This window comes from Chroicocephalus ridibundus, chromosome 9, assembly GCF_963924245.1.
Source record: "Chroicocephalus ridibundus chromosome 9, bChrRid1.1, whole genome shotgun sequence".
NCBI lineage: Eukaryota > Metazoa > Chordata > Aves > Charadriiformes > Laridae > Chroicocephalus > Chroicocephalus ridibundus.
Window position 1 is genome coordinate 31,051,160 of NC_086292.1, and position 288,358 is coordinate 31,339,517.

The 288,358-nt window shown below is 40.1% G+C and overlaps 3 protein-coding genes across 4 annotated transcripts; 2 read left to right on the forward strand and 1 right to left on the reverse strand.

Moving 5' to 3' along the window:
- Positions 1–32,696: 32,696 nt before the first annotated feature.
- On the reverse strand, positions 32,697–219,516 carry TLN2 (talin 2). Of its 2 annotated transcripts, XM_063345538.1 has the most exons (58): positions 219,376–219,516; positions 165,103–165,185; positions 146,396–146,566; positions 143,580–143,677; positions 142,786–142,915; positions 141,155–141,307; positions 140,136–140,278; positions 138,543–138,670; positions 133,303–133,366; positions 131,044–131,148; positions 128,209–128,364; positions 127,209–127,310; positions 123,117–123,193; positions 121,236–121,416; positions 119,177–119,290; positions 118,411–118,519; positions 117,504–117,712; positions 116,579–116,677; positions 114,075–114,242; positions 112,280–112,574; positions 109,921–110,087; positions 106,676–106,804; positions 104,972–105,085; positions 103,005–103,118; positions 101,652–101,786; positions 100,783–100,911; positions 100,048–100,150; positions 97,309–97,517; positions 96,242–96,361; positions 94,975–95,172; positions 92,686–92,825; positions 89,866–89,959; positions 87,460–87,549; positions 86,199–86,321; positions 84,765–84,908; positions 84,414–84,575; positions 83,139–83,279; positions 81,477–81,658; positions 80,227–80,359; positions 78,564–78,665; positions 75,634–75,804; positions 74,884–75,030; positions 73,909–74,010; positions 72,429–72,548; positions 69,758–69,904; positions 68,070–68,236; positions 66,447–66,630; positions 64,406–64,531; positions 62,814–62,930; positions 60,541–60,726; positions 56,302–56,409; positions 52,400–52,505; positions 49,004–49,128; positions 41,985–42,110; positions 39,305–39,367; positions 39,028–39,210; positions 35,516–35,641; positions 32,697–34,554 (listed from the first exon to the last, which is right to left on the reverse strand). In XM_063345538.1, exons 3-58 carry the CDS (start codon positions 146,529–146,531, stop codon positions 34,426–34,428), a joined length of 7,629 nt encoding a protein of 2,542 aa, XP_063201608.1. In that variant the 5' UTR covers positions 146,532–146,566; positions 165,103–165,185; positions 219,376–219,516; the 3' UTR covers positions 32,697–34,425. The 2 variants fall into 2 exon arrangements, with proteins under 2 accessions (XP_063201608.1, XP_063201609.1); XM_063345539.1 differs by lacking the exon at positions 165,103–165,185.
- LOC134520936 (ras-related protein Rab-34-like) lies at positions 219,208–219,771 on the forward strand. The gene has a single exon (XM_063346832.1). The coding sequence runs from the start codon at positions 219,208–219,210 to the stop codon at positions 219,769–219,771; it is 564 nt and encodes a 187-aa protein (XP_063202902.1).
- A 29,088-nt stretch (positions 219,772–248,859) lies between these two features.
- On the forward strand, positions 248,860–253,391 carry LOC134520615 (C2 calcium-dependent domain-containing protein 4C-like). Its single transcript, XM_063346251.1, has 2 exons — positions 248,860–249,233; positions 251,966–253,391. The coding sequence occupies exons 1-2, from the start codon at positions 248,860–248,862 to the stop codon at positions 253,320–253,322; spliced, it is 1,731 nt and encodes a 576-aa protein (XP_063202321.1). The 3' UTR covers positions 253,323–253,391.
- The last annotated feature ends 34,967 nt before the right edge of the window (positions 253,392–288,358 follow it).

Here is a 288,358-nt window from a genome sequence, read left to right on the forward strand (position 1 = left end):
TCCTACACAGCCTCATGCAGGACATGGCTCTTGCATGCTGAATCTCACAGCAGCAAGATCACAGGGCTGCTCACTCCAGGGACCTCCCCAAGAAATCCCTGATGATGGATTCATTTCTGCTAACAAATGGGGTCATCAGCAGACTAGACTTTTAGGGTTCACCTTTGACCATGGTAGGGGCTTCCAAGAAAACAGGTAATCTAAGCGCAGGAGCTGGCTGCAGGCTGGTTGGGCCCAGAAGAAGGACTTGGCAGGGGCAAGTACTGTCTGTTGCCAGGAAAGGGGATCCCATTTCACAGGTCTTTGCAGCAAGACCCGTGACAGCCCAGCTGTATGAGCACACCCTTAAAAAAAAGTTAAGGCAGCCAACTTCTACCCAGACATTAAAAGAAGAGTTTTGACTACAAAAAACTCAACAAAACAACTTTTTTTCTTCTCTTTTTTTTGTTTCCTCCCCTATACCAGAGATAGCTTTTGCAACAAAACATAACAACTCCTGCCTCACCGTCACTGATAGAAGCAAGCTGTGAGGTAAGCAAGCCTGATTTAAACTAAATACTGAGTCTTCTCAGAAGGGCATCTCACAGCAGGGCTTGTTTAGACTGCACATTCATAAGCAAACTAGAGGTACAAATACTCAAACCTTAGTTGCCAGATTAAAACTTCCACATCAAAACACAATGAAGCTGGAGGTAAAGAGCCTTATGTTCCAGAGCAAGAGAAGCACTGCCTTGTATGACTCTGTTAAAAGATACATGTTCTTGATCTGTAGGAACAAAATCCCTAAAAATGAAAGGAAGCATAGGAGAAGTCTTTATAAACTTCTAAGAAAAACATCCACCTAAAGCCTCCCCTTTTAAGCCCTTTCTCACAATTAGTCTTTCAAATTGAAAATCTCCTTTGCACTTTGACAGCCTGCCTATGAGACATTGCCCTGCTTTTCACCACCTTGCAGAGACTGGTGTGTAGCAAAATGCAGTGTGCTTGGCAGGTCTGTGGGAGAGGGAAATCATTTTACTGAGGAGGCTGGACACGCTTATTTCAGATATTGCATTCTCTAAAGCTCCAAGCTGGTTTGGAGATGGCAGAAAAAAATTCACCTCTTTGTGCAACAGTTTGCCCTCCAGGTAGATATCTGATAGAGAAAGGCTGCTCAAACAGTGGATGGAAGGAATAAAGTCCAGCTTTTCTGGCACTGCAGACTAGTTCTTTGGTTCTGCCTGCCTCTTGTTAAACAGGCATAGACTTTTAGTCCTTTGGCTTATACTTAGAGGGCCACTCATACAGGAAAGTAGAAGCTTTACAGAATTTGTTTTCAAAGCTCTCCCAAAACAAACACTTTGTAAAGAACAAGACCCACTGTAGAAAGGTACTTAGTATTGACTCAGGAATGTTTTTTCTCTCCCCTTGTCACATTCCAAGATAAGTGAAGGCACCCTGAGCAAGAGGGGGCAATGCAAACTAGAAGATCCTAATCAATCTGAATCACTCGGGAAGAGTTCAGTAACAGAGGGTGCGTAGAAATGCTGAATTCTATGTAACGTTAAATTCCTATCCTGTCAAAGCCCACCATCCACAGAAGCCCCAAAGCAGTAACACAGCTTAAGTTAGCACATCAGCAGTAGGCAGAGCTCCAGAACACCATATGACACAAGAAGGAAGCAGGCAAATAATCCAGCAAAAAAGTGCACTATATCTATGGTCAGAAGAGGACAAAAAAATAAAATAAAATTGAGTCTTCCAAAGGTTCTGACACTATCCCTCAAAAGATTCTGTAATCGAACAGATTTTCAGAATTTTAAATCCTCAGACAAGATCAATGTAGTTTGGGGGGGCACTTCTGTTCAGAGGTCAGCTCCCATGCATGCTTCTCCTGTCAGAAGCCTGTGTTGGTCAGTCAATCTGATCTCTGCAGGGAAGCTTCCAATCTTGTTCTTCAAGACTATGCTGCAAAGTAGAGGGTGTGGAACTGCAGCTCCCATTTCCCTAGCAGGATGGGGTCTCTGGGCCGAAGAACACCCACAGCACGGCAAAGCGCCTAAGCACAGAAAACCTCATCTGGCTGCAGAGAAGGGAACACAGCAAGCCCCCAGCCTCTTAGACACCACAGCTCTAATGGGAGGCTGGCTGCACTCAGGTCTAGCATCACAGGCAGAACACCATCATGATAGTATCAATGTTTTCTTTTTTGCGATTCTAAAATTATAATTTTGAATTTGTTAGTACATACATTCAGACTCAAACCCAGGGTGGCACTTCTGATAAAAATCACACTTTAAATATAATACTGGAGGTGCTTCCACTGAACAATAAGTAGTGAAAATGCCATTTCTACCTGCAAAGGCTGCCAGTGCAAGCTGCTGCTCTGAATCGAAATCAGAGACACTGTTCATTTGGCATGAAGTCGCTGCTGAAGTTGTTTTAATTCTTTCATACAACTTCATTTTAGTTGGGAGTATGACATTTGGTAAATGATATGATTTTAATGGTATGAATTCCTTAATGGTTAGAAAGCATTAGATCAGTACTGGAACTGCTCTCCAAAACCAGCCCTTAGCAAATGACCTGGCTAGGGACATCAAGCACAACAAAAAGAGCTTCTACAAGTATATTGGAAGCAAAAGGAAGACCAGAGAAGTTGTAGGCCCACTGCTGAATGAGGCAGGAGTCATGGTGATGGAGGATGTGGAGAAGGCAGAGTTACTGAATGCCTTCTTTGCTTCGGTCTTTTCTGCTCGGCCCAGCCCTCAGGAGTCCCAGGCATTGGAGAAAGTAACAGGGAAAGAAGACGACTTCCCTTGGGTTGAGGAGGAGCGAGTGAGGGACCAATTAGATCATCTAGATATTCACAAGTCCATGGGCCCTGATGGGATGCACCCGAGAGTGCTGAGGGAGCTGGCAGAAGTCATTGCTGGGCCGCTCTCCATCATCTTTGAAAAGTCCTGGAGAACAGGCGAGGTGCCTGGGGACTGGAGGAAAGCCAATGTCACTCCAGTCTTCAAGAAAGGCAAGAAGGAGGAGCCGGGGAACTACAGGCCGGTCAGCCTCACCTCCATCCCTGGAAAGATGATGGAACAGCTCGTTCTGGGTGTCATCTCAAGGCACGTGGAGGAAAGGAAGGCTATCAGAAGTAGTCAACATGGATTCACCAAGGGGAAATCATGTCTGACTAACCTGATAGCCTTCTACGATGGCATGACTAGATGGATAGATGAGGGGAGGGCGGTAGATGTGGTCTACCTTGACTTAAGCAAGGCGTTTGACACGGTCTCCCACAGCATCCTCATAGGGAAGCTTAGGAAGTGTGGGTTAGATGAATGGACAGTGGGGTGGATAGAAAACTGGTTGAAAGATAGAGCTCAGAGGGTTGTGATTAGGGGCACAGAGTCTAGTTGGAGACCAGTGACGAGTGGTGTTCCCCAGGGGTCAGTACTGGGTCCAGTCCTGTTCAATATATTCATCAATGACCTGGATGAAGGGATAGAGTGCACCCTCAGCAAGTTTGCTGATGACACCAAGCTGGGTGGGGTGGCTGACACACCGGAAGGCTGTGCCGCCATACAGAGAGACCTGGACAGGTTGGAGAGTTGGGCAGAGAGAAACCTTATGAAGTTCAACAAGGGCAAGTGTAGGGTGCTGCACCTGGGGAGGAATAACCCCATGCACCAGTACAGGTTGGGGGCTGACCTGCTGGAGAGCAGCTCTGTGGAAAGAGACCTGGGAGTCCTGGTGGACAACAGGATGACCATGAGTCAGCAATGTGCCCTTGTGGCCAAGAAGGCCAATGGCATCCTGGGGTGCATCAAGAAGAGCGTGGCCAGCAGGTCAAGGGAGGTCATCCTCCCCCTCTACTCTGCCTTGGTGAGGCCGCACCTGGAGTACTGTGTCCAGTTCTGGGCTCCCCAGTTCAAGAGGGACAGGGAACTGCTGGAAAGGGTGCAGCAGAGGGCTACCAAGATGATTAGGGGACTGGAACACCTCTCTTATGAGGAAAGGCTGAGGGATTTGGGTCTCTTCAGTCTGGAAAAAAGACGTCTGAGGGGTGACCTTATCAACGCTTATAAATACTTAAAGGGTGGGTGTCAGGAGGATGGGGCCAGGCTCTTTTCAGTGGTGCCAGGCAACAGGAGAAGAGGCAATGGGCACAAACTTGAACATAGGAAGTTCCACCTAAACATGAGGAGGAACTTCTTTACCCTGAGGGTGGCAGAGCACTGGCACAGGCTGCCCAGAGAGGTGGTGGAGTCTCCAACTCTGGAGACATTCAAAACCCACCTGGACGTGTTCCTGTGTAACCTGCTCTAGGTGACCCTGCTCTGGCAGGGGGGTTGGACTAGATGATCTCCAGAGGTCCCTTCCAACCCTATGATTCTATGATTCTATGATTCTATGATTCTATGAAAGGGCACACATTTCAAATACTGTTAGTCCTCTTTTCTAAAATGCTGTTAAGTTAAACAATATGAATTTTCCTCCATTAAAGCTCGTATCTTCCTACAGCTTTGATATGGTAACAAAGGAAGATAATAAGAGAACAAAAGGTGTCTTGAGTTTTTCTGTTCTGGGCTTTCTCTTTCAGGAAACTAGGTATCTTTTGCCTTCAGAAAGCCACTCCTTTTTTCCTTAGGTAACTGATGTGTAATAATTAGAGACACCTGCTTCAATAGGAGTCTGCAAAATGGATTAACTATTCCTCCCTCAACTAGATTAACACCTGTTAAGAGGGTGGAGAATTTCTGGTAGCCACAGCCAGCCTGTTACAGGTTGTTACACAAAGGGACTATAATCAAAGAGCAATGAGTTTGTTTCTGCGAGCATTTCTGCTATAGTACAAATCCTGCAGTGCTCACTCCTAAAGTATGCTTATACTCTGGAAGTCTGGGGACAGCGCAGGTCACCGCCCCTCCAGCATTTCCAGCAAGTGTGCAAGAAACTGCTCTGGCCTAGAAGTAATAGAACAAGTCACAGAGCAGGGGAAAAAAAAAAGTTTTCCCCACAGCAGTTCCAAGCAGAGACCAGAATTGCTCTGCTGGTGCATCGAGAAGGGATTTGTGACAGAAAAGAGCAATAAATATCCAGTTTTCACATGGTAAACTAGGCAGCAGTAAACAGCTCTGCATCTGAGAGACGATCTCATGTTTTCCTTTTATTCTCACCTTCTGTATTTTGCCAGTTCGGTGTCTGCTATGCCCCTTCTTTAGGGGCCTGCATTTGCTCCACTCTGAATAACAGACATTCAGCCAGACAGGAGAGCAGCAGCTTTTCCCTCTTGCAGCAGCCCTGCTGTAGTAACTTTACTGAGCAGTGTGCTGCTCTTCCTTCATGCTCTTTATCCTGTTAAATTACATGAAAAATAAAATCAGTCATGTATGGGATACCTTCATAATGGCCTCAGTTCATCTTGTACTCTATTCGTAGAACACGGATCTGCCTAGAGGTGGGCCTGGGCTTAGGAAACACTTCTTAGTAAGTCAGCTCTGCCCCAGTAGCCCATAAAAGTGTTAACAGCACCTGCCACCACATACGAAAATCTTAGTATAGCATTTCATAAATCAGAAACCTACCCTGATCCTGTCAGGCTGACACATCTGGGCTGTTGGGCCAAAACCAGCCCTGCTCAATGGCAGCCATTTTAGGTGTATGGCCTCCATGAAGCAAGCTGGAAGGACTTTCTCTCATTTCTTCACAGGGGCACCCCAAATGTTGAGGGTGGAGGAGGAGAAGACAGGTCTGCCAAGCTTGAAGGGCTCCCTCAAGAGCTGAAAACCGCAGAGAAGGCCAGTCAGCCAGTGAAGAGCCAGCCCTGCTGCCTCAGGGCTTTGCCACACTCCACTGAGGGGCCGCGCAGGCAGGGGCAGCCCTGGCCACAGCACAGCCCTGAGGTGAGAGAGGTGCGATGTCCTCCATGTCCCCCTCCTCTACCTGTGGGCAGCTATGCTGGAGGGGCACCAGCGAGTGACGCGGCCCCAGATGCCCTCACCCTGCACTCTCCTTCTTCTCCTGTGGCCTCTGCCCCACCCTCACCCCAAAAAGGGAAGGAAAATCCCCGAATCCATTCAAGCAGGGACGCAAAAGGCTGGAGGAAATTGCGGCCCAGCAAAGACTGTTTTTCACCTCAGAAAAGAGAGAAAAAGTCTGGGAGGAGAAGAGGTCTCAAACCTTTTTTTGATTCAAACTCGGAAAGAGGTAACTCTGCTGCCAAATCCCCTTCCTCACACCAGCAGAAATAGCTGTGCGTTTGATGGAGGAGCCCCGGAGCAGGTGCGCCATGCCTGAGGGCAGCCAGGCCGCACTGCCCTCCCTCACGCCCCAGCCCTGGAGCTACCAGGAGCGGCACCTTGGGCTACACAGGCTGTGAGTAAACACCAAGGCATTTACACACCTGCCTGCATAGTGGGGGATGCAACAACATTTACACAGAAAAACCTGCATGCCAAAACCCATGAAGAGCAGGGCAGTGAAAGAGCCATTTTGCTCTGCCAGCATATGGGTTGTGTTATACAATATCGGCCACAAAATCTTTCTAATGTGTACAGATAAAGCAGACTATTGTGCTGTTGTGTAAAGATCAGAGCGCAGTGGCACAGGAAGATTATGAAATGGCCCCACAGGCTTTGACTGCATGCCAGAGACTCTCACCACAGCGGTTTGAAACATTATCAGCCCCATCCAAGTGCCCTGCCTCCATGCCGGTGCTCGCATCCCCCACAGCACAGACAGCAGAAGAGGAGAGATGTCCCTGCACTTCAGTGGCTCCAGTATGTAATCCAGCTTAGTTTATCACAAAAATGAAAGTTGATGGAGCGAAGATACCGACCTGTGCAAGGGAAGGGCTCAAGCACAGCCTGTTCGCTTCTAACAGCTCTGTCATGAGGAGATTATCTTTGGCAGATGGGCAGAGCAGACAGTAGGAACAATCATGGCTTACAAGGCTTTACTGAGGTGTGTCCTTGCCTTGCTTTAGTGAGATGAGCCGATGCTTGCCTGTCCAAGCCCCCATCAGGTAAAAGATGCTTTGCAAGGAGCAAAGCCCAGAACCCAGCTCACCTGGAGTCACCTCTGAGACGCTTGCCTGCAGAGAAATAACAGCTGAGGTAAGATTTTGAATACCAGACATAGAAATCCCATGATTTGTTCTGTATAAACTTGAGACAATGGCTATCAGCCTAGCTTTCTTTCCTTTCTCTGCTCTGGAGTAATTTACTTGACTGTGTCTGTTTCCTGTGAGGTAGGATAAACCTCACTTTAAGGGTCCTGCACTTTCACAGAGTTTTGATCATGTGTGGCAGCTCAAAAAATTTTACTTAAATCATCTGCTCATATTAGAGCAATATGATGACCCACAAATTTATATTCACCTAGTTGGCTAGCTTAGAAAGAACAGCGACAGCTCCTCAGAGTTGGTAGAATAGCCATTGAAACAATATCAGGTATTTATCTGCTGCCCACCATGCAAATCTGAGTAAAGACTTGTCTAATGTCAGGACCAACAAAATTTAAAGCTTTTCTATAGTATTAGGGTTACTAAACCCAGTATCTGTGCAGAAGAGAATCTGGTTTTCCGGTAGCTGTAGAATTATGGAATACAAACCTCTTGCAAATGTAGGGTAGGCAAGAGTTTTAACACCAAAATACAGAGATTTTTTTCATTATTAAGTGCAATTTTACAAACAGTTGTGCCCAAACATGCCCATACAGAATTTACTGACTGAAGTAAGAGAGGTAGTGTGACTTACAGTGACTTTAAAAAAAAAAAAAAGTTGTTAGAGTATTATGTGAAAATAGCAATATACTCCCATAGTTCTCAAGTGAGGCGGGCAAACAACTCTAACTAGATAAGGGCCTGTCAGCCTTCCACGTTCTCTCTTTTATTAGCCTCAAAGGCAGCATCACACAATTTGTTCAACCTTGCCCTGTGCAAACCATAGTCCAGTGCTACATATACTACTTTTCCATCCCTATAGCATTGCTGCTCAGGGCCTCTGGTCCAAAGTTTACATGGGGATACAGGTCAGCTCCATTTTTAAAAACCCTTGGATAACCTTCTGTCTCACAGGAGCCGATCCAGTGAGATGCTGAACAGCTTCTGGGAGGATGACAGGTTATGTGTCCAGGGGAGATAAAGGACAAGGTGCCAGCAGATGGCACTCAAGAATGTGAGCAGAGCTCCTGGGCTCATCGGAGCTGCAGCCCCACTGGTTGTGTGATGCACTACCAAGTACTTGCATGCAGGCTTTAACAAACCCAGTATGTTTCTAGACTGAACTCATGCAAAGTGAAAAATAAGTGTTTTCAGTGTTTCACATCTTTCATCAGGGATCTAACGCATGTCTCCAGTTTAGGAAATCTCTGCATGTGCACTGCATGTGTCCAAACCACTCTATAAAATAGCGTCTTTCTGGATTTATATTAGGACTAAGGTTTTTTACTGTATTACTGATAAGCAGAACTACTACTTGTCTTTTGGTTTTTTTTTTGTTTGGTTGGTTTTTTGTTTGCTTTTTTTTGTTTGTTTTTGTTTTTGTTTTTGTTTTGTTTTCTTGCCTCTTCCTTAGGTCCTGGCAGTAGGGCTAAGAAAATGGAACTTGAATCGTTACGGGTTAAGAACTCTTTTTGAAAGGAAAGCTTTGGTCTCTAGCCCACTATTCTTTACCAATATCACTGCAGTAGGGTACTCCTTGCGGTTTTAGGTAATGAGTCAATCATCTTATATAGCTAAATTTTAATTAACAACACTAGATAGGTTCTGTTCCCTAGAATTTTACTACTGGAGTCTAGAAAATGTTTGCAAGGAAAAATCAGGCTTTGCCTGTTTATGTCGCTGAGATTGATCCTCCTCAGGTCTACCAGCTAACCTTCTACTTGCAGGAGCTAAAGACTTCAGTTGACATGGAGGATAAAGTTATGTTTTAGAAGAGAGACGTAAATAAGTAAGGGAAGTCTTGTTATTCCATAATTCATGAAGTTAGCCTCTCAGTTTGCTGGCAAGAACTTTCTTCTATGATTTATACCTGGACTCTAGGGAATTAAGAGGGTTTTTTTCCCCTTCCTTTTTACACCATGACTGGGTTGAATATATCCAACATTCTTACACTCTGGAGTTTTCAGAATGCCTGAGTCATAATTTTTGCCAGCATTTCTTTGGTCTAATATGGGCAGGTAAGAAAGAAGTCTGTCAATGCCAAAAGCATTTTCCAGAACTCTCCCTGTAAGGCTTCAGACTGAATATTAAAGTCTGGGCTAAAGTCCAGCACATTGAATCCACAGAAGTTTCATAAGCTAAATGGAAGAATTAAACAACATTTCTATAGTTTCAAGTGTATCCATAGTGCCATGGGACCGAGTGTGGCACACATCTGAACCTCTTTGAAAGGGTCAAATGCAATTTCTAGTACAAATACAGTTGTACAGGGGTTAATAAGTTAGCATTTAAATTGTGTCTGATGAAAGCTTGGTATACAACCTAACATGACAGTACTTTTCTTCTGGTCTCAAAAATAGTTTAAATTGGTAATACCATTTCAAAATATTTTTGTGGTTTATTTTGTGGGCTTTTTGTTTGTTTAATAACCCAGAAAGTAGGGCTTAATTAGGAAGCTGACATTTGCATACTGATCTGTTCCTCCCAGAGAAAGCCAAAGTGAACTCTCCACACATGCACACAAACACGCAGCGGTTCTGCCTTCCATCCCACTGTGACGTGAGCCTGCACAAAAAAAAATTAAAAAATTATTGCCAATTTCCAGAGGTTTCACATGCCACTCATGAATGTCTTAATTACTTGAGTTTAATTACCACAGCTCCAGTTGGGATACACTTGTGGGTGGCTTTTCATCCAAACTGTGGAGCTGTCCTGATTGAGGGAGCAGTTGTTCAAAAAAAGGGACTGAACTAGTTAACAGAAAATATAAATACATAGTTGAGAATGACACGTCTATGATTATTCTTAGGCTAATAGGTAAGATAGTGGCCTGGAAACATGCACTGAGATTCAGCTCCAAATCCAGCTTTCTGCTTACCTTCTGACTTTTAGCAAGTCCTGGTATTCTGAGTTTTCTTTTCCCCATCTCAGTTTTGGCTGGTAATTGTAGTTAAACCAAATGGATTTACTAGGGGTATTCAAAAAGCTTTTAAGCTTTTCTCTTAACATTGGTTTGTGCAGTACATGTGCTTGTATTATTCATCGTGGCCCATGCTGTGTGGCTCCAAGGTCCTTACAGTCAGATTGAGAGCTGAAACGGCCTCTGTCCTGAAACCTGACTTCTCTTGGATTTAGCTGATCCCTGTGGAGCCTCTAGGACCACTGGAATGCTAATGCTGGTTTTGATAGCAACAGATAGCAAGCAGAGAGGACTGGATGCCACTCCTGGAAGGGTGACCATCTCTCAGAATGTGTAAACAACCATAATTGTTGCCATTGAAGGAATAAAAACACCATTCTGAAAAAGAGCAGAGAAGTTCAGCAAAAGCTTGATGAAAAAGAGCAGAAGGTTTTATAAGTCATATTGGATTCTGTAGAAGAGCAACAATACATAGAAATGGGATGCAAGTTCTACACTAGCAGGAAAGGAGACCTGCAAGATAACTGTATGCATGTTTACCAAATGCAATTCCCTTGCATAGTTAGTAATCACACGTAGACTGTGTGATTTTTAGTAGATCTTTAAGTATTTAGCCAAATGTCACTTAAGGTAAATGGTAACTTGACTGGAACTCATAGTGGAGTGGAGGACGTCTAACACTTGATTCAGAAGCAGGCTCTCCCCGGTTTAAATTTGAAATGAGCTCATTCTTTCCTAAAGTAGAAAAAGAAATCCAAGTCTTTCAGGATGTGTGCTTGAGGCAGAGTTTGCCCTTGTTTTTATTTTACTTCCCTTGTGATCAGAAGTAGCTCTAGTTAAAATGCCTTAATGACAAGGGGAAAGTCTTGATTCTGATCTCACAAGCCATTTCATGCCAGGATGACTTCACAGACTTCAGTTGAATTACTTCCAATTATGCTTGGCTAAATTACTTTAGAATTAGGCCCGGGGTGTCCATGACTTCACACTTCTCCAGGATCCTGAAGATATAGGTGTTTTTTATAGTTGACACAAGCATGTGCAGAAGTTAGAGCATCCCTGGAGATCACTCCCACTTCAAAACAATTGCTATGGTGGAAAAAGAGCTTACAGACAGCTATGGTTCATTCCACCTGTGCATTCTCCCCTCTCTGAATGTTAAAAGGGTGCCTGCGTACGTTAAAGCTGTTGTTGGCTGCATACGTAATTCAGTGTTTATTTTAATACAAGTGAAACAGCTACCAGAAATGGCAACTCACACAGTCATGAAAGCGAGCAAATGGCAAACATGCGCACATAAGGGAACAGCATCCTTTGATGGAATTCAGTCTTAATGAGAGCGCCAAGAGTCATACAGCCCTCCGTCCTGCCTTTAGGATACCAGTGTGAGTGATAGGTCTTGGCAGGCAGCTTCTGAAGAGAGGCAAAAGCATCAGACTGAGCTCACAGCTGCAGTCAGTCCTGGCGGATACGATTTCATAGCCATACTTGGGATTTCTCACTGCGTCGAGGTTCTGGCTGCTCTCTTGCTCTCTCAAGCTGAATAAGGAAGTGTGAGTGAACACTGTCTCACGTTACCCTTCTCATATTGAGAGTATTTGAAATCTCATCCTAGACAATGACAAGATGAGCCAAAACTGTACCAAAATACTATGATGGAAATTTTCATTTTTACCACTTTCTTTCTCTTCCTGTCTGAAATTATTTTTTGAAGGTATTTCTCCATAGCAGTCTGAGTGAAAAAGCTGTAAACATCTGAGCAAGTTAGATTACATCCGTAGTTAAACAGGTATCCTCAAAGCTGGCTGTTGCGGAAAACTTTAGGGAAAGCAAGGCTGTGGTCTTTTGTCATTAATCCCGTTTATAAGTGTGGTCTCACATCTTCCCACATTTCCTTTGCCAATGTTAACTTCCCTTTTTAAGGACAGTGAATGTGCTCTTGTTCATGTAAGTAGGCACTAATGACAAATATTAACTCATCTATTTCTAAAATCCCATTTTGTGAGTTTTAATTTTAATATGTCCCTTAATATGGAAATACTTTTATTCCTTCTGAAGGTTATCTAGTATTCCTGTGACAGAGTTTAATCTTGGCATTCATTTTTGCATGCAATTAATCCATTTAATGGGTATTTTTATGAGAGATTGAAGAAACATTATACTGAACTACCGACCTCAGTCCACACAAAGAGATGGACAGCTATACAATCTGCTGGTCATGTCAAGGTGAAGTGCGAAGAAACAATCAGAACACATATTTCTCTGCCAACCACATAATTTGAATTTAGGTTTCCTGAGCTTTGGGACTGGGAATCCTGCTACTTAGAACAGCTCCAGCTATCTATCCTTGGGCTTGCTGCAGCTCATATTTTAAAGAACATGGGACAGTAGCTGGCAAACTTAGCTGACTATAAAGCCACTGAAATATTTAGGAAATACTATTTACTGATAGTAGCAGGTTTCAGTGAAATGTCACTGACTTGTGCTAGCTAGATATCCAACTCAATAAATCTAAAAGCATGACCCAGGGAAGCTATTTGAATATGTACGTGTACATGTATATGTGCGTGTGTACTCATAGTGTGATGTAAAAGTAACAGATCTGTAGAGCAAGTAATTTGGTACTAAGGACCAGAGTTTGCCCTATATACACTTTAGGGAGTTTTATTTCAGACTTTCTTGGGTCTTGTGTAGACTGAATGCCTATTTGTGATCTGACCAAATCTTCTGGTTTCATCTAAAAGGTACCCAGTTTGTGTGCCTTGAGGCCACCCAACAATAAAAACAAAACCACAAGGAACTAAGGTTAACAGAGAGATTCACATCAAAAATACAATCCCTATCTAAATTAAAAAGCTAATGAAAATACATATTACATCCCACTGGCAGTGCATAGTGCAAATGGCTGATGCAGTTGGTGCTGTACCATTCTTCTGATAACCATTTGCAGAGAAACCTTCAGTACCATTAGATGTCAATGATATCTTGTCTATATCAGTAATTTCTCTGGGCTACATGCAGCCTGACTTTTTCCTTGTGCTTAAATGCTGTTTCAAGTTTATTGCTTGCTAGTGTGGCTTTAAATCATATTTAGCTTTCTTACGGCACATGAAGCTTGTAATACGACATCATAAATGCACTGTGCTGCCCATTGTCTGTAGAGCTGAGAAACTGTTTGCTTTCCAGTCTTTTCTACGAACAGTCTCTAAGTCATTAGTCGACTTGGTCAGTCTCTATTTTCCACTGGCCTGTAAATTAGAAGGGAAAATAAAATATGCTAAGTTGATGCTAAAATACCATGACATACTTCACTGATTTACTAGGGAATAAACAAAGGACAGATCTTGCCTTTTATAGATGCAAGCTTCTCTGTGCCAGAGTCGTATAAACTGCCTTTGCCAAAGTTTCATTACACACAGTGTTTCTGGGCCTTTGGAATCACAGCCTCAGTTAACTTCCATCAAAAAAATAAATCTGTGTTTAAGTACCTCACCAGAAGAATTTTTCCATCATTGAAGGAAACAACTGCAGAATAATATATTACCTATGAATAAAGATACTCTGCCTTGTCCCAAGAGACGGCGTATATATATATGTAGATATCTCTGATCCATCATTGCAAATACCTTGCCACATCAATGCCAAGGACAGTAGGATAAATTCTGATGCCCAGGGCTGGCCTGATTATTTAGAAAAGAAAATAAAATCCCAGATCTCAAAACTGCCTGAAAGTTGCAACAGTCAGGATCCACAGCAGTCAAGAGTGGGAAGAGAGGGATCATCTGAAGTTACTTACCCTGTAAGCTCAAGACACCACAAATGCAATGGTTTAGTCTTGTCAGCATTACTACTGGGCATCCTAATGCCATGTACTTAGGTAAACTTCACGCACCGGGATGCCTGGTGTATATCAGAACGCCATAAACCCCTGTTTACTGCAATAGTTCATGGGAATATTAACACCCCCCCAAAAAAAAAGTGAAAAAATAACTGATTCAATCACCTTTTGGCTAAAGATACGCATCAAAGGACAGATTATTCCTGCTGTACACAGCCACTGGGAATTAAGGGGGTTTTGCTCCATTTGGCAAACACTTCTCCCTCTTATTACCACTCTGCTTCAGAAGCAGATAGAACTGAGGCTGTGGTTTAAATTCAACTATCCAAGCTTCCCAAGCACAGTACAGGCAATGCCAAAACCTTCAGCTGACAGAGTTTTCCAGGACCGGCAGAGAATTTTTAGGCAACTTGAGTAGCTCTTTTTTCAAATGCCTCTTTCCTAGCTCCCCATATGGTCATTTGGTGGCTACCACCAGCTACTGAAGAGGACAGAGGTTTGGCTGTTTGAGAGGCAAGTGGCAACAGTAAGCAGGATCTGGCAGACAGCAAGATGATGTAAGATTTGGAGTGCCTCTCTCTGGACACCAGAATAAGCTAGAAAATGGAGCTTTAATCAAAAGCCACTAGTCTGGAGTTATTTTAAAGCTGCCTTGGCAGCTCACCTGGCAACAGCATTACACATATGCCTTATTATTGCAAAACTTATTATCCTACTGTGCACTGGTTGTGCCCACAAAATTATGGAGATAACTATCACTGTTGGATTTCTGCTGCTGAGGCAAGAGCACAACTGGAATGCTAGCTGTGGAAGTGTTAATGAAAGACAATCTTTGGGTGCATGCTGTTTGAGCTATCAAAAAAAGATAATATGATTTATAGAATTCCAAGACATTCCTGAAATCTGGAAGAATTTAGTTCTCCAAACTATATTTTAAGATATACAGGCCCCATTACTTAAAATGAGAATCCTGGCTGCATTGTTAGTAAAGCTGAACAGTAGCTTTCAACACATATTTAACTTTCCACATCAGTCACATGATTTCAACCAACCTTGTGCTTACTGGTAATAGGAATTTTACCCACTGAGAAGTTGCCTCCTGCTTTTGTTCATATCAGTTCCAGTGGAGTTTAAGGATATTGGATTCCCATGCAGAATAGAAACCAAACATTACAAAAACTTTTATAGCAACAGATGGTAGTGCAGATTGGATGATTAAGTAGCCCCAAGCTCTGTCTGGCCTATGGATGTGAACAAGGAAAAAGAGGTATTTGCAGATTATTTGACATTTCTTGCAGGATAACACTGTGTTGCTGAGCTTATGGTTTATATTTACATGCCTGTTTCCGAGGTTGGACATACATACTTACCCAGGAATAGCTACTGACTTCTGACATTGGAAACTCAGTTTCAAGTCCCTGCAGTATTGGAATCAGCCAGGAATTTGGAGCAATGTCTCCCACATCTGAACAGACTGCTCTAAATGCAGTGAATGCAGTGCTGCTGACTGTATTGTTTAATTGTAACCTTACAATGTCAAAGTAGTTACTAATCACAAAGAAAGAGTCCCAACCTGGCAAATGGCAATGTATGTGAAGGAGCAGGGGAACTGGAAGAAGATGCTGATAAACATAACTGTTATTAAACTGTGTCCCAGCAAACCAGCTGCTTGGGAGGAGACTCTCTGTAGCTTTCAATGCATTTCTGAAGGCATCAGCTGTGCTAAGGGAGGGGTACATTTGGTCAAAGCAAAAGGGCCTGTGGTTTGAATGTTGTGCTGTACCACAAATTTGCATGGCTATGTTTTCTCTGCTGTTGAAACTGCTTCTGCCTTTCAAAGAAGCAGGAGTTACCAAATTTGGCCAGTGGCCCTGCACTTTTCCTCTGAACCCCACTAACGACATGGGAGGCTTGAGTGGATTTCTTCTTTGTGTTGTCCAAAATCTGGTTTACATTTTCCTTTTCTCTTTCAAGAGCAGGTACTAAAGGATTGATTCAGTGGGTCAGATCTCCAGGATGGCATAAACTAACACGATCTGTGCTAAGATGATTCTAATGAAGTCATTTGAGTTTACACCAGTTGAACATCTTGCCAAAAATCTTACCCCAAAATGGCCATTATTCCTTTTTGGCACATTTGCACTCCAGTGCTCCTCCATATGACTAATGTTGGTGTGAGGAGTCGGGGAAAGGACGAAAAGCCATCTGGCTACTTTCATTCAAAACTAGTCATTCCTAACTTATTTATGTTCCCAAACCATCCATCCTTGCAGGGGTGGGGAATTTTCCTTGCTTTAGATTCTTAGCCTTGTGGTCCAGAACATATTGTCTGAAAATTAAAAAGCAGGGAACCAGGAATGTCACTGCTTCTTGCTTGTTGGTTTCTGGGGTACGTAGATCCCCTAGTCCTGGCAGAAGGCACACAATATCTCAACGGAGAAAACATGCAGACAATCAGTAGCCTGTAACATTCGCAACTAGCAGATTAGGCAGCTGCTGTCCCCAGTAATACATTTGAAGCACTTGACACCAGCAAGTGCCAGACAAAGTGTGTTACTGAGCTGTGGATGATAAGCGTATCTCCAACAGCAATAACTGCTGTAACTTACCCAACACATTCCCATACCAATTAACATCTTAACTACACACACATTGCCTAAAGGATCTAGGGAATTTGACAAGGGATTAGTTTAGATAACTTGGCGTTATTTTTATCATGATCCTACCAGTGTTGTATGCTCCCTCTATAAAGATACTCTTAACAGCCTTGTCTGGTAGGAAGCAAGCTTCAGTTTGCTACTGTTGCCGCCAGTTAAGTTTTCAAATCTTGGCAAATAGAAATAGGGACTCTCCTGAGTAATACTAGTACAGCAGTCTTTTCTCTCACACTGACCTGGTAGTCATCTTGCGTGCTGTAGAAATGCTTCCAATATAGTTGCCTAGATAGAATGGCACCGGGCTAAGATGTCCTTCCCAATCCTGTTTACCTGCAATTATCTGTAGAGATAAAAACATGAGTACAAATTAGAGGCTGCTTTGAACTCCTTCAGAAAATATGAACAAACATTAAACAAAACGGCAAGTTGACAGTCCAGCATGGTCCACTGGGATCCCTCTTCTGCAGGAGAATTGGTTGATGTCATTCCATCTTAGATTCGTATTCACATCCCTGCAAACCTCTCTAGGAACTAGACCAGTGTAATATCAAAACACCTCTCAGTCTTTAGTGCATTTAATCTTGCCATCTATCCCTGTGAGGTTTCTGTGCAATTATCCCATTTTACAGATGGGGTAGAAAGTAAAGAGGCTAAAAGACTTGTCTGAAGTCATACAGGAAGTCTCTGGGAGGATGAGGTATCAAACGGGCTAACATAATCTCCTGGGTGAGACACCATCTCCAGTGTGGCACTGGAGGTTTGCCTTTATCACTGCAGTGGACTCAAAGGAGACAAGGAGAGTCCATACTGACAGTGAATGCATCTACAGGAACACATAAAGGGAAGGAACGGAGGGAATTGTATGGGTGGGTTTACAGATTTGATTAGTCTCTTTGGGAAACCTAAAAAGAGTGCAGCTCCTCTCCCTGCCGTGGGAGGCTCTGAAACCCGTTGGGATGAAAAATCTTGGTTCAAACCGTAGGATATTTATTGATTGAAAACAATAGCTGATGCTTCTTCAATGCTTTTGATTCTAACACACTTTGCACACTAGAACTGTTGTGCTCCAAGTGATACTTCTGACAAGCCGCCACTTGAAGAGCTCCATGTAGAGCACCATACCACGCCACTGTTGCTGAGGGGAGGAAATGTAGTGAAAATTAAGAATGCAATTATTCAGCTTGGAATTTTGCCAGAATACAAAGAACAACACCCAGCTTCTTACAAAAAAGAAACTCATTAGATATTTAGTTAGAAAATATGGCAAGATTAAAAAACCCTAACACAATAAGTTTTTCAGGCTTCAAGGCAAGGAGTGGGAATTTTCTCAGAATGCAATAGCTATTATTAAGACTCATTCAAATTTATCGTTGTACTTTCAGAAGTGCTACCCTATGATACCTCTAGGCCAAGATACACTGTATCCCTCAGAGGCACTACCCCTTTGTCTCTTGCAAAGACAGAAGAGTACTGAAATCTTACATGTGACAGGCACTGTGTTTCTATCCTCTTCCCCTTCAAAGCCTGAAGGCATGTCAGTCTCCTGGCAGAGCTGCATGGAGCTGTGGAGCACATCCTGGAGCATCTGTAACAGACTGGGTAGCGCAGGACCAGACCAGACAGCTCACAGCTCTGTCACCAACTCTGCCTTCAGTCTGAGAACTGAGTGTTTGAAATTGAAGACTTCTGCACTGGTGCACCATGTTACTGGAAATTTCCCAACACCCCTGGCATTTCTATGTAAAGAAACATAACCTGGTTTGAGATCTATCTATGTATCTATCTAAATAATAAGGCAATCTTACAAATGTCTGTTTCAGTGAAGCTTCAGGTTCAAACTTATAGATGGCCACAAAACTTAACATTGCTATGAGACGACAGGACAACACGTGTCACCTTTTCTATGGTGAAATAATAATTCCTTTTTCTAGAGCCAGACTTTCCCTATGCCTGAAGAGGCCACTCTGTGTAGTTTTTGTTTAGTTTAAAGAAAACCAAACCAACCAAATGAGAAACCCCATCCCTTCAAATACTTTTTATAGGTGCAGTGCATCTTTTTATCCAGTATTTAAGGGTGCAGAATCTTCTTGGAAAGCTACTCCCTATAGCATCAGACTACGTCGTCCACTATTGGAAGCGGGAGGCTTTCAAAACTGCTCTGGGGTAGAAAAGCAAAGAAAGTCATTAGCCTTTTCAACTGCATGGTTCTTACGGGGCCAAAACTCTTCAGGTGTAACACTGAAGCTACCAGTGCCACCTTACAATTTTGACTCAGCCAAGGGAACTCCTGTTGGAGAAGATTAGCAGTGCAGATGGGATCATTGTTAAATTGCTGTTCTCTTTCCTTGTGAATCACAGATGACAGCACAGAACCCACCCCAAAAGAAGGAAGGGAGTCAAACGTGCTTACTTACAACGTTTAGCTCATGAAGAAATCACCAAAAAATTTCTTTGTCCTTCCTCTGAGACACATGGAATTGGCTGCTGCCAGAGTTGTGACACCAGCCTGTGCTGAGAAGACACCAGGCTTGATTGACGTGTGCAGTTCCAGAGGACTGAGAAGGGCTTGCGTCCTAATGGGAGTATAGTCCTAGACAGTGACTCCTTTCCCAGCGCTGTACCCTGGAGCAACAGAATCAAGACATTGCTCTTCATGGTCAGATCTCTCCCATTCTTTCAGAAAAACACTCAACTTTTATCCACTTAGAAAAAGCCAACTGGGCCTCCTGGGAACTACAGCAACCAATAAATATCAAACAGCTACCAGAAATGTGGCTGGTATGAATACTGGCCAGTAGACATTTATTTCTAAAGCTGAATATGACTTTTAAAGAGACATCTCATCCGAGTAATAACTCGGTCTATTAAGGACAAAAAAATCTATGAGGTTTTCTTAGTCTCCAGCTTTGTTTTCCATTAGACTTTAGGGGCAGATGAACAGATTTATATACACTTGGTACTTACTTTTCTCTGCCCTGTCTCCATCTCTTACCCTTTTTAGCATGGAAAGCTTTAAGACTGCTGTAGTTGAATTCTGAATTTTCTCCTTTCTTTGTCGAACACTTTAGCCCCAAAATACGATGCTCTGTTTCCTAGCATACACTCTAATTTCCTCAGGGATTTAGTGATCCCAATGAGTTGCTAAAAATGATTCCTCAAAACCGTTCAACGTGACATACTGCTGCTCCAGGCCTTCCCCTGTGACAAGCTGCTGAATGACTCCCTCTTTTCTTTACACACCAAATTTACCGGGGAAGGAAGCTTAAATGCTCAAATCTATGGAAAAAATTACAACACTTAAGAAAATTTTAGCTGCACAAACTATGGAGTATCTTGGCGCTCAGATAATTCAGAGATTACTATGCACTACTGTCATTTGGAGCAGCCCCTAAAAGTGTTTTATTACCTGGGTGGCGGAGAAGTACGTAGAGACTGACTTCAGCTGTTTTAAAAGTCCTTTTTTCTGTTTCTTTTTCAAAACAGTCAGCATCTCTTTAAAGTTGTTTGACAACTCTGGAGATCGAAAGCAGAGCTTTCTAATGCACAGTTAGCAGCTGTCCAGGAATGCTAGCAGGATGCAAAAGCCTTCTCTGCAACCAGACAGGGACTATGAAGAGAAGTGGCCAAATATGGTACTGCTGCAGCATACCAAAATGCTTTCGCAGATAAGTGCCTGAGTAACAGCAAGTTTTCATCATCACACACAAGAACTGGATTATAACAGAGAACGTATTTGATGCTGCATTTTTACTGCAAAAGCTACAAGTAGTTGCTGTGTTGTTTGTTCCCGCCCCCCCCCCGCCTTTATTTTATTATTATATTTTAATTAAGATGATGGCTTGGAAAGTTCCAGTGTGATAGCTAGAGGAGGCTCCTCCAGCACTAGCACAACTGAACCCCTGCCAGAGACTCTGTCTGTTGGCACATGTGAAGGAGCAAGTCTACACAGCCCTGCTTTTGGAAGGGTTTCACAGCTGTGCAGAGCTCCCTGGTGCTGCAAGACAATTGCTGGTATCCAATTTAGCAGTTAAAGGCCATTTGCAGTGGTCAGTGCTTCACTGTGGGCAGAGCAGATAAGCTAAATAAGGACAGAAGAAGTGTATTGTGTGGTACTGCAGTCCCCATGATTCTGACAATGGAGAAAAGGGTTCACAATTTCATTTTTGTGTACAAAGTGAATCTCTGCCTGCCTTATCACAACAACGATCTGTACCTTTGTTATCCTGACAAGAAGGAATACATAGACTTGGTGTCACCTTCTTCCATTTATAGAGCATTGGATTTCTCACAGCAACGTAGCGTAGGGGTACTCAAATTAGTCCTAAATGAGAGATTGGACACCAGAAGCATAAAATATTTCCGAGGAAGACCTTCCCTTCTCTTTGTTACAGCTAATGCTGCAGGTTATCACAACTGAGAAATTTCACCTATTTTGTTTTCTTTTCATGGTGACAGCAGTTGATTCTGAGCCAAACATAGCAAGATTGAGAAAAATTATAACACTTTAGCTTGAATTTGGGGGAGGGAAAAAGGGAAGGAGCTTTCTATCACTGCACTTCCTGGGCCTCCACGCAATACTGTTCTGAATAGATCTTATTTAAAAAATGGTTTAAACAGAAATGTCTGCCACAATTTGAAAATTAAATTAAGAGACATTATTTTGTTGACCATTCCCACAATACAGTTCAGTGTTTTGTGCCAAAGCAGGTGTTTCCCCCCAAATCCTACTTACTTTAGGCTCCTGAAGAAGGGTACCTTTTTAATTTAAAACAAGCAAACAAACCTTTTCCCAGATTATAGGAAGAGTTCCCTACAGATACGTGAAATATTTTTTTTCCCCATGTCCCCATGCCTGATGGGCACTGGTTCTACTTCTTATGGTTCTGTGGATTTTAGAGGTGCGGGTAGAACTCTTTCCACAAGAAGGGGGCAGGAATGGTGCCTAGCTCTGCTGCTGCTAAGTTTGGGTAAGTGTTATGTTGGATCTGAACTGTCGGCTATTCCAAGGTATGTTTCAAGAAGGCAATGTTCATTGGTTGATCTACTTCACCCAAATGTATTTAGGGGATATAAATAAAGAGAAAGTAATTTAAAAGATAATCTAACATCTATTTAACGGAAGTTTTGCACAATGAAATAGTGAAAGCACAATTTCTGCTTAGCAGTAGTGACAAGTATGGGGGAAAGCTTTGCATATTCAGGCAGACGCATAAATTCCATCCAGCTCTTTGTTCTTTCATTTCCCAACATTTGTTGCATTCTTCCCACTTTCCATGGTTTATTTAAGAGCTCTTGCAGATGTTTTAGATTTCTTCTAATCACAGTTAAGCACTACTTACACTGTTTTTTTTAAAAACAATACGCAATATATAATTTTGTATTAAGCTCCATTTTCCAAAGTCTATGTTCCCCTGCACCTTTTGTTCTCATATGTTACCCATTATAAAAATGGGATTGTTAACCAGAAATTATTCCACAAATATTTTCAAGCTTTGATCATTCTCTCTCTATAGACATTTCATCTATCTATGTAGTACAAGCATGCTGCGTGGAATTATGGTCACTAGTATATTTGCAGTTTCACACTTTGCCTGAAGAAAAACTGTGATACGGTTCAGCGTTGCTTGCCAAAGAAGAGGTGAACAGTAGTTGTTGTGGGGGATCAGGTGATGGAACACAAGCAGCAGCTTTTCTAGGCGTAGGACCAGCTGACTTCGCAAGACACAAATGGGAGCAATCAGAAACACCTCCTGGAGAAGAACAATCACTTCCTCATCAACTCGCCTCTCTCCTGTGGGCAAGGAGAGAGTGAGAACAGATGAACACGGGCAGGAAATGCTTCCCAGTCAAACACCCCCACAGTGACCAAGTGCAAAGACAGCAGAAGCGGGTCATTCATGCAGGCATACAGGAACTGTCAGGACTAGTAGGCACAGCTGAGTGAAGAGGAGTGCTGCAGAACCGCTTGGGGAAAGCCTCCAAGCTCACAGTCAAATCATCACCAGAGCAAGTAGAGAGAGCACCTGAGATTCCACAGCACAACCTATTTGGGTTTTTGCACTTTTCTGCTCTCAGTAAGTTGAATCTCATCTGTCATGGCCTCTGTCCAGTGGGTGGGAGGTTTCTTCAGATCCCAGGATCCCTGGTGAAATGGTGCAGTCCAATTGGAGAAAAGAGCCATTGAATTGTCCTTTATGGTCTGGTACACAATTCAGAGAAAGGAGATACTGTTCTGTCCCTCAAAAGAAAGGGCTCATATACCGCACATACAGAGAATATGCAGCACTTGCAATGGAAGAGGCAGCACTGTTTTGCATGAAGTTTCAGCCATATCTGCACTCCAGGCTGCAGTTTGCACGTAGAGTGAGTGGCTGTGTAAGGGAATGTAGTATGCCTGACGTTCTGGAGGCAAATAGGATCAAGAAAATTTTGACACCAATTTCTCTCTGTTTAGCACAGGCTCATACGTTAAGAAAGGTACTAAGCTACTAGCAAAGTCATCTGGACTCTCCCTCAGCTATTTCTCTCCGTGGTTCCTGGAAGCAGCTGTTTTAAGTGATGTTTATAGAGGGGAGTGTGCTGCTAACTCATCCAAACAGTAGGCCTCCTGCAAAGTTTTAAGAGGTCTCTACTTGTAGCAGGCATAATTTTCCAGACCTTGTTAAATGTTATTCTGGGCACTGGTCTATACCCTTGAGAAATTCCTTACTGAGCAGATTATAAGGGCAGCCAGTGACCCAATAACCTTCATTTTCCTGGGATGATGCAATGGCCGATTCATGCTCAGGAAGTACAGTGGGCTGAGCAGAACGTGAAACGAGCTGCTGAAATTCCCCAGTCAGCGTTTTGTTTCCGTGCCATCGAGGGTAAGATTTCAAAGTGTAGAATGGTCCTTTAAGTTCTGTCTTTTATGAGGTCAGGCTAAATGCTTCCCTTTTATATATGAAGAGAGGGTGATTCTTGCCAGAGTCCACACTGGGTTTGCTCTTGTTTTGATTTCTGCTTTGGTTGAGAGCTCTGTGGAGCAGGAAATGCAGCTTTCAACAGCAGTTCAGGCTTTGGTGGAAGGTGACCCCTGCAAGCAGCAGTGAGCTGCAGAAGCATTGAAGCAATTTAGCAGCAGCAGCAAGACTCTGCTGCAACCACACTCTGTCTGCAGGCTCTGTCAGGCAAATGCCCTTCCCTTCTACCCAGTCCTCTATATTTGATTTTGGGTACTGAATAACGTGAATGAAGGGATAAGAGAAAAAAGCTCTAAAGAATCGGACAGGCTGTGAGAGAAGGGTAAATATTTCAACATAAACCTGACTCTGAGGCAGTGAAGGGCACGTTCTAAACACCCAGGATTGCGTGAGAGGAATCCTGTAAAATATTATATACCCCCATTTCCATTTTCTTGATTTAATCAACTACAGTTGACTTGACAAGAAAAAACAACGCCCAGCACAGCCTACAGGGATTTCCAGGGAAGCATTAGAAAGTATATTAAAACTGGTAGGTTGGATCAAAGCACTGGACAATGTTCTGTTGGTAGTACTTGCAAGAGCAGAGAGATTAACTGGATGCACCAACACACTTGTACATGGGTTGGCTTGACTGCAGACACAAGCAGGGACCGGGATTCTGTACTAGAGGGAGTGCTTTAAGATACAGCAGCTAGCAGAAGTGGCTTAGACACTCACTGCAGCCATGTAGAGCCACAGTTGCCTCTGACCTTATGGCGTCTCACATGATGCATATCTGAGAAGCACGTCACGGTGAAATACAGTCCTACTGGAGAAAACAACATTGTGCTGGAACACACTTCCCAGAAAGCTCAGATCAGTTTCCACAGGCTGCAGTAATCAGGGCGGTTGTTTAGATTAAATGGTTCAAGCTGATTAACCTGTAACCCTAGCACTGGGTTCCCACCACAAATTTCAGTAACACTTTGTGAGGGACAGAGACAGAAAGGCCCTGAGGCCAAACCCTTACTGTGGCTGTGTAAGTCTGTTTCTCATTCTTTATGTCAAAAGTGGGTTGATTTCTACTCCCTGCTAGCCATACTTAAAGATGAGTCCAGAATTCCCTTCCTGACTAAACTAATTCAGAACCAATACATATCAATTCATCTTACGCCAACAGTGTTGTGAATTTAAACAGCTCCCTGTCTCCCAAATCTACGCTTACCTTCTTGCTGGGTTTATGCAGAGGAGCCATATCTGGTCTCAGACTCTTAAGCTTAAATAAAACACTTCTTTTGGCTCCCCAGGACAGACTCTCTTTTCCTTTTGATTTCAGAATTTCTGCCCTTCAAAATGCTGTGCTTTGACAGCTCAAGACTTATGATCACAGACAAGTTTCTGCAGGGAAAAAAAAAAGTCATCAGGGCATTCAGAACTGGCACCTAGAATTAGTTCTGCGGGAACCAGCTTCTTTACAGAGCTCCCCAGGACTCTGTGGAAGCAGTGAGGCTGAAAAGCTGCCAAGTGGGTTTTGAGCAAACAGATGCTTTTCTCTTTGAAAATACAAATGAAACAACAGGAACTTGCTGCCGATGGAAGGAGCTGGGCATGAGGCTGGACAAATACTGCTAGTGCAGTAGAATTTTCCAGGGACCATATAACACGTGTGGAAACAAAGCTGCAGTTGGATGCAAGTTTTCTCCTTAGGGCTGCAACATTAAGAATAGTCTGTTCTTAGTCCAGAGGGAAATAAAATCAGAGGAATTTGATCCCAAGTAGCGAACCAAAAAATGCCAGGCATTTTCTGGATGTCTGTGTTATTACAGGGACCAGCCAGGGATGTTATTTGTCTTTGAGCTGTACAGCTGTTAAAGTTCTAAGAAATGAAGTCATGGCTTTCAACACACCCCGGTTATAGCATGTATTTCTGTTTGAACTCTGAAGGTGGCCTGGACTCTCAGAAATGCATGGATGTCTCAAAAGCCACTACCTACTTGTCTGCAAGATCAAAAGGGACCAAAGCAACATCTGAGTTTACCTAATGTTAAATGTGATTCTGTAATTCGCCATCCATAGTGTCACTGCAGGTCTCACCTACTCTTTCAACACTGCCATTTTTACTGGCAGGGAGCAACTACAGATAGTATAATCCCTGCTTGGAAGCAAAGACCTGAAACAAGCCCCAAATGGTCTACTCGCTGTCTCAATTTATGTATTTTTAGAGTTTTGCTAGGATTTTGAAGGTAACACAGCATTTACCCTTTACAAGAAAACCCAATCCTTATCCCGTTTCCCTTTTGCAACACGGTAGAGATGCAGCAGTATCTTTCATTGTGTCTATAAAAGGGTGGAAAGCTTTTATCTCATGTTTTACCCCCCTGCTCTTGCTTACAGTGAATTGTTTTTTTTCCTCCAGCAGAGGATTTAGGCTTGCCTGTGCTGTGGTGTTTGGCCAGCCCCATTTCCAGTAAACAACCACACATATCCAAAGCTGTGCTGGCATCTCAATTCCGCTGCAATAACGTGACCCACTAGACTTAGAGAGACCTCCCTGCAAGTCCCAAAGCCACTTCCTAACCTGTGCCTGCTTTACGGTCCCAGAAGAAAAGAATATCTATTCTGTATCCAGCAGCTCTACCTCCACTCAAAGGCAATTAGTATATTAGTAACCATCCAACGCACTAAGCAGGGAGGAAGAAGGGTGTGAAACAACAAAATAAAAGGGAATACCTATTATCTTCATCGATAGACATTATGAATCTACATGAGGACCAAGCAGTGTGAACTCTGCTACTAGCAAATACTTTTGAAAAAGGACTATAGGTTGAAGGTTCTCTTTTTAGTGGATGTGACCCTTAAGATATGGAAGAACATCAGAATAAGCTCTGATTTCCTCTGAGATGGGTGGACTGGCAGCTTGTTTTGTTTTACAAAACATCAGTCTAGGAGATATTCAGCATATTTAGAGTTTTTCCAGAACTAGGAGAGGAGCAGGACACCTTTAAAGAGAAATTTTTGCATCTAGTCTCTTTTCAGATAACAAGATATTAGTCAAACCAAAATACGAGTGATCTGGTCATGCAATAAAGAGCCACTTCTGTGATTTGGAAGAGACCCAAAGTGACTCCTGAACAGTCATGAAACTAAGCAGAAAATTCTTTCTGTGGCTTGAGTTGCTGGGCTACAGGATCTGGAAGCATCACAGGCATGTCACAGCAGTAGTTGGGCTTGAAAATTACCCTAAGTTGCCTTATCACCACCAAATGATAGGGGATGGCCGCTGGACTGCAAGCCAAGCACAACCAATTTTTCTGCGGTCTTTTTGAACTTGTATTTTTTCTCCCCACAGTTTTCCTGTGTGAAATGGCAGTAACACAATGTCCCAGATCAGAAGAGGTCAGCAATATAGGTAAGCGATCAGCAAGAACAGCAACATGTTCATACTAAATTTCTCACTCACTTTCATTTATGACACAAAAGTAAACATACTCGAAGTTATGCCGGCACACAAACATTTAGCTAAAATCACTATTGATTTCATGAAGCCGATGTTCAGTCTAGACTTAAAGAATATATCCAATTCGGTTCCTAACACTCCTCCATTGAAGTCATAACACAGATATTCCTATGATGTCTGGGTGGCTGAAACTCACTGATTTTCAAATCTGTTTAAGAGAATGTGATTATTTGTATTTATTGACCATACGCATTTCTCCACAAATCCACGATTGTGACTAAACCTGCATATACTGAAAAATATACCAAAACAGACTTTCAAGGAAAAAAGCCAACATGAGCAGATGAAAGCAGACAAAACCAGATGCAGGCAAAACCAATAACCAAAAAGGGAAGAGAAATAAACATTCAGCTGAAGTCTCCAATGATTTCATGAGACAAAAGTTCAGCCTAAGCTTGAAGAATATACTCATTTTGTTTCCTAACACGCCTCCATCTTAGGTCATAATGAAAATATTCCCACAGCAACTGTATTGCTTCAACTCATTAAATTTTAAATAACAATAAATAACAATCTTTAAACTGTTAGTAAAACCACGTGCTTTCCCCCTCAGTAAAAGATAAAAAAATTGTCTCAAGTATAAGCATTTAACATGCACTTGAGCCACTAGAGGTTTCACACCAACTTTGATATGCATACCACTTTTTTTTATTAAAGTAGATATTTTTAGAAAGTAGATAACAATTTACACAGAAAAAGTAGAACTAAACATAATCCTCAGACTGGATCTTGAGAAACTGTGCTAGCATTTTAGAAATATAGTGTCATTTCAACTCATTTATTGTTAAAAATGCAAACAAAATATAAATATTTAGAAGAGACAAAATACTCATGCTTACATAGCTGAAGGCAAAAAGTAACTAATTGCAGACAGACTGGAATCATTAGTGTGGCGTTCTTAATGTCTAAGTCTCACGTAACTGCAGATGACTAAAGGCATCTGAGTAAACTTCAAAACTGGTTCTGTGGCTAAAAGTGTCACACTAAAGGCTCCAATGCCTCAGGATTTTCATCATATTTTGCAGGAGGCTGAGTTAAACAAGCTGCACGAGCTTTGTCCGAAGTATTAAAGCTGTCACTTCTCTTGTAGAAAAAGTCAGAGAAAAATGCTGCGATAATGCTCCTTCCTTACTGGAAGAGAACTGAGGCTGGTACCTTAACAGCAGTGGTTACAACATAAGGCAAAGCCAAGGCACTGAGCAGAGATTCTTGCAGATTAAATTCAACTCTGGAAGACAGGATGTTTGTCTAAAGCATTGGCAGTGAAAGATGGTTGTTCTTGGCACTAATCACAGTCACTGTTTAAGTCCTCTACTATACAGTTACCGAGAAAGAATGCATTTGATTTCTCTGGAACTGACAGAGTGCAGAAACATTAATGCAAAAAATAATGTAGAGCATTTAGCAACTAGATGGGAATATAAATTTTAACCCTTTCCTGGATATGGCTACTACTGGTCTATCTAGTTCTTGGATCACAGGAACTTGACTGGCTATTCCATTCAGTGCAACCTGCTCTGTGGATTTGAACAAACTATCTCCCTTCCTGAAACATAATTTTGCCATCTGTTAAATAGGAGTGACTCATTTGTAGCATTTTATTAACCACAAATAAGAAATGGTTTTTAAGAGCAGAGTATTCTTCTTAATACTTGAAGCCCACGATGGTGATCTTGGGATGGATGTGATGGAGAAGGCGGTTCTAACTAGTAGCATCCAGTAAAGCATGTGGGCCGTGCACTGCCTCTCTCAACATCTGAAACACCGTCCCTTGGGAAATCCCTTAGGCACAGGCTTAATCCCATTTAGGTCAAGTTGAGGTTTCAGAAGCAAGGCTGATAAAACTATTATCTGGCAATACATCCTTAATAAAATGCAACATATTTATTGTCAAACTGGAGAATGTACAAGACAGTACAAACATGTATTTATAATATACCCACTGCCCCAGAATCTGGCCACTCTTTCCAAGACTTAATCAAGTCAACAGTTCAGGGACTTATGTTCAAGTAAATATTTTAATCAATAACCTAGAATATACAATGCAATTTGAATGCAAAGACCATAAACTATAATGCTGGAAGAAACTCCTATATTAACCTTTTTACTTGGTCAATTGCACCTTACAAAATACAAACAGCCACAAAACCCACTGATTTTTGAACCATATTCAGAGAAGATGGAACATAGTACAGGCAATTATTCTAAAACAAAAGCATTATAACTAACAGCCAAGAAAATACTGAATATTGGCCTGTGTGAGACTGATGATTCCAACCAGTATTATTAAATTCAGCACTCGAAGAACAAGAACTGTATTAAGAAAATAGCCAGCAACATTTTCTCACTGTCCTAATGCAGTATCTTTTCCACAGACTTCAAAATGCTTCTGAGCCTGCTAAATTAACATTTGATTTGGTACCATGAGTGAATTTTCATCTTCAAAAGTTCTGAACTTCATGTTACATGTATATTTTCAATAAAGAGATTTTGACTTTTTAGCAATACTAGTTATGGGTAAAGATGCCAAAAGAAATCCTTTTCACCTGGGATGGACATTTTAGGATGCTAAGAAGTCACCAGCCCCTACTATCAATTTTTAAAATAAATAAATATACTTAAAGAAAATAACCAGTAGGAAATAAAATCATTTGTTATATAAAATACACGTTATCAAAGTTAGGCATGGATAAACCCCAAATATTAGTATTTTTCCTGCCACATTAGACATAACTGACATGCACAGGTGGAAAACTTAGTGTATATACTGTTAAAAGATGCTTGAGAAAGAAAGAGTCCAGCTCCCATAAATGCTCTGAACAAAAGAGAAAGGAAAAAGCAAAGGAACTTGTTAAGAAAGATAAGGTCAAAAGGGACCCAAGCAGTGCCAAGAATGTTTTCAACACAAATAAAAAATCGTGCTGCACAGAAAATAAGGATAGCAAACTTGCCAAATGCTTTTTTCCATAGATTAAAATATCTATTTTATAATATTTTAATAGATATTTTAAAGTATTTTATCATAAAACATGCCCAGGGCCTCTATAGTCCCCATTTAAATATTCAGGTAACCAACCCTAAAAGAGGAGCTTCTTCAAACTTGTTTCTGTCATGGACAATACACGGAAGAAAGCTGCCATATGATCAGAGACATGATGTACACATCTGGTGATGGATCCACTTGGTGAGCACACAGAACGCCAAAAAGATCCCAGTTTGACATGAAGGCAGTCATGCCAGAAACAGCCCCTGCTGGTAGCAACATCAAACTAGTACAGTTTACCATGCCTTCTGGAGACGCAGGCAATACACAGAGTTCAGCACTGCTGAGTTTTACTCCAACTAGGAAGTACCAGATTTAGGGGCCTAATCTGATACCAAGCAGCTGACACGGGATACTCTGCCAGAATTAGTGAAACTACCAGCTACTGAAGAAATGAAACCTGCTTGTGTAGTGCCTCAGTACCAGGTCCTCCTCCTGCCCAGCGCTGACCAAAGCAGTGTGAGTTTGGCTGAGTGTCCCCCTGACCACTGTGGTGAAAGTGGGGGTGTTGCCTCTTGGGCTGAAGTACACCCGTGTGGCTCTACCCAGTGCTGCGTGCACTCTGCGACATCCACTCAAGGCCTCTCTGCTCTCCTCTGAACGATGCGCAGTGCCCAAGGACTGGGCTCACACGTTAAAGGAAGAGTAGCTCATGAGCCAGACCCAGTCTGTGCACCTGCCTACAGCCAAACTAATTTATCAGTCTTCATTGCAGGTCCTACGGTCAGGCAAAACAGCAATTTGTAACAGACTTGTAACTCACAGGACCAAAGAGTTTCTGCATCTGGCATCATAAACTTCGTGCCACAGAAACGTGTTGTTCCCTTAACGTGAACGACCACAATATGCTTAATGTATACTACTGTGAATACGGAAAAGCAGGTTTCAGGAATCATGACAGTTACGGGCAGATAGCTCTCTCTTTGTTAATCATGATGCAGTTACACAAGGACGAAACTTGTACAGTATGAGGCACCAAAATATTAATAATAATTCCAAAACTAGAGATTAAAAAAAAATATAGGGAAAAAATGTAGTCATGGCACATGCCATGCTCCTGGGGTGAGTATCTTATCAGTTTGGACGGATTAAAAGCAAAAAATGTGCTCACGAGCTAAACATTTACATTGAAGAGGTTTCCAGATCATGTATTCATCCCTTCATTAGGAATTAAGAAATAAAGATGCATAAAATCAAAGGGAAAGGGACAGAAGAAACAAGAATCGCGCCTTCAATTTTTGTTTTAAAACTCTTCTTACTTTGAGGCTTCTGACGTAGAAAAGTTTAAACAAATGATAAAATGTTCCAATTATTTTCTGAACAGTTGGGGAAACAACACTAGACTATTTGTACACAAACAACTTTGAGGCATTTTGCTTTTAATTTGAATACAATTCCTTAAAGTGAATTCCACATGAAGAAGGGTGAGATACAACAGCTCGTTTACCATTTCACAAGTTAACAGAACAAAGTAAACATCTGTCCTTCTTATTAACTAGCTTCCATCCCTTACTCCAACTTGTCACTTCCTGCTGCAAGTCTCCATGCCAAGTAAGTGCATGGACTAGTTCCAAACTCCACAGACGTTCACATGTGGACTTCAGTGGTATTGGAAATTCTAACAGCAAGAAAAAATTGAAATAGAAAGACTTTAGATGAGCTTATATTCTCTTAATGTTTCCCAAATGAAGACTCAAAATTCAGAGTAAAAAAATACTTCAGTTGTTCAGCTCAGCTACTCATCTGACTGTGGTTCCTCTATGGAGCACATAGCTAAGGAGAAAAAAGAACAATACTTTCTGTCAAATAAGAGGGGGCCTTAAATCAGAAATAGAAGGGTCTCTAACTGTGCTAAAACGGACGTCCCAAACAAATTTATCTGGAACACAATTTGAGCATGCTCTTCCTTCTACATATTGATAAAGTTTTCTAGCTATACAATTTCCATACATAGTTGCATTTGACCAGGCTTTTGGCTTCTTTCAAACTGGCAAATACCACCCTGATCAAAACATATCACAACAGTATTATACCTACAATAAAATACTGGCATGGTGCTAAGGACAGCATCATCTTTCTTCGTGCTTTAATAAGACCCAAAATAGGTTAAATGTAGGTTGAAAGGGAAGCAGTAAAAAAAAAAAAAAATGTCTTGCAGATCTTTTGGAAAAAAGATGGGAATGCCAGGCTCTCCAGGTAAAAAAACAGCCATAAGCTACAAAGAAGCTGCACCTAGCAACAGCAGCAGAAGATCTTTATCATCACAGCTGTCTTTGTGTAGGTCTTACAGCAATAAACACCAATTTAGCCTTCTGCCTAAAAATTTACAGGAAGCTTTTTTTTTTTTGTATATGTAGGAATTCTTAACATCGAGATTCTGTGACACTGCTCACAGTGAGTTGAGTGAAAAAAATCAAATCAACTGTGCTGAAGTGGAAAACTGCAGAACTCGGAATTGCATGTCTGACAGTAAGGCTTTGCATATGCACACAAGCTACACATCACAGCACATCTGTCGATGCCAGTGATTCCATTCAGGATTTACCAATTTCTTCCTCTCATGATTGTGGATTCTCCAGCAACTCTACTGAGTCTGAAATACATCAGTACCAGAGAAGAGACGCTAACAATAAAAATCTTCGTACAATTTAATGTTTATTCTCTAGTCATTTTTTGCTATATATTTAACACTAGTGTGACAAAATTCCTGATAATTATATCTCATGCACGTAACTTAAATGAGGAGTTAGCACTATCTAAACTGGTAAACCTACCACTAGGGGGGGGTTACTTTTGAGTCTACAAGACAAGTATTTCTGCAACAATGACAACTAGGTGGGTATGCATGTAACGTAACAGGCTCAGCTGAATGTACGTGGCAGGTATCTAAATGACAGCACAGCCTTCAGAAGGACTGGAGAGGCAACATCCTTTGACCTAAATAGACTTGACATTAGTGTTTAAGAGGGCTTGAGTGGAGTTGTTGTTAGGAGAGATGGTGTTCCTGTAGTTAGTCAAATAGTTTAGCTTTTGCTAGTTAAAGTTGCTGTGATTTGTGTTCTTTCTTTGACAGGGTAAAATGTGTTACTCACTCTACCCATATTGCTATTGTTTAGGTCACAACAGAGATATTGACAGCATACCGTACCTTTCTGCAGCTGAAGGCAAAGATTGCTGATAGATTGCTGCTGTTCCTTCCCTGCAATTCCTTGGTGAGTACATTTTCATCAATACCAACTATGAAAACACACTCCCTAGAGTCCAGATTTCCCAAAAATATATTACAGGAAAGGTCTACTTGTAAATCACTTATTCTTTTCTCCTACAATACCCACAGGTTTCAAAACAAAATAATTATAAATTTCATTAATAATGAAATTATTAAAAGAATAACAAGAGTTGTGATAGTCTTTTGTTGTACTGGGCATTTCCCTTTTTTTAACTGACATACATTCTAACAGAAATCCCACAGTACAACCAGATAACTTCAATTAAAAAACAAAATGCAAACTATTCAGTCCAATGTTAGAGCATGTGTATGTGTGTATAATACTGTAGAAGTAGTCACACATTAGAGGTATATAATTGAAACAGCATTTTCCTTCATGAACCTGCTATTACTGAGGCAGTGACAAAGTTTCCATTTCTTTGTTTTCTGAGCTCTTTAAAGAATGGCTATTGCCACATTTTGTAAACCTAAATACTGCACAAGCAGAAGCTTGTTGGTATCAGGTAAGGAGTAATACTACTAGTGCAAACAGGTGCAGAGACAATTCCTCCAGTTTTGGGGTGAACCAGCTATATAACACTGAAAGAGGACAGGCATCTTCAAACCCACACTCATGCGTGTTTCTCCACTCAGACATGCGTCCTTCTCTGTCTTGGTCTTCTTTTTACAAGGGTAGGAGGGGGAGAACCACCAGCTCACGTGATATTTATCATATGAAAGATTTCTTGACTGTTTTCCTGTTAATATTATGAATGTTTTCTAACAAGTCAAGGAACGATAAATACCTCAAGCATCAGGAAAGTGACAATAATACTGACTTAGTATCTTTAGTAAAAAGTGAAACATTCTCTCCTGAGATATAAGTCAAGCAAGGAACAGGAATGATGAACCTAACACTGTACCATTATTTGATCATCATGCACCTCAGCTGACCAGATGAGAAAGAACAAGTGTTTATTGCCCTCTGCTCATCCAAAGCTACGACAGGCAGTTTATTTAGGTAAGTGCTTGGCATACCAGAATGTTGTCAGAGCAGTTCTCACTGTACTGTCCCCCTTTAGCTTATTTCTTTACAAGAAAAGGAAAAAAAAAAAAAAAAGGAAAAAAAGAAAAAAAAAGAAGAAAATCTCAGCAGGTTAACCCTCATCTTCTCTCAGCTCTGTGGGCAGAAATTTGTATTGCTGTTGGCGGATCTGAGCCAGTTTTTTCCTTGCCTCTTCCAGCTCTCTTTCCTTTTTCAGCATTTCTTCTTGGGCTGCAATGATCTAGAAAACAGAAGCATGAATTATGACAGCAAGGAATACTGCCTGAAAAAAAGATTTCTCTCCGTGACATCAGTCAGAGCTAGGCCCTGAGCATTCTCCAGAGAAGCACCAAATTTCAATAACTTCAGCAAGAATTGCTCAAATTTTTCCAGGTTCCAGGACTATGCCATCAAGAACAGTATTGTATTCCCACTTGTTTCTCAAAGAGGACTTAAAAAAAAAAAGACAAAGAGTATTACCAGCATAGTTTTACCATGCATCCACGATGGATTTTATAGTGCTGTGCTCCCCCACCATTCATCAGGGTGAGGGATTAGCACACATAGAGTAAGCACAACGCCTTAACATGATGTTTGAATGACAGTAAAATTGAATGCTCCTTACTGCAAGTATCCACAGTATTTTCCTGCATCTCAAAATGCTAAAGGAAAAAATGACAGTACTACAGACATGCATAAATGATAAATTTCAATATCTTTTAAGTAGTGACCACAGTACGTGGTGTTCCTCATTCCTAACAGTGAATCCAGAAGCTGGTACAAAAAGCCTCGGAATCTGTTTTTAAGTATTGTTATTATTTCTCCTTATTATTATGGTCAGAGTAATGAAGTGTTGTCAGTTCTTATCTCTGACTCTATTTCTTTGATTATATACATACAGAACTAGTGTTCCTTTAAGATTTGGGAGTATTTAAAGAAAAGAACTATTAACTTCATCAGAACAAAAATAAAAGATATTGGACAACGGTAACTGCTATTACGGTAAATGCTCAATGAAGAAGTGTAGACATCGTACAGCATATCACTTTGCTGTTAATGCCAGTGGTTACCCAACAGTGAGGCATCAAGTAAATTATCATAGATTTGTCCAGCCTGTAATGCAGCAGATGGACATTGTAACACTATGCTACATTTCTGAGATAGTTTCTCCTCTGCTTTACTTCTCGGGTGATTCTACCAACCTGAGCAATGCCACCCACAAACTTTGTTTTCACCACAACGTCGTCATCCTCTGCTTTCCCAAATGCTGCTTTTTGGGCCGCCCTGACAAGATTGTCTGATGCTCGCTTGACAGCATTTCCCGCAGCCTTTGAGAAAAAGACAAGAGAAATTCAGAAATAACAAAAACGCATAACTAACATGGATCCATCTGAGCATCAGAACTAAAACATCTTTGCTTGACTACACGGGAAAGGTGTGTTTTGTTTTGTTTTTCCCAGTAAAAAGCAAATTAATCTTTCAAAATCAATGGTACACAAAGGAACACAAATCCTTTATTTAAGCACCTGGAAGTTGGGAAAGTCATAAACAAGACTTTTTTCCCCACAGTTTGAAATAAAATACTGGATGAAATCACAAGTTATGTTATGCACAACACTGATCAGATTGGGGTTTTTTGAGGAAGAACAGAAAATGAAAGCTAACATATAAAGAAACATTTTAAAGCAATGAAGTTTTAAAATGAATGGACTTCCATCAGGGCAAGTTAGCCCACTTATACAGCCATGATTATCTCATATTTAAACTTTTATTTCCTTAAAAATTGTCAAATTTCTAAAGATAAACAGTCAAACATTATTGACAAAGCTATCTTTGCTATACTATAATACATATTGGCAGTAGAGATTCCACACTGCATGCTCAGTAACGACCACGTCCACAGGCACTGGTTTAATAGATACAGAGGAGGATACCAGAGGAGTGGCCTTGGAATCTCCTAACGTAATCCCCATGGAGACGAGCGGAAGAAGAGTCCTTGTCACAAACAAAATGCAAACTTCTCTTCTACTAAAGTTAAAGATGGAGCTGGCACCTTTTTTGAAGCACTGAGGTCTTGAAGACCATTGGCTAGGAAATACCTTGTGCAGACAGGTGACAGTAGTATAGGGCTCAGCATCGTAAGATCTGCCACTGAATTTGCTCCAGCGTACTAAGAGCTGGTGAAAGTAGTGGAAAGCTGGAGCTGGGGGAAGAATGGTCCATGGTTTAATGGGTTCTGCGCACGGAGGTGTAAATAAGATCTTTCATATACCACTAGCAGAGTATTCTATTTAAGAACATAGTATAGAATAGTATCATGCATGCTTACCCTGTTCTTACTTGCTTCTCTAAGCATTTCCTAGTGGCCACTGCTGGAATTGGGATATAAATTGGGCTTAATGAACTTCTGGTCTGATCCAGTAAGGCTGGTCTCGTGTTAAACCCTAAACTCTAGCATCTGACAGCAAGTCAATCAACACCCCCAACAAACAATATTAATGCTTTCACAATGCACAGAAAAAGGGTAGGTACTTGCAGTGTTGTGACAGGCAGTGAGAGAGAACAAGAGCGGAGTTCTCTGTCCCAATGTCTCCAGGTGTCATATGTGCTGAGAACACTCATTCCCACAGAGGCCACTGGTCAAGACAGCCTGGACACATTGGCACTAGGAGGGGAAGCCACATGGACCAGCTCTGAACCTGACCCCCTACCTGCCCACAAGTCCTATTCTAGTATTTCCAGCTTCATCTCCCTTTCAACTTAACTTTCTTCCCACCTGAAATGACCCAAGGACAAATTATTTGAAATTTGCTCTGCTCTGTCTGGACCTTATCCAGAGAGAACGGAAACATTTCCATTTGTTTCATTAAGTGTTGGAACAGACTCTGTAACAGTGCATTCCAAGTTAGCATTCATGGGAAATGCAGTTCAAATGTCTTCTCTCAAAGCTTGCAGTGGTTTGTGGGGTAGGAAAGAGAAAACTAATATACTCAAACTCCTGAACACCACCTATTGTTTAAAGCTATGTGAAAACATTCGTGCTGGGGGCACAGCCAGCTGAAAAGCCTCAGTAGTTTTGTTAAATCCACCAGTAAAAATATTTGGTAGACATCAACTCACTGCTTTTGCTATGATAAAGGACATTATTTCCAAACGCAAACCATTTTTCCCCTTCATTATTCATTCTGTGATGGATATAAAGCTTGGTAAAGTGGCAAAGTTCAATTTCAGTCTGTACTTCAGCTCATTTCCTTTTCACATTCCCTTCCAACTTTTCATATTCAATGTCTATTTAATAATATTTGCCTACAGTGACTGAGTACCCCAAATTTCCTGGCAGAGCAGAGAAAACAGTCTCTAGTACATGATTTTGTTCCTGTTTCTATTGTTTGTTCTGCATTTAAAATTCCCTCAGACCCATCTTGGCAACTGGATATTAAAGTGCAATTTGCGTTACAGTCAGAACTATCTTCCAGTTACTGATACCTCCCCCACAGACCCTTGACAAAGTCAATCTATACGAGTCCACTATAAAGCACTAAAACCATCTCATCCCTAGAGACAGCACTAACATGCTACTCTTTGATATAGAAACAGATTTTTCACACACTCATACGTTTATTTTTTCCTCCTAAATATTTAACCCATTTTTCTATTTGAAGAAAGTGATTACATCAATTCCTCTTGCTCAGACAGATACTTAGTCATATGTATTTCTGCTCTGCTTGATCCTACCTATCCCCACATGAACATGTGCATTAGTAGCATCTGTGCAAGTAAGAGAAAAAGGGGAAATTTCACTACCACCAAAGATACTCCATGTGGATGGTATGAAAAAAGGAGCTGAAATATTTCTTACATTCCAGGCTGAGCCTGCAGGACAGGATCTCAGAGAAGGCTCTAGCCATTTCTAAAATGAACATCCTTAAACAAAACTTCTGGAGTCATTAGATTTTACCCATCATAACACAGTGTTAATTCAGTAATAGTTCAGAGAAGCCGAACATGAAACGGCTGTGTAACGTAAAAGGGAACCAGTTTCATGTAAAAAAATTAAATCAGACTTGAGAGTTGAGATGTTGTATCAGCTTCTCTTCTTGATTTTGTCTGACAACGATTCTCCATTTTAGAAATGTTCTATCTACAATTGCTGTCTCTCGACTTCTAGAAACAAAGGAAAACTGACCACAACCCAGGCTGGCACTTAGACAAGGTCTTTGTTGAACACATGGATAATCTTGCAGAGGTCAGGAGGATACTCAAGCCCAAGCAAGTTAAGTGTGCTTATCTGTTTGCAGGTTCATTGGGAGTCTAACTGAATACAGAATAATTGCAGAGAAATCAACTATGCTCAGTGGCTATAAAAATGCACATAGTAAACATTCTCAACTCATGTATTCCTGTGGCTTACCATGAATATGAATCTATCAATATTGCATCTAAACCAGGGCTTGGCATAGGCCAGTCAACATTGGCATGTCTCAACATCTTTTAAAAATGAAGAATTAAACAAGCAGTGAAGTGAGCTGCAGCTACTGCTGAATAATGACAAATGCACAATCACTTCAACTTTGATGAATGAAAGTGCCTCAGCATCCCACAATAATTGAACAGAATTCTGAAAATTCCTAAAATTTGTGGTTTGTTCATGCAGTGCTAAGACAGCATTTACATAGTACTACTATAGGTTTTCAGTAATTAAGAACCTAAGTACCTGCAGCCTTCTCATGGCTTCAGAGTCATGATCAGCCTTCACTTTGCAAGCCACAAGCAACTGTGCAGTAGAAGCTGCCACTTGTTTGGCAGATGAGATGAGCTTCTCCTCACTAGCGTGGCCTTGTACTGAGGCATTAGCTGCTTCACAGAGATTGCTGGTCGCAGCTGCCACCATTCGGGCCTAGGAGACAGTAAAAAAGGTCACTATGTATTCTCACAGGGCATTGTTTCTTCAGAGAAGGTGCTAGTTTTCCTTAAGAGAAGTAGTTACTCACAGCAGAAATAAGTCCCTGAGACCACTGTCCATCATCAGCTGCATTTGCGGGAATTGCTCCAACCTGAAAAAACAGTTCAGAGGTGGCTTACAATGAAACAGAAAATACAATTGCTTTGTCTCAGATTTAGGCAAACAGTAACCCGTGAAAAAAGGAAACACCTGTGACTGTGCCCAGCACATACAGGAGCAGAAAATCCAAATGGAAGTTAGTTGTCAGAGTAAGTGTGCTTCCAGTACACATCTGCCTGCTCATCTGGTGTCCAGCTTGCTATGCTGCTTGAATTGCCCCATCCTTGGAACATGTGTAGAAGTCCCAGAGTAATGATTGTTGCAGCTGAGACTTTGGCCTAAGCAATACTTGGAGCAGTAGTTCCTAATATCCTGGCCTTTAAAATAACTTATTTCTGTCTCCACAACACATTTGGATTTACATCATTCCTGAATCTCTTCTGATTCTGGCACTATGGGAAGGTTTCAAAACAGAAAGCTCCACAGGGAAGACCCCTAACTGCCTTCGTGCCTAATAACGGCATTTGAGAAAAGCAGCCTGTTTTTCTGCATGGCTCATCCACTGAAGCGTTCATGGCGTCAACGGTACTGGCAACAACCAGGAGACAGTTTTCTTCCTATGTCAGATGAAAGTAATGAAACAAAATTCTGCAATTGGTTGCCTGCCCTCCACCCCCAACTGCCTGGCTATGGGAGTTTTTGGGAGCGAAGCTGGAAGATGTGAAATGTAAACACAGTCCAGAAACTTGCTGTATTTTAGAAGAAATGGAAACAGGGTATTCCTGAATAATGAGGATCCCAGGGATTGGAACCGAATCCTGATGTGTACCATCAACATAAACAGAAGAGGTGTTGTCTCATAGCTGAGAAATCAGTTACACAAAAGATTACACTAGGTCCCTCAATTCTTCATGTTTCAAGGTTTTCTTGCCTAATCATCCCCAGAAAATGTTTCTTAAGTAGACCACAGATGCAGATGTCCAGTTAGTGGTGTCTGAATATTGTCCGTGTGCGCATGTTTGAGTGAGTGAATAGTGGGGTGGTGTGGAAGAAGACAGATCAGATCCAACTTCCCAGACTTCATTGATACTGCAGAAATAGAAACACTTGCCTAACATCAAATTAGTTACTTTATACCAATTCCACAGGGGAAAGCAGTTTCACTTAGAATTTCTTTAGCAAACTCTTCAACTACAATATTGCACCAGGTTGCCCTGTAAGATACTTTCACAGCCTTCATTCAGTAACATCGGAAATTTATTTGGGACAAAAAAGTGCTTGGTTTGCACATATCCATGCGGCTGGGTAAGAATTTCCCACTGCCTCCATACCAAATAAAAAGGTCAGTGTGGAATCTAAGCCAACAGTCAGCACCATTTACTGTTCATACCGAAGGGATGGATGTGGGGCAGATCCAACTTGTCCTTCCCGCCTACATGCCAGCTGTGCTTTTCTGGGAGGAGTCCACACCACACGCCTCAGAAGGTTTCTTACAAAAGCAAAACATTTCCCCCAGTATCAGTAATAAAATCTTCCCAGCAGGCAGGCTGGAGCCATTCACTAAGGGGAAGAATTTGGTCAGTCATTTTAGAAGCCAGCTTTCTGTACTTCTAGCTGACCTGGAGATACAGGCTACCACAGCAGTCAGAGGATACCCCATAGCGGCAATTACCTAAGTACTAGCAATTAGTAAAGAAAGAAGGAAAATGCATTAGGGCTTCATTATTTCAGAAGTATTTTAATGGTTTTATTTATTTTTGAGAAGTATCATAATGAGAGGATGTACCACAAACAATTCTGAAGTCTGATGTTTCATTAAATTTTGATTGGGATTCATTCTTTCCCTTAAAGACCACAATATTATTTGCAGATCCTCCAAGCAGGCAAGAAACTATCAGTAAAAGCCATTTGCGGCAAAAATTCCTGATCTTTCATCAAGTTACTATGTAAGAGTGATGGATAAAGCAAAACACCTAAATTCAGTAAAGCAGGCTGAACAGACCTGCTAATATGGCACCATGTTTGACAGGTGTGCTTCTGTTAGAACAGCAAGCTACAGCTTTCCTCCAACAGACTGATTAAAGTGGTTTTAGCAATTATCTGAACTTGGATGGACTAGGATGCAAGTGCTGTTAACCTCAATCTGAAAGACACAAATAGAAATGTATCTGTGGGAGCAAAAAAAGACAAAACTACCTGAGGGAGATTTCAGGGCTGGTACATGGATAGAAACACATTCTCTATTATTCTGTATAACTTCACAGTGGTCATAGTGGTGAGGAAAGTAAAGCAAGCTGTATGTCACAATGAAACTAAATAAGAACAGGTCTTATCACATAAAAGCAGACTGCACAATAATCTAAGTGATGCAGGTAAGTCAAAATTCTCATTTTTTGGACCGTCTCCACAGACAGATTTCAATGGGTATTAATAATATCTTGTTTTATGCATACTTGATTACACTTCTGATGTTTAAATAAACATAATTGTAGGTTTTTTTAAAATAGAATCAGGCCTGGGACAGGTAGTGTGATGAGCAATGAAGAGATTTACATTTTCAATAGTCATTCCCAAGCTCCTTTCCTGCTGTTATAACAGAGAACAGTTAAGAGACTAGATTCAATTTTGACGCTTTCCCTCTACCGTTGCTACTTGTCCTGTTTACCCACCTTTCCCTGTGCCACCAGTTCTCTCTGGGCTGCTGAAGCTGACTTCACAAGGGCACTGGTAGCAGCTGCAATGGATTTAGCTGCTTCCAGGATCTGTTCTTCAAAATCCAGAGTCTCATCTGCTTGCTATAACCAAGAAAGAACAATGTCACACATTATTCACCTGAAAGCAGTTGTATTTTCAAGATTGAGGACATACATAAAGTGAGACAAGAAGAGTTTGGAACACATCAGTAAATTCAGTAAGACCTACAGCGTCATTTTCTGCGAAGGAGTTTCATGTGGACTAAAGCTGGGAGTCAACATAAGTGAATTTAAGCATTAAATTGCCCTTATGGCTGCTCACACATGGAATTGAGTATCACGCAAGATACTTAAAGAATTGCCTTCAGCTTCCTAACATGTTACCTCCACTAGGGCTACTCAAAACTACATTCAAAAAAAGTGCAGGTCTGAAAAGAAATTCTTGTTTTTCCATATCAAGATTCTTTTTGTAGTGCTATAATACTGGCTTCCAGGATTGCTGAACTAGGTAGTGTGTTTTCTAAATACTTAAAAGACTCAAAGCATTAAAAAAGAACAGTGATAAATGTGTATTGTCTCATTCACCTGTACTAAGAAATGTAATGTAGATATCAAGCTAGAGCAAAGATCGAGCAGCTTTTGGTAAGAGCTGTCATTTCACAGAGAGCAGCGCTGGAAAGCAGTCCAGCCCAGTCATCTTGGAGATAGGAAGTTCCAAAGGTCTCTCTGGAACTTTTCAGTCATACAAACGTGTCTTTCAACAAGCATGTGCAAACAGAGAGATCAGCTGTTCTTAAGGAGGTTTATTGCTATTTAAAATGCAAATCTGCTGTTCCATAAACAACAACTTCCCTGACTTTCTAATCATTTAAACAAATACTGAAGACATTTATCCATTTAAACATGATTACAAGTTTCTGAACAGTTAACAAAATAACCTTTAGAGATAAAAGGTTATTGCTATTTTTAACAGAACTGGGCCTGGATCATGTATTCTGATTGGTTTTTATACAAAATAATCCAACTGAATGTATTTTGTTTGTGATCAAATCACAAGCCTACCAGAATCTAATGCAGTATGACTAGTAGAGCTAGTGGTATGATACCAGAAGAGATCATCTTGTGAGAGATGAGGCTTTTGAAATACAAGTTTCTTCCAACTTATACAACCATAGCAATTCTTGTGTCAAATAACTAACTTTAGGAACACCAGCTAAATGGGCTTTGAGTTAGAAAACTGGGCACTTCTTTTGCAATTCTAAACTCACCCATTTAAATTTAAGTCAGGTTTAGTTCTCCTGTTACTGCAATCTGATGAAGTAGTAGTCAATTATAAAATAAAAGATGAGTTATTACAAATCATTACAAAATGGCACACAAAGCAGTGCTCAGTCCTACAACACTTCACATAACTGCCACATAACCAAACAAAGCCCAGGAGATGAAACCGCAGCATCCACAGACACCGGAAAAACTAAGTGATCTGAAAATAAAAACTGATGTGTAGGTGAAATTTTTTTAGCACTTTGAAGTTTTTCTTAACCGTTAGGAAAAGCCACCTAATTCAAGGAAAAGTACTTGTCTTGCCTTGGTATTAGTCTAAACCCATCAACTGAAGCATGTGTCTTTTTAATAAGAGTATAAGAAATTGCTTTGTAAAGTGATCAAGTCATGTTTCACATGAATTTTTGGCAATGCTTGCAACGTAACATCATTATCACTATTATATCTAAGTGGTAATTGCATTGGTCCTGAATTTATGCAACAGGTATTGTCTTGTTTATAATACTATTATTTCAGTCACAACATCACAAAACCAAAGTGACTAAATGGAATTCAGTATAGTCACGACCAGATTCCTTTTCATTATTAAAATAGATGCATTGTTGACTTTGATTTAAGTCGACTAAGGACTTACACTGAAATAGCAACAGAAGTACCACTGGATGACAGTCAATTTAACAGGCTGTTATTGCACTTTTACTTTTAAGAGACTGTTACTACACTTTTACTTTCGTCCAAGGCTCTCTGTTATTGAGAGTTTTAAAATTTTCATTTCCAACATAACAAAATATGTTATGTGTATTATTCTTTATATGTCAGTGTTGTCAGGAATTCAACCTAAGCGAGTGAGCATTTCAGTATCTGCTTATTTGTTACAAAGGAGGTGTCATTCTTTCGTAAAGTTTAATAAAATGCCCACGGCCATACTCTGATCTATTGCGCAGCTGTGTATATGCCCAGATGGTATTCAATTTGCGAAAAACGGCCACCAAGAAGAGGCTGAAGTAGTTGTTTGAACTCACTTCAGCATAGTGAGTGGACTAAATACGGCACCTAAGTGCTAAGCAAAATTGACTACTTTCAAAGGGAATGCAGAGAAATCAAACGTTGCATTACTGAGAATGCTGTTGTACAATGGATTAACCTGTGGAGCAGCAGGTATAGCTCAGCAGGAAAACATATAGCTAAACCTTAGTATCTCATCAGATAACAGATTTTTATTCCCCGCCCCCCCTCCATGTACTAAATGAATTTCTTTCCAATTATACTGAAATCTGGGTGGTGGGGAGAAGAAACCCCACCGTGAGTTTCTTAAACTTCCAAATCCTACATTTCCTGCCACCTCCCAAATTCTTTTCTTTCTGGAAAAAAAGAAGAAAGTTTTATACTGACAGTTGATCCCTTCTGTGGAGAATTTATTTTTGGAAGTAGCCTCACACAGCACTCGAACTGTGGAGCTTTTGTGGAGTTTTCGTCTTTTCTAATAAATACTTGTTTCCTAGTCCTTCCCCGCAGTTTTCCCTTCAGCATCCTCAGGTATGACACCTGAGGGCTGTTTACTCGTCAATGCTCAGTCAGTGCTGTGGGTACGTCTACCTGCCTGTGCTCTCCAAAGAGCATTCCTTAGCAATAAGGACTTGCAGCAGTCCAAGACTGAACACAGCAAAGCGCCCTACAAGAGAATTAATTCTTCTACCCATTCCCATTATTAAAGAGTGTGTCTTAATCTCACACTCGTCAACAGTGCCCTCACAACACGTGTCAGTTCACAGCCTTCATGAACAAAGTTAGGAGCCATGATGTGATACATGGCAAAAAATTTCACCTTGTAAGATTTTAGTTACTTGAGAGGGTTACTTGGGTTTCTTTAGAAAACCAGACATGAGACAAGCGATTAGCTTCTCCTTCTTCAAGCAGCTCCCATAAAGACCAGCATCTCTTTTTCCACAAGCCACTAATAAACTGTTATTTACTCCACTAATAAGCTGTTATTGACTATGTATGGGTATAAATGGATTGGAAAATGAAGTCCCCAGAACAGACAAACCAAAATTATCAGGCTAGCCATAACATCTGTAGCATAAAATATCCTGAAAATGTTGATTGTGCCATTAAAGAAAAAAATATAATTTGAGGTGGTTTTGTACTGCATTTTAACCAGTTCTCTATGGCATCTCCGTTATTAGGGGTAGCATAAATAAAGTCAGGGTTAATAGGAGAACAAAGGAGCCCCCAGTCTCATGGCTAAACAGTAGGAAAAAAAAATTACAATAGACAAACCATTTTATTTTGAAGCAGCTCTCATCTTCTATTTCATAAAGAGAAAACCAATATGGGTAAGTTACTGCACTGAGCCATGGAAAACACAATAACCATTTCAGTGAAAGTCAGTTCTTGGCACAGCTGCTGCTTGCTGTCATAAAGGGCCCTCCACAACTTAAAAGTCCCTCCAAGAACAACTCTACTGATAAAGGAGCCCTTCATGTATATATTTTAAATCAGATTAGAATAGGAGTCTGCAGGAAGTCGTCTAAACCTGCTTGTGAGTGAATGTACTCCTTCATATTGCCTTCTACTATGTTAAAACCCCCGGAGACAGGGCAGGACACTGTAGGAATATGTTTGATATATAGTTGGATTAAATAACAACCTAATATATCAAACATATCACACAGAGTCCTGCAGAAAAAGGCATCCAGGTTTGATTCATCTTGGGGAAAAAAAGGACAAACTGCTGAAAGCTAACAGCAGGGAACTCTTTTTGACTACTAAAGACACTTGTGTTTGAAGGCACAAGCCTGCACAGAAGCATGAAGAGCATACCAACAGAATAGGGTAGGTACAGCAATGCTCTCTGCTGTTCTACCTCATCTACTGCACCTTTTTCTTTAAAAGCGTTCTTTTTCCAGTATTAGGAAAGTTTGTAGTTTTTATTAGACAAAATTTTTTTTTTCAAAAAAATTACTGACTTTGGGGGGTTGTTATTTTACAGCCAGTGGCATATTTGCATACCAGGAGGAATATGTGTCTGCATTGCAAGACACTTGACTCTCTGAAAATGGAAAACAGAAAAAAACCCCAAAACCTCAGGAAAAATGTAATTGTAATTAAAGGAAATACGACAGCCAAAACTTGCTTAATAAACAATAAAGATCTTAGTGCTTCACAGATCATTCCTCACCTTGAACACCGCAATGAGAATAGTGAACAGGTTTTGTGTTACGCAAAGGAGTTAAGAACACCTACTTATAGGAATCCTCAAAGTGTTTGCAAGACACAAGCTCAGAAGACAGACAGATATTAACAGGGTATCGATGGGGCAGTAGACTAGTGGGCTAAGCATTTTAGGAGCACATTCACTAGCAGCCAAATGACCAGGATTTAAAGCAAACAGAATATGCATCATACAATAAGACATGGGCAGCAGTTAGCAGGTCTGTGTCTTATTAGGGAATGTTCTCTGGGATAAGATGATTCCCAGTAGTGGAAAGTTTCATGCTATTGGTCTCAGACTAAGACATCAAGGGGGTATGATAGGTGCAAAAATACGTAGAGAAAACAAGAATTAAAAAAATGCGAAAGTATAAAAAAAAATTAAGATAGTGGAACAAATGAGAAAAACCCCTGCCTTCAACTATTGATTTTTTTCTTTAGAGGTAATAGACAAACTGGGACACACAATGATGAAAATTTCCAGCCTAAATCAAATTACTCCCACTCCTTGCCCCAATAACAGAAGCTTACCCAAAAATAGAGAATCAGACACCAATTAATAATGATGAAGAAGATGGATTTCCTGCAGGCAGATTACTCTAAAATTACCAACTAAGGACTTCTCTGCAAGTTCATTTGGTGATGATTCCTGTTAACCAAAGCAGCATATTGGTCTAGTTGGACCAGAGGTCTGTTCCACTGCAGAAGATAGCTACTATTCCTGCATTTCAGAGACTAAGCATAAAAAAAAAAAAAATCAATCGTATCAACTGCCTTACCTAGTCTAGGCATTCCCACGACAACACCGTGTATGTTGTCAGATATGACCATCAGAAAGACAGAGCCTGTTCAAAGCAGGAAATCCTACTCTGGGAGGATACAATCTACAAGTCTTCAGCAGAAAAAGGGATATTTGAGCCACTCTGTGATCTTCCTAGTCCCTCTGATGTGTATTACAATCCATATTGTGAAAGGGATTAAACATCTAAAAAAGGATGTAAAAGCTGTTTAAATCCCAAATTAAACAAACAGTTGGATATGAATTTTAGTTTCAGAAAATGACAAATAAACAGGGCAGTAAATCACAGGCAGACTGGATACTCAAATTAACATGCTAAATGAGGAGCAGGTGTGAGATCTGTATTCACTGGGAAATTACAATGACCCTGGAGTGGCTTAGATGTTGGAAGGAAACTGCTCCATGGTTACTAGGCAACACACATATGCTATTGTGCAGTGATTGTATAGAAAAGGTGATGGAGGACTCTTCCTCTCCTCAGACTCAGCCTGTGTCCTCTGCTCTGTAGAATCTCATTATAAAGGACCATTTTTCTTTACAAACAAAATGGATGTACTTGTTAAAAAAATGCAGGACAAAGAGCATTTCTTTTTCATGAGCTAATTTATTCCTATTACTAAGCGGGGGAAGTGGGGTGGGGTGGTGTGGGGGGTGGGAAGTCCTCAAAGAGTGAAGCTACCAAGAACTATTTCATCTCATGTTCCTGAATGACAAAATACCACCCTGCACCAAAAACAATCATCCAACACTGAATGTTCTTGAGGCCCTGCTTTTCAGAAAGTCTTCTCATTAGCTTTACTCAGAAAACAGTTTTGCACCTACAAAGCAGCATAAACAGGGAAATAGACACATAGTCCTTTCCTGAAGTCAATTTCACAGCTAAAGTATGATTTTCATTTTGAAGAGATGCAATTCTAGGCAACATGGTAATTTCTTCTAAAACCTGCCTGCTATTCCACACTAGGCAAAAGGTAGCAATTCTCTGCGATCCAGTCTTGTGAGCTATGCACACAACCAGAAGTAACAGCAGTTTCATGTATGCCCTCTGTACCACACATGAAAATAGTTGGCTTAATTTTATATAATATATTCAGAGACACGTTTGAAATGACCTGGCAATATGCAACTTTACTTGCTTTCACAATGAACTGTAATTTCTTTTCCTTCGGGAAAATTAAATAGAAACGGTCATACCACATATCTGATTTGATACTGAAGCAGCTACTCTTTCAGTATGGCATAACATGCTCTGGTTTTAATCTTAGAAAATCCTGAAGGTCTTTTGCATTCTGCTGAATCCTTTCTGTGTTGCTGCTGCTTTCTCCTGCTATACTACACACATTCAGATGAGAACAAAGGGCCTTCGAAGGAAAGCAAGAATGACTTTTCACATCAGTAAAATGTGTTTGGAAAAGAAAAGTAAATAAACTGTAACTCTTAAAAGCATTTCCAGCATTTGGCATTTCTTCCTTTGCTTGCTCATGGCTGGTGCTTGACTCACTCCCTGAAAAGCATCTTTTTACCTGCTTCCTTCAGGGGTAAGTCCCATCCAGTGCAGTGTCTAGTGGCACTGAGACTGATGCAAGGTTTGACTGTTTATACTGTTATCACGGACAGAAACAAAGCATACACCAGTATATGGGCTATATGCATCTGCTGCTTTATTAACTTCAAAGAAACAACGGGGATGGACACTCACCTTTGGCTTGGCTCTTGGTTTCAGCTGCTCTAACTTCTTTGCTGCAGCCTCAATTGATGCTGCAGCCCCTAGTAGCTCTGTCTCCGCAATGACTGTTGGGTCTTCTGGATCCACCCACTCTGTCCCTGAAATTAATGGAGACAAAGGCAATAACTTCAGTGCCACTGTGAGCTGCCATTCAAACGGTGATTTACAATCACACTTCAAGTGTCAAATATGGAATGCACCTTGTAAAAAGCTTATTTTAGTACCATAATGGCATAAAAACACTGTAGTTTATGCCACTGAGAGCAAAATGTAAGTCATAGTGAAAAAAAGTATTTAGCAGGATTATTCTGTTACGAAAGTAACTTAATTAAGAACTGTGTAAACAAAGCATCTTCAAAAAGGGATACTGTCCATCCTAGGAACAAAACTAGCCGTCACTCAACTTGTGTTTATCAGAGCTCTTACTAAGACGGTTTCTAACTTGAAGGTTAGAAGTTGTAAGGTACATTGAGAAGTCTGACAGAACGGTAAAGAGGACAAAAACAGATAATCATCCACAGCACACTTTTCAGAGTCTCTTATTTGGCAGCGGTTAGAGATGAAGCTAGTATTGACTGAAGAAAGCATGCTTTTGGCAATGTGTTTCTAACAGCAATGTAGAGAAGGCCAAAGCAGTTTCTGTAACTTATTCAAAGGTCAACTTTCTTTTTCTCTTCTTTTTTTTTTTTTTTTCTTTTTTTTTTGGTTGAGTTTTTGGCATTTCTCTTGGCTCATAGAAATTTTGTAGGTCCACAAAATGAATACTTGGCTGGAGCTGACCTCAGATTTTTAGAAGTTCTCAGTGCACTATTATTTTCAATTTTGTAACATTATTCCCTGGATGACAGAAGGCATCCGTGTTCTGGATTGAGGGAAGCAATGAAACAGCAAAAGGGAAAAATCAGATGGAGAGAGAGAAGGAAACCAGGAAGAAAACTTCTAAGTTCATAGCTACTCAGGGCAAGGGGAGGAAGTGGAGCCACAGATGGAAACAGAGAAGGACGGGAGGTAATGTATATCAGGCAAAGAAAGACTAAGCTTGAATGAAAAAAAAAAAACAAAAGGAAAAAAATCTCTTAAGGCTTAGTTAAACTTATTGAAATTGGATCAGCAAGTCTAGGTGAACCTAATATTAAAATATCACCTGAATCAACTTAATAACTAATCCTTATTAAGGAAGAGCGACTGGGGAGAAGAATACTGGCACTTTGCATCAGGAATAGCATAACCCATGTCTGATTCATCAAACATCAAAGAAATAACCTTGAATGCTTATGGACCAACATTTCACCAGCTAAAGAATGAAGCAGTTTCCGCTGTGAATGACCAAATCACAGGAGAATACAAAACGACTGGCTCTTATTTATGATGTGCTGGGAGAAATCTAAAATACACGCTACTGTAATCCTAGAGCTGTTTCATGCTGCTAATTCCTATACATGTATTTTATATCAAATATCAAAACACTACCCGAGACAATTTCTCAGCTCACATGGTGTTCAAGATGAAGGAATTCTACACTAAACCCTAATATTGGCAGATAAGCAGGAAAAAAAAAAGTATTTTTGATACTGGCAGCATGTATAAACACAGTCAAAACCAAACTTGTAAAGTATAGCAGTTCCTCTTCAAAAAAGGCATTTCAACAGGTGAAAACATTTTCATGCTAAATTGGTTAGAAGACAACATTTTGTCATGGATCTATAAACGAAAGTTAGGAATGAAAACGGAGAATCGTGAAAAAAACATTTTAATTTTCACAAAAAAAGCTTCTAAAGCGAATAAAAAAATTCCCTACAGGCAGTAAGTTAAAAAATAAATTAAAAATTAATTTTTATTTTAATGAATATGAATTAATATGTAAAAAATACTGGAAATGAATAGATCTCTCCAAAGATGAGGATAATAAAAATATTTTTAAAACACATTAAGGAACAGAAAAATTCTGATATTGGCTTGGCTTGTTAGCAAATGGAAACAGACATTTCAAAACAGAAGAGTTCAGAAAAGGCTGAAGAATTCAATGAATTTACTTGAACAGGGAAAAAGCATAATGTAGATCACATTTATATGAAACAGAGTAACCATATTAAGAAATAGAGGGGGGAAAAAAACATAAGACAATAATAAGGGATTCCCATATATGAAAAGTGTTTAGTCAGGATTCTTTTCCAAGGAATGTGTACTGATAAATGCAGGAAATAACTGAGGAAAACCTGCAGCGTATGTTACACAGAATATCAGAAAAATTAGTGTAGTGGTCTCTGGCCTAGCTTAGGAAAGAAGGATCGAACAAATATGAGTTTATTAGAAGCCTTCGCTGGGGGGAGCAGAATTAAATACAAAAGTGATTACAATGTTTTATTCAAAATATTTAACCGTAGCTTTTTATTACCCATGAGATTGGAACGCTCCCAGGCCTTTCTGATGGCTGTGAAGATTTCTTTAGACTGAAGCTCCCAGTAAATCTGGCAGTAGATGTGCTTCAGCAGTAGTGGTCTAATATTTAATACCACCACCCTTAATATGTATTCATCTCATTTAAAATGTAGAATGTTAGACCTGTGGTCCTACGAGTTCAACATGCATCACTGGATAAAAATTTTACCAAGGAAGGCAGTATCTGAGAAAAACATCACGCATCTGTTATAAGAACAGTGAATTTCTGCTAAGCAATGGAATTCATTGCTTATTTGAGTGCCGAATTTATATTTGTCCACAATAATTCTAAGAGTTCAGGAAATTCAATTCTAAGAGTTCAGGAAAACATCCAGACCACAATTTTCTGGACTCTCATTGTTTCATTAACATACTTTGTCAGAGCAGGACCCAGACAGAGGACTGTAAACACTATAGACCTAACATTGACATCATTGCTAGAGGCTGAGTATTAATTCAGTAAGATGATGGTATCCTTTTTTATTTGGAGTTGGAAAGCAACTATCACTGCAAAGCAAAGGACTTATTTTGACTGAACAAACATGAGTGTAAAGAAAGGAACCAGCCATTCAATTACAATTCAGCCACCAGTTCAAGAGGAGCGACACTGTATTTTGCTTTCTGCTACTGCATCTTGAGTGCTCTGCTTGATGGCTCCATCTTCAAAGGCCACATGATTTACAGATGACTTATGATCATATGAAGTGGGAGAGTTTACCAAGTTTAGACAAGTTTAGCAACACTATGAACAACTGAATACCAGCAGAGAAATGAAAAGAATTGAAGTAGGTGGTATCAAGACACCTCGAACATACTAAAAGGGTTGGTTTTTTTTAAAGTTTTTGGATTTGTTTTAAACTACAAAAACGATAGATCATCATCTCTGGAGTATAAAGCACACCATACTGGTAGCCAGGCTGCCCAACTCACCTTTCATTGCTTCTGCTGATTGGATGAGCTCTGTAACAGCACCAGCAACCCGCTTGGAGAAAGACGCCAACTGATGCTTTAGTTCTGGAGTTGCTTTTTGAAGGATCTAGAGAAAGAGATAAAATGTTATAATGCGTATTAGTAAGAATTCCAGAGAATGCTGGAACATTCCCGAGACACACTACCGAAAGATTTATTTTAACAGCAATTGGCTGAGACAAAACCTGAGTCCAGTGAGAGAAATACAACTGTCAGTCACTAGGAGCAAAGGCTTATACTGTAACGTCTGATGCATCCTAGCAAAATGGCACTGCCTTGTCTTTCTACAGGAACAGACAATATTGTCTGGAAGTTCTCAGTCCTAAAACTAGGACAGAATTCTCCAAAACAGAGGTGCATGTGTGTATATGTGAGAGGAATATGCAGCTTTAGCACTCCATTCTCAGATATTATAGTCATTATACTTACGCATCAGGCTTAGTCTTTCTACACTGCTGGAGAGGAGCTGATTTTCTAGTATCAACAGACTGTTTGGTCACTATTTCTAAGAAATAGAATTACAGAGTTCTGCAAGCTAGTGCTAATTGGCTGTTCTGGAAAAAAATCAGCAATGGTGAACACAATGGAAATGCCAACCCTGGGCAAAACCCTTAAATAGAAGGGAAAGAAAGGCAGTTCTGAACTGAATTTGCATCAAGTATTAAACCGTGCTTCTTCAAATGGAAAACAGTCAGACATTCAGACAGTGAGATTGAATTGTTCTCCTGAACAGGAACAACATTTGCATTTTTAATTCCCATACTGTAAGGAGAAAAGAGATTAAGTTCTAGAAATTCATGTTTATACAAAAACTACTTCTGAGAGAAGAGTGACAGATATATAGAGAGATTTAAGAGCAAAACAAGAGGTTGAGTCTTGAAAGTCACATTCAGGTGTGCATTTTCTTAATGTTTTCAAAAACTCTCTCATAAAGCAGCTCTGAAAACTAGGTGCACATTACAAATACATTTTATCTTTTTGTAAGTGTGTTTCCATTTTGCAGTCAAAACTCTTACTTTGACAGAATAAACTAAACTGAATTGTTTTCTTAATTTTGCCTGGTGAGAACTCTGCCACATGAGGAGTTCTATCTCTCTGGAACTGCCATGTCAATGTATGGGTGGACTGGTCTTCCTAAGGATGATCTTTAGTCAACTAGCGTCCACAATAAACAGAATTACATGAATCCTCAATAGCTAAACAATCTCAATGCTAATAAAATGTAACAACGCAGTTATAACCAAGGTTTATATGCTGCATAATCTCTTAGTATGACAGAAATTGAGCATCTCAAGGGTTTTCTTCCCACAAAAGCAAAAGTGTCCAAAAATACATGAATGTAGTCAGGACAGCAAAGAATGACATTTTCTGCTCCAGCAACTGTAACACTAGTGCTACCTATGATAGTGGTGACAATGTTGAAATTGAACAAACAAATGCAAATTTTAAAATAGCACTTTACAAACTGCATTGTTTTAAAGCCAATTTAGAACTTACAGCAGATTCTCATCCCCTGCAGAGTCATGTACAGGCATGGAATGAGAACAACAACAAAAGCTTCAGACTTCCCCTCAATTCAGCATGAATCCATACTGACCGAGATGGAGCATATGAGTAAGGAAGGAAGGCAGGTCAGTCTTTAACTTTGCTAAGAATACAACTTGCAAGTTTATTCATACCAATTTGTGCATGCCCATCAGTTTTAATTAGTGTGTTCCCATGCCCTACCCCTAGCTAGGTGATTAGAGGAATATTCCTTTGAACAACCAAGTCAGTTTTGTGCCACTTGCCTAATGCAACCTCTGCATGAGTTAATACACTGGCTTAAGGAATCTTAGATATTGCATCTGACAACTCTTGCGCCTAAAAAGAATCATCTTCAAAGAAATATGGCTGCTGAATAATACTCCTTGGCATCCCTGTGTTGAGACACCCATGCAATCATCCCTAGCCCGACTACCGAGGGCATGACTGAACTTACTAACAATTGTACCACAAGGTGCCACGTGGACTTATTCGAGATTTCTAATCTGAGATGATCTGCGTTTCTGGAGGTTATAAATTAAATGAGATTGTAGACCTAGGGGTTCTGAACTATCAGAGGGATCAGGAAACAACAGGGTTGTCTGACACTGAAACCATTGTGCTATTGCTTTCTTTTACCTGAGCAAAACAAATCTGAGCTAGGACATTAAGTTAGCAAGATTGTGTATGGCAGGGGAACAGCTCAGGTAACCACAGAACAAGCAAACAAATCACTTGGATTACACATAGACTATGTCTCTGCCACAACCCCCAAGAGTTAGAACTCAGGGGAAAGAGGGCAAAAGTTCCTAGAGCAAAGTCTGTCACGTACTTAGTTCAATGCTCCTCTGAAAGTGATCTTTTTTTCATGTGCTTTCCAGATCCTGTTGACATTTATGGAGCACAGCATGGATGTGTTATGTGTGAAAGTGACTAGTTCTAGACAGACTTCAGCAAAGAGTCAAGGTGAAGTTACCTTTCCATACATCTTTTTTTCCATGCAGACATTATGTTCTGCAATTGTGTTTGTAATCTGGGTCAGAGCCAGTTTTCTAAGGCAGCAAATATAAAGCGGGGAAGGGGGGGGATTTTCTCACGGCTTTACGGCCCTGAAAGTAAAGCAGTTTGAGGTAAGAAAGGCCTGTTCCACTTTATTGAAGGAACAGGTCTTTCTTACCTTCAGTCTCTTTACTTCAGCAGAGAGAGAAAAGTAAACTGAGCAAAAAATGACTCAAGCCTTTGGTTTGTTCTGGCATATAGTTTGAAACAAGTACTATGACTGCGTTTGGGAGACCAAATCTGAAAAATTCCCCAAAGTACTTCTAAACTGAAAATGGATCACGCATCTAACGCCAAATTAATTACTGCTATGCATCTCTAGGAACTGCATTAACAAGATCAATCTTTCTTGAACTATCTTCCCTGCTAGTGGCAAGCATAACTGTGACTTTACTTGTATGTTATGTATATTTCAAAGAGCTGATGTAAATGGTTAGACAGGCTGTATTCTCAGCAGTAAAGCTGACTTGGATTTGCTAATGTGCAGTTAGTGTCTGCAAATTTCAGTTTCAGAGACTTTAATATGTCAGCTTAAAGCCACTTAAAAGAAAACTCTGGGAGTCCATGAAGCTGATTGCTGATTCAAGTCACCTCCAGAAACTTCAATATCTCACAAATGTTAGTTCAAACACACACTATTGCTTCCTACAAATGTAACAGCAACAGAAGAACAATATATTATGTGATAATTATGTATGGTCAAGAAGCCAACTGGCAGCAGAATTCATGAGTTTGGATTTTGAGTGGAGAAGTTTTATGCAGAGCTTTGGGGGTGCCATGTCTGGCATGGGTTGGAGAGCTCTTTGTGAGGCAGTGCTGGCTTGGGGTTTTGGGATAGCATTGAGTAGGTGCCTCTTATTTTCCTGGAATCAGGACTGCAAAAGGCATGTAAAAGCACTTTCATAAAGATTACATTAATCTCTTTGGTCTGGGGACAGGAGTGTGCCTAATATGTCTAATGCTTATAGTGGGATTAAAAGAATACTAAAGTGTCTTATTTTGATTTCTTTGTTAGGGACCATTTTTAGGTCAGGACCTGTACTGCCTCCAGATCTGATCCAGAATTCAGTCCCATTTAAATGCTTCCAGTCTTCCTTCTGTCTTGCAGTTTGAGCTAAAGTACTGAGTTTATTTTAGCTTGCTTTTCCTGAATATGCTCATAATCTTGTGGCAAACTGATAAAAAAAAAATAATGTATCACTAGCAGCCACTATAGAAAGACGTCAGAGAGATTATTCTCCTTGGAAGGATCCAATATATGCATGCAGACTACTCCTTACCAGGAGAACATGTTCCAGGAGTTCCAAGTATCCCAGGGTACATTCTGTTCCAAAGCGCAGGGCTCTCTCTCGAACTTCTTCGCTCACATCTGGGTGATATGATGCTTGCTGAGGAGGGAAAACAACATTAGTACCCCAAAACTGCTCCCACAGGAGAAGGTCAACACAGAGAAGCTGGAAGAAAGAGAAGGGAAGACCTCTGAGGTTGAGAGCCAGCCATTTCTGTTGTAACAGTGGAAGCCAACTGCGCTCAAAGAGCAGCAGAGCTCCACTTCTGAGAATGGCACTGCAAACACTTTTTATGTTATCAGCACATCCTCCTGTCTGGGTGTGCATCTGCTGTCTTTCTTAGTGTTCTCCCTTAGGCATTGTCAGCACTAGCACTACTTCTTTCTGACAGTTGAGGACAAATAGAGAAACTCTTGAAGAACCATCTGAAAATACAAAAGGATTTATGATTTATTCTAATGAAAACATACCACTTGGAAAACATCTTGGGGCTGGAATGGGCTCTTGGGTTGTGCGTATACTGTTCTACAGTGCAAAGGTAATGCTATTGTGGCTTTTCTTTTTTTTTTTTTACTAATACCAACAAAAATAAAAATTGCCACCCACAAACGGCCATTTACATTTTACAGGTTAGAAATATGCTAAACCCACTTTTTTTATTGTAAGCCTGTAGAGCCTACCATCAAGGAATGAAAGCAGAAGTGGCCATCTGGCTTAGAGACCAAAGCACTGGACTGGCCCCAGAAGACTTTGGGCCAGTCAGAAGTCAACCACCAGCCCAGTGCCCGGGTCAAACGTGGGTGTCTCACTTTTCCTTCTCCATTCCACAAGATAATAGTTTGTTCCTTATCGAAAACTTTCCAAAGGGCAGATGAAAAGTGCTATGGAAGTGCCAGAATATCATTATTCTACATGGCAGACACAAAATCCAACCCAACCAAGCAACCCATCCACCCAAAAAAAGTGTTAGCTGCTTTCTGTTATGTGGCAACACACTGTAATAAGAGCTTACTAATGGCTTTAGCTTGATGTCGAGATTCAACACAGCAATAGGCAGTGATGGAACTATCAGTTTAAATATAGAGAAGCAGCAATAGAGTCGGTTCTTTGACTTCTTAAGGATTTCCACTAAGTATGTCTGACATCTGACATAAGCCTGACAAATTCATTTCATTTTTAATAAAAAGTGAAAACTGCAGCTTCTTCAAGCCTTTTATTTTCTAAAATAAACTTCTGGGGAACTTTTTAATTGAAGAGAAGTGCTAGTTGTTGGCAAGTGAAAATTCCTAAAAATCTTAACAATTAGCCTTTCCTCTCTCAGAAGAGCTCCTACCACCCCTGCAGCCTCCTGTCTTCCACTGGGGCGGGGGATTATCTCACGGCTCACTTATTTGAGCCCTTCCTGCAACCCTCAGCATGCCGAGCAGGCGCTGCGGCCAGCTGGGCCTGGGCTGGTCTGTGGGCTCCCTCTACCGGGAGCTTCAAGATCAGCCGAGCACGAAAAGGGCTCTCATTAGCCACCTTCATCTCTTCATCTTGTCTGCAAATGATCTGACGGGAAAGGAGATGGGAGGAAACAGAATACGATTTTCCCAATCTTCAGCATACTTCAAACATGCTCCAGAAGCCTCGGCATGAGGAAATACATGTGTTCTCTTGTTCTTTGGACACACGTTCCAGTTTGAGATGCTTCGGCAGGCTTTCCATGCACGTCTGGAAACGTAAACATTTCTGTTGCAAGTCCTAACTGGTGTGGTAAGATTTCTGTTGGGATGTTTCTGGGTTACAAAAATGTCTTCCTAAAATGACTTTATCACCTGTTTAGTCTGCTGTGAGGTATATAGTTTGTTTTAAGACTCATTGAACCTTGAAAATGCCCCAAAAATATTCTGTTATCAGTCTTGACTATGTATGCAAAGCATAAAAAGAAGTTTATATTTCTCTCCTACAGATTTTTGCTCTAATTGCATGTGTAACAATAATATTTAAGTGCAGAAGAGGCATATTAGGGTGCTTACAATGTATTCATATGAAACACTTGAAGTATCCTTCTGCCCTATCTGAAAATGAAAAATAAGCTGTTCTTCAGCATCTCCTCCCAGGGCCTGCGCTCCAGCCCCAGCCGTCTGGGCGGGCTCTGCTGAGCTCGCTCCAGTTTGAACAGTGCCTTTCTTCTTCTGGGGAGCCCAAAACTGGACACAGTATTCTAGATGCAGTCTAATGAGTGTTGAGAAATGGTGAATACTTGTTTCCCTCAATCTACTGGCTATGTAATGACTTAAGTCATTATTCACTTCAATTATTTTCTATGCTTTTGGCGGACCTTTCGTATCTGTTTCCTTTCCAACAGCAATCATTAAAAATAGTGATATTATGCACAGGTTACTTACTGCATAGCCATTATTTTATACAAATAGGTAATAAAGACAGAAATTGTTATTATCTTAGGGCCTGCTCTAACCTTCAGTAAATGCAATTACAGTGTTTCCACTGACTTTCATGAGAGTTGTCTCGGTTCATTACATCCTGCAGTAATCAACCTCATTGTCTTTTGAAATGGCATCTACTTATAAATGTAGAATTAGTAACAAGCACTATAAATTCATGTATAGGAGAACAAGCACAAGTATATATATAACTGCTAATAAGTCAAATCCCTTATGCTACTTGCCTTAGGCAGCTGGCAATGAAATAGAGCTTAAATTTAAATTCCTGAGACCAGGGAAGTCTGAGCTACGTTCTATACAATTCTGCCATAGATCACATACAGGCACTTTTGTCTTAGCCCAAAGAACATCAAAATCTGATTATTTGTCAGTGCTTACTGTACAGACTAGCTTTATCACACTGGAAACCCCTCCAGTATTCGTCAAATACCACAAACCCCAAGTTGTGCTGCATTGCACAGCTTTTACAGCATAGAGGCTAAGACTGCTGGTTCCTACCCCTAAAATTCAAGGGATGCGGCTTATCATTGAAATGTCATGTACAGTAATCAATTTGTAGAAATTAATGAAATAAGACTTCTAAGTCTCTGAGCAAAATTTGTAGAAACAGGATTTTCTAAATAAAGTCTGGTACAAACTGTATATTTAAAAGCTTTGTTAAATGACATGACTATTTTGTTATACATTTTAGATGTGCATAAAATTAGCATACCTGGAGACTTTTATTCCTGTTTGCCCAATAACCACTCTTGATTTTAGGAAAGCAAGACAAGATAAAACTAGATATTACTCCTTGCCAGTGCATCATTACAGGGAAGTAAAACTGATTCCCAGCCATTCTCCTTCTGTAGATTGCTCTCTTTGTGAAGGTAATTCCCTGGGAGATCCCGAATGCTCTTCCAGCATCCCAGACCTCCATTGTTCAGTTTGCAGGAAGTTTCATCTATGTCAGCTGCATGAACTCCAAAACCATTAAATTAACTGGGACCAAATGTAAACATAAAAAGATGAATGCTCATAATTAAATGTTCAAAATTATGTATTGGCCTGCATATTGTCTATGCGAGTGTGTTTATAATGTTTTTGGAAACAGAGGATTCCGTTCCTGAGAATTTGCTGCCTGTTTGGATAGACCGAAACAAAAATGTGTCTGAACTAGCCACTTCCAAACAACAAATGGCTTAATAGCCATACAATAGACACATACTTTCCCCCCAGTTTTGCAGGTCAGTTTTTGAAAGTTCTTTAGCTCACACAAGTATAGAATACAGAGTACAAATTTTTTTACTGCAAAGGCAAAAACACATTTTTGGAAAGTACAGAAGAAATTGAGCAAACTGACAGGGTTGGTTACGGAGGAAGGAACTGCTAAAAATAGACCTGAGTGATTCCTTTCACCATTCCTTTCACTGTTCCTAGAAATACTGAAATCACATTTGGGACCATAGGATTATTTGTATGTTCTACTACTTGCACAAATTGTTTGTCTTCCAGTTTAATAGGAGACTGAAAACTAGGAAATCTCAGGTCAAAGAAAACTTCTAATTTTCATAAAAAGAAAATAGTCAATATTACTGCTGCTTCTTTTTTTTGTGCATAGCACAGAAAACCCTTTCTGAGAGCTATGTTCCCTTGAAATTATCATAACCATTAACTTTCTCATCTGAAGAGTAGAGCATTAATACAAAGAAACTGAGCAGAAACTATAACATTCAAGGGATTTAGAGGCGCACACACACACAAAATAATAAAGTCAGTCTTAGTTAAGGAAGCGAATCTTTACCTTACAAGCTGTTAGCATGTCAGCTACTGCTTTGCGGCTCAGATTTGCTGTAGCAATCACATCCTCCTGTCTGCATGAGTTCCCAGCTGCAACAGCTTTGGCAGTTGCCATGGTGATTCCTTTCGTCATCCGGATTGATTCTTCAGGTGATGATGTCTTTTCTGGAACCTCGCTTGACTGAAACACCTAAAAGTGAAAGCAGAAGGAAAGCCTGATACCATTCAGGTCAAAACAGAACCACCACAAGAAAGAAACAGCAACTGGAAGCAGCCTTTGAGCAGCAGGAAACCAGAAACATATCTGGAGTACTTGAATATCATTCCTCCTTGTCACGAGCCCGGTCCTGATAAGCCTGCTCACCTACAGACAGCGGGGAGAAACAATAAGCTGAGGGAAGCATACAAAAAACTGTTAACCCATTCATCTCATCTACCATTTAACTACCTGCATGACAGTTTGGTACAGACAGCTGTTCTGAGTGGTACAGGATCAAAAGAATTACTATTCCTTTAATTCTCTTCTTTTTTCACCCTGACTGCTGCTGAGGCTGCTCACATGAGGAGATCCTTCCCCTGCAAAGGCTGGGCCCTACCACGCCCTTGTGGATAGCACAGCACAGGACAGACTGAGAACATCACTGAAATACTCAAAAAGTCAAGACAGAACGTTGTCTCTTACACTATACTTCATCTCCCCTAGAAACCTAAAGACATAATTTTGCAAGGTGAATTGTGTGAAAATAGTTCAAATTATCTGTCAGTACATACTACTGTCGTGAACAGTAGAATAAATGAACTGCAGTAAGATGTAGGTAATAAGAGCTAGGTAACCTTACTTTTACCTTATATTTCCTTTTCCCAAGCTTTAGTCTGTATTTGCTTGCCACTCTTTTAGTGTGCAGGGGCCACTAACCAGGAGAGGCTTCTTGGCTACATACAGTGCAATCTGGTTACAGAATGCAAATGTCTGGACAAAAATAAGCCTGGCGATCCCATGCTCCTCTCGACCCTCTCCCAGTACTCCACTTTTATCCCCATGAAAGAGATGACACCACCACAGACACATTCCTTAGGCATGCTTACAAAATGAAAAGGCAGAGAAGGAACCTTTCAAAGTAATACCAACCAGATTGAGAAAGCAGATGTGATACTGCACAATCCTTCAATGACAGATCTGGACAGGTTTTTAGATCAGTTGCGGGAAGGAATGTGACTTAGCCAGTAACAGTAACGAGCACTAGGTATCATACAGAACATTCCTGATCAGGTACTGAATCAGGAGGTTTTACCACTGCAGACACTGTATGAATTCCCAACAACTGTATACAGGTATTTAAAAAAAACCCCAAACCTAAACCTAAAATAAACAAGAGTTATTTCTTCATTACAACGGCATTGCTCACACAATGAAAAACAGATGCACTTGTAGCGTTCAAGTGTATTGTAGTGTAATAGTGCTCTTATGGAAAGCACTTGACAAGGCAAAACTGTGCCGCTGCAGTTACAGTGTAAGAATTGCTAATCCACAGACTACGCAACAAAATATTTTCTGCTGAAGGCTGTGTCTATAGTTTTTTTATAGAAATGGACTGTAAGTAAAGGAAGGAAAAAAAATCAGGCTTCTTCACAAACACACATGTATTAATTTAGGTGACTGACTAGTGTACTAGTAAAAAAAAAAACCAAAAAACAAAAAACCAAAAAAACCCCTGAAAGCTGCAGCTGGAGGCTATACTTTCATATCTTAAAGAGGAAGGAAAAGAATTGTCGTGGTCTAACACCTAATTTGGGAGAGAATTCCATGCTACTGTTAATTCCTGCTCAGACAGAATATCATAGATGCTATGTATCACTGGTAGCACCATTTTATAATAAAGGAAAAATAGAAACAAGATGAAACTGCAGGTGCAATATGGCTATGATGCTGAGGAGACATTACCAAAACGAGGACCAAAAGAAATAAGTGAATAGCATTGGACCCAGAAAAGAATAACTGTAGTGAAAGCTTAATGTCTGAAGAACAAAGCAGCAGCTGCTTCCAGATTTGTACGTGACAGCAGCCTCTCAAATCTCAAAGTGGGGACTGGTAATATCTGAAAGCAGACAGGTTGAAGTGGCATTGTAATTGTACTTTCAGAGGCAATTTGCAACAGGTAGAGAGAACTAAACTGCAAGGCAGTAAAGCATAGCTTGAGGAGGAGGCGCTGTGCAGACTGGTTTGAGTGTAAGAGCATGCTTTCAATAACTGCCACATATGACTATTTTATCCTGTACCGTGAGTTCCTGTTTGATGTACTCAATCGTGGCCTCAAGAGCTCTTGTCCCTCGAGTAGCTTCGTCTTCTACTGCTTTAACAGTCTTCAAAAGCGACGTGACATTTGTTACCATCACCTGAAGAAGAGAGGTGAAGACAAAAATACATGATTCCTCCTTCCCATTTTTCAGAGGCAGCAGGGTATGGAGCAAGGCAAATTAAGCTGGGTAGCATTATTACTTCTAACAGGGCCTAAGAGGCTTCATGAACTGTACTTGTTATGGGAGTAAATACCAAGTCTCTTGTTGGCCAGTCTCTGAAAGCTCCCTGCAAGTTGCAGAAATGCAGCACAATTGCTAACTGCAGAGCAGTATCATGTTATGTGTGAGTGTTCTGGCAAAAAATTTAAAAAAAAAAATAATAAATGGAAGATTCACAACATTTCCAGTGTAGGTGGAAACCCCACCTACTGGGGTGTAGGCTGGAAACCCCAGCAAGCAGCCGAACACCAGCCTCAAGCCCAAATGCAAACACAGAATCAGCGTTACTGTTCCTGTTACAAACCCAATAGTCCTGATGCAGAATAACCTAATCATCACTCTAATAACAACGCCTTTCCTATCCCCTCATTTGTATGTTGAGATACAAATGATAGCTACAATGAAAAAAAAAGAAGAGACAGAAAGGCCAGCTTCTTGACAATTATGACTTAAAACACAGAGAGTTCTTCACAGTCAAAAGAGCCAAGAAGCCACTTTTCTTGACTAGATGGGTCATTTCAAGTAGTGCCTCAACAGTTTACTGTTATCACGTGCTCTGAAAGGAAGAGGCACAGGTCTTAGAGGTAAGCAACAGACATGACAGTGAGAAGAGCTTCCAGCCAAGCAAGAAGCTGCCACGACACTCTCATAATGTGGAAGCAGAAGTAATATCACCTAAATCTCCACATCTGAAAATATTTTGTAGACATGAAGCCACAAAATCGTTGTGAGGCAAATCTCATAATACATCTCAGGTGTAGGGAAAATAAAGCACAAAGGTATCACAGGTACGGTGTAATCCGTGCGAGTTTTGAGCTTTGATACCTATGTACTTCCTGGAAAGATCTAGGAGAGAGGGGTCAGAAATGCACAATATCCTACTGTAGAGTTATTGGAGGTGGGTTTTTTTGTCTTTCCTCCCTCCTGCCCTTTCTTCCTCCTTCCCCAGGCTGCAAGGTCTAAATAAAGAGGCTGCATGGTTATCCTGAGCATATGTCATTGTTTAGAATGTAGTATTTAAGTACCGCATTGTACTGGCTAAATCTCAGTCTGTAACATTATTAAAAGAGAACCTGCCCTCAGATAATGGGTTTGCAAAAGAAGTTTCTCTTCAGAAAGATTACAGTTCTTTCATCAAAAACACGAAAGGATCCGACAGCCTACAAAAACTGATAGCTTCATGGAATCTCAATAGTGTTATCTTATTTTTCTGTATCATCCTGGGATGATAATGAAACAAAGAAAGAGATGAGATTTCAGGCAATCAGAAACTGTTGAAATCAAAGTTTCACATGTCTGTCAAACGTGATTGCACAGATGCTTTCAAATATAATGTAAGAATAAGGTTTTACCTTGGCAGCACCTTTCAGCTGGTACATGGATGGATCATCTGCTGGTTTGCTAGCAGCTCCTTTGGTAGCACCAATGAGGTCAGAAAGGGCCTTTGCAACATCCTTGATAGCATTGATCAGGACAACCTATAGGAGTGAGACATAGCCATAAGCCTCAGGCAAGAAACGGCAGCCTGGAGGAGGGCATGATTTTTAGAACACAGCAAAAAAAAATAATAAAAATCTACTATTGGTACACAAATAGTACCACCCTCCCTCTAACCCAGCAAAACATGGAGTATTATGGAAGAGGAAAAGCTGTGTTGATAGCTACAGTATTTCATATAACTGGTCAGAATTCATAGAAGTGACTATTTCCTGTGAAGAAATTGAAATGCTGATTGCAGGTAGGATTTCCTTCCTCTGAGCTTCCCTAAGAGGAGTTTTACTTTTCTCCATGTTCTTCACCCTTTCGGTGGAAGCAGGATGAGTGCAAGAAAACACATTGATTACAAGCTTACAGTTTCATGCTACAGTTATGTACCAATTCCGAAATCACCTACTGAAAGATCAAATGTACTTGCCATGGCTAGGTGTTAGAGGGAGACTTCTCTCAGGGAAAACAAAGTTAAACCTCTGTAAGAGGCTTTACAGAATTAAATGCTGAATAAGTTGGTTGGCCTTAAAGTCACGAATCCTAAGTAAAATCTGGAGAAATCTGAAGATACTGTCTCCTAAACCCAATGTCAAAAGACAGCCAGTACAACAGGCTTGTTAATTGTTTTAGGGTATTATTGGAATAATTCTCTCCTCTAAATCCTTCTCCTTTCCCCTTTCCACTAGTAGAAAATCAGATGTTTTAAGCATTTTGCTGGAATTCAGAAGAGTTCATTTTAAGGAAAATGTTGAAAGATGCACCAAAAATGAGAAAACTCAGAAAAAAAATAAATATGCAAAGATGTGGAACAATCACTTCTCAAGAACTGCATTTCTGTAGCTTTAAAAATAATAATAAAACAGCCTCATTCTTTTGTGTTTATAGTTCACTGTAACTTATACAGAAGCGAAGTCTTTGTTTTTCCTGAAAAATTTATTTGGCTTTTGGTAGCTCAGAAGCTCCTTCACCATGGAAATAACAGAGCGTGAGCCACAGGACAGGCTGACGCAATTCTCTGTTGTCCAACTGCCTACCTTGTGCAGCAACTTGCAGTATAAGACATCCAAAACTCTGTTGCACTCGCTAAAGTAGGTGTTGCTGCTACGGAAAAATTTTCTGACAGCATCGTGTGCTAAAGCTATTAGAAATGCTCCATTTAGGACACAGGATACACCTACAATGTGTCATAAATGTTTTTCAAATGTTGCTAGTTTATGGAAATCCTTCCCTTAAAAAAAAAAAAGGAAAAAGAAAAAGAAAAAAAAGGGAAAAAGAAAAAGAAAAAAAAAGTGCTTCCAGCAGTACTTTCCTAGAAAAGAACATCTTGGAAGTTTAGTCCATCATAAGGGTCAAGCACAACAGAACACACAGCCCTTTCAGAGCACTATGCAAATGAGTAGGCTTTTTCAAACTAATTTGGTACCACCATAAGCACACTGGCAACGTGCTTGCCAACCTCCATTTCACAAGATCCAAACAAACAACGGAATAAATATTTGAGATAATCTATGCTGAAGGCTGAAGTTACCAAGTTAGATGAAAAACAGCTCAGATACAGCTAAAGAATGGCAAGAGCTTATCAGGCTACACAAGCACCACATAGTGCACAGCCCAGTTGTAAGCTGGATAAGCAGCTATAAAGCCATGCAAGCTCTTCAGAACAAAACTGGGATGAGTCAGGAGTCCGATCACAACTTAGTAAAAATAGACAAATACTTTGCCAAAATGCTTTAAGCTCTTGATTGTGTTCTAAAAAAAAGAGTGATGTCTGAGTAAACCCAGAGAAGTCCCAGAAGAGATGAACCCCATCGTGTTGCTTAAAAGCAGAAGTCCCACAAAGTCTTATCAACTGAAAACTGTCCCTGGTCTCTTTAAGAGTATCAGAAAAATCATAAAACATCTCACCTGTGTTTCAGGATCATCGGATCCCAAGCTAGCCGCTCCCAATTTTACTACCTCAGCAAGTTGAGTGATGGTGTTAGCTGAGGACTGAGCTGCTTGGGCCAGTTTGTCCTGACTTGAGGCAGCACCAGAAACCAACAATTTTGTATCTTCAACTAAAGCTTTTGCTGTTTTCAGGATATTTTCCCTGTAGCAAAAAAAAAAAAAAAAAAAAAAAAAAAAAAAAGAGGAAGCAGGGAAGGAAGTGGAAAAGGAGACGAGGAAAAAAAAACGTGTTTTTCGATGTTATGGTGACTAACAGCTACATAAAAGAGCTGATGTAAGTCATCATGCCAGTGTCCACTCATGCTAATATACCACAGGCCAGGTTGCAAATAAAAAAGAAAAAGAGACAAGACTATTAAAACTAGCATTATGTTTTGGGCTAGGTGCAAGGCAGTTTATTAAAATGACCCCATCTTGAAAAGAAACGAGGTAGGGCACTAGAAGAAGAGAGCACTGCATTTTAACACCAAAAGAAAATATGGCCATGCTGTGAGGAAAGTAACAGCTGCAAAGCCTCCATCTTAATCAGCATATTGTGAGGAAACTAAAATAATTATTCGTGAGGAAGGCAGTAGCAAGAACGGCAAAAGGAAGAGAGACTGAGATCTAGCCAGGGTGCCCCCCACCACATACATGTTTTGACATGTCAGGACAACAAATCCAGAGCAACATTTGGGTAAAAGAAGAAACCCCTGTGAGTAAGCACTTCACAAACAAGTCAAGTTAACTGAGAACTAGAACCATATTCACATAAAATGTCAGCCTAGAGATTAACGACACCTGCATGAAAATCCCTTACTTTCAGTCTGCAGAATGGCAGCAATTTACACACCATTGCATCTTTCCTCTTTCTTGAGGAACTGACAAGTCAGGGAAATAAATGCTGGCCACGCAATTGTCGCATAGGCCAACTAGGCTGACAAGCAGTAAGTCAGCGTCTTGGCTGTGAAGCCCTGGGTTTTACTGCAAAGGAAGTAACAGATGCTGCAAATCTGTTAATATGATGAAAAATGCTGTGGGATTATTTTGTTGCAGATGCTACTGGAAAGGAAAATGGGCTTATCTCTGCCAAAGGGGAAAATGCATGGCATAGCTGTGCCGTTTCCATCACTGCTGTCCACAACAGCATTAACCATAAGCATGATTTAGCAAGACAAACAGCCAGACAGTCAAGAACAGCTGTTGGAAAAACGTAGATAGAAGATTCCTCTTCAATGTCACGGACTGCTAATTTTCACTACTGGAATAACAGCATATGGTATTCTATGCAATGAGACAGCTTGAATAAAACCAAAAGAAAACCAAAATGGTGCTACAGTTGTGGTCTTCTGTTGGAGGTGCTCTCAGCAGATGTTCCCTAGTTTTTTAAAATTCTTTCCATACAGAAATAACCAAAGTGAAGTTTGTTGTCCCCTACCACTATCCCAATTTTCCTCTTTCTCTTCTCACTCCACCGCCTCATTCAATTTCATTCACGGGAATCTAAGACAGGTAAAAATGTATCTCCACATTCCAGTCACTTCTGCTAGTTCCACTGTTCCCCTGTGTACATGTTCTTCCAGCTTTTTCAGTTACACTGACCTGTGGTCTGCAAATGATTCGTTGTTCTCGGCATTAAGGGTTCCGGCAGTAGCAAACATGATAGTGGTGTCTAAATCTGCAATTATCCCAGACACGGCACTGGCCGCAGTAATACAGGCTTGCGTGCCTTTGTTTCCTGCTTGAAGGGCAGATAAAACTAAGGAGACCTGGAAACAACATAAAACAACAAGGTGGTCATCAAAAGAAAGCCTCTTTATGGGAGGTTGAGTTAAGCAAGCTCTATAGTATGACTGGAATCAACAGTGGAAATTCATTCCACAGTGTCATTTTGCAGACTTTAATAAACTTCTCCCTCCTCTTTCCCTTATTTGCTCTCTTTGTGCAGTACTCATTGTGACAACTAAAGACTGTCTCAAATTAAAGGGGATTTCAGCTAGGCAGTCCACTTGCCAGACAGAACGAAGAGATCTGTTCATCATAGGGTGAAACACATCAGTTAATACTTCCTTGTAATACAGTCAGAGGTAATGTAAACTTCTGCAGGATCAATGTCAGACCCAAGAGCTACTGCTTTTTCCCTAACACGCAAATAAACACCATCCTCAAGCCCCCCAGGAGTCATGTGCAGTACAGATATAAACCTTAATGTCAGAGAAACAGAAAGTATAGAGTCTCTGAATCCAGATACTAAATATTGTTATATTTATAGAAAATTATAGAAATACAATATATCAGTTTATATCTAGCATCATTTTTGATCACTAAAAAAAGCTAGAGTTCTCCATTTCACCTAATTAACACTGTACTTAAAAAGGTCCGCAGCTGGGATGCTGTTCTCATGCCATACTACAGCGTCCTAAATTCTGCTTTTGCAAGAAAGGCTCCATATGGGGATAGATATACTGACTTCTAATACTAGAGTTCTTCCGGAGGTTCTGTTCAGATTCAAAGGCGTCCCTCCCCGAAAAGATTGTCCCTGTGATTCGTTATTACTCCTTATCAGCTTTAACTCTTCTTACAAAATACAGTCTACCCTTGCCTAAATTTGGAATTGCTGATACTTGTGGGGCATGACACGCTGGAGAATTTCTACAGCTCAGAGCACACTAAGACAGGCTGAACAAGTGATGCTTGGTGACATCTAAAAGTAACTGACATTTGACTCTCAATGTCTGTGCCCAATAAAAGGAGAGAGAAGTCATCATAAAGGTTCACCAAATCTGAGCTACCCAGGCCATCTGTTTGAAGGGGATGTTTCCAAAGACCAAGAAAAGCCCAGAGAGTTTGAAGATGCAGTTCTAAGTGTGTTAGGTTGGTCCAGTCTTAAAAGGGAGGACTTTGCTACATGAAACCACATGTCATCAGCCAGCCTCATCTGAGTAACTGTGGCCATCCACATGGACTTCGTATTTCCAAGGGAGTGCCTCATAAGGTACAAGTGACAGCTCATGCCTTTGGGGTTAGTACTGGACTAGTCTCCCTCTGGTATGAGGCTGAAGTTCTATTACGAGACATGAGCAAAGGCCTGTTATGGGCTAATCTAGCACATGAACTACACGGAACACTTGAAAGAAAAGTAAGAACTTAGTGCAATTGAGCCAATATTGTACTATAATGGGAAGTTTAAAAAAAAAAAAAATTTCCTGAACCAAAACAATTTGACTGGCTTACTCCCTGGGGAAACTCAGTAGACAAACACCATGGGGCAACACAGAGGGAGGTCTTACCTTTTCCGTGACAGCACGAGCACATTCTATCAACTCCCTTTTGGTGTAGCTGTCTGTAGGGCAAATCTGGAGAGCTCCAGCTTTTTGCACAAGGAAGATACAGCCGTGGCCAAGTTCTTGCACCCGAGTCCTGATCTGGAACCCTATCTAGATGGTAAAGGAGGTACAAGGGAAATAAAGGAAGCAAGAGCAAAGTGAATAAATAAATGTCACGCTGGCATGTTGTGTCAACACAAATGGAAACACGGTTACTCTGGTCAATCTTTATTTCCAATTTTCTGCCCATTGCTATACTCTCTGCAGAGATCAGAAAAAAAGGGACAGATGTAATACCATCTACTCATGTAGCACAACCCTGTAAAAGGCTTAACTGATGAAACAGGAGCACTAGTGAACCAGACCCAGGAAACAGAAGGCATAAGGCGTGTACCCAAGTCAAGCATACGTAATTCAAGCAACACAGAACTTCATCACATTCAAATACTACACTACTTCATCTCCCAGAACTGTACCGTCAGCATGAGCTGTATTCAAGGTACATACAATGGGTAAAAATTACACATTTACTCTACACTGCTGAAACTGGAACAAAAAATACATGACTGTTTTTGAATTTTGCAGAGTCTCAACTCTCCAGAACTGACCATGTACACGTGGAGCAGTGAAACGTGTGAAAGCCTGCCCTCGCCGCTTCTGATTTATTAATAATCCTATAGCATAAGCTGCATGGTCCCTGTTTAGAAACACATGACAGTTTTAGTACCTGCATGTACTGAGGCACATAGGTGTGTATTGAGATTAATACGTAAGCAGGAATCACAGCCATTAGTATCACAAATGGAATTATTTCGACTTCAGGCAGAAAGTAACATGCAGAAATGGTAATTCAACTTAAAAATATCAAGCCGAATGCAAGCCATTGCTTTTCATGTAGCTACTGCGCATAAAACACTCAAGTCTACCAGCAGCAGAATGTTATTACAAAGTCAAAAACTCTTTGAAGGTCTTATCTAGATAATCTGATACATCCAGTGACGGTGAGATACCCTCTTGCCCCATCTCGACAAAGTTTGTCCATGCTCCATAACCAGAGGCACACAGTGAAATGAGGAGAGAGGTGGAAGAATTTCTGTAATAGTACTCAGAGAATATGCAGTAACAGGTTAATGGAACTGAGGTAAATAGTCCTTATTCCTCTGTTAGCATGAAGTAGGTAAGATTGCATGGGGAACCCGCTCCTCCTGCATCTTATTCCAACTCTGAGGTACAAAAGATGTCCTGTAAGCACAAAAGATACTTGTGCTCCTACTGGTTGCCTGCGTCTCACTTTCAGGACAGGAAGTTATACTTGCAATCACTTACAGGCAAGATAAAAAAGCATATATATAATTTCTAATTCATCAAAACATATGAGATCGAAGGAAAGCTGTACAGTAAATAATGAAGAGTTTACTCTGCGTTTGCAAGTTGTCTGTAAGCAAAAGCCTCAAGTAATTTAGAAGGTTCTGTCCCAGTCTATGGAACTGTCCACTATTATGGCAAGCTATTTGTTTCTGAAGGTGGACTGAGGTTTTGACAAGAGCTTTCTGTTCTTTGATTGGGTAATTCTTATAAAAAGGCTTGTAGCATAAAAAGCCACACTTATGAAATTAAATGTTACGTCTTTTTCTGTAGACAATTCACACGTATTGAGAGCAATGGGAGGGCTGAAGAGAAACAGAAGTGAAGCCAGTTTGAAATTCTGAACATTCACTGAGAATATGTTGTAGTAAATCCTAATTCCTACCGTTTACACCTGTGCACATGAGCAGTGGTAAAACTGAGTGTGTTATCAGTAAATATGTACTCTGTAGTACTATGTGCAGCTCTGCCCCACCCTGCGAAGGCACACTGAATTGAGAGTATATTCGGAGCAGAGAAAGGTCGATATCAAAGACCAAAATAGATATTTCTCCACAAATCGTAAGAAGGAAACAGTACTTATGACACATACATTTAAATAACTGTTGATATTTTAAGATCTCATAGCATTTTGAAAAGACACACAATTTCGCTTACACCCATCAGTTCCTTTCTGTCCAATGAAAACAAACTTGGTAGAGTTTTTGTCTGGCTGCATATAGGTTTCGTCTTAAAGTCTGTTTTTAGCAAAAAATCTAAGTAGATTGTAAAAGAGACAGATCTGTATAGCCAAGGCACACCTATAATGTTGACTCTGTTCACATCACTGTTTCAATCAAGCAATAGTAGGTCAAATGGAATTCTTCTGGGAACAGATGTGCTGTCCTGTCCCACATTTCAAGTGTCAGCGGGCCAGAAGCAGCACATCTGTTTGCCTATCAGACAGAGCACACATAGCGTAGATAGTGCTTGCACAGAAAAGTGGCTAATGAACCAAACGCAGTGGAAATGCATTCACTGCTTTTGTTTTAGAATCATTGCAAAGACATTTGAAGGAAAACACATTACCCAACGGTTTGGAACCTATTATCTGTCTGATCATACAAGGGATGCATTGCATTTGGCAATGGCTGCAAGCATGTTGCTGCAACCGAGCAAGGTGAATACGTCTTGTCACTTTGCTCTGCATTTATTGCATTCTCTACTGTACAAGAATACCCATGTTGACGCCACCGTGTACAGAGAATAAAGAGGTCTAAAAACTGCAGACCTCCTCTGGTTCTGCTGTAGCTGCAGCCATTCGGCCCTGGAGAGCCAAATGCCCATAGTCATTGGTCATTTGTGATGCAAGTCCTCCCAACTCCTCCGGGTTAGTAACCGACTTAGTCATCTGAAAAAAGAACACAGGCAAGAGAAAGAAAAATGACAAGTATGAGAATAATTTGTTAATACACTCCAGCTTAGAAGCACACTCATTTGTTTGGCCACACTGATGAAACAGGGAAAACTGCTTGCCATGTAAGGGACCTGTCCTCCAGCAAGAATTCCATGAGGAAACTCAAGCAAACATGCTTTATTAGATTCACGGTAACCAGGCACTCGCAGAACATACGGAGTAATCAAAGAGCAGCAGTTAGAGCTGGTAATTCACTCTTTGACACAGTGGGGCGATAGGCCAGGTACACAGTTACTCAGACTGGGCGGGGGAGCGGGTTTTGTGTGTTGCAGCCACCTTATTTTGTCAAAGGTGAGCTAGCCTACATCAGTCTCAGCTGGCGTGGCATGGGAGCATGAAAATGGAAAAGCCTCAGGACCGATGCAAAACACGTCTAAGATACAGGAAGACGACCAAGAAGAAATAGGTAGGACTACGCAGAATGCCTTGGTAGAACGTCAGCATAAATAACTGAATCTCTCTAGGAAAAGCCTACCTTTTAACCAGAGATAGTTCTTCTGTCTCCAATTTATGTCAGTAAAAGCCATGGAATTCCATCCTTGGGGCAAAACTAGTTTTAGACAAATTTATACTGTTGCCAATAAGCTGCAATGCCATAGACAGTAGAATCATCAACCTGTCTTGACTGCAACAGCAATCAATTTTGTAAACAAATCCTGTCCGTAGCATACATAAATAGTCCCCTTGCCTCTCTTAAAAACAAACAAGCAATAAACCTACTCTTTCAAAAGGTAAACATCTTATGGTAAGCATTACTGTGAAACATGAGTTAAGAAAATCTCGATTCCTTTTTTCTTTTGTTAAACCCAGGTGAATCACAGAAATGAAAGAAAAGCAATTTGAGAGGCTGATCTGCATTCATTTGTATTACAGGCGTCTGAAAATACTGACGTTATTTCACAGGCATAATGGAACAGTAAGTGTGAAAGGGTAACCTAAAGCCATCAATAAATGTAAGGTGTTATTTCAGTGACAGGCTGCTGGAAAAAGTGTGTAGGTGAAATGTTTTCCTTTTATTTCTCATAGAAAATGAGACAAATAAAAAGCTTTTATGCAGAAGAGCCACAACACAATCCAGCAGTCCTCCTGCAGAGGGCCACCCCTACAATCACGCCACTAAGATACAAGAATAAAACTGACAAGATGATCACTTCCTTTGTTTGCTCCATAACACCTAAAGAGATAAGGTTATTGAAAACTAGCATTATAAAGAGTTTCACAACATTGTGCAAATCATTCCACGTTCCTTATGTACACAGAAGAATTTGTACTTAGTTCTAACCAAACATCTTACCATTTCCTGTGCTGTTACAGCAATGGCTTTAGAGTATTTCACCACAGTGGTCTGATAATCAACAAACGTTCCCTTGGGATCAGGAGGCGTACCTTCATCCAGCTGCAAGAAAGAGGGAGAAATATAGCAGAAATAATAAGTTCATAACAAATAGCATACTTTACACATAATACTGAAATTATATTAAATATTCATTTTTATGATCCCCTCTCTCTCAAAATATGCAAGTGAAGACAGTGCATCAGGAGGTACACTCAGAAAAGACTTTAGCCCACATCATGAGGACGGAAGATGCAGAGAATTTACAGTGCAGAGTTTGCGAGCACAAGGTCAAGTTCTTACGCAAGGTCAAACCACCTGTAGTTCTCTGCTAATGTAGAAAGGAACGTGCAACCATTATGAAACAAAATGTTCCTGCAAGAAAGTGATTTAAGATTCCTTTACGTCATAACGGCTTCAATCCTGCACACATTTAACTTGAGACAGGAAAAGCCAATTATATGGACTGAACTCATTTACATTTTGCCACTATACATTTCTAGTAGGATAGTTTACAAAGTGTAGCGGAGCACTTCAGGCTTTGACCTCGCCTTCTCTGAAAATAGTTTGCTTCAAGGTTGGCCTGCTGATCATTTAGGAGACTAACACAAAGTTAGAAAGATAAGTAGGAAAAAGGAAGCAAAAATAAAAGGCCAGTTGACCTAAGTTCACAGTAAAATACCAACATATTCCCAAATAAATATATTTTGTATTCATCCTACTAACAGGTACGGCGTAGGTTGTTAACTTGAGCACCATCGCCCACATCAGTTCCATTTCAAAATCTGCAAAACTGAAGAATCTTTAGGGTTCCTGTCACAGTGTGTCAGTTACCAGCCATCACTGAAGTGAATCAGCAGCAGCTCTCCCAACCCCCTGCAATGTGGATTGGCTTTTGAGTGCAAAATTAAAAGGGGGTCTGATTTCTATGCTCACCTTGCTCATTGCCTCTGCTATTGAGTCTACCATACCTCCAACCATGCCTACTTCACTTGCAGCTTCATTTAAGGTAACCATGATATCATCCACAGCCTCTTTCATCAGTTGAGCAGCCTCAGTGATTGCATCGTGAGTATGGGATGCCTGGAAGGGAGAAAATGAGAAAACAGAGATCGTCAGAGAGCGTTCTGTGCACAAATCAAAACGTGAATCAAAAGTGTAATTAATGAAGAGGATCTTTTCAGGTCAAAGATGAGAAGCCAAACCTAACACCAATGTCGACAGAACAAATCTTGCTTAGACAAGAAAACAATGTCAAATAGGAATTGCTTAGAAATCTTAGGATCTTTTCTAGAAAAAATGATGAACAGGACTCGTATGTAACAGAGGCAACAAAGATACGGCAAAAATAACACCAGACAGTGAAACCGTTTACTTCCATACCAAAACACCAAAACAAATTGTTCAAAAAAGACACACGTAGACATATGAACAAGAGAAAATGCCTGCCATAAAACAGAAAAAAAAATAATTATATAATATAACTAAAAAAGACTGTAACAAAAAAACATCATTTCCCAACAACAGTTTTTCTAAAGCAGTAAATAAAAAGAAATACGAACCCAAAAAATCCTCTATCTTCAATCAACAAATCAGGAGAGCCATCAATGGCATTTTCACTGCAAATGTATCCCCGAGCCACGCAGTAGGTGGGTACTGTTTTTTGTGCCCTGCCAGCAACTGTACCTTGGGGTTTCCTCCCCCTTCTTTGGCGGCGTACAGCATCTGTAAGGCAGATTCTGCTAGTGTCTTGCTCTGGTCCAACACGGTCATCTGTTGCTGATGATCTAGTGTTTTGGAAGCTACGCCAACTGCAGCTAAAACCAAGGGTTCGAAGTAACTTGCCAGCTGCGTTACCTAAGAAAGCCAGAACAACCACAGAAAGCAATTAACCCCATGTCTCAAGTGTAAGAGAGGAGGCATATTCCCTAATTACCTTTGGGCCGGGGGTTAGCTCAAGTAGCACACTGTCCTAGTGCTTCTGCGCTGTACAGTGTTTAGCTTGTACATGTGCCCATGTGATTCTGTCTCCCTTCACCTTCAAATTCCTCCATAAAGCCACGTGTCTCCTCCCTCAGACACACACAGTCCCTTGAGGTCAGAAGAAATCGTTTTCAAAACTGTGACGGGAACTGCATGCTACTTAGGACCATCCATGACAAGTGTCACCTCCATGCTAGGGAGGAATCTCTCAACATCCGTTTGCAGAAGACAGATAACAAATGGGACAGCACTGTTTACCCCAGGGACTGCTTGTATTCACAACCTTCACTCTCTAACCTCTCAAACCCTCTTTGTCAGATTCCAGTGCACGCCTGGACTGTTCTCTGCTGTGTAAGACACCAGAGTGGGCACAAGCACTAACATTACCTCTGGACACAGTTCATCACTCCCGATGCACGAACACTTCCCTAAGACAGCCACGTGGCCCAACCCTGCAGTGTTTCTTGCTGCTAAAAAGGAAACTAGTGGTTAAGTGCCGGTCTGCAACCCAGTGGCTGGTATAGGCCAACAGAAATAGGCATGCTACAAAGACCGCATACCAAGCACGCTGCATTTTCCTCCTCAGTTAATTACTGCGGCTCAATACAGTGTTTGGAATACCTAAATACACAGTTCTACTAGCAGCTTCTGTTGCTTCTCTTCTGTCTTCAGAAATACATGGAGTCAGTCTCTGTTTTCCTCAGTTTCTGATCTGATTTACGCTCATTCTCAGGAAACATACGCTTTTGGCTATACCCGTATTCTAAGAAAATAAGCAAGTATTTTTATACGAATGAGTATTTTTACAGTCTGCCTGCCATCTGATGCATCTTCTACAAAACCACAACTGTGCTTGGTTCCTGTCAGAAATCCATGAGACTTTGCTTTTACAATTTGTACTGGATGCAAAAACCATGAACTGCCGTGAGCTGATTACTCCACAGAAAGGGCACAAATACAACTGGTACACCTGAAGCCTCAGAAGTCCAAGTGTCAACACGTTTGCAGGGGCTATAAGCAGCTTTCAAAGGCTGACATGAGGAAGAAAATTAGCAGTACTTCATGTGCAGGAAAAGATATTGAAAGGTTTACTCCATCTAAACTATGTGGACAGCTAAGAGCCCATAAAATTTTAAAACTTAGTCGGACTTCTTTTTCTATTTTCTTCCTTAGAGCATTAAAGCCAAAAAAAAAACCAAACCAAAAGTAAAAAAAAGGAAAAGACTCAATAATAGGAATGATTTCACAAACCTAAGTTCTTTTAAACTGTGTTAAAGTGAACAGCAGGAACAATTTCCTCTGCATTCAGCAGGAAAAAACAGACTCAAGAAAAGTGCTGTCAACTTTGGTCAACATTTACCTAACAAGCAGGAGGAGGAATGTGACTCCTTAACTACCTGTATCTTAGCAATCCTGATTTGTTGTGTGCCTCAAAGGGCTAGGTAAACTGAGAATCAGAACTACAAATAGTTGAGGTGTTACGAAATATTTGATGGTTATCCAAAGCTAAACAGAGTTACTTAGGTACAGCTCTGGAAGAGCTCTCACACTAACAAAGTGATTCCTTTCCAGGATTAAATGCACTGACACAGAAAACTTGTATTTTTCTCTCAAGAATATATTGTAGGATGAGGAACTACTATCTGAGAAACTACTAAAAATCTTGTAATAAACACAGTAAATAATGCACACTTCTGGTACACACATTGTAACTTTTCATTTTTGGACAGAGTTCTAGTAAGTTCTACCATACTTACATTCCCCATAACAGACAGACTTGTTTACACAACGCTTACAATAGAACACAAGATTGTTATAAGTATTTCTTACCTCCCAACCCTTAAAAATTTGCAGCAGGGGCTGAAACTCAGGGTTGTTCAAAATCCCTAATTTTTTCCTAATACAGGTAGCACTCCCTCTATAATCAATGGAGACAGAGCACCTCTCTCAGAAGGTGGGAAGCAGGCACATCACACGCCTCCTTTGAAACCAGAGTCTAAACCTCCCTCCCCTCAGACTAGAGAAGCCACTTCAGGAGATGGGCCTCCATAGGCCAGAGGTAACCTCTGTGTGCATCACGCATTTCCCTCCTTGCTTCATCATGAGCCGGCCAGGAAATGGAGTAGCGTGCTTTATGCAGGGACCTTTGCCAGACATCATCAACTGGCCAAAGTCTACTATCTATACGTATTTGAACTATAACTCTGTGACCTGCCGAACAAGCCTGCAGTGTGATGGGGTCCCAGGTCCTGCGGTCACCTTTAACACACCACAAGAGACAGAAGAACTCACAAATATGTACAGCTGCTGGCTGCAACAGCCAGAGGTAGGGAGACCTATAATGTTGCACTCCACCCTTCCACCTTTGCTTTTCCTTCCCCTTTCTTCATTTGTCCTTTCTCCATGAACCTGCTCCTCACCAGAAACCTCAATGAAAATATCTTTCTGATGTCCCAAAACATAAACAGGTTTATTTGGTCTCAACTTCAAAGTATTTGGAAATCCAAATCTTTCTTCCTTCCCCATGCTTTCTTCTGCTTTTTCATAAGAGGTGAAAAAACTACTAGATCATGGACTCCCCTAATGTCCAGCTGTCTGAGATTTCAAATACCTTCATAATGGTAGGACAGTACCTTGTGCCCAAGCTGAGCTGCCTCTCCCCGAGCAGCAGTAGCTATGGGATCAATGAGGTGGCCAATTTCCTGGACAACCGATGTCAGCTGCTCCTGTAGAGCCTAATATAAAGAGAAATTGTCAGTTACTATCACAGCTATTCTTTTATCAAATTGTACCATATCATACCAATCACTGTCAGATCAACTAACATGCTCAGAACGTTGTTCATATGACCCATTAAAGCAGGATGCAGAAATCCATGCTGTTAGCTTTCTTCACATACTTGCTCATTTCTACTCCTTTACCCTGTTTCAACAACAAGAGCCCCAAGACAGGCCTACTCCTCTGTAGATTTATATGGCGAGTCTGGGGATCTAGGGAGAGAAGGGGGAAGGTGTCTCCTTCCTTCTCCAGCTGATAGTAGCAAACTCGGGAGTAGACGTCATTTCTCATTGCAATGTGACAACCCCCTCCCACAAACTATTCTCTCCTGCCAAAGATTTGGTATCACTGCACCAATCAGAGAAACAGCAGGACCTTCAATTTAAAAATGAAGAAACATTCTTCAAAGCAGACAATACAGCACAAGAGCAAAAAGCTCTGCTCTAGACTTTGAAGCTAGTAGAAATTCACCTATAAGGCAAGACAAAGGAAAAATATGACATGTCTGAAGGAGAGAGATGTGGACTGACCTCCTGAATAGCATCTGTGGGACAGGAGCATAAGAAAAGCATATTACTGGGCTTGTCAAGACATAAATACTGGCTTTTAATTCAGAGCCACTTAATGTCTTGCCAGCCACTGGGATTTAGCTCACTCTGATGAAAGACAAAAGATCTTTGCTCTTTGTTACATTCCTATACTGCTTTATAAATAACTGCCATTTTCAGTAACTTTTATTTCAGTTCAACATGGTGTCCAAGATGACTTCGTTATTTAAATAGAAAAGAATTATATCTATGACATATTTTCTGTAATAACTTCTTTTGTGTAGCTTCATTTAGTCTGAGATGTTTCTACTATGCAGTGTTACAGCCCAAAGAAACCACTGGAACACGTGAATAGACACGCAATTTCAGGAAGCAGTAGTACAAAGAGACACTAAATACCAAGCTGAGAATCTGATCATGAATTGCTGACTTTTTGTAGGCAGTCTGCCATGATGGCCCTTCCTCCATTAACTAAAGGCTGAAATAGCAGTCTACATTACTACACGGTGGGGCAGAGGGAAAGGCAGCTTTTTTAATGAGAACATAGAATCAACTATGAGAATTAACTCCAGATTTCACTTATTTAACAGGAGAACAGGCATTAAGAAAAATGACGTAGACGTATACATCACCAACTTCTAGTAATAAAAGTTCCAGAAACATCTCAACTTCCACATGGCAAGGAATGCTAACTATCAGTCTGTCATATCAGCACAGGAAGTCAGTAATGTGTCAGGGGTGGTTAAAAATAACTACTTTTACCTCTACTTTTGCCTGGTGATTCTGGTATACTTCCAGAAATGATACACTTTGGCTGGCACGTGCTTTTGCCTAGAAAGATTTCAGTAAGAGTACTTCTCCCCTCACTGGTGGATTGTGCCAAGTGCTCAGCTCCAAACGGAAAGAAAAGCAGCAGGGTGAGTGATGCTGCCCCGCACTACTCTGTCTGTCCCTGTGCTATCTCCCTTACCTCAACTGAGATGTCATCCCTGGTGGCCAGACTCTGACTGACAGCTGCAAGGGAGGCCTGCTCAATGTCTCTGATGCATCTGTTGATCCCATCAATGGAGAAATCACATTCTCGCTGGCCTGGGGCCTTGTCCCTGAAAGACAGAGATAGTAAGCTAAGCATGGTGGGCAAGAAGCAGGCACTTTCAGGAATGCCCACAAGTGTACGTCATTACCTGACAATGCATAAAGCACGTGGGAGGAAAGCAATAAGGACAAAAGTTAGTTTTGTTCTACCTATGGGATTTTCATGTATATACAGAGTACTCTGCACACTTTCATATGCACACACACCCCCCACTCCTTTATTAACAGAAAAAACACCATTGTTGCCTCAAAAAAGAGTGCAAACTCCACCTCCTCGAGATGGCCAGACTGGCCCAATAATGAAGGTCAACATGAAAATGCAATAGACACCATGAAAAAAAAATTCACGTTTCTGTACAGTGCAATCGATTGTCTTGGAAAACAATTCTCTAGGTTATTAGGTGTTACACTCAGTCCAAGGTATCTTTTAACAAAGGCTAGTTTCGGAATGCTTTGTCCTGACATGCAGGTTGCTATTTCATTACAATCACTATCAAAGATCAACTAAACCGTAAACACTCCTTAGTTCACTGTTTTCATACCATTTTGATTTAATCAGTATCAAGAGGTTAAGTATAGAACTACACTTTAAAATTTTTTATAAGAAAGGGATAGACAGGTTTAGTCCGAAAAATACAGAATATTCACTTCTTGCTACAGCATTCTTGCAACTAAACTGAGAACACTACAGTAAAGAATAGATAGCAAAGGTAATTTATACAGTCTCACTCACCTTAACAAAAAAAAAAAAAAAAAAAAAAAAAAGCTGTTTTCCACACACTATATATTCATATGTGATCTGGCTGAAAATAATATTAGCTACTTTTTTTTTTTTTTCTCCATTCTACAGCATTCTGTTACATATACCTTAAACTGAATTGGAGGTGGAACCAGGGAAGGACAACAAAATACAAACAAAGAAAAACCCTATGCTGCAGAGTGCTGCAGTCATCATGATTAAACACTCAGCATAACTGGGGAGATACTACGCATCACAGAATAAATAATTCCCATTAGTGAAAAATACCACAGTGCTAATGGCCATACAGTATTATTCTTTATGAACGGCTGCTCACTTATTATGGCTTAAATGTGGCCACAAAAAAGTTGCTACAAAAGACATACCTGATAGAGGTGATAAGACTCTTGATAGAATCGGAGACAGTATGGGAATGCCCAGCTAGTACAGACCACGTAGGAGGGTCTTTTGGATTGATAGCCAGAGAACGAGCAGTTTTGATCAATAAAGACGAGCTCTCCAACATTGTTTTAGCAGAAACTAGAATTGGTTCCTGTGCTTGTGATCCCTGTGGTCAAAAAGGTACAAGAACACAAAGAACATTTAAATAATTGAGTTCATCCACATTTTCTGCTCCTAAAAATCTGTTTAATTAACAGCATTAAAATGGCATTATCATTTCTCGTATCATACTATTATATTCACGGATAGTCAATGTGGAAATAGTACTAAAGTCATTGCAGTCCAACTGTTTTCTCTGTAACATACTTAAGAAACACTTTTCAAGTTTAGAAAGGCACCGTCCAGCTTAGAAACAGGAGAACACAATGACACTTGTACACTACAGAGACATCATTGAAAATAAACTTTATTTGTCACAAAACTTGCAAGATCCAACCAAGCATGCTTTTTCCAGGAATTAGTTGACTACAACACTCTAATTGGGTCATCATCTCAGTATCTATTTAATCGCCAGTAATTTGATAAACCCAGGTACCACAGGCCTGGAGGACAGGCTTAGATTTCAGTTACAGCCCCACAATTTTAAGACTGCAACAGCTACGGCATCATCTGATATTGCCAGCTGGAACGGAGGCTGCCAAAAGCTGGAAGGAGTAGCTGGGGAGTCAGTAACGATACATGACCTCGGCTTCAAAGCTATTATGAAGCTTGAAGGATTTACTTATTTATTTTTCCCCTGGAAAAAAAACCCTTTGTTAGTTACTTCAAATACTATTCTGTTGTAGTTATGGATGTTGAAGGCAGAGAACTCAGGAAAAAATACAGAAAGCCCACAGAAACTTATTCTTCCAGAAAACCTGCTTCCTGTCGTCAGCAAGGAGGTTGTAGAGAGGTGGAGGTTGGTCTCTTCTCCCAAGTGACAGCCAATAGGACAAGAGGAAATGTCCTCAAGTTGTGCCAGGGGAGGTTTAGACTAGATATTACGAAAAACTTTTATGCTGAAAGTGTTATTAAGCATTGGAACAGGCTGCCCAGGGAAGCAGTTGAGTCACCATCCCTGAAGGTATTTAAAAGATGGACAGACACAGTGCTTAGAGATATAGTTTAGTGATGGTTTTTGTCAGAGTTAGGTTGATGGTTGGACTCGATGGATCTGAAAGGTCCCTCCCAACTTAGGCAATTCTATTATTCTATGATTATGACTGCACCATTGTTGGACAGGAAAACCCCCAACGATGTTCCTTCAATCCTTTTCAGAACTAATTAAGTTTCATCTGTTAAAGCTGCTATTGAGGGAAAGAGGTATTTATTACTTTATCACATGAAAGAATCCAGCTAACAAGACATGTGAGTCACCTGTACTGTATCACTTCACTAAGAGGAGACTGGCAGTGCCTGACTAGTTTTACCCTATTGGTGCAAAATTCAAGGTCAGAGGTTAAGCGCAAGACAGCAGAATGCCCTATGAACACCTAGGAAAACAGAGACACATTTCAGGGTCAGGTCTTTATGCTCACTTCCTCTGACACATGACTAATTAAACTTTTTCGACTTTTTGACAGTGGAAGTGCAACATCCTGCCTTACCTCAGTGCTGATCTGTGCTGGTATGCTGACAAATTCTGGATTTGAAGCGAATGCCGTCAAGTTTTCCACTGCCTCTATCAAAGGTGCAGTAGCAATTCTGCACTTGTTGCGGTTCTCTTCAGAGAAATCACCATCCAGGGCCTGGAAATTAAATAATGATTGAGTTCTGTCTGAATGGGTTTCTTTGCAAAACTGAAGGAAGATGGCTTAATTCTTCATAGTTTGAAACTGTTGCGTGCTTATGATATGTAAAAATTCCTCCACAAACAAGGCTGATGCAAAGCATGTGATCTTTTAAGCATGTGTTCCTTTACTTAGCTGGTTATTGATCCTAAACTTAAAACTGTTGCTTTGCTTCCCAAGACTGAAAAAAGGTTTTCTGTCATTGCACTCTGATGACTCTCCTAAATCGTGTCTCAGCACCTCATGCTCCGAAGGGTGGAAGCAGTTAACAAGGTGGTTCTTCCCTATAGACTGATTTAAAAAAAATAATTTTTTTTTTAAGCAAACCAATAACTTATTGCTCTCATTTTCACAGAAGTCAGCTGATCTCTTTCATAATCTCACCGGAAAGAAATCAATATGACGGACCTTCTGTGTAATGTAATAGAAACACTCGGTCCTAAAAGCATAATCAATTTAAAAGACTTTCAGTAGCAGACCAGCTAATGGCTTCCAGAAGGGCTTAGAATTGTGAGTCCTCTATGGCATAACAAGCATTATTTCTGCTTGCATGAGGAAAAGCTACCTCCTGCCAAATTGCAGGCAGGTATCTGGAAAATAAAAGATTACTATTAACAGGAGACTATTAAACAGCAGCAACATAAATGGCTTCTGTTCGGTTCCCAGTATTATTTGTTTCTTTATTTTTCTCTTATAAACATGGTAAAACTGTCAGAAATACCTCCACAAACCTGCATATATTGAGCAATGTAACACCATTAAAAGCCTTCACATTCAGTTGTTTGCAAATTACTCTCATGGCGCAAGCTCATTAAGTACATCACCACAGTGGTGTCTCATACTGGAGGGGCCAGCTGCCTCTCCTAACACTAACATTGCCCAATTCTTTCCATCTTGACTACAGCACAGTTATACCACTGAATGTGTTTTCCAGTTCAGGTCCTCAAAAAATGTAATTAATCATTTCTTAAACCATGCATATCACAAAAGGTAAAAAGCTATTTCTAACTGTTCTGATACTGTCTCATCAGAAAAAAAAGTAAAAATAAAAACGTAAAGGTAGAAGACAGTACAATAAAGCAGCATTTGTACCTTGATAGTTTTAACCAGGTTAGCAGTGCTGTTTGCAACTTCCTTGGCAGACTGCACGAAGTGTCTCTTGGCGACAGGATTTGCTGTCTTTGATGAAGCAATTCGACAAGCATTGCACAAAGCAGAAGTATGTTTGGCCACAATTGTGGCAGCTGATAATACCTGTATAAACAGGTGGCACAAAACAAGCAGATTGTCAAAGGAGCATCACAGTTACTATACTCTATCTCTGCAAAATTACAGTTCAAAGCCATGCAACAGTTTCAAACCAAAACTCCTTTGCTTGGTCACAAGCAAAGCAAAGTCAAGTGTGCTAACAATGACCGTCTCACTGTAATCCTCTGGAATCACCTGTGATGGGCTGCTTGCTGGATCTACCAAATTCTGGCAAGCCATCTGGATTGCTTGATTGGCTCTGGCAAATTGAATTGGGTCAACAAGACCCTGTTGACCAGCCTGACTGTTTGGATCTGAGATGCCAACCAGGTAAGCGGCCTAGAAATGGAGAAAGGAAGAAAACAATCCTAAGAAACAATGCTAAATCCATCTTGGTTCTTTGATAAGCTTGCCATGTGTCATAGCACATGGTGGTCAGAGATTATCCAGAAATCATACTGTGAAGTACTATTACCATTTTTTTTAGTAATAAATCTCCAGATTCCTCTGGAACCAAGAACACCTAACCTTACACTTGTGAAATTTATTTAGTCAAAACAAAACTCTCCACTGTTTAAGCAGCTGGTATCCCTGGAAACATTATTTTTCACTTCCATAGCCAATGGAAAGAGCTTTAATGGTCACAAGCATCAGCAAATTATTTACTGGATTAGCCACAGTTGGAGGTGGTGAGGGTTTTCATCAAGGCTGAATAGAAAACCAATCCACAGCAAAGGCACTACTGCTGAGTGTAGGACCCATCGAGCCTGCAGATGCTGGTCTCACGGCAGCACAAGATGTCTGATGGACAACCTTTCTTCCTTTCCCAATTAAATAAACTCAACGAGGATGAATTGTCTGAACTGTCAAAACCCTATGTGAAGGTTTCTTGATGAATTTCCATTACAGATAAAATTATCTGTCACCTGGATATGCCAGTAAGGCAACGCAGGGTTAGATGTGGAGAAGATTAAGGCCATAATGAGACATTCCATATTTGGGGAAATCAAGAAGCTGTTTCCAGATGCAAAGCATGATCCCCCACAGTCAAATCCTTCACCGAAGGGGCTGTATCAGCTCTCAAGAGTTCAAGTCACCCAGTTATCAGATCAGTGAAACCACAGTGACCAGTTCCAGACTAATTTGTTGTAGTAGCTTAAGAATTTTGGTTATTCTGAAAGTATCCAAACAGCTGAAAGAGGTTGCTTATTATTATTTTAAATATCTGAATTTAGTAGAGCTCCTTATGAATTTTTCCAAACTAAATCAAGCTTGATTCATTCATTTTAACTGTGGCTGGTTTTTGTGCACTTCTGTATGATGTTATGGTTCAGAGCTTGAACTGCAAACGTGAATTCCATATGCTGCATCTTCAACATTTGCTTATTGAGAAGTTTCCTTATTGATGTCACTTCCCTTCCTTATAAAATACGTGTGTTATTGCACTCTGCTGCTTCTGCAACATACAGCAGTGTATGCACAATCTGGATCTACACAGAGCATACCACGTAGTACAAGATCATAATTTGTTTGGCTACAAGTAAGTGAATCTCAGATTTACAGACCCAAAATATGAACTTACTAAAAAAATAAACACATATACTTGCTTTACAGACTTCAGTAGCTTACCTGAGCTGCTGCCTCTGTGAGGCCACAAAGAGCCTTGGATGCCACTCCAACACATTCTCCAAAGACTAAAAGATCTCCAGTTTTTGCATTCTGGGAAATGCCCGCCATTGATTCGCCAAGAACCTCAGAAATTAAAAAACAAAGTTACCTTCCCAATATGCTTCCCTACCACTCAAAGGCAAGTGATTCCTGGCCTTGAGTCAGTTCTGGCCTGCAAACCTCTTTTGACTTGGCTTCCAGACATTTTAGCTACTTAATGATTTCACTGAATTGGGCACATTCCTCTGTGTGGCATAAGGGATAAGGCAGGCAGATCAACACTGGATTGACAGTGCCAAGCATAAACACTATTATAGCACAAATGACTATGAGGATACAGAATTATCCCTTATTATTTTTGCTGTCATCCACTAATCACAGCTATCTTGACACTAGGTACATTTCACAGATTGCAGAACATGACGACCAATGCCACAGCTGCTGTTGACACATCAGGATCTTCTTTGTCCCCCAAACTCAGTGAAACTCAGTGGAAATGAAATTGCATCTAGTCTGCTGGAACCATCTGCATGTCAGAATACATGTTAATTCCCACAGTGTCTCCCACTGAATTCAGTTTATTTTCTTCTAAAATTCAAAATAAGAACATTAGATGCAAGATGGCATGCACATCCATTAAGCAGTTTATTTTTCTTTTAGAGAAGGAAGGATCTGAGACAATTCCAACACATCAAATAATAAGGACACCAAAAGCAAAGCTTCAAAGAAATGTATAGCATGGTATGTTTAAAAATAACTTAAGAGCTTTCACACAGATTTTTCTGATGTAATGGAATATCTGAACTGCTCAGACATTTCTCCAAGCTGTCTTGCACAGAACAATACAAATGATATTTCATTGCCAAGCTTCCCATTTACACTTTGCGTTCTCCTATCATAGCTGCAGTCAAAATACATCATGAAAGTATGACATACTGTCTAATACACAGGAGAGGATGGGAGAGAGGTGGAAACTTCAACAGCATTGCATACCAGTCACTTAATTAAAAATTTCTTACTGAGGCAATATGCCTTCTAAATGACCAAAAACTGAAGTTACCTGTAAGAGACCTATCTTGGGCTGAGTTTTATCAAGGAATGCAGCATACCTTTTAGCTATAAACACTGTGCTGTGTTTCTAACACGTTTGATGTCCATGTGGAAACTTCTGATAATCAAAACACACTTTACAGTTAGCACAGAGGTGGGAAAAGGAAGTTACCTTTGAGTTTTCCATTACGCCTTCAATACAATCAAAATATGAGAGATCGCTCACAGGTTCATTGGGGTTATCCAGCATTCCCTTTACTGTCTGAAATAATGAAAGATACTCTGATTATTGACAGAGCCTAAAATACTGAACTGAGAAGAACACAGACCATCACAACTACCCTGCTTATATCAGTGTAATCTTAGAACTTTGTCTCCAGCAAGCCAACAAAACTACACACTCACTGAGGGCTGACATACCGATGAGCATGTTATACACCAAATGCTACCCTACATTAACTGAACTGTGGTAACTACATATTTGTGCACTATGAATCTCTTGGAAGTACAGGCTAGTGTGGTTTACCTTGTGTTTGTGATGAGTGATTTATGGTCTATTGCTTTTTAAAAGCTATAGTCTAACTTAAAACCTTACAGTAATTAAACTGTGAGAGCAAGGTGATGGAAGGAAGAAGTCATATCTAGAAAACAGCTTCCAACTGTCTCTCATCTCTCACAGACACTACAGCAACTCTTCATTGCTGTGCTCCATCTTTAAATAACAACTTGTAAAGCAAACAATGTTCCTCCAGTAGTTGCACTACTATGGAGTCAGAAGCCCTCAGTACGTAAGGAAATAGAACAGCGAAACACAAGCCAGCACAACTTCCCCCGACATATGTTTGCTATTACTATAACACCTTCGTTAATCCTTTCAGCTGAAATTCTGGGCAAGCTTAGCTGACCCACTGGAGGTCACACAGTAAGGTCCTCTCCAAGCACAGTATTCTGGAGTCTCCAGGGAAGACTACAGAGCATACTAACAGCGTATCAAATCCAACCTGAGACACACTCTTACTACAGAAACGATACTTTTTTAGTACTTTTAAGAAGCCTTGGGGAGACTAGAAATAGTAGGCGATGAACTGGGGAAACAAAGGGAAGAGGTAAGAACTTAATCATTGCAAAAAGAAACTGGAAGTTAAGATTACTAAGAATGCTTCCCCCCAGATTTGATAGATTCCTCAGGTCATTTTGATACGAGTCTCCAGTATGGTTTCAGGACTGTGTGGTTTTGCCTTAGTTTCCCTTTTCTCAGAAATTAATCTGATTTCATCCACATAGGCTTTTCTCCCTAACTGTCCCTCTCAGGCAAATGTTTTGTGAAATTCAAGATCCTACAGGTCTTCCTTCTGCCCTTCCCAGGCTCTGCTCGCAAGCCATGCCATTGGCACAGAACCCTCTGTAATGGCTTCTTAAGGCTGTTCTGCCCCACATTTCTCCCCTAAGCTTTCAGTTTTCTGTGGCTCCTTAGCTGGGAATTCTGACCTTTCATTTCATATCCCTGCTGTTTTGCAGATCTCTCCCCATTAGTCTTTCAGGAAGTCCTGAGAAATGATGTTTCATTCCCCCTGCTTGCTCCACCCTTACTTTCTGCAGTGATTTCAGACAGCCATTACGTTATGGCCCAATTTCCAGTTTTCTCTTGCTATTATTTGGACTTGCTGCCACTCCTTTTAACTAAGGACAGAACAGTTCTAAGCTCAAGAAGCCAAGAAAGTACAAAGCAGCTCCTAGGCAAACGCCTACCAATATTTTTGGATGACGACTGTGGACTTGCATATTCCAAAAGCTCACAACATCCTGAAATGCACTTGAAATGACCTTTGTATACTTTTGATAGCCAGGGGTAGAAATAAAAAGCTTGAAGGTGTTTTATGATCTCTACACAGGGCAGTCATCCCTTGATGTTCTGACCTTGACAGCAAACAAACATTTAGTTTAATTAAAAAGATGCTGTTTCCTACTATTGTAAGCAGCTGTCTATGATCAGTGCACAGCCTTAGAATTAGGTCTTTCAACTGACCTGCTATCCACTATTTAGCCAGCCAAACATTTCACTTGTGAACCAGAACATATCTTGCAAAAACCTGTATTGACACAAATGTCATATTAGCTTGGCTGTGACAAAGCAGATACAAGGCATAAAAAAAATCTACACTAAGAAATGGCAGGGAGCGACAGGGTAAAAGACCGTAAACATCATCCAAAATGGGGATGTCGGTAACAACATTCTACAGGCAGAAAAATCAAGATTCTGAAGCTCCCTCCAGTGCACTGCTGGTAGTAGGAATGTCCACCTCATTACGATTCTTCCTTAATTCACAGTAAGTATGAATAATAAGGACTAAACTGTACCTTTTGAGGGGCAGGGAAGAGAAGACAGGGACAGGGCAGCAAATTTCATTCTGGCCAAAACTACAGGATGTTCCCAGAGGTTCTAGGCTTACCTCTTATGCAATTAAAACCCCTGCCACAGCTATCAAGTGAGAAGACAGTGACAGCAGCTAAATGAACGAAGGAAACAAACATTTGTGGCCCATTTTTATTCATAAGAACTTTTGAAATGTAGCAATACCTCCAGTTCTCTGAGTGCGTTATCACATTCCTTCTGCCCAGGAGCTTGCTGTGTGCACAGTGTGATGAGCTGGTTTATACTCTCAGTCACAGCTCTAGGGAGAATAAAAGGAAAAAGGATGTATATTAAAAGTTAAATTATTCCTTTTATTAAAACTTCTGTTCCATTAACTGTACACTGCATAAGTTTAAAAAGCTTATGTTCTACTATATTTTTTCTTTTCAGAGTTTGGGGATTAACTGTATATTAAACAGTTCACCTAGAGACCTCCTCTTTAACAAGCTTCACAGGAGCAAAAATATTCTCACTAAAGCATTTGATAGTGCTCCACACCTGAAAATCTATCCCTTCAGTGCAAACAATTGAGAAGTTAGTCCAGAAGAAACAGAAGCTTCATCTCACAGCAACAAGTGTCTGGGGCAAGGTTTTGGCTGCAGGGGTGGCCTTGGTGAGAAGAGGCCAGGGGCTGCCCCATGCCAGGCACGGCTGGTTCCAGACAGCTCCAACAGACCCACCACAGGACACAGCTGAGCCCAGCAGCCGAGCTGGTGGCACCTCTGGGAAAACATCATTAAGAAAGGGCAAAACACCACCTGGCAGCAGGCCAAGGGCAACCCACTACACTAGCACAGTGACATAACTTCGTTGCTAAAAGGTATTTTAGCACTTGTCCGGGTCTGATACTAACTGAATAATTTCTCAACTAGCACCCCACATGTCTTAAAAGACATGGAAACAAATGGACAGTATGTCAAAAAATATTTGAATGTAAAGTTATATTAAAATTATTGCTAGTAAAGTCTTGTGTCTTGTCTGACATACTGTATTACACACACACATAATCCTGCTATATATTTCTATAGTCTGTTATTGAGTTGGTTTTTTTCTCTTTAAGTAATCACTGATATTCTCCAAATCAATATGCATTGGTTCCCTCAGGTTTAAATCCTCAAACGCCAACCCCAGAGTGGAACAGGACCGCTTGGACTCTAAAAGCCACATTTGTTTTCATCAAATACAGCATATAAATACTTGGATCCTGCAGCAAACTCAGCCACTGTTGAAGTCATCTGAGGTGGTCAGAGGAAGTCAAGAAAAATGCCTCCAACAAGGAGGCCAATGCTACTGAAAAAGCTGGGACTGTCTATTATAGCTGGAACAAAGGGGGAAGACGGGAAAGAAAATGCAAGAAGATTAATCCCAGTACTGTAAAAGATAAGGAAAATAAAGAGAAGGCAAGCCATCTTATAAACAGGAAGCAAAGGAAGCTGTGCCTCTTTTTTCATTTTCATGAGAAAAAAGAAAGTAGAAATACTTGACCCTGGCCATATCATAGCAGGGAAAGAGAACAGAGCCCCGTCAAGCTTGTCACAAGCAGCCACAGAGGATTTCAGAAGGGAAATACGGTGTCTCCTTAATGTCTTAAGCACAAACTGAGAACTGATAGACTATTTACTTTTCTGATGTCTTTGTAAAGTCTTAGGTATGCAGGCACAAATGCACATGCTAACAGCATGGCAAAACAGAACATCTAAAGGCTCTGCATGGCTTGTCTCCCTTTTTGTATTACATGCTTCTACAGAAGGAATACCAGCCGAGCAGAAACTAACAACTAACTGGGCTTCACTGTGGATACTAACTTCCTCTTTGTTCCAAGCAGGACTGTTCCAACACTAAAGCAGGAATCTGTAGCAGTCTGATGCTGCAGCTGTAACAAAAGTTCGTGCAACTCCATCACTTTTAAGCAGCATGTCTTTGGTCATCTACAGTCTTCCTAGAAGCTATTTATTTCCAGGGAGACAAGATGGATGTCAGAATTTTTATATTTTTTTTAAACAAATATGACAAAGTAAAGTAGTGTAGCTTCCTTAAGAAGCCCTTTATTAAAAGAGTGGATTAATTTAAAAAAAAAAATAAAGTTATTGCTATTAGAAAGGGATGATTCCAAGGTTCAGGACAAACATCAATTACATTATCCACAAGGAAGTAACAGTCTTAGTCTTATCTTACTTCCTCTCTAGACTAATCTTTGTGGGTGTAAACATTTTGGAAGACAATATCACAAGTCACATCCACATGATCTCAGGTGTTCCTCTGATTTAACGCTGACATTTCTAGGTGTGGTATCTATCTGTCCTTCACCAGTCCCCTTCCACTTTGACATTTGAACATTCCATTTACAAACTTAGATAATTGAATAGAAAGTTAATTTGGAAAAAAAAATTGTGAAAAGGATTTGACAAAGTGAAGGAGAGGCGATTATGCAGTCAAACACTGAAATGCAGTGTTGTATTTCACGTAAAGACTCAGCACCTTGACTGAGAAACAGGGTCCACAAGACGAAATTCAGGGCGTGGTTGCCAGAATGCTTAAAGTAAGGGTATCTTCCACCAAATAAACACAGCATCTAACCCATTTAAGTGTTCTTGATCATACGCACTGTTAGTGATAGGTAGCCAAAATGTGATTTTTAAGCACATTCTGTATAAGAACACTGCTCGGTTTCTTTTCTTTGTTAGAGATTGAGAGGCTTACTGTTGGCTACTGCCTTGTCAGAACACAGATGGTAATAAAACAATAGGTAAAACACAGTAGTCCCTTTCAAAAACCCAGCCAACTCTTCAACTGCTGCTTCTTATTTCCACCAAGGAACTTAAGGAACTACTCCAAAATAAGCTGTTTTCCTCTGGCCTACTTTCATTTAAATAGAATTGCAGGTTCCAACCACTCACTTAATTGTCAATAGCAGAAAAATACATAAAGACATTATAAATATCACAGAGAAAAGCAAATATCTAAAGAAAGCAAACACATCCTTACCTTGCTGCTGCTGCTAGGAGGTTCTTGGCATTAGGAGCTCCGGGATCAACAGACAGAGATTTGGCAGCTAGTAACAACTTGCTGGAAGCCATAGAGATGCTCTTGAGGTTACCTATTACTTGAATCTGGTCCTCTTTAGTCTGCAAAGCCACAGCAGCGTAACATTAAGAGCAGAGTTTGCAATAAAGAGAGTGTGCTAAAACTGCATTTGGAAATCCAGTGTTTTTATCCAACTGAAGCCACTGACATACAAGGGATCACAGTCCGGACAAGGAGATGGACCAAAGCCTCTGTTCACCCGGACAGGTGCCTCTAGCTTCACTTTGATAACAGAAAAAGAAACCCCTATAACAAATAGCTTGGTTTCTAACAATAGCAGTATTCACATATGAGCAACGGAGAAACTTTACTACTTGTTGAACAATGCTTTTGTTGTCAAGACTCTCATGTGTCTCTGCCTGGCACAACTGATCCACATTATTCAGTCAGTGTACACTGTCTGTATTCTAGCATCCTCTGTGTAACCCACAGGCTCTCTAGCATCTAACTGGGATTACTCACAGAGAAAGATCCCTCCAGAAAGTCCTCTATCCCAAGAAAATACATTTATATAAGCCTACTTTGGTAAACGTTCTGACTTGGATGTTCTATTACATACTTTAAGCCATCGCTTGAAAAGGAAAACCTGAATATACATACAATTACAGGGAAGTACTGCATTATCACAGCAAATAGCTATGACTAGATTCTTCTGTCAACGATCATCAGAAGTGAATCCTTTCTTTCTAACAGTCTGTTCAGGTTCCTATGTAGAGATGTTGTATAATACTCGGTTTTTACTCTACATTTACAGTCTGCTTCTTCCCTCCCCTCCCCTTTTGCTGGGCATCCGAAGTACCTCGTATTGCTTCTCTTCATGGCAAATAACTAGACACCGACAGAAAGCATTCTCTTTTGAAAGATCAGCCATTAATAACTAAGATGGTTATCACCCCCTCTGTCAGCAGGATAAACAGACTGGCAAGGGCCACAAGGTCACCAGCAGCAGGACTTCTCAAGTAGCTATTTGCAGTATCATTCCTACCTTTGCCTTCATTGAATTGCCTCAAGCAAAACATTCTAAAAGTCAACGAGGTCCATGGCTAAAAAGACAGTCAGGTCCTAATTCCTGTTCAATTTCAGAGAATCAGCTGATATTTGGTGCCTAACTCAGTTCATGGATCTGGAACCTGAATGTTTAACTTTTGATGGAGAATAATCAGCAGTCATTGTCTGATCTCTCTCATCGGCTCTATGTGCGAAGCATCTGCTCCACAGGGGCACTTCATAAATTACTTTAAAGAACTGGCACACTCAAGACTTTCTGGCTAATTTTCTTTCAGCAATCATTTCTTATGTTTGCAAGTTTCTCCTACTAACTAGGGCAAAACAGTCTGCAGATTCTTTTTCTTGCAAGTCCTCCCAGCTCTCCTGGTACATGACCCTTTTTTATATGCTGATATTTGTTATGTTAAAATCATCTCCAAATGACCAGTGTAATTCAGTACACCTAAAGCCAGTAAGATAAAATGAAGGAGATATCTCTAACTTCAAATGAGCACCTAGACTACTAGGAATAAACTAGATAATACATGACAACATTCCTGATAGTTACCAAGTTCATCAGAATAGAACTCTGCCAGATTTTAAATCACTAAACAGAAGTTCAAGTGCTTGCTGTAAGATCAATGACGTTTTAGCCATCCCTCTTCAAATACTTGCTCTGCTCTGCAGCAGGTTCACACCAGCATGGACTATAGAGCAATATCGTGTCTGGATTTTAAATGCGTCTTTTCTTCCCTCTACTTAAAGCATTTGAAAATTAGCAAGGAACGGCGCTAAATTTTGAACGGTGTTCACATAAATTATGCTTCATGGTAGTTCTACCAAAATAGAAGTAACCCTTCCCATAAGCTTTGAGAAGTTCAGAACACCTTTGTACCTTCAGATATACAGCTCAAATTATTTAACAGCCCAAAGTAGACAGAGGAGTATGAACTCGTATTTTTGATTGGGCACAGGAAAAATTACCAGTGTCCTGCGTAAAACGCAAATGCTGAGTTGACTTCACTCCAGATAACGAATGACTGCTTCATAGCAAACATCACCTCTCATATTTGGATAGGCTCACACTAGAATATTGCACTGGGCTACAAGACAATCAATATACTGCACTGCAGGACACTATGCCCAAGATAACCCTTGGTCCCAGTTAGCAAGATAAAAAAAAAACCAAAAAAAAAACCTTACTTGTGCTTGGCCAGCCATTTCAATACCAGCATCAAGAAATTCATCAAAATCATCGCTGAATTTTCCAGAGGCTGCAGCCAGTTCCCCACTTTGTCCCCGTGTGGCATGGACGACTTCTCCTGCTGACTGATTCAGGTCTGCTGCTGCCTGGTTCAGTTCACTCTGAGCTTCTTGAAATGACTTAGAACTTGGAGGTAGCTGTAAGAGACCAAGTGCCATATTTTACTGTCTGTCACATCACACCAGCCCTTCACAACTGGAAATCTCAATCCACAACACTGGAAATCAAGATCACAATCTTGATCTCAAGAACACTAAATGCAATACAGATGTGAGTTTCACACACAAGCTAAAACGGAGTACTGCAAATGGACTGCTAGTGATTCAGTTATGAATGAGAATAGTCCAACTATGGGACAGCTATCAACCAGAAATCTATACAACCACCTTAGTCTCACTGTTTCTTTCAAGGGACAGACAAGTACATAAGCTTTTTGAGGGACAGAGATTACAATAGTTATTTTATGGTTCAACTACAAAATCTGAAGTGATGAACTCAGTGGCAAAAGTTGGAGAATTTTGGCCTCCAAATGATCATTCACTTCCATAAACAAGCTTTCCAGAATGCCACACAAGTATTGTCAGCTTTTCACAATGACGCTAAACTCCTGACCTGGTTTTACCAAGAGGCATTGCACAAACATATCAAAATACAATTTTGCCTTCATTCACGGGGTAACAGGATCACTGGTACGTGCAGAAAAAAAGTTGTTCAAATAATATAACCTTCCAGTAAATTACCAGGGCACAAAGGGTCTTTTTAGACATGGATTCAGTTAAACAGATGTATAACAATTCTTCTCCTTGCACAAAATGACCACAGACGCAACAAACGTTTTTTGACCAACCACAATGCTCCTTAAACTGAACTGATCGCTTCTAGGTAGAAGATGGATTATAACTTCCAAATTTTCATATTCTTCAAAATGTTAAGTCACAGCTGGCATTTTCAAAAAAACAGAATAACGGTGATCTCTGACAACTTTAATACTGCCTTCATAAACCACAGACACATTTTATCTTTCCCACAAACTAGAAGAACAGCATTTCAACCAAAGTAGCAGCTACTTAAAGTTGCATGAACTTAAACAAAACTTATACGAAATATACTTAGGGCACATTTACTACATAATAATTTGACACATGGGGAACCTAGATCTGCTTTTCTGTTCTCTGAAATTTATTTCTACATTAACACACATCTCACCGAATCAACAAGGAGCTTCTTGCTAGATTCACCAATACTCTTCAAGGCCACATCCACATCCTTTTGTCCGGGCAGACAATTCACGCAGTTATTCAAGGAGTGAGACACCGCTTTTGCCACCTACAACACATAAGTAAACACATCCACACCAAGGCAGGCTTAGAATCATAGAATCATAGGGTTGGAAGGGACCTCTGGAGATCATCTAGTCCAACCCCCCTGCCAGAGCAGGGTCACCTAGAGCAGGTTGTACAGGAACGCATCCAGGCGGGTTTTGAATGCCTCCAGAGTTGGTGATTAAGTGGTGATTTATCTAATAGGAGGCACATTCTGTAGCCAGCAATTCCTAAATTCCAACTCTAAGATGACCATTTTGAGGCTTGTGTCTTTCTTGGTTTGCTCACCTGTAGTCTAGCAGTAGTCATTATTTATGCTCACCCATTTGATAGGACAGTGTTGGCAGGGCAGTTCCCCAACTGCTCCTGGCACCTGGGATAAAGGCTGCAGCACTGCAGATAAGGAAATGCTCCTGAATTTAACCATATACTAATCACAGAAATCCTTTGAATGCTACTTTTTTCAAAGTCCTCATTAAAACAAATGTCTCCTCATAAGAAATTATTTAAAATACAGGCCAATTATAGAACTTTTCAAGCCTGTGAAAAGAACCTGTTACTCCTTGAAGTCTCCAAAAGCAGCGGTGTCACATGTGTAAAAAACATGCATTCACTTTTTGAATATAACATGAATACAGATCCTTCATTTGATAACGATCAGTTTAATTGTCGTTTCATTTGTGCAGTCAAGCAGCCTACTCAAATATGTTTTGGGTAAAAGCACTTAACTGCACCTTTGTATAAGTTTATTTTTCTAAAAGATGGTGCAAAGTATATTTCAGTCATCTGCATTGTTTAATGTAAGCATGTTGATACTATCTGATTGTTGCTGGAAGGACTAGAAAGCTGACATTCCTTGCAGCCTTGTTTTCTGTTGTTCTCTTGCATTATTTAATGCTGCGTTTCACTGGGTGTTTGATAATTCATATAATTGCTCATGTCACAACTTACCTGGGCTAATCTCTGCTGACTGTCTGCATCCCCTGGCGCAGCCAGGGCCTGCTTTGCCTCCTGAATAAGCATAGCAGAGCCTTCCATGACATCCCTTGCTGAATCCAACATCGCATGTGCTGCTACAGGGTCAGTAGTAGATGCTGCAACCCCTCGTGCTGCCTGAGCCAAAGTCTTCAAAGCCTGAGCAGTTTCTCTGGCAGCAACTCCTGTGTTCAGATTTCATCAAGGATTCTATTAGTACCCTTAAAGATGATCTTTGTATTTTATGACAGATGAATTTGCAGGTAATGATCCTATTGCAAAATAACATTGCAAATGCAGTTTAAAATAAAATCTACAAACACAAACACATTTGAAATACACAGCATCATTTGTCTAAAGAAATGCCTGTAGTGAAGCCATAAAGTAAATATTACACCCCAAAGACCATGTCCCAGGCACAGCTCTATGTCAGTGACTAAATCTTAGTGAAGCACTGAAAAAGAAGAAAATCTAAAACCTGGAAATGAGGAAAAACTCATACTCCAAGCTATGGGGGGCAAGTGATTTTCTGCAAGAACAGCGTACATGACTTCAGAGCCACAGCATCTCGGCCACTTCTAAAAATGCAACTTCAGATTTCTTAGAGAATAAACACAGCAATAGCTTAAGTTCAAGTAATTTAAAAAAATTAAAAGATATCATTAGGGATGTTCAACTTGATATAACCTAACATCAGCGTGAGTACAAGCACATAAAAATAACTGAATGAAGTCAGAGAGGATGTCATGAAATTTGTTTCTGTGGTCTGTCTGGTTTATTATTATAGGACATTCATCAGCTCTAGCTCTAAGGCATAAAACTGTATGATTACAGGTTTCTATTTTTGAAATTTAATTCAGCCCTTAATGAAAACCGATATAAAGTAGTCTTCTAAAAGACCTTAATTAGCACAGAGTCTAGTCAACAACATATGCAATTAATGTAGGTGGTATATTTTGAGTGATAATGTTAAAATCATGCTATTCCTACCAAAAGAAAGCTACAGAAAAAGTTCACATTCGCTGTACAAGACCTCTTGGTTATCCATATTTAGGCATTAAAAATAATTAGAATGTTCTAATATCCCTATTGGAAATGTTTAGAAAGCTGTGACAGCACAAGCAAAGATAACACACAAAAGTAGCCACGTTAGCATTTTAACACCAGTGCCTTTTAACATTTTCTCTTCCGATAAACTGAACATTATTAAACACAGAAGCTTTAGAAGATAATGAAAAGCAAGCAATACTACATGTCAAAGTAAAGCCAAGCCAGACAGAGAAACAGTACTGACTATGTTACAGTTACAACATTTCTATTTGACAAACCACAGAGAGCTTTCTACATTCTTAATTTAAAGAAAAATTCAGGAAAAATATATACACGTTTTGATTCCTTTATTTAGAGTACCAGTAAGCATCTTTTAAGTTGATTTAATGTATCACAGCACCACACAAAATAAAAAGGTCTGATTGTTGTGCTTTCAATTTAGTGCTGTTTTCCTCCTCTACAATGAGGTTTGCTCACCTGTAGTCTAGCACTAGTCATTATCTGAGTAAAACGTGAAAGAAACACTTACTGTGACAGTTACAGACAAGAGGGAATTATTAAATAGTGAATATAAGCCGTAAAGAATTTTTATCGGAGAGAAACAGGAGAATGTCACGATACCTGCAAACACTCAGTGCTTGCTTGAGCACGCATTTTTGCATAACAAGACAGCGTGAGATAGAAAACAGTTATATGACCTTTGAAAAGGAACTCATTGCTTTGTAGGATTTCCCAAGCAAACAGCTCTTATAATTTGATGTTAAGAGAGCTACTAGACCCAATTATTTGGTATCAGCTGCAAGTATCTGTATTCCTTTGCCAGATACCCAGTGCTAACTTCTGCATAACTGTGACAGAAACATGAGCCATCTTAATGCAATTACAACTGCTTCAAATTAAAGCAACTGTAAATTATGTAGCCCTGATGCAATTATATCCAATGAAGTGGTAATTGCCATAATGAATTTTATCAGTAACATTTAAAAAAAAATTTACAGTAGCATTTGCTCAACGGCTTACAGAAATAAGGAGACAGAACATTTTACCATCTAAGAGTAAACCTTTTTTTACAACTGCAAGGACAATTTCCTTATCAGGGCATTTTTGGTTTTTAAAAGTACAGGTGCAAAACCAAATTGCAGAATCTGTGTGCCCACATTCCCCATTGGCTTTAACTAAAACTATGCAAATGTGATCAACGAGTCAGAGAGACTAGTTGCATTACACATGTGAACTGGTAACATCTAGTAAGAAATGCAGTTTTAACCATCACCAAGCTATTCCAAGTATGTTTGCATCCGGTGCTTCAAAAAATATACAGACCCTTTTAACCTTCTGAAATAACAGAGCAACATTTCCAGTGGCACTGACCTTTAAACTGCATTACATTTTAGTTCTGTCCTTCACAGAGTTTAAGTGGCATATATTTACAAAAACAACAGATGTCTGAATTACATATAGCCACACGGCAGACTGCAACACTATTCTTTTATGAAGCACTCTAGTTACCTTAGCGATTCCTAGTAACCACAATTCTCTATCAGCATAAAAAAAAAAATGAGCAATTCCTTGATTTAAGTAGTCTGTGATAAGAAAACCTTCTGCCATGTATTTTACGGAAAGCAGAGGTTTTGCAGAGACATTATGAATAAAACACTACCTTACCTGTGTAGTGCTCGTTGCCTTGAGCAGCACAAGTTAACAACTGGGCCATTGAGGAACCAACCGCTTTGGACGTACTTCCCAGGTCCTGAGCACATTTCTCAAGCTGTGAAAAAAATTGAAAAGGACAAAATCCTTTGTTTAAGCTCAACTAAAACACACTTTTTTTTTTAAGCAGTATTAAAAAATTCCTCATTCCACAGAAACCAAGCTTTTACCTCAGCTACCAAATACACAGTTTTTCTGAAATCTGATTAGCATGTTTTCCCTGTCCAGGATGAAATAAATTAACATATTAGATATTATCATCAACAAAACTGTTTTATAATTAGCAATGGAAATCAATACCTTCATCTGAGGAGAAGGGGGTTTTTCCCAAATAAAACATGTCATTTTCTAAGCCTACCAGAAACGGTAGTCTTACAACTATTGAGCTCTCATCTTTGTCATTATTGAAAAGAAATTCTTTTTGACAAGAAAAGATTGCAACATTGCTGCTACAAAATTGTAATTTGTACAATAGAGAAGGAGGCCCTACAGTCCTATGAGTAATTCTGCCACAGAACGTGCTTTTGGAGTAGTAGGAATATATACTCTTTCTAAGAGAATTAGTGCAAAATCCTATCAGCGTTATCATTATCCAAAGCCTCATGACTTGTTTTGCCTCTAATACTTAAAATTTTTAACAGCTAACTTTGTTTGTTTGTTTTTAAATGAAGAACATCCTTCCTCAATTACAGTTTCTCCTGGGAGAGGTTTTAACTGTCCATCCACAGCCGCCATCTTCGCATCTTGCAGTTCATTTTTCAGTGTCTGGACTGTATTCAAAGCAGAATCGATTTCCATTGGGCCACATGCTTCATGAGCCTATTCAGAAATCAGATCAATAACTCTGTTAGCAGCTGTGAGACACTATCAGAAATAGTAAATGCTTCAGATATAATCTCCCCCACCCAAATTAGTGCTCTCATGACTTCGGAGGCCATTGTGGGCACTTCAAATGTTACGCATCATGGATTCCAAACTCCTGCACAATATTATTAGGTTGTGAATAAAAGAACACACTGTTAAGAGCCAGCAGGGGAATGAGATGCACTTAGCTTGCATACACATACCCTCACACTAGGCAGTCCAGATACTGAGAAAACTGCTGCAGTCCGGACTTCACCTTTGACAAACAGCCTAACTATGCAACATGACTCTAACTATGCAACATGACTGAAGTCACACTGAACCCTCTGATGTGGCAGCCCACAAGCACCAGTATCTGAGCTGGAAATTTTAACGTTAGCTCAGGTGTAGCCACCTATATGCTACAATCCTCTTTTTGGGCCTCAGTGTACACACAAAAGAGCCGACTTCCCGCTAATACCTTAAAAGCACAAGCTTTTCAGTTTTCTTGCCACTTCCCCCTCCCCTTTCTATTATGACACAGAAGCCACCTGGGAGTCTGAGCAAACTGCGCACAAAAAGCAACACTGAGACGTGAACACTGCCTGAGTGTAAGCCATTCCCCTAGGGCAGACACAGTGGGCCAAGCAGGAGCGAGCCTGTGACCACCATCCAAGCCATCTTGCTTCAGCTGATTAAAACTCATATTGGCCTACCTTCTGGGAAGCGGTTCGTAGCTCAGCTAAGCTGGTAGCAAGATTCTTCGCACACTGACTTAGCTGCATTGCTGCTGCTTGATCAGTCACAGTGGGGACTGCAGCTTTAGCAGATGCCACCATTTTACTTCCAGGCTGTTCAAAGAAGAGAAGTGAACTCAACTGGTTTTACAAGTTCATTTTCTTTAAAGAAAGTGTAGGGTTCAATAAACAAACTGCTTCCTCCATTCACACACTCTAAAACTTCTGTAATGACCATTTCATGCACTTCCCTGCTCTTTAATTATGCACTTTCTAGATCCCAGCCTTTTATTTATATGCTGCACCCTGTAATAATTCCACATTGCCGTGTCCTCTGCAGCAGGACTCATTTGTGCTTTACTAGTACTACGACTACTTCATTGGTACCAACGTCTGCCTGAGGTCTGTGAGTACTCATGTAGACGACTTCCAAATATTTAAATGTGCAGTTCTGCCATTCAGCATCCATGTGGTATGAACAAGTCCAGGTGGCACAGATGGCAAATTTGTCTCAATGTTTCTAAATATTAAACTCTGCCAAAATTCTATAAACTGAAAACTGTAATTCAAGCAATGACTCTTCACAGGCTTTGCTGTTAATACGATTCAAATACTTTGCTGATTCTCACCATCACCATGGTACACACATGCAGCCACAGGGAAGATGGATCATTTCAGTGATTATGGCATTACAGAGAATTGGTTTCTTCTATTTTTTTTCTTGTAATGTCAACAATAACCCCAATAGCTTTGTTATCAATGCTCGTTTTTTTGGTTTTTTTTTTTTTTTTTTTTTAAGATGTTTTGGAAGAAGGACAGAGTCAAATTTTGTGTTTTGTTCAAAACTTTGATCAAGACCCATTACATACGCAGGCTAGTATCTAAAAAACCATGGAAATATTTCCTCTTATTTGTGAAGAATTCTGGAGCTTGTTGCCGCAACGCTAACTTTACTTGCACTAAGAAAGGTCACAACAGCATCTCACATATTCAGACCTCTGCTTAGAAAGATGCTGAATTCTCTCCATCTTGTTCTTTAAACTCTCCCAGAAGAGAAGTGCCACAGTAATGAATGTTTCTTCTTCATACACTTTACCTTTCTTGTTACTTTTATCCTCAGTTTTGGCAGTTGTCACTCTCCACAGATTCAACATGCTTCAGCCATCTGACCTGAGGAACTAAATTCTCCTTAGCTATGGCTCACAGTCAGTGACGAACTTCTTTACATGGTTCTTAACAGCTTACTGCTTACTTATCACAAATAAAACCACACAGCACTAAAAAATGCTTTTTGCTCTGATGGAACCTAGTACAGTGATTGTTTCATTTCACCTGAAGGAAGTTCTGGCTGGAATTTATTAGAGCAAGCTGGGCACTGAGGTCTTCTGCTTGAGCTTGACTTCCTCTTACACCCTGCACCAACTGAGGAATGTGGTCTGCAACATTCTATAATAAACAAAGGGAGAAGCTTTTAGTAGATAAATAAAAACTCCAAACCCTCTGACACTAAAGCAAGCCCTCTCCCCACTCGCCTTAAAGACAACCCATATTATTCACAGGTACAATACTCTTGTGCCTTCACAGAATTTGTTTAGGATTCCATAGAACTGAATTAATACATGACAGGATTTTTCAGAGACATTCTACTTTTACTTAAGAAATCTTTATTCAGCTACTCTTGTTTAAAGATCCTACATGACAATCTACAATTTTTCTGCAAAGTTATGTACACAAAGTATCTGGAATTCCTTCCTTTGCATGTTCAAATGCCAGCAGTAGAAGTGACAGATTTTTCACAGGAATGTCTTGCTTTCAGAATAACAATGTCTTTCACCCACAGGCAACTCAGACTACTTTTCCTTGACTTCTAACAACACAAACTTCATAGCATGGCTGAAACGTTCTGAAGTGTGTATTGTTAAAACTTTATTCCTGGACTGCCCAGATTCATGCTCCTTGTCTATCCATTTAACAGTAACAGTTAGTTCAGCAGTGCAATACTAATATATTTCCCCCCCGCAAAAAGTAAGAAAGTAGGTATCAGATCTTCTCTGCTATCTAATAAATCATCATCAAGATCAAATTAGAATGAACTGTAAACAATACAGTGATTCAGCTTTTTTTTTTTTTTTTAATTCATATTGAAATAGCAGATGTCTACAACACAATCTTGAGATGTACTTGAGCTACCTTATTTAATTCCAACATTTTTTAGGAATACCACCGTGACAAGAAATAATTGCTGAATGTTAACATGGCTTTTAACGATGTCTTCTTTAATGGTTTTGTTCTCGTTCCCCACATAACTGCTCTTTCATCCAATAGAAAACCCTTTTGCATTCTATTGTCTTTTTCAATTTTTTGTTTAAATGCAATTTCTTTAAAAACCCTGAAGCAACATTAGTCAGAGCTAGAAATTAAGCTGCTAAACATAGCTTAAACACAAAAGAGAACGGCTTCTTACCAAATTCTGAATTCTAGCTTGGAATTATAAAAGTGTGCTTGACTTCACGCATACCTTGAAATCTGTGGTCTTGGCAGCTTTAACTTAAAGCTAGGAATCATGTTAACCCTATAGTAAGGTCTATAACTTATTTTTTACAGTGACATTCAAGGCCCCAGTTGCTTGTAGGTTGAACATCAGAGTAGCAGGATCAGTGTTGTTAGATGTATAATCAACTATAAAACCCATACATTAAATAAGGATTTCACTCCATTTTAGTATAAATCACTATTGCTACCCCATCCTTTGCTGTGAAAAATTCAAAAGTTGCCTTTATTCCACAGCAGACCTCAGATCCATTTCACTGCACATTCATCTGACAGCCTTCTTTGATGATCACAGAGGTACTCACCTGCTGAGCAACTGGACCCCTCCACACAGTGCTTCTAGCATAGCTGCTGACCGATTTGCAGCTAAACTGTTACTTAAAGCACTTGCTTCAGGTAAATTGGTTGTTACTCAACAAACACATGCAGAGCCTGTCCATCCTTTTTACTAAGATGTTGGCAAGGGTATGTGTAACAGGCAAGTACTACATCGTGCTTACAGTATCTCAGCTTTTCAAAGCTTTCCATACAGTAATGCATGGAAACTATGGATAATACAATAAATGACGGTTCTCCAGAATCCATACAGCTGAATGTGTGTGGTGTCGACTTTGTTGTGGGTTTTATTTTTTTTAAAATCTTCTTTTGTGGCTGCAACACTATTATAATAGAAGGTGATCTCCAGTTCACCGAATCACAGAATGATAGGGGCTGGAGAGTTATTTGTCAGTGGGTTGTGATCTGTTTACCTTACAGCTCTGCACAAGTTGCTGGTGGGCTGCTGTGTTCTTATTTGAAACAGCTGCATTCTGAGAAGCTGCAATAGTCTGAGTAGCAGCAGCTGCAGCTTGCTTAGCTGCAATCTTGGGAAAAGAAGAAACAAGAATTAAATCAGTGGTAAAAGTCTGAGTAATTCAGAGGATGAAATACGTATTATAGGAAACTTTGTTAGTAGCCACTTTGACAGATTAATACGTTATATCCATTGATTAATTTGATTTGCCTTAAGGAAACTCAAGATTGCTCTTCCCTCAAGATGAAAGTGAGCTGAACACTGTTATCCATCTCTAACTTGCTAATAAAAAGGTGGAACTAGAAGGATTCTAAGCTCTTACTCCTTCATAGTTTAGGTTGCAATATGACAAAAAGACGTCAACTACAGAGAGCAGAAATGGTGTCATCAATTAACTCCTTAGAAAGAAGGCCAGAGTAAACAGGCAAAGTACATACAGTGCTTCACATTGCTACATTAACACCTCTGACCAAAGACTCAAGGGAGCCAACTTCTACGAGACTGCTCTATGGCGAAAGCAAAGATAGTAAAATGATGCAGGGGTACAAAATTATGGTATTACTGCGTCTAAAAGCACTGAGAAGACCTTCTTCAAATATATAGGAGTCTTATCAACCTCTCCCTATTGCAATTTATCCAAGGTATTCCAAAATGTTGCACAATACTTTCCTTTAATTGGCCCACTAAATACAACCAAGCATGAAGTTCATTCTCATCATTACACATTTCACTCCTTCCAACGGCAGTACATGTTATAACAGCAAAACAAAAAGTGTCCTTTCTACAAAGCTTTCTTGCATGCAGTTAGAAAATTGAGACATCAGCCTTTATTTCCTGAAATACTCCTGATTTTTGTTTCTAGCCAGATACAGTAATTTAAATGCACTTACGGAAGGAACATGGTTACCTACTTAGATCTCCTTGTTTGTCTAATCTCATTGCACTTGAATCAGACTACTCTAAAACCACAGCTGGAAACTAGGAATTACAAAAGGCTTCTTTTATTTAAATCTGTCTTTTCTACATTTTAGCTGAGAATGGGAAGATCAAACCTTGCCTATAAGACAAACTTCAGAGATATTTTATCTTTAGAGCACAGTAAATTGCCTTTCTCCCCCTTGGCTGGGATACCAGCTATGATGTATCTTTTCACTTTCATTTCTGCTTCTTTGATTCTCTGAATAAATTACAGTCTAATTGGATATGGTGCAATTTAACATATCTCTGTATGGAAATTTACATGAAACTCTGGAAGATACACTAGTAAAAGCACCAAAAGATATTGTGTGTAAATGACAGATCATACAGATAAATTAAAATACTAATGAAGTAGTTTCAGATCAACTGTTTGAAACCTCAGCTGTTCGAAACCTCAGCTGTTCTAATTTTATGACTAAGTCACCATCAAATGCTTTCTGAGTCAAATTATTACACCAGCTTACCATATCAGTGATACGAGTTCCTCAATTTTATGAGGATTATGGTATCATATGCTGGCATCTCTAATTCCAAGCCTGGAACTCTGGAACTGAGTTTACAGTGCTATCATTCTGGGCTTAGCACTTTTCCTGAAATATGCATTTCTACTTGCTTTAAATTACCTACAGATACTCATTATCAAAACAGTAAACTGAAAATTCAACAATATCTAGTTTCCAACCTCTAATCTGTTGACAATTTTTTTCTTGATGGCATTCTGTGCAGCAGCATTCGTAGCAACCCGCAGTCCCTCTGCTGCCTCTCTCAGACGCTGCTGTTGATCCTCATTTTCAGGATTGGCTGCAGCTCCCTGCACAAAATTTCAGAGCAAAAAACATGAGTAAAAGTTACTGGAGAAAACGTGTATCATAGAATGGTTTGCGTTGGAAGGGACCTTAAAAATCATCTAGTTGCAACCCCCCCTGCCCTAGGCAGGGACACCTCCCACTAGACCAGGTTGCTCAAAGCCCCATCCAGCCTGGCTTTGAACACTTCCACGGATGGGGCACCCACAGCTTCTCTGGGCTCACCACCCTCACAGTAAAGAATTTCTTCCTAACATCCAATCTAAATCTACCTTCCTTCAGTTTGAAACCGTTACCCCTCATCCTATCATTACAATTCCTGATAAAAAGTCCCTCCCCATCTTCCCTGTAGGCCCCCATAAGGTCTCCCCTGAGCCTTCTCTTCTCCAGGCTGAACATCCCCAGTTCTCTAAGCCTGTCTTCATAGGATAAGTGCTCCAGCCCTCTGATCATCTTTGTGGTCCTTCTTTGGACTCACTCCAACAGGTCTGTGGCTTTCTTATGTTGTGGGCCACAGAGCTGGACACAGCACTCCAGGTGTGGTCTCACCAGAGTGGAGTAGACAGGCAGAATCACCTCCCTTGCCCTACTGGCCATGCCTAGGATGTGGCTGGCTTTCTGGGCTGCAAGTGCACATTGCCAGCTCATGTTGAGCTTCTCATCCACCAGCACCCCCAAGCAGGGAGAAGCTCACCACCACCTCAGGGCTGCTATCAATCCATTCTCTGTCCAGCCTGCATTTGTGCTTGGGATTGCCCTGACTGAGGTGCAAGACCTTGCACTTGATCTTGTTGAACTTTATGAGGTTGGCATGGGCCCACCTCTCAAGCCGGTCCAGGTCCCTCTGGATGGCATCCCTTCCCTCCAGTGTGTCAACTACTCCACACACCTTGGTGCTGTTGGCAAACTTGCTGAGAGTGCACTTGATTCCACTGTCCATGTTGCCAACAGAGATGTTAAACAGCACTGGTCCCAGTGCCGACCCCTGAGGAACACCACTTGTCACTGGTTTCCACTTGGACATCGAGCCGTTGACCGTAAATCTTTGAATGTAACCATCCAGCCAATTCCTTATCCACTGAATGGTCCACTCATCAAATCCATGTCTCTCCAATTTAGAGACATGGATGTCACGCGGGACAGTGTCAAATGTTTTGCACAATTCCAGGTACATGATGCCATTTGCTCTTTGCTTATCCACCAATGCTGTAACCTCACTGTAGGCTGCCACCAAATTTGTCAGACACAATTTGCCTTTAGTGAAGCCATGTTGGCTGTCACCAATTACTTCCTTATTTTCCATGTGCCTTAAGTTTCCAGGAGGATCTGCTCCATGATCTTGCCAGACACAGAGGTGAGACTGACCTGCAGTTCCCTGGGCTTTCCTTTTTTTTCCCCTTTTTTAAAAATGGGCTTTATGTTTCCCCTTTTCCAGTCAGTGTGACTTCACTGGACTGCCATGACTTCTCAAATACGATGGACTGTGGTTTGGCAATTTCATCTGCCAGATCCCTCAGGACCCACAAATGTATCTCACCAGGTCCCACAGGTTTGTGCACCTTCCGGCTCCTCAGTCTCAAACCTGATCTTCACCTACAATAGGAGGTACCTCATTCTCCCGGCCCCTGCCTTTGCCTTCTGCGACTCGGTTGGTGTGGCTAGAGGACTTGCTGGTGAAGACTGAGGCAAAAAAGTCATTAAGGACCTCAGCCTTCTCCATATCCCAGGTAACTGGGTCTCCTGCTTCCTTCCAGAGAAGGCCCACATTTTCCCTAGTCTTCCTTTTACCACCAACAAGCTTTTTCTGTTACCCTTGACATCCCTGGCCAGATTTAACTCTATCTAAGCTTTAGGTTTTCTAACCTGATCCCTGGCTGCTCGGACAATTTCTTTGTATTCCTCCCAGGCTACCCGTCCTTGCTTCCACCTTCTGTAGGGTTCCTTTTTGAGTTTGAGTTTGTCCAGGAGCTCCTTGCGGGCCTGTTCATCCATGCAGGCCCACCAGTGTTTTTGCCTAACTTCCTCTTTGTTGGGTTGCATATCAAGATGAGTATCAAGGCTTTAGTTCCAGACAGTGTCTGCTACATCACCCATTGTTTTCCTTATATTTATCTTAAGCAAAGTTAGAAGAATATTAACATGTTACTTTGAAGCCGAAAATTTATTGCTAGTGCAAGGTTGCTACTGTTTACGTTAGGTACTTTGAGGAAGGGAGTTGAACATTTGCTTCATATACTATTTTAGGTGTTGGGAAAAAGGCCTTTCTAAACTGCTTCCACTATGATCCGTAATAAAGTAATTTGATTATATGAATGTAAGCTTTGAAAAAAAAAAAACCCAACCAAAAAAACCCACAACCCCCCCAGTTTTTAAAATTCCCAAATCAATATGCCTTTCAGTAACTGCAGTTCAAACCTTGAGATGTAACGCAGTAGGTTTTTTCCATTTGAAGTCTGAGAAAGTACTGAAAAGTCAAAGATATGCTCTGTGGCCAGGCATATGGGCCTTCTAGAGCCGTAGCAGAATGGCTGGTCCTGATCTGTAAAAATAATTTAAGTGCAGGATCCAGGAAACAATTCAGAGAACATATTCCTCCCTAGTGGATTTAAATAAGTTTCTAGCACAGAAAGGAAAGAACAAGTTAGATATTTGCCTCTCTTGTGAGAATAGGGAGATGGGGGGAAACAACACAGGCAAGATACCCCATGTGGAGGAAACTGTTCCTAAGACAGAGGCAGAGTTGCTTTGTTCACGGCTTTTGTAAGAGATTGCTATGTGTTTGCTGTTCCATTTGTGTTGGTGGACTGGTACAAGACTTTGCATCACGGTGGTTATGGCTGGTGGTGACTGCCCTACTAGATGGCTTGAGTCACTACTACCCTGCACACAGGTGAGAAAAGCAGTGCAAGAAGGGTTTTTAAAGGAAAAAAAAAAGGTAACTAATAAATTGGTTTTTTTTCTGAACGTACCTAGGGTAAGTCATTAAATGAAGAACATTTACAGGATAAGAAAAACTGTCTCTACTACCAGCCAGATCCTATCTATAATAGCCCACATACCATCTCTTCTTTGTGTATAACCACACAATTTTAAGGTGACAATTTGCTCATTTTCCTGGTACCTTTGCAGCTTCAACCATGCGGGCTGTAGAATCTGCCAGGAGCTTTGCGGCAGCCAGAAGCTTCTTAGAGTTGTCCATGTCGATTTCTGCTTCAGCATCTGACCTCATAGCATTGACGAGATCAGAAGTGGCTTGAGCCAGTACTCTGGCCTGCCGGACCATTTCACCTGGGGTATACAATTACATTTTTACTTTCCTTCTCTCTACATTTCAGTTTCAAAAGTCATCTCAACAAGATGAAAATAAAGTTAGATTTGCTAAAGTATTCTTTTGACTTGAAATTGATACACAAATAGTTCATAACTTAGAAGCTTCATAAACAAAATCTTGGATTGCAACATAAATTAACAGCTACAGCGGAGATTAAGAAAAAATATTGTGCTTGCATTCTAGAGAGCAAGACAAACCCCCCAAAACAATACTTTAAGGTAATTTCGAATGTACGGTTCAGGGAAAATCCTGGCCCAGTGAAGAATAATTTTGCTTTCAAATTACAGCCAAGATTTCACTCCTTGAATAAAAATTATCCATCTTTCACCTATTGTTCTTTTGGGAAAGTTCTTTTGGGGAATTATCTTCTGTCTAATATAAACTAAATCAAGAACTCGGTCAGAAGAGACTCAGCACCAAGTAGGTAGTCTTGGCCAAAAATAAGGTGTGTATCTGAGATACTGGAGTCATGTTCTGGTCATGGTGAAGCACAGAGATGAAACAGCAATGTTTCTGAAGTAGATACATACCCTTCCTAGAGCAAATTCGTTTGGTCACAAAAACATACTCTTGAACTCCTTCTTAATAGCTTTGAACCCATAAAGCCTTTGGCTTTCTTTAGGTTATCAAATCAAGTAAGATGTGTTTGGGTCTTAGGCTTCACTCTTTTCAAATGCTCTTAAAAAAATCATGTGAAAGAAAACCAAAGCAGCATTTTTCTCATCTGTAAAGGTGACTGGTGGACTTCAGAATTAAATGCTTTCTTACCAGGCTCCTTTAGTCAGGCATAGGCAAAAAAAAATTAAAGTTTTCTAGCTGTTGTCAACTATTTCCCAGTATGCAATTTTGCAATTAAAATTTTTTACCAATAATGGCTAACTCGGCTCCCAATCCAAATATTCCACTTGAAAAAAGTCCCTTTAAATGCCCTTTCTTACAGTATTAAGCCAGTAAATCACACAGAAAGAATAACCTGCTTGGGCAACAATACAGTGGTCACTAGCCAGAGCCTCTTTGCTGTTAAAATTGCAACTGCAGGAGTGCAATGATAAGTTTGAAACACTGACTGGAATCTGAATGCCTTCTACTAAAAACTAAGTATTGCACAACAAGATATTTGACTGTGAACAGAAAATAAACACTATCCAAGATTATGTCTTTTACTGCATCCTTCTGTACTGAAGCTGAATGATAAGTGACAGCAAAAACATAAAATTTGATGTGCTTTCTTGTGCACATCTACGGTAATCACTCAGGTCTCTCATAAAGAAGATTCTAGGGTCAAAATACACTGAGAATTTCATTAATTATTTTCCTGCACATGTTCCTCTAGAAGAGTGCTGCACAGCTGAAATGACAGTTCCTTAAAAAAAAGGGATATCTGGAAGTTTTACCTCTTACATGTAACAACTAAGATGACTCTACAATAAAATATTAATTTGTTCATATCAACTGTAAGGTGAATACAGCTGTGACTGAAATATTTACTTTCCTGGCCTTGTGTTTATATAATACGAAAGAAAAGACCAAAAGCATACTACTCACTGTAACTGCTTTTAAAAACTGATCCCATTTAAACTTTCTATAAATTACCTTGATTTCAAGTTGGTACTGCCTCTTCATGGTGTTCTACTTCATAACATAACTATTGAAATTTCACCATTCTAAGTTATTTACTGGTTCTTTACTAAAAATTCATATGGAACCAGTTAAACATTATGCTTCTCAAGTTTTGGTTGGCTCTAGAAGCTGCATATTTTAGAAATGTCATAAGAAAAAGCAGAAGTGCGTATCAAAACCTACAACAAAATCTAAACATAATAAAATCAATCACTTGGAAGTATTCACTCAGGTTCCTGTCTTCCTCTTTGGAGATGAAAAATTGCTACACAATTCTTTGAAGTGAGGCAGTGGCAAAAACCAGACAAAATACTACAGTGATCCTCTAGCACGGTATTGTTTTCACACAATATTCATTCTATCTAACACACGGCTATGTGAATTTTGCTGATTTAATATTACGGGTTGAACATCACAACACCACTAGCCTAGAAGCACAGTACGTTTCAGAGAAGGCTTTTGACTTGCATTATTTCAAACGTGCACATCTCTGAATCATGGAAAGGTATTGTCCATCGGAGAAACTTACCAGCATCTCCCATCGAACTGAAAATACTCTCTGTGACGCACATGATGGTATCTGTAGCCTGGTCATAGCGTCCTATGGGCTCTCCCCTGCTCGCAAACTGGCGGACATGCTGCAAGAGGTCATTCAGGGCTTGGCTGACAATGCTGGCAGCTGCACTGACCTGCTTCAGGAGCTCAGTGTCATCTGTGGCAGCCTGGCAGGCCCTCACACAGTTCTCCACTGAACGGTCTACCAGTTTCCCTGCCTCAATCAGCTGTTCCTGACACACTGGAGAGCTGATGGTGGGACTCACAACCTGCATGGGAAAAGGACACAAAGCATTCAGAAAAGGTTTATTTGCAAATTTCCTAAATACTAACAAGTGAAACACCTACTATATTAGTTTTTAATCTTTAACTTACCTGTTTTCCCTAGACAGAAAACCCTGAAAGCGAGTATTTAAACAGGTAGCTTCAGACATCTAGATTAGGAATCTGGGCTTTGCAAATCATTAATTTAATCTCAACGTAGACTCTGAAAATGGAGGCCCTCACCTTGTTTCATGCTGCTTCAGCAGCTGCTGAACTGAGCAAACACTAGACAGTGGTTCTGGAGAGCAGGCATGGGCCAAACTCCTCCAGAGTAACTACATCCACTGGCACACTTCTGTATCCTGGAATTCCAAATAAAATGAAATCTTAATTGAATTGTAAAGCCTTCTTACGATCAGCCCTTCGCTTATTTGTTTAAATAAAAGTAATGCTTGGCACAAGCCAAGCAATGCTCTACTACTGAAGCCACAAGACACGTAATAAACTCTGTAATGTACAGATTAGAAACAACCCTCCCCCATTTTGTTCAGGCATATCCGGACAGCTTTCAGCAAAGGGAGAACTGTGCATATCTTATGAGGAAAACAGGATGCCACTGGGTGTCTTATGCCATACTGAAAAAATTCACAGGCAGTAAGAACATCCAAGTACGTCCAAATAATGAAAATTCATACATACGCATTACAAAAAGCCTTTGCAGTCAGAGAAACGAAGTAGAAAATATTGAAAATTTAATACGTAATATTGGCTAATAATTTTAATATAAACCTTCTGGATGTTTCACAACAGCTAAATACCCATTTCCCTGCAAAAGATGACACAGCAGACTTCAAAAGCAGCATCCAAGTAGGAAATGCAAACTCTTTAATTCTTAAGATCAAATAAGCATTTTATTTATTCATTTGTAAGACTGCAGAAGATGTAGTGCTCCAATTGCAGACTTCAGAATTTGAGGTCTGATCTCAACTCCTTTGTAATTTGCTTAGACTGAAAATCGGTATTTGTCCAAAAGCAATAGTTCTATTAAAACAACTGGGCTGCTGTAAATTAGTGCAAATATATTTCAAATCAATGATCACCAACTCAAGTTTATTTTCAGCAAGAATACCAACTTTTGATCATTTATCTTTAGATGAGGTGAACCCATCCTAATTCTAGGCTTTACTAGAAAACTTGCACAGTCCCCCAAGCAAGCTGTGCTTCTTGAATAAATATTTTTTACTTTTTTATTTTATCAATATTAGTAATTCATCAGATGGGCTCTGTTATCTGTGGAACCTTCTCTGGAGATTACAGCAACACCTCACATCATCTGGGCTCCTGATTGCTGCTCTTGTGTGTGAAAATTTATTAATCAACAACTTTGATATTGCATCAGTCTAGAGCTATGATATTAACACGGTATACTGCCTGAGACCATTGGAAATACACAGAAGCATACAAGAAACGATGCCTTGCCACCTCACAAACACTGTTTGCCTCACCTTTGCACAAGCCACAAGCTGGGAAGTAGAGAGTGCGCACTGTGTAGCAGCAGCAATGACCCTGTTCTGCAGGACTGTATCCTCAGCAACCTGCGCTACGTTCTTGGCCTTCAGCACTAACATGGCAGCAGCGTTTGCAACAGCTTTGGCCAGACTCATCAGAACATCCTGGTAAAAGAAAGGGAAAACTCAGCCTTGTGAACAAAAAAGTATATACTTTTTTATATTAAGATCAAGTTTCCTGAAGGCAAGAACTTCTCTTATATCAAAACTTAATAATTTTGTTTCATGTAAAGCAGCAAACATGGCTATTACTCAGAAAACTTGACAGTTTTCTGTTTTCAGTATAACCATTATCAAGTTACTGCACTGAATGAGTATGGACTGTCAAATTTTGAATTGGCTCAAGAGTCCATAAGAACAAGTCTTGCAGTGTGCTTATCTTTATTTCCTGAGAATATCCTATTAGTACAGGAACATCTGGAATTCCCCAATAAACACGTGACAAGTATCTGCAATAAGGATGACAACCTCAAGCAGGAAACTGCTGAGGACAGACAGTGCTTGAGTTAAATCTAAATTCAAGTACTTAATTGTGCTTAACAATAATGATAACTGCCACTCTGTTTTTGAAAATGCTATTTCCAACCACAATATTTCCTTGTCCATGATGTAAATATAGACTGCTCCAAAATATAACTAAAACCAGCTCCTAATTCCAGAACATTTTTCCCTTGTTGAAAAATAATGTAGTTAACTCTGAAATGGTGAAATTAAAACACACTCATGTGTTAATTCCTGCATTGAAAAAAGTTCAGAAAATTTCTTCTCATTTCCCTACTTAAAATGCTACATTCCATATACTCAGTTTTTCAGTGGGACGGAGTGTTCCTAATGTCTGTACTGTTAAAATGACGTGCCTTTCCTGTAAAAAGATACTACGGATACACTAATCCATAATTTTAACTTCAACAGCAGAAAGAAAAGCTTGGATTTCAAACACTAAGAACACTAGTTTTCATTTTGGTTTTAGGATATGAAGGCATGATAAACCATCCCGCTCCTTACCCACCTTCTCCAACGCTCCACAGCACTTATAAGAATGTTTAGATTCTTTCCCTTAGCCAATTAAGAGATGGCTGCAATACATACTCAACTAGGAATACAAATGAGAACTCTGATGAAACTTCCAGACAGATTTACTATAGATCAAGTGTTTGAAAAGGCCTGTAAGACATATTAGCAGACATCTTGCATACAGTGCACTCCAGAAGTCTATCTGTGGCTGTAAATGAATTCCCCTTGTATCTGGTGCAAATCTGTTCTTGGTATTGAGTGAAAAAAAAAAAAAAAATCAGACGTGTTTTTAACCGAGCATTTGAGAACAATGGTTTTAAACGGCTAATTGCTAACACTGTTATTAAGTCATACAGGCATTATGATTTGATAATACTAATGATCTTAAAGAAATTACGTTTGTAATACAATAATTTTCTTCTACTCCATTTACCAAAAAGTTGTGTAAACTTTTGGTTTACATGCATACATACAGACACAGCAAACACTTATATGAAAACCACTGTATTTAATCAGAAGAAATACTTGATATTTGTTGATAAACATTCATTCATTCTTCAGAAGTACATGGAATAACAGGTCATTAGCTTGCAGAGACAATGAAACACAAGGAAGGGCAAGGATTGAAGTTGCCTGTGTGCATGTGTAAGTTTTAATACACAGCATCCCACAAAATCCCTATAGCATTCAGCACAATTGATTAAAAATACACGTCTCCCTGGAAAACTCAATTATAATCTGGCATCTGACACAGGCAGAGTTTGTAAAAATGAGTTGTTTGCTGTTCCTTATTTTCCATGTCTGACCTGGCACTATGCGATATAACTTGCACTCTGCTGCAACTGAAGCAAGTGGGAACTGTGATTCAAACATATCAAGTGTGACACAATGTCAAGAATTTTAGAGATCAACAGGTCATAGGGTCTCCCAAATTAGCAAATCTCTGGACTTCCGTGCCAAATTTTCTATCTGTAAAATGGAATGACAGTTCCACATCCTACACGAAAGCTATAAAAGATATTATCTGTTCAACATCGAGGTGCTGAAAGTCACCACAGAAAAAAACAGCGATGAAGACAGTGGTTAAAGTAAAAAGCAGAGTAGAATTCGAAAAGCAAGAGTCTGACCAATATACGAATAGCAAGAGCCATGTATTTTAAGCACTGAGGGGAGTACAGTGCAAACCACTCTCCATGAAGCAAGAACGCATCTGTATGATGCACAGAATGAAGTAGGGGTTCCTATGAAATGAGCACCCTGTGATTGTGTAATTAAAAACAATTTCATAATGGATTAACCTCAATTAGCATTGACAAACTTCAAATCTAGCATTTCCTAACTGCAATTTGGGAAGCCTGGTTTTATGCAGCGGCCTCCTCATTAGAAAGCTGCACAGTTCTGACAGTGACAAGCAACCCCCTCATTACCTGGAACCTTTCATCTGTTTCATTCTCTCCAATTTGTCTCAGCAGCTCCCCGCTTGCTTGCCCAATGCTTCCAGCTGCAGTCAAAACTGTCTGTCGAGGCTGGAAAAATATAACGGTGATTTACATTAATTCAAAGAAAACAAGCTTTACTTGAATTTTAGCTTCCCTCAAGGAACTTCTGCAATCAATATGGCTAAAAAAAAATAATATTACACAACAGAAATACTTTGGAAAAATCTTTACTTTTCCTCACACACAACTGCACATCCATATTTCAGGGGTTTCATCTCAGTGCTCGCAGAAAACATATAAAGAATTTTGAATAAATGTTGCTATAATAACTCCAAGGATAATTAAGGATGGACAGTCAATATGCAAACTGGTCTGAAACAAAAGGAGATTTCACATTCTTCAAAATAAATACCTGAAGAGAAGAGATCTAAGGCAAACTGGCTGCAGACTCCATCTCATAACAAACTGACCAAGATATTCTATCCTGGTCAGTACTACTCTCATTTCTGGAAAACTGCAACAGAGGGATTAACTTCTCATTTTATAGGTCAAAGTAAACAAAGATAGTAAAGAAAAAAAATCATGACTGAGTATCTCTCCACTTCCTATTAAATTGAGTCATAGTACTGTTTGAAATTTCTTTCTAAAAGAGAATACAGTAGCCAGATAAATTAGCTATTTAAGACACAAATCAATTAACCTCTGCATATAACACAGAACATTCTAATATCAAGTTGCAAGATTTAAAGGCATAAAGACAGAGACAGATGAAGGAAAAAGAAATATTCCAAAGGACTGCTTGCACAGTGGACATTATGTGGCACAGGAGGTGAGCCTTAGAAGCTAAAATTTCTCAAAAAAGCCAAACCCATGCACTTGAAAGACGGAACCTGAGGAGTTTCCATCTTCTCACCTCTCCTGAAGTAGGTTGCACAGCCTTCAGCAAGTCTGAGACAGCACTGGCCAGTGTTCGAGCAGCTTTCAGGAGGTCTTCTCCACTTCCAACTTCATCATCCATGAGAGCAGCAAGCAGTTTCACACCTTTGGACATCTCAGTGAGGTTGGAAGAGATGGTTGTAATTGCACATCCCACAGCAGTGTAATCAGTGTCAACTGGGTCCCCTGTAAAGCAAATGTTTTTTCATGATCAAAATGCTTTTAGTGGTTAAAATGGAAAAGAGGCAGCTACCACAAGCTGAATTCTGGTGAGAGAGATAAAATAGATGTTTCAAGATAGTCAAGCAATGCCTACTAAGTATTTTCATTGCCACTTTAAAAAAATTAAAGACTGCTATAATTTTTTCCAATTTCTATGTTTCTTCTTCTACAAGAATTTATCTTCTGATAGAATTTCTCTTCATTCAACACAATTTGATAAGAAGTTCACAGTTTCAGCGATCTTTCAACATTGAAAGAACCCAAGGAAAAAAAGTATTGACCCCTTTAAGCCACTCACAGCTCCTGCAACTTGTAATTTGCAAAAAAAACAGTGTCAATAAACACATAATCTCTCTCTAACAACTGTCTGATCAATAATGCTTTTTTGTAGTAACCTTGCAAATAGTCTCCACTTTGTTGAATGAGCAGGCTACATATTATCTTCATCACTGGTGGTACCTTTAGCGTTAGAGATCATTTGAAGATACAAAAATTGCATTGCGACGGACAGAAAGCTTGTTCCACGTATCAATGCACTTAGCTATTGGAATATTACAATGAAAATTTTGCTCCAGCTGCCCCATACTCAGTCCCTATGTTACTTGAATTAGACTGATAAACAACTAGGAGACTGCAAGGAAATCCTTCCCTTTGAAATTTACCTGCTGTAAGGTTAACAACAGACGCAGTTCCTGCAGTGATAGCATCAACCTGAGAGTGTATTTCATGTTTTGATTCATCAACCTTGTTCTGAACCCATACTCTTGATGCCTGAAGACCAGTAACAAAAACAAGAATTAAGAATTGCTGTAAGGCTCTGTAAGAACAGATACTATGTAAATCTCTCAATCCTCCGTGAACCTTTAAAAGTGAAACAGAGGACAACAACCAAGGCCTTAAAGTGAAATATAAAAGCAAGCGTTTCCTTTTGCTGAATCATTCAGTACAAAATTGCTATTACATTTCAACAGCTGCCCTTTTAAGGCAAATGCCATCAAGAGTGCATCCATGAAGGCTAAACACTTGACTGACAGTCCCCCATAAGCAATGGTCTCTTGATCTGTCCTCCTGCCCTAACCTGGATCAGGAATGTCAGAAACATATTTTGTTCTTATTTTTCATGTGTCTGGGAGGCAGTCACTCTCACCATAAATGTTGCCCATAGTTTGCATTTAATTGTATGTATGTACATGAAACAAACAGGATTCTGGACATGGTTATGCAAGGACGCCTGCTACATCTAATCTCAGAAGACTGATTAGAGTAAGGTGGTACACTGTACATGAATTTCTTAGAGAGAACAATATTCTTGTCTCATTTTAAAAGCTTCAGTGATACTGCTTTAGATCCAGGGATAATAACTAAACTGATCTGTAAACACCCCAAAGCATTAAGATCCATTTCTATGAGAGATTTAGGAAAACTCACCATGTCCTGCCCTAGAGGTGGTAGGTTATCAACTTCACTGAGGTCAGCTTGTGCCTGTTGCACAGCGTGCATACTGGTATTAATAGTGCCCATCAAGGCCTGCTGAGCTGAGGTCTGAAAGGCAAAACAAGGAAATGGCTGAGTGCTATGTTCCAAATGGCACTTCAAGCAGATGTTACATATGCACAGACAGTGAGTGACAACAATCCAACAATCAGACCAGGCCATTTCAGGCAGCTTGCTTTTCCCTGCTGCAACAGAGAAAGCAAAGCTCTCTAACACTCCTCTCAGTCCTCCTTCTGCCTATGCCATTTTATACTCCTCTGTACTTGCATGCATTTACAAAATGCTGAACTTTCTCAGATCAAACAATGCCCAACACACACACACAAAACCACCAAGCTGTCTTACTAACTTGCATTCTAGCAACATGAAAACTGAATTTGCTTCCAGGATATCATTACTGATTTTGTGGAACAGCCTACCAATGTAATCAAGGACAATTCTAAAATTAATTTGCTATCATTATGCATAAGCTAACAGAAAACTGAAGAGTTTTAGGCAGAGCAGGATGGCTATCTGTGGCAAGGTTTTGGCTGCAGGGGTGGCCTTGGTGAGAAGAGGCCAGGGGCTGCCCCTTGCCAGGCACGGCTGGTTCCAGACAGCTCCAACAGACTCACTGCATGTCACAGCTGAGCCCAGCAGCCGAGCTGGTGGCACCTCTGGGAAAACATCATTAAGAAAGGGCAAAACACCACCTGGCAGTGAGGGGTAAAGGGAAAAAAAAGTTCAAGAAACAACCATGCAAACACCAGTGTCTGAGAAGGATGGGGAGGAGGTGCTGGATGCAGCAGAGCAGAGATTCCCCAGCAGCCAGTGGGAGAGACCATGGAGGAGCAAATATTTCCCTGCAGCCTGTGGAGAGGGCCATGCCGGAGCAGATGTCCATCCTGCAGCCTGTGGATGGGGCCATGCCAGAGCAGATGTCCACCCTGCAGCCCACAGAGGACCCCACACCGCAGCAGGTGGATAATTCCCTGAAAGAAACTACAGCCTATGGAAACGCCACAGTGGAGCAGGGTCCTGACAGAAACTGCAGCCCAGGGAAGACCCATGCTGGAGCAGGCTTTCCTGACAGGAACTGCAGCTCATAGAGGACCCACACTGGAGCCAGTTTATCCTGAAGGACTGCCACCCACAGGAAGGGCCCACACTGGAGCTGGGGGAAAGTGCAGAGGAAGGAGAAGCAGATGGGGCTGTTATAAACTGACCACTTGGGACCAGGGAGTAGAATAGTCAGAAATGAAGGAGTGAAGTTGAGTCCAGATAAAAAAAGAGCGTGATGGGAAAGTGTTTTAGTTTTTGTCTGTTTCTCACCATCCAACTCTATTTTAAGTGACAATAAATTAAATTCTTTTTCCCCAAGTGAGTCTGGTTTGCCCATGAAGGTAATTGGTGACCTCCCTGCCTATATCTCAACCTATTTCAAGATAATGCTGTTTCTAATCTTTGTCCACTCCACCCACCCCAGCCTCATTGAGGAGCAGGAGTGAAAACGCAGCTGTGTGGGCATTTGGCAACCAGCCAAAGTCAGCCCACTACACATACTACACTTCTAGTGGTGTATCATGATTTTAAGCATTGATTATATTCTCTACAGCCTGTTTAGGCCTTTTCATAGTCTTTTAATTTAAATGAGAAAACTCAGCATCAGCTTTAAGCCTGCTAAAAAAAAAAAATAAAGTCTAAATTGGTGGGCCAGTGATAAGTTAAATGTAAGCTTTTTTCTTAAAATTGCTTACTTTTGCAGTCTTTAAATAATTTTTCTGACCCCTGAATACTATTTTAACTACTCAGAAGGAAAGAGAAGGCTGGAAGAGCTGACTTTAAGGAAAATGAAGAAATAAATCAAAATGTGATACCCTAAATATTTCAGGGATGCTCAAAACTTTTGTCACACTCTATATCCTCCTCCTGCTCTTAGTAATATGTATAACATGCTATTTCTGACTACTTGCAACACAGTTAGTTTCAAATGCAAAACAAGGAGGTTCCTCACAAGTGGGGGCATATGTCCTCTGTGCATCTGACCAATTGTGACTTGTTGCTGGGGAGAAGGCATGATGCCGATGTTGAAAGTCTCTGGGCCACTGGACCCTGAACGCATAACAGCTGGTAGTGCCACAGAGCCATGCTCCACCTTCCCTGTTCGGTTGAACTGCTGCTGCAAGATGGTAGATCTAAAAAACAAAACCAAACAAACAAAAACACAAAAAAGAAAAAAGAAAAACTCAACACAGAGAGAATTAGTTAGCAAATCAAGTCCTGCCAGTTGTTTTTCCTTTAGGATTTTAAATTGCATTTCACAACGTTTGGAGAAGCTGGAAAACTCTACGGTCTTCTTTTCTAACCATTTTCTAGCATATTAGAAAAAAATTAATCTGGGGCTTTTGGCAGATCAAATAATAATAGCACTAATGAGCAGGCACTAAGGAAAGAAGGCAATGCTCAGTTTTGGTATATATGGTATAATGGCTTTACCCCTCTAAGATGCATAACAGACAGAACTGGAACAAGGTTTAAGGCATAACAACTGTTTTGTTTCAGTTGTACCATAGGCCGATCAACAGAAAATAGAAGCATGAACCCCATGGAGATGCCTTTTGCAAGCAAGCCCTAGATTTGGGATAAAAGCTAACATTCTTTCTTCCCTCTTTACACACATGCACACACAGTACTTGCTAATAATCTGGCAGCCTATCAGATAATGGGCTGGGAGACAGGATACTTTCAAGAATAATAAAGTTACTGTTGCCCATGGTCACGAACCACTTCACCAGATATTCATATTTAAATATGATTCAAGCTTTAACAGCTAGAAGCGTTGACAGGAATTTTGGCTTTAACAACAACAATCTGCTGAGGAAAAAAGTATATTCAATTGTGAAAAATCTTGTATTCATCTATTACAAGTTTTGTGCTTCTCTGCACAGCACTTAGCTAACAGTGTATTCTGGAATTCATTTGGAAAGGGCAATGTCAAAACAAAGCACATCTGAACATGTGTGATCTGTCAAAAGTCAAAATTTCACATAAGGCCACATTAAATATCTAACAAGTCCATCTCCTGTGAACCGTATGTTTAACGAGAAATCATACAGACTTTTCACATACACACTGCTGACGCTGCGATCCTGAGAGTTCCAAGAGGAGATTTGAGTGGCTCATTACAGCTCATAACATCACGAACCTATTTCTATTCTTTCACTGCAAGGAAAGACTTAATATTCCTTTTCAAGAGTATGGCCAGCTCTACAGTTCTTTTTGCTATATTCAGTTCTCTCCCATCAGAACCATGGCCTGGCTTACTTGTACTACACACATTGGTGACTGACCAAACCCATGTGGTGACCTTACTGTCACCATACATCCGATTGGTTTGTCTGAAGTGGTTTGGTGAAATAAGCCAGCTCTGTTTAAGACACATTGTACAATTAAACTGACAGGAGTCAAATTTACTGGAAACCATGGACCTAGCAGACACAAGCAACTAAAACTCTGTAAATTCTAGGTGTTTGCATGAAGATTAAAAATCTAATATGACATGTTCATCTCTGCATCATTACCCCCCCTCAGCATTTTATTGAATTTACAGAATTACAGCCCGAGCTCCTTTGTTCAAGGGTCAAGTTACCGCAAAGTGGTACCACTGCTAGTTGCCCTTAACGAACAATTTTAAGACAAATAGCAGCTCTTCAATTCTTGAATGAAGCTAGGAACCTGCTAAATTACCTAGGAATAGTACTTCCTTCTATTGAAATACCCTGTAGAAATTATTCTTTAACAGCAATAACTATACTATTTAATTTGAAAAAAGCTGCCACAGATAAAAGCTGTCACTTATAAATAAAGAACATTTCCTCCTGTTGTATACACTCACTTCTTAGGTGAAACAGATTCTTCCAACATGGTTGACTCCTCATCACCTTCAAGCCCAAATCTATCTTTACTTTGTTTCTGGGGAGGGGGGAAGAAAAAAGAAAAAAAAATAATAAATAAAAGTAGTTAAACAACACGTGTTGCTTTTTGCTTTCTCTCCACTACTTCCTTGCCATTTATCAGAAACCTAATCAAATCATTTGCAGAGTCTTGACCAGCGCTGAACATCATACTTTTTGGCAGTGTGTGACAACATAACCTCCACCTCAGAAGAGGTGCCCTTCTGCATCTAACTGACCAGATTCTAAGCCCTGGCAGATTAAGTGCATAAAGGAAAAAAAACATATTGGCGCCTTTCAGAACAAAGCGCTAAGAAAAAAGTGCTGAGGTGGTGTCTTTTCTCACAGATTAAAAAAAAAAAAAAAAACTGTTCTGAGAACTGAGTGATATGCAGCAACAGCAAATCCTGGCACAGACAGGACATGTACCATCCCCTTTCCCATGCTTTTCTAAGTCATGAGCAGAGCTGACTCAATGGCTCAATGTGCAAGTGACAAGTGGTGTTCCTCAGGAGTCAGCATTGGGACTGGTACCGTTTAACATATCTGTTGGTGATACAAATAGTGGGATTGAGTGCACCCTCAGCAAGTTTGCCAACACCACCAAGCTGTGTGGAGCAGTCCACACACTGGAGGGACGGAAGGCCATCCAGAGGGACCTGCACTGGCTTGAGAGGCAGGCCCATGCCAACGTCATGAAGTTCAACAAGACCAAGGGCAAGGTCCTGCACATGGGTCGGTGCAATCCCAAGCACAAATACAGGCCGAGCGGAGAATGCATATTCAGCATCCTAAAACGTGACTATACGTTGCTATCTACCACTAGGAAATATATATTCATAGGAAAGATAATAAATTTAATACTGTAAACAAGTTATTTTACCATAGTTACTCCAAACTTCTAGACAGTCTGCATACCTGACTTTTTGAAGCAGCTTTTTATATCTGTATAAGGGAGGTAAATATACACAAGGGGAGTAAGTCTAAACTACTAGAAACAACAGGAAACTACCACAAGTCATAAAAGTAGTGCCTTGTAAAAACAGTCCATTTCTACTTGTGACCTAGTGCAAAGATACTGTCTGCTTTCCACCCCGTTATGTGATTTGTAGTCTGAAAATACATACATACATATACATATATATATATATTATATGTATCACAGAATCGTGATTCGGGGACCTCTGGAGATCATCTAGTCCAAACCCCCTGCCAGAGCAGGGTCACCTACAACAGGTTACACAGGAACGCGTCCAGGCGGGTTTTGAATGTCTCCAGAGAAGGAGACTCCACCACCTCTCTGGGCAGCCTGTGTCAGGGCTCTGCCAACCTCAAAGTAAAGAAGTTCCTCCTCATGTTTAGGTGGAACTTCCTATGCTCAAGCTTGTGCCCATTACCCTCCTGTTGCCAGGCACCACTGAAAAGAGCCTGGCCCCATCCTCCTGACACCCACCCTTTAAGTATTTATAAGTGTTGATAAGATCCCCCCTCAGTCATCATTTTTCCAGACCCAAATCCCTCAGCCTTTCTTCATAAGGGACATGCTCCAATCCCCTAATCATCTTGGTAGCCCTTTGCTGTCCCTTCTCCAGCAGTTGCCTGTCCTTCTTGAGCTGGGGAGCCCAGAACTGGACACAGTACTCCAGGTGTGGCCTCCCCAGGGCAGAGTAGAGGGGGAGGATGACCTCCCTGGACCTGCTGGCCACACTCTTTTTAATGCACCCCAGGATGCCATTAGCCTTCTTGGCCACAAGGGCACATTGCTGACTCATGGTCATCCTGTTGTCCACCAGGACTCCCAGGTCTTTTTCCACCGAGCTGCTCTCCAGCAGGTCAGCCCCCAACCTGTGCTGGTGCATGGGGTTATTCCTCCCCAGGTACAGCACCCTACACTTGCCCTTATTGAATTTCATAAGGTTCCTCTCTGCCCAGATCTCCAACCTGTCCAGGTCTCTCTGAAGGCGGCGCAGCCTTCCGGTGTGTCGGCAACCTCCCCCAGCTTTGTGTCAACAGCAAATTTGCTGAGGGTGCACTCTATCCCCTCATCCAGGTCATTGATGAATATATTGAATAGGACTGGACCCAGTACTGAGCCCTGCAGAACACCACTCGTCACTGACCTCCAACCTCTATGCCCCTAATCACGACCCTCTGAGCTCTGTCTTTTAACCAGTTATCTATGTATAAATAGAGAAACATCCACTATGACCTTGGGTACAGCTAACAGGAACTCCTCATGCACAGCCATACCCTCAACTTTCTTCAAAGAAGTTCTTACTATGGTAGTTTGAGTTTTTGCACAAATTGAAATTGCCTATTTCTAGTCAAGATTGTGCCTTACTTCCATACTAATGCGAAGTAAAAAAAAAAATATATGTACATTAAAATATATTGTACATTAATATAATAATAATATATAATAATATATTGTACATTAAAAATGTACATTAAATGTTAACATTAAAAAATGGCAACAGGTTACTCAAGTTCAGGGCTCCCTGTCAACCTACCACTAAAACTGCAGGACAAGAAGGGCTGAGGGCTGGGGAGTGTTGCACCAATAATACTTTAGCAGAAAAAAAAAAATGTGCCACCAATCCACATCTGAGCAAGTAAGTTGCAACAGTCCAAAACACACCAAGAATTAACATTATGCAACTGAGAGCGATAAGCCATACTTTGAGGCATGGATCACAGAGATAACTTGGGCTCGACAACTGAACACTGCATGCTTCTCACACGCATCATGAAGCATCATGGGTGTTTATTACTTAACTTGTTCCTAATTCATTCATTTTTAAACTTGCTGTGTCAGCAGATTGTAAAGAAGAAATCAAAGGACTGGAAGGCAGTGAAATACACACATCTGTATTCTATCAAGACAGAAAGGCTGCTTTGGCATTAGAGAGCAAAGCTACTTTTGAAACTTGAGAGCTAGAATCAAGTTTTAAACCATCAATAGAAACCTGCAGCTTACTTAAGATTTATTAAATCTGAGACTGACAGCCTCAGAGAAAAAGGCACGTACCGTGATGAATTCTGGCAATCCTCCTCAACCTCTCATTTCATAACATTTGATGTTACATCCTACACTGTTCGCATGAACAAAGGCAATAAATTCTCCTGAGCTGCTTAGCTTTCTGTCATTTTTTTAACTATTAAAATCTATTACAGCAAATAATCATGTAGTTTGGTTGAGCCTTAATAAACTAAAAATTTGTCACGGAGCAACCAGTGCTATTTTAAACAAACACCTCACTTTTCTATACAACATGCTTAGAGTATGACCATTCAGCTCCACGTTTGTTGGCAAAACTGGTTGTTGCTGTTGCACTTATTTACTTGTGAATATTTTGAATGCTGAAGATGAACATCAGCCTCTCCTCTCTCCTGCCAGGCACACTCTATAAAAACAAGTTTCAAGACAGTCTGACCTCTTCACAAACACAGATTTTATCCCCCTCTCTACATAATTCAGACATAATTCTTTGCTTTACTGATCACAATATTTTTAAAGCAATATAATGATTTTTTAAATTTTATTTTTTTTTAAGTTTTGCCAAAAACTTTCTCAGCTTTGATGCAATATAAACAAGAGCTGCTGGACAACTATTTTGCAGTCCTTAATGTAGTTTTAAATGCTGCTTCCACGGGATCATTTTTTCCCCCACTCGATGCACCACTTTGGTCCATAGCTTAGAATCTACAGTTGAAGCTTTAAGCTCTTCTCTGGATACACTCATAGCCAGCAGTTCACCTTCCAGATAGAAAAAACAAAGCCTAAGCGTGCTGTACTGAGCCTGAACCATACTACCTCTCTAGTTAACAGCTTTGATATTTTCCAGAAGCACTCGCTTATGTTAAAGAGAAAGAGCTTATATTACTTAAAGGTAAAAATAAATAACATCAAAACATAACATACAACACTGACTTCCTGAGAGAAAGAAAACTGCAACTTGCGCACATTTGAGCTTTTGCACTGCTGTACAGTGATTTTTACTGCATTTTTACTACATGTTATCTTAATACTATACCTTCTTTAGGATGATATCAATGTAACCTGCAATTAATTGAGAGATCTGTTCTCCTTCAGTGGTCTGTACCGAGTAATAGCTTTCCTGATATTCACCAAAATCCTGAAGGGAAAAAAAACAAACCCACCTTTGAAAATGGAAAGTACTAAATGAGGAAACAGTACCAAATATGAGCGAGATAATTAAAATTTTAAAATTGTTCATATTGACATTTTATTATACCTACATATTGCATATTTATTATATCCAACTTCATGTTGGAATGAAACTGCTCCAAGATTCTAAATCAGTCTGTATTGAGGGCAAGGGAGGAGAGGGGAAGGATGCTTTATATTGCAGTTTAATAGCAGATGTTTCATAAACTGAAATGCCAGAGGACCAAGAGGAGGATGGAGAAAAGTGTTTAGAGTTTTATTCTAAAGCATATGCACCCACACAATTGGAAATTAGATGCACAAGGTTAAAGCAAATGTAATTTTCTAGCCACTGCCTCTTGCTCTACCACTTTAAACTACCTTTTCATATCCAAAATACTCACGTTGCAGTGGTCTCTTCCGGACTAAAGCATTAACAAAACACCACATTCATGCAAGTTCTTGAAATAATTATCAAATGTATTAATGAGCCATCTAGTTTTGTGTACATGCACGTCTTGCCAGTCACAAAGTGCATTTTGAATGGCAAGCACCATAAGGGTTTAAGCAGGTGTGAATAATGATGTTTTCTTAACCGTTTTAGTAGTTAGGCACAGAACAGATTTAAACAGTGGTTTTTGAAAATATTTTAACAGTACTTTTGGGGAAGCGGTCTGTCTAGAAACATCAAAATACAGATTAACCCTAGACACCAATATGGGCCAGTTTATTAGTTTAGGACTCAGTGACTCTACAGAATGCTAGAAAATTACAGAGAGAACAAGTTACATTAAAGAAACTGTTCTAAGTCCATTTCTCCTTGCCACATAGATCCCCCTTTTTCTGAATAGATACAAAAAGATTACCAGAGTGAAGCTTTTAGGTGAGGCAGCCCAGCGTTTCACTGTTGTCAGTGGCCATTCCTGCAACACTTCTTTGGTCTTCTCATCCACACGCATCACTGAGTCTTTGGTTACACCCAGCAAACGAGGAACCAGCTTGTTTTTGCCTTTCATTTTTTCCTATAACAAGGTGTGAAAGATTGTTTTTCATTCAAATGGAGCTTGGCATAGGAGAAAAGAAAAGCATGATGGAATATACTGACAAAGGGAAGAAACTGGCATGCAGACAAGGACAATTTAAAACCCCAGGCTCAGTTTGTCTGGTCACAGACAGGGATTTTCAAGCAATGCATTAACATCAAGAAGCTCTGATCTTTACTGGATGTTCACTATGCAGTTCAAAAGACACTCCCTCTTCTCCCTCCTCCAAGAAACAAAAGCATTTTAGGGATTGTGATAACAAATCTTTGGAAGTCACTTTAAAAAATAACCATGATGGCAGTCCTTCTAAAACTATATTAAAGAAGCTGAATGGGAAACTGGCATTGGGAGGACTGAGGGTTTAGGACTTTCACCATTTCTCTATAAAATTTCTGAAGAGGTAAAGGAAACGAAGACCCACTGGTGTTGACTACTAGCAAGATCAGCCATAATTTGTCCCATATTTTGGATTTGAAATCTTATTTTCAATCGATGAACACATCCTAATCCATGCAAATATCACAAAGGGGCTGCCAGCGGATGTCTCATTTGTTGGACATTCTGCCTCTTTAGTTTTCCAAGGTTCCAGAGCATGGGCCCAAGCCCAATTTGCTACATAAAATCCATCATAAAATAGAAATGAATACACACGTATTTTCCTGAATTTATGCAGGCTGCAAAGAATCAATTCCCATTTACACAGTAGGTCATTTGATAGACTTTTCAAAAGACCAATTACTCCTTCCAACAGAAGTTTTGCGACATGGTTACTTGACTCAGTTACTATCTGCTTTAAGCTATGACAAAAGAAAGCAAGGTATTAATGAAAAATACAAAGATTTTTTTACCTTTTACCATACAGGTCAGCTACATTCTGTTAACAAATCTCCACTGAGTTAGCAGCTTGTTCTAAATGTGCATGCTTATTAGTTTTAGTATTTTAGTTACTCAAAACTGTATACCATAACTTCAGTATACTTTCTAATACACAACTTAGTTCAACAGCTAGTTGAGACTCCTTTCACCATTTATGGTGCTTAACAAGGTATCTTCCCTTAAAGGAAGCAAGACAACGTAATTCTTTCAAAGTATTAATAGTATTACCCTCTGCATGTTTTTCACTGCTTTTTCACCTTTTATCTGCTTCACTAAAATTTCTGGATGACTGAATACTTCAGGAAAAGCAATCTATCGATGACACAAAACTGGGAAGAGTGGCTGACACACCAGAAGGCTGTGCTGCCATACAGGGAGTCCTGGACAGGCTGGAGAGTTGGGTGGAGAGGAAACTAATGAAGTTCAACAAGCACAAGTGTAGGGTCCTGCACGTGGGGAGGAATAACCCCATGCACCAGTACAGGTTAGGGGCTGACCTGCTGTAAAGCATCTCTGCAGAGAGGAACCTGGGAGTCCTGGTGGACAAGGTGACTACAAGCCAGCAATGTGCCCCTGTGGTCAAGGCGGCCAATGGTCTCCTGGGGTGCATTAAAGAGTGTGGCCAGCAGGTTGAGGGAGGTCATCCTCCCACTCTACTCTGCCCTGGTGAGGTCACAGCTGGAGTACTGTGTCCAGTTCTGGGTTCCCCAGTTCGAGAAAGACAGGGAACTGCTGGAAAGAGTCCAGCAGAGAGCTATGAAGATGATCAAGGGAATGAAGCACTTCTCTTAACTATGAAAGGCTGAGAGACCTGGGTCTGTTTAGCCTGGAGAAGAGAAGACTGAGAGGGGATCTCGTCAATGCTTATAAATATCTAAAGTGCGGGTGTCAAGAGGATGGGGCCAGGCTCTTTTCAGTGGTGCCCAGTGACAGGACAAGGGGCAATGGACACAAACCGAAACATGGGAAATTCCATCTGAACACGAGGAAAAGCTTCTTTACCCTGAGGGTGGCAGAGCACTGGCACAGGCTGCCCCAAGAGGGTGTGGAGTCTCCTTCTCTGGAGATATTCAAAACCCGCCTGGATGTGTTCTTGTCCATCCTGCTCTAGGTGAACCTGCTTTGGCAGAGGGTTGAACTAAATGATCTCTGAAGGTCCCTCTCAACCCCTACCATTCTGTGATTCTGTGATACTTGGCTACCTATAAAGATTCTGTACTTTAACTGTGGGAACCTAAGAATGAAAGCACTTGCCTAAGTTTAGCCTCCTTTCCATTCTTGGTTACTGAATACTTGGGCACTAATGCCCCACTCCCATTTTCACAGCAGAACATCAGTATCTTGGTACCAAATTGTTTTAACAGCCTTAAGACCATGACCTGTTTTACTGTAAGGACTGAGAGAAATTAATCACGCAGCTGATGAAGTTGTTCTTCAGATGCAGTTTTTCAGCATGCAATTCATATTATCATTAAACTTCCGAACAGGAACACCTTATGAGTTCTTTGTGAATGTTTTTCTGAAGACCGTACTTTGTTGGTAATCAAAAGAAAAAAGAAGAAATGTCAGTTAGAGAAATTAAATCATGACAGACTCAGCTTTCTTTCTGTTAGCAGTATGACAAGGATCTAAGTGGAAATTATAATTCTGTCCCATGTGGTAATTTATGCAAATGCTGCTTTGAGAAAGAAGGCTGAAAGAACACCTTTGATCTTTATTTAGTGCAGAATCTGAGGTAATACATAACAAACCATGCAATATGGTCAGCAAGGTCTACATTACCTTAACAAGAAAAAATGACACTCCGTAGGTCCGCAGGGAACGGGCTAGCTTCACATACTTCACTTTGGCTTCTATTTCAGTCATCTCACCACAGTTTTTGTGCTCCTGTAATGAGAGTTCAGTATCACTTAGGCAGAAACTATGCTTTCTGGAAACAAACAAACAAACAAACAAAAAAGGGTATAGCTTTTATCTGTTTAAGGATGCTTAGTTAATAATCATTACAATTAAGAGTATTTGAAAAAATACTGTCTAGAAACGTTAGCAAGAATGTATCCTGTAATTATTGGAGAACATGAACAAACCTGTGCAAATGGAACACTCCTCTTTCACCATCATCCATTCTACCTGTGCCTCAGATCAAGCACATTTAAATTACTTCTGAAACAGTTTAAAATTCTATGTATTGCTGCTATTTGACACCATGAGGTTTCATACAATTAATGCCTCTTTTCTTGGCTTTTTAAAATCAGTTAGAAGTCCCAGCACTCATATGTTTTTTTCAGGAACAAACTATTCCTGCTTTGTGCCCCAAACTTCTGATTCATGAAAGCCTCACATCTTGTAGTTGACCATTTCTCATCTCTTGTAGGTATTTCCAATGGGATCTTTTTGCCAGTTGCACCATTATCCACAATTTTTTCATCACATGAAAAGAATATCAGAGGTAAAAAAACAGCAATGATTTTCCTAAATAGTTCATCCTGAAATACTCATCTAGGTGCGTCTTCTAACTCAATTTCTATTTATTATTTAAACAATTTGCTCATTAGTGAACATTATTACCTGCAAGTAATGACAACTACCAATACTACCTATCCAAACTTCATATCAGCATGTGCTCTCCTACCCCAGACTGTTCTGCTGAAAATCCTATCCCAATGTCCTGCTATTTAAATACTGCTTGTGGGACTCCCTGTCACGCCCCATCTTCCCCCTCACATCCTTCTGAACTGCTGGTTGCCACCTCTTTCATGCTGACTGATGGCAGCAGAGGGAGCACCAGGAACATGGGAAACACTTTCCTGCTCCAGTAAGCTACCATCTTGACAATGTTCCACGGAGGAGCACTGGGAAGAACAACTGCAACTCCGAAAACCCTTTTGCATCCCGAGGACATAGACCAATCATATCTGTCAAGTTCAGCACAGAGAACACAACCAGGATCCCAAAAAGAGCAAGGAGCCCAAATGGAGTCATTGCAGATGGAATATTTGGTGAAAATCACCTGCCAAACTCAGTAATTTTATGACTTGGGGAAAGAGCTGATTTTTTTCAAGACAGCTTGCTTATTCTACCTTGCTGTTGTATCTTTGTCCAGCACCAGTGCTCTCACTGATGAGCTTCTTGTCAATACACTGAAGTATGTAATGACCGAAACTACTCATAGATCTTATTTGACAAATTACATACTATGAATAGCATGACAGTGATACTCAGAGGTGAATGAAACTTCTTTTGCTTAAACTGCAACATCACTGCCACATGCTAAAGGTACACACAAAAGTGTCAGACACCCTCATCTACAAGGAGGTAGCACAAGCTCCAGGTAGAACATTACTGACTTACAGAATTCCTAGAGTAGGAGTCTAACAGACATAGGAAAGTATGTGACATATTCCTGTGACTTGTCTCCCAAGTTGAGATCACAGATCACTGGTATATCCTTCCAGAAACTGTATGACTTTATTTCAGCTGTTGATCTCAGAATTTTTTCAACTCACATTGTATTGACAAACTTGCATTTCAGCACAGACATTTTGTGCATCTATAGTACTCAAACTCTGAGACCACTTCCAACAGTATCAGTACATTTAATACTCAACTGCCTCAGTCTTTCACAACTGTGCAATTCCCAGACACATCACTGAACTCAAGCATTAGCTAGTACTCCACACTGCTTGAAGTTCACGCTTGAATAATGAAGGCATGAAATTCAAACTGATTTTCCTCAATGTGCTTCTATTTTAGTACAAATACACATCCTTACATTTCAATGCAAATGAGAAAAAGGTCTTAAGAATATTGAATATTCACTCTCTGCCCTTCAACAAAGTACACTGAATAATCATCAGGGAAGAAAAAAGGATCAGGACAATAAATCTACTGAAGAAAGAAAAGAAAAGCTCTCAGATCCTTTACACTAGATTTTCTGATAGTTACATAATTCAAGTACACACAGAATATACACGTGTAAAAGCTCGTATTTTTCTAATAAAGGAAGTGAAACTATAGTAGGTTTTTCAGCCTCACAATTACCTGAAATATTCTCTTTTCAGCCCCTCTTTGTTTGGTATATTCTTTAGGCAGGAATTCTTTTAGGCTAGAAAAAAAAAAAAAACAAAAACAAACAATTCCATAGTTAATGGTGCCTTCTAGAGGAGGGATGCTTTCCATACTCCTTTATTGGCATTAAGTCCCCCAAGCTTCCTAAAACGGGCATAAAATACCCAAGCAATGAAACAAAACTCTGGGTAGGTAGGGTGAGAGCAAGAGGATACCTGGCATAATTAAAAAAACCACTTAAGTTACATCCCCATGTAACACCTCTTCAAAAGTAAATAATAGCTGGGACACTTTCCATTCTTAAACCATATGATGTGTCTCAGCAGCTCAGAGGGGTTCACATCTAAATCCAATCACAGTCATTGTAATCTGGGGGAAGAAAGGGGACATCAAAGCTTGAGCCAGCTCTGTGTCTGAGTTCAGAAACTGCTATTACTTTCCAGTAGCACTTTGATTTACTGACATGCAGGACCAAGTTCTTCATTTGTGTCTTCCAAGAAATGTTAGAAAACTAATATTTCACTGAAAAACTGAAAGGCCATTTAAGTGGACACTTAATACCAGTCACTATCTCAAAAACAAAGTTATAAATAACCAGTCCTAACTTCTGTAGCACAGACATTAAGGGCCTCAGAATACAAAATAAACTAAGCAAGTTCAGCCTCCATGACAGAGTTTAGTCAGAAAGAATCTTTAAACACCTCACCCATACTTCCTTGCTGTCTAATAAAATAAACCCTTTACCTCAGCCAAAAATCACCCCAACTTGAAGACAGATGAACATCATGCTTTAACCAACATCAGTTCTTTTCCAGATTGCACCTTCCCATCTGGAACAGTCTACTCTGATAAAACTATGTCGTATATTCAGCAGTTCATTTTCAGCCTGAAGAAACTCCCACAGTTCAAAAAATCAGTTCCTAGGGACATCCCCCCGCCCCTGCTTTGGAGTATTAAGAATCACAGGAAAAGTATGACTGGAGAATCTCCTCCTCATTTTGATTTATTCAGTAAGCAAGTACAATGAACAGAAAGCTACAGCTACCTACAATCATGGCAACTTACAAGTTTTGAGAAGGATGGATTTGTTCTGGGGGGTTTTTTTGGGGGGATGGGGGTTTGTGGGTTTTGGGGTTTTTTTTGTTTGTTTTTATTGTTGTAGTGTGCTTTTTTGTTGTTGCTTTTAGACACAAAAGCCTGCCATTGCAGACAATAAACAAAATAACTCAAAAGACCATAAAGCTGCAGCAATATAAATCTAAGTAAGAATAACTGTCCTCGCTAACCTTCCTCCCAATGCTCCAGCAGCTACATCTCACTAAAACATGATAATGAAATCTCTTCTCAGGACTTATTTCCTAAGACATATCATGGGGTGGGGAAGGCTGGAGAGCCAAATTAATTTTGTAGATAAAGACTGAATACAGCTTATTATCCTAAAATGATGGTGCCTTTATTCTGAAACAACTAGTGCTTTTATACAGAATTTCATAGGTTCAAACCAGTTTGGTTACATTCACTTCCAAAGCAAATGAAAAACTAAAAACAAATCAAAACAAAAAAATCAAAACCCCAAACCCAAGTTAAACCCAGTTTAATTCTGGAAATGGACTTATATAGAAAAACAATAGTTTTTCCAATTCTCATCTTCTATTAACTAGTTTTCTCAGCTATCTGTATGTAGATAAACTATCAAGACCATTACATTTTTAAGCATGTCTACTTGTTAACTAATGTGCACTTCATGAAGACATTGCTGAGCAAAGATTATTTGGAGCTTCTGAAGCAGCAGGAGTTAAGAAAACAACTTTGCACTTTGTCCACTAAGCACTAACTGGTGTACTCTTGCACATGTAGCTGGCAGTTAGATCAGATGCTTTTTTCTTGTAGCACCTTCCATTATTTTTCAATAAACAGACAAGTAATCACCTTAACTGAAAGGGTGAAATGCTACTTGTAAAACAGACTGAAATCATTTTAATGCTACAAATAATCAAGATATTGTCTCTATGATGCAACCAACAATAGTTTCACTTTATTCAGCAGCCTGTTCAAAGGAGTTAGCAGAAACACCTGGAAATATTATCATTTATCCTTCTTTAATCACACATCACTACAATGGACGATGAACTCAGTTAAAAAAAAAATTAATAATAAGCAATGTTTATTTAACTTAATTTACTGTTTGTTCCTACAGTTCTTAAAAAAAAAAATACATGAGTGCCAACATATTAATTGTTTTTCATTAGCATGAAGGTATATCCAGTATTCTTGAAAGAAAGTTTAGGACAGTAAAACAAGCTAGATGAAGGAACTGAACTCATTGGTCACCAAGTGTGCTTGGAAAGAAAAAGCAGAGGTGGGCAGTTTTAGCTGCTCCTTTCCTACCCACACATGAAGAGTATGAGTTCTTTCTTAACTATTCTCTTGGCAAATTTAAACGCAGTGTACCTCTGTAGGTGCAATGCAAAACTTCAGCTGTATGAGGAAGGGCGTGAAGAGGGACTATTTGCAATTTGATAGTTTAAGAGCTTTCACACAATTTACTTTGGCATGAGCTTCAAGGAAATTCCAACAACCAATTCCAAAGTGTTAACAAGATGCAGGCAATAATCTTCATCTGTGCCAAGAATCATTTATCAATGACCAAAAAAAAGATACAAAAGATCTCTCTATAGAAACATACTGCAGACATGGCAAACTAAACTAAGTTGTTTCAAAAGAATGCTATGACATAGCAATACTATTCTGTTACATGCTGTTTTCTGTATGAGCTGACAGATTCTGCTTAAGGGAATCTGTAGCATGTTCAGCTTTCAGTGGTGAGTAAATGGACACCTCTCAAATGTATCTCACATACTGAGCTGCAGCATACAGTTTACATAAAACATAACTACTTTCATACCTGAAAAGAATCAGTGTTCATCCACCAAACAGTAGGAAATAGTTGGATGAAACTTTAAAAAAGCTTGATATTTTTCAAGAAAATAAAACCTAAAAAGTTTTTGTGAAAGGATGAGAAATGAATTTTCAGAAAAAAAAATAAACAAGCATTTATCTACAGTATTTACATGTATTGTTCACAATGAGTCAGGAATGCTTGTCTTCTTCAGACTTACAAAACAAAAGCATGAGGTTTCACAAAAGGCTGTTACGAAGGGTATGTGCAGCCAAATGCATGCAACACTAAATCATAAACATGTACACTTGAAATTAGAAGGCAATGACTAGGGACTTACAGTTCTGGAGCAGGCTCCTCTACAGAGGGCAAAAAGATAACTACTTCTAAATCAGAAATCCTTAATTTTATGAAACTGATTATACACCAGGACAGTGAGCAATTACACTTAGTGACCTGCAAGGCTTGATCCTAACACAGTCAAAGCCCATTTAAATGAAAATAAAACAATAGTAGAGAAAATTCCATGAAGAATATAACAAGGTTCTAAACTTTGGAATTCTGGTTCTAAATGATTTCCACTGGTGTAATGTTCTCTTTCTAACACATGGTTCAGTTACTTATACCTTTCATTTCTACCAGGATTAAAAAAAAAAAAAAAGAGATAATACACTTTATACCATGATGACTTTATTCTGTGATGGACTTCAAACTATTTAGCAAGCCAGAAGTTTCAGTTCACCATAAAATACGGTTACTATATGGGAGCTTAAAAAAAGAAAAAAGTAGTATCTTTATACTGAAAAGCAGAACACCTAGAAAAACATAGAAAAATTTAAGGAACTGAACTGCAAAAACTGATGGTTAAGTTTGTGGGGAATTATTGCTTTAAAAATGAAAACCAACTATTGCTGGGAACCCCTGATTCTTGGAATCATTACCATGACACAACATTAGACTGTCAAGAGGTAATACCCTAATGGTGTGCTGTAGGAATACTCTTGAGTGAGTGAAGGGAGAAGGGAAGAATAAGTAGACAATAGACAAACCCCAAAGGAAGATCGTTGTGTAACTGGTCACAATTCCAGGGAATAAGAACCAGAAGTACACTGGAGCTATTACACTGTAACCCCATAATTCTCCAAGACATCAGCAGCTCTATTAGGAAAGGTTCATGGGCCAATCAGTAGCAGACAAATAAACAATACTAAGAAAAGCTAATTATTAATTGGAACCGAAGGATGTTTGTTCACATGGTTTGTTTGCATAACTGAACTGCTACTTCAGGAGAATCTTTCAGGAGTGAAGTGTTTCAAACAACCAATGTTGTAGCATTGCATGCTCCAACGCAAACCACCATTTTAAAGCAACTCCCTGAGATACAGTAAATACCAGACTCAGGCTCACAAAGGCACCGAGTCAGAGTCAGCATTGAGCACTAGGCCAGTGGAACGGGACAGAAACCAAATATGCACCCATTCTTTTATGCATCCCATTAAAGTATCTGTGAGCCTCGTGCATAGGCAAGGCTTGATGGACTGCGCAGTACATAGCTTTCTTTTGCTTTCTTACGTCCTCTTCCTCTGACTCCAGTCCTTGGTTAATTCTGTTGCAGGCAAACCATCAGAAAACCAAAATCGGTAGAAAAACGGGACATCTAAATTTCACTCAAACTAAACTTGCTCTGCTGATAGCAGTAAAGTAAGTATAACAATAAAGGTTAATGGATGTGTCACTTGTAAGCAGGACTCCCGTCCATGCCTGAAACAAAGAGCACAATTCTAGATCTCCATTCATACAATGCCCTGAGAGGGTGAATCTCAACAACTGATTAATGCCCCTAAAAAGCTTGGAAAATTTAGCCTCTACACACAGCAATATTAACTTTTTTCAAATGACAAAGCATCTTTCCATTCACGTACTTTCCTAGCAAGTCAAACATCTGTGATACATACTGACGTATGCTTAATTCACACATGGCATTACTAAATGCAGGCAGAAGTAGACTTCTAAGGAAGAACAAAATCCCAGTTCTCCCACATTACCAGGTGGTAGGAGAATCCATCTGCATACTTAACTGGCACCCTGGGGGAAGCTGGTGCCCTGTGCTGCCTCATAAGCCACTGCCAAAGGTTCCCTCTCATCAGTTGTGTTGCCAATTTGTGCAATAAGGCTCCTTTCATGGAGAGATTGCTACAGAAAACATACTCAACCTGATTACCTCTGCTTAGAGTAATACAATGCATTTAGTCTGTGACAACTGCACATTAGTTACACCTGAGGTCACCCAAATTTAAAAGTTAGAAGTGTTTACTCTAAAAATCCAGGTTTGTGTTTGTGTTCTACATGAGGTCCAAACTGGATCTGTGCTTGAAAGCCTCCAAACTCACAGGCCTTCTCAAAGGAGACAGGATGGGAACCATTCAGAATGTCATCACGAGCCTACAGGAGGTAAACAAAGACATGTCAGGGACATCCAAAGTAACTATTACATCTCTGAAATTCCTTGAAAGCTTGAACACAGCCCAAGAATCCAGTAACAGGCTTTTCCATCTGAATATCTTTATTATTCCATTCTGGATGTATTTATGACTAATAAAATAAACAAAGAGCTAGATTGTTATCTGGTAAATATCTATGGACACTTATCAAAACCACAATTGTAACAACTTTCATCATAAAGAAGACTTGACACCCCATTTCCTGCTGTATGTGTATATAAAATACAACTTATGTATACGCACATGTACGTACACATATATATACACACAGATCTATATATGTGTGTACATACACACATGTAAAAGCTTTTATCTCACCACATTGTAATAGCAGGGAAAATGATCTGCATGACTAGTAAGCAAAAACCAGATTACCATTATAGAAAAGGCAATGGGAGAAGGCAAACTACTTTACTTCCTTTTTTTTAAATTTAGTGGTCTTACAAGATGATGGATGTTACAGCTCTGGCAATAGAAAGCTCATCTATCTCTAGACAAAACAGTGACAGGGCTGTATCAACACGTACTGTCATAACAGTAGCCTGAAAGAAATATATAAGTGGCAGGAGAACAGCTCAGTGTGATACAGTCTTCTAAAATACTTGAAAAATCTAATGTAGTTTTACAAGCAATGCCATCTTTATCTTCTGCCTCAAAGTTTAAAAATGTAATTTAGAGCAATTCCATTTGAATCAGCTGCAACCGTAACAATTGAACATTCCATTAAATTGACAAATTTATTTATTTATTACTTTTAAAAAACCACAACTTTAACCAAGAGTTTAAAAGCCTGTTTTTTTTCCAGTCTGCATTATAGGCAACTTCACTAAAGCCTTCAGTTAAATTTAAATAGTATCTTCTGCATAAAACTCTTAGCTTTGCCCAGTTATGTATAGTATTTGGGGAACCTGCCTAGCTGGACTCCTGTGATATTACATGATATTGCCCATTTTGAACAGGAAGCCTGCCTGCCTGCCTTGTGTACTGTCTGGGAAGAAATTTGGAAGGTGAGAAGCAGAAAGCTGGTTGCAAGACTGACCTGAGATTCCATATTACAGAGAAAGCATCACCTATAGAAGAGAGTGGGGAGAAGAACTAAAAAGAACAACTTAAAAGATGAAAGACATTCATGAATTTTAAGGAAACCAGGACAAGGACATGAAAGTCAATGTATTTTTGGTTGAATGTCCATTATTATTGGGTTGAAAATATTTGATTAAAAGAATCAGCAAAGCCTCTGTACTATCACATGTTCTTGGAGGGACAGACAAAAAAAGTAAAATCAAAGCACATCCAGAACTGGAATTCTAGAAGATGGAGTATTTCGGCAACAGAATTTTTCTTATTAACCTACACAGGTTTCCTCAGACAAGGTAGAACCCGTACTTCCAGTCAACACACTGTACCTGAACATAAAGCAAATTAAGCTGAACAGGATCTCTTGAATCTACGTTCTGGTCTGAATAAAAGAACTTTCGTCTCAACAGTAGTGTTTCATTTTCATCGACGCCTTGTTCTCTAAATGTTCGGCTATGATCTAGCCAATTTACTGTAACAGAACCACAGACAGGCACATTGTTAAATACCCAGTGTTGCCAGTGTTCATAGCTGTTGTGAAAATCATGTGATAATGGCCATTTCCATTGGAGGGGGAAATTCAGAAAAAAATGTTGCTTTCATTTCTGTTTCTAGTCATCAGTGTTGACGGTTGCTACAAATTAGAATTGAACAGCAGCACTACTAAGAAACAAGAATCTACTATAGCATAAAACACCACTAATATTGTTGAAGAAACAACTATAGTAACATTTTAATACTAGATTTAAATCTTCAAAGCTTCATTGCAAAATTACTTGAAAGTTTATCGCACTTTCCCCCTAAAGCTGATTGTTCTATTTAGTTTTCTTATCCCTGAATACCATTTTAAACCATCTTCCTGCCAGTCACAGTTAATCTTAGAAAAAATGGTTCTCATGACTTTAAGCATAAGACAAATCAAACGCTGTCCTAGTTCTTTAGTGAACTCCATTTACACTTAACATTTATACCTTCAAAGACAAAACTACTTTTTGATGGCTTTCAGTTGGCATCAATATTTAAATATCCCACTTTCACGAAGGGGAGAAAATAGCCATTATGCAAATGACCATTTAACACTTAAGTTACAACTCCCCTACCAAAAAAGGTAACAAAAAACACTTCAAAAGATCCGCTAACTCTCATAGATAGATGCAACAACTTGTCCATTTAACCGATTTTTAAAATACTCAGTAGCAGATGACATTATGCATAAACAGATGGAAGGTACAGGTAGGGATCAACCGAGACACACTGAAGAATCTAAGAATGCATTCCTCTCTGGTTTTCTTGCACTATCCCATGGAAAGCTAGTAATCAAAGAATTATCCTGGAATACATTACTCACAATCATCATCTGTATGAAGCTTTGCCTTTAGTTTTTCCATTTTTCTTTCATCACGCAACAACGTCCTGTCTTTCTTAAGTGTTCCTGTACTCTCCTCTTTCTTCTCTTCGATGCTCTCCTGGATTAAGGAATATTCCTCATAATTTGTTATTCCTGGAATTATAAATAAATCCAGTGTTTGTAACAAAGATTTAATACATTTTAGGATGTGTGAAATATTCTTCTCCGTATATTAAAACACCAATGGTTAATTTCAAGTACAGTAAAGACATTCCAGATGAAATGCTAAAACAGTGTATGGGGAAGGAGATCCCAAGAATAATCTACAACTTCCGCATTCAAGACTTCTCTCCAATATCTGGCATGATCCTTCAAATACATCATTCCTTTGTCATATGCTGCATTTGCCACTTTCAGAAAGATAGTAAGCTTTTTTTATCTACCAAGAGAAGCTGCCAGTTTAAAAACATGATGGAATTTAAAAGAGCAGTAAATTCCAGAATGAAGACACGCCATAGTAAATTTCCTTTCATGGATGCCTGCAATTGCTTCGTGAGAACTGAGTAATTTCAGCTTGCCCACGATGTGTAGAAGAAATGTGTCAGAGCAGACTGAGGAATAGAAACCACGTGAAATATATGGGTTTTTTAGAGTTTTAAAACTCAACCCTTCTCATGAATTTTACATGAAACTGAATCAAAAAATCAGTCCACAACATTTAGCATATGTGCTAAGTTGCTCTCAATTTTTTTGTTCTGCTTGGTTTTTTCCACTGTTGGGTAAAGCATGTTTATGTTATATGTTATACAGGAAAGTAAATTAAATGCTCACCTACATGACCACATTCATGAAAATAAGTCAAGCTAATTTTTCAAGTAAATTAGTTACAGCACATTAGAATCCAGCACAGAAACACTCCAACAAAACTGAAATGGATTAATTTAAGTTTACCTTAATTCACTTTCCAAATAAAGTAATCTAACACAAATTGAGGCCACTTTAATTATAAATGAGAATTAAGCAAGGGTTTAAGATGATTTAAACTAATCCATGTTGGATGCATGTTTATAGTTAAATAGGAATTAGTTCTCCAAAATGCCTTTATTTAGATAAATACAAAGACAGACTATAACCAATATGACACATTTTTGACCAGTTGCTCTGGATGGCTTCCATATGTCATTTCACAAATGATACAGTACTGTAATCAATTCTTAATCAAAACAAAATAGAGCTGTAAGTTTAGGTACATTTCAAGGTTAACTGTATTTATCTTTTATCCCATTAAAATTAAGTATAAATTTAGTTCTAATTCTCTACTACATAGTAGGAAAGTGTACGTAACAGGTAACTTATAATAAAAAAATTTATAACTGTACTATCAGATAACTTTGTGCCTTCAACTGCTAAATACTGAATTTTAAGGATATAACTAACTCTCTACCGACTTTCATAAAACCTGGACACCAGATTTCAAAAAACTGTTTGGTAACTGTTAACTGATAACAAATTTAATTTTTTTTTTTTTTAACATATGTGTCAATTTCTAGCCAGTAATACACATAACATCCTAAAAGTCAAGATATGGCAGAAAAACAAATTCTTAAGTATGTGGGTCCCAAAAAACTTACCTATCCTGCTGCAAATGGTAACCAGCAATTCACCAACTGTTTTAGAATCATCCACCATGACAGTTTTCACTGAACCATCCAACATACGTATTTTCTGAGGTCTCTGTTTCTTTTTGTATTCCAATATATCCTAGGAAGTAAACAATACTGTTTCTAAATGCTCTTGGAAGCCTCCACAAGCCAACCCACTAACTTAGATGCCTAAATCAGGATGCCCTCACCACCCTGCAAAAGCTAGGCTTTTCCTTTGTTATAGTATAGGCAAACTTATTCACGTAACAAGCTTGCGAAGTGGCTACTTCTTAGTTCTGACAATATCATTTTTCAAGAACTTGTCCTAGCCAGCAAGATCAAAACCTAGACAGGGTAGGATAGACTAAAGTACCTTAGTGCTGCAAAAAACAGTTTAGCATTTAAAAAGCATAGAAATGGCTTCTGGTTGAAAGAAAGCTGGCCATAATGTGAACAAGTATGACCTCACCATCTTTAGTATAAAAGAAACCTACGCTATAATGCAACGTCACCTCAAATATAAAGCTTATTACAAAATTTATTTTTTCCTCTTTCTGCTGATCATTCTATGAAGACAGTATTGGCCACAGTAGCTCACACTCACGACGAGACTCAGGAACAAAACTAACTACAGAGGTCCAGCAAGGAAGAGAAGTGGGACAATTTCAGGAACAGACTCAAGACCCTCCTACCCCTCCAGATGCCAAACATTCTTCTTGCTACTTGGGAAACAAGTTTTCTAAAAACGTGTTGATGAATGAAGCAACAGACTTGCACCATACCCCATTTCTCAGCATATAGTAATCCAGTGTTCTTCCAGCCTCCAGCCATATACCTTTTCGAGGATCTTCATCTGACAAGAACAATCCATAGTCAGAGGCTGTGGAACAGAAGAGACAGAGACTTGTTAAAATAATATCAAATCTAATATAGCCAACATGTTTTTTTTCAAGGTTACTCAGCTTCAGGTTTAAGCTTCCATTACACTTCCCTTCCATTCTTAATGAACTTGAGAGAAATTTTTTTCTGTGCTTCAGAAAATATTTAGCTTAGCAGCAGATAGCAGGGTAGATCAGGCGTTATAGAAGACTTGAACAAAAGCTCCACTAAGCAAGAACATGCCACACGTACTGTGTAATTTGTATTATATTTGTAATTATTCCTCTTGAAGATGACCTTTTTTAAACGCTCATAGGTCCTGCTTTGGAATTGACTAACCAAAGACACAAGCAATTTGGGCTTAACCATAGTATACTATTTTAAGCAGTAGTTCTATTTAAAATAATATGGTTTGCTTTCAATCCTTCAGATATTGTATTTATGCTAAACTTTGGAATCTTTTTGGTAGATGCTTCAGGTTTAGGCATTTAAAAAAATATAAGGCTTCTAGAATTATATCCATAATAAAAATCTCAGGAAAAATTTGCACCTGTTGCAGGCTAAACACCTGCTGACTGATTCTTTCAGAATCACAAATAAATGATAAAACTCATTGTCACAGAAGAACAAACCCAGGCTTTGGCTTCAAAGACTAAACTCCAAGTACACAATATGAAGGACTATGACTGTCAACTTAAGTCCCAACCAAAGCATCTCTTCTTGATAAACATTTGCATGAAGAATTGATACAGAGTACACTTCAGTATCACAAACAGTGTAAACTACTGTTCATCAGCTACGCGTGCTCTAATTGCAGTTCTACAGTTTAAGCAAAGGGCTTTTTTCATACAGGCTGGCCAGCTGCGAGCACACAGCCTGTCACAACAGCTCAGCACAGAGACAGGCCCTTGTTTACCTTCAGCCATGTGTTCAGGCCCTCTGGGTAGAAAGTCAAGCAAAAATAGCTAAAATTTTTGGATAATGTTTCATCTTTAAATGTCATGCATAGTAACAATTTACATTTGAGAGCATTTACATTAAAAACATTGTTAGTCATGCAAGTATATAAAAGAACTTGCATTTAATTAATAGAAGTGTAACTGACTTACAGATACACAATTTCAAAGGAAGAATCTTTTCAAAACCAACCAAATAAGAAGAAAAACTTTTCCTTCTGTCCTTAACTAAAAATCCCACTGAGAAGTCAAGTGATCCGTACATGCAGAGATGTCTGACACAAATTCAGTACAGAATCAGTCATGTAAAATTTTAGAATTTTGTCTATAAATAGGTTGTGACATTTAGAAGCACACAAAGTGCCTTGCACAGGGCACAGAATTACCAAGGAAGTACAGACTACTCTGATACCCATTTCTGGGGGATACACCCTAGTCATGAAATATTAGTAGCTGTGCGACTTGCATGTTAACTTCATGGCTATCTTTGTGTCAGCATGCAAGCTTGTTGAAGTGAAATGTGCATGGTTTACAGCCATAATGCAGGACAATTACATTTTCTGTTGTGCAGGAACTAGTTTGATCAGTCTGTACTGCAACTCTGCGAGACTTCTGAGCTAACAGGCAACCACACACATTTTAATAGCCACAAAGGGGAAGGGATGTGTTAGTAACCTTATTTCTGTTCATCACCCAACTTCATAAAGTTGTTTGAAGTCCGTAATTGCACTGCAATCACATATCTAGGAAAAGTCCTACTGTATAATCTGAAGAGAGTTCCTAGCTTTTCTATGTGGTTCACGATGTTCAGGGATATTTATTACTCAACTTGGGTGAATTCAACATCTGTTCAAAATAACTGCCTTGAGAGATCACCATGGTAAAAATGCACATCTTGCATCTGAAAAATTCAATCTGTGTAACCAGACTTCCTAAGGACTCCTGCATAGGAGAAGCATTTCTAAGTAATGGTAATATTGTCCATTACTGGTAAGTTTTTCTAACAGTTCAGACAATATTTTTAAAACACCTCTAAAACTTGAGAGCTGCATGAAAAACTCAATAAGCAATCTGCTTTAAGAATTACATTCCGGTGGCATTATACACATTACAGTAAGAAAAGATTCTGAAGAATCTGAATTTGACAACTTTGACTACATTTAAACCAGAGCTTTTGTCCAAGTGAAGACATATTTCACAGTCTACATTAATCTAATTTGCTCAATAGGTACAGATACAGTTATATTTGACTAACATGTAGCAATGTTCTGAATATGGTATGCACAGCATGGTGATACTTTTACTTATTAACCAGTTTCAAACATTTCCCTTTGCACATTTTTGAGATGTACAGCCATTCTTTTGCAACTCATATTGTCCCTTCCTTTGCTGATGCATGAAATAAGTTGGCCCAGATTTTATTGAAAAGCATTACCACAAACATTACTTTAAAAAGATGGTACCACAAAAATTGCCCTCCAAGCAGGGAAAAAATCATCTTTCAGGCAAACAAGTAATTTATTTAAGTCAAAGTTCCACAAAAAAGTATCCTTTGTAGAAAAACCTCTGTCAGGACAAAAGGAAGAAAAATCTGTTTACACTTTTTGCTTTTCACTCCAGAGCCTTATGATTTAAATAAAGAAAAAACCAAACCTCCAACCTGAAAGATAAATGGAGGAACAGAACAGTGTAAAACCACCATAGGTCTATGTTTATCTTCAATTCAGCCAATGAACTGACTAAGGACAAATACAGGAACTCACCTTGCCCTGTTTGAGCCTCTGGCACTCGTTCACGAATAACTCTACAGGCATCATACACTGCAGTGGATGGTTCAAACTGCATTGTCTTCACTACATTGCATTGGCGGACACAGATCTTCAACGAAAGGGCTACCATGGCGTCAAGTCACTTGCAAGTTCCTACTAAAGTATCTGAAAAAGCAGTGATGGGATTATTGCTTAGAATTTTCCATTTAATGTTTTAATACACTCAACTTTCCATTAAAAAAAAAATAATTAGTTCAGTAGAATTATATGTATTCAAGTACAGTTCTATATAAAGTCTCATTAGCATCATCAAGCTAGAAACCACTCAAAACACGTATTTTACGTATTGTTCTTGGTATATTGGAAATTCATTTTCCAAAAACTTGTGTACACATACTTAAGTGTTGAGAGTTTGTCTGAGGTATATCAAAATGGTGCGTAAGAAAACAATATAGTTATTGGGTATATTCCCAACATATTTAGTACTGACAGAAAACGATTTTTCTCTCACCACACCTTTTTATTAGACCATTTACATTAGCTGGTAATTAACAGCTTAGAATAACTACTTAAATGAAGGCAGGATTTTCTTAGTACATAACTTCTGCTTTCTGAAGGTTCTAAAGTGTGCAATACTGTGTCGTGCTATTTTTCATTTCAGTTCTATTTCAGAAACTTCACTGGATTTGACAGCGTTTGTCTACAGAAACAGGAAGCTACAGATGCTTTTTGTTTTGTTTCATTTTGTAGGTAGTCTGGGTTTTGTCTCAAGTGTCTTCCCTTGCTGTCATAACACTCCAAACCACTCTTCCATCATTAGGCTTTCCACAGTGATCTCCAAGAACTCTTCATAACCGAAGTTCTTTTTGCATAAATATAGAATCTACTAGAATCCCCAAATCCTTTCTGCATAAATTCATGTAGGTGTATTTTAGGAGGATGCAAGATTCTACGGACTACCGCCACTGGTGACAATTTGAGCAGGACAAATTCTAATAGTTAAACAAAAAATAAAACCGCAATTGTGCATCTTTTTACAGCCTAGATACTTGGTACTGTTTGACAAAAATCACTTTGAGGAATAGGAAGGAAGCAGCATTTACATTTCATCAATGCACCGATGGACTGAGCTCAGTGATTGCATCCCTTCTCCAAAGCACAGACAGCAGACAAATCATTTCTCTACCGATAACATTCCAGAGTAGCTTTGGCTCTAAGATATCATCCTCCCCCATATTTTTGTGGCAGACCATCCATCTGCCTCTCAAAAGCAAAATCATCCTACTTCAGATTTTTTAGTTCTTCCAAGACCGCTCACTACCAGTATGAAATGCTAGATATGATAAGACTATCGGAGAAAGGAAAAGGGGTGAATAGGCAAAAAACATACAAGAAGCATTAATGTACACAGCTCAGTGCTTTCCTAATCTATCAGTATCTGATAACAAAACAATCTGTAGTTTGAACCAATCGTTCTAGGCAGAGGTCTGATAAACAAATGAAGATCTCTCCCTGCTACCAAGTACTACTTCCTAAAACCCACCCAAAAGGTCTTTATGTTTCAGAAGTATAAGCAGAAGCACAAAATAAATGCAAGACAAAAAATAAATCTCTGCAGTATTTTCATGGAGATTCACCATAACTGGGTTCAGTTTAGCACTCTATCATTTATACATAAGCAAACTTCAGAGCATTACAAGAACAAAAATATCCCAAGAAACCACACACTGGAACAGTTTTTCACCATCAACAATGGTCCCAGGAAGAATAATTATGTTCATGTGTGCTTATGCGAACTGTTAAAAAAAACATTGCACACTAAACAGCTGGAAAAGAGACAGATCAGCTTGGAAAACAGTCTGATCAAGTTTCTCAGAAGGCAACTGTTCTCACAGGTGACCTCTGAAACCTGGCTGTCAGCTTCCAGTGTGGTAAGGTGAGCCACAATCCCTGCTCCCGCCTTTGTCCGGTCAGTGTGTTGGAGCAGGGCCATTATATTGCAACCCTCTGAAATCTTTGTCTCTCTCTCCCCCCACTATTTTCTACTCCTCTTAAAGAAGAGGAAATGCTATAAAGCAACACCAGTGAGCAGGTACGGTCTAGAAAAAGCTTTCCTCTCCTCTTTGCTTTCCATTGAACCTGAAAGAAAGACTTGTAAGCCACACACATCACATCTTCAGACTTATCTGATTAACTTGCCTATTAAAAGGCAGAATGGATACTGACCTTTTCCTATCAACTTTCCCATGAACAAGCTGCAGTCTTAACTTTTGGTATGAATGACTTTGGTTAAAAGGAAACGGTCATTAAGAAAAAAAAAACCATAAGAACATTCAACAATCATCTTTAAAAAAAAAACCAACTTGAGTAGAGGCATTAAAAGAGGTCTCCTCTCTTCTGTTAACACATAAAGAAGTAATACAGATGACTGAATTTGTATTCTCTGACATTAAAGCCAAGTGAATATGAACTTTTTTTAACATAGAAAATAGGATCCACCTGAAAAACCTTTGTGTGTAATGAAATGATTGTCAACTTTCTGGAACGGAATACTAGACATGTGATTGGATAGTCATAAATTAGCACCTGACTTGAAAGTTTCATGCCATACAAATCCTATATTACCACCACTGACAGTAGTGGGTCTTGTGTAAGTTACGGTGATGTAATATTATGCTTCCTATGTATAGCTGAATCTTTTAATATTGCAGAAAATAACATTTTCTTTTAAGGCAAAGGGTCAGAAGGTTATGGCATGAAAATAAATACAGCTACTTGTAAACAGAAAAATCTACTTAATCGTTTAGTTAACCGTTTTATATATATATGTAACACTAAAAGATGGATTTTAAAAAAGGGCACTAACTCACATCAAGGAATACCCATACCCATTCCAGTGTCTAATCTGAATGGTCTCATCAGTCTAATCTGAATGAAGAAAAAGCAGCAAAGAAAACCCAAATGGTGAAGACTGACCATGAAAATTTAATTGTAAAAATAAAAGAGACATTAAAATATTCTGGTAAAATTATTGTGATTTTGCAGTTTTTACTGCTGCTTTTACTAGGTTAGCATACATTTAGCAAACCAAAGCATTCAGATAAACTTAATCTCACCTTTGAGATCCAGAACAGAGTCAGTCAGAACTTGAAAGCAGTTTAGCCAGTACAGCATTGTGTCACACTCTTGACAAGTTTAAAAACAAGCGGAGGTCCCATTTCTTAAGACTTAGACAAAAAAAGTTCTTTTAAAATGCATTAAATAGTTTGTTATCCTGTTAATATTTTCACTTCGTGATCATGCACCACAGAAACCATAAAAACATGTGTCAGAAGGAACCTCAAGAGGCAGCCTAGCCTAGCCCCTTGCACTGTGAGATGATGCATCCCTATGCTGTCCCTGCCAGATGCTCATCTAATCCGTTCTGACAAAGCTCTTTGAAATGGAGTCCACAACATCCACAGGGAAGCTGCTCCATTTTTATTTTTCTTTTTACTACTACTGCGTTTTGGGTGGTTCCTCCCTTCCCACCCATGTTTTCAACCTAAGTCTTCCACTCTGCAAAAGAACCTTTTTTCCCCGCCCTACATAAACGAACATGGCAAATTGATTCCTGCCATATTTAACACAATTTTACAAGTCGGGAACCTGTTACTGTGTCCTCTCAATACTCAATTCAGGGTGAAATTCAGCTCCTTAAAGATGGAAGGACCTAAATACATCAGTGGTCTAGTCTCCTTCAACCCAGTGCTCTTGGTTTCAGAGACACCAAAGAATGCTTTTTTCAAAAATGGCTTACGGTAAGAGCCCATGAGTTATCAGCTTCCTCCAACACTGTGTTCTCAAACTTTACAGAAAGGTTTTCATCTGCCTCCTCCAAATTACCCTCAGGCTCTAAACCTCCCTACTTGGCTTTCAGTAATAACCAGGACAGGCAGTTTCCATCTCCCGGGTAACAGCCAAAATAGGACAGCTGTTTTTTCTCAATAGAACTAAGAACTTTGTCAAGAAAAAGGGCTGAGATCACAGAGAAAAATAAGGGAAAAATACCTTCTGTGTTTTCTTTATCTTCTATACATTGATTCACACCACATTTAAATATTTCTCTGTGCAGATAATGGACTCTCTCTTCTCCCCAATATCACTCAGCCTCTGGAATGGCTGACCAGAAGTCAAAGTGTTTCTGGAAATTGAGAGGATTTTGGAAGGAATGGTTTGCCTGGTACTAAGTTTAATGCTCTGTGAGTAACAAAGTAGGTAATTTCTAAATCAGACTGTGATTCATCTGTACGTGCAAAGGCTGGAGACTGAAGTAATGAATTATGGATCTAACAGCTTTGGGAGAGGAAGCAGCAGCTCCAAGCTCTTAAAAAAAACCACAGATCATCAGTGAGAGAACCCAGTGCCTGCAGGTACGTATCTGGAGTGTGTAGGTCAAGGTCTCAAGTTGAATCATCACAGTGCCCAGGTTCTGGGAAATCCCAGCAAAACAAGATTATAACCAGGGGTTGAATCAAAATGAGCAGGCCTCTGCATGCCCACAGAGATACCTTGCAAACAAGCAAAAATATTTCAAACACATAATCCCCAAGATATTATCAAGTACTGAAAAGTAAGACATAAGAATGAGGCGATATTAAGGTTCTTTAGAGTAAAGTAACTTCAAGTTGGAGAAATGCCTTACATTCCACAGTGGCAGTTCAGCAATGTTGTAACCACGGCAGCAACCAGCTCCCCTTCAGCTCCAGAAGTTAACAGTCCCTCTCACAGCTGCCAACGTTTCTGTTTGCATAATCACTTTCTCAACCAATTCTGACAGTTTGGTATTTTTTTTCGTGTTGGCCATTGCATTTTTGAAGAATATTTCCCTTACTTTGTGACAGAACTGGGTTATGGAATGATTATACACATGATTTGCGAGAACATCCAAGGCAGTAGTACTCTCCAGCAGAGGAGCAGGAACAACGTGTGGTAAGGAATGGTCACTGTCCCAGCTGGGTCACTATAGCCTCTGGTCACTGTACCTCAGGAGGACAGATCTTGCAACAGGCACCTGTACTTCAGTTCTCAGTTCAAGTTACTGCATCCTTCCCAAAAGCTCCCTGCGTAGATGCAGTTTCACAACAGCTAGAGCCAGGATGCTATTACTGTTAAATTACAACAGGTGTGGGCTTAGAAGAGGACACATACTCAATGAACAGTTACATTATTTTTCTCTAACAAAAGACTGTGTCTCTGAATATTGACGAGGACAGAAGTTTGCATCACATAATTCCAACAGGAATCAACTATCATCAAACTAAAAGCATACAATAAAACAGGGGAAGAATGGCTTACCATATGCATGGAAGAATGAGATTTAGAGGGGAGACCAGTTAGTGAACACAAACCCATGTGGCTTGATTTGTACCATTCCTACCCTAATGTCTGTGGTGTCTGACAACTGATGGGGTCATGACATTATCTGTATATTTTTAACTACACTGCTAAGCAAACAAAGAACGCAAAATCTCAGCTTAATATTATCTCTGCTTAATGCTATGAGCATACGAACACTTTTTTGCCTTCCATTTCACACCCTTGCCAATAGAGTGTTTGAAGTAAAACACAATCCAAAAATATCTGCATTTCTAAACTAAGCAAATGTGGAACAGCTAACACTGACACTGTCAAATATGGACTACGCCTACCCAGTTAAAGGAAAGTTGCCACTGCCAGTGCTATGGTTAAAAGCAAAGCTCTGCTATGATTTAGTAGAGATCTGTTTCCCTGGAGATGTTTCTTAACCAGTTCATTCAGGCTTGAGCAAACACAAATCTAGGTCATGAGACTGTCAAAGTCTAAAAACCCACATGTGTACATGCTAGTATAGGTAAAGCTACATATTTTTATACTAGATTAACTTTGTAAGAAAATCCAGTGGGACAAAAGTTGTCTATTCTTTTCAGTACTCCCACCATCTACCTGCTAGCACAGGGCACCAGGAAAACAGGACACATTAAGTTTTCTGTTGTTCATGACAGCTGAACATCTAATTCTGTTGCAACATACCAAACACTTGTTTAGTGGACCGGTACCCGGTAAGACCTCACTAAGCAACAGACACTCAAAAATACAAACCCAGTTGTACCAATAGCTACATTTGATGTTTCCAAGATTATGAATGCAAATAGAAGTGCCATCCTTCAAAAATCAAGGATGATGGGACCACAAGGCACGCAATCGGGCAGATGATTGCACAGGCACGGAGGAAAACAACACCCATTTTACTACAAACTTGCAAGGGCACTTAAACTAGCTGGTCTTTGCTGCTGTTGGCATCTTATGTGCTTATCATACGAAAGATCACACTGCTTCTTTCCAAGGAAGATCCCCCACTCTTTAGCGCTCCATTGCTGTCAATTTGTAACTCATTTATACCACGACACTCTCAAAGGTGCTGAAGAGGTTCTATTAACATGTTTTCCTAGAACACGAGGCTGATTCTCCACCAGAACACTGTACAGGAGCTGAATGATCACCTGTGGGTTGTACACCTGAAACATATCTCTGTATGTCATAGTAAGGCCTTCATCATCAACTCCTCGATGGACAAGACACTGAAGATGTCATCACTGGTCAGCCGCTTTGCCATTTCACTGAGAATAATGTAATGAGGTACTCCAGGGACAACTATCACTGATGTGCAAATATCAGACTTGTAAACACTGGACTGGAAGTTGTGTCTTGTCAGTAACTTTAGAAGAGAGCAGTATGCGCTCTTCTGGTGACCAGAGAGGAAAAAATAATAAAAATACGTAGATCTCAACTTCCCTCTAACTAGCTCAAAAATGAAGGCAAGAGCAGTAAACCAATAGAGTAAAAGGTGATGTTCTAAACAGGCTACGAGTACAAAGATACCAGATTAGGGGAGTCCAAAAGTAGTCTGATAACCTCGGGCACCACATGCTATCTGCGGGATTAGTCAGAACTTCTGAAGCTTGAACAAGCAAGCACAAAAAGTATAATCCTTCCTTCCATCAGTTATAATACAAGGAACTTAACACTCTACAGCACAGAACATTGTTTATTCTGTGGACAATTAAAATGCAAGATCTCTTATATGCCCCCCTGCCCTAAGAAAACCCCTACTCAACCACAACGCCTGTACACGTACACCACACATCCTGATAAGCAAGTTTACAGTTAAAATTTTCAAGAACCTCAGGAAAAATTCACAGCATTTATCTGTACTGTGCAATGCTACAGACAAAAAAATCAAACCACTTGAAAGACAGTAAAATTAACTAGGGCAAGCTTTGTAAGGCTACTGTGAAAGTAGGCTTTAATCATTAGTAAGCATTAATCACAGCATTTGCAGTTCGCACATAGTTGTACAGGAACAGCATCTATTTTGCTAAGGACCCAGGAAGGATGTACCCTCAAACAGAATTATGTAAGAGACAAAAATATTTGAGTCTAATTAAGAGCTGTTTATAGGACAGTCAGCTTATTAGCAATTCAACTACAGTTTGCTTTTTAAGTCAAAAGGCATATTTGCAAACTAACTTGCTTGCATGTATCTTCAAAAGGAAGTATGAATTACAAGGGACTACAAGATGAATGTCACTGTTCCAAACATAGCTGAAACAGCTTTTAGATAACAGAAGCAAAGAGCTTGACTGGAACTGGTTGTAACATAGAAGTCATTAGCCTCAGGAGTAGAAGCATCCAATATCGCAGTCAATGACTCAACTCTTTGAAGAGGCTTTCCAGGCTTTTCTTATTTTGCAAGAACACCGCAGGAGAAAGCTGAAAACAGGGAACATGAGTTTCTGTAGAAATCGGAAGTGAATCAGCATCCTTTTGCTAGCTTCTCCTACAAATGAAGTGATTCTGTTGTAGAGATGAGCCCGTTTAAGAGAGTCCTTGGGAGGACGGTGAGAAAGGTGTTCACAGATCCTAGGAGTCTAAATAAAACAGTATCCGAGATACAGAAGACATTTTTATTTGGTGGAAGTTCATTTGGTGTTTTATTTTGGGTTTTGTGGTTTGGGTTTTTGGGTTGTTTTTGTGGTTTGGAGGATTTTTTTCCCCTAAGGGGTGTGTTGTTGGGAGGCTTTCTGCTCCCCCCCGCTCCCCTCCCCCCCCCCTTTTTTTTTTTTAAACTGAAGAGAAGTACTTGTAAAGTTAATCTAGGTCCACCACAAGAGCTGCAACATGCTTCCGGTAGGATATATACTTTTTGTCTAGGTTTACAACCTTTGAGCACACTCCAATGCTTTTTTTCACTGAATTAATTCAAAGACGCCACTCAAAGTTCTGAACTATGCTTGCCATTCTTGGCAACGGCCCTGAAGTAGGATGCAATAAACCACTCAGAGTTGTTAATATAGTCATTAAATAACACAGCTAGGATACGACCTCTTGGGTTCACCTACTGTGGTCTCGATATTACTCTGCATTTCCCTTTTTTTTTGTTGTTTTGTTTTTAGGTGACCTGTAGGCGAAGTTTAGAAAACATTATGAGTTTCGCACAGTATCGTGACTAACGTCTAGTATTATTGTTGTTTTTCCAACAACTATCAAACATTTAAACTTGTGCATGCAGAACTCTGCTGCCATCATGGACATCTCTCCTTGAAACAGAATGAAGCACAGAGAACAAAGGAAACATGAGTAAAATTACCCAGCTGAAACTAAGCACAAATTAGGGTAAGACAAAAAAAAGCCCAAAGGTTCAAGTGCAAAAGAGTCAACACCAAGCTAACAACCAAGCTGGCATTAGTATTTTAACAGAATTTGTTGCAAGCAAAATAATTCCCTGCTGTATTCCTAATATGAACCACAGAACATATGGTTATGGGCCTGGAGTCAAAATGGAAAAAACACACTAAGCGCTTCCCACAGATACTTTTCAGACTCAGAGATACATTTTTGGTGTCGCTTACGCAGTGTGTTACCAGTGTTGAAATTTCACATTAATTTCTCCCTGCAAAAACAATTGGGCAAGAACAATGATCCCACCCGCTCACCCCAATGCAACCTTTTTCTCCACAAAACAGTACTGAAGAGGCCTCAGACAGAAGTGATAGCATGGAGGTTTTTAGAAAAAAGGTGCATGACAATTCACTGGAAAGGACTGGCCTTTCCAGTGAAAGGCCTTTTCTCCCTACTAACTGGTGATAGGACAAGAGGAAAACAGCCTCAAGTTGCGCCAAGGGAGGTTTAGACTGGATATTAGGAAAAATTTTTTACACTGAAAGGGTTATTAAGTATTGGAACAGGCTGCCCAGGGAAGTGGTTGAGTCACCATCCCCAGAGGTTTTTAAAAGATGGGTAGACAGCATGCTTAGAGATATGGTTTAGTCATGGTTTTTGTCAGAGTTAGGTTGACGTTTGGACTAGATGATCTGAAAGGTCACTTACAACCTAGGCAATTCTATGATTCTAAAAACAATACAAAAATACATCAAGTGAACAGTGTAAACTATTATATGCAATTCCTCTCTGCATCTTTCAGTACTGCTTCTTGGAAGTTCTATGAAGAGGCAGGTTGTCCAGGATCAAATGGTGAAGCAAGTCCACCAGAAAAATTCACTAATGGCATTTCTTCAACAATTGCTTTACATAGCTACACCCATTGGATCTACGCAACAGGTTGCTGAGCTGATTCTTGAAACAAAGTGTGGGATGGTAGAAGCAAAGACACTTGACACTTTGCTTAAGATCAGTTAGAATACCTGTGAATGTGAAGTGTTTTTCAAAACTTGAACTATTACTCTCTTACTCCCACACAGCAATCAGACTAAATCAGGTTTCAAAAAAAACCAAATACACAAAGGTAGTAAGAATAAAACAAAACAATCCGTATGAAGTCAAACGGCTTAACAGTGTTGGGTTTTTTTCTATTAGCATTATGTTGTTCACTACAGTGAATACTTTAGCACACTTTTCTTTCCTCCTAATAACATTTATTGGAGAATTCAAAACAAGGCCAATCACTATTTCAATCTAAATTATAATTAATTCATTTATGTTTCTACCTCTTAAATACTCCGGTCTCGATCCCATCTACTGCATTATTATCCAGACAAATTTTGCTCACAAGCAATCACAAACTGGAATCAATATGAGATTAACACAATTTCTGTATAAATCATCATTCTTTATCAATTTTCGTGTCATGGAGATAAGCACATTTACAGAAAAATAGTAAAAAACAACAAAAAATTTGCATGTCAGCAAAGACAGCAATGCTAATCCAACACACACCCCTCACTAGAAAGGTGGTCACACAGAACTGTGATAATTTCATCATATCCTGGCAAATGGTGAGGAAGTATATGCAACAGTTTACACAGCCTAAAACTCAAATGATGCATTCATAAAACGTGTCAAATCGAAAAACAGCAGATCATGCAGTCTACTTCCAACACCTTTAAATAGCTACTAAAAAAAAGCTTTTCCTGCTCTTCCAGCCTCCATCACTTACTTGATATTTACTATGAATGCAGTTACTAATCATAGTTTACAATCATACTAATCATAGTTTACAATACCTAGAATACCAATCAATTTTGCATATGCTATTGCAGCAAGCCTGAATGAGATCAGTGCATGCTCCTTGCATTTACTGATGCTCACAACTGAACAGAGGAGGGAGAAGGGAAGGAAAAACAGGGTATCTCAATACGTAACTATTTCATGCTCTCTCAAAGGGTGAACGCTAGTTGTAATGACTTTTTTTAAACACCAAGTTTCTGGTAGAGACATTGGGCTTCTCTGTGCTTTTGGATTACCAACTTTTTATTTTTCATTTTTTCTTAGTAAGAACACTTTTTCAACAGAAGAAAGAAACAGGGAATGGCTAGTTAAAAGACCTTTGAGTAAAACACATAGAGGGGTAAAGAGAAAAAAAAAAAAAGAGTAGCCAAGGAAGGAAACAAGATCTATAGCAATAGACTGTAGAAGGCTCAGTAACTATTAGAATCAGCAACACTAATGAAAACAGAAAAGCCGAGCAAGGACAGTGCACTTGCACCTGTCAAATCAACATCTCTGACACAGCGCCAAAACAGGAGAACACAGAGACTGAGACCCACGAGAAAGCTAATGTACATTAGACTGAATGTTTCAAGCAAGCACCACAGCACTCATTTCACTCCAGCTTTAAGAGCACTCCATACCCCCAAGGTAAAAAGCGCACAAGTACTGGATAAGGGAGGAAATTACAGGTTGGTGTAATCCTTATGAAAATTTTTGAATGTGTTTAAGCTTCAGAAAAATCTAAATCTCTGAAGAGACCAGGACTGAACGCCAAAGCAGCTGCTACTCCTACAATGGAGACAGAAAGGAAGAGATCATAAAACACTGCTGCGCTTTTATCAGGGTGTAACAGTGTGCGCAAACATTACATGTCAATTAGATTATAGTTAGCCTAGCACACTGCCAACTGTATGCTAATCTAAGGTCAAACCTCCTCCTACATCAAATGTGCACAGAGACAGACTCTGGCAGTGATCTTACTGAAAAGTTCAAAGTCAACTTGGCAGACTTCTAATTGTTGAGCCTGAATTCAGATATTCCATTATTTTTCTTAGCAAGGCCTATTTCAAGATGTACCTAAAACAATAGATGATTCTTGTGTCTTGTAACTATCAGCTCTCATAAGTATTTTAAAATGCATTACTCACACAGAGCAGGAATATACTAGTATGTGCTATATATGGAAGAACACACCCATTCTACACCTACATATACGTATATATGAACGGATGCATATGAATACACATACTTGCGCATACACAACTGCAAAGACAGGATGTTAGATAGGCTAGTATTTGTGACATAGGTATAAATTCATAACAACAACAACAACAAAAATGCATTGAACTCCAGCTACCACCGTCATTTAAAATGCAGCGATTATTAAAAGGACTTCCGAGTGCATTCTCCACAGAAACCATCCCTCCAGAAAACTCAGTTTAAGTCAGAATAAAATGACCTACCAGGATCTCCTCCACTTCATCTGATGGTCAACAGCATCAATGGAGAATGCAGTTTAGTGGGGAAATTCATAGATGAAACAGGACCACAAAGGAATCAACATCATCTTGGACCATTACACGTCACTCCTATTTCATTACAGTATTCTGCACTACATACAGCCTCCTAAAAGATTTAAGCCACCACCCTTTGCAATGTACACAAAAAGACCAGAGGGCAATAAAAAAGTTACTGCATAAAAAGGAGAGGAGCTTGTTTTCCAAGTGCAGGTGGGAAAAAATAATCTGTCATTGTCACTGCTTTATCTGATTATAGTCAGCAGCAAATGGGAAATCAATCTGAGATCCAATTTACAACTACAAATATCGTTTCCTACCTAAAGACAGCTAGGGCTTCCCCTTGTTTCAGTTGGGATCAACCTTTCACAGTTATCATTATGGCTACCTAGGAGATACTCACCAAGTAGCCCCCTCCAAGACAAAAGATTTTTTTACTCAATGGGAATCAGAGGAACGTCTTAAATGCAGATAGTCAGAAGTGTTTGAAGTGGTCCTGCAATTCAAGCAACTGAGCTACAAATCGGGGACAGACAATGACTTATTCTCCCTGTAGGGTTTCTACCTGCAAACAGATTTTCCATTAAAAAAGGTCTTAAGCTAAGGAAGGGTACAATAAGTAGGGCAACAAGATTTCCCAGTTGGAAATTTCACAGATTCACCAGTGATTCTAAATATACAGCCTGAAAATACCTCCTTCTCAGACTACATCCTTAAAGGAAAAAAATCACAACAAAATTACTTTATGGCAACTTATTTAGAAGACCTAAAAGCAATAGCTGAACATCTCTTTTTCACTCCAATAAGTTATAATTCATGTTTCTCATTTCCCAGCTCCAGTGGAGAGTTCTGTGTTAATTTCTGCAGGCAACATCACACAGCCAAATTGATTTAGTTTACATTTTTATACACTGTCTAGGGTGTTCCCAGCTCTTACTAAAGTTTTCTTTCTTTGCTAAAACTTTCTTTTTTGCTGCTGACTTCCACAGTGAGTTTCAGTCAATTTTGAAAATAAATCCATGAAAGGTAAGACAGAAAATAAGACAACACTTGGATAAATAACAACACAAGAGACAGCTGTGCAGGGACATGCATTCTTTCCATCGCTGTGTAAAACCTCTCCAGCTCCAAGTAGCTACAGAATCATGGAATTCTGTTTGTCATGAAACACAGACCCAGCTTGCCACCCAGCAAACAGGCCTTGTCTGGAACCAGCACTTCTCTTCTGAGGGACAGAAGACTGTTCACAAGGTCCTGATGTCGTGCATTAGATTTTCTGGGTTTTTTCCTTTTATGTATTTAAACAGGTTTTGAAAACAATTCCTGGCTTAAAGGAACAACAAGTCCAACAGAATCCCTAAATCTAAGCTGCTATTAATGTTGTAAAAATTCAACAGAGTTATAAACCTGTATTTAAAACTAGAGTATGTTATAACATCATCCCCCTAACTTCATACTATAAAAACACAAGGAGGGGTGTATTTCTAAACAGAAATCCATACCCATCCTTATCTGTCATCAAGGTTTTCTTCTGCACAGAGCGCAACGCATTGGATTTTTTCAAGCACGCTATTTTTGTAGGAAATAACAAAGCACAATATATATGGGCAAGAGATTATACCAATATTTAATAAAGATCCGTTAACTGTTTTGGTATCTATTATGACCTGAAAAGGAACAAATAAACTACAACTGTAAAAACATGTAGCATGTTCACAATCAAGCTATTATAGAACTCGGCTTTATTTTTAAAAATATTTGTGTTAGTAAAAAGGTATTAAAGTGACTGACATGGTAAATAACATGTTTAATGATATACCAAGTCTCAATTTTAGAAGTATTACTTGGCTTTGATACACTATTTATATTTTTAGGTGTGTGCATACTAATACACTAATGTTACATAAATACAGCATATTTGTACGTGCATGTATGATACAAGCACATGCACACATACATCCCTGAAAATCATCATGGCTTTTAAGCAATGCATATCATTGAGAAAGTTTCCAATTGAAAAGGGACTGGAGAGAATACACAATTCTCCCTAGTACGTTGTCCAGTGCAATGAGCGCACTCAAGGTCAAAGCCCTCCTCCTACTTTTCCTCCCTCCACTATCATCACTAACTGAGCAGCTGACTACTTTAGCTGTAAATTTAAGACCTCGATAACATGCATCAAGCATTTAAAAATATAACCTCCTTATAGTTACTGCAGGCTCAGCATTGTTAATCAACTCCAGTTGCAAGGGAATGCTCATTGGATTGCTCATATTGAATTATATATTTACAGTCTGATTAATAATGCAAAACTTCAAAAATCTGAAGTAATCCTATCCATGGACTAGCAGCAGAAGGATATAGAGAAAATATTCAATGGAAAATTTTGAAATAAAACTTCAGTATAATTGCTGATACTAATGGCATAAACCCACTGGTTTTTTGGAGGGACAGGGAGGCTACTACCACAGTTAATAAAAGAAATGGCACAAATCACTGATTTTTACATCATGTTTTTCTAAATATAATTAGAATTAAGCATTGTGCTAAATCTTATATTACATACCTGAATGATGTACAGCATTGACCCAGCATAACACTATTTAAACACCCTAGAATTCTTATGCATAAGCATAAGATTAATTGACCTACTTTTTCAAGACTTCCACTTACCTTTCAATCTTACAGAAATATTCCATTATAGGGAAAAGTCATAGAATGTGTTGGGTTGGAAGGGACCTTTAAAGGTCATCTCATCCAAGCCCCCTGCAGTAAGCAGGGACAAGTCCTTTTATGCTGTTGTATTTTATTTGCTTGTGCAACTCTGATCCTTTGGCCCTAAGATGCACCTTACTGTAACAACTAGGTAAGACAGCAGGGAAATGTTTTCTTGTGTAACACTTTTCTTGAACCTAACTCCACACCACTATTTCCCAGCCCACTCCGTATTTTTCATTAAAACATCAAATAAATTTCCTCACAGTTCAAAGTTCTGTTTACATCTTATCCCCTTGGTATAAAACATGTACTTCATTCAAAATGGTGAAAAAAGCGCACCAAAATACTGAAATTAAATGTTGAAAAACTACCAAGCAAGCCTGATATTAAAAACAGGAATCTATCCAGCTTTGACAGGAATCTCAGTTTTACTGGCATTTCCTACTTGCTTATTATGTGCTGTGTTACAACTATTCCTCATCTGAGTGCCCGTTTCTTGTGGGAAGCGTGCTACAGCAGTTGCTTTAAGTGAAATTTCAATCCTTAAGTAACACTATTAAAATCTGAAAGTAACATCCTGTTTAGGGTTTAGGACACCGGTCAGGGAAAGAGACTTGGATGCTGCCATTGATTTGCTTAGATCATCTTCCCGCTGAAAGTGTCTGCTTCCCCACTCATTTGTTATCAGAACCAGCACAGGCCTTCAACAATGTCTTCTTCCACTAGGCAATTACCCAACGCTTTTCTTGAAGTACGTGAAACTAAGTTTAAATTACTTATGAGCTTCTCACATTCAAGACGACGGTTATCTTTTCTTGAGTCTTAATAATCTTAACACTGGACACATAGAAAATTGAATGGGAAATCTCAAAGGAAAGTTAGTCATGCACTTCTGTTTTATTGAAATAACAAGATTAAATACGATTTTTCATTCAGCCTGAAGAGAGATAGAAAGCTTTTCACCTGATTATTTATTCCCCCGATATAATGACATTAATAAGAAGTTATAATTTCTTGTTTGGATCACATATGAAAAAGATGACTAGAAAAAAATAATTTTAACAATAAACTAATTTACTGTATTCTTACTTGAGCAAGTTCTTCCAGTGCTGATAGGGCAATTCAGATAGCAGTCATTCAGTAGCCTTTTGACCATTTTCATCTTTTGTCCATGTGTTCCCAGAACTAAAATTGTACACATCAGCACGTTTTTGTACTCAAAAACTTCACAAAGCCTTTTTTGAGAGTTTTAGTCCACAGAACAGAAGCAAAGTAGATTAAAAAGCTTTCTATCTTGGGGTGATGATTTTGAATATTCAAGACATGCAATACATGGAAATCCCCTCGATCCAGTGATCGAGGCTGGGGACTTAAAACCAGCTCACCATTGGCGATATGTGGTTTTCAAAGACTACAGTTACCGCACAGCACAAAAGGATGACTAATTTAAATCACTCACAATGCACAACGACCACACAAAAAATGCAGACTGAACAAAAACTCAGAATGAAGGGAGCAACACTCAAGAATTCTTGCAGCATAAGACCTAATTCAGATCTGCTTGCCCTATATGACTGTAATGGCTGCAGCAGAAGTTATATACTGACACACAATATTTAATTAAATAAGTCCATAAGCATTTCGTGCATCATGGTATCAGTAACATAAATGGTAAAACACACCAAAATGAATGTAACTTCATTTTCTTAAGTTCCATAGAAGGAAACAGAATATTGTGCTGAGCTAATCTCTTCTGTTTTTTTCTCTTTTAAGAACAAATGTTGTATAATATGGATTAGGACATGGAGATGCATTTTCCTATAGCAACATTTTAAAATGTTTTCCACTTATGAAAGAAAGAGTCAATAGCATAACCTAGCACACACACCCTGCTTTTTTCCTTTTTTTTTTTTATAAATAGGTTTTATTTTGCTTACCATCCGCTGCAAACATGTTGTCTTACGAACTGATATGGCTTTAAACTAACTTAAGAAAGGTTAAGATTTTCTTCTCAGAGAACTGCTAGCCAATCTAGTGAAGAGCAACAATGCAAGTAGCTTTTCAAATTCATTCAATATTGACAAGTGAGCCACCCTACCAAAGCCATATAACAGCAAGTTTTCTTTAACATAGAGCGTCTCGTGTCTTAACATCTGAACTACGTGATGCAGAAAAACCACTGAATCAAGGCAGACAGGCACAAACCAGCTTCCTTGGCTATTTCTGTGTTAGTAAATTCCAAGAAAATACATGCCATTAACTCTCAAAAAATCTTCTAATAAATGGGATTTCCACCAAGACAATTACACAACATCTAAAGACAATGGAAAGAATCTTCAGAAATTTTAGCTTTTGTTTTCCTTCTAGCGTACACATGAAGAAGAGGGCTTGAAAACATTCCTTACTGTTCGTATTCTTCACTGGCAGTCATTCCACTAGCAACTATGGTTCCCTTCTGCTACTACTGGGATATTATTCCACCAGTTAACCAAGACCCCGTGTGAAGAGGTCACTGAATTTCTTGAGTACAAGTTTATTCTCCTAACATTCACTTACATATCCAACAGCCAGCAGCACCGACATATTGCTGACAGAAAGGAGGGAAATCATTATGGACTTTGAAAGATTCATTCCTGAATCAGGCCAGCATGAATGAATTGAAAACATTTTCTGGGGAAATTCTCCTTTCACAGTTAAGAAACCAAGAATATTCACAAAAGCACCTGTTTTCTCTGATTAATTAGTTACCAATCGAGTTCAATCAGTTATGCAGACAGATATAATTAGTCTAACTACACAAATAGATAACACTTTTTAAAAAAAAAATCTCTAAAATCAAATGCTAATTAAGATCTTTAGCTGTGTTATTTGATACCACAATTGATAACAGTGATCTGACAGCGGCATCAGTTAAATGAGGAAAACAGACATTGCAAAAGAGGACTTAATGCAGTGTTAATTCTTAAAAATGCAATAGTTACAAGTTTCTTGCTGACAGGCTTGATTATAAGAACGCTGTGTAAGTATTTAGCTCTAACTGTATAACAACAAGAATGAACAGTGTCGCTAACCATCTAGCCTTCTCTTAAGATTTGCATCTGTGATGAAATGTGTGTCCTAAATAACTATTTATTCTTTAGCGATTTTTAATTCATTTAACCTTGTCCTTAGACATATCTGATATAAACTGACATGCTGCTTTAATTATAGGCTGCTTTGAAAGTTCACTAAAGATATTTTTCAAACATGGAGAATAGCAGGACAAAATTCCATTAGCGACCTTTTAGTATTACAAGCACCATTTCCAGATGAGCAGTCAAAGCCAGAGACACATTTAGAACAGTAATGTGTACAAGGTCAAAATAACTCCAACAGACTAAGAATCTGGAGCAAGATTTATCAACATTTTGCCCAAAGCCAGTCGTACCTCTTTGTGACATTCTCTTCTCAAAAACATTATAGTATAAAAATGTTAATGTATCTGTGAAGCTATTCTAGTAATGATTTTTCCCCTGTTCTTTTTGCCACCTCTTACATGTATTAAGATGAAACAAAGTTAAGTCATCTTCTCAGCTATTTGTTCTCATACCAGTGAAAGGCACGGCCCTTTTTCCTAAGGCTTAGAGATCATTTATTATATGATCATATTATCCAGTCTCCCTGGAAACTGTTTAAAAATAGTCAATAGCTGTAATGGTCAGGTTAGTCTCCTGGCTGCTAATTGCAATGTTTACTTGGAGCTTCAATATTCATGCATCACAGTTATTTTTCAGCTTGATTTCTCTCTTCACAAACACAGAGCCACAGCTGTATATATTTCACACATTCTCTAAAGGAAATATTACACTAATATATACAGGCAGCAGATAGAAGTTTTCAATTACTGTAGGAGTTTTTATGTCATTATATGCTTACAAAGAAAATTAAATGGAACCTTACCTCTAAATTAAACTTCATTTAATAGAAAATAAGCTTTTCTGAAAGTACTACTTGACCATGTGGAATGCTTCCAGCAATCAGATCTGTAACACAAGATATAAACAAGTTAGTTACTTATCCCCAGTCCATTAATTTCTAGTTTTAAAGTACCTTCTGCCAACACACTGGAAAGGAAGCAACTCAGGAAGTTGTAAGTTTCCTTTTCTCTTTGGGAGTCAGAATTTGCATTGCCAAAAAGAATAGCTTTAAGTTCAGCAAAATAAAATTCAATCCAGGCTTCCAAATTACTCACACTTAAAATATCATAATAACTGAACTCTGAGTTTATATAGGTGTATACATATACCTTGAAATTGTCTAGTGACTTAAGAAAAAACTTTCAGCACAAGTCTGGGTATTAACACAAATTAAGCAATCACATTGACCTCTCAAAGACATCTATTTCCTACTAACTGTGCTTTTCTATGGTTTATAGTCTCTGTGTGGAGTAACTTAGTAGAAAATATTGCAGCACAAGCCTCTCCAGGCAGTTTCCTCCACAATGAACCTCCTTCTTAAAAATAAAAACAGAATTAATAGTTCTTTTCTGTTTTCAAAAGATGGTAGAAAGGGTGTTTCAAGGTTTTGGTTGTTTTGAGGAGGTAGACTTCGGTTGGGTAGTTTTAGGGTTTGGGTTTTTTTTGTTGTTGTTGTTGGGGTTTTTTTTGTTTGTGGTTTTTTTTCTTCACACTTCTCTTTCTTTTTCCTAGTTAGTTATTAGTTTTTACTCTAAACAAAAGCTAATATAACATAGAGGTTTAATACTCATATCATGAAGATTGCCAAGCAGTTTGAACACCAAAATAAATTACCACCACCACCTCTTCAAGTATCTCAAAATTTACAAGACTGATCACTTTTATAGGCACAGTAATCTGTCTGGACAAATAGAAGGTGGCCTAGATCTTTGCTGCTAGCAAAGGCTTGTGTATGTTCTGTGTGTGCAGACTGTAGTCATGAAAGGCTTTTATCTCTTTGATCTCTTGGAGCACTCTCTTACTGCAAGTAAAAAATTCAGATGAAGTTCCGATCCACAACAGCTACCCAAATTTGAAACTAGTTCATGTATCAATTTAGAAAGACCACGAAGTTAAAGAATAAAAGTTACAGATGTATACAGCTACATAACAAGGAATGCCTCTTAGCTGAGAAAAGGCTACAGCAACAAAAAAAATCTTGCAAATTTTAACTAACCAAAGCTGGCAAAAACATTTCCAATAGAATAAACTCATCATAGGATGTTTTGCTTGTTTAAGTTGGTTAGAAAAGTGATATTTTTTTTTTTCCTTTCAGTGGACTTTTAAGCAACATCATCTCTATGCCAACACAACTACTAACTGCAGGTTAATAGATTTACTGCAGGTCAGAATAATGCAGTTTACAGTAGGTCAATTATTTCTGCATCCAATGGATCACTTGCATTGAAATTAGAAGTTTGCTACTTTGAAATTTAGCCCCCTAATCCACACTCATTCAACTTCTCAATACATACCAAGTCTTCAGTAATACACATAGAATGTACAATTCAGTCTAATCTAAATGCGTGCCACCTCATGGATTTTCTGCTAAAATTTAAGGTCAGGATAAGAGCAAGTTCAGTGCCCTGAATGTCTGCATATCTAATGCATTCCTCAAGTGGCTGTAACAGTGTATAAGAGATTATCTGTAATTAAAAGTATTTGCGTTACAGTAACAGGCCAAAGTCCTGTTCAGTACAGCGCATGAATTCGCTAGCCATCCTACTTCCTGGAAGCCACTATTTACTTCTCCATACTTGCACATATTTTAAATTTCTAAAATTTGTTTCAAATGTGATCATGAAGTATTTCGGTCACTTGCAACATTGTTACACTTCTTCATTTTCTGTCCTTTGTTGACAAATACTTCAGAAGCCCTTTCAAAGCCCCAAGTTTGAGAACAAGTACTAGCTGGAAGCACCTTCACCTCTACTCCAAGCCTTCACCAGTTAAGGCTGACACCGGACTTGTATCACAAACTGAATGTCTAAACAATGTATCACACCTAGGGGACAACAAAACTGGATGTAGCAGAGAATGAAGCGACCATCCCAGTATTCAAAGGTCGCCAAATAAATTTTACAATTCAATACATACTGTTAATTTACCATCATTGTAAATTAAATGGTTGGGAAACTGCTTTGAAATCTGCTCTTTTCAGATATTCTATAACAGAGTTGTTGCTAAAAAAAAAAAATAATAATCAGCTGTTGTTTTCAAGCTATAAACTAAATATGGTGAACTGGAAATTTATTTTTCTGTAGTTTATCAGGAGGGTTAATCTATTCATGTATGTGTTAATCAGAAACTTGACTGGGAAGGAAGGATGTGAAGAACAAGGGAAGGAACAAAACAATGCATTTGCAAATACTACCAGAGCAACCTAACGAGTAGAATACCATGTTTTAAAATTACAGCTTCATTTAAAATAACAGATTTTTCAGTTATCTGAATATTTAATAGTAGAAAAATGAATGTACCTTGTGGAGTCTGAGAAAAACAAAAATTGTTTATAGCATGTTAGATTTTAAGAGTAGCTTGAAGAAATGTGACTGTGGAAAGAATTTTTTTTTTTTTTTTTTTTTTCAAACTTACCAACTGGAGCTAAAGAAAGCCTAAAAACTATTAATCACTGTTTGTTTATTCTATTGTCCTCGCTTCCTGGAATGTAGTCAGAGATGGAACTTGACTGCCCAAAAGCCCAGTCAGCAAATCAGCTGCCCCGAACCCTGGATTTGTTTACAGCATAAGCCTACTTACTAACGTTCTTAACCTACTGCAGGGTGGGAGCAATGAGTGCATAAAGCACCTAATTCTGGAAGTTTACACAAAATTCAATAGGGCTTTCTGAATATTTGGATTTTTTTTTTTTTTTTTTTTTTTTTTTTTAGCATAAGCCCCCCGTTCCCCTCCCCCCTCTTTTTCTTTTTTTTCTTAGCTGCAGCTACATTTCTACGAAGGGGCTTCAGTTCATATGCTGGTGATGTTATTTATAGACCAAGAACACTGAATAAAGAGAAGCGCTGAAGTAGCACATACTTTCTCAATTCCATTGCAGAATTCTACACTGTGAATTACAGGTAAAACTATAGTTTTACTCTTTATAGATATTTCCTAGGTATTCTGCATTCTCAAAAATCTTGGTGATAACGTAGTTTAATTCAGTAGCATTTGGATTACAAACTCATTGAGACTACAAGGATAAATTCCAGCATTCTCTTACAATACATTTTTTAAATGTGGAAAATAGTTCTGCCCATGCATTTCTGTTGGGTTTATGTGCTTTCTCCTATACTGTGTTTTGTGTGTCGGGTTTTTTTGTGAGGTTTTTTGTTTTATTTTTTTATTTTCTTATTATTGTTAGCCAAGCATTGCTGTAAAAACCAAAAGCAAATCAAAACACATGGTCTATTACACAAAGCATGGATGCCTATGTTTTAATCCCGTTGGCACTCATCACTACATTACTGTATCATCCCTGCTAAATGAATCCACTAATAGCTTAATATTTTGAGCTATAAACAAGCCAATAGTTACCCTTCCCCCACTCCCCGACACTGGGAAATTCGGTTCTATGATATATGTTTCATGCTTCAAAACTTTATGTTCCTTGCACATAATAAAGGCATTGAACGGCCACTTTATAGTTGGTACTAATTTAAATGTTTTGTAGAGTGTGACTTCTTTCAATTCTTAATTCCTCCACTTATCTGTCTTCTTTTATTATTTTCTTAAAGGGTACAAGAGAGTAAATTACTACAAGGATATGAAATATGCAATATTATGAGGCACAGATATTTTTAGCATCATCTTCAGAGGCTGAGTCCCTGCTACCAGTCCCATCCCTATAAAATAGGGCTGAATTCCGTAAAACAGATTTAAGAAGAGGATGGAGAAATACGGTCTACACAGACACTCACAGTACACTGCAAAGAACATATCCAACCAGACCCAAACTTATTTCCCAAAGCAAATTCCCACCTTCCTTCGAAACTCTACAATAACTTTTAGGCTGTCTGAACATTTACTGGAAACAGCCATAAGCCCGAGTAAAGCTGAGCTGACATACAACTTTACTTACCAAACTGACATTAAAAACCCACAGTAATGTTTTTGTGTAGTAGATCAATATAGGTTTTTTCACAATCAAAGCAATCTCTGGCATTTACCACATTAAATATTCTTGTAACCAACAACCATATTTTTGCAGGCGATTTCTGAGAACAGATATGCTACCTCCCTCTAAAGAATGGCATAATACTCAAAACTCCAGATATATTAGCCACACACTGAGTTTAAAACAACCTGCAGGCTAAGTGCAGTTATGCCCGGGCTTTCCATTCTAGAGGGCAGACTGGCTCAAGTAGGGTAACACAGCAGCAATTGCCAGGAGTCGGGGGTATCCAGTGCGGTGTTCTGAGATCAAGCAGGTGGGTATATGCACTCCGTGCCAGGACAAGTGCATGAAGAACCCACCACAGAAACACAACTAGAGGAAGACAGTCATGCCCTTCTATATACTGTGAACCATTATTCACAGTCTAACAAAGAGCTAATAGAAATCTTAGCCCGACACTACTTGAAGAAGCTCTGATTTTAAAAATTTTCAAAAAGTGGCTTGTATTAGATTTTAATCTAGGTAACAGTTCATTACCAAAAGCCATTATGATTAAGGTTTAAGTATTTTATATAAGTGTTCCTCTAAGATACTGTAACTACACTAACCATGAAATATTGAACAATCATACCACAACTGTTACTACACTCCTCTTGGTTAATGAGGAAAAGTTATTAAATTAGGAGACTAAAGCCTCCGTCATGCTTGCAGCCAGGCTTCAACTACTGAGTTTTCAAGTTTTAGGCATTGCACTACCTTGAAACCAGCAAGCTTTTCTAGCTGTCGAACATAAACAGAACACTGCACATAAACCCAGAAATTCTGCATTTAGTTTTATCACCTGTAACTTGCTCAACACCACAAAACACCCACATGGTTGGCTAGTACGCTTACTATTTGTGAAGGATAAAAACAGGCTACAAAGGGGAAAAAAGGACCAATAAGCACCCTATACTTCAAAATGGCTGCTGCAGGTAAATCAGGTTTTAGTAGTATGAATTGAAACACAACATTTACCTTTGAATATAAAACTCAATTTTAATTAACTTTTTTTCCCAGAAAAGTATTACAGGAGACATGCATTATAGCAGGAAATCCATTTCAGAAAGCAGAACAAACCTATATGCAACATCATTTCTTGGCCTTCCTCCCCACCAGACACTTTAGTTTTGAGAAACTACCATTTATCAGATCATAATACAGATTGCCCCATTCTCCCTAGATAACAGGCTGTGTCAGATACTGCAATAAATGATCAGAATTCGCCTATGGAACAAGGTATTCAGCATCTAGGCAAATTTGACTATCTCCCAGGTGAATCCATACTCTCAAATGCAATTCTTCCCTTACACTTGGGAATAAACATCATTCCTTGAAAACTATAACATTTATGAAAACGGTGCTTCAGTGCGAGCTGAAGCACTTAAGCTAAATTTTCTTCCTTTGTACCTCACAGATGGCGGTAGCTCAGCCTTGCATTGGTCTGCCAAAACTCAGCTCTCCACCTGTAATTATCTATTACTGCTTCACTCTATCACATCTTACCTACTGTTTTGCAACTTCTATTTATCAATCTTTACAGCATGCTGTGCATATGAGTTGAAGGTTTTGAGAAGGTCTGAAAAGGCACAACAAGTAAATTCTGCAGCAGAAGAGGAAACTATGGCATTAGTTTCTTCTCAAGGCTGCATGTTTGTATTCAGCAGAAAAAAGTGCCTGTTGTGATCATCTAAAGTCAGCTATACTCTGCTATATTTTCAAAATTATGTAAATGTCAGATCTCTCACATTACAGATTATGAGGCTGAACCAGCTTTCTGTGATCTATACAAGAGACAAATGTCTTCCTGTTTTCATGAATTTGAAGTTTTTGTCAGGCAAAAACTACTTTCCTACTGTTCAGGGATCTTCAAGAACAATAGATAGTTTTCCACAAAGGAGCAATTATTACTTAAACCTTATTCTGAGCTTCCTACCTAGGTAAGTTAGAAAAAAGGTTCTAATTTTGTATTCTAATAGAAAGACAAAATCTTGTTTCATGTGAATTATTATTCCTTTTAAGGTAGACAAAGAAGGTTTACCAAAAGTTAAATGGTAACTTATTTCAATTTTTATCATTGTTATTACTACTACTACAGAAAAAGCTTCAGCAAATATTCACATTCAATCATGTCTGGTAAATTCTTTGAAACTTGTTTGCCCGGAACAGTATGTCAACCTGGCATCAAATTGCAATGCCTTTCCTTTGATGACAGAAAGTAAGTTTGACTGATTCACAGGAGTGATCTGCAGTACAAGGCAGTCATGCTTTACTGCCCTCCTAAGAAACCACACACTAGAAAGGTGCCATGTGTCAAACCCACCTATTCTTCTGTCATGATGTGAATGACACTCACCCTCCGAGTACTACCACAGGAAATGTCCAGAAACTAACAAGTATCAGCCACTATTATGTAAGCCAGACTTGCAATGTCTGCAAGGAGCTAACTACAGCCGTCATCAATGGTTCTTCATTTATTATAAAATCTCTGGCTCTAGATTTGAGCATAGAGTATAATCTTTTAAAAACAGAGCTAAATACATAATTTTCAATCGTATGATACAATACATAGGAATTGAAAATGACAGGTAATGATGTGAAATAACTGGTCTTCAAAAAATGAGTACATGGCACTTTCCTCATCAGGGTGCCATTCACACTAACTGTAATGTCTGACCTTTTCCAATTTCGAACCCACACTAACGTTATCCTTATTTGCAGCCAGACAATCTGTAAGCAGTTTAACAACTGTGAACAAGATGTTAAGTCTATTTTTCATGAGAACAGGAAGTGTAGCTTCCCTTAGAACAGTTGCAGTTCCAGTTCTCTGCTGGATACTAACACCTGAGCAGTGAACACAACTCCATAGTATCAGAAATTCTTTAGCATAGGGTCTATTTTCTTCCCATGCTTTGATGCTTACAAACTAAGAATATCTAAATATGTACTTGCACTCAGGTCAAAATTAATCAGATTTCTCATCCATTTATGATGACATACTTTACAGCATCAATTATTTAGCTATCCATTGCAAAGATTCACTGGTTCAGTGGAAGCTATTGAACCTCAGCAGTTCCATGGCAATATAAATAAACTGTGTATTTGCATCATCTTTATGAAAAAGTGAATTCAGCTGCCATAAGTAACTACTATAAAAAAAAATAATAATATGGGAACTTCTACTTTTTTTTCACCGTTAAGTCATGAATCACTGAAAAGCCTCACTCTTCCTAAATAAGCATCTTTTACATTAGGTTCACATTTCCCTTCAAGTTACTCATCCAGAAAGGCATATCAATCCACAATATAACATTGCTACCAATCCTCAGCCAGGCTTTCCTCTTCAGGAAAACATATTTAACCTTCATTTTCACCAAAAAATACAATTGCTTTATGCTTACAGTTGGATCAAAGAAGAATTTACAACATAAAGTAAATTAGAAAAAATCCACAGTCTTAGGCAATTAAAATGACTGCCTATTATAATGGCTACTATTTCTATGTTTCTTCCAAAAAAGTTAAAGAAAATACATTAAAAAGAACATTTTAAATAGCTTGACTACATGCATGGTAGATTTTAACCCCATATAAGATAAAACTATCACCAGATCCAGGTCTTACATTAAAATCCCTGCAGGAAGGGTAACAAAGGTGGCTGGTTTTAAGTACTGACAGTTAAGCTAACCGAAACAAAACAATCTATTGCATTGCCAGTATTAATCTAAATACATCACTTCCAAGAGATGCTACAAGGTTATAATCAAATTATGAGATTGTCTGTAATGTGAACACTTCCATCTTGAATGATATGAAATACATAGACAATTTTGGCTAAATACCTGCAAATAAAGACATTAGTGATATAAGAGGTAGTTTAGGAATTGAGATTTCATGTCCAGGGTTGGTGCATGAGCTGAATAAGCAATAAAATAACAAAAGTAATCTTTCAATGCACACGTAAAAGAAAAAACCCAAAAAACATCACAAGATTTTTACCGTTCGTACAATTTCTTAACCGTATGCTACCAACACAGGACACCTGCCATTCTAGTGGTGTAGTTCTCAAGTTGTTTGTATTTAGCGTAACATTTTCCAGCTAAAGCTCTTCACAACACAACTACGGTCATTTACACTGCAGCAGACAAAGCATACAATTTACCTCTTTGGCATGACTAACAGGAAGTTTGTCAACTTTCCAAATATATTCCTCGAAAGCTGGGTTGCTCTATATTTGCATCCAAAGGGTTAGTATAGTAATAGTTCAGAAAGTCCAGATACAAAGTGTCTGAAATCCAACAAAAACTTCAATTTTTCATTTTTACATTATCTTCACTGTTTTGCTAGACTGAAGAGATTCTCTTTCACAGAATCTTCAGAGTTGAAAGGGACCTCTAGAGATCATCTAGTCCAACTCCCCTGCTAAAGCAGGATTGCCCAGAGTACATTACTCAGGACTGCATCCAGGCGAGTCTTGAAAATCTCCAGAGAAGGGGATTCCACAACCTCCCTGGGCAGCCTGTTCCAGTGCTCTGTCACCCTCACTGTAAAGAATTTTTTCCGTGTATTTGAACGGAACTTCCTATGTTCTGACTTGTGCCCATTGCCCCTCGTCCTGTCACTGGGAACCAATGAAAAGAGTCTGGCTCCATCCTCCTTCAGCCCACCCTTTAGATACTTGTATGCCATAATAAGGTCTCCCCTCAGCCTTCTCTTCTCCAGGCTAAAGAGTCCCAGCTCTCTCAGCCTTTCCTCCTAAGGGAGATGCTCCAGTCCCTCAGTCATCTTAGTTGCCCTTCGCTGGACTCTCTCCAGCAGTTCCCTGCCCCTCTTGAACTGGGGAGCCCAAAACTGGACGCAGTATTCCAGTTGTGGCCTCACCAGTGCAGAGTAGAGGGGGAGAATGACCTCCCTCGACCTACTGGCCACACTCTTCCCTATGCAGCCCAGAATTCCATTGGCCTTTTTGGCAACAAGGGCATGTTGTTGGCTCATGGATAATTTACTGTCTACCAGGACCCCCAGATCCTTCTCCTCAGAACTACTTCCCAGCAGGTCCACCCCTAACCTATACTGGTGCTTAGCATTCTTCCTCCCCAGGTGCAGGACCTTGCACTTGCTTTTGTTGAACCTCATTAGGTTCTTCTCTGCCTAGCTCTCCAGCCTGTCTAGGTCACACTGGATGGCAGCACGGCCCTCCGAGTGTCAGCCACCCCTCCCAGTTTGGTTATCATCAGCGAACTTGCTGAGGATACACTCTGTCCCATCATCCAGGTCATTAATGAATATACTGAACAAAAAAAAAAACAACTTTAAAGAACACTGTTTTATAAAATTTCCTTATCTTCAGATCAAGTTATTAAATACTTACCTTAAGCAACACATTAACTATTCTGACAGTAAGAAATGTATGTTTACTGCTATAGCTCTATAACTTCTAGTATGACATCTTAACACCAGTTGTTTTTAATTGTTGTGACTACTTAAAAGTCTTGAAATTTAAATAACTTCCCTCATTAAAAAAGTTTTATTTTCAAAATTCAGTGGTAAATACAGTTCTTTCTCACAATTTCTCCATATATAACCAGCCTTTGTAGATAAAGTTGTCTACTTCTGGAGACGAAACTACCCCAAATACTTAGGGGGCACACTACGGTATCATTTAATGTCCGAGTTTCACATCACTTTAGAACTGGGAGAGCTAAAATTTCAGGAAGTCTCCACACTTATTTCTGCTATGCAAACTATGCAGGTGTTCCTTATCTCAGTACTACGTATCTTTTCCCTCTATACATTTGTCCAACCACGTGCAGAAATGAAGCTGAAACTTTCACCCCCAGTAAATAATGTCCTTAGGCTTACTCTACTAAGACAAAAAAAGAAACACTATGTACTTGAAAATTAATTTGTTTTTGTCTGCCACCACCTCAGTAAACAATAATGAAAAAAGTTAACCCCAAACTGTTTTCTATAAACAATAACTGCCAATTCAACTAGTGTGAGTGCTTTAAATACCTGCCAGGAGTCCAAAAGGCGATCATAAGCAGCCACCTGAGGCCCACAGACATCTTCCATCAATGGAGTTTGTCACTCCAGTTAAGCGCTTAAGATTGTAGAAGTTGAGTTCAAAACCAACTGGCATTAAAAATTACCCAGAGTGAATGTGGTTGACTAGAACCAAACTGAAGCACTTCCTGACCCAGAGACACTATTCTCCCAGCTCAAAGTGAGCCCACTGTCATCAGTCACTGTTCTAGATCTCCCCAGAGTAAGAAATGTGCTCCTCAGAGCGGTTTACCAGCAATAATGTTTTGCGAGAACTTCAAAGACAGTACTTTTTCATTTTCTTGTATGCTTGAAGCTCATCATCCCAGCACAATGACTTGATATCAAGCTTCCTATATAGTAATTTTTGATTTTTAAATCACTTTCAATGCACTTCCCTCTCCAAATAACAGCCATTTATGCAAGTGAGTGAAGCTGCATCAAACAGATTAAGAAGCTGAGTGGCTATTTTCTGCATTCAGGATTTCTTTTTTTGTAGGAGGTGTAAGTCTTAATATGACTGGACAGGGGTAGGAATTTAAAAGGCAGCTTTAATCACTCCTACTTTTTAGGGCTCCTCAGTGATTTCAAATTTAATAGTTCCACAAAGTGCTCTACAAGTTGTACACTATACCAGATATGCATAAAGCAGTTCTCTTCCTGCCTGATTTGTCTTGGAGGACATTAAGTTAACATTTCAGAAAAACCAGCACATATCTAACTGCATATGCCAAGTCAATTCTTTCTGATTAAAATATACTTTGAATTTCATAAGGTCTTCCCACAGACATAAATCTTTCAGTCTCAAGCACTTCCTGTCATTTTAATTGCTTCACTTCAAGTCCCCTAAAGAACAAAAATGATGGCTTGCAGTATTCACAAACAGGTTGAACGGCACTCATTGTGTCCCAGGAGAGAACACTGTCTGGAATGGCTATTCAAATGGGAGGATAAGGAGATACAATGCTGAAAACCACATACATGAAATACACACTGTTTATACTCTTTATTGAAAACAAACATATGAGAAGCTCAACCTACTCCTCACTTCCCCCTCCCAGTAAGAGGAAGAGAGATGTCTTCTCTTGACAGGATTAAGCTTTCCAAGCACATGTTTCTGGACTGAGGCAGTGTTGCGCTATGTAGGAGAACAGGAAATAATCCTTTTCAAGTTGCTTTCACTACTTCTAACTATATGGTCTTAGACCAAGGGTTTTTTTTTATACACATAATTTATTCGATAGAGTAAGGAACAAGTGAAACTCCACCACACTTGTACACTGAAATGGTCTTGAACCAAATCAGCCCTCCATTTGTGGACACAGGTTGTCTAACCCCAAATACTATCGTTTTCAATTGCTTCTCATACTGGAGCTGCTTCAATTTCAGATCTCCCTACCTCACTCTGGTTCACCTTTGAAGTTAGCTCCTGCAAGTCTCCTCCATATACCAGCCCAAGCTTCCATAATCTTTCTGTCAAGAAACTTAAATAAGGTCCCCCAGTGGGATTTTGCTAGAGAGAAAGAATTGTTTGCGTTTGCTCTCAATTAAGCTACTTAAATACTGCAAAAACTTGAAGAACTCAACAATATTAGTCACTCAGAGCTGGTTTCAGTTGTTTAGCATGACTGTAGACCTGCAACACTGCTGCTGCAGATACAGATAATGCCCTTTTACCGGCTGCTGAGAAGTGCAGTTAGCATGGTTGCCATTGTACTGGCAACACTGTACAGCTGCAGGGCGGCATGGCTTAAAAAAAAAAAAACAAAAAAAAAAAAAACAACAAAACAAAACAAAACAAACCAAAAGCCACCAAAAAACACTGAACCAAATCAACACGAAAACACACACATTTCATCAACAACTCAAACTGGCTGCATGGAAAAGTGGACTGACTCCTAACACTGTTTTCAATAACAGACACCCCAGAAAGATGTATTTTCACTGATTTTTCCATTCACTTTCCTGGAATTGAAGCAAAAAACCCACCTGAGTAAATCAAGCGATTTTCCTATCTGGTCTTTTTGAAACAGGTCACTGTGACACCATTCTGCACAGAACTAAGGCTTTAGAAAGGAAGAGGTAAAACATTGCATTCTTAGCTCCACTATGTATATAGCATTACAGTATTTTTAGAATATCATAGAGTTGATATGCAAAGTTAATTCCAAAGGTTTTTTCATACACTGTCTGCCCAAGGGACTGATTCCTCTGCATTCAGAAAGCACATCTGAAGTGTTTATTGCTTCCAGATTTTGAAAGAAGAAATTACTGTTATAACTCAGCCGGGTTGTCTTAACAGTCTGGTAAAGCCTCTCTGGTTTTCATCCCAGAGTCTCACTTCAGAATAAACATGTTTCCTGTGTATTAATTCTCCAAGTATATGAAGCTCATATTCAAGTTTTAGACAGAACAATCCATTTAACATGGAAAATGAACACAAAACAAAACTTATATTCCAGGCTGCTTGAAACACGTGCAAAGTATCTGGGAACTTGAGTTGCTGCATATAACACTCCCTAACCTTTTTGCCATTCTCTTCCAAAACTCTGAAGCACTACATTCAGAATTTGCACTAAAAGCAAAATTTATAATCACTACTTACATCCAATTCTGCACTTAATGGTTTTATTGGATCAAGCCAACACATAGGTGACAACTGACCTCACTGTCCCAGATACACGAATTAAGTCGGACAAGAAGAGCAACAGCTAACACAGGTCCACCCAAGTTAATGATAAATGAAGTTGATGTATAACATTCAAATCTGAAGGTCTATCAATCTAACAGCCCAGCTACCAGTTTGACCCTAGCGATCAGAGAACGGACACTAGTCACATGTGCAAAAAGTCTGAAACTTTTACCCAGACAGCTTTTGCTCTCAGAAGTCACAGACTTTAAAATTAAAATATAAGAGCCTGCCAAGAATACAATAGATTGTTGAATGCAATAGCTAAAATACCTGCTTAGGAACATTAATTTTGGTCATAGACCACAGGAATGTAAGAACCAACATTAAGTAAATGATTACCACAAAGCTATGCATAAGCACTTGGATGAACAGAAGTGAGCATATCCATGAAAACTGGTGATATAGTGCAACTATGTTTTGGTAGATAGCATTTATCAGGTCAATAGGCCAAGTGACACTGTCAGAATTCAACTTTCATCTTTATTGTTATGTTTCTAAATCTGCATTTCAGTTATTACACAGATTTTATCATTAAAACCTTTAAGTACTCTTAGTTATGCTTTTAAATGATAGAATTCACTTCTGTCATAGTATACTTTAGAAGCAAAGCTCCCAACTCATCTGAAAAGTCAGAGCAGCCCAACTCATGGATACAGTGCATACAACTTGAGAAGCTAGCAACAATTCTGAGCTATTACCGAGGCTGGTAGTAGATAATAATTCTCTGTCAGGTAAACCACAATTAACAATGCCCAATTTAAACAGTATGCAAGCTTTTTTGAGCTATTGCCTTGAAAACAGGCATTTCAAAGAGACATAAGTGTTTCTAGAAATTAACTAGCTTTTTATTAATTTAATCCAAGAGGAAGTCAACTGCAAAATATCCTTTAACATCACATTTTAGTTTGAGATAATTCAGAACTGTTTTCTGGATTGACTTTCACTCCAGCTGCTCTCATGAATGATTAACACTCAAGGCTCCTACAATTATGTGTTATTGGCTCCTTGGACAGCACTTAGCTGTACGAACAGATGGACAACAAGCTTTTGGAAGCAATTCTAGCCAAGAACATCCAAGCCAAACCCTCTTTCTGGACTGGCACGGCTGAGGAGGGGCATGGGCAAAGAATCACATTCCTGCTTGACATATTTACCACTTGGCATGTTGCCCTGAATTTGCAATTTACAAGCATTTAGGAGGGGCAATTTTTTTCTTGGTGAGAAAGTGAAAGGGGACACATCAGTCTGAGGCCATAGAAGATGACAGATCAAGTCTTACATTTGGAAGTATCACTCAAGGATTAAACAGAAGACTAAATGCAGTATGACCTTAGTGTACTTAGACAAATACACAACAGGCACAGGAACAGGAACAAAAGTTTTATCACTGGAAAATAACCACTTCCAGGATATCCAACACTTCTGAAACATTTCTGAATGTAGAGGAGTGTGTGCATCTGTCTGTCTGTCTGTCTCAGGGAAAAGATGAAGGATACAGTGTCTTAAGCCTGAAGAAAAATCCAAAATTGCCTAGAACTTCCCCAGTGCAACTGAGAAAAGGCTGACCTATTCTGGCACTGTATTCTACCTCCTCGTATCTTTGCAGCTGCACAAAAATCTGGAAAGATGGAAAGCAGTTTCCCCTGATTGCAAAAGTCCCTTGGGACATGGAACCAGAAATGAAGACTTAAGAAATCTAAGCAGCAGGAAAGATTTTTCACAGCAACCCCAGATAGTTAGGGAAGGAAGTAGAAAGCCCTACGATAGTCTGTGCCTCTGAGATTTTACGTCTTCTATTCAAAGGGCATGCATGTTTGAAGTGACTGAATGACTTTATTTAAACCATAATACTGAAATTCTAATCACAGGGAAAGCAGTAAAAAAAAAAAAAAGGAAGAAAAACAACAAGACTGAAGGTTTCATGTTTTCATGTTTTTCTTCAATGATTTTCCCGAGCCGTAAGTATAATGCATACAATCTTTACAATCCTAACCCTGTTTGTGACACAGGCAGCAGAGAGGACACTCAACAAACGAAAGAAGTCATCTTACAAGTAATACTGACACACTAAGAGTAAGAATTTGAAGGAAATGCCTCTGTACAAATGAAGTGTGTGTAAGGCTGCCATGCAACTATTACCAAGTAGATCTAAAACAAATAGGACGCCATTTACAGCAAAATCAAGGTAACATAAAATAGATAACATTAATTGCTATATCTGCAAGGAAATGTGCCTGAAGAACTCTCTACCTTGACAACTGTGGTTCTGTTGAACTGACAGGTCACTTGCTGCCAGAATCCTTCACACAAATGAGGCTTCAAGGAACAAAGGGATACCTACCCATGCTCACCTGCCCAGTCGTTACAATTCTGTGACAATAAAAGAGATCTTAAGAATTTCAGAGATAGAGGGAAAAGATGCCTGCAATACATTAAGCTACAAAAGAGGGCCAAAATAAAAAAGCAGGACCTTGGAAATGTTATGGTTTTTTTCACTACGAGGCAGCCAAATGTACCCTCACAATGTACAAAAACACAGTAGCTTCCTTCAAGGTCATGAGGTGGCTTATCATTCTCCCAGAGACTTCTACGCTATCTTTCTCCTTGAAGCACAGTTTCCCTGAAGTTTTCCTCTTCAAGTTGCAAAGGAGTTTTTTTCCCTTTAACTTTCATTTCCAACAGCAACTGCTTCACAACAGCTTTACAATTCCACCCACCAAGCCCTCCTTTTAAACAACCAAGTCTCAGGACGTTTTCCAAGACCTCTCTCTCACTCTCCACAGGGACTTACAAGGACTCCAGGCTTTGCCACTAGTCCAAGAAATAAGCAGTTGTTTCTAGCCTGTGGTCCATTTTTACTGCTTCCTGCATGCAGTCACCCCTCTGAGGACTACAATTAGTAAGCCGTCACCCTTTAAAAGTGCCAACAATTAGAGCAGAGATGCCTTGGCTCTAAATTACCCTTTGAAGAAGACAGCATATTTGTAACCAGGCAATAATACCTACCGTAGAATAAGGCTGAGCACTGACAATAAGTGACACCAGCAAAAAATGACTCAAGTTACATTCTACCTCCACGTCTTCCTTTGTAGCTTTGTAGTTATAAAAGCTCTGCTTTATTCCAGTTCTCCAGAACAAACTTGAACTGTAATTCCAGAGCTTTATTTCACAGAAGGCGATGTGCACAGCAATACAAGCTTGAGAATGAGAAGACACTGTCAATAACAAAAGCACATTTCAGCCACATGGTCAAATTCCAGCTGTGACTTTAATCCAGCACACTGCAGTGGGGTGATACAAGCTAACACAAAACTTGAATTTAGCCCAGAGAATAAAATCCATGTTTCTGTGGCTATTAACTGTAAAATTGAAATTTTCAAAGGTCCCTTGCTCCAAATTAAATATTGCAGCAACAAGGGACCTCCAATGGTGACAGAGTTTGCAGAACAGTTCGGTGGACTACACGGTCCAGTCTCCCAAGGAATTCCTCCTCCCACACAAACTACAAGTTTGAATGATATTCAAAATGGTTGTTATTCTAGAACTTCTGCAACTAAAAGATTTACAGACAATACTTAAGTCAGAATGTTTTTCAACAAGTACTCAAATTTACAAACAAAACTAAGTTTTAGAAACAAAAGTAGCAATTGCAAGATAATTACTTACTATTGCTAAGCTATTTGATACCCGCTAAAGACAACTGGAAACTTAATTTCTTTTACTAAACAACCAGACATCCTGATATTTCTCTCAAATTTATTTCTTAGGAACCTATGATGTTAGATTAGAATAACGGCTAACCTAAGAAGTCTCCCATTGAAAAAACTGTTTGCGAGGGGGTTTTGCTGTTAACTTAGGGGGACATGGTGGGGGGGGTTCTTTTTCTTAAGAAAAACTGTGTGAAAGTTATTTCTTTCTGGAAAAAATACTTCTGAAAAACAGGGTATTTTGAATCAGAAAATACAGTGTTCTTCACTTAACAACTTAAGTCTGGATACACCACTCAAGGTGTGGTAGTTTGTGTGCATGTTCAGAGAGTTAACTAGTAAATAATCTGATTTAGGTTGGCCCACAGTGTGCAAAAAAGGAGAATCAGAACTCCGTTCCCTGACTATGCAGCAGCTCTGCACTGTTAGCTGCATTTTATACTTAAGTGTAAACGTTTCTGGTCTATACTTTCATGTGGGTGGGGGGATGTAACCCTGAACTGGCATGCTCTATCAGAGATTAATACCTTTTGTACCATTTAATATGCTATGCATGCTTTGTTAGCATATTTTCAGATTCAGTAACCAGGTAATTTGACAGCTACATTGTTTAAAGCCACAGTTCAATCACTTCTGACTCCAGCACAGTTTGATTTGCCCAGTTGCAGACTGAGCATCATCTGTTTGAGGTCAGGGAAAGTCAGTCACTCCTAAGGAACCCTCAGTGCAATTACTAACACTCATGTTTGTGCTTGTCTCTTAGTGTTACACTGAATCACTATTTCAGCTAGTTTTTTAAAAGCACCCAAAACCCAGTTTCTACATAAACCCTCCCTGCAGTCTTAAAAAGGAAAACAACACCTACACACTCTAGGAAGTTTTTGTACTTAATCATGAAGTCCAACATCACAAGGCACCACTGTTTTTACACTTTTTAAGAGTCATTTGTGCATTGCAGAAACCTCTGTGTTACACAACAAGTCATCTCAACAGCAGACTCTTGTGGCCTTTCTACAAAACAGAAATGAAAGAGCGTAATTCTGGACGGGCAGCATGCTAGACTTATCTACAGCCTTTTTGAACAAAATCCTTTTGGGTCATACCTTGCAATTATTTCCTTTGATTGCATATACAATTGCACAGGAAATTACGAGCCTGCTTTTGTTGATTGTCAAACACTGACCATCAAGACAAGTCACCTCTGAAAACAAACAGCTGCTTTGGACTGCTAATTATTCTCAACATCACAACCCATTCTGAAACTTTTCCAACAATTGCCACAGATTCCTCTACATACACCCTGGTACCCAGTGTTTCAGCTCCCCACATCTTTCAATCCCATGTGCCCAGGGTAAGTTTCTCACAAGGCTTCCCATCAGCCTTCTTGATCCAGATTAGGAAAACCCTACAGAAATGGAACTCACAAAGTGAACAGGAAAAAGGTGAGTATCCACATTTTTAGTACTATTATCCAAGAGACCACTTTTGGGGCATACTTTCTTATTGTCTAAATGACAGCTTAGCCAAGTGGAGGGAAAGACAGAACAGAATCAAAACCAGGACAGCACTGACACTGTTGTTAGTGTGATGAAAAGGCAGAAAAAACACCAAAACCTAGACCATGAAATATCACCATATTTACATGCAGAGTTTCTGAAAAGGCATAAGCATTTGGAAATCAAAGGAGATTACAGTTAATGAATCAAAACTCACTGATTCTTTCCTAGCATTCTCAAAGAGAAAAGACGGCACTTTCAAACCACATGAACAACCAGTAAGCTAAAGACTCAAGCACTATGGCTTTATATCTTTCTCTCCGTATGGTGAGATTTCCAAATCTTACATCTGTTTACTACTTCTAATTGTTGCCAGTCAGTGAAATCTAGTTTTTAAAATGTTCTTAGCAACATTCAACTCTATCTGCATCACTTCTAGCCTACAAATAAACTTCACTGCTAATAGCTTTATGCAAAATTATTTCTTCATTGAGTGTAAAACCCAAAACAACTTACACATGTCATAAGATGAAGCTGGCATCCTATTCCCTTCCTATTTGCTGCCTCACAGAGATTATGTCATTTGTCATACCAGCCCACTATTTCTCATAAACATGCGAAACTGTTAGAACTGTATGGAAAAAGGCTTGACATTCAGGTCCGTTTTTGGGATGTTTTGTGACTGACATAAGAGTGCATCTGCAATGCAGAAAAATCCAATAAAATGTAAAGTTTGTGGTCCAGCCATCTAACGTCATTTATGCTAGTGACATGCTCATGCAGGCCTCATATGTAACATGCAGTTTGCAAAACTGCCTTTTGCTTTCTGGCTGTGTATCTCTCCTCAGTACAACATGTAGCATGCCCAGAGTCAGGAAAATCCTACATGAAAACTGATACGGTTTAAAATCCAAGCACAATCCATATGCTTCAGTAAGGTAATTTTCTTACCTCTGGAATACAACACCAGTTCAACTGCAGAAAGATAATAGTTAAAAGTTCAAAGAGTAGAAGCCAAACACCAGTGTTTCTTTCAGCATTTATGTATTATAAAATGCACGAAATTCAATTGTGACCTCTCAGGGATTAAGACATTTTTCCCCCTTTCCACATTTCTTATGACTAGACAAAACCAAATTACTTAGTTAGCATGTATCACTACGTAATAATTATACAGAAATCCACAATGACCGCACATTTACCCATTACCATTCAATTAAAACACTCCACTATGGAAATTTCAATACAATTTCAACCATTTCTGCCATCAAATGGAATAGACTATTTTTTTTTCATCGTTTGTGTCTAATGGCATTACATGACAAATGTGTCAGCCACCCACTATTCAACTCTGACACCTTATTACTTAAGCATTTGCACAGCCCCCACAAGCTAAACATTACCATTTGGCCTAAGTTGATCTGCTTCACATTAACTTTATCATACCAACATCTATGCACTTAACAGTATCTCAGGAAAGCATATGAATAAATTAAAATTTATTTACACTACCACATGAAAAATAACTGTTTACTTGATGTAGCTATGAAAGCATGAAAGTCCTCCTTATTTGCAAAAATTAATTTCTGAATGATGGACTTCTGTGCTATGCTGTAAGGATATATTTAGCAGCTGCACTACAGCTCTCATCTCAGATTACACTACTATTTAAGTCTAAAAAGCACTGCATGTGTTCGTTCATGAGAACTGTTAAGGGTAAACACGCAAATCCTAATGGAAAGTTCATATGGGCTAGGTTAAGACATACAGAGATAGAAAATTTAGGCATTACATGGGAGGACTTGCACATTTGAGTAACCTGGTCTTGTGGGAGGTGTCCCTGCCCATGGCAAGGGGGCTGGAACTAGATGATCTTTAAGGTCCCTTCTAACCCAAACAATTCTGTGATTCTATGATCTTGTTTGTCACACTTTCAAGCTCTCAAAGGTAGCTGTATTAATTCCTCAATTTAAGATGGGAAGAGATTAATTGCTCTCCCTATTAATGGAGAAAAGCCTTTCCAAACCAGGTTGAGATAGAAATAGGAACACCATACTCTCAACAAGCCCTAGATCACAGCTCAGCCCTGTGGTCTCCAAGCCCTTTACCCTTCAAAGGGCAACAATCCACACAAACCACAAAAGGTAGGGGATCAGAACTGAGTATTCCTTTTGTGTGCCCAAGCTAAGAAATCTCTCACAGCCTAACACAGCCACTGAAGACTTTGAGATTGGTTCAGCTGCCTCCATTCTCTGGATATGGAGAGGTATAACAGTCCCCTGTCCAAAGCAAACACAGCCTTTAAAAGGATCAGTGATGAATGTGTAACTGTAAGGCCAAAGGGTAGAAGACAGCAGGCCAAAGGGGATAGATATTGGAAAGCGTTTGGCAGCAACTCCTCCTTCCGTATGGTGCTTTTGAAAAGACTGTCTGTGGCATCCACATTTGGTGATAAGAAACTTGAGAACAGTAGCTCAACCACAAGAGGCTGAACAACTAGCAAACCACAATTTGTGGCTGTCAAAACAATTGCCTTATGCAAGTCAATCCACCACAGATTACAGCTTTTGCTGCCTCATCACCAGAGCCCCTGTCCAGTTCTTTAATATTACATAAAACTCAACTTGCTGACCTATGCTCAGAGTTCAGATTCATGGTTGAACCAACTTCATTTTGATGCAATAGGAAGAAATATGGTCCCTTACTTGTACCTAAATGAATGTTACCAGTATTAAGCAAATTCTAGCTATGTTTAGTTCCCAATAGAAAAACCAACCAAACACACGTGTGTTACACTTTCAATTACTACCAACTTTAAGCAGCAACAGCAAAAGTACTCTGAGCATAGAAAATAGCTTACAAGACTTGAAAATGGAAAAGAGGAAAAACATACTTAAAATAACAAAAAAAATTCACAGAGTTGTCATAGTAAGGAAACTTGACATTTACGAAGTTATTCCCTCAGAAGCCTTCCTGTAGCAAGCAGGCAAAAAGTCAAGTCAGGCCATTCAGGCTCCTAAAAAGAAAAAGCTGACAGCACGCAGGTGATGAACAAGCCAAATATGCTACATGTGGAAGCAACAGTAGATGCTGAGGACAACAGCCAGGATCACAATAGTTACAATGGTTTGTAAAGCAAAAGGTTGCTTAGGCACCTGTAGTATTAACAGAATGAAAACATCAAATCAAGTCTGAGACCCCTCAGCATGTCTTGTTACAGTTAACTCCATTCACCTCAAATAAAATTCTTGTTCAAATATGATCCAAGTGTGGACTTCAACAGTTAAAGAAAGACATTAAAGCAAAAATGGCAATGAAAATGCAGGGGTCATTTTCTCTGCATAAATGGACGCCTGCCTGAACTTCCTGTTAAAATGAACAGAAGAACACAATAATGAAATTGAGTCTCAGATACAGCCTGACAGTGACAAATCCACATGGATTAGTTTCCAGACACATTCCTTTTAACCGCCTTCTCTGGAGGGAGAGACAGTCTGAATAAGATCCCCAGTTTGGAGAGAGTCAAAGTGAACAATTGAAAATTAAGGGGACAGTGGCTCACTGAACGTGAACTGAATTAATGTAAAACCTACTAAGTTTTCTATCTGATGAAGACTGGATTAGATAGAACCCTCAGTACTTCTAATAAGGAAGAAAGGCTGCAGACACTTGTTTCTTCCTACTTTTCCACATTCAGCTCAACCACCGAAAGCCATGCATCAGTGCTTGGACCTTCAGTGCAACAGACATTTACAGTCTTAGCTTCATATGCTATACATTACCACATTAGTTATCTTGACAGTAGCACAAGTGTAACATCAAAGCTCAAGTTTTAGAAACATTGGGAGAAGTGCTACAGTCAGTGGAATTTGATTACAGAATTTTTATACAATCAATGCAAAACTCACTTGTCAGAAATGGTTAATATTGTTTTTACGCAGCACTAATATATCTTTGCTTTTTTTCCATTTACTTCCCTCACCATCTCTAAATGAGTATGTGTCACCCCACTGCCACCACTCAAAGGAGCTTTTAATCATTTGACCAACTTGAATATAAGCTGAAGACAACAGCAGCACGATTTGAAGCAGTTCAGAGAAAAATCACCTAAATGCCCAACAGAGTATGACAGTCCATACTCTCATTTTCCTATAGAATCCACAAACAACTTTAATTTGAGTTAACTCACTCTGATTTCTTGCTGAAACTCTAAGGAGTCTTCACACCATTCCATGGCTGGTAGTGTGTGCTAACAGCCATGCAATAAAACCACGTAAGTCAGTGTTCGGCACATGGAGTGAGGAAAGATGTGTTGCCACAGGGAAGTTAAAGTGCTACATAACCCAGAGAACTTGAACTGCAATAGGCAGACAAAGGGAGTAGCAGGACTGGGCAGAAGATGCAGTAGACCTTTCATCTGCTTTCGATAAATCCCCTATCTGTTTGGGCAATGACCCCACAGTCACAAATTTTCAGAAACTAAAAGCAACAACCCATTCACTTCTGAGGAAAGAAATCAACCTAAAAGCAGTAGTAGCAACTTGAGTTTAAGCAAACCAAGCACTCAAGACATACAAGCAACAACAGATGAGGAAGTTATGCTGCTGGATAAGTGTTCATCTGCTACTTATCAACATTTTTCTTCAAAGACTTAGGCCTCCCGGATTTTCAATTTATACAGGCTGCCTCATGCTACATCTTTAGCACATCACTGCTGTAAGTTTGTAATCAGTTTCCTGAACATGCTAAGAATTTACATTGCTACTACAATTAAGAGTTTACAAGTAAGAGCAATGACAGTTTCAGCTAAGAAAACTGAAGGCATGCCAGAAATAACTGGGGATTCAAAACAAACCTGTAATCTATTCTTAGGTACACATCTTACCTCTAGTCCTTACTGGAACCATCATATGCCTGCTGACACCAGACAATAATCTTACTTTACTACTTCTACAAAATTCTCTGTTGCATGGTTTAGCAACACAAATATGAGGCGGCACAAAGAAAGCCTAAATTAATCCTAAAAAATTTACTCTCATATACCAAATAAACATCTGCAATTGTAACTGAAAACTGCATGCAACTTGTCTGGTAGAGTAACACTAACTAAAGATCAACTTGCAGCTCACTGGTTTCACATTTCGTATTATATCCTCATGCATCAATAAAGACATTTTGCATCTTTTGATAATTGTCCTGATTTGCCTAAACCATGACAATGATTTAATTGTTTAAGACAGGCTGGATCATCCCTCACCTCTACACTCAACTCATGCAAATACTGAGCCAGCGTTCTAAATCCCTCTCCGCAACTGGGTTGACTGTGTAGATCAGCAGAAGCAGCTCTCTCCTAGAAGCATTGTAACTTATTTAGTTTCTGTGCTAAAGGAATAACTAATGGTATGTTCTGAAAATATTTTTGGCACTACAAATCTGTACAATCCTAGTGCCCCAAAGGGAAATTTTCAATGCATCCATTCTGTTAATATGACTGGGAACAAGAGGAGCTGTGACACGAAGCACAGTCTAAGACAGATTGAAATGCCCAGATCTCTACATAAAGAAGTGGCTCGGCAGAAAGCTTGTCATTTAAAGGATGTTAAAAGGTAAGCCAACCTCATCATAGTTTGGCCTATATCTGCAATTACCTCCCTATTTTACTAAAATGAAATTGTTTTCTCCAAGCAGCTCAACTACCTGTAAACTCCCCCTGAATAGCCGAAAGTATTGTGAGGAATATCTTCCACTCTCACCATGTTTTCATCCACAGCATTTTACTTGTGCAGACAAAGGTCACCAAGAAACGTCATGGCAGCAGTTAGTGTTGCTTCTCCTTTGCTCTGCCGCATGGAATAAAAGCTACCACTCACACCAAGTTGCACCATAGCTTCCCCCTGCTTAACCCCAGCAGCCCACACATTCATTCACATACATAATTGGTTCACACTAAAAGACATTTCTACACCTGCTTCATCTTGAAGTTGCCTTTAAAACTGGTGTGCTAATAACAAGGCAGGTGAAATTTTCAGTGCAACTTTTTAAGGGACTTTAACAGGGTATGCCACACTGAGATACCCTTTTTAGCAATGCAAAATAAACTTCATGCCTCCGTGTCACAAAGAACAAAATTATTCCAGGCATAGGAAATACACTCCTGTCGTCTTCTAGGACTAGAATTCATGGCTTCACATTTACTTAAAAAGAAAATTCTAAGTGATGAACTAATTAGGGTTTTTTCCCCCTGATGTATGTGACAGCTAACAGCACAAACTACCAGCTTTTCTACTCCAGCAGAATCTTCTAGACTGCCAACAGGCAATCCTGAACACCCGCCTCACAGGTTATTTGCTCAGACTGGCAGCAGTAGGCACACCCACCTGAAAAACCTGTAAGTGTTCAATGCTCCAAACACTTTCTAGTATGACCCTGGAGTTAGTCTATCTTTCCCCCCATCAAGAGGGGGGAGAGAACAGCTGATGTTTCCATCATCATCAACACAAAAGACTCATAGTAACACCTCTGAGAAACTTTTCTGTAAATTCAGCTTGCAAATTTGGCCAGTTTGAATTCAAAATATTAAGAACAGAATTCCAAACCATGCTATTTGAGTTTGTCACAACCTCTATCTACAGCCCAGCTAAATACGGCTGCCCTGTCAGAGACACTAGTGAAATAGTACCTCAGAGCATCAAATGCCATGTTGAGTTCTGGGGTCTCAGCACTGCAGCTGTAAGACTCCAGCAATCCACTGGATGAGAACTTTGGAGAATGCAACGCCGCCAGCACTGTTGTAGCACTGGATGAACTTGCTACACTCTTGCAAAATTCTTAGAAGACTGGTTATTCCCAAAATGGGAAACTATGATCTCTGTATTTTTAACTTACAGAAGGTAGTATTATGCTACAAAATTCCACAATAAACATTCAGAGATGCCTTCTCCTGCATACATAGTGCCCATCACAGATCAGGTAACAGTAAGGACTTGTAGTCTTTCTGCACTTAGATACCAGCAGCAAGTTGTAAATAGTACTGAAAGAATATTCAGATTCCTCACTGTGACAGTGGGATTGAATTTAAAGATGCTCTAGTTTATGCATGTCAAAGTCCTTGCAGTGTTGAGTAAAAACTACTGCTCAGCCCCAGCTTTGAAATGGTTACATAGTCAGAGCAAGAAAACATTGCCAAGGTACTGAATATCGATAAGCTAGTCACTCAAAAATGATTAGATTCATCTCAGTGAAGTACAGGTGGATACACAAAACTGATTCCATTTACACGCAGTTCAGCTTGTCAATCATATTTCACAGGTCTTCAGACTGATATTTATACAAATATTCTGATCTGTTGCTGTTTCCTTCAATAACAAAAAATAGCTGATGGCTGTTAATACTTCTAAATCTGATGACCCTAAATTACCCCAAAATTAGCCTTGTCTCAAGAGATACTTGATGCTCTGTCAAGATAATTATACCTTACTAGTGGACCTAGCACCCTACAATCTCCTGCAGTTTCATATAGGATGCATCAATCCTTGAAATACGCAATTTATGCATAGTACATAAAAGCAATGGCCTCAGCTGCCACAGAATACCCATGCTAAGAAGAAGGAGATTAAGTCGATTAGCTTCCTTCATGTATTTTAGAGACTATTGCTGAGCACTGAGAAAATAACAACTGTAGCTGTTATCTCAACAACCAAAAGTTTCTACTCACCCCTCCATGTCAGACAAGCTTCTATCAGTGTAATGGATTTGACTTTCATGTGGGTCCACGATTTTGTATGACAATCAAATGCAATCTCCTGGCCAACCAGCATGGTCAGCATTGCCAGAACACAGTACAATAAGATGGACTGTAAAAGGTTCTGGGCTGTATAGGAACTTTAAAGAAACCTGCAAGCTGTAAGAGACGCTTTAGTTAGATTTCCTGCTATCATTTCAACCCTTCTACCATGGCATCCAAGAATACCAAGGGTGCTGGTAAGTGCCAGGAAAACTAGGCAAGACTTTACATCCCTAGATACATGCACATACGCATTTAAGATGCACTTGGAAAGCTGTTATCCAGTGAATTCAGGTTAATTCATGAACACCTCAAAGCACAATGGGTAGTGGCATTAATGACGCTGCTTGTAAAGCACTTGCATATTATCTTCTTAACATCTAGCTGACTAGGTGTTTAAAATATGTGTCACGGCACTGAACAGTACTGAATGACTTGTTTCTTCTATTGACCCAAGGCTTGTACTAAAAGTCTATCTGTGTGAAACAGATATAAAAATAAGTCAATCTGTTACCTTTTACCCAAAACTGGCCCTCAAGGGCAAAAAATAATGCCTAATTAACTGTTAATTGACAAAATTTAATTAGTATACTAGATGTTTCCAAATAATTTCAACAGAACAAAAGTCAATCTGTATTTGCGTGGCCTGATGTATTGAAGTAGGTTTCACTGTAGTTATAGTTATCCAAGCTATTAAACAACTATCAGACACTTCAAAAAATGCTCCATGAAAGATAAATTACATAGAAAATTCTGCCCGTAAATGTGTGCCAACTGGGGTAACAAAACTCAATTAAAAAAATAGCTAACTGCGTGGAACTTTAATTGCATCAACAAATTTGTAAACACTTAAATTCTGATGTGCAATGCCAGTTGCAAAAGCCTGCAGCAGTATCATTTGATCCTACCAAGTATGTCATACACAATTAACTAACTGCAAGACTATCAGGTCATTTAAATGGTACTTAAAATATCATTTCTAACCTTGACCACATCAGAAGGCTAAGTTGTAACTGATACTGTAACAATACCATCAGCATATACAGTAGCCCGTCAAGATAGATCTTAAAACACTAAGCCAACTTCCCTGACAGTGGCCAGTATTAGTCCAGGCAATGAAACACTCTTTAGAAGCATCAGCTCTTCAGAAGTACACACTGTATGAACCTCACAAAAAGATTCAGAGAACAAACTCTTCAAATATAGAGTGCCCTAAGGCAGATACTTTAATAGCAATCTTCCTGTACAGCATAACTTTGAGGAGCCAGAAACACCAAACATAGCAATAAAGCTACTGTTACTGTGACACAAATCCTTTACACTCCCATGGGTAAAATCTGCGAATAAAATGCAAGACTTGCTATTGCTTCTACACATTCTATTAACATTAACAATCAGTAGGTTTCAAACAAACACTCTTGCAGTTCTCAGTTTTTCCTGCAGCTTCACTTCATACCCTTCAGCTGTTCTGGACATCCAACTCTGCTGATTTCTCTCTACAGCACATAACAGCTTTTCCAAAACGGCACCACACTTTTCACATTGATTTGGGTATGACTTGAAGAAAGCCCTTAAAACAAACAGAAGGCTGCTTCATATCTATTTTCCCTTACGCACATCAAGTGAACTTGACCAAGGTAACAGCTCAGTCCATGCCTCAATTAACAAGTCTGATGATGGTATTTAAAAATTACTTCCATCAAAATCATTAATGTGGAAACTGTGGTGTAACAATAACTGCTGAGTCCTTCCCATTTGTATTAGCGCTCAAAACAGGTGCCTAAAGTCCACTCTTCCCACCCTCTCCTCCCATCTGTTGCCTCTGTCTCTAAATGTGATGAAAATGAAAAGCACAGAGATTCTCAGAGCTGCACTCAGAGCAGCAGCAGTCTGCCACCTGGATGGGTTTATGTAGGGTTACAGAAAAATAATATTGTTTACTTCTCAGACAATATGTGTTTAGTACCTTGTGACAAGAACATTTATCACTGTTACAATGCCCATACAACTGAGCACAGGCCAGCAAACTAGTCAAAGAACACTTACTCATGGTAGAAGATGACATTTGAGTTGTTTGTTATTCTCTTATTCAAATGGGCCAAAGTAACAAAACTGATACGACACAACCTTCAAATGTTTGAAAGAGCTAGCTCTTCTTCAGCTGAAAATAGATCTACCTTTTTGTAGGTAAAGGACCCTGTTCTTTCCCACGTTTCCTGGAAAGAGGCAGGAGGAGAGAAGAAAAAGAAAAAAATAATACCAAAGAAATCAGGTGAAACAAGATTGATTCAAAAAGTCTGTATTTTAAAACACCCACAAATTTATACAAGATACAAGGATGGCTAAAAAATAAATCTTCCCCCAATAAATTTGCTCCCATGTGGGTTTTTTTTCCCCTCTTTTTAAATCTACCCACAGTAGAGAAAATACCCAAGCACAGATGCTCCAAAAGTAGCAAGTAGTACCTCTAAGAGGTTCTCCACCTGATTCAGTTATTGTTAGAGTATATCAACACTGAAGAAGTTCAAAGTTAGGCTATCCCTTTTGCTGTTTTCGCTGTACTGGAAAAGGTAAACTCTCACATGCATGTAATTTTGCACAAGAACCAGCTTTTTCAGACAAGATTTATGCAAATCTGCCTAATAAACAGGTTTCATTATCACTACTTCTACAACACCAGAGTGTTCATTTTACGTTCCAAGTTAAGAACAGCATTTATGTCAACTTCTGTCAAAGGCAGATGGCACAAGGTTATTGCCTTTTTTTAACAAATCAATCTTATTTACTCCCAAAATTAATTAATTTCAGCACAAAACGCTTACACTATATAGCTAATGGGATGAGAGGGATAACATTTAATAATTAATTTATATAAAGATTTCAGATACTTCATTGCAATGCTTGTAGACTACAAGACACATGGAATAGAGTGTTTTATGGACATCAGGTTGGATATGACGGTCACCTCTACTTTCTGCTTTTGTGCCCAAGAATAATATTTCACAGCTAGGGAGACTGCATTTTATTTCTCAGCTGTAGGGCTATAACCAGAGAAGAGGAGACCCTTCCATCTTAGTAGCTAAAGCAGCTATCTAAACTGTAGGGTAGCAAAAATTTCCCCATCCTGTCCTTAAAACATTCAATATGAAACATGTTCCCAGCATTGAAACAACTCAAATTTCCCAACTAGCTCGAGTTTGACTAAAAATTGGATTTATCATGTCTTATCAAGATGCTTACTCATAGCTGAAGGAATATTGAATATGCAAGTTCCCTGCCAACACAAGAACATATCTTCTAGCTTCACAGATGCTACAGATGTCACAGCTCCTTGTGAACGTAAGTTTGCAGTGCATGGTACAGTTAAACAGCAAAGGCCTTCACAAACACAAGGAAACAAACAGCCTGGCTTGCAAGACAACCAGTAATTTTTGCAAGCTACATTGCCCTGGAATGATTGCTGGCTTTGTCCTCCTCCCAGTTCTCATTTAAGCCTTTACTCTTAATAAAGGCCATAGATATTGCAGCCCACTTTATTTAGCTCCCATTCATTTGCAATAAATAGAGGCTTTGTTTACAAGTTTGAAATACAGAAAGAAGGCCTACCCCACACATTTGACAAGCAAACAATCTGGAATGCAACAGTGTAAAGGTCTTCAACTATCAATAACGCCATGTTTACAAGGACACAAGGTTGTCAAGGAGCTGTCGAAGCTGAAAAGTTAATACATTAGTAGTTCCCCACTTTAAGAAAGTACTGGATATACCACAAACGTATGTACCAGCAGAATAGAACAGATACTTTTAGTCTACTTGACTGTCAGATCAGACTGTCTTGCAGCCCAGAAAGCCAACTGTGTTCTGGGCAGCATAAAAAGAAGCATGACCAGCAGGTCAAGAGGGGTGATTCTCACCCTCTACTCTGCTTTTACGAGACTCCACCTGGAGCACTGTGCCCAGCTCTGGAGTCCCCAGTACAAGACAGACATATACCTGTTAGAGCAGGTCCAGAGGTGGGCCACAAAAATGTAAAGAGGGCTGAAACAGATCTTCTGTGAAGAAAGGCTGATAGGGTTGTTCAACCTGGAGAATAGAAAGGTCTGGGAAGAAGTTAATGCAGCCTTTCAATACTTAAAGGGCACTTATAAGACAAGTGGAGACAGACTTTTTACCAAGGCCTGTAGCGACAGGACAACGGGCAACTGTTTTAAAGTAAAAGAGAGTAAGTTTAGACTAGGCATGAGGAAGAATTTTTTATTTTTTTTTCTTTTAGGATGAGGGTGGTGAGACACTGGAACAGCTTGCCCAGAGAAGGTGTGGATGCCCCATCTTGAAAAGCTGGATGGGGCTTTGAGCAACCTGGTCTGGTGAAGCATGTCCCTGCCCGTGGCAGGGGGGCTGGACTAGATGATCTTTAAAGGTCCCTTCCAACCCAAACCATTCTATGATTCTAAGTTATTAATAAGCATGTTGAGACCAGCAAATTCCACTGCACTGCAACAAATTAGAAAGGCATGAATACCTAAAATGTTGCATCATCTCCTGTTTTTTTCATGTTATTCCAATTACACTGTAAGATAAAACGTTTTAGTCCTGTTTCCTCTGACCATTTCAAATTTCCCACTAATATTTCCTTCAGGAATTTATTATTCTGCAAAAAGTATAATTGAAAAGGTCAAATCTGAATCAAGCACACTTTCACAAAGTATGAAAGGCATCTCACTGCAGTATTCCAAGTGACAAGATGTGATCTGTTCCATTAACACCAGCTCTATGTATTAGACAGTTGCAAGTAAAATTACTAAATACAGAGTCTGGAGAACCAACAGCCTCAATTTTTACAGAAGTTTCACATTCAAACATACTTCACCAAAGAGGAGATAATGACTTTTGACCTTTTCTTATTTTCCTCACACAAGATATATGGGTTCCAGGTTTATTTATCAAGCCATTTTACACTCACAGTTGTTATTCTCCTTTCTTTAAAGGAAAATGTCAGTAGAAATGAACTGAAAGTAGGACAGAGATCACCAACAGAGATGGAAGAAGAGCAACAAGGTGACCAACGCAGCAGTTCATTTCCTTAATTAATATTTGCACTCAGCACTGCAAAAAGCCATCCTGTCATGCTGAGCTAATACCACCTGCAGCACCACCACTTCTCCAGTTCCGCTGTTTTGAATTACAGCTTATTTTATGCTTAGCTGTACGATTTCAAAAACTACTTAGAAAGTGGGAAAATGTAGACAATTGAATTGTAGCTGTATGAAGAGGGAACAGCTGCTCTGCTGTCCAACTTATAGAAACTACCCCTATGCTGTAATTTTATGGCTCAAAACATACACAGCTGTAAAATCCCCAGGCTCCCCACTTTTACCTCTAAGACACTTGCTCTTCTTCAACCAAGAAGCACACCTAGATTCTTGTGCATGGCCACCACAGGGTAAACACTCTCCTCTTCATCTACGTAATACCTTTAAAATCCATAACCCTTTCTTGGAAAGATGAAGAGTTAAGATCTCATGGGGAGAGCAAAGAATTGGCTTAGGAGAAGGGTGAAAAGAAAACACAACATATTAGTTTCATTCAGCAAGTAACAGAGTTGGGAAGTGGCAAGTTAAAATAATAGTCCTGACTTAATGGGAAACATCTATGTAAACACAGGCTGCACACAGTAACAGAAAAGAGTGAGGAGAATTTGACCTTGAAAGAGAATTTTGAGTGTCTGATAATCTTTCTGTTGAGGGCTATGTGAGTGATTCAAATTTCTGCAATACTTTTTGAAAACAAAGACTGCTATTCTACCAAAACCCCCATGTTTAATATTTCAGGCACCTAAACTAAACTCCAAAAACCACCTTTGTAAGTCCAAAAATGTTCATAACTACAAGAGAAATTTATATCAAAGTCATCCCATTTGTCTACACTTCACACATATTCCAAGCATTTAAATTCGAGGTGACAACTCAGGTGAAACAGACATTGGAACTCATCTTCCATCAGTGACCTGTGCATCAAAATCCCGGACTAATTACTAGGACTGCTACCTGGCACTGCTTGATACTGGGACGTGGTCCATCAACAGCTCTGACCAAAAGTATCAAACATTTTCAAAGAGATCACTCTGTTGATTCTGGAGCTTTACCAGGGGATATACCAGTTGGTCTGGCATCTGCCACCATAATCCCTGCTCATCATTTAAACAATGTCATCTCCCCTAAGAAGTCCCTTCCTTGTCATTGCTTTAGACTTCTAATTTAATAGTCTCATTCACCTCACACTGCAGGTCACCTTCCCTGTCGGAAGTCTGAATAAGCTATTTTCTCACTGCACTCCTGCCACAGACACCTTCTGCACTATGGTCCATACCTCACCCATGATAGGCAGGAAACAAAGTGCATGCAGACAAAAACTTCTACTTTTGAGGTGCCAAGAACAGCTTCTTCGTTCTCATTACACAACAGTACTGATTTTTAAGTCCTTACATTTCTGCCTTTAGGACACAAAAAAACCCAAACAAAAACCATGTATCTCTGAAATACAGTGTTTCCACATTCATTCACACGCTCAAGAAACACTTCTGTGAACAAAGACAACTCCATAGCTACCAAATAAGTGACAAACTTGAGTTAGAGTATTACACTGACCATCCTGACATCATCCATGGAGCCCAGTAATGACCAGAGAAGAAGAAGAAGGAGCAAGTAGATCCAGTTTGTCAACTAACCTAGCTCTTTCACAGGCGTTTTTACAATTCAGCCTACAACTTCAGTTTAACAGCAGTCTCAGCATCCAGCAACTGATTATCAGAGACTGCGTGCACACACAGGTGTAAGGTAAAATTGTAAACATTTCTCCTCTGACCTTAAGGATCAGGAAGACAGGGACATGGACTTTTCAAGCCACTTGAACTACTTAAGGTTTTTCCATTATACTTTCAATTACACATCAAGGCTTTCTCACCCAGGGAAAATTATTCACTCTTCAAATCAATGGCTGATGCACAAAAAACCTTAACTTCTTCAAAACGCAATGACCATATTGCAGATGCACTACATGTGACCATGAACATAGGCACCAGAACTGGCATAAGTTATTCTGGAAGACAACAGCCAACAACAAAACCATTCTTTTGGGTTTCAGTAACTCAAAATTGAGCTGATACCAAGCTAACTAAAGCATTAGCAGGATTTTAACAGCATGTTGCCTAGCAAGTTACAAAATAATGCCCACAGAGATATTCAAAGCTAAAGCTATTAAAGTGTTGTATGGTTTCTGGGCAGGTCTCTTCAGGTCCCAACCAGAAAGATTCTACAATTTGCCTTAGATCTACACTCAGCAAGTGTTTGGAAGTTTTTTAATTAAGCAGCACACATTCTCCAGGATGCATTTAAGGATGCACTCCTTAAAAATGTACTAGTTGTAAACTCTTTGATTTTTTCAGTTTTCAAAGGAGTGATACTGGCCAAGCAGCTGCCTGCACGAGACACTACATATAGTTGGAGTAAAATCCAACAAACAGTGACATGAAAGGTTCAGGGCTCTTGCTAGTAATAGTTTCTCCACTGAAAATCCAATTACCACAAATTATGTTTCACAAACCATACATGTACAGTAAAACCTGCAGAGATACTGCCTGCCTCACTATCCTAAAAATAACTTTGCTTAGCAAAGTCATCAGGACATCATACGTTATGCTAAATAGGCACTTCCAGTACATATCCCCCATTTTTCCCCACTCAAACTGAACTGAAGCCAAATACCAGACTTAATGAAAACTCATCTGCTCAAAATTTAAGATATGCTCATTAGCAAGACCTGAAAAATGAAAATTCTAGCTCTTGCCACACTAATGCCTTTTTATGTGCTGAAGTTCTTTTGAAGCTGACTGCACCAGCTTAGGGCTCCACTGAAAAATGGCATTCCTTATTGAACAAAACAACAAGAACAGACAAAACCGCAAGTTTTAAGCCTAATAAACAGCTGGAGTCATCTCACTACTAGGAGGCAGTTTTCCCACCTGAAACAGAAACAAAAAGGTAGCTACTTTTGAACAAGGGTCATCTCCTAGAAGCAGAACCACCAGAAGTTACTGCCAGCACACCTTTTGGGAAAAATGACTCTTGCTAGTTACCACTGACAGAATTAAAACCTAGTAACCGTTTTGCAGGTAGAATCAAGGAATGAGAATAGAATACTTCAGTTGCAGGGGACCTACAGCAACCATCTAGTCCAACTGCCTGACCACTTCAGAGCTGACCAAAAGTTAAAAGTATGTTAATAAGTACCTTGTCTGAATGAGTCTTAAATACTGACAGGCTTGGAGCATTGATCACCTCTCTAGGAAGCCCGATCCAGTGTTTGACCCCCCTCTCGGGAAAGAAATGCTTCCTAATGTCCAGCCTAACCCTCCCCTAGTGCAGCATTGAACCATTCCCACGCATCTTATCACTGGATACCAGCAAGATCAGCACCTCCCTCTCCACTTCCCCTCCTCAGGAAGCTGTAGAGAGCAATGAGGTTGTCTCTCAGCTTCCTTCTCTCCAAACTCGACAAGCCCAAAGTCCTTAGCCATTCCTCATAAGACATCCTCCCAGCCCTTTCACCAGCTTTGTTGCCACCCTCCTCTGGAGGCATTCAAGGACCTTCACATCCTTCTTAAATTGTGGGACCCAGAACTGCACACAGTACTCCAGGTGAGGCCGCACCAACGTTGAATACAGTGGGATAATCACCTCTTCTGACCAGCCAGTTATGCTGTGTTTGATGCACCCCAGGATGCAGTTTTCCTCTTGGCTGACAGGGCTCATATTGAGCTTGCTGTTAACAAGCACTTGCAGATCTCTTTCTTCAGGGCTGCTCTCCAGCCTCTCCTCTCCCAACTTATACTTGTTGCCGGGCACAAATATAAACTGGGAAAGGAGCGCCTGTTGTTAAATGAGCACTGAAGACAGTGGAAAAGAAGACATGAAACAAGGAACACATCTAAAAGACTAGTTCATCATTAACTGTTTCAGCAGTCTTAGCTGTAGCATTTTGAATTAAATGACAAATGCCACCGAAATCCAAAGCTGTTACATTGTAAAAACCCCAATCTCTACAAGAGAATTACAATACAATGAACAAATGGGTGAAGGGGGAACACAAGTGGAAGCCATGCTGCGAAGAAGCAATCGCCACTCGTACATAACCTACTTGTGTCAATCATGGAGAGGCTGAACCAGAAAAGTCTGATTTTTACTTTGTCTGACAGGAGCAAGAGGATGGAAGAGGACCGACATGAGCCTATCTGCAGCTCGTGTTTGTCATACTAATTCTACATTCTCCCACAGTTTTGCCATATTGATTTAGGAAATTACATAAAACTAATACTGATGTCAAATAATTTAACTAGCCCTTCTATTAAGTCAGAAGCCAAGCTTAACTTCATTTTCCCTTCAAAACTAAATCATAGTGATATACAAAATCATGGTATGCCACTAATTCTGCTCTATCATGCACCTAACAGATACAGAGCATTTTACGCTGCGTTATCAGAGTCAGGTGTTCTTCATTCAGTCTACTAGAAATCACTGAATTAGGAATCACATTGCCCCAGTGGCATTACTTTCAAGGTCAAGTATCAATCACATCATCACATTAAGTAATCAATTGTTCCTTCCCAACACACCAACACTTACTGCATTGCAAAGTTTGAGACATGAACAGTATGACCCAAAGGCAAGGTGTAAACTGAATGACAGTACAACCTACATTTGGCCAAAGATGTATTCTAGACAAATTATCAGCTAGTCAGTCACACAATGTATGTTATTAAGTGGTTGAGAACAGTTAGCACTATTAATACTTAATTACCTTATTTAATAAGGGCATATTTTTATTAATGCTACATATAACATTTTTTTAAAAAGAGGTTTAAATATGTTGTCTTAAAGGAAGAACACACCAAAACATTACTAAGTTATTTTACCATTTATTTCAAGTGCTTATCTCCCATAACAGCTACAGTACAAGAACCATAGTCCCTTAAGAGAAAGTCATACGAACAAAGAAAAAGCATTGTCCTTTCAAGCTATCATATACACAAGATGTATTTCCTTCAAATTTCAGGCACAGTAGTGTTTCACCATTAACTCATGATTTAACATAGCTCAGATCAATGCATGTAGCACACAAAATAGCACATGGCGTGAATATCAAAAGGGTATCATTTCAATAAATATTGTGGCATCTCTAATTCCTATAGCTCCCAGACACAAAAAGAAAGAAAGCACTTGTATCACAGCATCTTTACCTGCTCATGGCCTCATGTACACAGTTCTTGGAATACAACCAAATTTGCTGCAACATGTTGAGAGCTGAAAGTCAAAGTGCACTGTAAGGCATAGTTTGAACCAAAATAAAAAGCCATGAATGGGTGTTGGCAGCAGGGGAATCCCCTTCCTTCTTGCTGCTATTTAAAACTGAAGGCAAGTAAGGTCATTTCCAATTTAACACACAGTTTTCAAAGCAACTTTTTCTGCAGGGGAGGGAAGAAGAAATGAAAGGTACTCGTGTTTCAAACACAACATTCTAAGGAAGTAATCGGAAAGCCAGCAAGACACACTTTGACCATTTCTACAACATGAACAAGTCAAAGTCAACATTTAGTATTCTGTGTATAACTTTTATTTTAATGCCAAATGCAGTGAACTTGGAAGTACCTGGCACTGAAATGAGGAGTAAATAAGGAAAACTAATACTAGCTTTCCTACAGCTTTTCAGCTGTAAGAAAGAATAGATTTTGCATTGGTTGGGCTTATTGGAAAATCTGCTTTGGCTGCAAGTTTGCTTCGTAAAGCAGACTTCGATCTTTGGAAACAACTTCTTTCAAAGGGAATCTCCAGCTTCTACCTAAAGCCAGAAAGAAAGGTGTAAGATGAAATACATCGTTATTTGTTTCCTCACAACAAAAATATCAAAGCATGCAGTTGATCAAAACTTCTGTCCTACTATCAGGCAGAATCTGTCCTAACACTGTCACACTAATTTAAATTTAAAATTATGAACATACGAATGCTTTTAATTTTGAAGGCTGAGGAGGGGAATAAATTTGCCAGGCATACTGGAAGTAAACTAAGTCCTCTGTCAATACACTAGTTATTGTACTACAGTCCATTTATGCTAATTTCTGGAAAAACTGAATGGTGATCATCAGTGTAACTAATCACATCAGGAAGCTGGTTTATAGATGTTTCTGCATACAAGAGATCGTAAATCACTTTGTTACACTGTCAGAAGGGTCACGAACTCTTCACAACCACAATAATCAGCAGAGAGTTCTGCATTGTCTTTGATCACCTGAAACAGGAAATAGGTTTTGGAACCACATTTACCAGAGTGCTTAATACAGAACACTGATCAGAATTCTGTTCTTCAAAGTTGGCACAAAAAGTTTCACGCCTTCTGATAAAAATCTATCACAAACCAGTACCAACAGCAAACCAATATAACTTTCCTTCAAATTAAACAAAAGGGCTCCCAGAGAAAAACATGCATTAAATTATACTAAGCGTTGATGATATCCACTTTAAGACACATCTCAAAAAGTAAAATCCAGATTAAGGGACCATGAACATTTACAGCGGTTGAATCAATATCCCCTTGTGTGGATTTAACATGCTCAAAGTCTTTCAAAAACTGTATTTGAGAAAAAGACAAGTCACAGCCATTTACATAACAAACATCTCCAGCTTCACTGTACTTCTTGTGTGCACTATCACACACAATGTGTTATCTCCACAGCAAGGTTAGATTCCTCACTAGTTCATAAACAACTACTGCATGTCTAAATCCCACCCTTGAATGTGATGATTTGACAGCAGCTTTTCTGCAAGATTCAATACACCATGCAGTACACTTATCCATGAATAAGATCCCTATCTTTACACAGATCATAGCTAACTGAGAAGAAAATGGTATTAATGACAATTGTTCAGTATGGATGGTGCACCTCTGTGATGCTGGAACAATTTAGTAACAAGCATTTCTTAAAAAGATTTGGAATGAGATATTTGTTGCCAATCACATCCAAGACATGAAAACAAGGATAGTCTTTACTGTTAGCAGCAGGCAACTCGAATAGATGTTTCCTGTTAAGAGTGGCTAAAGAAGAACCAAATAAGAGCAAGTTCTGTGCTTTGATCTGTCAACCCTTCAAAGAACGAACTGCATTTTACAGAGGCCAAATGGTCTATTGTCAGTAACTGGACACAGGAATTTATTTTTTTGGCATTCATCTCAAGTATTGAAACCCAAACTTAGTTAAGAGACACATTTTTCCAAAGTCTTAGTTTTAATAAAACGGGATTGTCTCTTTCTAAAATAGAAACACAGGATACTAATTCTAACAACGGACAGAACAACGAGTACTTGCTATGGAGGCAGACACTCATCTTCCAAGGAACGACCCCTTTATTGTCACAGGCTGCACTCCAATATGCAGCTACCAAGTATTTCAGTAGTATTTGCCACAGCAGCAGTTTGTGGGATAAAAATGCCCCAAAATGTGGGAGTGTGTGTATTTCCAAACCAAAATATAACAACCAAAACCCAAGAAGCTTATGTTGGAGTTTTGGGATAAATAGTAACAGAGAGTAACTGAGAATGGATACGCTTTTACCTTAAGTATACGTAATATTTACACTGCACCAAAAATGGGCTGCTTACATTTCAGGCGCAAGTCAAGGTTAGCAAGATGTTACCATTTCCTCTATTTTGCCATTAGAAACAAGCAAGAAACTTAAAAGCACACACTTTTAACAATTTTAACTAAACTTGCAACATATAAAATCCTAAACAAGGCACAAGTAGAAAGCAAGCCAGATGCAAAAAACATCCTTACAAGTTCTTCAGCCAAAGTGGCAATAATGCTCAGGAAGTTGGAATAAACTACAAGTTACATGTCACTGCAAGCTGGAGTTAGTTACATCACTTTGAGTACAAAAAGAGAAATATATCCACAGGCAAAACGGATCAAACACTTTTAAGCTTTTCTGAATTGCTAACTATCTCAAGACAAAATATCATTAGGTACGTAACGTAGCTCAAAAACATTAGGTTTGATTTTTAATATTCACTGTAAGAGATGGCAATTCACTCATCAAGGACAAAAGGTGTACTTTCATTATCAAAAATAACTGAATTTGTCACTGTATGACATTGTTAAAAAAAAAAATACTAAAATAAGTGTTTTCAGAAGCAGTTTTCAGATTATTATGCCAGTACTTTGGATATCCAAGCCTATAATAGAAGGATATGCTTCACATGTTCTTATCCTAAAACACAGTGTTAAATAGAATGGCTTTGTTCACCTGTACTGTTTGTTTATTTTTATCCTGCTAACTAACGATTTTAGAAAAAAAAGTTGCTACATTTTAATCATAATTTTGCATAATTCCTATTCAGTGATATCATAAACACCACTGAATTCTGACTATCAGCTGTACGCGAGACAAAGCCCCTACAACAATAAGGTTAGCATGCCATTTGTTGACTAAACTTAAAGTAGCATCTAACAATCAGACAGACCTCCAATGAGCCATCTCTGGAAGCTATCCATTTTTTATTATTATTTTATTTTTAAATAATGCAACAATTTGAATATATTAGGTTTCCTGAAAAAGTGCATACTTTTGTAAATTAAGAAAATACTTTTAACACTATTAACACTGATATACAAAATCTACTCTCAGAGTTTCTCAAGTATCATCTGAACACAGCAATTTAGATTTGTCACTTCCATCACACTTGGTGAGTATATGAAAGATTACTGGAGAATGGGATGTGAAAGGAGGGATAGAGGGATGCAAGTTTAAACTCAAGCTGTAGGTCAAAATATGCCTGCAAAGTCAGTATTTCAAATTAAATTTTCAAATCCAAACTTGACATTTGGGCTCAGGAACTCAATTTGCTATGACACACATAGTTACTTTCCTCATGCCCATCAAGATCTCTGCCTTCACCTTTGACAGAGCAATTACATGTCTGTAATGCTTCTCAGAAGGCCAAAATCCGGATCACTCAGCCAACCCTATATATGCAATGCAAGGAAAAAACTGTTCCCCCTAGGCTCTCAACTTAAAAATTGTGCTGCGGCTGAAGTTGAGGACTCCTATTGTAGCATGCACAACCACATCAACCCTGCCCATGTAGATATCCAGCTCTGATCCCCAGAAGTGCCAGAGTCCACAGATTGGCTACATGCTGTGTGAAGAGAATGAAAGTATCAGATGACGGGAGAACTTGGCCATAAACTATCAAACCCACTTTTCTCTGAGAGAGAATGTAGAAACCAAAAATGGATGCCAGTAATTCATTGATACAGGGTAAGATACATCATCATTCTATGTAAGAGAATGCTTCAAAAATAATTCCAGATTTCCATTCATGTCTAGACACTTTGGCAGCTTAAGCACAAAGACTGGTCCTTGCCTCTGACTTACAATAACGATGTTAAAGCATTCAAAGTCAATACCATGTACTCCTGAGTCTTTCTATTTATCCTTAAGAAGTCAAACTAATCATCCCAAAGTTAGATTATTTCTGTTCTTCAAACTAAACGAATACATAGTTCTGTCTGATCGTCAACACTAATTAGGTGAATTTATTTTGATGTGTGGGTTAAAATATCTTAAGTAGTCAACTGCAAGGCCACAGGCTGTACTGGTGCCCATTTAGACAGATTCAATACATTATATACATGCTTGGTTTACAGACACATTCCCTCAGTGCCATTACTCTCATGTACACGATTTCCATAGTGCTTCAAAGACTTTGACTCGCGCCTCTGCGTATAACTGAAAGTTTGTGTTCAGTAGATTAGAAGGTACCAAGTACCTGCAACAGAAAGCACAACTTCACCATCTCAATAATAACTTACATTATCTTCAAGTGTAGTAACTGTCATACAGCAAGATTATTCTTTTGACACTTTATGAAGGTAGCCCAAATTACTATTTATAAAATGCTTTTGGTGTAATTTATGAAGTGTAATTCATCTCTATAAACCTCTTCAAAAATAATGAAAACCTTTCTTTACTTGAACACTACCATAGTCCCTCTCTTTTACAATTACAACACCGTGTTTTATGTTTTATATTGTACATAGTTTTCTACATTGCCTGAAGAAGCACTTTTCTAAAGTTGTAAGCCTAAACCCCCAGAGCCTAGATGTAACCTAGGGCCCTAGGAATTCAAATATATTTTCCTTAGTTTTCAGGATGCTGTGGTCACAATGGAGACCTAAACAATAACTATCTCTATTTTGCATTTCCAACTTATATGATTGTTAAAAACACCTTAAAAACAGTAAGTGCAGTCAAAGCAATTCCATAGGTACCTCAGTGGGACAAGAACTTGCAACTGCAGCTCAGAAGATGCAACCACCCAGTTTATTGTGAGAAAGTATCAACATTAACACACAGTTCATATAGATCTAGATGTGTGCAAACCTCTTACTGTCTACACTTCATTTTATGGAGAACTAAACATAAGTTTCTATGTATTTGGAATCATTAAACAGCAGACACTAAAGCAGAACAACGGAGTGTGCATGGGAAAAAGAGAGTACATGTAGAAAAACAACATTTTTTTCCTGATTCAAGGATTTCAAAGCTGAGTTACCAGGAAGTTCCTTTTCTCCACTACTTGGTAAGCATTGCCTTTTGCCTATATATTATTTTATTGCAAATACCAAGAAACACTGCTGCTTTGTTGAGGTGCAGGAGACAACTATTGCAAGACCTGCCCCCCAAACAAGCCAAGCACAGACATTTAGAAACCACCAGCTACCAGTATAAACAAAACTAAATTAAGGTTTATTACACTCCTAAGTTACAGCACCCTGCAGAGTTTTCCAGAGAATCTCAGAACAGTTTAACACATCAGCTTATTTATTCCAGCTCAAAAATCAGTGTCTTCTAAAATAAATACTTGTTTCAAGTGCATTATTTGTTTTTTCATTCTACTAGGAAGATACAGCACTGTATCATTCTTTTGCAATATAACAACTAGTTTAGAGAACCTTAAACACACTTGGTCTGTATTCCCCTTGAGCAGAGACAGCAGCCACTGTCCACTGTCTATTGGACAGATAATTTAAAGCTTTGCACAATAGGGAAGTCTTCTTTGACAAAGCAGCTATTATTCTCAAAACCCTCCTAAGGGTATAGGTAGCTTCAGAGGACCATACTGATTCATGTATTCCACCGCAAAAGTGATGGGAAGCTTTTCCCTTCTGTGTGCCAAAAAGTCTTTCAAAGGAGGTATATCCAAATATGTAGCAACAAGCACTGTAACCTCTACATATGTAGCCACATAAGCCGCAACCTGGAGCCATCCACGTTCCCTGACATCAGGGGTAAGTCTGAGGTCAATGCTTGTTGATGGTGTGTTTGATCCCTACTTTGTTTCTTGAATAAGCAAACAACCCTTCAATGGAAACAAAGGGATGATGGAAATACACATTTTCAGTCTTCGAAGTTCTGCTCTAAATCCACTCTTTAGTTAACTTTAGTCAGGGCTTCTGTCTTTCACGTGACCTTAAAGCTTTTTTTACTGAACACAGTTTCCTTGTTACAACCCCTTGAATTTCTGGACTATCGGACTTGCACCAAGATACTGCATACCACTTGTGTTTCATTTCATTGTTCCCAACACATCAATTACTGAACCAGAGTATGCCTAACAATAACCCAGATCCACCTGTTTACATTCTTCACCAAGCCTTATAATTTTGAATTTTTTTTTTCAGCAAATACTTCATTTTAGCCCCATTTTACATCAGCTGCATTCTGGAGAACAGGGTGGTTTTGTGCAAGCATTCCATAACTCTTAACAAGAAAAAATGTCAGAGAAGCAAAGGCTAGCCTCTGTTCTACTTGCTGCAGCTCTTTTGTCATACATGCAGTTGTTTCACAAGCTAATGGTCACCGATACACTGACCAAAATATAAGACTGTCAACCAACACTGTCAAAAGACTGCATTCCACTAGCAATTAACAAGACAGTCATATTCTTTAGGAAAGACTGATTATATACAAATACTAGGTTTTCATTAACTTACTACTTATAAAGAAGCATTTTCCTATTGCTTATTTGAATATCCCTTGAATTTTCTTAGAAGAAAGCTTTTCTAATTCTAAGCTACGTGGAGATATCTTAAGTATGAATTGCATAAATCTCAAATGCCGAATTCCCAATAACCACAAATATTTCAAACATCTATAGATTGACCAGGAAGAAGGAAAACAACTGACTTCTATTAAATAGTAGATGTCCAAAAGGATGATAAATTTCACTTGCACAAGTCTCCAGCATTCTGATTCACTTGTCATGTGTCATGGGACAGTTAGGTCCTATAGAATAAATGTAAAGAAAAATGTCCCAAATAAAAGAAAGCTAAATTGGAGACCCTTCTTACAGAACAACTTAACTTGAGAAGAAAAAAAAAATTCTATTAAACACATCAGATAGAAGTGTTAGTACCAAATACTCACAACTGTTCTAGAAAGCCTGTTTCTATGAAGAGATGGCTGCTTTCTGTATCTGATCACGGTAGTACAAAGACTATTTCATAGCTAGTAATGCCATTTTGGTTTAAATAATGAAAGGTACACCTTAAGCAAGAAATTTGAAATGGGTACATAGTCCAGAAAAAAACCCAATTAGTCAATACCACACTAGTGCAAATCTTTGGTATTTACAAAGCTGTAACTACAGTTTTTAAGAAAAGATGCTTTTCTCATTTTTCTTTTTATTCCTTTATTTTCTGTCTCCATCCTACATTTCACCCATTGGTTTTAAAAACTGCCTTGTGAACAACTTTCAAAAAGCAACTCCCTGCTTTATCTTCCCTTTTTACCCAAAGGACTTATCTGCAATCGCACCTTGCTTTTGCATCTTCTTCATGGGCTAAAGTTGTACGTCATTCCGTACAAGTCACATGACAACTACAGAAAGCTGAGCTGTACATGAAGAGATACACTTATTGGGTGGGTACCAAGACAGTACTGGTGCCTGATAGCAGATGTTCAAAAGGTACTTGAAATTTATCTCTAAGCGAAAATGCTGTAGCCTCAGGCAGGATGAAAACTACATCATGTTGGCTGCTAAACAAACCAAGTAAAAATTGCTGTCCCTTCTTAGAAGTCCCAGACAGAAAAAAACCACAATATGAAACAAACTTCAATCATTTAGGAATGCTTATTTCTAAAAGTTTAACTGGCACAACATACGGCCACAATTTGAAAAGGCATACTCATAAAAATTTGCATGCTGTCACAACACACGTGGGTCACGTTACTAAATACCATATTTTAAAGTACAAGAATGTGAGGCAAGGAATTCTAATCAGGGAAATGCACAAATGGTTTAGGGCCCTCTACAGTTATAGTCTTGCTCAAATCACCTCTGACCCTGAAGACTCTGAAGTGTTATGTCAGATACACAGATGCCATGACAGATTTTGCTTTTGCTTCAAAATCTATGTGCATCAGCTGATCCCCTCCTCCCAGTACAAGCTCCTTGTCAGATACATTATGAGGTAAAATCAACAATCTAATGAGATCTGACAAAAATTTGAAATTATGAAGATGACTAGTTGAAACGTGGATTTACATATGCTGTCATTAATGATGAACCTCACCCTAAGTGTACATTGTGCCTTGAGATATCAGCTAATGATAGTATGAAGCCATCACTATTAGCAAGACATTTAAAAGCTAAGCACACAGAACATAAGGACAAATCTCTACCGTTTCTTCAGCACTGGTTTCAAGCCATGCAATAACTCAAAGTACTTTACTAAAAAGAAAAAAAAAAAATACACAACAAAAAACCCCACAAACCACAAGCCAAACCTTCCGCCCCTAGAATCACTGAACTTAATGATAAATCTTCAAAAGCCTCTTTTAAATTTTCTTTAATAGCAAAAGAGACAGAGCCATATACCATTGGGGACACACCTGGTCTTCCTGCTGCAGTAAGAAATGGCTGAAATAATACACAGCAAACAATACGGCATTCCTTTGTCAGCAAATACTGCTGGAAGACACATGAAAAGACACAAATATTTGAAGAAACAAGTACTCTAGTACAAATTATGCAGTGTAGGAGGTTTGCTATACTGTTGGCTGAAAGTACAGATGTTTCTAACATGTCTCAGCTTACGGTACAAGCTAGATTGTTTCAATGATGAAATACACTGGGAACTACTTTTTTGTGAGTCACTACAGGAAAGATGTATTGGAGGAAACTCAACATATTCTCAACAGTGAATTATTTCTTTAATAGAAACAACATTTTATGGAAAAACTCTGCAAGTGTAATCACTGATGCAGTGGCTGCCTTAGGCGGGGCGGGTGGGAGAAGAAAGAAAGTTCCAGTGTAAAGGTTACAGATAGAACCACATATGGAATTCTTTCACTGCACCACTCATAGGCAAGTACAGCAGCAAAGTTGGGGCCAGAAGTGCACAAATTGCTACAGGATGTCACTGATAAAGTTAATTTTATAAAAACAAGATCTTTAAATAGTAGAATCTTTACAATACCTTGTAATGAGATGGGGAGTGACCACGAAAGTCATATTCCCACAACTGAGGTTTGCGGGTTACCTTGTGGCAAAGAGCTTAAAAGAATCATCAAACTTAAACATGCATTATGCAATTTTTACCCAGAAAGACAACTTTTCAAAATTTGCTGACCTTTTCTGTGATGACACATGGCTGTCAGTAGTATGCTACCTAGCAGATATTAAAAAAAAAAAAAAAAAATACACACTTAAAGCGTCCCTTCAAAGTGAAGTTGACATTTTAACAGTGAGCAAGAGAGTAACCGCTTTTCAAAAGAAACTCACTCTACAGTGATTGTTTTGAAAATGGATGTTTGGAAATGTTTCCATTGTTAGGTGATTTTGTTGCTGAAAATGATGTGGCACCTTAAAAACCTCTCAAATCTGTACACTTAAAAACTTGGAAACAGAATTTCCTAACTTGTTTGAAAATCTTTCAAAAGAAAAATTTCAGGGGCTTTTGAATGCATGTTAAAAATAGAAGAATGCAACACCTTCCCATTAGTTTGCAAGAACAACTGATTGACATCAGTGAAGATGGAAATTTAGTAGATGAATTCCAAGGAAAACCTTTACATAATTAGTGTATGGGAGTGGAAAATGAGTATCATGATTTAGTAAGCACAACCAACAATGCACTTCTTCCATTTGGATCTATGTATCTTTGTGAGGTGTCTTTTTCAGCTATGACAGCCATTAAAACCAAGTACTGAAATAAACTGAACTTAGAACCAGACCTTCAAATAGCTTTATCAAAGTGTTAAACCAAGATTTTTTTTAAAATAGCGAGGCATATTCAATCACATAGCCTTCACTAAAAGATTTTTGTTAAGAAATAAAATAAATTTTAAAAATAGTGTTTCTCATGCTTTCTTGATTTCTATTTTTTGTATATGTTAACATACATAATACTAGTACAATAGTATAGGTGTACAATTTATACATAAATATACATATTTTGGGGGCATATGCTCACAAATCTTTTACTGGAAGGGTGTAAGATCAAAAATCTTTGGAAACTACTGCCTTAAATGACCTAGTAGGCTGGTAATACTATTCCAAAGAAACTATGCCATTGCTGATTGCTTTAATAAGATCCACATGGAATTTAGTGTTTTGGGTTTTAGTTTTCAGACTAAAGTAACAGGGTTTTTTGCACTCATACACAGATGGCATTTTTAATGCTTCAAACATAAATTTATCTTTGAAAAGGAATGATAATAGCATTAGGTAGGAAGACATTTTTCCTGCACATATGTTCACAGTCACTTTCATAGCCTAGCCTTACATTTTTTTCAGTAGTGGTCTGTTTGGTTCCTCAGGGAACATCCAGCCTTCTAACTGGTTGCGGTCTTTGTTTACCTGCGTTAAATAATCTCCAACAACTGCTGCATAAGTCGTTCACCCTAACCACACATTTGTACTACAATCAGGGTATTTTTTTCGCCTCATCTCTTTGCCACTAAAGCCCTGCCATTCCTTTGGAGTGGTCTTACAAAGTCAGACTCGGTTCTGACATGAAATCTTTAAGACTATCTTTTCTGCCCAGGCCCTCCCAATATTTTAATGTTTTGTCTTGGGGAATTCCTTACAGGAGATCAAGAGAATTGTGAAACTTAAATCCCATGGTTTCTTATTTCATACATCTTGCTTTTTGTTAGGCAGAATGGATTAAAATTTGGCTAGCACTTTGGTCATCACAGCAATTAATACAAAAAGGCTGCTGAAAGCCTTTGCTTTCAAGAAGAATGCAATAAGTAAAGAACTAGAATTTTAAGAGCACTGTTCAAGGAGAAGTCACCTGAGAACAAATAGCACTCCCTAAATCTTCTCATGGAGGAATGTCACTCATGAAATATTTGCATTAGAGCCCAGGCAACCATCAACCACTGGGATGGATGGGCCTGTGCTGCAAACCAGGCATCAGCAAAAGAGTTCTTAGGATAGCAAAAGTGACACTTCCTCCTTCCCCCTCAAAAATATTACCAAGATATTTGGAGAGTCAGGCTCTCTAATAGTACTGTGCCACTAGGTGGTCGCCTACTGAACATAATTGCTTTTTTTCCTCAAGATCAACAAGCTTCAAACACTTATTTTCCATGGTACTAGAAGGCCTTTGTTTTGACATTGGATCATTTACTATGACCGCTACAATAGGATTTTTCAAGACTGGAGCATTTTCTTTCAGGAACAGTCACACAGCAGTGGCTAAACATCTCCCTCCTCCCAAGAGGTAAGTAGCTGCATGTTCTGGAATGAGGTGGCCATTCTGAACAAAACAACAGGCAGTGTAGAAAAAGGAGAGGAGAAAGACTGAAGTGTCTTAGGTCCTCCAACTATCCACAGCTATGGATGCAGGCAGCATCTGCATCCACTAACAGACTATCTTCCTGCTCCTGGGAAAAGTTAATTTTGTTTAGCCTGGCCTTGCTTTCTTGGCTATCTAAGGACAGAGAGAGGACAAAATGTCACTCACCCAATACAGCACCTGGGAACCCATCTGAACTGACCACTTACATATCTACATCCTCTACATACAAAGGCCTCGGACAAGGCCCATTAGATCCACGCAACCCCCCTTCTCTCCATGTCTGGGTTTGTTCTGTACTTAATCCATAGTCTGGTCTGCCCAATCTCACCAGGCAAAGTTTAATCAACTACCCTTTCTTCACAGGCTTCAGTCTTCTGTATATTCAGCTATGCTTCTCTTCTCCTCAGCGGCTTTTAAGTCTGGTTAGTCTCACAGTACAGCTGAACAGGCAATCCAGCTACAATCAGGCTGATCTGGACCTTACTCACAACTGCAAATGCAGTCACTGATTTTTTTTTTTAAATTAAAGAACAAACAAATATTTTTCAGGGTTGGTACATACTACAAGATCTTGGGTTCCCACTTGAGTGCTATACGTCCTCAGCTGTTGCACGTAACATTTCCAAAGAGTACTTTAAATATCACAACCAAGTGATCTCATTTCCCACAGCCTTTGCTTTTTTAAACAGAAATTGGACATTTATATCTTCCTCCCTGTAACAGCGCCTTTAGTGATACCCTGACCCCAGGAGGCATGCCACTGGTTCCTTCTGCTTGACCCTGCATTCCTGCAGTGCAGTAGTAGCTCCCACTTGATCCTTTCCCCATATAGTTCAGATACCTCCTTGCCAAGAAGAGTTGTTTCCTTATACTGCAACAAAAATTAATCTAAGAAAATCTTTTAGTCAAAAATGGGAAAATTACAAGGAAGAATTACAAAACTTGCAGGCTACAGGGAACTCTAGCATTCAAGTTCAGCTTCCTGATCTCATTTATTCATATATGTATTTGTAGATCCATTGATAAATTTTGACTCTGTCCTGGTATTTAAACATTTTTATTGTGTCTAAGCATTATGTGCTTCAGTCCTATACAACCACCACATTCCTGTCACAATCCCTCCCATTAGATTACTATAGGTCTTTACTTCAACAGGGATTATCGTTTCTGGCAGGCATTCATAACCTGCCTTTGCTGCTTCCATTCCCTCTGCCAAGTGCCACCTTGCTGTTTCCTGCCACACAGCATTTGGCACATTCCAATTGAAACAAGATAAAAGGTACTTGCCTTAAATGCCTTTAAGGCTAATGTTTCCACCTGTACAAATTTGAGCCTGCTTTTTACTACCAGTAAGTTTCTGAAACTGTTTTACGCTCACATATTTATGTCATCTATACCTGAACTTTAAATCTCACATTCCAGAAAAATCACACCTTTCCCACTAGTACGTACCACCACTGTAAACAAACCACAGTATGAACTCGTCTTGAGGTACCTGAAACAAAGGGTTATTTAACATATTACAGATACCAACTTCCAAGAAAGGCAACAGAGATCATTATATAAAAATAAACAAAAGAAAAGCATTACACAAGTCCGAAGGCCTTTCTAAGCTGAAGACAATCCTATTTTTTAAGAGGTTCTCACATCACTACACCAAACACTTCAGCAAAACACTAACCACTTTGATATACTATAGTAACAAATCTCTACCACAGCTGACAAATGTAAATTGTCATTCAACTTGAAAAACCAAACAGCCCACGTACTACCACTGATTCTTTATCACCGCAATTGTTATTTGCTGTGATTTAGAAGAGTGAGAGCCTCCTGCTTATTCCTGGGTTACATGCCACTTTTTCATGGAAATAAGAAATCTCAACCTTACAGAAGTTGCCGGATAGAAAGACACCAGGTTCATTTACAATTCACTTCAGTTCACACTTCTTCCTGCTGCCCAAACACGGAAAGATGAGCTACCTACTGAGAATGTAAGGAAGGCAGTTTCAAGTGCCAGCCTGACCCATCTTGGCAGAAATTCAACTAGTTGCTGCCAAGTTAAGGGACTACAAGTAAGAAGTCAGCACTGTAGTACTGTAAAGATATTTTAAGACAAGATTTATTGTCATGTGGTCACCCTCACCTTGTGAAGTCAGTCAGTTTGTTTTCTAGCTTTATGAAGATGCTTGGGTAAAAGGCACTGGAGCTTCAAGAATTGAGGGGATGAATATCTGGGGATAGAATCCCAGCTTGCAACTGGAAGTGGAAAATATCAAAATGTTATCACAATTGCTTCAAGTACGCAGGATAGTTCAAACTATTTCCAAGATAAGCATGTGTGCACACAACACACCCAGGGAAATGGTTCTCTGACACTACTGTGAAATGGGTTTTCAGCAGCACCAGCAAGGACCAAAACCTAGAAAATTCAGTGTTCATAGTTACAAGTGTGACACCAAAACTAACCACAGGCTCCTCACCACCTTCTCATCTCTGAGCATATCAGCCTCAAGCAAAAGGCATGTCTTCACTGCACCCAGAGATAGAAGGCCACAATTCTCTAAACATTGATCAGACCCAGGATTTCAGCATCCTGTGGATCAGTCTAGCACTTACGCATCCAAGTAGCTTCAGCTACCTTCAAGGCAATCAGAGATTCTTTTTGAAAAGGAATGGATTGTTTAACGACAAAAATAAAAAGGCATGAAAGAGCTTAAGACACAACACAATGTCTGTAATCATAATAATCTCATCCACAGAGTTGCAAAAGCCTAGATTAATCTGCTTAACGTAGCCTCTGGAACTTGGAAGCCAGGCTACTCTGAAAAAACCCTCTGCTTTGTCATTTGCATTCCCCCTGTGCCCAAAAGTTCTTCAGTTCAATTTAATTTATACTCTTATAACCATGTGTGGTCCAAAGCAGAACCCCAGAAGCGAAAACCTGCATTCCTCTTCAGCTATCAACAGACAGGACTACCTGAAACTACAGTTTCCAGCTATATACCAGTAACATTTGTCCCAATGGACACACTAAAACCGCAAAGTAAACAAATGAAACCTAATACACAAAATACTGCCTATTAAGACAGCCTCCCCCCATCTGCAACAACACCCAACCATTTTGTTTGCTGTTCTCAATTTGCATCAGCATTCTATTGTCTGCAGAAACATGCATAAGCAGACTTGCCAAACATTTTAAAGATTCAAGAGCAAGGAAAAAAAAAAGGATTTTTGAAAGCTGGATACAGTGGTCTGTAAACAAATTCACACTTCTTTCCTAATTATGGCCTGGTGCAAAGGCAGCATCTGGATAGGAACTTCTTAGCAAAAAACTCTGCATATTTAAAAAAAATAATAAATCAGGAAGCCTACACATTGGGCAGTTCATTGAAATCTCTGAGGTTCAGATAGGAACAGGAGCTGAGAATCACCTCAAATGGTATTTTCAGTACTTTAATGCTAAAATTATGGACTGGAATGATGCTTCAGCAAATGGTATTGCTCACACTTCATGAACATACAATACAGGTATCCCAACAGCTATCTGACACTACAATGCCACAAGGAGGAATAGAGGTGGATGTCTGTTCTACTGTCTAGCTGTGGTGACTAATTAAGTACTGGCATTTTTTGGAAGCTTCCCAGACCTTGCATTTGCACAGATTTAATAGATATATATTATATAGGTAAGCATATAAAGTGACACAATCCAAATATTAATGCTTCAGAACATCCTTGACGTGCGGACTCAAATCTTTGTAGAAACAATACCAAATAAGAGAAGGTTTTCAGAGCAAAAAAAATTTAAGTCATCATGCAGATTATACAGTTCAAGCTATGCCGCAGCCAGATAGTTCTTTCCAGACCACTTCTCCCTCACCAAAAGAAAAGACTTGAATTTACTGTAGTGGTGTTTTGTACTTAATACTTATATTTGTAACTATAGATGCATTTCCTAATATAAGTAGAATTCAGTGATTAGATTAGCTGGCAAATGATGAAAGAAGTCTAAGTAAAACTGTACCACAAACCAAGCTTACAGTAAAATTACTTAATCCTTTGCAGTTCAAATCCAAGTTCATCCTTCTCAACATCATCTACTCCTAACAAATCTATCCATCACACATACACCAAAAAACCTCTCACCCTCTCCGGCACTACTACAGTGCAATGGCAACATTTCAAATCAACTTAAATTAGGCTGTACTACATTCCATTACATGATATCATGCAACAGATGTTACTCTAAGAACACACAGGGCAATTATTCAGGGTAAACTGCTACAATCTGCATGGTAAAATGAATGGGTATCCTATATGAAGCTTTATCAAGTTTTATACTGAGACTCAGAACTTAAACATTGCCCAAGTTTGTCACAGTTAAGCCAGAGACTTAGACTGGCAACCAGAAACAAGAAGTACTCTTATCTTACTTTAGCTCGGTAATTTTGCCACCAACAGATAATTAGATGAAAATTCTACTTAACCCTTGACCAGTGAGTTAAAAGAGGCATTATGAAAATCACATTAAATGCACTTCCCAGAAGCAAGAGATTTGGGTTTTTTTCCCCCTTGCTGTGTGGTAACTTTCAATCTCAAGGCACAACCTTGAAAATTTCATCTTTTGAAAATTAAATCAGAAAAGGTAGTTCAGCCAACTTAATTTACAGTTAATTTAGCCAACAGCAGTGCTATTGGAAGAATGGCTGACCATTCTCTCAAGCAGATATGAAAGCTTTTCATATAGTACAATTTGTAAGGTATTTGTAACTAACACTGGCAGCTTGCACTCATATTTGCAACATACTGCCATACACATACAGGCAAGTGATGTTTTACATAAGCAAGAGTAATCTCAAAAACTTGTTGCTTGTTTGCTTTTTAATCATACGGACATTTTCCCATAGCTATTGGGCTCTCTTAATGATGCAGAATTCCTGAAGCCTTTAAATAACATACTTTCAAACTCAGAACTGGCTTTCTGGTTTGAAACAATATAGCTCAAACTTGGCTCTAAAATACAGGTCTGCAAAATAAACTTTTAAAAGATTTGGAGGGAAGCGGGCAATTGTTTAATCTGATAGAGTTTTTTCAATCAATGGACAAACCCACAATCTTTCTAGCTAGACACTGCAGCAGCGTTTTAACACACAAACAGTAGAGCCTAAATAAATTGAAGCAGAACAAAAGCGCTACAGAAGGTGAGCACAAAGACAGCAGAGGCCCCAGTTTCCAGACAGGTGTTCCCACACAGTGCTCAGGCAGTGGCACTGCGACGGAACCCTCTAGTCACCCAAAGGCAAGACTGTTCCCTGCACCCTACAGCCATCTGCTAGGAAGGATGGCATGGAAGAAAGAAAGGTGACAGGGCACCGCGGCACAGGCAGGCCCTCTGCAAGCACACACCGCCGCCTCGCACCAAGAGAGGTTTTGCGCTTTGGCACGAAGCCCTGCTGCACCGGGGCATGTATCCCACAGCCGCTGGCACGCTCTCAGGACAGCCCGGCGAATGGGGAGGCCGCGGAACGGAGCGGCTCACTCGCCCACCCATCCTCGCCTGTGCTGCGCAGGGGCGTATGCGTCCTTCCCTCCCCTCCGGGGTGGTCCTACGGGACCGGCCTGCGACCCGCTTCCAACCCGCACCGTCCCACAGGCCTCCTAGGAAGAGGCAGACATATACACAGATAGATGGATATAGATACAAGCGTATACACACGCAGTACAACCGTCCTTGGGAGGTCGTCGCTTCGCAACGTGTTGCGAAAAGGATTTTTTCGGCATCACGGTCGCCAGTAGCGCCCAACGGCGAACAGCTCCGTCCCTTGGGCAAACCCACCCCCCGGCCTGGCCACGCGAAGGTCTCCCAGCGAGGCTGCGAGGAGGAGCCGTCCACCCCTGCACCGCCCTCTTATACCAGCCCTACACGGCACAGGGAGGAATCCCAAAGGAACCGCGGTTTCCCTCCCACCCCGGCCCGGCTCCTGAAGAAGGGAACGTGAGCTGCAGCCGCTCTTCCCTTCCCAGGGCTCAACCCGCCCGGCGGCGGAGCCCCTCCCGAGCCGCGGCAACCCGGCTGCTCGCACGGCATCGGGCCGGGATAGTGCTGTCCTCCCTGGAACCGGCAACTTGTTGGGCGAGCAGCACTCCGCACCGGCGAGGCGGTGCCGGACGGAGTGCAGCTCCCGCCTCCCGCCGCGGCACCGGCGACCGGCAGCTGCCGCCTGCCTGAGTGGGGGCAACGCAGCGTCTATATGCGAAACCCGGTGGCAGCCGAGTCGCCGCAGGCATGGAGCGGCTCCGCGCTCCCGCCGCTCAGCCCTGCGCGGAGTCTTCCCCCTCTCGGCGGCTCAGCACGGACCGCACACTCCATGCAACGTGCAACGGCAGGGCAGGACAAGGGGGTCCTCGTGGGCTCCTACCGGGAAAGGCGTTACTGTGGCATTGCAAAGCGCCTAAGCCCCGCCGCTCGCTCGCTCGTTTCCTCCTTCCCCCCCGCTCGCCTGCTGCCCGCTCCCGCCTGCTCCGCCGCCGCCCGCAGCTGCCGCCGCTGCGGACTCCAGGCGCAGACCCCCGCCGGGGGGGGCAGGAAGCGCGTCATCACTCCGGGACTGCTCCACCGCCCTTCGCCGGCCCGGCCCGCTCCATTCCGCCGCCCGGCTTCCTTGGCGTGGGAAGCCCGGGACGCCCACCCAGCCCGAACGACCCGCGGCTCCCGCCCGTCCAGCCCTCCGCTGCGCCCGGAGACCGGCGGGAGAGGAACCGCCTCAGCTGTCTCGCCGGGCAGAGGGCTTAGGGCCCCCCTGACCTGGGCCTGAGGGAGCGGCACCTCAGCCGGCCGCAGCCCTCCAGGTCGCGTCCTCCCGCCCAAGACAGCAGTTACCGGGAGGATGGCAGCTCCTCGGCGAGGAGGAAGGCCGGGGAGAGCCTAGTATTTTTTCCGCAAGAAGGAAAATAAAGCTGGGGGGGGGGAGGGGGTGGGTTAGGGGGCGGCTACCGCCCGGGCCGCCGTCGCCCGCTCAGGGGCTGCTGTGGAGGCGCGAGGCGCTCTGCCCCTAAGGCAGCGCGCGCGCGGCCTCGCGCGTCCCGACGCGGTGCCGGGGGAGGCGCGCGCTGCCTCAGCAGTTGGCGGGCTCCCTGGCGCGATAGGCTCGTACCCGTCCCGAGGGCAAAATGGGGCAAATCTCAGCCAAGAGCCCCCAGCTGTGCTCCCAGCCGGGCGGGCTAACCGCCCGGACACCCGAGAAGCGCCGGTGTCAGCCCGGCCCTGGCAGCGTTACTCGGGGCCTCGCACCTCCGGCTCCTTCAGCAGAGGCTTCCACAAAACGGAGGGGAGAGATGGTCTGGGAGTAAAAGAAATACATAGATAAAGCCGGCACGCTGTGAAAGCGATCCAAACTGCCCTTGGGTTTTGTTGTATTAAGCATTTACACGTGACACCAGCAAGGAATTGCTGTAGCAGCAAAGGTAACCCAGAACTTTCCTTACTCAGCTTGTATTAACTGTTCTGCTACTGTTACAGTTGCATAAATGGTTTTCATATCAATATATAGATATCAATATGAGGAAATAAGTCCCTTAGTTTCATATATACTGGGGCCTCTATCAGCAAAACTGACAGTTAATCATACAACTAAAATAATTAAATCTGGTTTAGCTGAGGTACACTCATTATGAAATATTTTTACTTGTAACCAGATTAAAAAGCTGCATCACTCTACAGCTGGTTTTGCCCGCAAGAGTAATTTTGCTCCATCAAATTAAGACACTGAACTAACGTACAGTCACGCTGTGACACTGCCCAACATAGTTATGCTTCTATCAAGATGCTTCTTGGTGGGCATGTTTAAGACAGTCTGTAGTTACAAAAGCTAACCAGGTTATTTTATACACCCACACTACAGAATTAAAAGCATCACAGTGTTAACATCCGTAATAGTCACTGTGAGCTGTGTCAGCTTCAGCAAAGGAACAAGAAGTATCTGCCCTGTTAACAAAAACTACTACATGGGGTTTGCTTTATAACTTGCAAATACTTGACAATATACCTGTTTTAAAAATGAGTTATTGTTGTCATATTTGTTACTAAAGAGATACCATCATGTGTGTTATTAAAAGAAGCAGTAACTAAAGTATTTATCATGTTTTAGAGGACATTTTGCAGATATAAGTTACCTGTGAACGGCCACATTTTGCATAAAGGGCAGCTTTTTTTTCCTGGCCTTTTACTTACCATAATGATAATCTTTCAACAATGCAGCTTTCCCTATTCAGCATACAACTTACACTCCCTTTCTACAAAATATATCATGATGACTCCATTCTTCTCTTTGTGCAGTATTATCCTGTTTTCTGGCTGTAATAATGCTTCATTTCTGTGTTTTGGTATGCCCAATGTGTCTGGACACATTTACTATCTCTCTTTGTCCCCAGCTAGTGACTTGCTTTGGGGCACAAACCAGCTTTTTTTTTTTCCTCCCTTTGCATCGTACCAAATACAAGGGGGTCTGAGCACACACCTGGGTTCTACAGTGACAATCCATGATAATACTATTACAATAATAAATGCGGTATCCTGTCAATCTGTCATTTGAGGATCCAGCTTTTGTTATTTCAGTAATGAGAAATACTCATAGTTTTGCTGCAATAGAGTGGATATAGAGAACTGAAGTATAACTTCCTGGTTCCTTTATATGATTCCAATTTATCAAAATTTGCAGATAGGTGCATTTCCCTTGAAAAAAGCTAGTCACAGTATAGATGAACCTGAAAGCGCGTACATCAAGGTACTCACATAATCCAAAACTTCTTTAGCACTTCTACAGGAGTTTTGGCTTTTCATTTCTTTTTCGTTCAGTCTGACACAGGTTTTCTGAGGTATTGTTAAACTGATTTTACCAGTCATAGTGGAGTTTGAGATAACAGTATCTGCATGGCCTAATAATCTCCTCAGATTAAATCAGACTCTAGTGTGACGGCGAGTGCAAGGCGAGGTGAAGGTATTGTTTATGATTTGTTGTGATTGTGTGGAAAAATAACATTTTTTAAAAATAATGTAACATTTCTAGGCTGTATTTGTATCCAGAGAACATTTTAAAATTAAGACATTCTATTGGGCATGTGACTTCAATTCTGAGGTTACATTTTCCTTCCATCCTAACTGTTCTAATACTTTATGTTTCCACCTCCTAATTACTAAACCCCAGAGCTTTTAGGGTGTGATTTGTCACAGCAAGAACTACAACTACCTTATGTGTTTCTATAAAGCAAAATGGGCTGGTGTGTGAGCATCAGGGACATTCACTAGTGGTTTGGAGGTGGGACAGTAAGGCTGGGTACGTTTTTTTTTCAGCTTGGGAGGCAGATGTTAAGCAATCTCCCAAAACAGAGGCATGAAACATCTACATAAACAATCCATAAATGCTGTCTTACTTGATAATAGCCCTCTCTTAATCCTTGTATTGAAGTTATTTTAGGACTCTGGTACTTAAAATAGCCTGTGGGTGACAGCAATACTGGCATATTTATTGGTGTTTTGGGTGAATTAGAACTTAGTCAAGTGTGTGTGCAGGGACCTTCAATGAAGTATGCTATAAACAGTTTTCTCATCTGTCATTTCAAATACATTTCAAATCACTGTCTCAGAACAGGTCTATTAAAATGCAGCATAAATCATACCCAAGCATGAACTAGATTCTCTGTGTGTGACCAGACTACTTTAATAACTACATGAGAAGGCTTTGAAAGATAAATTTAAGACACATAAAAATGGCATTTATGAGTCAAACTTATCCTTAATGAGTAACGCTAGGCAAAAGTCAGCATTAGCAGGCAGTACTGTTACAACGGTTCTGAGTGCACTAATAGCCTTTAATTGCCCTGACCAGCCTCACCTGGGGCCTCCACCCACACGCTCAGCCCATGGGCCCAGGAGCTCCATATAAGCTCAGCCCTGAGGCTTTAGCTCCTATTTGCTCTTTGTTGTAGGATGGTTTGGTTTTAGTTATGGCTCTGCTGATTTAGCTTCTGATCTGCAAACTGAATTGCTGATCTGACTTTGAACCTGCCTTGTATATGGACCTGTTCTGGAGACAGCCAGACTTTGTCTGAGCCTGGTTACCTTCACTAAACATCATTCTGACCTGTGGAGTGATTTCCCGGCTGCGCCTTGGGTCTGCTTTATTGATGTGAACCTCTATAATGATCTGGGTTCTTGGTTGAATCTGTCTGCTATCCCAATACCTGTCTTGATACCTTTGCCTGGATACTTTAGGATGACTTCTGTTCTGCTGGCTGTGGATTCCAATTTCCTATCCTGTAGGAAGCAGCCTGTGCTTGCTGCTCCCTGGCAGATATAGGCTAAGGTACAAACTAATTTCTTAAACTGTTATATTACTTATGTACTCCTTACTGTTCTAATAATCTTACTATTGTTTGTTTTACCACTGCAGAAGGAGATCTAATTTTGCTAGGCATTAAGGGAACATGGAATAAAAGCTCCCTCCTTGCTCTGAAGAGCTTACTGCCTAACTATGTTGTAAGGAGCAGACTAAATAAGACAAATGGGGAGTGCAAGTAAAATGTTAGTGGCCAGCATCACACGCTTCTCTTTCCATGCACCAGCAGCCTAAGCTATCGTCTGTTACTTTAAAGCATTGTAGTTGAAGGAAAGCTTGAAAGAGATATGAAGAAGATGAAGCAAATAACTGCAGAGATATCTGTGGTGTTCCTCATAACATGCAGGATGATAATGAATTGTAAAGTCATAAAAATGTAGGGCTGAGAGAAAACCAAGAAATGAACTTTCTGCACAGTGGCAAGGTGTGTAGGTCCTCCAGAGCTGCTGTTTGCTTAACCTCATTGTTAAAATCATCAGGCTAGAAGATGCTGCAGCATCTCTATGTAGCTGGTTCTGGTGTTCCACCAGCCTTACTAGGAAGTTTCTTCAAGGACCCCGTCCAGATTTCTGGTGTTAATTCAGATGGTTTCTTGTTGTACTACCCTCTGGTCATGGTAAACAAATGAATTGTGATTCTGACTTTATATTTGTTGAAATTATAACTTTATAACTAGAAGAATCAGGTTTTTTTTTCTTTCCTCTGCTTGACTAACACCTCTTTAGGTGTTCATGAAAAGATTACTGATTTCTTTGGGATTCCTGCACTCTCCTCTGGATCATTACAACTCTGTGTGTGCCTTTCAAAATCTGCTGCAGCCCTCTGTATTGGCTTTTTAGTTTTCATTTGTGAATCAAATTAGGCCTCTGGAAAATTTCTGCTATTCTGATTCTGAGCTGATTATTTTCTGATTGGTATTTGTACACAAGCTTTTTCTTTCCTCTTTGAACCTCTCTCTACTAACTGAGTTTCTTGACATTAGGCCACTTCTTCAGTTTGTTTCAATCATTTTGGATTCTTAAGACTCTCATCCAAGAGTATTCACAGGTATTATAAACTGCAGAGGTAACCCCTGCTGGTTTGAAGAATGCACAAAGGGTGGTTTTTTGATACGATAGTGCCTGGTATTGTGGGCAGGTCATGGGCTTTCCAAAGACTGCTCAAGTATCTCTACTACCTTGTGTCACATTACTGCCATTTGACTTTATCAGAGACACCACCTTCTCCCCACCTTTCTTGGGCAGCATCCCAAGACCTCCCTGAGCTCAGAGGCAGTGGCAGGAAAAGGTCCTTGCGCTACAGGTGGAAAAGGCATGGAGGAAGGGAGGTGGTTCTGATTTTTTTTTTTGCCATTATTCATCCCCGCTTGTAGATGCAAGGTATCCACCAATGTGTGTAAGATAGCATATGCCACATCTTGTGTTAAACACGTTCAGTGAAGATCCTAGCTAGCTGAGGGAAAAGTGTAATTTTGGGCAACAATTTTTACTGTTTGCCTTGTGTAAACACTGTTCCTGTGTTTTCCGTTTTGACTACATCCACCTTCCTTATCTATTCCATACCACTGCACTATATGAAAAGCACAGCATTACTGTGTTACAGCAGCTGTGTTCTTATTTTGCATCACCTTTTTCATTCTCATAATAATTGGACCTTCCAGTAAACTCCTCGCTGGTCCCACTTACCATATAGAGATCCAATTCCATAAGGAAATAAGCTCTTTAAAGAGACATTACAGCATTCCTGCATCTTAGTCTTCAGATTTGTGCAGTAACTTCCAGAAATTAATTTATTAGAAAAAAATCTCTTTGGACTACTTTTGAATTACCCTTAATAAAGAAACTAGGTAACTGAAGGGATCATCTCCCTCTCATCTTATACTAGCAAGCTTACAGTATTCAAGGTCATGCACAGAGTTGTAGCAATCTTGTCATGGCCTTACCAATTTTTCCCAGCTCTGCTAATTTTAGTCATGATGAAAAGACAAGGCACTGACTGATGTCTGTCAATGCAGGATCAGCTGATCTTATCAAATTTTTTTTTAGCTCTGTAGTTACATTACGGTCTGAAATACAATTTCTTTTTGAAATTATATTTCTGTTGTGTGGTAGTTGTTTTATCTGCAGAAAATCAAACAGCCATTTCTAAAGGATAGAATGAGTTACAGAGTTAACATTTTTGGTAAGGAATACTCAAGACCAAGACTGCAGAAAACAAAGGAGATGTTTTGGTACTTAATCTTAAAGGGAACAGCCATTTCAAGAGCTCAAAGAGAATGAAGGATAGGATTGTAATTCAGATCTGTTTCCCACAGAAAATGTCGATCCCAGCAAAGTTAATGGGACACAGATTTGGCAATGTGGGAGGTCAGGAGACTAAGAACACGAGTAGCATCCCTTGGTTGTATTCCCACATAGCACACAGAGTGGAAGGGTCATAAATTGATCCTCTAGTCAATCAGGCTGGCTGCCCTCAAGCATGGCATTTTTATCATCAGAAAAATTCTAACTTCTAAACAGCAGTGTCTTCCATAATGCTGTCCCTCAGAAGGCAGCCCAAGTTGCCTTTTGATTACGAGCCCCCTGTAGCTTCTGACAAATGTATTTTAACATTAATATTTGCAGTCGTACTACATTCTGATCTGATGAATGCTTCCAGGTTTTGAAAACTGTGTGAAGAATCACAAAGTAAACACGTGGACTGCTGTCCACAAACCCATTAGCTAAGTGATAATTCTTAATATGAACAATAAGTAATACAGAGTCTTTGGGTTCCAGATACTCCCTGAGTATAAGTATACACATTTCCTGGTTGTTTTTGAAAGCACTTACTAAATTAGCATTTATTTTTAAAAGTTTGGCCCTTTAATTTTTTTCTTGTCCATGTTCAAAGATAGAACATAAAGTCTGCTGCACAAAGTGCGCATGGAAATACTGTATTACAGTTTTGAAGGTAGGATTTAGTCTCCTAAACTGCTTGGGTATTATACAGAATGATCCAAATCAGATGTGACTTGTATGTAATTATGCTGAACTTTTTGCTTTGTCTGAAATTCATATCATGCAGGAATAATGGTGTTTTTTCAATTGCTTGTATTTTAAGGATGCTGATATAGCACTGGAGTAAAGCCAGGTATTTTAGGAAATGCATTGCTGTTTCCCTGGCTCCCCAGATGTTACAATACATTAAGTTTGCTGTTGGAATCATGAATAATTTTTACTATATTTCTTTAACTATGGTGATTCAGTATTATAGAAAAATCTTCACCTTTAAAATGAGAGATGTTGTTAGCACCTTACCTTCAAACAAATAATTTGGATTACATGCACTATAACGTACATAACTCTGTTTCCTTTCTCTTTTACAGTCTCCTTCAATGACTGGCAACAGCTGCACCTCATTTTTAGCATGTGGTTTTATTGTTCAGAATTACTAATTATTTGTTATGATTTATAACAGCAAAAGTCTGATGCTTTAACACAATGAAACATAGACTTGGACATATTCAAATGCAGCCAATGGTTGCATTGTCTGAGTCTGTGCGGTACTAAAGGAGAGAGCTGTAGTTGACACAGGATTATTTCCTGCTGGAGGTTTGCCAAAGAAAAATTGGCGGCAGTCACACTATTCTTTATTGCAAGTCTCCTCTAATGTGTGTGTTTAATAAAGCACTAACATCTGGCCCCACAGGGTAAACTTCATGTGTACAAACAGTATAACTCTTCAAAATCAATATCTATTTGCAAACTTTTCACTCAAGAAAAAACATCCCAGGGTACCAGCTTTGGGGCCATGTGCTATTTTAGCACTACTACGTTGGGTTTGTGGAGCTGAAGTATTAGATAAACTTTGTTCCTTCCTGTGCCTTCTGTTCAATTGCTGTGTTCTCTTTATGACCACGCAGGGATTTCCATGGCATGGCCCCAGGCTCCTGCAGGCAGCCAGCACTGCTGCAATTATTGATCTCCACTGGAGAGCCAAGGAATGAAATCACAGGAAAATGGAGCTGTGTCTTGGGATGGTTACCTCTAAGGTAAGACACGTGGTAGGACAGAGAACAGGAAGACATCAGTCATCTTGGCTGGTGGGAAGCTGCCTACATTAATTCCTCAGTCCATTTCTTCCTTCCCTGTTTCTGTTTCTTTCCCTCATACTCGTACCTTACTTGATGCATAGCAATTTGAGTGGGTGCTGTAAGCGGGTGTAACAAGTATGGAGTTGTGAGCACGGGCAGGTGGGCTTATATGTTCTGCAAAGGGTTGCAATTCTGGCTTTTTCCACAGCAAGAGGGAAGCCATGCTGAGTGCTTACTTCTGCTGTACCAGGTTGCTGGCCTTTTAAAAGAGCTCTTATACCCTGGGAGAATCTGGTTGGATTCCTTCCTAGATCTTTGGATTCCTGTTGTGTCTCTTATTGTTTTGTTTTTGTTTTGTTTTTAGTACATAACCAAATCCTGAGGCCTCCTCAAACAGGAAAAGTTGGAAAGTTCTCTTTCTTCTTCTTTTTGTTAAGCAGTATGCCTACATACAAACATAATTATTATGCGGTAGAAATATGCTACTATGTTTACTCAACGGTATCTTACTCTATTGCTGACAAATACCTATTTTCTGAGGAAAAAAGGGAGGTGGAAGATAGGAGAAGCTATTCCTTATTGCTGGTACCAATGCTTTGAATAAGCTGGGGAGCTCTGAAAGAGTTCTCAATATGTGGATGGACTTTTGCTTCATAAACAAAGTGGCTGCATAGAATTAGACAATCAGTAATGTGGGGGGACAAAAGGAGTTACTGTAAAGAGGGCAGTATGTTCTTTGTAGTCTTTCTTCAACAATAATGTCTTAAGTCAGTTTATCTAACTCTATCCAAATGGGTGAAGAATGCAAGGTTATAAAAACCTGATGAAGTAGATCAGCTTGTACAAGGACTGTGTGGGAAGAGCCACTCCTAACATTAAGTGGAAGAGTATAATCATACATAACATAACTTTTGCATAACATATCTTAAGGCTAAATGTGCAAGTGGAGCCCTTGTCTATCAGTGCTGAGCAAGCAAACTCTACCCATGTGCATATTGTTTGTGCATATCGGGATGGCCTGTATTTAACTTTTAAAATGATGCCTAGATCTTGTGATATTCGTTTTTGCAGAGGCATTTTATAGATATTCTTGCTAGTGCAGTTATTTCTGCTTCCTCCTCTAATCAGAGCACATCTTGTTGTTTGTGCATACCCAACCAGGTTTGTAAGACTAACGTTCTCAACCAAATAATTAATCACTTTTGATTATCAAATTCATACATAATCATTTTTTCACCCATGGGAATAGCAAATTAGATCTTGCCTCAGTAAAATGAAGAATTCACACTCTTCACATGAAATCACTGAGAGCACGTAATTACTGTAAAAATATAAATTACATGGAATAATTTTATAAAATATAGATCAGTGTTTTCTGCGTATCCTTATTTTAGGCTCCTTCAAAAGTAAACTGCCTTTTCTGTGACTTCATCAAATCTCTTGGCTGCTGTGATCTCTTGTGTATGTATTAAGCCAATAATGATTTAACAGTCTCTTTTTTTTTTTTTTTTTAACGATAGAAGCAGTTATTATTGAGAACTGTACTACTTTTGGCATGCTTGGGGTCTGGAGGGAACATAAACATAAAAGCCCTGACTCTTAATTTTATGTTCAGCTGTGAGACACCTTTGTGCTTTCTGGGTTTTGTGACATTTTAGTGTTCAGGATTGACCTCACTTATGTTCAGTTGCCCTACCTCCTGCTGGGTGGTGGGAAACCAAGTATGGCTGGCATTGCTCCTTCTCCCACTCTCTCTGTTTCAAGCCCATGTCCCTTGTATGTATAGGAAGACACACTGCCAACCCTGTGCTGTACATCAAACCCCTTCTCTGGACTTTAGTCCCTGTAAGGGACCATTTCCATCTCTTTTCTGCTGCCTGTGTAATGCAAATGAAATGGGGTGCCCTGGGGCAGCTAATGTACAGGGGGATGTAACTACATGCATTAGAACAGGGCTAAACATTCTCTAATCTTTTCTTTTCCATTTTAAAGATCTCATAACAGAAGAGTCTATTAAATCAGCTAATTGTAATCAGGACTTGTGGATTTGGCAGATTTCCCTTACTCCCTAACCAGCTTTGCTATTTCTGCCAAGCCACCCCTTCCTTTCCAGAGCTGACCCAGCACTTTGCAAGGCTGGACCTGAGACAGCTTGTCCCAGCTCTAGGAAACAGACCAATGGATTTCTTTCCACAGGCGTAATGAATTCTGCGAAATGGTTTGTTCTTCTTTGATTGTATTCATCACCTCAAGGGTAAAATTCACTCTTTCAGTGCAGACTTGCATTCCTTCCAGAATGGGTTAGGCTTCATTGTATTAGATGCTCTCCCTCCTCATCTTGCAGGAAAAGGGAATGAGAACACAGCAAAAGCATCAGCTCTATAACTTTTGTATGGATAAATCCCTGATGCTTTCTTTGCTGGAATATATTGCATATGAATGTGAACTGTTATACATTTCTTGGTCATTTGCTAAGAAAAAGAGGTATCCCACAGCAGGGGAGCAGCATAAGGTCTCTTATATTGCTCCAGCCTTGTTTTAAAGTATAGTAAACCTTTCTTAACCATGAAGCATGAGATTAGACTTCACTGGGGCATGTATCCGAATGGGAACTTGGCGCATTCTATACCCTGCATTGTGCATATCTGGATTTATAGTTTGGTTCCAAGTGCCCTTGCAACAATTTGATCATTCAAATAAAGCACAAAACAAGTACATTCCCTTTTGAATGGATTAGGTGTCTGTGTGAATATGTTTGTACGTGTATATGCCTACCTAATTTATTTATCAGAGAGAAGCAATTAGTAGTAGTGACCTTGGCAATTTGGATGGAGGTGTTTGGTTTTTTTTAACATAATGCTGTAGATTTCGTTAAGAGTTAAAATCCAAACAAGGTGGAAACTGGCATATACTGGCTATAAAGATGCATGTAATTTTCTATTTCAACCTTGCAAGCAAGATTATCTATATAGAAATAACCTCTAGTGAGATGATACATAGATAGAAAGCAAAGGCAGAGTTGAGGTTGGGATTTTTCTTTACTTTTGAATGAGGCTAATCTCTTGGTGCTTGACAGGGCTAGATCTAGGCAAAGGAGGCAGCAATAGGCATGGCAGAATGGGCCCTGGCAGAGCCCTGAAAACCAGACTGGCAGCTGCTGCTGCCATGAGAGGAGATGAGAATGTATGAAACAGCAGGTACTTTGGGAAAATGGAGCATGTGAGCCTTTTCTGGATCCTGTTCACTTTTCTGTGGCAGACAAAGCCAACTCTGGGTGTAACTTAGGCACTTCATCCTCACGGCAGCACAACTTAGTTTGCATATGCTGATAAGAAGCCTTGAGCCAGCTCTGCTGGTTGGCTTGCATTCACTGTGCCTTCCAAATAAAATGTGTGCAATTATTCATTAGACACTTTGCATAAATCAAACAGATACTGTTTAAAAAAACCAACAAACTAACAACCTTCAGATAAAACTATTTTGTGAATGGTCACAGACATTCACTGATATTTACAGACAGATTAAATACTTAGACCTAGATGAAATGAAATATGAAAGATTAGCAGAACAACTGAGAAAAAACTCTGCTGTTCCAGTAGAGCAGCAAGCTGTGGACTCTTTGAGACCTGAAGACAGAAGGAGAAGCGGCAAGATAGAGAAATACAGGAGAATTTTTCCAGATGTCAAAGTTGCAGAGAGGCTTTTGTGTTATTATGAGGCTTTGAAGGGACCTAGAAGCATCCAATTCTGAATTGGTGGACAAAGTGAGGGATAAAGACAGTCTATGAATAATCATCCCATTAATAAGTGTTGCTTTTACTTTTCCATGATTCTATCCAGAAAGAACTGTAATAATGTCTCCAATTGTTGTTGAGTCCAATGAATAAGTTTCTCCAGTGGCACGCATCCAATCTTTCTGTCTTCTGGGCTTTATGAGATGGAATACTCTTCCCTTGCCCAGAAGCATGATCATTTCTGTGGCCACTAAACTGGCCAGTGATCTGAATTTCTGTGTTGGTATCCAGACTGCAAATTCTTCCAAATATCTAAATAAATACAACAGAAGCTTATTTGCACAATTTTAGATGCAGCCACCTCAACATGACACAAATATTGATGGATTTGGCAGGAATGTTGCCATGCTAGGGGCAAAAATAAGTCCTCCTTCACTATTGCACTATGAGCAACGACACTGAAGTGCCACAATGTACAGCACTCAGTATCTGGGGATAACCCATTTATGTGATTAAATGTATGGTCAATTGATCTACATGTTACAATGCTAAAAAAAAATAAAAATCCACTTTAAATGTATTTCTCCCAGAGTTTCAGTAACTATCAATACGTTTAGATCCCTTTCCTGCTTGAAACGACTTCTTTGCATTACCTCTTTCTACCACTCTGACAAAGCACTGTGTGTCATTGATTCTTTTTCTATGCCCAGATTCAGCAGCTAGCATCAGGATTGAATGTCTCAGCAATAGTGTCATAGTTGAAAGTTGTGAATGTAGCAATAATGAAAACGTAAAATCAGTTAGGTCTATAGTGGCATCCTTTTTCTTGCAGGACAGAGCAGTTCAATGGGCAAGGACTGGCATTCTAAAGGTACCTGTCACCTAAAAAGGCCGACAGACCCTTGTTGCAATTTTGAAAATCAGCACAATTCCTGCTAATCTGTGCCCTTATCTGCGAAAAATCTGCCCATTACTGATTGACCTTGTACCTGTTGAAGTTGATGGCACAAATCCTGCTCAAGTCTTTGGGGCAGGATTAGGCCTTACCACAGCCTGCTTATGAGCACCAGCATCATTGCTTTCCTGACAAGGAGAAAGTACATAGTCAAGTGATGAGGCAGAGCCCTGTTTTGCAGCTAAGCAGGCACTTAAAGGTGTTGCTGAGTTAAGGCCATAAGATATGATAGTATCTGACCCCTGGCCTACCAGACATCACCTCTCTCTCTGTGCAAGTGTTTAAAGAATCTTAAAAATAGCTGTCATGGTGCTGAAGCAATAGCTACATCGCAGGATTAGTTGTTCTGTTTTATCAGGTATTTTTTAGAGAGCTGGGAACCACAACATGCGTGACACAATGTGCTGGGCTATTCCATTCAGTGCTGCTGAGGCTGCCAGAATAATTTTATGGAGTCGGGCAGCTGCAGTATTACAGCAAGTGGTACTAGACGGTACTATTAAACATAACCGTTCTGCCTTAGGGATGATTTCAGCATTCCTTCAATAATAGGTAACTACCAAACTAGAGATATCATACAAATTAGAAACACGGCTTGTCCAGAAATGTTTTATATCCCTTAAGTATTTAATTCAATTTTATCCTAATAGGAGTTTACCCTAGCAGTTCTACTTCAATTTTACTTAGTGTTACTTCATACTAATAAAAATGAAATGGTTAAATATTTCTTAACCACCTAGGGAGGAAGAAGTTTCTCTCCTGCAGCAACAGAACAGGCTCTGTAGTGTGCTTTCCACTGTCTGTGCCAGCCTTTGCCCTCAGAGTCTGGCATGCAAGCTGTGCAGATATCTCAATCTCTCCCTAGGAAGATGACTTCAGTTTCTTGTGTATTGTGCATGTTTGGGGGTAGGGAGCAAGTAGAAAGGAAAAAACAGGTATTTTCCTTAAGCACCTTGTTAAAGATAATGATTCACTAAAAATATGAGAGATTTCTCTACTTGTTACCTGCCCAAACTGAACTTTTTCATCATTGTCTACTGCAGCCCAAGAATAACAGATGTGGGGAAAGCATTTGTAACTGCAGTTCATTTACAGGTCTAGGAACCTGGAATCCATTTTGTAAATATTTTGGTACTGTAGTTACCTTCCACAGACTTGTTAACATAACGTAGTCTTGTGCACTTCTGTTGCACAGCCTGATTTGACAGAGGGAGTTGAACAGGGGAGGGGGGAGAAGGGGAAGGCTGTGCAGTGCAGTGCAGCTTTGCAGCCACAATATGGAGTCATCTGTGCCATAGTGGTAACCACAGATCTCTGTGCCCTAACCACACAGCAAAGGGGACATCTGCCCCTTTGCCTAGGAGACAGTAAAAGGGACACCACCGATGCCCTGTGAATTGGAAATGGTTGAGCAGCATCTGTCGTATATGTTTGCAATGGTTATATCTCATTTTTTGTGAGGCAGATATTAGCATTGGAGGATTTCCCAAAAACGGAAAACAGAAGTTGGTATTTGCTCTACCAGTTTATCTGAGTAACTGCAGGAGTAAACTGATATGGCCGTCTCTCCTTCTAGAATGCGCTCTTGTTGAGTAATTGAGCATGTTAGCTGTAAGCAGGAGCAGTCTTTTCATGTTACCATTTACAATATGAATTCATTTTATACTTGGTATTCACCTCTATTTTCCCCTCTTTTTAATGCATTGCACTCTGGTAAGGCAGATTTCCATTTGTTTAGATGAAAGCTTTCCAAAGCTGAGACTGCAATCTGTTGTGAGCTAATGAGAGCAATTGGTTTTGCATGATCATAGTGCTCTCATGTTGAGGCACTGCTGAGTATAGGGAAAATGATTCCAAAGTATTTGAAATAATGCCGCCCTTCGACAGGAGTAGCATATGCACAGGTCTTAACTGAATGTTCTAATGAGTGTCAGAAAATTAAGAGTGTGTTCAAACCAGGATGTATCCTGCCTCATGAAACAAGCAGGGATTATTATTGCTTTTCTGTTTGTAAAGTAGGTAGCGTGCCCTCAATACAGCCATCTTAAATGGTACACTGCTTCACTCCCCATCCTGCAGACCCAGGATGCACATGAGGCCCCCAATGTAACTCGCCCTTCATTTATCTGAGAAAGCAAAAGTACAGTATTCATAAGCCATAAGTCAGATTTCAGCCTCAACTCAGGTGGAAAAAAAAAATCTAAATGCTGCTTCTAGTGAAAAAAGGGGAAATGAAGGCCAAATGAAAATGCAGCAGTGACATGGTAAGTGCATGAACAAAATCAAGATATCTCTGAATACATGAAGGACTAGCATTTGTGGGGAAATTGGAATCCAAGATGCCATCTTATTACACTGCGTCAGAATTAATGGGAACTGAAATGACTAACATAAATCATTTAGTCTTGATCAATAGAATAATTTGTAATTTCACCCCAAAGTTTAATTTTAGCTCAGCTCTGTGACGTTCCATGTCAGTAACTGGTTTTCTCACGAGAGTTTAAGGAAAAACCTAAGCCTGTAACACTTGTCATTTCAGTGGTAAAGCAAAAGGCTTTGTCAGGGATTGCCCCTTTCAATTTCCTCTCAAATCACTGGAGTCCATGCATGTTAACACGTAGCTGAATCATGAGGTCTCAAAGGTTATGCTGCTCATATACCAAAGGGGCCAAGGCCGAAGTGCCAAGGATTTTGTGGCTTTCTATGCTTCCTAGTCAATGGCTGGAATTAGCAGTAGCTTATGTGGGACACTTTGGTGTCTTTTCAGTAAGTACTGATGTTCACATTACAATACTTGGAGATGGAGGTTGGGTGAGGTGCATCTCTGCCTAGAAGTCAGGGAAAAGGGTTGGAGATAGCTGGCTTTTTGACTAGATGTAGCTGGGGGCATAGTGCATGGCTGAAATCAGCGTATGTTTTGCTATAGCTTTTAGTGAGAGCTGAACTGTTAAGGGGCTGAATTCAGGAAGGCATGTAATGGCCTGTGTAGATAGACTTAGGTAGTGCAGACTGTAAAAGCACCTGAGCTATAAGTGCAAGACACGTAATTTATATGCTTTTTAAAATCTCATTTGAAGAGCCTTCTATCAAGTGTCTGTTCACATCACTGAGTGCCTAACTACACCTGGAACTCTGTCACTACACGCTTAGTTCCTTTGTACTTTTCCTCCTTGAAAATAACCATAAGCACTTTTCATTGAAGTCTATGACTTAAATCTTATTGAAGCAGAGCAGAAAACCCAATCAGCTTAGAGTCCTCTCAGGTGTCAAAACCTCACCCTTGGTGTCATCTGGGTTGTCCCACTGCAGGGAAGAGGGCCAGCACTGCAGCACAGGTACAGCCCAGCCCATCGCAAGGTACTCTCCAGCCTTATGTGACTGGAGATGTGCAACAGCAGTGAGTGCTGGGAAAACAGCTATAAACTAGTTACAGTTTGAAATAGCAAAGATATGAGACAAGGGGAAAAAAGCAAAAGGAGAGCATGGCATTAGATTTTCTATGCATTAGTGACTGTGGAGGGAAGAGTCAGTTACAACTTCATAGTTTTGCAAGGAAATTTATACTGCTTCAGAAAACTTGGCCACAGGGCAACAGTGCCTACCAGTCTCACAACTCAAAATTCTTTTCTGGCTCTTGGACAGGTTTTGCAGATGTTTCTTGTGTGCTTAGACACTGCTTCTGCACAGCAATTCAGTGAAGGAATTGTAAGCGTTCTTCTACCCGATGCTAAAGTACAGCCTTCTAACAGGGGAGCTATGCTTATCACCAATTCTGTTTTTTAAATGTAGAATGTTTGAGGGGAAAACAATCCCAAAATAAAACCAAACAAATCCCATGAAGTAAGATGCTTTTTGTTTATACTTGTCAGTTGGAACCATGTCAACAATGAACAGCTCTCAAGCTTTTGTGGAGATTTTAACACCATGGTGTAGACTAGATTCTGCTACCAGGGCCCAATTCATACACCTTAAGTAAGCCTGGATACTTCAGTGTGTCTCCCCAAGAGGAAACAGCTATTGCTTCAGTGAGCATGGCCAGCTTTTGTAATAGCGTGATTCATTTCCCCCCAGAGAACTCAGAACTGTGTTTGTCATAACATCAAGTATTTGGAAGTTATGGTTGTTATCTGCACTTTTACGGCTGACTTGACAAAAGATGTTAAAATTAATTTGACACATGTCGATGCTTTTGAGAAAATTATGCCCTATTGTTGATAAATTCAAGGACTGAAAAACATGGAGATGATGCACTTTTTGTCTTCCTCACTTTTAAATGAGGTATTCAAGATAGAGCAATGAGATTTTTCTGTCTCGCCTTTTGGTAGGTTTTTGATGCATTGGTTGCTTTATCATTTCATGTTCTATCTACTCATTTACAAAACTTCCAGTTGTTTGACTTACTTTGTGCATATTGTTAAAATCAGAAGAAGGTTAAAAAAACCAAACCTAGGGACAAATAGGTGTGGGCCTATATAATCCTGGGGACTCCTTAAGTAAACTCATTAAATGTCTACTGTTTCACTGATAAAACTTATGTAAAACGTTATTTTTACCTATGATCTTGAATTTTCTTCTGAGTTTGTTACATGCCCCTGATATCCTGCAGAAGAATTAAAGCATCTGCAAAAAAAAAAAAAAAAAAATTCCCTTCTCTCCTTCACTCTGAACTGGCAAAAATTGAAACCAACAGCTGTTCCAGAGCCAAAAAGAAATTAAAAACATGTAGCAGGTGGCACCATGTATGTATGTCTAATTGCAATCTAACAATCTGCTAGCCAGTTACTAAATAGTGAGGAATTTGATTGTGATTCAGGCAAAGAAGGGTAGCAAAGAGAATGGGAAAGTGAGAGAAAAAGTTTTGGCCCAGGAAGTCAGCATCTTTATAGAAGAGAGTAATGAATGTAATGAGGAGCAGTGAGTCATGACATTTCTTTTTTGACGTGTTCTCCTCTTGACTAGTCACTCTCTAGAGAAACTGTATATAGGTGCTGAGAATACTGGTAAAATGATGACATGTCCAGTATAGGGCTCAGTACAAGTAAACCTGATGGATTTTCTGTCAGGTGACATGCAGGTCATGGTTCAGAGACTCATGCAAAGCAGTGGTATGTGTGCTTCTGGGGCTCCTTTCACATACAGAGCATCTCTGTCTCCTCTCCTACCCTTTGAAGGATCAGTGATGTGAACGTACCTTTTCATTTGCAAAGTCCTGATGGCAACTCATTCAACTGTGTGAATGGACTGTTTCCACACAGCTTTCTGCAGCCTCTCTCCAGAAAATACAATTTATTTGGGTTCTGATGATGACCAAAAGCCAAGTATTATGCCTCTCCCCTCTAACATAAAGAAAACCTTTGCTTGAAACACATTGTGTGGGAGGATTTGGATGAGGGCAGAGAAACTTTGCTCCTTTAAGACAAGGAAGAAAGAACTGTCCTCCTTGAGGTCTGAAGTAAAAGAAACCAGAAGAAATTCAGAGCTGCAAAATGCATAGTCTTGCAATTAGGAGCAAGAACAAAACCCTCTTCACCAAAATGTGAGCCATTTGGGGGGAGTGGCTTAGGTGTAACAGTTAATTATCAGATCACCATGAGCAGTCCTGAAAAAGACATATATTGGGGGAACCTGTTTCCCTCAGATACAAGGAATATTCCCGCTTTTATACAAAGCGCTACTGAGATCTCCTGTCACAGGCAAGGATAGAACTGTTGCCTTCTACAAGACTGTTATGTTTGTCTGTTGTCCTCTGTAGAGCATTGGAGGGTGAACACTGTTGGGAAGGAAGAGAAAGAATTGTGTGAGGTTCAGGAAAATGTCAGTAAGTACAGATGAGCCTGGACTAGCCATGAATAAATTTAGCCTGGAAGGATCACAGCTTTCCTCTGGGAGAAGCAGAGCTGAAACCTGACTTCTTTTCATGATGCAGCAGGGATAAGATGATAATGGGGAACTGGATAATGCAACATTTGCACTAGAGAAGGATCAACCTCAAAGAGGGAGGAGGCCTCTTCCAGCCCTGCGTTCCTTGTCCAAAAATGGCATAATCTGCAAACTTGCTTTGTATAAATAGTCTGGGCTTCAGAGAGAAACTCCAATACCAACAGTAGTTGCTGGTAACAGAAGAGGGATCTCTAGACAGTCATACACAGCCAAAGCCTTATCTTGACTTGGCTGCTGCTTCTGCTTCAAACATCTGCAAGAATGGGTTTAGAAAATGGATTTGATACATTAAGACCAGCTGGATTTGGAGATGGCAGATACCTGATGGGCGCTTGACTTCTACGAGAGGAGGAAAATGGAATACTGGAGTAATGTGTAATCTGCAAGAAGACAAAAGATAAAAGATGAAAATTGTAATGAGGCAATGCTATCTACTAAATGTTTTAATAAGATTTTGAGATGCAATGTTCCAAGCCTGCTAATTAGCTTTCTTTGGCCAATATTTTACGGTGTCTCAGTTGCATAGAAATGAGAGTGAGAAGAACTATGATAAATGTATTTATATTCTGACTAGCACCAGTATAGATAGAGAAATAAAAGGGTGGCATGGGAATTGTGTTCTATAAAAGGATCAGTATTGAAAAAAATCTAGTAAAAATGAAAAAGACTTGAAATCTGCTTTGGGAGCTCTGAGGAAGAAAATTGCTACTGTTCTTGATGTTACAGTTTTTATGTGAGATGTTGATTAAAAAGAAACATAAATGAAATGAACAAGAATATACCAGCAGTTCTCTCATAAAAGAACTTTCTTAAAGCACTGTATTTTTTTGTGTGGAGCCTAAGCGCCCTGCGAAAAAGATGTTCAGGGTGGATAGGAACATTACTGTTGGAAACTCTGGAGTCACAATTGCTAAGATGGGGCAAAGCTAGCATGGCATGTATTTGGCATGTGATTCTCTTCTCACTTGTGCAGTGAAAGTCTGAAGTTAGCAGGATTACACAGAGGTAAAGCCAGCATGACTGAGAGGAGGGATCATCAGCCCATTCCCAGCTGCTCTGTTGCCAGGGTCTGATGGTGATTTATTTTAATGCTGAGCTTTTCACTGACCCCCCCCAAAGGTATAATTTGTTTGCATTTCCTGTGATCAAACCAATCTTCCATCCTATTGTCAGTCATACAGTGACAGCAATCCTCAGTTAATTCTCCTGTTTGATGCTATCTTACCATATAGATTAAACCATAAAGGATCTCATTGCCTGGAGGACATGAAGTGCTGCTAACATGAACTGATTTATGAAATGCTTTTCCAGAGTTTCACTGGGCAGCACACTGAAGACGCTTTTCAAAAATATTTAAAATCAAAGCATTCAGTATAGTAGCACAAGCCAAAGAGTTCTCTTTTCCTTTGTTTGCCACTCTTTGCAGTGGGTGAAATGTTCTCCTGCATAGTCCCAATAAGATCATGTACCACTGAGACCATCCTTGAAGGGCTCGTTATCACTCTAATTGTTGCAACATCTCTCTGATACCAGTGCAATACTTCAAAAAGAAAAAAAAAAAAAAAAAAAAAAACAAAAAAAACCAAAAAAAACCAAACCTAAAACCCTGTAATTCATTTTGCTAGTTTCCTTTGGAAAACTGATGCAAGCCCAGGGTCGTTAGGGTTCTCCACAACTTCCAAGGGGCTTTGACTCAGATCTAACAGAAAGCAGAAGCGATTTGAATTATATTCTTAGAGGAGGGCAAATTGTTGACAGGTGAAGTGAGGCAGTTGTTAATGACCTTCAGCTTGCCTGAAACAGTGGATCTTTGAGTTGACAATGTGGGTTAAGTGTTTGGGGGCTGGAGCTCCTCTGGCCTGACTGCCACTTTAGCTGCTGTTGAATGCCAAGCACTTCATTGCTTTAGAAAGTTGCTGAGCAGTTAATTGCAGAGTATAAGATTTTAATTACATCAGATCAGTTCTTCTTCCCAACTTCAGCCAATCCCAGTAAACAGCAAATAAGAGCGAACAGCACACACATTGAGGGTGCTGCTGCTACGTAGCTCAATAATAGGAATATCAGAAGCCAGAGTACTATGCTTATTAGTGTCTGTGCCATTTGCTGGCCTTCAGTTTGCTGATGAGTTCTGCTTAATTAAAAGCAGCAGGAACAAGTAGATGGCTTTCTGATCCTGGCCCTACTATCTGAGGAGTGCTGATGAGGCAGACGCTGCTCTGGCACCGAAACAAAAAGCAATCTCTGTCCTGGAGGCCAGATATGGGATTCTCTGTGAAAGAGAAACAGCATCTTTCTGGTGGTTTTAGCTCCAGAGATGCTTGGCAGGGGCTGGCCCATGCACTCCCTGTATTTACACAACTGATCATCTGCACATAAGTGGATGAGGGATAGAACAAGACTGCTGCCCAGGAAGTTTCTTTTATTATTTATTCAGGTGGGAGGAAAATACAGAACCTGCTGGATCACCTAGCTGGTTTCACACTCAGCTCTGAGGATGGTACTGCTGATCATGAAGGAAAAGCTGTGCTTCCCACAACAATGGCCTGGAAAAGATATTCCCTGGTATCTCTTCTCTGTTCTGTCCATGCTGCTGCTTATAAGACTGGTGCTAGAAGAAGCATTTTCCAGAGCTTTCATTGTATTTTTTATTTTAATTGAGACAGATTAAGTGGCAAAAGATATTTGTAAGTGATGGAAAACAGAGGGAAGCATCTTCTACACTACATGCATGGGTAACAAAAAACTCACAAGTGTCCCAACAGCTGAAGTATTCGGTTCTGCCATGGTTTTGGGTACTGCGAAGCCTCAAGTGAAACATGTGCTGCAAAGTAAATTGCAGCCTGTTTTCTCTTAAGTGTTTGGGGTGGAGGAGGTTCCCAGCACACAAGTGCCATGTGTTCCACATTGCCTGCTCCAGTGGGAGGCTGCTGGCCCTGGGGGATGAGGGAGGGAGGCTGAGGCTGGATTCAAATTTAAAGCTCGCCTAAGGGAATGAAAGAGGATGAGATAGCTAAACAATAAAGGGTTTAATTTCGTCCTACCCACTTAAGCAAAGTTCCTCACCATGTAACAATTTTTACAAAGTGCCAGAGAATCTGTTATGGTCATGTGAGCCTATTTCTACTTTTCACAGTGGGAATATGTGTGTGACAGCAATAACTTCAAATTGTTTTTCTTTATATAGTAATATCTGGCCAGATGTTTAAACTCTTTGTGTTTGGGAGCAGTAGTTAAAGTGTTTGTTTTCTCATATCTATGGATTCCCTGACTTGGGAGGAATTTTGTCAAAGAAAATCCTTGCCTTTCTCACACTCTTTCTGCTCACTGCTGTGAGCTGGTGTTGTTTTCCAAACACTTTTAACCTACTTTGCTACACTTCTCTGCTTGTAAACCATTAATGGCAGATATTTAATGCCGGGGGAGGGGGCGGGGGGGCAATCCACAAAATCTCCTAAAGCTGCTGCTTCATCCCAGGGTATAATTACAGTATCCTGTGACTTTCTTCTGATTTTCTTTTAAATGAAATTTCAGACAATCAATTTCAAAGTAACAAAACTGTCACTGCCTGTTTTCATCCTTTCTCGCTGCTCCCCAAGACAAAAACCAGCACCTCCACAAAATTCTCAGCCTTTTCCCAAAGTGGCCTGAAGTCTACAGACTCTTTACACTGGCTCAGATCAGATTTTTCTCACTGGTATTGATTTCACTGACATTCCAAATGACTTTTGTTCTCCAAATATTCTTTGTGTATCTGTGATAAGGGAGGTAATCACAGTTCATCTGTATGAAGCTTTGCAGGGTCAGGGCCGTAGCAGGCCCTATTTTTCAAATGGAAAGGAAAAATGCAGAACGCTTTCTCATCTCAGAAAATACCTCTGCAGAAACAAAACAACTTAGTGGACAGAAAACTACAGCCTAGCTGCTGAAATTCTGGGCCCTTCTAAAATGAAATTTTAGAAAGAACTGTCCTTCTGTATGCAGAAATGCTGAGGGCAGTCTAAGGAAGAAGAGTCTAGCTTTTAGCTTTGCTTCAAATGTTGTACTTCAGTATACCGAAAGCAACATCTGTTTCTTAATTAGCTGCTGATGATTAGTGCTACCACTTTGAAATGTATTTCACTTAGATGTAACTGTCATGATTACATGTCCTACCCATCAAGATACAGAGGCCAACCCCATCAGTGTGCCACCCTCATGTAGAAGAAATGTTCAACCAAATTTTACTACACAGAGGATATACTTTTTTGTTATTAATGAGCCTTCTTTTTAATCTTTAAACTGCAAGGACTAGGTGAAGCTGCTGTCCAGGGACAGACTGGCTGTCTGTTTTAACTTCCTGCAAAGCAGGGATATTTCCAAGTCAAATCTTAAGTCAAATGAAGTCTAGGCGAAAGCCGATATAAACAACTAGAGATTCACTGTGTATAATCTGGAGAGGAGGAAGTCAGCTGGAGGCTGCTGTTCTTATGCACTTCACACACCCCTGCGCGTGCAGCATAGGATCCCTCTACCTGACAGCTCCCGCAGCAGAATTCCCCACCCAGAACTGGAGCATGGCTCACTCCTATCTCCTGTTGTAGTGTCTGCCTGGGAATGGGGCTGGGCTGGGGCCAAGGGAGGAACACAGAGAGGAAAGCCCCCACACACAACTCCTTGGAGCTGCCTTACGCTCATGGGCTCTCACAGCCTGTCACAGTATGACAAGGGTGTGGCCTGCAGGCAACTGCATTTGTTGTTCAACTCTCCTTCAGTGACACCTCAGTCTTTGTAGCTCATGGCATGGGAAATACAAGGAAGTGATGTCTGCCAACACATCTGTTTTTAAAGCGTTAAACACTCTGAATCAAGATCTAGCATGTTTTGACAAGGTGAATTATCCTTTTTGAAATGTCCTTGGCTCGCTGCCTTGTTCGTTCTCATGAGCCTTGTTTGTACTAGCAGGTTGCTGCTTTAACACAGCAATGTTGTCTGGTGCATTTAAGTTTCAAATGTACTGTACCTGCAGGACACACTGCAACCAGCTAGGAAGCCCTGAGAACATATATTTCAGGTGCGTTAGAGCACTAATCCTTCCTCTCTTTTCAGATTAAGGTTGTTTCTGATCTGTGCACTTTGGGGAAGGACTCTCTTGTGTGTGTGTGTCTGGGTTGGGGGGAAAGGTTATTAAGAGCTACTTGTTTAATATAACCTGCCAGTAAGTGTTAATGCAGTGCATAGATCAACCCCGACATACTTTTGGAAATCAAAATTGCCTTGTTGCAGGTTTCTGCACAGCTATTGGAGTGTGGTATGGCACAGTTGTAGAGGAAACTCTCAATATTGCTATTCGTGCAAGTCATGGGCCATGGCATATGGTGTTTAAATCCTAGGAATTACTCAAAGAATAACTAGTGACATTGTAATGCCTGGTTAAGGTGGTGGTAGTAGTTAGTTGTTCATTTGCTGACTCATAGACTCTCTTTTTCAGGAATAAAACAATGTATAAAATGACAAAAAAATGGCACAGATTCATAGCTTCTCTCAAATTGGACTTTTTGAAATGGGTGTAAATGTATTTTATCAACAGTTGAAACACATTCCTTCCGTGGACAAACATAGTGACAGGACTCTGTACTAGGGAACTAAATCTGTTTTCTGTCTTTCTCTTTAACCTTGATAGAAATGATCCTTACTGAATTTAAGTTTTGTGGAAACTTGTTTGCTTTACAAAGCCTTATTTTCTTTTGAAAATAAAAAATATGTTTAGACTTAATCTTTCATATTTAAATTTATTTAGAGCACAATGAGGATATAGAGAATATCTTTTCTCAGTATATGTGTTATTCACTTTACAGGCGTCAATATAACCTTTATCTGCAACAAATTCATTTAGGATATATGAGAATTACCGTGAAATTAGACTACATTAAGCATGGGACCAAAGTGCAGAAAACGTTCTTCTATCAAGGCTACCAAAACAGAGATCATTGCATGAAGTGCTTTGACATTTATTCTTTTGTTTCTAAGCACAGAATCTGAAATCAACAATTCTTTGTAGATGAGGAGCAGCTAATGACTCTGGGCTTGTCTAGTTCGGAGAGAAGGAGGCTGAGGGACAACCTCATTGCTTTCGACAGCTTCAGAGGAGGGGATGTGGAGAGGGAGGTACTGACCTATTCTCCCTGGGATCCAGTGATAAGACATGTGGAAATGTTTCAAAGCTGGGCCGGGGGAGTTTAGACCGGACATTAGGAAGTGTTTCTTTACCGAGAGGGTGGACAAACACTTGATCAGGCTTCCTAGAGAGGTGGTTGATGCCCCAAGCCTGTCAGTGTTTAAGACACATTTGGACAATGCCCTTAATAACATGCTTTAACTTTTGGTCAGCTCTGAAGTGGTCAGGCAGTTGGACTAGATGATCGCTGTAGGTCCCCTCCAACTGAAATATTCTATTCTATAAATTATAAAGTTGCACTGCCCGATTTTATATTTACCCTGAGGAAAATATAAGCTATAATTCTCAAATTTCAGTAACTGGGGTATATCCTGCTACAAGCCACAGCACAATAACTCTATAAAGCCATGAGATGAATGGTGGTCATTAGTGCTGCAACACAGCACATCCCTGTGAAAACTGATCTGCTTGGTGGACTTTTTTTCAGAAAATCCAAAGAAGTATTTCCCTGTCTGAGTGGCAAGAAGCCTGCCCTGAAATCAGGCCTAGATAGATGTATTGAGGGGAACAAGCAACTGAAGTTAACCTCAGTGCAAGACAAGGAATGCAGGTTTCAGGAAGGAAAGCTCTTTCATCACATTTAGAGGTGTTGATTACCTTGCAGTCATATGAATCTACAACATGCTGATGCAGTGGCCTACAGCATGAGCTCTCCCACCCATGTCAGATTTCTGTTTCTGGAAATCATGAAATGTTCACGTTTTACAGACCTAGCCTGGTAAGTGAAAGCCCGGGCTGTTTTCCTAAATAAGAAGTCAATCTTCCACAACAGAAGAGTGACCTGAACATGTTGACCTGTGGCCAGCTCTAGGTCTGGTTTCCCCATATCCCAGAGTTCTTGAAAGAAACATAGAGTATGCAATACAGAGCTGCAAATCCTGGGAAATATCATAGGAATTTTTAGGTTTTCATTGTGTTCAATCCTATAAAACTGACGTGAAACTTCTACTAACAAGGCAGTTTATACACCAGTCCCTTGGATATGTGTTCCTTCTGTCTAGCTACAAAGTTTGCTCCCACCCACGTGTTCTTTCCCTCTAATGCTGTTCAAGAGAGTCAGATCTGGGGAGAAATCGCTAGGCTTTCTTCCATGTTCAAGATGAGACATATCTACCCTTTAGGGAGAGCGTTTTAAAGTTCTTTTCACAATTATATTTGCTTTATGTCAAATCGTCGTCTTTTCCTTTTTCTTCTCCAATTATGCATTGACAGAATACACCAGAGGGTCGTTAAAAAAGTTGGAGAAGCTGTGAAGACTCTGTTTGTAAAATTAGTTGTACCCTAAATCCCAGTGGACAGAACAGAAAAAAGCTTGCTTTCAGGGCTGACAGCTCATGGCAGCATTGCCTCAACACTGCTTTTTAAGGTAAGCCGCTATATCCTAAACCAATGCAACTGTGTGACTTATTTGTGCTCGATAGCTCTAGCTACTGATGTTAAACTATTACTGCTAGAAGAACAACAGCATACCCCAGAATGCTCTGTCTCTCCTGACAACGCGCCGTTGTCTTCCTTGTTTTGGTGTTCCAGGGTCTGACAGCCCAAATGCTTGGCCAACCTACACACCTCTGCTACTGCCGTGACTTCAAGAATGTAGATTAAGGGCACTTGCAGAGTAATCTATGGTATGTAAATCTTTGTTTAGAGGAAATTCAATTTCCATTCTTTGTGCCTGCATAACTTGCCTGTGATCTTATAACTGGCCTGTCAGAGTGAGTGTACATCCATAGCAACAAAACTGTGAAATTATCTTCCTGATCAGTCATCCTTTAACCATTCTAATAATATTAATTCACTGATGGAAGACCAGACACTTCCCTGTCACCCTTCAGAACGGCAGTCTACTTTTGAGTCCCTCAGTCCTTTTCCCTTTTGAAGTTTAAGATTTAGTCACAGAAAGTCACTGACGGGCAACAATTTGCCAAGACTTGACTGAGAGTCACACTTTCCTCTTACTTCCAAACAGGAGCGGTGCAACAGAGCTCAAAGCCCACCCCGCCCCCCCTTTTTTTTTTTTCAGAAGCAAGCAAAACAAGCAGAGTCATTCTGCCCATCATATTTCTTTCAGTTAAATAATCTCCCTCTCTTCTATTTTTTTCCTTTCTCAAGCCAGTTCTGGCTTTCTTGAGGATCCTTTAGATTTTTTCAGTTCATACTGTTGCAACTCAAGGTACTTAAGATACTTTACATAAAGTCCCAAAGTGCCTAAAGAGCCCTGCCACTCCTGTGCTGGTGCTGCCAAGCAGCACTCAGGCACCTGTTCTTTCATTTGTTCATTTAAAGGAGCATGGGCACTTCTCATAAAGCTATGCAGAAATTTGCCTTTGCTGATGAGGTAAGATATAAACTACTATATAATACAAAATAAGAGAAGAAAGATGAAGTTTTCAGATTAGATTTGCTGAACCTCTCTGTCTAATTTGTACTACTATACAAGTGATGACTTGATTAAGGTGAGAAGTGGCAAGCAGACTGCTAATAGATATCTTTGAGCTTTGTCAAAGTGACAGGAATGAATCAATGTGCTATAAATTTGCTCATGACATGAATCTCTAATGAAAAAAAAAATCTGGGTGCCTCTCAGTTGGTTGAAGGTTTTTTCAAGGAACTACATCTGAGTTGATGCTGCTTTCTTTAGGAAAATAAAACTGAACAAGTTTTTTTTTATTCTCACAGAAGCCTGTGGAAATTTTGCATGTTTAAGGTAGTATAGTGCACTGAGCCATTTCTGTTTCTTTAAGAATGGCAAGCTGTTATGTGCTGTCTCATCCATGCCTGTCTTCCACACCTCCCCCTTTCACAGCAGGGCCAGAAGTTTTTCTTTTTTGTCTTCCTACTCATCTTGGCTGGACAAGGAGGGCTTCGCCTCCCCTGCTGCACATCATCCAAAGGCTGTCAGCTCCTAAAGGCCTCCTGCCTTTACCCGCTGTAAGCCACTGACCCTAGTGAAAGGTTTCCCCTTGCACTTCCAGGCCCTTGAACCAGTCAACGTCAATGATGGAGACTGGGAAAACAGTGATGAGTTTGTGTCGTTATTCCAGGTAGAGATGTCTTCTACTGTAATAGCTGCACTGGACAGGCCTTGCAGTTATACAGGGTAATGATCACAGAAACACAAAATGATAGGGGTTGGAAGGGACCCCTGGAGGTCTTCTCCAACCCCCCTGCCAGAGCAGGGTCACCTACAGCAGGTTACACAGGAACGTGTCCAGGAGGGTTTTGAATGTCTCCAGAGTTGGAGACTCCACCACCTCTCTGGGCAGCCTGTGCCAGTGCTCTGCCACCCTCAGGGTAAAGAAGTTCCTCCTCATGTTTAGGTGGAACTTCCTATGTTCAAGTTTGTGCCCGTTACCTCTTGTCCTGTCCCCGGGCACCACTGAAAAGAGCCCGGCCCCATTCTCCTGACACCCACCCTTTAAGTATTTATAAGTATTGATAAGATCCCCCCCTCAGTCGTCATTTTTCCAGACTGAAGAGACCCAAATCCCTCAGCCTTTCTTCGTAAGAGAGGTGTTCCGATCCCCTATTACAGAAATATGCTATGGTAGTTTGTGTGCAGGTGTATGCGTGATACTCCCATGCTCAGGAGCTTGTAGAACTACTACGTTTTGTTTTGTTTTGAACCAGTAACCAGGACATTGCTATTGTTTGCAGGAGAATTAAATAATTTGTAAACTAAACACGGAATTAAAAACTTAGATCAGCTCAGTTAAACAAAAAGGGAAAGCTTTCCAGGGACCTGGCAGGCTCGGTTTCCAGCACGTTTCGGCGGATACCAATTTGTTAACTTGCCCCAACCCCTTCCCTACCGCAGCCTTGGCCTCCCCGCAGAGGCGCGGCCGGCAGGTGGTGCCCGGGGCCCGCGGCGGCTCCCCCCCGGCCCGGCAACCGGCCCGGCCACCAGCCCGGCCCCCGCGGCCAGCCCGGCGTGGAGGCGGGGGCGGGACAGGGACCGCCGGACGTTGCCCGAGTCGGGTCATTAAACCGAGTGAAGTCCAAACGGCAGCAGAAAAGTAAAATCAGTGAACACCTGAAGGAAAAATGCCGGCTTCGTCCCATGTTGCTCGGGTAGGATACTTCCTTTTGCCACAGCTTCTCCAGCCCCTGGCCAGATCCCAGGGTTTCACCTGTAACTCGGTACAGGAGTTGTAATAAAGCACTGCCACGAATTACATCCCTTCCGGTTTAAAAGTGCTTTATTACAGACACTTTTTTTTTTTTTTTTAGCAACCGGAAGCCTTGTTGGCAATGTGTTTTAATTATGCTCTGAAGCTAATCAAGGAAAGAGAAACCGTTTTGAACACAGGAAACTAAACAGCTAATCATACATTTGAGTGCCTGTTTCCACGGGGGATGTACAAGTACTTAAGTGTTGCCGAACTCCCAGCACATCAGCAATCTGTTAAATGGCTATAAAGTGCAGGCTTCATTAGGAAGGGGAGGATACGAACCACCCAACATTAGGCACCTGCTCTCTCTTTGCAGTCACCAGAGGGAGAGAGGCAACTGAGATCCGGAAACTCTGAATTACCCTTGGGAAAAACTCTAGCTTTTCTCACTAACTGTGGAGGAAGCCTAAAGAGACTAAATGGAAATTAAGTACCTGAAACAAGGTAGCCGCTTTATTTCACTACTGCCTGATGCTAGCTGTGGACTTAATATACCTGAAGCTAATTGTGGCTCAATGTCCATATGGAAACCAGTGACGAGTGCTGTTCCTCAGTGGTCAGTACTGGGACCAGTGCTGTTTAACATCTTTGTTGGTGACATGGACAGTGAGATTGAGTGCACCCTCAGCAAGTTTGCCAACGACACCAAGCTGTGTGGCACAGTCAACACACTGGAGGGAAGGGATGCCATCCAGAGGGATCTTGACAGGCTTGAGATGTGGGCCTGTGCAAACCTCGTGAAGTTCAACCAGGCCAAGCGCAAGGTCCTACACCTGGGTCATGGCAACCCCAGGTACAAATACAGGTTGGGCAGAGAATGGCTTGGGAGCAGCCCTGAGGAGAAGGACTTTGGGAGTGCTGGTGGACGAGAAGCTCATCACGAGCAGGCAATGCACACTTGCAGCCCAGAAGGCCACCCACATCCTGGGCTGCATCAAAAGAAGCGTGGCCAGCAGGTCAAGGGAGGTGATTCTGCTCCTCTGCTCTGGTGAGACCCCACCTGGAGTCCTGCATCCAGCTCTGGAGTCCTCACCACAAGAAGGACATGGACCTGTTGGAACGGGTCCAGCAGAGGGCCACAAAGATGATCAGAGGGCTGGAGCCCCTCTGCTATGAGGACAGGCTGAGAGAGTTGGTGTTGTTCAGCCTGGGGAAGAGAAGGGTCTGGGAAGACCCTATAGCAGCCTTCCAGTACCTAAAGGGGGCCTACAGGAAGGATGGGGAGGGGCTCTTTATCAGTGAGTGTAATGACAGAACACAGGTTAATGGCCTCAAACTGAAAGAGGGAAGATTTAGATTGGATATCAGGAAGAAATTCTTTACTGTGAGGGTGGTGAGGCACTGGAACAGGTTGCCCAGAGAAGCTGTGGATGCCCCATCCCTGGAGGTGTTCAAGGCCAGGCTGGATGGGGCTTTGAGCAGCCTGGTCTAGTGGGAGGTGTCCCTGCCCAGGGCAGGGGCATTGGAACTAGATGATCTTTAAGGTCCCTTCCAACCTGAACCATTCTGTGTGATTATGTGTAATTGCTATGGTTGCCATATCTGAAATACTTCTGTGAACTGCTACTGGAGGCAATAAGGTTCCCACTAAAAAGCTCCATTTCCTTCATTTTTCTCCATTTTTAGAGTCAAATCTTTCCTTGGTATTAAAAGGAGAGGTGTATATTTTGGAACAAAGCTCACTGTTTGGAAGCTACAGTGTGTAATGCGCGATATATAGCACTGTATTGTCTGGTCTGAACGGATCATGGCTGTGCTCTGCTTCCCAAAGGAGAACATCCCAGTGGCTCCAACAGCTCCTCTTACTATGCTGCTGAAAAGTCTCATTAACTGGGGAAAGCAGGAACCCTCTCTGGAAGCCTCTAAATTAGATTGGAGATTACTTGAACCACATCCACAGCAAGTAAATCCATTTAAGTAACCTGCAAAAACACTGACAACTGAAATGTTACTAGAGCACTTGGGGTGTCCTGAACTTTTTTACAAATCATGGCAGAAAGAATTTTCTCTGATTGGAATCACTGGAGGATTATTACGAAAGTAAGCTTAGCTGGTGTAAAACAAGCCGGAGAGAGGTGAGGCTCAGACCCAGAACCTGCGTGTTCCCAGCTAAATCTTTCAGCAGGTTCAAAACGTTCCCTGCCCCTGTAACCCACTTGATTTGTTTTCTCTGAGCACATCTTGCCTATTTCGAGCACTCAGTAAACATGAACTTTAGCTCTTAAGCGGGAAAAGGAAAGACAGAAAATTATTTGTCTGATGTCGCTGTGTTACAGGAATACAGCTTCAATTAAGTGTTTAGCCAACCTGTTTGGAAGACCTTCCGGGCTTGGCAGTTGAGATTCCTATTTGCAGCTTGCAGAATAATTGTAGAGAGTTTGCAGGTGTCCGTTTGAGTTCTGCTGCATTGCAGAACTGTGGTGGGAAAACTCATGGATCCCACCTGGCTCTGTCCAGTGTCTGTTAAGCGTCATGTGTGACTGTGCTTTTGACATACTCCATTTCAAGGTGACTTGCCACAGCATTTTCTGCCTTGTCTTTCTCCTCCCCAGCTGCATTCCTGTTTCTGCTGTTGCTCAGTACCGGCGATAGGGCACTGGGTCAGGGCTCTCTTGTCTCATGTTCTTGGTGGATAATGAGGGGGGGAGAGGGCACAAATCCAGATGCAGAAAAGCAGCAAAGTTCTTCTCAAATGAACTTGAAAAACCACAATCCCCACTTCCTACTGCTCTAACGCTGGAAACCTGCCAGCATCTCCAGAAGAAAAGAAGCACGGAGACAATTCTGCCTTTGTCCTGGGTTTGTTAGTTAATCTCCAAAAACCTCGGGACGCCTCTGCAAATAGATATTAATCAAAAAGAGACGGGAAGCGGGGGAAGGACGAGGGGCTGCTTGGAGTACGGGGGGCTTCGGCCGCTCCGTCCCGCCGCGCTCGCCGGCGGGTGCCGAGCGCCGGGCGCAGCCGCTGCTCCCTCCCTCCTTCCTTCCCTCCCTCCCTCCCTCCCGTTCATCAAAAAGCGCTTTCCCGTGAAAGGCCCATTTCGCAGGTTCCTCCCTTGGCAAGGTCGCGCCCCCTCCGCCGGCAGCGCGACTGGGAGGTGCCCGGCGCCGCTAGAAAAGGGGCGGCCCGAGGTAACTGCCGGGGTGTGCGCCGGGGTGTCCGCTGGGGTGGGAGCTGGCGCCGGGGACCATCGAGCGGGGGCAGCTGGAGAGAGCGAGGGGCTTCCACTTGGCAAGGTACGTCCTCTGCTAAGGGAGAAATACGGTGGGGTTTGTCAGAGGAGGGACAGTTTTCCCCCGGTAGTGACTCGATACTGTTTAATCTCTTCAGTGGCTTAGTTCTGTTCTTGTGGTGAAATCCATTCTACTTTGCTAAGGTAGCGTGCTGGGCAGAGGCTGTTTTGAACCTGTGGATTGACTGGGCTTGTGCCAGTCCTGTCTTGAATGGCATCCTCCGTGCCTTGCTTGCTTGTAGTGTGTCCAAGAAGGATGTTCATGTACTTTTGCATCTTTTTGTGTTTGTAGGTGGATTTGTACTTCAGGCTCTTCCCCTTTGAGGAGCTCTTGCCCAGCTACAGTGATGTGGTTCTTTGAAAAGATCAGAACATCCCATGAAAATGGAAACCTCTCTAGCTCCTCCTTCCTGGGACTGCCGCCTGGCCAAAACCTGCCTGAAAAAGCCCGACTGGGAGCTGCTGCGTTTCCTAATGTGCTCACCCCTGACAGAATCCCTGAATTCTGCATTCCCCCCAGGTTGACCAGCTCTGGCCCTGTTAAGGACACTGGCTCCCACCAGGAACACAGTGCAGAAGATGCAGTTCTTAATTCTTGTGCCTACAGACCCAGCTCTTCTTTGCCACATGTCATTCAGGTGGAAAGTGCTGAAGAGATCCCAGCTCTGGAGGAAGAAAGCACTAACTCGGACCCACAGTCCCAAGCAGCGCTCTCCCTGCCTCACTTTCCCAGGGCCCCCACTTCCTACGGCTTCTGCACTTTGCTGGAGAGTCCCCACACCAGGAGAAAGGAGTCTATCTTCCATGGTGACCCGCGCGGTGCTTTGCCCAGCCTGATGCTGTCTCGATCCAGAGCGAATACATTCAGTGGCAAAGGGAGTATGTCTAATCCCATTGCCATCAGCTTTGCTTCTGTGAGGCTGCCTCCCAAGCATCTCTCTCTGCACAGGCAAGGCGCCTGCGACAGCGATACCGCCTCCTCCAGCGATTCCTCTCCTTTCAGTTCTCCACTTCTCAGCAGGTCACCTCCCAGATCCTGCTCCCTGATCAAAACACAAAGTCAGGAGGGGTTGCTCTGCCGAGCGCTGAAAGCCAAGAACAAATCCAATGTGGCCAGAAACAATTCTTTCTCTACAGAGGAGAGCAGCTCCACTGATAACAGCCCCAGTGCCATCAGGCGGGCCTCAGAGGGGCTGATTGCCACCCGTAGCTTTAGCATGTCCTGTTCTCCCATCTTTCCCCTGGACCTGACCCGCAGCCGGGAGAGACTCGTGGGAGAGAGCACGGTGGTAATGGACAAGGGAGGCATGTTGAGGCTGTGGGCTGAATACTGCTCAGAAAATGAAAGGCTGCGGATCCGCCTGATCAGTGCGGAGGGTTTATATGATGACTCTGTGGAGCCCAAAACCATAAACTGCTGTATCACCTTCTCCCTGGTGCCAGGGAAAACACAGAAGCAGAGAAGCACTGTTATAAAGAGAAGCAGAAATCCCATCTTCAATGAGGACTTCTTTTTTGATAGCATTGCAGAAGAAGAGCTTTACAGCCTCTCTGTAAGGATGAAAGCAACAAATAAAGGGTGCAGTATGAAACGGGATTACACCTTAGGAGAACGGGAATTGTCTTTAATAACTATGTTGTCAGTGTAATGCTTCAAATATTCAAATAGACTAATTTTGTCTTCTGATAATTTTCTACTAAATAAAGTTTTTGGTTGATTTTTTTCCTTTTTTTTTTTTTAGTAATACGTTAAAGCACTGTATTGCTTGGTATTACTCTCACGCTGTTGTGCCTCATTTTGCTGCTTAACATTTCAAACTCTGTGAGGCATTTGCTCTTAAATTAAAAGGTGGCTTTGGAGCAGACCTTCTGCCTGTAGAACAGGAGAGGAGGGCAGAAGGGCTACTTTGCCTTTAGGATAAAGGATTAGGCAGTTACCAAGTCAAAATTGTTCTTGTTTATGGCTTTCAGGGCATGGGAGGGTTGTTTTTCACTCGCTCTGGTCCCTGAGCAGGTACACAGCATGTGCACCCGGTAGGCGCTGAACTCTGTTACAGCTCCCAGGTACTACATCAGTTAAATATGCCATTTTGACAGCACTCATATTTACATAAATGAATGTTTTAATGGGTTCTGTACTGTCAACACTGAACACTGTGGTGGCTCCTGCCTGGAGAGGGTGATTGCTTGGGCATAGTAAGCATCATTTACCCTTCCTTTCCGTGGCTGATTTCACAGCTGTCAGGACGAAGTTGCCAGGTAACTGTGTTTTGGTCAGGAATGTACCCTGAAGCTATAACCCTCAGCGATTCAGCTATCGCGTCCTTTCTGAAACTAAAGCAGAGAGGATAAGATATCAATACAGCAAGGGCAAGAGATAGTTTGGAATTGGTGGGTTGAATTCCTGCTTCAGCTCATGACTTGCTGCATACCTTGTTCGACTCATTGCGATAAAACTGGGATGATCTTTCTCTGTCTTGTGCCAGCGACTGGTGGGTGGCTGAGGCAATTGCTTTAAAACTCCGAGAAACACAAAGGTGTAGAGCTCCTGCATGCTGGAGGCTGCCTTCCTTTTTTTTTTTCCTTTTTTTATTTTTGCTGAGGTGGACTGGGGGCTAGGTAAAACAAATAAACTCATAGAAACTGCGGCTGTGCAAATGGGAAGAGGCAGAAAGTCTATCTTGAAAGCCCAGGCCTGTTGCTGCCTCCCTTGATTAAGTTGCAGGCTTCATTATGTGAGAGGTAGATAAGCCTTAATGGAGGAGTGATCCACACAGGCGTGGGGCACAGAAAAGGAAGGTTTTCTTCTGTGTTCCCTGTGAGTCTGTAGAAACAAGGTCTCGCTTGTGCCAAAAGCAGCTTAAAAGCTCTTTCAAAAAGATTTCTAGCAGATCCTCCCCCTGCCCTATTCTGGCCAGAGTACAACTGCCTGCAAATCATGGGACTGTTCATGGGAGGTTCCGGTATGGCTTGGCCACTGAATCATTTGATTCTGTTTCAGACTTAAGTCCCCCAGGAAGGATTTATTTTTTTTTTCCTTCTGTTAGCAGAAAAAGCCCAAAGGATGTTAACTGTGACCACGAGTGCTCGGAAATACCCACTGCTAATCCTTGATCCAGCTCACGTGAGGTGCTTCTAAAAACAGAATCCTCATACAAAGGACAACTTGCACAGGAGAATGGCTGCGTATATTCCCAGAAGCTGATTAAAATCAAATGGGATAATAATCCCTTTGTGCTAAAGGAAAGAATTAAATGTACTGACACACTGCGCAGCTGGAGGTGATGCACTGACACTTGCACCCTTGAATCTGGGCAAACTGACTAGAAGGGAAAAACCTAAAATAAGTGGGGAGAAGTGAAATTAAAAAATATGGCTTCAAGGAAGAACCAATAACGCTGCAAAAAATGAAGCCTATTTAGCTGATTATTGCATGGGGTCTCCTGAAGAAAGGCAGAGGCTCCCGCTTCATCACCCATCCACCATCACATTTTTAGTTCTCGGGACTTAAGGTCTCTTCACAGGTATACTCACATGGAGAAAGAGGCTGAGATAATACAGAAGAGAACAGTTACACGTGTCAGAGGATCACGTACAGTCACACTACAGGGGGGATCTGTGCCATGTGACAGGTGCTGTGGCGGTGCTGTGCTGCAGGGACACAGCATGGCGGAACCGGTTGAGGTGAGAAGGGGGCTCTGGAGACTGTATCACCTGCTGAAAGCAGGGTCAGCTCCAGCAGGCTGCCCAGGACCACGTCCAGTTGGGTTTAGAGCATCTCCAAGGCTGGAGACTCCACAATCTGCTTGGGAACCCTACTCTGGTGTTTTACCACCCTAACAGTAAAAAAGTTTTTCTTTCTGCTTAAGTGGAATTTCCTGTATTTCAGTTTGCGCTAGTTGCCTCTTGTCCTGTCATTGGATACCCCTGAGAAGAGTCTGGCTCCATCCTCTTCACTCCCTCCCATCGGATATTCATACGCACCAATGAGATCTTTCCTGAGCCTTCTCTTCTGCAGGCCAATGGGCATAGCATAGTTACTGGCATAAAAGAGGAGTGTTTGTAAAGCATCAGGCAGGGAAGGAGTTAAGTCCTTGGAGAAAGTCCTTCCATCCTGCATCAGAAAAGTAAGTTTCCAGCTGGGCTCATCTAGTCAGGTATTTAAAGAGGTGAAGGATGCATCTTTGATTGGTTGAAAGAAAACTGAGCTAGTTTGAAGGCTCGTTAAACAAAAATTGCTTATTCCTGAGAAAGTCTCCTTATGGAAAGTGGGTGACAGGCCCGCCTGCTAGAGGGTCACTTGCTCCTTCAGCTGAAACCAGCAGAAGACTTGCAGACCGGGTTCAAAGGGAGAGTTTAAGCTTGGGAAGGCCAGCTGGACTTTCTCTGGTAAATAATCTAACTTCAGATTTTTCTTGATAATTTTCTTCTTTAATATAAGAACTTTGGATTAAGTACCTATTCAGCTACACAGGTCAGACTCAGGACTAAGCATGACTGTAACACTAAATGGAAAAGAGTTTTGGTGCCGTCTCCCCCCACCTCCCCATTTTAGTGTGTCTTTTTACATTTTGGGGTATTTGATCCCCTTTGAGCTTTGGGACGTTGCTTATCAAGGTGTCCTTTTCAGCAACGCAAAGTCATAACACAACTTGAACACTTCAATTTGCTTGAATATTAGAGGGCGTAGGACTTGTTTTCCTGTACTCTTAGAGGTCAGCTAAGCTGTTAGCGGTGAACTCTTACAATGCTGCCTGTGCCGCAGCTGCTTTACGAAAGCGTCAGCCTTATTGGGGCTATTACGTAAAGCACTTGCATAAGCAAACAAGACAGCAACGGGATACATCAGCCTGGAAAAACTCATGATGCCTCAATGCTTACATGAGAGTCAACAGCAAGAAGAAAATCCACCTCCTGGCAGCAGCAAACAGCTAAGCTACTCGGGGTTGAGAAATACCCTCTTCAGAAGTTTGCTGAACTTTTGAAATACCATGTAAATATAGTGGCGTAAATGACTCTCTCAAGCAGGACTCTTGTATTGGGGGATTCTGATCAGCTGTGTTCAGTGGTGCTCACTGGTTGAAAGATCACCTCTTAATTTAATTTTTTTTAAAAAACCTGACAATTGTTTGAGGAAAATAAGTTCTTTCTGCCAAGATCCTGAACTCATGTTTTGCTAAGCAAATATTATTTGTTTCAGCTGCACTGGAAGTACTGCTTGTGCTGGCCTTTTCAAACCCAGTTATTTCAGGCATGCCTCTTCGCTTCTGGACAAATGTTACTCTAAAGCAAGTCTTGTGTTTTTCTCTTTAGAAATCCACACGGGTTATACTCAAATACTGTTTGTGGTGCAACATACTGAATCACAGCAGGGTAAAATGCAATTCCTATAACTGTGCTGCTTTTCAGGGAACGCTCAGAAATAATATCAAGGGAAGCAAATATCTGTGACCTAAAAAGCCTGACAGGACAGACGTGTAGACTGGGGATTAGGCAGCACGGTGACTGCAGTATCGAATTCCATTTATTGCACCACTCGTTCTAAGCTGCTCCCGTTTCTCAGGCTGGGTCTGGAGAGGTGCTGCTGACCATGGCGCCTGCGCCGTCTCCACATGCCTCCTCCTCTGGGGCTTTTTGAGGAGGCTGGTGTTTCTGTGCCTGTGACTTGGATCTTCAGCCAGATGGAGTGACCGTGGTGAAAGATTGAACATTTGATGGGGCCTAATGGGCAAAACTTCTCATTTTTAGTCTCACTATTAATTTCTGTGGGTAATTTTTAGTTTCCTCAGAGAACCGAGGAAAGAACAGCTAGGTGAACGTATAAACCTGCAAAAGAAGCCTACCTTTGGGTTGCCAGGCTACTTCCCCCAGGCTGGGGAAGTTGTCCTGGAGAAAGCTGTGTAAATAGGATTGCCCAGCGTCAGGACGTCTCTGCAGGACCCGAGGAGGGCACGCCACAGGCTGTGTGCTGGCTGGGCTGTCCCCACGCTCTGCAGCGACTGCTGCCCGCTTCAGAGATGGGCAGTTGTCCTGCCTCTAGGTTAGAGATCTCCAAGCTTCCATAGGTGGCTGGATTGTTGGGCATGATGTTTGGGCAAGGCAGGAAAGGTAATGAGTCACGCCTATTGATAGCTTTTTGCAGCAGGATGTTTGATTAAAACAAACAGTAGCCTTACGCTCAGAAAATGAATGGCATGATTAGATGCTATCTGTTTTCCATTACTATGCGCTCTGAAGAATAAAAGGCAGGTAAAATTAATCTGCATATTTAAATGAGATGGCATTTCTATACAGACTTAGTGCTGATGACTGTCACTGAAATGTACTCATTATTAATAGTGTCTTAGGAGAAAAGGCTAAAACTATGCTGAACAATCCGTCCCCATAGTGGAGGTAAAATGAAGTTTAGCGTTGCAGAGTGTCTGTGAACTAATCTACTTTGGGTCAAGGTGACTGATGTAAAACACAGGTGGCAGGAGGGGACAGAGCTGCAGATGCCCAAAGCCAGACCTCAGCCTGGGCTGCACACAGCATCCCGTTGCCTGCGGAGAGGGGAAAAGGGGCTGTCGCCTTCTTCCTGGGTCGCCCATTGTGCCTCCATCAGGTTTTGCAAGAAAGCCGTGTGTTTTTATGCTGCTGGTTCTTTGCATTTAGTGGATCCTTATCAGAGAAAAAGAGCTCCCACTAGTTTTTTTGTTCCTGTCAGGAACAGAAATGGCTTCAGGCGAGGTTGCTGGTGGTATATGGCAATTGGGGTGAGGTATTGGGAATTGAGCACAGTCCCAGAGATGGGAGGAAGGGTCCAACGAGTAGGAGTGAAAAGAATTAACAGCCTCCCTTGCTTAGATACCACCACAGGTAACCAGAGAGCTCTGTCTTCCACTTTTGTCACTCTTTCTGCTATTACTTTTCTATTTCTGGCTATAAATGTTCTAGTGTTCTGGCTGTAGATGTTCTAATGGTGCAAAATTAGCTATCCTGAGCGGTACAGTGAGAACCTGACCTTGTCAAGCATTGTATGTTCTAGACAGGAAAGCACTGAACAAGATTTTCCAGCTTGATTCCTTTCTGTTAAATCTTAATGACTTGTCTACTTCCGTTTCTCAGCCTCCTCAGTGCAAAATCAGGAAGCATTTGAAGGAGCACAAGGTGAGAGAGAAAGTCGGTTGAAAAACCTCGCAGTCACTTTATTTAAGCAAGAGGACCAGCCAAAGTTCTGGGTCTTCATTCCGTTGCTGTGTTGATGAGCCGTGTACAGGGAAGCAAGTCACAGCCCATCTGTTTAAACTGTTGCTCTGAAGCACAGGGGGTGACACAAGTTTTGTTTTCCAATGTTTGCATCCCTACATGCTGTGGATTTCATGTGGCTGTCTCACCATCTTCCTCAGCTGCCTGTATGGCAGAGCTCTTCCTGTCCTGACGTAACAGGTGAGAAAGACACTGAGAAAAGCACTCAGTTAAGAGGCTTATGTTAAAGGTGCTCATTTTCTCATGAGCAGAGGCAAAGGATGAGATGGGGTAGCTTCAAATGGCACTGCATAATTTGTCATGATTATTTCTATCATCTCTTCGTGAAAGTGCACAGTTCCAGGAGCTGAAACTGTTTATCTTCAATCTTTTCTCTGTTTTTATTGGTTGGTTTGTTGGTTTGTTTTGGGTTTGGTTTTGGTTTGGTGTGTGCTTTTTTTGTGGGGGTGGTTTTTTTGTTTGGTTTTGGTCCTGCCCGCCCCCCCCCCCCCCCCCCCCCCCCGCCCAAACCTTCCTGTGCCTAACGCTTAGCTGTTTCCAGTGAGCAGTAAACCTGAACTTACCATACTGGTATATATAATAGCAATAACAGATGCTGTCTTGAAATGCCAGAGCCAACTTGTCTGAGGTTTCTCTGATTTCACCAGATTATTTAATTTCTGTATCTCTGATTCTAGAAGATACCCTGACTGTAAGCGCATGTTACTCGGCCCCTTCTGGCAGCCCAGTGCCCATCGCAGAGCTGTACCTGCCAGAATTGCTTTCTGCTGGGATCCCAAGCATTAAATCTTGCAGGAGAAGTTGGATGCTCGGCACAGCTGGCTTTTGCCGTGCTGGATTGCCAGAGCTACAGCTGAGCCAGAGGCCCCAGCACTGCTCCTGCCTGTGCTTTAGCAGCATGACAAAGCTTTGGTGCCAAAGCCAGGCTCCGCACGACCTGCTGCCCTGGCCGCAGACACTGCTCTGCTGAAGCTGAGACTAAACCCTGGAGTCCAAATCAGGGGGTGGAGGTGGAGGGGGTGGAGTCGGTTAGTCAAGCTTGTTACAGGCAAACAGCTCGCTCTGGGTGTTGGCAAAAGCAATGTCGACGACGATGAAAAAGCGGCTGTAGTAAATGCTGACTTTCACACCCTTAATTAGCTTGCCTGAATTGTCTAATTTGTTTCAAGCCAGTAATTCAGCTGTGCAGTCTTGGATCTGTTGTCTGTGGCGGAAGGAGGAGAGTCAAGCCTCTGCAGATGATTTTTAATGGATAAAAAAAGTTTTCTCAAATCATAGCTGAGTTTTTTCACGGATGTGATCTAAGCTCAGTTAGCCCAGCTCTGTGCTTGATATTCACCGCTTCAAATCTTGGAACAGCTGAACAGGTTTTGAGTTCATCCTTTGCGGAGAGCGGGGCAGGGAGGGATCTGAACAGGCAGGAAGCACAAAGCAGCAACGTCCACGGTGCGATACCGTGTCCCTCCGTGGGCTGGAGCCTCAGATCCGGGGTGATATTACTTGGGCAGTGTCAAATGGTCTCTTGGCTTATTGCTGTGCGTAAGGAGAGGTGCTTTTGCACAAGTAGCTCAGCAGTACAAGACTGCCTCCTTTGAGTGGTTCTTGGGGCTCGCACCTCTTCTCTGCTCCAAGGGCATAGCACTGGTGGAAGCGAATGCCTCCCCTGGCAGGGAGCGTCCCTTTCTGAGGGGCTCAGAAGGTGCCATCTGCAAGGTTTATGTCCTGAATTTTCCCAAACACAAGACCTAACTAACCTTGTTCTCAAAATAAGGCTAGAGCGAAATATAGCCCAGCTGCAAGGTGCGGTTACAGGGCTCTGATGCACTGCAAGTTTGCCCAGTGGCTGCGTTTGTCCTGTTTGTGTCTGCAAAATGATGTGATTTCCTGAACTAGTGTGAGTTGTGTAACTGACTTATTGAAATTAATTTTCTTTAACAGTACAGGTCAAAATCTGGCTAAGGTTAGAAACATTGATAGGAAACAGCATTAATTTATGAGAATTTATGGGAAGCTGCATGCAGTGGGATTACTGAGAAAGGGGTATGCATACACTAGAACTTAAATCGTGCTTCCTAATTACCAAGTCTCCAGGTAAACACCTCTTTCCCCTCCCCTTGCCTTCTTGTACCTATGAAAGAGCTGTGGAGCAATAGCTGATCTTGTTGTCAACTAAGACAAGAAAGTACTTGTCACATCCAGGGGTAAGTGTCGTTTGTCTGCCACGTGTGCTCCATCGATGACGGAGGACGGTTGGGTTGGGAGCAGAGGCGTTGTCAGGTGGGGTGCTGCAAAGGAGAATATCCAAGTAAGTGCAACTGGCTCCAGAAACACCTCCTTAGGCAGGGTGATCACCTCCTGACAGGGGATGCAATACACTTGAGAAATCATTTTGCACTTTAATTTTTAAGATAAAACTTCTGATTTCTGTTCAGAAAAGTTCCTAAACTATTCTACAGCTTATTAACCCAGCTGCCTTTGTGGCAGGGTGCTTTACTGGGGTATGTACTTCATCCAGAAGAATCTGAAACAAAACCATTAGTATGAAAAAGTTGGTAAAACTGAGAGCTATTCCTAACCTACTGGGAGCATTGGACATTATCCAAGTCTGCGTAAAACTTAAGCACAAATCTAATTCAATAGTGAGTTTTCTAGGACTTGTCTTAAATATTTCTATTGGAAAGGAACGTGCACATCTAGTAAATGTAGATGAAGAGGTACATGAAGCATCTGGAATATTTCTGTATTGTTCTAAAAATGCACACGGCTTCCTTTAGCCATCTGTTTTAAAGATACCTTACTAGGAAAGCATGAGTTAAGGTTGCCTCAGGGATGGGACTGGTTGGAAGTTACAGGACAACAAACATGTCCAGCTGGCAGGAATGATTTGTCACTTGTAAGTTACAGGAAAAGATGAGGCTTTAATGTCGAAAGGCCCACGGGGCCCACGGCAGCAGAACACTTGAGAATTGTACGAACACAAAGGGAAACAAAGGGATATTTGATCTGTGGGACATTTTTAAAGGTCAAAATGCAGCATACTCTCGGGGAAGTTACTGGAAGAAAAACGGATGAAGTAGAAAACCAAAATGCGGGTCTAAGGAGTATCAGTATGGAGCTAATCTGCTCCACTTATTTACATTTCCACACAGTGTTTGTGTTGTAAACAAATACTATTTGAAGACTGGGTACCACTCATAGTCCACTTTGTCTTGATAAGAACTCTTTTTTCTAAAGAAAACCAGTCCTTGTTATGGCCTTGGCCCATGACTTTTTGTCAGCTTCAGAATCACAGAATGGTTGAGGCTGTCAGGGACCCAGAGATCACCAAGCCCAACCCTGTGCTCAAAGCAGGGTCAGCTGCAGCAGGATGCTCAGGAGTTTGAGAATCTCTGAAGGATGGAGGCTCTACGACCTCTCTGGGCAAGCTGTCCTAGTGCTTGACCACTCTGAGTAAAAAACACTGTGGGATTTTTCTCCCCTTCTTCCTCATATGTTGCCTTATGTTCAAAGGGAATTTCCCGTGCTTCAGTCTGTGCCCAGTTCCTCTTGTCCGTTCTGATAACCCAGAGAAGAGTCTGGCTCCATCTTCCTTGCTTCCTCAAATCACGCTTCCCTGGTTCCTTTTACTCAGTTTCACCTTCCAAGTGCAGGAGGCAACTTTCCTAGATGTGTTTTCCTGCTATGTTTTGCTAATACCATAAAAGTAATATAAGATGTCTCACCCATCTTGTCTGTCTTAAAGCACTACAAATACCTGTGGTCCGATCCTGCTTACATTACATGCAAAGGGAATCTCAGAATCATGTCGTAAGTGCCAAGTTAAAAACTTTCAATACGCACACGAGATGTAATGTCATCATTGTAAAACGCAAGTGTTGGAAAACTAAGTAAGACGTTAAACCTGAAAAGCTGAAAGCCTTACACATTTACTTGTAGGAAATATTGCAACATTAAAGTGTACCATTATTTGCCTGCAATGCAGAACTTCATGTTTACAACTGAAATCCAAAATTAGTAAAGTGTGGCCCATTAGAGGAGTGCAAGACAACTAACAGTCTCTTTTCTTATTGAAAACAGGCATCTTCCAACAATGGGGAACTAGAAAGTCTAGAGAAAAACAAATACCCAAATGGAGTACAGCAGAGAGATGAATCAGACCGGTGTACTAAACACCAATAAAAATCATTGCCGACGTTTGTTTGCATTTTATATGGGTAAGTCAGCAAAGATCTTGAGCTGTTTGGACTGTGAATTACAGAGAGTTAAAATATTCGAAGCTGTGAGGGCAGGTGTTTCCAGTGATTAGCTGAAATGGATAATAAAAATAAATGTCACCGAGAAGCTCCAAGATTCAGTGCTGGTGTGGGACAGGGTGGATGCAAGTTGCTCCAAGTTTGAACTTCTGATAGGCGTAAATATTTAGTATGTGCGATGCCAAACACTGGGAGACTTACTTTCTTAGTAAGACTTACTGGAAGACTATGGGAAGAAAAGCTTTGTGCTCAGAGAACAAGGGCGGGTACAGAATTTGAATCAAACTTTGTTAGGAACTAATACGCTTGCAGCCAGTAGGGACAAAATATCTTAATGATAAAGGTCTTAAACGAGTACTGCGCCCCCGCCAAAAAAAAGGGCAGTGTAGTATATTTATTACTAGATTACTCAAATACTCTTCCTCAAATATGAGGAAACTAAGGTCGTGTTCATCAAGATATATGCCTAGAAGGATTTGAACTTTTGGGGCTTTTGTGTCTAAGCTTAAAACAGTAAGTGGCTGAAAACTAACTATCAGTGATAATTGCTGTATCTGCAGCTCGTAGGCAGTGGCCTTCTCAAGGTGATTTGCATGGTTTTGACAACCCCTTAAACTGAACAGATGGAGGCAAGTAGCAATTAATCTGGCACTTGAATTAAGTTTTATTATTCAAACTGCTAAAGCGGAGTAGGTAATGCTGGGCTCTAGTAGTTTCTGACAGTGGCCAGTGGGAGTTCCCCTTCCTATAACTGCCTTGTTTCACTTGTAACTGAGATGCAGCCTGCTCACGTGGAGAGCTTTGGGCAGCTGGAACTGCGAATGCCACCACAACAAATGTGCAAATTCTTGGCAAGATTTTTTTTATCGTTTTGTGTGGTTTAACTGCATGCTGAATCCTCTTTGGGGCAGACAACGTGGCTGGGTCAGGTACAGCACTGGTATTAGGAGTACAACCCTTCTGACAAGCTGTAGCAGGGGACGTTCCCTGCCTCAGACACACGAGCAACATCCAGTTTAAGGTAAGAGATACCCAAAACCAGCTTCCTGTGTGGCTGTTATTTCTCACCTGTACCAGTCAAATTACATGATAGCTTTCCTAACAGTGAAAATAAATGGACCGATACATTGCTTAATGGAAATCTTGCCTACTACATATTGCTTGATCTGCTAAATAAGATATGGTTACCTATGGCCTCCCCTCTTCTTGACTTGCAAATGAGGCTTAGAGTGGAAACAGTGCAGGAAGCTAAAGACAGAAATAGTCCAAGCAGCCACACTTCACTCTCATTTGAAAGCCAGGGGAGCCCACACTGCCTGCAGTTTCAGGAGGGAACCGCTCCAGAGAGGCATTTCTGTAGATAGCGGAGGAGCCACACAGCTCTCGATAAGCAACAGCTCGCCCTGATGCTGGGGAAAGGAAGCCCAGACTGCACAGACTGCTGCTTGCTGTGCCTGAAAGGGGCACATAGCTAAGAGGTCTATCTGGAATACAGGCAACTTAAATCAAAGGGAGTCATTTGGGAAAATAACATCTGCATTGCTCATAATAACCCTGTAAAGTGTCTCTTGAAGACACTTATGGGTGTTTTTTTTTGGCTCTGGCTCTACAGCCTGCAGACGTTTGTCAATGAGTGCTGAGAGAGAGAGAGGAACAAGTAAGTCTAATCTGATTCAGGCCATCTTTGTACTAGGTAGATAAATGCTGTCATTGGTCATTAAATCGGTGTTGGAGGTGGCCCCAGCAGAAAGCTTGAGAGTGAGGGTACAGCTCCCTGCTCAGCCCTACCTGTCCCTTTCATGTCATCTTTGGGTGTTTTAGGTAAAAGGTTTCTTTTGAGAGTACGTTGGGATAAAAGTTGTGCTGCCAATAATGCTGCTGATAGAAACACGATAATTTGTAAAACAGCTACAGTGAATTACAGTTCTGGCCATGAACCTCCTTTTAAAATCCTGGTTTTAGGAGAAGATAAGAATGTTCTCCTGAGAAGTACAGCTGCATTGGCATTGCTGCAGGGGGCTTTATATTTCACTGTCTGCTTGAAAAACTTGAAAACCAGTTGCAGATTTCATAATTTATGGTCTATACATCAAAAAAAAAACCCCTCAAGCCTTGCTTAAACCTCCTCCACATTCACATCCTTCAGCGAGCAAAGTTTATTCAAGGTGAGAGTCTAGAATCATATAATTCTTCTCCGCACCTACTTTACAGAGAAGTGGAGAGCTTCACCTGAGGGTGCTGACATCTAGGAACTGCACAGAATGCATGGCAATTCTTAGCAAAGGCTCCTGGTCTGATGCAAAAAGTAGTAGTAGGAAATCAATTCAGTAGTAATGTCTCAAACTGTTGCCTTCGGGGAACCCACTGAATTGTGACCCTTTGAAACCACCCAGTAAACTTTAAATCAGAATAACACTCCTTCAGCTGACCATGTACTAAAACCAGATGGTGTATCAGTGGATTGGGATGTTGTTATTTAGCGAGACGGTGTCTTCTGCAGGCTATTAAAATATGTGAATCTTTCTCTGCTTTGCTCCTTGCCTTTTAAATTCTTCTTTGTATTGCTACCAACATAAACTTGCTGCTTTTGGAACACCTATCTAAATAGCTTAAAACGTCTACATTTTAAGGCTGGCTTGACTGTTTTAACATTGCATCTTTGCAAGTCTAAAGTTGAGGCCAGTGTTCTAGGCCTGCGGACACTGTTCCAACACAAGTAGTTCCTGTAGTTCATGGTACACTTGCTAAGTTGAAGAGTTATGCATAGGTTTAATGAGGTTAGGCATGAGTTATGCAGAGGTTTAATTTATGATTTAATGCAACTGTTCAGATGGTTCATTGTTTGCTGCTTATTCTTTGAGCTTATTGGGTTTATTGCGCCTTTCCTTGCAGTGTCTACTAGCTTACTGTACACGCCATTTTCACTATTTTTTCACTTGCTAGTGGACATTTTTTCACTATTGCAAAAACTGAAGCAATAAAAGCTTATCTTAAATTAAAAATAAAAACTGTGGCACAGGCAGAACAATTCTGGCTAACACAACAATATCCTTCCTAAAATACAACTCGGAGTCCAACACGTTTAGAGTGTGTCCTGCCTATGATTTAATCATACCATTTTGCGACATCGGTTCTGTTCAATTTGAAACGGACACTACCAATTTGACAGTTCTGGGGAGAAAAGTGCCCTTTCAGTGAACACCCCGTACACTGGGCTGGAGGCGGTGCATGCTGAAGTTGGGAGAAGCCCTCTCTGGGCAGCCACCCCAGTGCTCTCCTGGAACACTGAGTGGCTCCAAATTGTGGTTGTTGCTGCCCTCCGGGATGTAGTGGGAGCTGCTGTTGAAGTCTTAGCAGGCAGGCTTACAAGCAATGACTACTAAATTAAATTATTTATAATAAACAGAAAACACTGTAAACAGACTGGTAGTTACTTCAAGGGTAAATTCTGTAATAACATAGCTGTGTTGCAGTCCGGAGTCTTACCTAACCTATTATTAGCTGATACCTTGCTCTTTTCTCAGCTGTCACTGTTTCAAAAGTAAGTCCCTCTAAGTCTTTATCTCAGACTTTTAGCACATCACTTCCTTATTTTTTCTGACTCTTCTCTCCTGGAAATTTTGTCATTTCCTCCTTTGCATACAGTAAACTCTCTTCTCCCTGGTGTGTTCTCTGGCAAAAATCTTTCTCTGGTAAGGACAGAGCTAATCGCCTGTTTTACCTTAGCTTTCTTCACATCTCCATCTCCCTGCCCTCCCCTAGGGCAATTCCACCCAAAGAATGGACTGGTAATGTCTGAGCACCTGGAGTGAAACTGAAAGTGTGAGCTTCAAGGCAGATCATTGTTGCTTTATTTAAAAATAAAGCTACGGGACAAGGGCAATATTGGTACATAGTACCAGAACCCAGTTACTACAGCTCTTTCCTTGGAAACGTACTTTTTACGTTGGAGATATCCACAAAGGTCAAAATATTATTCCCTTTACTAATGGTTAGACTGGTGTGCACACAAACTGAAAAAATAATACTTCATCATGCAGACTGCTTCAAGTTATTTTACATATCATCTCTGGACTTGTAAGTTGTTACACACAGATCCTGATTAAAATAAAAGGGCTGATCGAAGCAGAAGAGGCAATTGACTTCGGTGCTGATGTTACCCTCCCTGGGGTAGGTACCCTCTCCATCCCTCCCTGGGAAGGCTACAGCACAAACCTACTGTTTTTTCCCCCACCTGAGCCACTTGCTGCCAGAGCAGGCAGCCTGCTACTGTCATAGGTACATGTCTACTTTGCCTACGCTTTCAGCTAGCTTTGACTATCTCCAGATCCAGTACTTGAGCATTCATCTTCAATGTTACAGCTTATTTTGTGTTTTAGTTGCGAAGACAAAAGAGGTGGACTCTTTCCTTTGACCCCCAGCATCTCCAAGCCTGGGATCTGCCCTGCTTAAAGTATATTGATGAAAATAACTAGGCAAGGCTGAAGGCTTCCCTCTTCTATAAATTACCAGTGCAGAAGATGGGATTCTGCCATGGTCCACTTCTCTGCTCATTACACTTAAATTAACAAGATTTTTGACTGCAGGACTGAGGGCTCAGAGGATGAAAAGACTTGCAGTATGTGAAAAAAACATACTTCAGTTAAAGTGGTATATATAAAAAAAATTAACCATGTCTTATCTGCACTTAGAAACCATTGCTGTCTAAATAGAATATAATGGGTTTCAAAGCATGAAAGGATATAAAAATGCTGATATATATAAAAAAATGAGATGAGAAGCTGGTTTTTTTTTTTTTTTCTTCATAGAATGGTTTGGGTTAGAAGGGACCTTAAAGATTGCCTAGTTCCACCCACCCTGCCATGGGCAGGGACATCTCCCCCTAGACCAGGTTACTCAAAGCCCCATCCAGCCTGGCCTTTTTATGTAAAGTGACCAAAACTGACTGTCCCTTGAAAGGTTGAGGGGGATAAATGACATTTTTTAAAATCTTTCTTCCTTACTTTCTTTATTCCATTATAACAGAGAAGAGACAGTTTTCCTTGTGATCGTGGTGCTGTTTGTGATCCTGGTTATTGAATTTAATTTGCAATAAGGCCTGAGAAGCAGCTTAGAAAAAAGTCTTCTCTTGATTTTGAGCTTATCTGTAGCTAAAACCTGTTAAACAGGTCAGTGTGTTTTGTATCTTATTTGAGGGTTCTGTAATTAGGTTCTTGTCTGTCAGGTGCAAGAACAGAAAAGTGGTTGTTATTTTTTGGCTTTTTTGTTTATTGTCTTCAGCACTTTCCTAAATTCAGTTTCTTTCTTCAAGGTAATTCCAAAGAGTGACAGCACTTTAAAAGCAAAGACAATTGCTTAATGTTTTTCTGAAGAGTGACTCTAAACCCTCATTGCAAAGCAATCTACTTGATAAACATACATTATTATATCATACATGTGATACAGTGAAGTCTAAAGAGATATGAGAAATTTCTTCTTATCATGCCCTCAAATATACCAGGCCTGTAGCTACCATGTAAGTAACATTTTTTTAATTTTTATTTTTTTTAAGGCAGAACTGAGTTAGTGGTAGTGTCAGTAAGATCTATGCTGCCATCCCATGTGTGACAGGAGAGGAAGTTTACCCCCTTATCTCTGCTTTACATCTGGTACCGTACAGCCTTCTCCACCTGCCCCCACGTGCCCTCCGCTTCATCCCCATTTCGTTATGTGAGGGTTATTTGAGGTGGCGGGACACTTCAGATGTGGGCTATATGCAGCAAAACAGAGTAATCTAAAATTTACATCTGTGTCCACTTCAGACTCAGGGAAATATAACCAGTAACACAATCCACTGACTGTCTAGGGCTCACTCAGATACATGAAACAGAAAACATTTAACGAGGAAACTGGTGATATTAAAGTACCTCTTAAAACACAATTACTGACCTCCTAATTTAATGAAGCGTTGCACCTCATTGAAACTAGCAGTCTGTGCAATAGAAAAGTTTAGGAAATAAACCAAGGCCTCTTTATATGTCCCCTGAATTTAAAATGGTTCTAGAAAGGAAAAAAAAAAAAAAAAAGGCAAGGCCATACTGATGTCAAGCTAACTTTCCAGGTGAGGAGGAAAGATGGTGGAGTTGCTGATTCACGACGTGCCTTCACGCCATGATTACTTTCTCCTCCGCCCTTCCCCCTCCAGTTTCTGAGCCTCTCTATAGTGGCACCCGTAAAGTTTTGCATATTAATGACTGATAAATGTAGCAGAATTCTACTCTGTATGTGTGAGTGGGAAGCAGGCAGCCAGCCTCTGCATCCGTGCTCAGCACGTATGGAAGCAGATTCATAATTTATGCTGCTGCTGAGTAAATCCAGGCACCAGTGCATTGTCATGATTAATTTAACAAAGCTTACTTAGAAATGACACTACAAGTGATAGCTAATGGCATGTTGTTTCACTCTTGTAAGTGCATATTAGATGCTACTTTTAAGGAAGAACAAAGGAATGAAAGCCTGTTTTTCTGAGTCAACCTGACAGATAAAATGGGAAGTTGCATATTTCTGACTTTTCCCACATTTGTACATAATTGCTCAGGTGTTGTGTCAGCTGCTTGAAGCAGCTTTGGCCTGCAAAGGAGGGGATAACAGCTTCCCCCCATGCAAGATCAGGGATTGAAGATCAGTACAATGTACAATTGGCATGAATGTTTACCTCATTCATGAGCCTACGGTGGGCACAGACATAGCCTAGCCAGGCTGCCAGCACCACCAAGCTTATTTGGGAAGTTTTGGAATTACCTGCTGTATCGCATCTGGGATGCAGTATCCTGCCTCCACGTGAACCCTGGTCAAATGTATTGAAGAACACTTTGCAACTCTAACTGTGTGTCTGTCAGCCACTTAATCCCATGAATTGCTGATGTTGGTGCAGCTTTGACTTACCAAACAGGTTCTTGAGGGACGATTGGCAAAACAGTTTGGTTCAGCAGCTCTGCATTTAACATACTTCCCAGACTGCATCAAAACTGTTGGACCATTGGACCTGCCACGTAAACATATGAACCCGATATAAAACTGCTTTTAACCTGTAATTTAATGTTTTTGTGGGGGAAATTGCCGAATCCTCATTTCACATAAACAGATACATGAGTCATTACAGTTGAGTATGTTTATTGTACGTGGCAGTTCTTTTCAAAACAGACATGTTTAAACAGATGGCTTATGTTGACTATTAATGCAGTTCCTGCAATTAAGTTCAGCCTGAACGAAGTAGACAGAGACTGACATTCTATTGACATCAAAGCTGGTGTATTGCATCTTCTTCTTATGAATGTTCAAATTCAGATCTGCTACTACAGCCTTACTGAAATGTCAACTGTGATAAGTCACGATGTAACTGAAGAGGAGAGATAAGGTACCTGGCATCTTGCTAATTTTACTTTTTGTCTGGGATTTACTATTTGCATATTCATGCTGTTATGTTTTAATGGTGAAAGTCCATGTTTGAGCAAATTACTATAAAGAAACATAGCAGTAGGGTAAAACTTGGCTGTGTCTATAGATGTGGTGGGCTCCAAGTACAGGCAAGCTAACTTCCACAGTACCGGGAACCCAAAGGCATGGTGGTGCCATGCTCTGCTCACCGTGCTGCCCACCGAGGCAGCTGCATGGCCCACAAACGCTGCTGTCAGGTTATGGTCCTGCAGGCAATGCAGCTGTGCCAGAAAATAGGAATGCCCGTATACCCATGTACTTCTTCTTTAGGAAGAAGTTCTTTACACTGAGGGGTGGTGAGACACTGGCACAGGTTGCCCAGAGAGGTGGTGGAGGCCCCATCCCTGGTGACATTCAAGGCCAGGCTTGATGAGGCTCTGAGCAACCTGATCTAGTTGAAGATGTCCCTGCTGACTGCAGGTGGGTTGGACTAGATGGCCTTTAGAGGTCCCTTCCAACCCAACACATTCTATGATTCTATGAAAAGCCAAAGCTCCTCTAGTGCAGTGTTGTGTTGATGCAGGATATCACAATAGTGACTGGCGAAGAATGACTGTGAGAGCAGCTCAGGTGACACAGTCCTGACTACAGGGCTGAGGCTGGTTTGGGGCTTCCTGACCTGCAGCCCATTTCATTGTGCTTAATAGTGCCTGACAGATTTCTCCTCTACGAATGTGTCACAGAGTTTTTGGGTATTGATGTAAACATTGATTCCTGTAGCAAAGTGTTTCATACCTTAGTTGTGTGTTATGTGAAAAAGTGTCTCCCCTTCTTTTGAACTTGCTACTAGCTTCATCTGATGATCTGCAGGTCTCGCGTTGGAACAGTGAACAATTGTTCCCTATTCACTGTCTTCTTGTCACCTGTGATTTCATAAGTCTATTCTATCATCTGATGTGTTTTGCAGCCTGAGGAGCTCTATGGTATTTCTGATATGGAAGGAGTTTTGTACCTATCTTTACAACTTTTTCCTCTATTGCCTCATCAGTATTTTACTTACTTATCTCAGTCATTTCCAGGTAAACAACTGCAGCAGGTAATGAGTTGGCCCTGAAGCTGGAGTGTCATGGCTGCATTTCAGGAAAGAGGGTCTTCAGCCCCGTGTGACCTGTTTAGATGTTTATAGCTTCTGGAGTGATGCAGAAGAACAGGTTTTGTTAGACTTTGTGAAGTAGAGTAGCTGTTAAAATAGCTTAACAAGCGTATCATGTCTATTACGTACTGCTTACCCTTTCCTCCTTCCTTGGTACTCTCCTAAAGCAAATGTCATTTTCTGCTACTTCTTCTATTACATTTTTCACTTAAATTTAGTAGTGGAAAAAACCACCACAACATGAATTTCGCATATGTCCTTTTGTTATTCAGCAGTAACTTCCCAGACATGCATGCATGGGAGTAACTTTGTTACAGCACAAAGCTGCGTAGCAGTTATGTGACTTTGGTATCTGCTTTGGCAGGGCCTGTAACACGCATTCTTGGAAGACCTCCAAGTGTCACTGCGTGATGCTGGACAAGGCTGACGTTGAAGCAGAACAAGGTCTCTTTTATTTCCGAGTCTGGCACATCTTCAGTGTTCCAGGGCTGGCGCTGCAGGGCAGTGAAACACTGCCTCCATGCCGAAATACCTCCGGCTGCTGGAGAAGAGAGCTCATTTTCAGTCACACTAATGCAAATACCCAGAGAGCTATATTCAACAATCTAATTAAGCCTGAACAAGAGGAGAAACTTAATACCTGCAACCTAAAAACCAACTAATCATGCCCCTTTGAATGGTCATTGCTGGAATTACAAAAACAACTTACAGCATTTCTGGGAAAGCCCTAGGAAAGCTCTTTCAGGAAAAACATGCAGTGCTTAAATTTCTTCCGATTTGTTTTTGACTAGCTTTAACAGAATTTACACAGCAAGAATAAAAGGGACAACTATATCTCCCATTACAGAAAGTCTGTGAGCTTTCATTTCCGTGTAAATATTGTAGTAAATATGAACTTCATGGAGTTATTCCAGCACCCTAGAATAGTATTCTGTTAAAAAAAACCCCAACAAACCAAAACAAAAACAAACAAAAAATAATCCAAAAAACCTAACTCAAACTCAACATCCCATTCCCACCTCAAAGCCTCAAAAAACCAAACCCACCCTTTCAGAAAGGCAGCGAAATAACCCCACTATAGTAGATTTACTCTCTAAAAAGCTATAGTTAACATTTTAGTTGACACAGAGCTCCAGGAAGGAAGTCCTAGACCCAAAGGGATGAACTGCCTGGATGCTTTTCCAGTAAGGGGTAACTACAGCAACCTCCAGGCACAGCTATTAGCTTTCTGCAGAAAGACAGAAGTAAACTTAATTCATGCTGCAGCTTGATTAAATATTTGTGAAGCTGATTTAACGTCCTCTCACCAAGTGAATGTCTAATGCTTTAAACAGCTGTGTAAAAATAACCTACAAAAACAGATTCTTTTTATAACTTTTCTTGAAAAATGGCTCCAGAGCAGTCCAGGTGAAGCACAAACACCAGAATAGGAAGCTGATTACAACTGTAGCTCATAACACTAGTAATTCAGGTTGCTTGACACTTCCTGTCATCGGAGCTGGATTTCAGTCCTTTGTAACTTTGTCAAATTATAAGTCTTTGGCCTCATGTTTTCTAGCCTGAATGTTAACCTCAGGCTGTGTTTTAGTGAGAAACATTGATCAAAAGGCACAGCCTTCTCTAAGGAACAAGTTTAGGAATGAGATCTTGGTTTTTCATTCTTGTCTCCAAAGGCTTGGAAAAATGATTCAAATACAGCCTTGGCACGGCTCCTGCAGCAGGGAGCGACCTCTTGATGTTCTCATGCAAGCTAGAAAGCTTTGATGAATTGTAATTTGCACATGATCCGTGCAGACTTAGATCTTAGTTGCTAAAGTCTCGGTATGTTTTATCTGGTTTATACATGCTCAATAAAATTAATTTTTCTTGTTTCTGATCAAGCCGTGTGTGCATGAACCCTAAAGAGTAATTAAGCCTGATTCAGCCCATGAATACAAGTAGAGTCAGACTTCCCCCATTAAAGCTGCTCTGGTCCGGCACAGAGCTTGTCTATTTTGTGTTTACATTGTTCCTCCTGCTAGAACTTAACAGATGTATGAGAAGAAGGAGTGAAGGGCAAGGGGAGGGAGGGCTCACCGCAGGGAGCTGGCAGGACATGACAGCCCTCTGCAGCAGTGGGTAATGACACTGGTAAGATGGTGCTGGCTGGGGGGGACCAGCCCAGCTGGCCAAGGAGTCAGCGGGAAAACAGCTTAAAGAACCGGGGCTCTGAGAAGACAAAAGAAAAGAGCGGCAGGGAAGAGAGTCAATCTAGAAGAGGCAAAGCAATAGAGATTTGGGAGGGACCGTAGCTGCACTGGTCAAGGTGAGGAAACAAACAATAGCAGCAGTTTCTCAAGCAGCAGAACCAGTTTATTGGTGCTGAGGATAAAATTTCCCAGGTCAATAGAATTTTTTTATTTTTTTTAATCTGTGTTTTCTGAAAGTTAAGTTCTAAAACAAGGTATTTCAAAATAATAATATTAACCATAGCACGATTGCTGTGATAGCAGGAAGCATCCAGATCTTTTATGGAGCAGGAGGTTCCCGATTTATTTCTGAAGGATATTGGGAGAGGGAAACGGTTGGCCAAAGTGCTGGGAGCAGGTGGGAGGAGGCAGCCCGGGTAAAGCCACATTATGGCTGTCACCATTTCTTGAATTTTACCCCCTACAATGTTAAACAAATGATATAATTTTGCTGGTGCCTTATTTTCAGCTTCCTGTTTCTAAGCTTATTGGCATTTCCTCGTGCCATGAAAAGGTAAAACTAATTTACCGAGAGATTATAAAGTAGTTAATGTTGGTTTAGGCAATGATTCAGCTTCTGTCTGACATTAAAGATCGATCTCTGCTTCCTTTTGGTTTGTGGATAAATGCGACAAACTTTCCACAGCCACACAGGTAAGTTAAGGTAAGGTAAGGAGCCTTACAGATAAAGCAGGCAAATAAGAGTGCTACTCTTTAAAAAGTTGTATCATGCTTCAAACCAGCAGCTATCAGTCTAACCTTGTGACTGCTGGGCATCGGTGGGATTCCTGGGCTGGGATTCCATGTCCTGTGCTGCCAGCTATGAGGATGGGGTGTCTTCCTGGCACTGGCCCTAGCAAACCGGTCAGCCATAAAGCTTGATACTCAGATAGAAATAGATGGTCAATGGTGATCAGGCGTTTGTTTTGTTGTGTCATGTTTTGTTTTTTAACTTTTCCCTCAACATTGTTACAAGTAAATAGATTTTGCTTTTTCCATCTAGTAACAATCTGTCTGCCTGTAACAAAGCACCAACGTTTTTTTTTCCTTGCTTGTATGCAGAGTATGAACTGTCATTCAGAGAAAGACATCTCATCAGGCAGCCTCTCCAAGCTGGTGTTTTTGGCATCCTGGAGGTGCCCTCTTTCTTCTCGATATCATTTGGCTTTGGCAACTCTAAGCGCATACAAAGAGACGTTGCGAGCAGGATACACACACCTTCAAGGTACAAAGCGATTATTTGTTGCCTTATGCACTCAGTTGATAGGTGGGACTAACAATTTCCCAGGCTAAGGAGAGCTGGCAGGGACCTGGCAGTGAGGGGGGACGACCGTGGGCCTTCCTTGTTCCCTGGGACAGGCTCACCCTTGGAGTTGCTGAGTTGGCATCCTTGATTCCCTGTTTTTCCCTTAGGGCTTTATGCCTTTCCAGGAAGTGACCATCCCTATCTCAACAATCTTGCCTCTGCCTTTGACTTGTATCTTTCTTACTTTGTTCGAGTCTAGCTGATATACTGTCTCACAGGTCTTTTCCATAATTTAGCGGTTTTCTTGGAAGCCCAGCTGAGGATTATGCTGCTGTGCTGTGCAAAACAGACCCTGAGATTATGGAGAGCTGAGCCAAAAGGAGGACGGTAACAGTGGAGGCACTGCCATGAAGTCTGCATTTCCGTGGTTGTGTCCTGAGCAGGTTGGTCTGGGGAATCCGGCATACCCCTCCCACTCTTGTGCTGGCACAGAGCTAAGAGCCCTTAGCTTAGATTAGGTATGATTGCACAGAAACCATTTTGGAGCATCGTTAGCGAAGGCCAAAATTAATTGTCTCAATTGTCTAATATTGAGACAGCCCTATTTATCAGGGTCTAAAAAAAGCCTCATACTGGACAGTTTCCGTTTGCATTAGCAAAAGAGTTATTTATAAGTATCTTCCAGGAAAGTGCAGATCCAGCATTCCTGATGGAGCAGAGAACAGAAAACTTTCATGGCTAAGCACTGCAACTTAGGGACAGACCTGAGCTCACAGAGAAGGAAAGGCGATCGGAGGACGTTACAAACCTTTTAGGTATTGATGAATACATAAGAAGAATCTATGCCAAATACTTCAAACTCTAGTTTTATGTTATAAAAACTGGTAAGTCTTGTGGGTTTTTTAGTTTTTTTTTGTTGTTTGGTTTTTGGTGGGTTTTTTTGTGGCTTGTTTTGTTTTGTTTTTTACTGCTAAGTATGTCAGCACTGAAATCCTATGAATTGAAATGTTATGCTTGAAGTGACGGGAGCTGAGGTAATATAATCCGTCATAAAATCTGAATGGTGACCATGAAACAATAACAGATGTGAGACTGAGAAACTCGAACTGTGTGGACATATTGAGTAAATGCCATGCTGGGAACAGGACAGAGTAATTGCTTTGCTCTTCAAGTAGCCAGAGACCCGCAGCACGAGAAGTCAGTCCTGACATGCTCCTGACCAGTGTGCAAGATACATAACAATGAATGAATAGTTGTGATTTGCAGTAGAGACCATCATCAAATATCAAGCTTGTAGGAGGAAAAAACAGATTCACTACACAAATTCATAAGGGCAGACGAATGAGGAGGCTTGCTGAAAGGAAATTTAACTTAAGCTGTGCAGAGAGCATTTAAAGAGCTCTTATCAGAAACTTGAATGCATGCTCCCCTATCTAACATGCTTTCAAAAAGATCAAATCACAAAGAAAGGGGTATAGCTAAACAGGAAAGGGAGCCTTGTCAAAGTGAACAAACATCCTCCAAAAAAATCACATCCAAATCACAAAACAAGAGAGGAACATAAGCTCTGGTTTTAGAATCAAGTTCCCCAAAAAAGGAAGCCATAAGAACGAGTAAAGAAACCCAAATGCACCTAAAGTATAAAACCTGCCAGAGAGTCTATAGGATTCATTGAAGAAATGGTATATACAAGATGGCTCATGAAATAAAAGGTTATTCCAAAAAATCTTTACAAATGGGTCAGGCTGTACAGTGGAGGAGGAGGTCAAGAAGAGCTCTACATGAAGGTCTTTCTTTACAGGGACTTGGTCAGAGGAATTGTCTCAAATGCTAGTGTCCAGAGGCGCTAACGTTTCAAATGTATCTATAAACTGAACTATATGAAATTGTCAGGATCACGCAGTTCTCAGTACTCAGCTGATGACTGGAAAGACTGGAAAGCAGATTGCTTGGAATTACCATGTTCCATTTTCTGCCATGCCTCGTGGCTGTTCTGTGCCTGTGCTCTTTGGCCAAAAACAATTAGACAGCACATCTGGCACTTGTGGTCATCCTTCTATATTGGAAACATGTAAAAATATCTTACTTTTAAGACTTACCATGTCAGTCATGCCAGTTAAAAATCGTACTCACAGGTTAGTCTAAACATTGCCTCTTTTTAAAGGAACTTTTTCCTTTCAGAGCAGGTGCATAAGCAGTTTCTTATCAATTGCCAGTGAAGCACAGTTCCTGCCAAGCTTTAGGTTAAGAGGATGTTCGTAAATTGCACTTATAGTATGAATTACGTCATGTTGCCGTGCACTTGAACCATTCAGGAAATATTCCCTTTCTCTCGTAAAAGCCTTTGATCTGCTTCCTGGAAAAAGAAATGTTTTTTAATTTTTCTTGGTCGCAGAGCAAGAATTTTTTATTTTTAATTCAGGTTAATTAAAAAGCATGGCAATTTATCTGGTATTTCCAGGGAAATTTATGGCTTTAACAATTGCAAATCAGAAAGGTAAATATTAATATCGCAGAAGCACATCATATAGGCTCAACTACTGTAAACTTAAAATGAACAATATTATAATCAAACCAAAATGACAGTTGAGATTAGATCATGTGTTACCAATTATATTGGCTTAGTTCACCAGTTTATGAAGCCATAAAGCTAGTACAGTGTGTAAACACAGTGTGTACCCAACAAAAAAAAGAATTTACATTTGTTAATTTTGCATCAGGTGTTTGAAAGAGGAGTTGCTTCCTTTTGGTAAAAGCCTATCTCTGATAGAGGACTTTAGCAACTTGGGGATTGCCAGTGCCAGGTTTACTGAATAAAGGACACTGCCTGGAAGAGAGGATAAAGCCTATTTAGCTAGTCTTAAGGAACTACAGAGACCGAAGCAGCCCCTTTGCAGTTTTCTGCCTCAACGCCTTCTCCTGAAAATTTCGTTGCAGTTGCAGAGCTACTCTTTACCCTCTTTAGTTATTACTTGCCTTTACCCATATGAGCACAAAGCTTGCCAAGGGTTTTGCAACAAGGTTAATTTCTGGACCAGCCTTAGGACTAAGAATGGTAGGTCAATATGGCCTCCTTTCATGTGGCTCTTTTTTGATCTCAATTTAAACAACAGGATTATGAGCTGGGGTTTGCTTTTCAGGTAATTATGGAGTCTCTCTACAAACCAGTACCATCTGATTTTCTGCACTGGCTCACAGTCAAGTTAGCTGTGTGCTTTGGACACAACCTGTGTGACCCAGTCCTCTTCAAGCTGGAAATCTTCAAACTTAAGTGCTGTTCAGAGCTGATCTTCATCACTCTCTGCTAAAGAAGAAAATCTCAGAAAGGATCTATCTATCATTTTTTAGGTTAAGCACTGAGAGTCATACAACTAAAAACATTTTTTTTTTATTTCATCCGAGAACATATAATAACTTACGTGACAAATGTGTTTTTCAAGATAATTCTTCTGCCTCCACTGAAGTTTTTCGATTTCTGGGTAATTTGATCACTGATTTTCTTTAATTAAAAAAAAAATAAATTCTAAAATGTTGTAAGTGTATCTTTCTAAGTTGCCTTCTCTTGTCTTTACAGTACACGAATAGGTTGTATTTTGGAGTGTGACCTATTTTAGATCCTAGTCTAACATTGTATGGTTGTAATTCTTAGTGCTTCTTAAATATTCAGTAAAAAGAAGCGTTTTTCAAAATATTTCATAAGCAAAAAAAAGTATTTTTATAGAGCTTAATAGCATTAACTATGAAAGATAAAAATTGGAAAAAATTTATTTTTCCAATCACAAAAACTCATTTATGATTGAGCTGACTGATGTCATTATTAATTATAATATGCTTTTATCCTTTCCTGACTACACCAATTCCCAGAAATATTGTAAGTGGTGCTTCTGCACACAGTTTAACTCCCTAGTAAACATACCCATCTGCTCAGTGTTTTCCTTCCCACATAACTTTTACCTCAGTAGTAAAAGCAGCTGACTGAGGGCATTAGGCAAGAAGTACATCTGTTCCTGCAGATTGTCTTGTTATAATGAAATTGGAAATCAGGTGATGTTAGTTCTATCAGGCAATACCTATGTTGACAAATGCCAGCTAGAGTTCAAGGATTTGAGTGACAGGAAGCTTCAGTGCCTACTACCTTAAGTATCTAAGTGCCAAGGAACATTTTTGTTTGCTTCTAGCTAGCTCTACCTTGGAGAGTGTTTCAATTTAAAACAGCTTTTCTCAAAATTGTATATTCTCAAAGTAGATAAAATTTGATGTGGTTATGGGCCAAATCACTGTGTCATGGAAAGGGTTATAACTCCACTGACTTCAAATACTTTTCTTGTTCTCAAGAGAAGTAGCATCATCTTCAGATTAGACTATTTTAATGGCAGAGGTATACACAGAGTGTTCATGTGAAGTTTAGGATAGTGAAAGGATCTTTCTAAACTCTGTTAGAGACTGGAGGTGGGTTCCCTTTCATGCTGGTGACAAGTTTCAGCAGCAGGATGCTAGCAAAATTCAGCTCATCGTGGCTATGTATACTCACTGGATCTGTACTTTGTACATATAAATCTCAAGCTGCCAGTTTTACCCCTGGGAATTTTCTGATAGCAGCTCTCAGTTTCACAGGCCCCACAGCCTCTGTAGGGAAGAAATCTCGTTGCAGGTCAGACAATTTCAACACCACAGTCATGGTTTGCATGTTACCCTTGTGCTGTTATACTAAAATGCTGAATAGAGAACCTGATCTGCTGGTTGCTGTAATGGCAAGTATTTGTTGTGGTCATATCATATCTCTTCTCATAAAGTGAAAATGGACAAACTACGGAGAATGATATGTGTGCAATTATATGTTACTTACGAGTGCTCAACTGCCTTGGTCCTTCTTGGAGAGCACTGTCTCGCCAGGGAGTTTGTCAGCTCACAAGTTGAATTTTGCTTGGAGGCTGTGCATCTCCATGCTGACTTCAGCTTCTCTAGGAGAGAGAAGATTTTTCTTCAGTTCAGAGGATCAGGAGATATCTTCCACGTTTGTCAGTCCTTGGTTTTTAAAGTGAGGACTGGCTGTTCTGTTCTTACTAATTGATTCCCACTTAATGGGGAATATTCTTTTGGAACAAATGAGTGTCTAATTTAAACCCAGTGTAGATCTTATCCTGTGCATTTTAGAGGAGGGAAAATTTTAAAAGAAATAATGAAATGACAAGGACTGTCTGCATCTCTAGAGTTGCATGAGAAATGTTTAGTGTTGGGACATAACACGTATCTAACCAGGACAGAACTTGGAATAATATAAAGGTGAATAAGTTGAATAAGGGCAGCATGGGCAAGCAGGTTACAAGATGTGCTGGAGATTACCATTTAGATATTTCAGCTGGAGCAAAACCATTTAGTTTGGTATTTTAAATTATTTTTAAACTGAGATGAAAGTAGAGAAAGTTTTGAACATGGGAGGTTTTCCATCTAGCAGTGGAATTCAGATGGATCCCTGTGCCCATGCAGTTAACCCATTTATGTCACTAGGACTTGGTGTAACAGGGCTCTTGATGTGTGTCTGTAGTTCAGGATTGCTACTTTGAATCGATAAAATGCATAAACCAAGAGATTTGTCATTCAAATAGTCTGATTTGCAAAGACTCCTGCAGCACAGCATATGAGTGCTTAATTCATGTACGTGTTTAATATTTAACTGAGTGCTTCTTTGTTATAGTAACAACAGGAAAAAAAGTACATATGGTTCACTGCTGTCAAAAATAAAGACGTAGAAGCACGGTAAGCAGAGGCTCTTAATTTCTATCTCATCTGCCAAGTACAACCTTTCACCTAAAAACCACAATCACCTGTAAAAGGTAGTTGCTATGCTATTATTTTTATTAGGCATTATTAAATAGCTTTTACTTCTGATAAGAGACATCTTACAATACCTACAACAACTTAAAATACAGTTTGTATCCATAAGCTTCAGCCTTTCCAAGTCATGTATGCTGAACTGTTCAGAGGGCTAATGTTTCATGAGAAAGGCAAGCTTAGGAGATGAGGCTACATCTAGAGATAGCTTTATTACTGAATGCTAGTTTTTAGGGTTGTGGAATACGCCGAAAATAAAGGGGTTTGTCTCCCAATATTTTCTACAAATAGTTAAAAAATTATGTAGTCTAGGCCAGCTTGCCTTTACTGCTTCCTAAGCAGGATGCAAGAGGCCGTGGGAGAAATTCGCTTTTTACCTAAGAAGTCAGGAACATCACAATGCAGCTAGAACTGCCAAAAAATCAACTTGAATTGGATGCTGCCAAAGAACTAGATTCTTTGGGATTTCTTTCTCTCTCTTTTTACGGAAAGCTTTTTATTCGTATCGTAATGAAGGACAAGGAAAATGAAGCGGCACTAATTTGTAGGAGAGGTGTAACAAATAAGGAGCCCCTTTGCTGAGAAGGACGAAGGTAGGGAACAGAGTAGAGGAGATGGTTTCCCCGGGTTTTCTCTGACCAGGGCGATGTAGTTTGATGCTGAAGGCAAGTAATAAAGAGGAAACATGACAGCTGGCTTTGCCCCACAGCAGGGGGGGGCAGTTAATGGAGGGCAGCAGAGGCTGTTGTGTGCATGGTCTTCTTGGGACCACTGAGGCAGAGCTCAGGGAGATGCTGTCATTTGGCACGCTCTTCTTTCTCACAACAGCCACTGGGATCGGTGATGAGCACCCAGGTTAGTGCTAGTGTATTTAATAATTAAACTCTGTACAGATAGAACATCAATCTGCCTAGACTACATTGTTGTCTAATCCTTCCTGAATGATAAAGTAGCCATTGCTGGTATTGGCCATACCGTCCAGCTTTGGCTTATCTGCAAATTTCCTAAGTACCCAGGTTGTTCTGGAACTTTAGCTCTCCCTACGATTAAATATGAAGCATAGTGGACATCAACAGCAATCCATGAGGAACACTGTTATTATGAAAAACTATCATTTATGTGATGGATTCTTTTTCCATCTTTACAATTTCTCTTTGAACACAACCTGTTAAAATCTCCCCTTTATCCACTTTATCCTCATATGTGTTCTTGTCTTCTCTATTTAAAGGCAATGATTTTAAAATAATTTAAATATTTTGAAAGTATAATCAAACTTCAAGTAATATTTAAAAAATAGTGATTTGCCACTGGGTCATGTATCAAATGCATTGCTTACATTTACCTGGATTAGGTCTACTAAATTATTCTGGTCTGTGAAGCTAGTTATCCATTCAAAGAAAGATAGCAACTGGTATGATATGATCTACTTTTGATAAATCTGTTGCAAATTATTCTACTCTGAGGACTCAGGCTTAATTTCTTTGGATATCTACACTGCATTCTCAGCCTAGAGTCTCCTCTCTAGCTCCCATTCGCTCACATCCTAAGCAAAAGCTATGTTCTAACCTAGGACCGGCCTGGCTTGTAGTGCTGGAGGGGAACAACACACCCAAGTGGGACGGAGTTTGGATTTTAATTTGATGTGGTGAGGTTATGAGAGGCAGTGCTGTTAACTACAGTTTGGGGTTTCCTCCTTGACTTTATTGCTGACTAAGCCAAGCAGATGAGTTTAACAGGAGGAGTAATTTGAAGCTAAACCAGAGAGAGAGGTGCTCAGCCAGCCAAGCACCAGTCTGTTGCAGGGAGTCACGTCACCTGACAGAGGTAAGAGCAGATGCTATTCCTCCTGCTTGAACTTGCCACACACATAATCTGGGCAACACAGAGTACAATTTGACATAACCGGTGTGAGATATTCCTTAGAGCTGTTGTCAATTCTATAGGCGTTTTACCTACTTACATCACTTTTACCCTGGCATTTTGGTGCTATACTTCTTGTTCTGAGATTCACGTTTGAACTGACAGCATAATCAAAAATCATTGCTGCAGGACTTAAATTTTTTTGTTCTGACTCTTTCAGTGCTCTGTCACAGAGATCACCAGGGACAGCTCACGTCTGGACTCCCCCTGAAAAACTGTGATTTCTGCTTCTCTGTACTTGCTGCCTTAGGTAGTGTAACATTATTCTCCTGCACATCCTTATCCTTACTAAAAACTGAATTGAAGCTTTCCTTTGTAGTTTGGCCTGTATTTACATTGCCCACAGTCTCCTCCATAGCTGATCATGCCCTTCTCCAGTCCATGTCCTCTTTTTAAATGATGTCAGCTCTCGGAAGATTTAGCTACTGTAGTTCAGCTTATGATGTCTGATGGCTCTTGTATAGTGAAACATTTCCCTTGTTGACCCCAGGGCAAGGAAACAGTTTTTCTGCTTCCGTCACATTGTGCTGACATGTGGCTAGGTCATGTGTAGCTACAGATCCCTGTGTGAAGTCATCAAACAGTCTGATGAGAGGTGAAGGCAGTCTTAACAACATGTGCAGCAATAAGAGCAACTCCACCAGCTTTGGGGGATCAAAAGACAAAGCAAAGCTGTTCACAGGCATTCGAAAGCATTTTATAAACCTTCATGTGGAATTGAGTGATTTTATTAACATGTATACCTGCAAGACAAGAATTATATTATAACTTTCACAAATGAAAACTGTTGTACTATTTCACACACCTTTCTTCTTCTGCGGTCTCTCATTGAAGGATGCTGTTATGTTTTAATGGAAAAATGAAAGGTGGTGATAGCTTAATAACTGCAACACTCTAGTCCCACTTTCTGATTTGGCACAATTATATTACAGCATTGAAAAACTTCGGATTTAGCACCATCTGACCTGACATCTACAACAATTTTGTGAACTATCGCTATTTAAGTTTCCAATGGAAATGAAGTCTAGATTTCCCTAAAACATTATCAATATTTATATGGATCTGCTATTTGGGTAGTGGCAGTGTAGGACTGTTGCATTGCCTGTGGGGAAAAAAGTTGCAATTCTTGGCTACAACTTCAAGTATCTGAATGTCAGAAGAAGCCAAAGAATACCAAATAGAGAAGAGGGAGAGGCCAAATACAAGAGTAAACGTTGCGGCAGACTTTTGCTCTTAAAATCAGGCTTCAGCTGCTCAGTATCCCTTATCAGTTGAGAAGAACTAAAAAATAAAGAATTTAAGGGCAGATATTACATGTCTGAGTTCAAATACAGTATTTGAATATGTTATATGTCGAGACCTAACCTTCAAGGGCCTTACTTGTGAGATAACTGATAACTTGCCACTTACATTCATGTACATATATACTTTCTATGTGAGAATTCTGGTATAATGAATACTCAGATTATGCATATAAAAAAATAAAGTTGGAATGGTAAGCGTCTTTATCTTCAATGGGTATTTAAATACGATAACCTCTGAAATTAGATAAGCTTTAAAAATGCTACTCAGAGGTTTGTTCTCATATGAATAGTTAGTCTCAACAGTGAAATGGAAATATAAATGAAGACCATGTTCTTCTGCAATGAGAGATTACAGTAACCCTCAGATTGTCTTTGCACTCCTGCTGAGATGTGTGGAAAGACGTATCTCCAAAACTAGCAACTTACCTGCTGATGAGTATGCCCTTGCAGTGCAGGGATGGATTGCCTCGCAGGGTCTGCAGAACTGATGACTCACTGGGGAGAAGTCTGCGTAAGTTCAGCTTTGAATAATGGATTTTGAATCCCTTGAAGCACGCAGCCTGTGTGCAAGAGGAGCCCTGGGTCAACTTCATTATTATGTGTAAAGGAGAGAAAGAACATATTTGCATTAAGAAGCATGGATCTGCAATAATGGAAGAAACACAAAAATAAACTGGTAAAACATGCTATTGGTTCTAACAGTATTATAATTTCTTATAAGATTCCTCCCATATTGCACCTGTGCCTCAACCATTTGAAATGGCTGACATAACAAGTTGCTACCATTTATACTGAAGTTGGCACTTTCTGCAGGCTTCTGTCTGTGTCTTTCTTGCTGTTACTGTCAAAGCTTCAACCACCAGGAGCAACTAATATGGAAACCTTCTTTTTTCTTGAATGGAAATATCTTTCTTTTTTTCTACCCCACCCCTTCTCTATTCCTTGCCTGTCCTTCCTTTCCTGTTGTTAGAACTACATCATCACACAGAAATATGGGAGATCAGGTCGCATCCTTCCCCTTTTCATGTAGAATGACCTAAATGAGAATTTACTGTGTTGTGTAACTAGCACTTTTTGTTGTTATTATTGACCTAACAAATTTTTGTTGTTATTATTAACCTCTGCTTTTGAAGACATTTTGTGAAATTTTGTGTGGTGAAATTGTGTATAAAGTACAATGAGAAATGCAGAGTCTTCTTGATATGTCTATAAATCCCTTCTGCCTCCAAGAACAGACAAGCTTTCCAGCAAACAGTCCCTTTTCAGGAGTGTCATAACGGCTAGGCTCAGTATATTTTCATGAACAAGTCATCATGGACTACATTTTCAAAATTTTGGAGGAACTTTCAACAAACAGGTATCTGAGCCCCACTTTCCACTTAATTAGTTAACATTATTAAGAAATATGATTAAAGAATTTATGTACATCGTTACGCATATGTTACAATCAATGTATTGTGTTAAAAATTGCTTTGCTGAATTACATTGTGGAAGAAGCAAAATCCTCCAGTAATCTCCATAACAGTCTATCAGTCTGTCTATCAACCAGTATCATCACATCTGACTGTTTGCTCTTGCTCTAAATGCTCAATATCTGTTCTTTCCTTATGGTAACTATAACGGTAACTCCTTATGTATCATTGCTCTTTTCCAGATCTACTACAGGGAAAACCTTCCTTTAGCCACTTCACCAGACCTGACACCTTGCTAAGACTGTACAGACATCACGTCAGCATACTCCTATGGTACAGGGAGAAAACCCTCCCCAGGAAAAGGTGGGTCCTTGCAGCCTGGGACAGAGGGAAATTACCTGTTATCATATCTAAGTATGAGTGGTGACTAATGGTGCAGAAGGAAGCAGAGTTCAGCTTTGCATAAATAAGACACATCTCCACACACAACTGATTTTTAGAGTGAATTTGAACAAGATAGTAAATAAATAAAAACTAATCCCAAATAATATCTAACCAATGAAATTAATTATGGATGGAATGAAGTGAAGTTTCAAATGGATATAAGGAAAACTTCCACAGTGAGAATGTCAAGCGCTGGAACAAGTAACTCAGAGGCACCGTGCAATCTCTGACCTTGGAGATTTTTAAACTGAACTTAACAAGGCCTGAAGAAACCTTATTTCACTCTGAAGTTTGTCCCGCACCGAGCAGGGAGTAAGACTTTTTTGAGATCTTTTCCAACCTATGAACATTCTGTGATTCTAAGTTTTCTTTGAATGGATAAGCGAAATGGTGAAGGGCACTTGACAGGTTTCTCTTGGAATGTAGAGGAACATCTGTAAGTTTTTCTTGTGACACTAGTTTGATTGTCGCTATCAAAAAATTGTAGCAATCATTTAATTTCTGTTGATTGTCATGCTGATTTATAAAAAGCCATTTTGAATAAAATGAAAAAGATAAAGAATTCAATTCATTTCTGTTGCAAATAAACAGCTTTTTTTCTGGTTAGTGCCTAATTCTACTTCTTTTGGGGTCTGCTACTGGAAGGACAGCCTTTGCCAACTTATATCATCTGGAAGGAACACTGAGGTAAGCATCCAGGTAGTCTTACTGTGAGTGTCTCATCTTGCGTTGCAACGATGGACAGCTCTCAAAGTCTGCTGTAGTCCTGCAGAAAATAAAAAGGTAAGAACATATTTTCCTGATAGTGCACAGCCTCTGCAGAACTTATTGCCTGCCATAGGAACGTGTTGCAAGTCCCACCTTAGTCTTGTATCCAATAATTTATCATGTCTGGCAATCTAAGCCAGGGCTTGCCACTTGCTGCAGGTGGTAATTTAAAAAAACTAAAGGTTGTAGGGTTTTTTATTCCTTGGACTTTACAAAACAGCATTGATATATCTATGCAAATGGTTAGAGTAGAGCGAAACAATTAGGGCCTTGTGGTGGGACTACTAATTTTTAGATTAATAGTAAGTGCTTTGTCCAAGATGTCTGTTACTCATGTTATCTGTATACTGCACGTAGATTTTGTGTGATAAATGTAATTCATACCATGCAATAAAGTATGAAAAGTCAGAATCTCCAAAAATTTGACGTTTTCATACATTACAGATGATGCCGTATGCAAAGAAAGTAAATGTTAGAAGACAAACGTGGGATTTTCAGTGGAAGGAACAGAGCTCCACAAGGCAATCGTTTCAGACTATGATAGAGTTTATGAAAAATTGAGATCCCTTGAACTTTTTTTTAGGTATTTCCCAACTGTACTTGTGTTAGCTCTGATAATACTGCTACCACAGCTCCCAAGCACATGCCATCTGGATATGAGTAATCCCTACTTTATACAAAAGGTATTTCTCATTAACTCTTCAGACATTGTATTATAGACATTTTTATGTGTCCTGAAAACCTTTTCTGAAGTCTTGTGAATGGTGCAAAGGCATAGAAAATCATAGAAAAACCATAGAATGTGTTGGGTTGGAAGGGACCTTTAAAGGTCATCTAGTCCAACCCCCCTGCAGTAAGGAGGGACATCTTCAACTGGATCAGGTTGCTCAGAAACCTCAGGTTCCTCAGATCAGGTTGTTCAGGAACATACAAGAAAGGGTTTTGTTTTGCTTTGTTTGTTTTTTTGCATAATGTCAAATGAATAAAAGTTACACACCGTGTTTGTTTTTTCCTGACTCATCAATCCTAACTGATTTATGTTTTTGTCTTACACTTTTTGGTAAACATCAAGAGGTGAGAAGGATACTGTGACACACGAAATGCTGGGAATAATTCTTAATGCATGTTGGCTTTGTATATTGATTCTAACAGAGTTAATACAGTTTTAAACTTACAGAAGAGGCAAAAGAATCACACATGGTGTTTGCTTTGTTATGTAACATACATGTGTTGCCATGAGAGATAAATATTGCCAAGAAGAAACATCTGCAGACAATAGATCTTTGGAATAATACCTGCTGTTTAAGATTTATTTTGAAGGCAGGTAGCCCTTCTTTATTCAGAGATCTTTTTTTTTCAGGGTTTTTCCTGTGACTTAAGTGGTGGCTTTGCTAGGTGACCTGCTGGCTGACTGTGCAGTTGGCATAATGCATTAGCAGCAAATAAGGTAACCTATATTCA

What these genes read in the sequence shown, in the direction of transcription:
- LOC134520615 (XM_063346251.1), top strand. Translation starts at nt 248,860, where the DNA reads ATGGAAATTAAGTACCTGAAACAAGGTAGCCGCTTTATTTCACTACTG. An exon ending in CTGGGTCATGGCAACCCCAG is followed by an intron (nt 249,234 to 251,965) that starts GTACAAATACAG and finishes TTGTGTTTGTAG; the next exon opens with GTGGATTTGTACTTCAGGCT.
- TLN2 (XM_063345539.1), bottom strand. Translation starts at nt 146,531, where the DNA reads ATGGTAGCCCTTTCGTTGAAGATCTGTGTCCGCCAATGCAATGTAGTG. An exon ending in TACGAACCGCTTCCCAGAAG is followed by an intron (nt 100,912 to 101,651) that starts GTAGGCCAATAT and finishes ATTTCTGAATAG; the next exon opens with GCTCATGAAGCATGTGGCCC. An exon ending in CAGCTCAGCTTGGGCACAAG is followed by an intron (nt 75,805 to 78,563) that starts GTACTGTCCTAC and finishes TGGCTTTCTTAG; the next exon opens with GTAACGCAGCTGGCAAGTTA.
- LOC134520936 (XM_063346832.1), top strand. Translation starts at nt 219,208, where the DNA reads ATGCGAAACCCGGTGGCAGCCGAGTCGCCGCAGGCATGGAGCGGCTCC.